The 237,231-nt window shown below is 35.5% G+C and overlaps 11 protein-coding genes and 1 long non-coding RNA gene across 55 annotated transcripts; 7 read left to right on the top strand and 5 right to left on the bottom strand.

Moving 5' to 3' along the window:
• Window positions 1-2,228: 2,228 nt before the first annotated feature.
• On the bottom strand, window positions 2,229-70,369 carry LOC126706111 (uncharacterized). 2 transcript variants are annotated; one of them, XM_050405385.1, is made up of 7 exons: window positions 68,671-70,369; window positions 7,496-7,614; window positions 4,677-5,978; window positions 3,663-4,131; window positions 3,439-3,577; window positions 2,812-2,905; window positions 2,229-2,699 (listed from the first exon to the last, which is right to left on the bottom strand). In XM_050405385.1, exons 1-7 carry the CDS (start codon window positions 69,136-69,138, stop codon window positions 2,582-2,584), a joined length of 2,709 nt encoding a protein of 902 aa, XP_050261342.1. In that variant the 5' UTR covers window positions 69,139-70,369; the 3' UTR covers window positions 2,229-2,581. The 2 variants fall into 2 exon arrangements, with proteins under 2 accessions (XP_050261342.1, XP_050261341.1); XM_050405384.1 differs by lacking the exon at window positions 68,671-70,369 and adding an exon at window positions 7,729-9,328.
• LOC126706112 (disease resistance protein RGA2-like) lies at window positions 40,697-106,883 on the top strand. Of its 24 annotated transcripts, none has more exons than XM_050405408.1 (11): window positions 40,697-41,719; window positions 53,330-53,873; window positions 91,364-91,978; window positions 99,018-100,163; window positions 100,412-100,462; window positions 101,430-101,513; window positions 102,400-102,592; window positions 103,501-103,677; window positions 103,905-104,835; window positions 104,980-105,092; window positions 106,341-106,883. In XM_050405408.1, exons 1-4 carry the CDS (start codon window positions 41,096-41,098, stop codon window positions 100,130-100,132), a joined length of 2,898 nt encoding a protein of 965 aa, XP_050261365.1. In that variant the 5' UTR covers window positions 40,697-41,095; the 3' UTR covers window positions 100,133-100,163; window positions 100,412-100,462; window positions 101,430-101,513; window positions 102,400-102,592; window positions 103,501-103,677; window positions 103,905-104,835; window positions 104,980-105,092; window positions 106,341-106,883. The 24 variants fall into 24 exon arrangements, with proteins under 24 accessions (XP_050261365.1, XP_050261367.1, XP_050261364.1 ...); XM_050405407.1 differs by lacking the exons at window positions 53,330-53,873; window positions 91,364-91,978 and adding exons at window positions 54,263-54,376; window positions 54,521-54,761 and having other exon boundaries at window positions 40,700-42,652; XM_050405406.1 differs by lacking the exons at window positions 53,330-53,873; window positions 91,364-91,978 and adding exons at window positions 54,173-54,376; window positions 54,521-54,761 and having other exon boundaries at window positions 40,700-42,562.
• Window positions 55,712-63,252, top strand: LOC126706115 (uncharacterized). Its single transcript, XR_007648515.1, has 7 exons — window positions 55,712-56,095; window positions 56,378-56,428; window positions 57,421-57,504; window positions 58,314-58,507; window positions 60,391-61,675; window positions 61,820-61,932; window positions 63,159-63,252. It is a non-coding gene; the product is annotated as an uncharacterized LOC126706115 (long non-coding RNA).
• Window positions 106,884-117,729: 10,846 nt separating the features above from the next.
• Window positions 117,730-129,640, top strand: LOC126705355 (uncharacterized). The gene is made up of 3 exons (XM_050404305.1): window positions 117,730-117,903; window positions 118,004-118,141; window positions 129,381-129,640. Exons 1-3 carry the CDS (start codon window positions 117,813-117,815, stop codon window positions 129,395-129,397), a joined length of 246 nt encoding a protein of 81 aa, XP_050260262.1. The 5' UTR covers window positions 117,730-117,812; the 3' UTR covers window positions 129,398-129,640.
• A 126-nt stretch (window positions 129,641-129,766) lies between these two features.
• On the bottom strand, window positions 129,767-134,626 carry LOC126705354 (LRR receptor-like serine/threonine-protein kinase GSO1). Its single transcript, XM_050404304.1, has 2 exons — window positions 130,583-134,626; window positions 129,767-130,496 (listed from the first exon to the last, which is right to left on the bottom strand). The coding sequence occupies exons 1-2, from the start codon at window positions 133,989-133,991 to the stop codon at window positions 130,126-130,128; spliced, it is 3,780 nt and encodes a 1,259-aa protein (XP_050260261.1). The 5' UTR covers window positions 133,992-134,626; the 3' UTR covers window positions 129,767-130,125.
• A 7,781-nt stretch (window positions 134,627-142,407) lies between these two features.
• On the top strand, window positions 142,408-145,018 carry LOC126706915 (peroxidase 7-like). The gene is made up of 3 exons (XM_050406497.1): window positions 142,408-142,772; window positions 143,188-143,530; window positions 144,274-145,018. Exons 1-3 carry the CDS (start codon window positions 142,503-142,505, stop codon window positions 144,678-144,680), a joined length of 1,020 nt encoding a protein of 339 aa, XP_050262454.1. The 5' UTR covers window positions 142,408-142,502; the 3' UTR covers window positions 144,681-145,018.
• Window positions 145,019-147,185: 2,167 nt separating this feature from the next.
• On the top strand, window positions 147,186-148,956 carry LOC126704707 (peroxidase 7-like). Its single transcript, XM_050403732.1, has 4 exons — window positions 147,186-147,201; window positions 147,406-147,724; window positions 148,247-148,251; window positions 148,335-148,956. The coding sequence occupies exons 1-4, from the start codon at window positions 147,186-147,188 to the stop codon at window positions 148,742-148,744; spliced, it is 750 nt and encodes a 249-aa protein (XP_050259689.1). The 3' UTR covers window positions 148,745-148,956.
• A 13,761-nt stretch (window positions 148,957-162,717) lies between these two features.
• LOC126705518 (uncharacterized) lies at window positions 162,718-181,552 on the bottom strand. The gene is made up of 13 exons (XM_050404568.1): window positions 181,319-181,552; window positions 181,013-181,137; window positions 178,038-178,178; window positions 175,245-175,375; window positions 173,599-173,826; window positions 173,035-173,213; window positions 169,236-169,336; window positions 167,182-167,337; window positions 166,283-166,338; window positions 166,132-166,189; window positions 163,919-164,039; window positions 163,728-163,838; window positions 162,718-163,581 (listed from the first exon to the last, which is right to left on the bottom strand). The coding sequence occupies exons 1-13, from the start codon at window positions 181,326-181,328 to the stop codon at window positions 163,463-163,465; spliced, it is 1,536 nt and encodes a 511-aa protein (XP_050260525.1). The 5' UTR covers window positions 181,329-181,552; the 3' UTR covers window positions 162,718-163,462.
• A 14,743-nt stretch (window positions 181,553-196,295) lies between these two features.
• On the top strand, window positions 196,296-196,985 carry LOC126704708 (uncharacterized mitochondrial protein AtMg00310-like). The gene has a single exon (XM_050403733.1). It carries the CDS (start codon window positions 196,296-196,298, stop codon window positions 196,983-196,985), a length of 690 nt encoding a protein of 229 aa, XP_050259690.1.
• A 2,531-nt stretch (window positions 196,986-199,516) lies between these two features.
• On the top strand, window positions 199,517-211,346 carry LOC126707611 (putative disease resistance protein RGA1). 20 transcript variants are annotated; one of them, XM_050407350.1, is made up of 9 exons: window positions 199,517-203,199; window positions 203,453-203,488; window positions 203,649-203,745; window positions 204,658-204,740; window positions 204,840-205,026; window positions 205,683-206,101; window positions 207,030-207,234; window positions 210,149-210,339; window positions 210,835-211,346. In XM_050407350.1, exon 1 carries the CDS (start codon window positions 199,745-199,747, stop codon window positions 203,168-203,170), a length of 3,426 nt encoding a protein of 1,141 aa, XP_050263307.1. In that variant the 5' UTR covers window positions 199,517-199,744; the 3' UTR covers window positions 203,171-203,199; window positions 203,453-203,488; window positions 203,649-203,745; window positions 204,658-204,740; window positions 204,840-205,026; window positions 205,683-206,101; window positions 207,030-207,234; window positions 210,149-210,339; window positions 210,835-211,346. The 20 variants fall into 20 exon arrangements, with proteins under 20 accessions (XP_050263307.1, XP_050263309.1, XP_050263305.1 ...); XM_050407352.1 differs by lacking the exon at window positions 204,840-205,026 and adding an exon at window positions 206,860-206,948; XM_050407348.1 differs by lacking the exon at window positions 204,840-205,026 and adding an exon at window positions 208,280-208,386 and having other exon boundaries at window positions 207,030-208,190.
• A 2,210-nt stretch (window positions 211,347-213,556) lies between these two features.
• On the bottom strand, window positions 213,557-223,581 carry LOC126705403 (proline--tRNA ligase, cytoplasmic-like). Its single transcript, XM_050404398.1, has 13 exons — window positions 223,438-223,581; window positions 222,654-222,708; window positions 222,441-222,526; window positions 221,778-221,870; window positions 220,943-221,059; window positions 220,284-220,471; window positions 219,589-219,655; window positions 218,050-218,172; window positions 217,807-217,959; window positions 217,343-217,627; window positions 216,977-217,195; window positions 216,095-216,188; window positions 213,557-213,976 (listed from the first exon to the last, which is right to left on the bottom strand). The coding sequence occupies exons 2-13, from the start codon at window positions 222,691-222,693 to the stop codon at window positions 213,912-213,914; spliced, it is 1,530 nt and encodes a 509-aa protein (XP_050260355.1). The 5' UTR covers window positions 222,694-222,708; window positions 223,438-223,581; the 3' UTR covers window positions 213,557-213,911.
• A 5,709-nt stretch (window positions 223,582-229,290) lies between these two features.
• LOC126706912 (transcription factor MYB86-like) lies at window positions 229,291-231,269 on the bottom strand. Its single transcript, XM_050406488.1, has 2 exons — window positions 230,568-231,269; window positions 229,291-230,321 (listed from the first exon to the last, which is right to left on the bottom strand). The coding sequence occupies exons 1-2, from the start codon at window positions 230,695-230,697 to the stop codon at window positions 229,480-229,482; spliced, it is 972 nt and encodes a 323-aa protein (XP_050262445.1). The 5' UTR covers window positions 230,698-231,269; the 3' UTR covers window positions 229,291-229,479.
• Window positions 231,270-237,231: the final 5,962 nt, after the last annotated feature.

Genomic DNA, 237,231 nt, shown 5'->3' on the forward strand with positions numbered 1-237,231 from the left:
AATAATTTCTAAAATACTCATTTGTATAGCTACCGTAATTGTGTAAATTTTCTCAATTAACCTCCAAATACACTCACATCAATCTACGTATCATTGTACAAAAATTCATTTGTGTTATAGGGCCCATTTGGTTATAGTGTTCAAAAATTGTTGTTTAAAAAGATGTGAAAATTGTAGTTTAAAAAGTGTTATTGAAATACATGTTTTTAGTGTTTATAAAACAAAAAAATGTGTTTGGTATCATTGTTTAAATTACATGTTTCAGTGTTCAAAAATATAAAATATGTGTTTGGTATGTGTGTGTTAGATGGTAAAAAAAAGCTGAACAAAGTACAAAATAAATATTTTTTAAATCAGCAAAGTACAAAATAAATATAAAATATTTTTTAAATGCTACTGGGTTGCTGTCCCGCCTGTCTGTGTGGGTGAGAGAGTAGTTTTTGTTGATCGGTGGACCCATTCTTTCAAAAAGCTGACCGGTGGACCCATTATACTGTTCAATCTAATTACGAAAGTGCCACTCAGCACTAGTTTTTGTTGTTTAAAATCAGCCTGAAGGTGATTTCAAAAACCATTGTTTTAAACATATGTTTTGAACAATATTTTTCAAACACTCCTGTTCTGGAATGGTCTACCAAACATATATATTTTTTTTTTTTGGAACAATAGTGTTCAGTGTTTAAACACTAAACAATATGTTTTGAAATCAATGACCAAACACCCTCATAATAATTGTATAAATTTGCAAAATACATTTGTGCTACAGTAATTGTGTAAATTTACACAATTACTGTAGTAAAAATGTATTTTTGCACAATGATACATAAACCAATGTGAGTGTATTTTGGGGTTGATTGGACAAATTTGGGATCTTATGTTATTTTATAATTGATGCAAATGCTATTACAATGAAATCAATGTAAAACTATTGGGGTGGGGGCTCAAAAGTTTTGAAAGAGGGGGGCTAAATATAAAATTTTAAAAATTATACCTATATATATAAATATATATTTTTTCTCTTAAGAATAGGGAGCCCAGGCCCCTTGGGCCCCACCTTGTTCCGCCGCCGCCTCAGAGTCTACAACACCAAAGTTACATCAAAATACAAAAGGCTTTTATACTTCTCTTTTGAACGTAATGCTCACAACTCAAAGGATGAAATATTTTTGAAAAAGTTGGGACTTTTTTTTTTTTTTTTTTTCTTTTTTTGGGAGAAAGTTGGGACTTGGGAGGCAAGGATGGAATCGAATTCTATAGAAAGTAGAGATTTTAAAAGAATTAAATTGTGCTTAGCGTTACTACAAAGAGAATTGTAGAAAAATGTAGTTTACTAGTTTTAAAGAAAAATATGAACAACACAGTTAACTTTAGCTTCAAATGGATATATCTCACTCATTGTAGATCTAAAGTATGGTGAAATTTGTATCCATTTTGAAGTTATAGATGTCTATTTTCCAATGAAGAAGTCTCACTCAAAAATTCATTTCGTATTAAAATATATCGGTAAATGATTGATCAAAGGTGATTTTCCAACAACACCTCTTTGAATAGTTTCAACTTTCAAGAGCCTGTCAGTGGTGATTACTTTCAGAGTATAAAGAATACCTTTAATTATACCTGGTAGACATTCGTTATGTGCCTCGTTGGGTCAAAGACCAAAGTCTTTGGTTGGTAGAAAATGAGGTGTCTACATCTTGCATGTCTTGGACAATTTATAGTGCAATGAGTGACCGAATGGTTTTATCTACTGGTACAAAGAATAAAAAAACACTTTCCATGTACATTTTACTCACTATGGGTACAAATTCTGTACATCTTTTCAATCTGTAGAACCTTTTTCTCTGTCTTGGCTATTGTTACCTTTCATTGTTAAGAAGTACAAACAATCATGCCTTTGGACTCCTTGCTTCTTGAAGTAGAGAAATCACAATGACTTCGTATGAAAGCCAAAAGAAAGTGGCTTTGGCAATGATTCATTAATCATTATTCTGCAGGAATATTCAACCATTTTGACTTTAGATATCCTGAATGGTTCTTGCTTCATTTTTACTACTTTTCTTATTTGAGTTGATTACTTATCACAGAAGCATAACTTGCTTGGAGAGAGAGAGAGAGCATGAATGGATATAGTGCTATTTCCTAAGAAAAAACATAGAAATAACTGCAACACTGTTGAGTGTTGGATGTGAAGTGTATTTGCAATATTCGATAAAAGAAGAAAACAGATATTTCTCCACTGCAGAACAAGCATTCATTTGTTAATCCAACCTTGTAGGGAGAACAATACAGAGGATATTTTGAAAAGAAACCCCAAAAAGAAAAAGGAAAAAGAAAAAAAAAAAACTAGAACTGTATATACAGAGATGGAATTTCAGAACATGTTAGTCGTCATTTCTCTTCAAAAAAAACACATATACAGAGTATATGTTGAAAAAGAGAAACTTTGTGTGATGTTGAATGAGTTTCTTGTACAATATTTACATGGCAAATAAATTAAATGCTTCAACTTCAACTCGCTTCTTCAAGTTAAGATCTATTAATAAAGGTGGTCCTGTGGAGCATGAATTCATTCACAAATAATCTATGAATCCACATAAGCTCGCACGACATCCACTATTGGAGCTCGACATATTGGACACTTTCCACTACCCCATTGCAATTCATGAGCACATTTGAGACAAGTGCACATGTGTCCACATCTGAAAGATATGAAAAATGACATATCAGAATATGAGTACTGAAAACATTGACAATATCAAAATGAAAAAATATGTATTCTTCAAAGGGAACCTTTGCTTCAAAAGGAAGTACCTGTATAAAAGTGAGTCGATTTGCTTTTCATAGCAAATACAACAATTGCCTTTCTTTGGTACCCCATCATAGGACTTCTTCCCCTCCCCCTGAGCTGTAAGAATGATTTCATATGCTATTGTTTATGAGGACCTTAATGAATTAGGGACAGAAAATACGAGAGAGAGGCAGAGAGAGATGCAAAAAATTTATGCAGTTAATCATTGTTTAGCTTCTGGTTGCATGCATTACAAAAGTAATTTCACTTTTTTTCAAAAAGAAAACAGAACAAAGATGATAAAGAAAGAGCAAAATAGTATAGTTGGGTCTGATTAGTGCTTTAAATAACACTCTCTTGGAATATAACATGACACTCATTTCCAAAGGCATGTGTTTAGCTTGAGATTAGTATGAGTTTAGAACATGTGATTGTTTTCCTAACCATGTGATTATGTCCAGCATATTTGGTAGTAGTTTAAAACCATGTCTTCATGCTTGTCTTTGGCATTGACATCCTTATTAGAGGTGTATCTCTTGTTATGACCCTGCTGTTACTAGGGTAACAAGGAAGGCACCAAAATCTCCTCCATGGTTGATTTAAACATGTGATATGGATTTCACTTTTACTTTAGAGGGAAGAACACAAACCTGAATGAGACTCCTGCTTAGAGGATTGTTGCAACATCATCTGCATGTCCATGCAGCTCTTGATTGATTTTCTTAGCTCAGACATCTCATGATAGAGTTGCTCCATTTGGCCTCTCATATCATATATGAGTTCCATTTCCTGCAAGACCAGCAGCATTATTTCATTGGCAGAAACGCAAGGAATTTATATTGAGATAACCAATAGGGTATAAAGTAAAACTCACAATTGAATTAGGATTTGTGGCGGAAGAGTTTTGCTGACTATCCTGATAGTAAGGTTGAGACGGTAAATGTTGGCGTGGAGATGTGGATGTAACTTGATCAGAATCATCACCAACTTGATTATCCTGATAACTCCATGACCCTAATGGATATGGTGAAGCTATTTGCGTTGATGATGAGGATTCATCAAAGTAATCGCCAGCTTCATGACACTGACCACTGATTAGGCTCTCCTCTCCTTCCTCTGCCACATCTCTGTCTTCCTCCTCCTCTTCTTCTACTACTTCTTCTTCTTGACTGCCTGATGGATCCGTAAAACTATGTAAGAAAGACATGAATTGGTCCATTCCCTCCTGGCTGCCATTCTCATCTTCTCTTTCTTCTAGATGCACCTGTCTATCTAAGTGAGATACCATCAATCTGTCTATTCTCTCTCTGAAATCACTAGTGAGAAAACTTGATACTGTTCTTCTGCATACATAAAATTGAAAAAATCAAATGATTGAAATGTGGAATTATTTTTGTAAAATTTAACATACACAGCATAGTTCATGCTTCACTAGTCGTTGTCAATAGTACCTAACCTCACATTTGCATTGGGGACAAGCTCACTCATCCCCCAACCACCCTAAAAAATATAGCATCCACTGATGGAATTTTGATGTTGTTTTTGTATCCACCCTTGGTGAATGATAGACTAAGTTTTTTAGATGCAGTACTAATTAAAATCCCTAATATAGCAAAACAAGCATTGAACAAATGTTCTTTTATTTATTTTTGTTATGTAATTGTTCAATAGATCCAATGAAGCAGGCCTTATATATTAAATACAAAAGGGCAGCATCATTCCATTTGGTCTCTTCAAATTTTATATTAAATGGTTTCCCATGATATCAGAAATTGATTGTATTTCAGTTATTCATGATTTTGTAGTTTGTTCAAGCTTAAATGCCAGGAGTAGGAAAGAAAAGAAGATAACGGGAGGAAATGGATTGTGGGAACAAAACCACATATACCTTTCAAGGAGTTGACATATCTCCCCATTGTCTGAGTTATTAAGCACCTCCTCATACCGTTCTTGTCTGCAATGTTCCCAATAACTCCGTGGGCGAGCAATGTCATTAATCCAGTCGTAACTGGTTTCTGCATAATCATGGTCAATGACCTCCACTTCTTCTGCTATCTCATTCTCAGCCCAAAACCTAAAGGATGCAGTTCTATCTGCAAATTCTTCTGAGTCAAGATTTCTAAACTCTGAGCTTGTTCCTTGCAATGTCACATCTGAACTTCTGGCTTCTTCATGAACATCTTCCTTTATGTGTGTCATTGAGTTCTCTAATTGGTGTGTACTATGCTGCTCAGTTATATTAACTTCCTGATTATGAAAGTGGTTACTTGGCTGATTGAAGGTGGAAGAACTGTTCAAACAAACTTCATTGTTTACTATCTTCTGACGAGGGCTTCTTGGATAAGCCGAATCATTCTGGGCAGTTGTGACCTGCTCAACACCTGTGCTAAGTCTCTCCCTACAAGAACTGTCCAAATGAACTTCATTGCGTACTGTCTCCCGAGGAGGACTTCTTGGCTGATTGAAGGCGGAAGAACTGTTCAAATAAACTTCATTGTTTACTATCTTCTGACGAGGGCTTCTTGGATAAGCCAAATCATTCTGGGCTGTTGTGACCTGCTCAACACCTGTGCTAAGTCTCTCCCTACAAGAACTGTCCAAATGAACTTCATTGCGTACTGTCTCCCGAGGAGGACTTCTTGGCTGATTGAAGGTGGAAGAACTGTTCAAATAAACTTCATTGTTTACTATCTTCTGACGAGGGCTTCTTGGATAAGCCAAATCATTCTGGGCTGTTGTGACCTGCTCAACACCTGTGCTAAGTCTCTCCCTACAAGAACTGTCCAAATGAACTTCATTGCGTACTGTCTCCCGAGGAGGACTTCTTGGCTGATTGAAGGTGGAAGAACTGTTCAAATAAACTTCATTGTTTACTATCTTCTGACGAGGGCTTCTTGGATAAGCCAAATCATTCTGGGCTGTTGTGACCTGCTCAACACCTGTGCTAAGTCTCTCCCTACAAGAACTGTCCAAATGAACTTCATTGCGTACTGTCTCCCGAGGAGGACTTCTTGGATAAGTTGAATCATTCTGGGCTGTTGTGACCTGCTCATCACTTGTGCTAGGTCTTTCCCTGCAAGAACTGTCCAAATGAGCTGCATTCTTTACCATCTCCAGACGTGGGCTTCTTGGATAAGTGGCATCATTCTGGGCTGTTGTGACCTGCTCTACACCTGTGCTAAATCTCTCTCTGCATTTAATTGAGATTCCATTTCCAAAACCAAACGAATTAAATGTTGTGGATTTAACATGGCAGAAAATTTCTGAGATTCAAATAACATACAAATTGCCAAATTATTTTCAGTATTTAAGGTTCAAGTTCACATTAAATGTTGCAGGGATAGCTTGGGACAAATAGAATGATAATGATGACAACTTATTCTTCAAATTCTTAAACAGAAAAATAGAAGTATTCCATTATCATAATTTGAAATCTAACCAATTTCATCAATTCTAGATTTCTTCTCCCTGATCATAAAAATATCAACTCTAAATTTACTACTATATTAAACAATTTCCATATCAAAATTATTTTTGTTTGAATTATATGCATAGGCACTATACATGGCCTAAACTGCAACATTTTAATTCCATTACTTCTATATTGTTTTGCCTTGCAAAGCTCACGGCATTACATGTGACATGAAGATATAAATATCATCATCAGCAGCCATTTACGCTTGTAAAATCTGACCTAGGGACTGGATAAAATCTACGACTCATTAACTAAAAATGCAGAATGTTTATACACAAATGTTTCAAAGTGGTGGTATGAGCACTAGTTGTTTGGCTAATATGAGCACCAAATGATGAGTGTTACTTTACAAATCAACTAGTTAAGTATTATGTAATTACAACTAATTGGGGTTAGAGAAGATGTAACTAAGCTTCATTCTGGTTGTTAACCTTGCCCAACCATCCTTTTATCGGTCTGCAAGAGGCTATTTTACAAAAAAAATTGGGTACTAAGTATGATGCAGGCAGAATTAATCTATAGCCAAACAAATTCTAAATGTGGCACATTTTTTGGTTTCCAAAATGTTAAATTCAGAAAAATTCTTGAAATTTTCCCCTTTCCTTCTTTGGGATTTTTTGGTTTGGAAATCCCCTGTACAGAACAACAAGATGAATGCCAAGTTGAAATATAATTAGCAACTTGAAGTTTTTGGGATATTGCTTGAGTCCAGATCACAACAGAAACCTAACAATCATATATGCTCTTTTAAAGTTCTTGTTCCCTTTCTACTCTTCTACTTTTTTTTTCTTTCTTAAAGTGAAAACTTCATTAAACTTGCCTATCATTGGTTTCACCCAACTGATTGCTTTTAATGAGCATTTTATCTTATGCATAGCTTTAAAACATTCAAACGGATTATACCAAACAAAATTAAAGAAGGGAGAAACAGAACAAATGCATGTGGAACTAGATTAACATGTTCCGACTAATTGATTTAAATGACCCTCCCCCATTTGTACAACATTGAAACCAAACAACATGACACATTCCTATTGTGTTCCACATACCAAAGAAAACCACGTTGTAAACCTTCCAACAAAACAAGTATTAGTGTATTATTATTCTTCTTTTAGAATTGGGACTAATGACTAAATCTATAATCATAAATGTTCTCAAAACAGTTCCATCACATGCACAGTTCTAAATTCTGAATGAATTTAATGCAACATGTCAATAAAAATATATTATACCTTAGATGCATGATGGTAGATCCTTGTGGTAATTTGTTCACTTCAGATACTGTTGGTTGCGGGTGTGGTTGATCTTGAATTGCAATGCCCCGTTGAAGTAATCTAAGTCGAATCAATGACTACAAACAAGCATAATACAAAGTAAATTTGTGTTTCCTAATGGTAAGAAATAAATTTATTACTATATTGTATAAACCAAAAAGGAGTTCCAGCAAATGAATTAAGTACTTAACCTGAATGCGGCCTCTTTGTGTGAATCTAGAAACTGCTCGTCGCTCAGCCAATGTGTCTATCTCCCTTTGCCTGTCACGTTCCAATTGCATAAGCAAATCCGTGAATGCTTGACGCCCTCTGATCCGGGGTGAAAAAACCTGAGGCAAAACTTTATAATCAAATGGATCCCAATAAGAACATTCCCGCTCTCTAAATGGCGATCCAAGCATGCTATACTGCTCGTGATCATTGTCATCGCCACAAGATGAGGACCTGGGGCTCTGCATTTGTGTTGCAGCTGTTAACCTCTTAATGATATCCACTATTCTAACCTTCTCACTCTCTCCTTCTGAACTACAGCCTTGTGACGAAGAAGGCGGATTATTTGGAGATGTTCTACCTGACTCCCAATCAGGAAAGGGGTCATCATTAGGCTGAGCATCATATTTTTCTTCAACAACAGATTCCCCTGCTTCAGCTGATGATTCTTGAACAGGGAAACCATTTTCAACACTGCTGTTTTCAGAATTAGACCTTGATTTCATACTGTTGGAATTGGTAAGCCTCTTCTCCCATATCTGGACAAGGGAAGAAGCCCCGAGGTTTGGAATTTCGACAGAACCAACCGGTGGATCCGGGGAGACTTCCTCCCTCCTAAAACTTGATTCCCCTGATGACATGATTGGAAAATTTGATAATTCCGAGAGCTCTGCCTCCTGCCTCTGTTTGTCAAATGTTGATACAATCTCTTGTTCTGTTCGGGCAGTCCATCTTTCAATACTTTGCATCAGCTTCGGGCTCATTATTGAGGACTTTTTCCCATCATTGGGACTATGATTACTGCTCCTCTCTCCATTGCCAATCCAAGATTCAACAATATTATCATTTTGAGCCCCCGGGTTCTCATCTGATACAGAGCCCGAAGATATTCCAATGCAAGAATGGAGGCGACCCGTCACCAAGTGCTTGAGGTTTTTCGGAAAGTTAGCTCGATTACCGTTTTCTCTGTACCGATCATGCCTGCCATTGTCCCTTAGAACGCAACCAAAAGGCGCAGAGGAAGCGTATTCAACTTCAGAGGATGCCATTTTTTTTCCTTCTGAAATTGAATTCAGAGTCTGGATTCTTAATCAATCATTTTCAATTGACATGAATCCAAAACTAGACGAACCCATTTCATGAAAAATGGTTGGAAAACGCAAAAACCAACCTCACAATCTTTGTCACCTCACAGAAGAGATGGAGGGACAGAGGGAGGGGCTCATCTTAGACGAAAACAGAGGAGCTGTTTAAAGCATATATATTGTTAACCACAAGCTTGATACTCGTTTACAATTTGGCTATATTTAGAAACGCGTTAAAAAAAATTAAAAAAAAAAAAAAAACCCACTAAGAGAAAGAGAAAGAGGTTGCAATTGGTTTGGTCCAAAAGAGGATTTTAGTCTTTTTTTGGTGAAAGAACAAGAGGGTTATAGCTAAAATTAGAGTATGGATAAGTGCTAGTTTCACAGGGAGAGAGAGAGAGAAGCCAAAAAAGTGGGAGACTGTGAGGAAGTTTCATACATATTATATGTATTGCAGAGGACGAAAACAGAGTTGAGTAGGTGTCTTTAATAAAACAGTGAAAGAGTTTGGTGAAAGAGAGAGACGTTGGTTTTGTGCCGTTGGGATTGTGGGGTCATTGATGCAATATCTCAAATATGGTTAGCGGAAAAGCAATATGCAATTCATTCTATCTAAAAGGTTAAAACAGAGCAACAAAAATAGAAAAAAAAAGAAAGAAAGAGAAACAGAGCTCTCTCTCTCTTTCTCTCTCTCTCTCTCTACGTGCTATATATGTTGTACTTGTACCCTTCTTTATTGTTTGACTTTATTAGGTTAAAGACTAGTGATTAATATGTTGCCATTTTTCACATATCTGGCCTTGATTCTAGTTCATATTCTAAAATAAATACCAATTTTTTACTATTAATATAATATTATCTGTTTAGCACAACTTGTATGCCTAAGATGGCTCATGATAGTATATTAATAGGTCTAGTAAAAATCTCATCTTTCATACTGAGTGTTTCATTTATGCTCTATCAATGGAGATTATCCTTCCTTTTATTATAAAGTGACCAAATTTTAAAATGAAAAAAAAAAAAAATTATAATGCATATTAGAGATAATTTACAAGTATAATAAAATCTAAAAGCATTTCCACAATAGTCAACACTCATATTTTGAGTTGTTCTTCTAGAACCATATCATTCGCTTTGCAACAACTTTTACCACAATTTGTTGAAGTCGTTAACTGTGAGTGCTCGACAATTATTTTCAAATGTTTTATCAATTGAGATTATCCTTCTTTTTCTTATAAAGTAACCAAATTTAAAGATGAAAAAAAATAAAATTAATTTTATGTCATATTAGAGATAATTTACAAGTATAACAAAATTTTACAGCATTTCCGCAATAGTCAACATCCATATTTTCAATTGCTCTTTTAGAACCATGTCATTTGCAACAACTTTTACCGCAATTTGCTGAAGTCGTCAACTGAAAGTACTGGAAAAATCATTTTCAAGTGCTCTATCAATTGAGATTATCTTTCTTTTTCCTGTAAAGTAACCAAAATTTAAAATGAAAAATAAAAACTAATCATATAGTGTATAAGAGATAATTTACGAGTATAATAAAATCTTACAGCATTTCCACAACAGTTAACCTTTTGAGCAATTCTTTTAGAGCCATATCATTCGCCACAACTTTTATCAAAATTTACTAAACTCATCAATTGTGAATGCTGGATAATCAATTTCTCTTGCTCTATCAATCGATAATATCCTTCATTTTCTAATAAAGTAACCAAAATTAAAAAATAAATAAATCATTGGCATATTAGAGAAAGTGTATGGGTTTTTTAGAATATTTTCACAACACCCATGTTTTGAGCCATTCTTCTATGACCACACAATTTGCCACAACTTTCTGAATGTTTCAATTGTGAGTAGTAAATAATTACTTTCAAATGAATCTATTGCTTTTTTCTCTCCAACTCAAAAGTTGATCACATTAGAGTTGCAACACAAAAGTTATACCCCTTAAACATTCTCTAGTTTGAGTTGTGGTGGGTCAAGGTATAATTTTATTTTATTTTATAATGGATTTATACCTCAACTTGCTATAAAAATATGTAAAATATTATGAGATTTTGTTATGGCTGTAATTATAATCTTTCTTTTTCTTTTCTTTTTAGATAAAATTCAACATATTACAATTTATGGAATATAAAATAAAATTTTGAAGAGTGGGATAGATGATTTTATTTGGTTTCAACTTTCTTTCATTCCTATCCATTGGTTTTAGTTTTTATTTTTGTTTGTTTCGATAGAAAAAACTTGTATAAAGATAATTTTTCGTATTTTCTAGTGTTTGGTAGCATTAAAAAAATGAGTTAAAGGAAAACTATATTTAGTTAACATAAAAAGTATTGCTGATTTTTAAAGATTGTTCTCCACTAAATTTTTTTGGAAAACAACTCTACTTCACTGTAAGCTAAATAAGGAAAGTTAGGAAATTGTTTTTCAACTCATTTAGGGTTATTACCAAACATAGGAAAATGAGATAGTTTTATAGAAAATACTTTCTGGAAAATGACTTATTTTTAGAAAACATTATTGTCAAAACAAACAGAGCGCAATTTTTTTTTTTTAACTCATTCTTTAGGTTAGGTTTATCATATGATGGTCTCAACTCAATTAGTACATAGAAGAGTCACTTCTGTTTGTTTTAGCGATAATGTTTTTTAGAAAAATGAGTCATTTTTCAAAAAGTATTTTCTATAAAAGTATCTAATTTTCCTATATTTGGTAGAAACCTTAAATGAGTTAAAAAATAACCTTCTAACTTTCCTTATTTAGCTTGCTATGAGATGGAGTTCTTTTCCAAAAAAGAAATTAGTGGAAAACAATCTCTAAAAATAAACCATAAAATAGTTTTCCTCTGACTCATCTTTTCTAAGGCTACCAAGCATTGGAAACCATGTAAAACTATCTTTACACATCGAAACAAACAGAGCATGGTCTATTTAGAAAGAAAAGGTTTAAAAAAATGCCATTTAGTTAAAACTATCGTTGTAAGCAAAAGAACCAATGTAATGAATACAAATTCTATTAAAGACATATTTTGTGTAACTGGCTAATCCTTTGACAAAACGCATTTTACTTGTATTTGGGTAGATCTAGGATGTGTTTAATACTTCAAGAAATATGTTGTTTAAATCTAGAATCAAAGTCATGAAGATTAGACCAAGAAACAAGTGAAGAAAAGTTGTTCACTAAAGCTGGACAGATAGCTCAACAGCTGCTCGACAGATAGCTATCTATCGAGGTTTAATGAGGCTCGACAGATACTATCTATCGAGGTATCTATCGAGGTTACGGGAATTCAAATTTTCAAATATGATTTTTGGCCCATGCTTATGTATTTGTGTAGGGTTTCTTTTCTCACAACCCTAGACATATATAAAGCTTATTTTAGAGGCTGTCACATAAGAGAATACAAGGAGAACATATGCAAAAGGTGACCAACGCCTTATTCTCTCTGAAAGAAGCTACTGTGTCTTTGCGTTTTAGGATTTTGTAACCAAGTGCTTCTTGATCTTCATTGTTGATGAAGTGAAGAACTTTGCAGCCAACAATCTTCTTTAAGTTGGTGTGTTAGTCACGTACTAGGAGCCATGCATCATTGGTTAGTCATGTACTGAGATCCGTGCAAAAAGTGTGGCGTTCATATATTGAAAAGTTCAGAGGTTCTGAAACGGTAGAAGGTTTCTACTGTAAGTTCATCTACAAGGATTGTAGAGTCTAGAGACAAAGGTTTTGTACTAGATCTGAAACTTCTCTTTATTATAGTGGATTGCTTTTCGGGAAGGTTTCCCCCCTAGGTTTTTTTACTGTGAAATTAGTTTGTTTCATTGGTTTTCCTAGGTCATCATATCTTGTCTTATGTATCTTTCCGCTGCATGATTTTGACATGATATTGATGTTTGTTTTAACAAATTTTATTCATAATAAATCTAAATAACAATTTGGGTTTAAAACTTGTTAATTCTATCAATCAGGGTCTAAATTTCCCAACAAGTGGTATCAGAGCAGGTACACTCTGATTGGATTAATTTCCTGAGTTTGATCCTTGACCTTTGTTATCATGGATCGTGGACAATCTCTTTTGATTCCTCCTTTATTTGATAGCACTAATTATACGTATTAGAAAGTTCGTATGAAAGTCTTTTTGTAGGCTCTAGGTGAACAAGTATGGCAAGCTGTTGAAGTTGGCTGGATTAAGCCAAAGGAAGCGTCGGTGGATTGGGATGAAGAAACAATCAAAGCGGCAAATTTCAACAATAGGGCCTTGAATGCTTTGTTTTATGGGGTGACCAATAAGGAATTCAAGAAAATATCATCCACAGAAGTTGCCAAGGAAGCATGGATCATTCTTGAGACCACCTATGAAGGTACCAAGGCAGTAAAGACTGTGAAACTTCAAAGACTCACTAGTAGTTTTGAAGAAATAAGGATAGAGGAGGATGAGACCTTTGATGAGTTCTATGCTAAACTCATGGATATTGTGAATTCTGCCTTCAACCTTGGAGAATCTATAGCAGAATCCAAAATTGTTAGGAAAATCCTTAGGTCCTTACCTGAAAGATTCCATGCCATGATCACTGCCATTGAAGAAGTAAAGGAGATTGATCAAATTCCTTTGACTGGGGTTGTAGAGAACCTTCAAACCTATGAGATGGGATTAAGTTTAATGGGAAAATGTGGAAAGAGTAGAAACTTGGCTCTTAAGGGTATAAAGGAAGAGATTAAGGACTCTGAAGATGATGATGAGGATGAGGATCTAACCTTCATAACTAATGAGATTATCAAGCTTCTTCAATTTAAGAAAAATGATAAGAGCAAACCTTATAGGAAATCTAAATCTTATAGGAAGGGCAAGAATGAGAAACCCCTTATCTAGTGCCATGAGTGCAAAGGTTTTGGTCATATGAGGATAGAGTGCCCAAACTATCTTATGAAGGAAAAGACCAAGAATTGAAAAGATAAAGGGTTGGTTGCTACTTAGAGTGATACCGAGAATGGCTCTTCCGATGAGTTTGTGGATGAATGAGGTCATTTTATGGCTTTTACTGCCACAACCGATAAGGTGATTATGGAGAGTACTAGTGACAGTGAGGATTCTTTTGATGATGAAGTACCCCAGAAGTTGACCCTTCAGGAAGTCTATGATAAGCTATGCACTGAATTTATAAAATCTAAAAAGACTTCTCATCTTTGTAGAAAAGAGCTTAATGAGGTAAAAACTGAAAAAGTTGATCTGTTAGTTAAACTAGATGAGACTATAAGGTTAGTTGAGACTCTTGTTGTGGAGAACACCTCATTAGAAGAGAAGGTCAAGAATCTTGATGTTGAGCTTAGTCAAGCTAAATCTCAAATAGAGAGGATGTCTAGTGCAAAACTTGATGAGGTATTGAGTGCTCAATAGTTTAGTTTTGATAAGACTGGCTTAGGATATGCTATTACCTCTAGCCCCTCCTCTTTCACTACTTCTGGATCAAAGACTGTCTTTGTGCCCCAATCTGAGAAAGGTGATAAAGGTATGAAATCTAAAACTGATTTGGCTAATTCTAAATCCTTCGTTAGACCTCATGTTTGTCACCATTGTGATGTTTCTGGACACATTCGTCCTAATTGTTTTAAGTTGTATCCTCAAAAACAAGTGTCCAAACGGTCAAAGGTTTCCTCTCAAGGACCAACACCTTCGTTTGGAGAGTTATTAAAAGCCTTGAGCTTTTTAACTCAATTTCAGGAGAATTTTAATTCTTCTATGTCCTTTAGTAGGCATACTAGGATACATGCCTTTTCATCTTCACGGCCAAAGACTCGTGTTGTGTGGGTGAGCAAGGAGCCTAAAACTTAATTGTCTTTTTATCTGTCCTATACTTTAATTCTTTCTATCTAAAGTAGGACTCTCTTTGCTTGATTTCTTATCTGCTTTTGGAATCATGCTTTCATGCATTTGCACCTTTTTATCATGCCTCCATGCATATGCATTTTTCTTTTATGCTTTCATGTTGTTTGTCTGTTTTTGTTTGATTGGTTAGTTTTTTTTTTTTTTTTTTTTTAAATAAAAAGGAAAAATTAGAAAAATAGATAAACAGTGTGTTTGTGTACATTGGTACTTGTGTACCTTGGATGGCCATTGAAACAAAATTTTCTAAATTTTGTATCTCTTATAACTTAGATGAGCATCTCTATGCACAACTAAGCAAGTGAGCTTTGTGGCTCGTGTTTGTGATGAGTAAGATTAAGTCATCTCTTGTACTTAACACTTGTATTACTCTTTTTGACAGAAAAGACTAGAAAATCCTAAGAGAAAGGCATAAATAACCATCTCACCACTGTTACTCGCCAATCATGAATGACATTTGTGTACTTCAGCATAGCAAAATTGGAATGTCAAATGCTTAACATAATTGGGTATTTCTTTTCTATCTCTTATATGCCTATGCATGATTTGGTTAAAAAGAAAAATATGCAAAGAAAATAAAAAGCAAAAAGATCAAAATGTTTTATATATGATTGCAAGCGTGTATACTAGGAGATGTGGAAGTTATAAGATGTACCTCGAAGGTGATAGTCTCCATCAAACAGTTATGATTGTGTTTGAGTTAAAGTGATTTTCTCATATCTCAAATCGTCATAACATGTATACACTTATGCAATCTTGCAATATTTTTCACACACAACATGCAATATTCTTTACTACTCTTGATACATGTGCAGGTACAATGTGATTTAGCCATCACAAGGTTTACATGTGTTAACGTATGCTCACTAAACTGTCTTGACTTATTTTTTAAATATAAAATTGGTTAGACTTGTTTATTGTGTGTGTGTTTTTGGGATCCATGTGCTTAAAATTGTTGTTGAGAGATGATTTTGAGAGTCTAAAATGATGTTTGGATCATTGGTTGTGTTGCAAGCTTGATTGCATTCATATCTGTGTTTTTTCCTTCTTGAAAAACTGTTTTTAAGCAATCTCGACATCTCCTTGACACCTCTCGAAACCTGGCTTATCTGTTGAGCTCTTCAGTTGCTTTTTATCGCAATTTCGACACTTCTCGATAGCTAGGTGGATCAATCGAGAAAGTTCCTGTCCCTTCGATAGCTTCTCGATAGCTGTTCGATCCATCGAAGTCTGCTCGATAGCTTCTCGACACCTCTAGATTGATCGAGATCCTCTTGCATGCATTTTTTTTCACATGTTTTGCATCTTTCTTTTATCTTGTCATCCATAGCATCTTTGTTCATTACATTCATGCTTTTATATGGATTCTTTGTACCCTTTGATCATCATTGATCATCTTTATGTTTCTCGGATGAAGCTTTCTAGCTTCTTGTACCCTTTGTCAATCATGACAAAAAAGGGGAGAAATTGTGGAGACTTTGTGGTTTCTTTTTTAAAGATTCTACATGTTAGGGGGAGAAATACATGCCTCTGTAAGAAGGAGATGTGTTTCATCTTGTTAGGGGGAGTGCTTACCTCCTTCTTCATGTACACCAGTTTTGTGACCATGTTTACATACATTGTGCTTATCTTTGATATATTTATGATGATGTATGTCTTCTTCACCTACCTTTATATGTGTTGTTTCTTTTCTATCTTTATACACATGGTTCTTATTACTTGTATGCAATCTTATATTTTTGTTTTACACAAAGATGTCTTGATAAATTTTGTTTAAAGTGTTTCAGAAATACAGGTTGTCAAAATCTACTTGCCATAAACTCTCTTCTTGCAAAAATTTTCAAGAATTTGTGTTAAGATAAATTTTATTGTATTCAACAAGTGATTTATGACTTCTTTCATATTTTATTTGTTTGTTGTGGTTTTGTCACAGATTGCCAAAGGAAGAGATTGTTAAGGACATATTTTGTGTAATTGGCTAATATTTTGACAAAACGTACTTTATTTGTATTTGGGTAGATTTAGGATGTGTTTAATACTTTAAGAAACATGTTGTTCAAGTCTAATATTAAAGCCATGAAGATTGGACCAAAAAACAAGTGAAGAAAAGTTGTTCACTAAAGCTAGACAGATAGCTCGACACCTGCAGACAGATAGCTTGACAGCTGCTCGACAGATAGCTATCTATTGAGGTTTAATGAGGCTCGACAGATACTATCTATTGAGGTATTTATCGAGGTTACAAGAATTCAGATTTTCAAATCTGATTTTCGACCCATACTTATGTATTTGTGTAGGGTTTCTTTTCTTACAATCCCAAACATATATAAGACTTATTTTAGAGGCCGTCATATAAGAGAATACAAGGAGAACATATGCAAAAGGTGACCGATGCCTTATTCTCTCTGAAAGAAGTTACTATGCCTTTGCGCCTTAGGGTTTTGTAACCAAGTGCTTCTTGATCTTCATTGTTGATGAAGTGAAGAACTTTGTAGTCAACAATCTTCTTCAAGTTGGTGTGTTAGTCATGTACTAGGAGCCATGCATCATTGATTAGTCACGTATTGGGATATGTGCAAAAAGGGTGGCGTTCATATATTAAAGAGTTTAGAGGTTCTAAAGTGGTAGAAGGTTTCTGCTATAAGTTCATTTACGGGGATTATAGAGTCTAAGGACAAAAGTTTTGTACTAGATCTGAAATTTCTCTTTATTATAGTGGATTGCTTTTTGGGAAGGTTTCCCCCTAGGTTTTTTTTACTGTAAAACTAGTTTGTTTCATTGGTTTTCCTAAGTCATTATATCTTGTCTTATTTATTTTTGCATGATTTTGACGTGATATTGATGTTTGTTTTATAAAGTTTTATTCATAATAAATCTAAATAACAACTTGGGTTTAAAACTTGTTAATTCTATCAACCGGCGAGGTCTAAATTTCCCAACAAATTCCATGTCCTACTTTTTGCATTCCACTTATATGTTTTACCAATTACAATTTATTATGTATTATTTATTGATTTTTTTTTTATAAAATAACAAAAATTTAAAATGAAAAAAAAATTAAGAACAAGACATATGATAATCAGTAGAACATAAAGTAGAATACAAAAAGTGAACAGATGATTTAAAAAAAAAAAAAAGTAGTTATAAAATCCTCAAGTGATTTTAGGTATTGCGATTCCTTGGTTCTAGAAGAATATTTAGGCTTTTAATTTTTTTTTTTTTTTAAATGTGGAGGAGGGAGAAATGATTTTTTTTTTTTTTTTAATGAAGTCAAGCTCAAAACTTTCCATTCATGACTTGTTCAAATCAAAATCCTAAATTTTCATTTTTGAGATAAATACGGCTTAACTGTCCATAAAATTAAAAATAAAAATAAAAGAAGAAGAAGAAGAAAAAATATTGCTAAAGACTCTAAACTATAATAAACCTCTTGACATATTTAAGCAAATTGGATTGGCTTAGCCAACTCTTGACTACCATCTTTCTCCAAAAAAAAAACTCTTGACTACCATTATTTATTCTCTTACCAAATTAGGACAGATAATTTTAGATTCAGCACATATAATGACTTTGTTGAATATAATAAATAACAATTCAGCCTAAAAAAAAAATAACAATACCAAGGCAGCGTTTGGAACAGAGGAAAGCCTGGGAAAAAGATTTTGAATTTTCTTTTATATATATATATATATATATATATATATATATATATATATATATACATACACATATTATGTAATAAAAATTTATTTATTTTAGTTAAAAGTCATTGTAAATTACCACTAGATCAAGAAATAATGTTATTCAAATTCTTTGATCAATTTTTTTTTTTTTTTTTTTTTTTGTTGAAACTAAATACTAAAATTCCCATTCAAATTCTTTGATCTTTTAGTTGTAGTTGTTTCAAAGTCATTTGCGGTCAATTTCTGAAGACAAAAGCCCCTTATACTGCAAATTCTTTCACTAGCCACATTATTTCATTTTGACCAACTTTTTCTTTGTGGCAAATCATCCCCTCTGCTAGGCTGATCGAGCAGTAGGGTTTCTTTGGTTCTATTTTACGGGTAGGGAATTTCCAAAAGACTTTCTCTGCTTCGTCCCAAATTCTTTTACCCCTTGGTCTCTCCCCATGGAGGAAATTCTCAACGATTGGAAGAAGCTTTCTCTGACAGATGTAGAAGGAAAGAAAATTAGTTTATCAAAGTCAAGAAATCGGAATCATAAGGAATATGTGCTTGCTGCCAGATTTTTCACAAGAAGAGCTCTCAATGTGGAAGCAGTGGGGTGGACTTTTAAACCCCTCTGGAGATCATGACAAGAGTTCACAATAAGGGAGGCTTCTGACCATGTACTTCTATTCGTCTTCGAACTCGAAACTGATGCTGAACGAGTCCTAGCGAATGAACCATGGTCTTTTGATAAGCACGTTGTCCTCTTCCAGTGATTCGATGCTTTAGTACCAGCAAGAAGTCTGCGGTTTACCAAGATGAAGTTCTGGGTACAAATCCACAGCCTGCCTATGCGAATGTTAGATCCCGAAACAGCCTATGAACTTGGCGAAACTATTGGACCAGTTGTACCATCTGAGAATGACAAGGAGTTGATAGGAGGGGATTTCCTTCGCATTAGAGTGGAAGTTGATGTTTCGCGACCTCTCTGTCGAGGACGTAAGGTTGTCCTAGAAGATGATAAGGAGGTTTGGGTTTATTTCAAGTATGAGAAGCTCCCTAATTTCTGTTATTGGTGCGGTATGGTGTCCCATGTCGACAAGGAGTGCGAGATTTGGTTGGCCAACAAAGGGAAGTCATTGGCAGCAAAACAAGAATATGGTGCTTGGCTACGCTCTGTGCCCTACAATCCGGGATGAACTCCTTACACAACGGTGCTAGGAATGGGTGATGGCTTTGGAGGAACATATAAGAATGCTCAGGAGTTTCATTCTACCCCTGAACCAGATAGGGCGGATATGTTGACCGGTGCTGGTGAAGTTCAGGTAGACCCGGAGGGCGGCAACGGTATGGACTTTCCTCAGGCATCACATATGGAAATGACAGAAATTAGGGAGGATACCCCACGGCCAAATGATATTTCCAATGCACCAAATCTGGAGGTAAATGTGTCCGTTCCAAATTTATTTTCTTCCCATACTAAACTTCCAGATTTCGAAACTCAAATCCAGGAAATAGATATGGAGCTTGGAAAATTTGACTACCAGAACTCTGAGCTGTCTCCTAAGACAGCCAACATCCCACATGTCTCGGCCTTTCCTGAGAAAGAGTTGGAAATCTCTTTGAATGTACGTGAAGCCACTTCTCAGGATCCCAACCCTCACGTGACTGAATCAAATGACCCTTCCTCTACAGAGTGCATGACTTTACGTAGGTGGAAAAAGTTGGCACGTGATGTTCCCATGCAGACTAATCCATTACCTCTCAATATAGGTGCTAAGCGTGATAGAGTCGAAGAGGAAGAAAACCAACCCGAGTTACCTACAAAAAAGCATCAGGTTTCAAGGGTGGATGTACTTAACTTATCATCAGTGGAGGCTATTCAGCAGCCCTGCCGTCCACAATGAGCCTACTAGTGTGGAACTGTTGCGGGCTTGGGAACCTGCGCACAGGAAAGGAGCTCGAGGTGTTGATTCGAGCCAAAGATCCCTCCATCGTGTTCCTAGCCGAAACATGGGTAGATGAAGCTAGGCTAAAAGAAATTCAGCGGAATATTAATTTTGAGAATCTATTTTTTGTGGAGAGAAATAACAGAGGTGGTGGTTTAGCCCTTTATTGGAAAAATTCTCTTGATCTACATGTAGAGTCTTCTTCAAAGAATCATATAGATTCCATCATCAATAAGGGAAGGGGCGAGGCTTGGAGGTTTACTAGTTTTTACGGTGAACCAGCCATGCATAGAAGGAGTGAAGCATGGAATCGTCTTCGGCTACTAAATAATAGTCTTCAGCTTCCTTGGCTTTGTGCTGGGGATTTCAATGAACTGACTCGCATGTCGGAAAAGATGGGAGGTAGCTATAGAAGTCAAGCTCAAATGCAACTCTTCCGAGATGTTATCGACAAGTGTGGGTTTATCGATCTTGGTTTTGTTGGCTCTCAATTTACTTGGAGGAAGCATTTTGTGGACGGACACTCCATATGGGAAAGATTGGATCGTGGGTTGGCCAACCATGAATGGTTCTTAAAGTTTTCGGGTACTAAGATCCATCATCTCCATTCAGATTCATCTGACCATAGCCCATTATGGATTACACCCGAAGGCTTAGAACTCCCTTACTCCCTTCATTTGCTAAGCCTTTTAGATTTGAAGAAATGTGGCTTTCAGATCGTGGTTGTTCTGATATTGTAGAGGCGGTTTGGTGCTCAAGGGATGGGATGGTTGATCCGGCAATGAAGGTTACTCACAAGATAAAAAAATGTGGAAAAGAGCTGACCCAATGGAACCGGACCCACTTTGGGAATGTGAGACAAGAGCTGATAAGGAAAAGGAAAGAACTTGCTGAAGCTGAAAAGGTGGCCATGCGGATTGGGTGTAATGAGAAAGTCCGTTGCATTAAACAGGAGATTGCTACGTTGGTTGACAAAGAAAATAGATTATGGTTTCAGCGATCCAAAGTTTTATGGGCAAAGTTTGGAGATAGAAATTCCAAATTTTACCATTGCCACGCCTCACAAAGAAAAAGGAAGAATCTGATCCACAAAATCCGGGACAACCATGGTGATTGGATATTAGATAAGGACAAAATAGCAGATGCTTTGGTGCACTACTACAAAGACTTGTACATGTCAGCCAACACATTACCTTGTGATTCAGCCACAAATACCATTCCGAAGGTTATTAATGCTGAGATGAATTCCAAACTTTCCACAGCTTTTTCAGAATGGGAAGTGCAGCAGGCAATTAAGCAGATGGCTCCCTTTAAGGCACCAGGTCCTGATGGTATGCCTCCTTTATTTTTTCAACATTATTGGAATTTAATTGGTGATGATGTCTCTCATTCTATTCTCCATTTTTTAAATACTGCATCTCTTCCTGAAAATATTAATCATACTTTCCTCACCCTCATCCCAAAAAAGAAGAATCTGGAATTTGCATCTGATTTCAGACCCATTAGTTTATGCAATGTATTCTACAAAATTTTCTCAAAAGTCCTAGCCAATAGACTTTAGAGAATTTTACCCAATATTATTTCTGAGCATCAGAGTGCTTTTACCAAAAGCCGTCTTATTTCTGATAACATTTTGGTAGCTTTTGAGTCTCTTCACAGCATGCAGAGACACAAGGGGAAAGAGGATTATATGGCCATAAAACTTGACATGAGCAAGGCTTATGATAGAGTGGAGTGGCACTATCTTGAATCAGTCATGGTGAAGATGGGGTTCTCAGATCATTGGGTCAAATTACTCATGCTATGTGTCAAATCTGTCTCTTACTCGATCCTTGTTAATGGCGAGCCAAAAGGCATGATCACTCCAACCAGAGGCATTCGTCAGGGAGACCCTCTATCTCCCTTTCTTTTTTTGCTTTGTACGGAAGTTCTTCATGGGCTTATCACTCAAGCCACGATACAGGGAGATATTAAGGGTTATTTACTTTGCCGAAATGGGCCGAGACTCACTCACCTTTTATTTGCAGATGATAGCCTTTTATTTTGCAGGGCCACTATCCCAGAATGTCAAAAAGTTCTGGATATCCTTGAGGTATATGGGAGATGTTCAGGCCAACAGATTAACCGAAACAAAACAACAATCTTTTTTAGTAAAGCTACCTGTGAGGATACTCGAAATCGTATAAAGTTGGCTTTGGGAGTTCCGGAAATCATTCAATATGAGAAATATTTGGGGCTGCCCTCTCTTGTGGGAAGAAACAAAAAGGCCAGTTTTAACTATATCAAGGAAAGGGTTTGGAAGAAAATTCAAGGGTGGAAGGAAAAGTTCTTGTCACAGGCAGGAAGAGAAATTTTAATCAAGGCGGTGGTTCAAGCAATCCCAACTTACACAATGAGTTGTTTCAAACTCCCATTGGGTCTGTGCTTAGAAATTGAAAGTCTTATCCGGAGATTTTGGTGGGGTCAGAATGGAGAGTGGAGGAAGGTTCATTGGGTCAAATGGGATACTCTCTGCCAACCCAAGAATGAAGGTGGTATGGGCTTCAAGGATCTAGCAAATTTTAATGATGCTTTATTGGCCAAACAAGCCTGGAGGCTGCTGCACAATAAAAATTCTTTGTTTTATAAAGTTTTCAAACAGAAGTTCTTTCCGGATTGCACTATAATGGAAGCCACAGATTCTATGTCCGGCTCGCATGCATGGAGGAGCATACTTCAAGGTAGGCATGTACTCTTGAGAGGGGCTAGATGGAGGGTTGGATGTGGAGAGTCAATTAGCGTCTGGAATGACGCCTGGCTGCCATCTCTAGACTGCCCCAGAATTAAATAACATGTTGTACCCGGTTTTGAAGAAGCCAAGGTTTCGGAGCTTATTAACCCGGTTACAAGAAGATGGGATACAAACCTCCTACGTGGCTTATTTCACCATACTGAGGTTGACCTTATACTTCGTATACCTTTAAGCCCGATTCCTGTAGAGGACAAGGTTATATGGCCTTTTAACTCCATAAGTGCTTACTCGGTGAAATCGGGCTCAAGGTTTCTCGCTATGGAAGCCATTCCCTCATCTTTGTAGGACAACCAGCATCAACATGAGGATATTTGGAAGAGAATTTGGAGTCTACCTGTCCCTAATAAAGTCCGAAACTTCCTTTGGCGTGCATGTCGCGATGCGATACCGGTCAAAAGGAACTTACGGAAGCGGAAAATTCTTACGGATGATGTTTGCGAGCACTGCCATTCAGCCCCTGAGACAACTTATCATGCTTTATGGGAGTGCCCAAAAATCTCTGAAGTTTGGGAAGCCATTCCGGGATGCGAGTATCGGCAAGTGCGTAGCTTCACTTCATTCCGGGAACTGATGGAGTTTAATTTTTCGGAGGATAAAAACATGGAGCTGATGGCCATGGTGATGTGGACACTGTGGTATCATCGAAATCAGATTAGAATAAGGCATCTGGACTTCCCCACTTCTCAGGTGGTCCCACAAGCTTCACAAGCCTTGTCGGACTTCAAACTGCACAATATCTCACTCCCATCGTTGCAAGGTGTCGTTGGACAAGTACGGGCTCAAGCTCAGTGGTCTCCACCTCCCATGGACTGTTTCAAAGTTAATTTTGATGGGGCAATATTTCCTGAGCTGGGCAAGGCAGGGCTGGGTGTAGTAATCCGAAACTGGCAAGGGAATGTCATGGCTTCCCTCTCAGAACAAGCCCCACTTCCTTTCTCTCCCGATATCGTCGAAGCGATGGCTGCTGCTAGGGCAATCTCATTTGCTCAGGAGCTTGGCGTCAGACCTTTCATCCTTGAAGGAGATTCGGATATGGTGATCAAAACCTTTATGGCTACAGAAGATTCTCTCTCCTCATTCGGTCACATTATCTCTTTGGCTAAATCCACCTTAACCACAAACGAGTGTATTTCTTTTTCTCATACTTTTAGGAGTGGTAATAAGGTTGCTCATAACCTAGCTAGACATGTTAGACATGTCAGAGGTTTGTCTGTATGGATGGAGGATGCCCCTCCACACCTTTATTCTGTTCTTTTCGCCGATTCTGGCTAATAATATTAGCTGTCTTCCTTCTCAAAAAAAAAAAAAATCTTTAGAGTTCATATATATATATATATATATATATATTGTGTGTGTATTTCCTGAAATATATTGATGACACACTATTTAATGAAACCCTCTAATATAAATGAAATTTAATAGTCACTTGTAATTATGAAAATGAATTTATTGGTCACGTGTTAAGTACTCTTCAATAAGTTTTTTTTTTTAATTAATAATTTCCACTCAAATTCATAAATCCAGTGGTGGCTCATAAATTTGTTTAGAAGATGCATTTTGTGATCTACGTGATTCTTTTGTCCATAATATGTGCTAACAAAAGAATAAAAGATGAGAAGTGTTATGTCTACAATATTTTCACAACACTTTTATAACAAATTTTAAGTGATAAGATTTTTTTTTTTTTTTTTTGAGGAAGAATTTTAAGTGATAAGTTAATATTGGTTTTAATTCAAATCCATTATTGAAATTATTTTTTTGTCTATTAGTAATAGCTAATAACAATCCACAACTTAAAATTTGTTATAAAAATGTTGTGGATATAGTATTTCTCATAAAAGATAAATTATAAATTCATTTGGCATATTGTGTTGTGCCTTAATACAATAAACATACTAATTATTGTTGCTAAGATTAAATCTTAGAAACCATATTTTGTTTCTAAATACAATAAACATATTAATTATTGTTGTTAAGTGAATAACAAGCAAAATCTAAATACAATAAAATTTTACCTATTGTTTATTTCAAATTTGTTAAGATCTAACTGAGCATTTTATGAGGATTAAGATGAACAAATTTCTATTTCTATTCATAGTTTTTATTTTTATTTTTTTAAAGACCAAGATATTGTTAAGAGATCATATTCAAATAAATTTTATTTGTATTTCAAAAAAATTAGGTCCAAGGTGTTCAAATTTTTATTTTAAGAAAAGATAAATAATTTTTTTTTAAATTATATATAGTTTTATTTTTTATTAGCTCAAGAGATTCGTTTGAATCCCTAGACTGTACCTAGAGATCCCCTGCATAAATCTCATATGTCTCAAATTGTTTTCCAAAATTCCATAGGGCGGTCGAGTAATATCTTTACTTATTATTATTATTATTTTTTTAAATTTCACCAGTCTTATAAAAGTTGGTGTCTTGATGATGTTGAAAAAAAAAAGGGGGCAATGTACGATCTACTCACCACTCACCAGTCAATATTATATATGTCGAAATATTTATATAAAAAAAAAAAAAAAACCAAACTAATTCTATTTCTACCAATAATTTACTAATTTATCCGCCTGATGAGCCTTTAATTGGTATTTTGATAAAAACTAAGCTGATATCATAGTTCAAGTTTTCTTCTCTCTCCCTCAGTAGGAGTTTTTGTTTTCTCTTGTTTTAGTACAAGCCCTCCCTCCCTCTTCCTATACGGGTTTCTCTAAGTTTAGTTGCCTACAAGGTTTGAGAAAACCCACTCAGCAACATGGATCTAATTATCACTGGGGGATTTCAGCATTTTCAACTCACTACAGAAGAGGAAAATGAAATCTCCATCTCAACCACGAGATCGGATCTCTTAAAGGTGTGTGCGCGAGCCTTCAAGTCCACTCAAAGAATTGCCTGGGAGGTGGGTTCAAATCTAAGGTTTGTAGATATGGAAATAAAGGTCTTCCAGTTAATGTTCAGTTCTTGGTTTCATATGGAGTGGCTTCCTCTCTTTTGCTTTATTTGTGGTGTTTTGGGTCTTGGTGAGGCTGAATGTCTCTGGCATTTTGGGGGCTAGACCAGAAAAAGCAATGGATTTAAGGGGGTCTTTGAGAATCATTGTGCTGCTAGCAAAGGAGGGTCGGAGGAGGAAAGAATGGTGGAGATCACAGGTGTTCAGCACACTCCGGTGGCTGCTGGTCAAGTGTGGCTGTGTATGGAGCAAGCAAGGCACTCTATGGCATTGTCAAATCACACTAGCTCCAACGTTATGCTGTCAGAGAGCCAAAGCAATGATGCTTTGGTATGCCCTTTGAGCTCAGCGCCCTCTTCTGTTGTGCTATCACGTGTTTCCCAATGGTCCTCACTGAAGGGTAAGGAAGTGGTTGACAAAGCCTCAGATTTGGACTTTCCAATGTCTTTCTTTGAGGCCCAAATATCACCCAGCCCGGAACCCACAAGTATTCCCTCTCCTTTTAATGAGCCCATCAATACCCCTTTATGCCCAAAGAGTGGGCATTTAAATGGGGTTGCTACAGCCCAAAAAAAGAAACCCCAAAATTTTAATATGCAAACACAGGTTAATTGCTGGGCTTTTGGGTTCATTGAGAAGACGGGTGTGTAGTTGTTTGTTGTTTTTCTCCCAGTTGTTGTCTACTTTCTCTGTTGTATCTCTTTTCCAGATGAATGAAATGTTTATGTATTTCTCAAAAAAAAAAAAAAAAAAAAAAAGATATCATAGTTCACATCATCAATGAAACTCCTAAGAATAGTTAAATATTCTAACTAATCTCTCTCCCTCTCTCTCCCCTCGTGTGATACGTGTATGCACGTTAGAGATAATAGGTTGGAACTTTGAACTTTAAAGTTTGCTTGTATGACTTTTATTTCATCATTTTTTTTTTTTTTTTGAGATAGTTTCAACTTATGGCGTCCGCTCATGATGATAGCTCTTTATCATTAGATCAAGACACCAATCAGTTTTTGGTGCAAGCGAGGATTGAACCTCAGATTTCGTATTCAACCATCAGAGACTTTACCAGTTGAGCTAACTGGAACCCATTTTATTTCATTATTTTTATTGCTTACCATCGTAAAGGAATTCGGCCAAAAAATATCATTATCAAGTAGTGTCAGCTCCGGTATTTCTTTTCAGGGGCTCTTTAAAAAATTTTAAATTTAAAAAAATTTAATAAAAAAACTTAAATATATTTGTGGGGCCCGGCCCAAAATAATGGGCTAAGTAAACTACGGGCCCGTCCGAGGAGAAGTCATAGCCCAAACATTATTTAAGCCCAAGTGCGGTAAAAGAAACCTGTCCGAGGAGTAACTCCTCCTTGGACATTACGAAGTTCGGATCAAGAGTTCGCCCCAGCCATTGCAGTTCATCCCCCAAGCATATAAAAAAGAATAAAACCCAAAATATCTCATGGAAAGTTGCCACCACCACATTAAATGTGTCACAACCACCTTCTTGGCCGCATTAATGAGGAAAAGACCCCTGAACAGTGCTACCTTGGCCATCGCAACTCACAAGGGAGTGATAAGGGTGTCTGATAGGACAGGTGCTCAAGTGGGGGCTTGGATGATTAACAAGTGTAAGGTTCAGATAAGACTGAGAGACCTATATAATGTAGTGGAGTCCCTTAAAGAGGGACGAAAAAATGTATGATCTGTGCCCAGGAAATAGAATCTTCTGTTAGACATCCATTCTTGTGTTTTTTGTTTCTGCAATAACATTGTCCATGCATCAGACCGACTAAGTTCACTGAGGTTAAGTTCTTTGACCCATCCTCTACAAAGATTTATTGTGTGTTGCGCCTTGGGCCAAGGCCTAATCGGTAGGATTTGGACCAGGAAAATCGTACAACTATAATTGGCGCCGTCTGTGGGAAGAACTAGGGTATCAGCTAGCACAGCGGTCGAGCATGGCAGAACTAGGTCCACACTAGGAGAATCCTCACCAGGCTAACTCCCAACAGACACAACCCGTTGAGTCCCAAAGGCAAAATAACCCCGCCAACCCAGGCGGCAGAGGGAATCGTGAGGGAAGTGTGCATACTATCCGAACGAGCCAGAGTCACACTCAGACGGGTAGTCACGTGTCCCAGAGGCGAAATAGTCATCAGGCCATGCAGCGAAAGATAGATGACCTGAAAAGGAAGTTACGACGTGTGCAGCGAAAGCGATCTCCCTCTGGCTCAGACGAGTCCTCTAATGCGGAGGATGCGAGTTACCGATGGAGGTCAAGGACCCCCCCAAGTGAAACCTTTTCTTACGAAAGGGAACCATGCCTTGTACGGAAGTATGAGAGCCCATCCAGCAAGGGTCCGGGAAACGATGCTATGAAAAGGGCGCTCGACCAGGTTTCAAGGTCACTCTTCACGTATAGAATCGAAGGGGCTAAGCTGCCTCGACGCTTCAACCAACCAGCGTTCGCCATCTATAATAGCCGAGCAGACCCGGTAGAGCATGTGAGTCAGTTTAACCAAAAAATGGCAATCTACTCGCAAAATGAAGCCCTAATGTGCAAAATCTTCCCATCCAGCTTGGGATCGATGGCGATGAGGTGGTTCAACAGCCTGAAGATAAATTCCATAGGCTCATACAAGCAGCTCACTCAGGCTTTCAGCTCCCGCTTTATCACAAACACCAGAGTCCCTCGACCCCTCAGTTCGCTATTGTCCTTATCCATGCACGAAGGAGAAACCCTGAAAGCATACTCGGATAGATATTGGGAGGTATATAACGACTTAGATGACAACCATGATGATGTTGCTATCAGCACGTTCAAAAGCGGTCTCCCCATCGAGCATGGCTTAAGGAAATCCCTCACTGGTAAACCAGTTGCCAACGTTCATCAGTTGATGGATAGGATCGACAAGTACAAAAGGGTGGAGGAAGATCAGCTGCAAGGAAGGGGAAGGTTATCCCCCCCAAAGCAAATGATTTTAGGTCGGAACGGTATAACCTTAGCCAGCCGAGGAGAGATTTTTCGCGACAGGCTGGACAGAGTAACACGCAAACGGTGAATGCTGTGTTCAGGGAACCAGTACAACAGGTGCTGGAGAAAGTAAAGAATGAGCCCTATTTCAGATGGCCGGGAAAGATGGCTGGAGACCCTTCCAAATGTAACCAGAACCTGTACTGCCACTATCATCAGGACCATGGGCATACCACTGAGGATTGCAGGAATCTATGGAATCACCTAGATCAGTTGGTTCGAGAAGGGAAGTTGCGTCACCTTCTGCACCCCTCGAGCGGCCATCCCGGTCAAGCAGTACAAGAATCTCGAAAGGATGTATCCTTAAGACCCCTCACCGGAACGATACATGTTATCCTCATCGCACCAGGAAGAACGGGACCACCCCTCCCCAGGGTACTGGCTATTGACCGGCTCCCCTCCGAGGACAAGCAAAGGGAACCCAAAAGGTCGAAAAAGTGAAGCTCTTTGATACTGGGATTTTTGGACGAGGATAAAAGAGGAACTATTGAACCTCACGACGATGCCTTAGTGGTCACGTTAAGAATTGGAGGCTTCGATGTGAAAAGGGTGTTAGTAGACTCAGGAAGTGCGGTGGAGATAATGTACCCTGATTTATACAAGGGGCTGAACTTGAAGCCGGAGGATTTGACAGCTTATGACTCCCCCCTGATCGGCTTCGAAGGGAGAATTATTACACCAAAGGGGCAGATCAGACTACCCATACAGACTGGGTTGGAGGTGGTGGAGGTAAATTTTATCGTGGTCGACGCTTACTCACCCTACACCGCAATAGTTGCCAGGCCATGGATCCACGCCCTAGAAGCCGTATCCTCCACACTTCACCAAAAAGTAAAATACCCATCCAGAGGACAAGTAGAAGAGATCTGAGGAGATCAGGCCGTGGCCAGGCAGTGTATGGTGGCCGCCATCTTACATCGGCCCCGTGCCGAGTCCTCGGCCCCAGAGAGCTTATAGCAACCAGCCGCCTCGGCAGGGCAAGGCAATAGGCTAGCCGAGGAGATAAGGTGTGAAAGTTTAGATAAATTCGCTGTCAACAATGACTCGGAGAAGTTTTTTCAGGTTGGCTCTGAGTTGCCTTCTCAAGAAAGAGAGGAACTGGTCAGATTTCTCAGAGGAAATGTCGATGTGTTTGCATGGGACGCCTACGACGCCCCGGGAGTTGATCCTAGCCTCATTTGTCACCACCTAAACGTTAACCCCTCTTCCACTCCGAAGAAGTAGCCACCCCGACGCCCTTCAAAGGAACATGCTAGTGCCGTAAGAGACGAAGTGACAAAACTGAAAAAAGCAGGAGCTATTAAAGAGGTCTTTTACCCCGAATGATTGGCAAACGTGGTGGTGGTAAGGAAGAAGACAGGGAAGTGGAAAGTCTGTGTGGACTTCACGGACCTGAACAAGGCGTGCCCGAAGGACCCATTCCCCTTACCCCGAATCGACCAATTGGTGGATGCAACCGTGGGTCACCCTCGAATGAGCTTCCTGGACGCCTTCCAAGGCTATCATCAGATATCCCTTGCATTAGAAGACCAAGAGAGGACGGCTTTCATAACGCCCATCGGAAATTATCACTATAAGGTGATGCCGTTTGGACTAAAGAACGCAGGGTCAACCTACCAAAGGATGATGACCCGGATGTTCGAGCCACAGCTAGGCAAGATCATTGAGGTTTACATAGACGATATGGTTGTGAAGAGTAAAAGGGTGTCCGAGCACGTGAAAGACCTTGAAATAATCTTCGCTATCTTAAGGGAGCACAGGTTGCGGCTGAATGCTTTCAAATGTTCATTCGGGGTCGGGTCTGGGAAATTCTTAGGGTATATGGTAACCCACAGGGGAATAGAAGTAAGTTCTGATTAAATCAAAGCAATTAACAGCCTACAGGCTCCTCGGAATCCGAAGGAAGTGCAGAAGCTCACTGGCATGATTGCAGCATTAAACCGGTTCATATCGCGATCAGCGGATCGATGTCGACCTTTTTACCTCCTGATAAACAAGTGGAAAGGGTTTGAATGGTCGGAGGATTGTGTTCGGGCCTTCCAGCAACTTAAGGAATACCTGTCGCGACCACCCATCATGTCCAGCCCTGAGGCAGACGAGGTGCTGTTTGCGTACGTCGCTGTAACTCCCTATGTCGTAAGCCTGGTACTGATACGGGATGATAATGGGGTGCAGCGACCGGTTTACTATGTGAGCAAATCATTACACGAGACCGAGGTGCGATACCTACCTTTAGAAAAGGCAATTCTGGCAATAGTACATGCCACCCGGAAGCTCCCTCATTACTTTCAGGCGCATACGGTCATCGTTCTAACTCAGCTTCCCATTCGAGCGGTGCTTCGAAACGCTGACTACACAGGAAGGATCGCCATGTGGAGTGCGCTTTTGGGGGCCTTTGATATTAAATATATGCCCAGATCCTCCATCAAAGGCCAGGTCATCGCAGACTTGGTAGCGGAGTTTGCTGAACCCTCTGTAGAAACAATAACCGAGCAAAAAGACGTGGATGGAAAATCGGTTGGCACAATTTCAGCAGGGGGAACCTTGCATTGGAAGGTCTATGTGGATGACGCAGCCAACCAGAGAGGATCCGGAGTTGGAATAGTTTTAGTATCGCCAGACGGTGCTGCCATTGAAAAATCACTGAGACTCGGGTTCTCGGCTACGAATAATGAAGCCGAATACGAAGCCTTACTTCAAGGGATGACGATGGTTCAAAGATTGGGCGGAAGGGTAATAGAAGCGTTCTCGGACTCCAGATTGGTCGTCGGCCAGGTGACGGGCGAGCTGGAAGCTAGAGATGCTAGGATGCAAGAGTATCTAGGACAAGTCAAACGCCTACAGACGAGTTTTGAGTCCTTCAATCTGACGCACATTTCCAGGAGTGTAAACACCCATGCAGACTCGCTGGCCACTCTCGCCACGTCCTCGGCGTATAATCTGCCGCGAATGATCCTTGTTGAAGATCTAGTCCAGGCAAGTCCCATTAGAAGAAACTCGGCCCAAGTCCATCAGATCAGAAAGAGTCCCAGCTGGATGGACCCTATAAAGAACTTCCTCCAAAACGACATCTTACCGGAGGAAAAATTAGAGGCCGAGAAGATACATAGGAATGCTCCTCGGTTCTGGCTATCAGAGGACCACAAGCTATATCGGCGCTCCTACTCTAGACCGTACCTACTCTGCGTACATCCAGAAGAATCCGAGTCTCTACTTAAAGAGTTACACGAGGGAATTTGTGGAAGTCACACCGGAGGAAGGTCGCTGGCACACAGGGCACTCACCCAAGGATACTGGTGGTCGAACATGCAAAGAGAGGCCCAAGAATACGCTAAGAAGTGTGATCAGTGCCAGAGATTCGCCCCAAATATCCACCAACCCAGAGGGGTTCTCAACCCCCTCTCTAGCCCATGGCCGTTCGCACAATGGGGTCTTGATATTGTCGGACCTTTCCCCAAAGCTGCGGGGAACAAGCGATACATAATAGTCGGAACCGATTACTTCACTAAATGGGTGGAGGCTGAACCTTTGGCCAACATTAGGGACGTGGATGCCCAGAAATTCATCTGGAAGAACATTATCACCCACTTCGGAACTCCACGTACACTCATTTCAGACAATGGTCTTCAATTCGACAGTAAGAGCTTTAGGGAGTATTGCCGCGAGTTTGGGATCATTAACCGATATTCCACCCCAGCCTACCCCCAAGGAAATGGGCAAGTCGAGGCCGTGAACAAGGTCATAGTGAACGGACTGAAGAAAAGACTGGATGAGGCAATGGGGAGATGGGTAGAAGAGCTCCCACACGTCTTATGGACCTATCGGACAATGCCGCGACGGTCAACCGGTGAGACCCCCTTTTCGATGACTTATGGGGCTGAGGCCGTGCTCCCAATCGAGAACAACTTTCCCACACTGAGGTCTAACTCGTTTACCCCAAACAGTAACGACGAGTTATTGGGAAGAAGTCTAGACCTAGCCGAGGAAAGAAGGGAAAAAGCAACGATCCATATGGCCTATTATCACCAGAAGCTGAGACAAGGGTATGATGCCAATGTTAAACTGCGACCTTTAGGTCCGGGTGATCTCATAATGAGAAAGATTCTTAGCAGCGCAAAAAACCCCTCTTGGGGCAAGTTGGGGCCCAATTGGGAAGGACCATACCGCGTCACATCCGTGGCCAGGATAGGCGCCTACTATCTAGAAGATTTGGATGAAAAAACTGTACCTCGACCATGGAATGTAAATAACCTCAGAAGATATTATTATTAATGAAAATGGCTTAGCCCATGTTTTGTTTCGTGATTATCCTGTGTCTACTGGTCTATTTACAACTATTCATAGTTTTAAACAGAATTTAAGTCCTGCATGGCTCCTCGGACCACAGACTTAGGAGAAATTATTACTTATGACAATTTATCCAAGTTTTAAACAGAACCTAAGTCCTGCATGGCTCCTCGGACCACATACTTAGGGGAAATTATTACTTATGGCAACTATTCATAGTTTTAAACAGAACCTAAATCCTGCATGGCTCCTCGGACCACAGACTTAGGGGAAATTATTACTTATGACAATTTATACAAGTTTTAAACAGAATCTAAGTCTTGCATAGCTCCTCGGACCACAGACTTAGGGGAAATTATTACTTATGACAATTTATCCAAGTTTTAAACAGAACCTAAGTCCTACATGACTCCTCGGACCACAGACTTAGGGGAAATTATTACTTATGGCAACTATTCATAGTTTTAAACAGAACCTAAGTCCTGCATGGCTCCTCGGACCACAGACTTAGGGGAAATTATTACTTATGACAATTTATACAAGTTTTAAACAGAACCTAAGTCCTGCATGGCTCCTCGGACCACAGACTTAGGGGAAATTATTACTTATGACAATTTATACAAGTTTTAAACAGAACCTAAGTCCTGCATGGCTCTTCAGACCATAGACTTAAGGGAAATTATTACTTATGACAACTATTCATAGTTTTAAACAGAACCTAAGTCCTGCATGGCTCCTCGGACCACAGACTTAGGGGAAATTATTACTTATGACAATTTATACAAGTTTTAAACAGAACCTAAGTCCTGCATGGCTCCTCGGACCACAGACTTAGGGGAAATTATTACTTATGACAATCTATCCAAGTTTTAAACAGATCTTAAGTCCTGCATGGCTCCTCGGACCACAGACTTAGGAGAAATTATTACTTATGACAGTTTGGAAAATTATTACTTAAGGGAAATCATTTTAAGGCGTGCGCGCAGTCTAGCATCATTGCAACCCTCATTCAAAGTCGCTGCACAACATCCTTTTTATCTCGACCGTTTATATTTATTTATGTCGTTGCAAACGTTAAAAAAAAAAAGAAAAGAGTGGTACTAGCATACATCCATAGAAAGTAAAGCAAACATTCTATATTAATACTCCGAGGTCAATACAAAGAGAGGTCCTTACAAAAGAACGCAAAAACAAGACGACTCTCATTCAAAAAAAAAAGGGGGAATACAAAAATTAAAAGCCTAAAAGCTAAGCCTTAGCAGGAGGATCTTTTTTCTGCTCTGGATGAGGAGGAAGAGCCTCAATGGTAGAGTCCGTGGCAGGATCCTTCGCTTTATCAGGCACAGGGACGGCATCAGGCACCGCCAGATCCTGCTCCGAAGCCGTTTGGGCGCCATCAGGATTCTCTCGGATCTCCTGAGAATAGAAGATGTTCTCGGGCAGTCTCAACGCCGAATCCGCAGGAATTCCTGCAGCATCAAGGGCATGAGCCCATGAGATGCTGCAGTAGTCCCTGCACACCTCGAGGATCTCCTCGGATAGCCTGGCCTCTGTTTCTTGGACCCCGAGCTGGTGAGAAGCATTCTTTTCAGCCTCGCAACCTCTCGGATCAGCTGAGCCTCCTCTTTGACCCGCCGCAACTCATCCTCGACTTTCTGCAGGGCAATCTTGAGATCCAGCACTGCTTGCTTCTCGGTGGCAAGGTTGATCTGGGTCGCGTACAGCTCTTTGCGCTGATCCTCTGCCTGGGTCTCAGCACTTTTTAAACTGGCCTCTGCACTCTTGTGTCGTTTCTCCGACTCCTTGAACTTCTCCGTGAGTTCAAGGTGATCGTGCTTGAGGGACCCCAAGGCTTTCTCCATCTCCATCCGAGACTGGGTCTCAGCCTCAGCCCGACTGTGATTATCACGACAAAACTCCTCAGCCACAAATACCTGCTGAGTAATCTGCGAACAAAACAAGATTGGTTTAGAATTTAACAGGGTTAAATAAATTAATTTAATAAAATAGTAAAAGGGTCACTTACCATGGCGAGATCCCTTTTGAGGGATAGGAAAATCTCAGGCTGAGAGAACCGCCTGTAGGCCTCCATATCCCGAGGAAGGAGTAGGGGTTGCTCCAAGGCATCAGCTACGTACCCTGTTCGGCCCCGGTTATATTCTCGGATCGACTCATTGTAGGGGATAGCAACCCCATCTAGCTCCAGCTTGGGGCTCCATGTACGCGGGGTAGCGCGCACCTCAGCACGGTTCTCCTCATCCCGGCTTTCCACGGAGTCACCCCTTCTGCTCCTCGGCGCCCAGGTGGTTTTCTGTTGCTTAGTCGACTGGGCAACCACCTCACCTTCCTCAGGAGCGTCAACCGGCCTTTTCTTCTTCAGGTCTGGATTAACCTTGAGGCCTAGGTCCGAGGGAACTTGAGAGACCACAGGGGGAAGGGTCTGGGCCTGTGACTGAGTTGGTCCTTGTGATGATTGACCTTTCCCTCGGGAGGCCATCAACTCCCGTAAAGTTTTTCCCTTACCAGTAGGGATGGCAACGAGTCGGGTTCGGGCCGGGTTTTTTTATATCCGGACCCGACCCGCAGGTCAAGACTAGTTGCCCAGACCCGGCCCGTTTACTAAACGGATTTTTTTCCGGAGCCCAGACCCGCCCCCGCCGGGCCCCGCGGGCTCCACGGGCCCCGTTTGGCCGTGGTACTTCAGGGCCCATTCTATGGCCCAATCAAAAAATAAATAAATAAATCGTTTGCCTAACATTGATTTTCTCAGCAACCAAACAGGAGGGGAAAAAGAACACTCAACAAAACTCATTATTTTCTCAGCAACCAATAGATCTGAACAATTGGAAACCAACAAAACCCATTATTTTCTCAACAACCAACAGATCAGAAACCCTTTTTTTTTTTTCATTACAATATTTTCCCACATCAAAAGCAAAAAGAAGAATTAACATACAAACCCTAGGTCTGAACAATAAGACCCTACAAAATCAATTCACACAAGCCGATCTATTCAACCAAAATAGCACTAAAACTAGAAATTACAAATTTGAATCTTTGAACAAAAAGAACGATTTTCATTGCAAAAGCTTGAGTTCCTAACGAGGTGAGGGAGATGAGAGAGTCGCGGCCTTGTGAGGTGGAGGAGGGCCTGGCGAGGTGAGGGAGGAGCAGTGGTGTCTGCAGGTTGCGTCAAGGTGAAGGAGGTAGGGAGCAGCGGTGTCGGCGAGGTGAGGTATGCAAGGAGCAGCGGCGCCGGCCAAGTAAGCATGGGAGGCGAAGCAGCGGCACCGGCGAAGTAAGCTTGGGAGGCGAAGCAGCGGCGCCGGCGGTCTTGCTTAAGGGAGAGTGAGGGTGAGGAAGAGAATGAGAGGCAGCTTGGGAGAGAATGGGTCTGAGGGATTTTGGGGGAAAAATGAGTATTTATAGTTAGGGTTTTTTTTTTTTTTTTTTTTTTTTTTTTTAAATATTATATATACGAGTCGGGTTCGGGCCGGGTATGCCTAATACCCGGACCCGACCCGAACCCGCTTCGGGTTTTTTAATGAAAACGCAGACCCGACCCTAATGTTAAACGGATCGGGTAAAACCCGACCCATTAGGGTCGGGTCGGACCGGGTACCCGCGGGTCGGGTTCATTTTGCCATCCCTACTTACCAGCCATGGGTTCTATCTCTTCGTCCTAGGGGTCGTCCGAGCAGGCTATGATTAAGGGAGCACCAACTGTGGAGTGTTGATCTTGCTCTCCTTCGGGATCAGAAAGCTCAATCAAGGGGGCTTGCTGAACCTCCTCCTCAAAATAAAACTCGTCTATCTCTTCCTCAAGGGAAAGACAAGATGATTCGGTTTCCCCTTCAACCGGAACAACAACGCCATGGTCGTCTGGCGGAGGTAGTTGCTCTGCTAGCAAGGGATCTCTAACGCCAAGTAGCACGGCTGGTGGAAGATCACGTCGAGCTAGGAACCCGGTCTTAGACACGTCAATCCTAGCCAACCTCGGACTGCCAGCCCTTATGGCGTGACTGATAGCTTGGAAAGAGCGGCTTAGAGGTTGATAGCCCAGAACCAGATGAGCTGCACGTAACTGTCCGTCCTCAGTAACGTAAATTTCCGACCTTAGAAGGTAGTTCAACGCCGGCACGTTCACGAGGCTTAGCAGAGGAGCGACATGAACTTTATCTGCAAACGTCCAAGAGGAGTAGGATTAGTTCACAAAATTTTCCAATTGTAAAGAAAGCGAGAAAAATAACCCCCCAATACTAAACCCTTTCCCGAAAAGGATTGGCCCTAAAGACGCCGCACCTGGGGCTCTTGCCCGAGTTGGACAATGAATACCATCGCTCCACTCCCCTGAAGCAATAAGGAAATCCTTCTTCACGGTCTTATTGGATACTGGGAGACAAGAGATCAACCTAACGACCTCGGATCGGGATTTAAGATAATACCCTCCGTTCTCGATGTGGTGACACTCGTACAGATAAACCACATCGTGTCAGGTAAGGCCTAGATTCATCCGCTCGTCTAGGACGTCTACACAGCCTAGTATCTTGAACATGTTTGGGGCACACTGATGCGGCGTCAACCTATAGTTGAACAGGTATTCCCTTGTAATCCTACGCATGGGAAGTGTCATCCCTCCCTCTATGAAAGCAATCATGGGGATAACAACTTCTCCCTCGCCTCTATCTGTCAATACTCCTTCAAGAGGACAGTACTGCAGCCCCACCCCCTGGGGAATGTGGTATACTGCCCTAAAGGCCTCCATAGCGGCCGGAGTATTTACTAGTTTTTCGAATCTACCCATCTGAGCTGAACTGGAAGAACGAAAATAAAGATCGAGGAGAAAAGTAAAGTCCGAGGAGGGAATCGAAACAACGAAATGAACGAAATTTACCGATACCTTCACAAAAAGCTCAATGGGATGCCTGGAAATCTCTCTTGGAGGAGACGCTTCACGAAAAACGACTATGGAAGCTTAGCGGACGCAAGTATTCGTAGATCTCTAGAGTTCGATGGAGTTCTCTGGAATCCTCTGGAGTTTATGAGATGCCGATAAAAAGAAAACTGAACCTCTCTGACGTCTTATATAGCCGGGAGGAGAGAGAAAACATCGCTCCTGCCTAAAAATTCGAGAAAAAATGCTGGCCGTCCGATCCACGCCTCACCGTTGGATGAAGGGGATAGAAAGCCTCCGGGAGTAAATGGCCGCGCCTCGTAAATTGTAGCGCGTCCAAAGTAACTGCCCGCACGCGCGCTCCAAGCCCTCCTTACTTCCATCCTCTCACTAACATCAAAACCCCGTTTTTCTCCTCGGAAGGAGATAAAAATCGGAGTTTTGAGGGGCTATTGTGGGGCCCGGCCCAAAATAATGGGCTAAGTAAACTACATGCCTGTCCGAGAAGAATCCTGTCCGAGGAGAAGTCATAGCTCAAACATTATTTAAGCCCAATTGCGGTAAAAGAAACCTGTCCGAGGAGTAACTCCTCCTCGGACATTACGAAGTCCGGATCAAGAGTTCGTCCCAGCCATTGCAGTTCATCCCCCAAGCATATAAAAAAGAATAAAACCCAAAATATCTCATGGAAAGCTGCCACCACCACATTAAATGTGTCACAACCACCCTCTTGGCCGCATTAATGAGGAAAAGACCCCTGAATAGTGCTACCTTGGCCATCGCAACTCACAAGGGAGTGATAAGGGTGTCTGATAGGATAGGTGCTCAAGTGGGGGCTTGGATGATTAACAAGTGTAAGGTTCAGATAAGACTGAGAGACCTATATAATGTAGTGGAGTCCCTCAAAGAGAGGGACGAAAAAATGTATGATCTGTGCCCAGGAAATAGAATCTTCTGTTAGACATCCATTCTTGTGTTTTTTGTTTCTGCAATAACATTGTCCATGCATCAGACCGACTAAGTTCACTGAGGCTAAGTTCACTGAGGCTAAGTTCTTTGACCCATCCTCTACAAAGATTTATTGTGTGTTGCGCCTTAGGCCAAGGCCTGATCGGTAAGATTTGGATCAGGAAAATCGTGCAACTACAATATTTAATAAAAAAAGAACTTAAATATATCGAGTTATTGACAAAAAAAAAAAATACACAAATACATGATATTTTACGATTTCCGTTTACAAGTTTTCATATTTTAACATCATTATGTGTTTTCATTCTCTATTGTCAAAAACAAAAGCAACTAGACGAAGAAAACACCAGGAAATCATAACATCATTATGAGTTTTCATATTTGTTTTTTTCTCTTCTTTGTCTAGTTTTCATTATCTATTGTCAAAAACAAAAACAAAAAATCACACAAAAAAAAAAAAAGAAAGAAAGAAAGAAGAAGAGCAACTGGACGAAGCTGCCCAGGAAATCAAAAGAAGAAAATAATAATAATAATAATAATAATAATAATAATAATAATAATAATAATAGGCAACGTCCAAACCAGAAGAAAAAAAGAAAAGAAAAAATAAATAAAGAAGAAGGAATAGGCATAGTACAGTGTCTACAGACCAAACCAAAAAAAAAAAAAAAAAGCAACGGATTGGACAAGCCCATGTGCAAGTGCACATGAATATTTTTGTCATTTATCTATCAAATTCACCACACTCAGTTTTCTCACCATTTTGTAGAGAAAATATTTTGGTCGGTCCAAGAAGAAAACATCTGGACCCTAAATTCAAACACATGATTGCATTAACCAATAAAACACAAATAATATTATCATTTCTAAGAATAATTAAATTAAATCCAGTTATATATTTAAATTTAATTGAGAAATCTAATGTACTCACCTAAAGTTGTATTATACCTAAGTTTTACCTAATATAAAAATTAAAATCTACAGCAGTAACCAATAAGGCCTGCATATATTTACTCTGAAAAGTAAAATATACAACTAGTTCTTTGTCTACCCGTGGAACCATTATCGAGCAGTGGGGCATCTTTTGAGTTTTTTCAAGCGAAACCGCATTGAAATCGTTATTATATTGGCAATTTGTCACTAAAATCTCACTAACAGTCATATGTTCACATGCATATAGTCATTTGTAAAACTCGATTATGGTTTTTTAATCTTCACGCGGAACCAATATCGATTATCGAGCTGGGGACTGTTTATTAAATTTGTAAAATTTAACCAAATCTCTCACAAACAGCCATTCAACTCAATACACCTTTGATTGTGGAACTAACACTCATGTGTTGCGTGGATTCGTGAGCATTGCACGTGCATATATTCATTTGTGAAACTCAAATATAGTTGTCTATTCTTCACGTGAAACCATTATCGAGAGGTGAAGCCTTTACAAAACTCTTTCATAGCGACTTTGATCTTCTTTCTACCACATTTCATCCTTCCTTTCAGCTTTATTGTCTATCTTCTGAGTTTCTTTCTTTCATCCAACAAGAACAAATGGCCGATGCAATCCTCTATGGCGTTGTGCAGACGATCATTGAAAGCTTGGGCTCTTCCACTCTCAATCAGATCGGATCGATCTGGGGTGTCAACGATGAGCTTGAAAAAATGAAAAACACTATTTCCACCATTCAAGCTGTACTTGAGGATGCAGAGGAGCAGCAGGTCAAGAACCACCAAGTCAAGGACTGGCTCATGAAGCTCAGAGATGCAGCTTTTGATGCGGATGACTTGTTGAGCGAGTTCTCCACTTATGTGTTGCGCAAGAGGTGATGGATGGTCATGAAATTGTAAAGAAGGTACGCACTTTCTTTTCTAGTTCAAACCAACTTGTTTTTGGTAATGAGATGGCTGGCAAACTAAGTGCTATGAGGGAGAGGTTTAATGATATAGCGAGTGATAGGAACAATTTCCAATTGATAGAGCGTCCTTTAGAGACACGGGCTGTGAGTAGGGAGAGGGAAACTCACTCGTTTGTTCGTGACAAAGAAGTTATCGGGAGAGAGGAGGATAAGAAGGCCATCATAGGTCTATTGCAAGACTCTGATGTGAAAGAAAATGTTTCGTTCATATCCATAGTAGGAATTGGTGGGCTAGGGAAGACCACACTTGCTCAATATGTATACAATGATAGGATAGTCAAGGCTCATTTTGAATTGAAAATCTGGGTGTGTGTTTCTGATGTATTTGACGTGAAAACAATTGTTGAAAATATAATTATATCCGCAACTAGGAAAAAACCTGAAAGCCTTATAATGGAACATTTGCAAACTGAACTTCGCGAAATTCTTAATCAAAAGATGTATTTACTTGTGTTGGATGATGTGTGGAATGAGAATGAAGAAACATGGGGTAAATTGAGAACTCTTTTGTTGGATGGTAAAAGGGGAAGTAAGGTGGTGATAACTACACGGACTAAATTGGTTGCACATATTACCAGCCCAATGTCACAATATTCTCTAAAGGGCCTGTCAGAGGATCAGTCTTGGTCATTATTGAAGCAAATGGCATTTGAAGAAGGGCAAGAGACCATCAATACTAACTTTAAAGCAATTGGTATGGATATAGTAAAAAAATGTAAGGGAGTGCCTCTTGCTATAAAGATAATAGGACGGGTCTTAAATCACAAAAAAACAGTAGCTGAATGGTCATACATCAAGAATATTGAACTCACTAAGGTACCTAAGTTGAAAGATGGTATTATGCCAGTTTTAAAATTGAGTTACAATCATCTCCCACCACACTTGAAATGTTGTTTCGCATATTGTTCATTGTTTCCCAAAGATTATTTGATTGATAAGTTGAAATTGATACAACTATGGATAGCACAAGGATTTATCCAATCACCAGATGAGGACTTACTACTAGTGGATGTTGCTGATGATTACTTCAAGGAGCTACTTTGGAGATCCTTCTTCCAAGAAGCAGAAGAAGATGGAGGCAAGAATAGAAGGTTTAAAATGCATGATTTAATCCATGATCTTGCAGAATATGTATCAGAGACTGATTGTACACTAGTTGATTCCAATGCAAAAAATGTGAAAGAAAAAGGACACCATCTATCGTTTCCATTTTACAATGTTTCATTTTTTGAGGAGAATTTAAGCAAGTTGGTTAAAGCAAACAAGATACGAACATTTATATTGGTGTACAATAATTGGGCCTATAATCAGGGAAGAATTGAAGAATCAACTCTCGAAAAACTTATTTCTAGTTTTAGATTCTTGCGTGCATTAGACCTACATGATTTAAATATGAAGATGTTGCCAGATACCATAGGTACTTTGATGCATCTAAAGTACCTTGACCTTTCCTCTAATCATATTGAGGTTCTCCCTAGTTCAATTACAAAATTGGTGAATTTGGAAACATTAAAGCTCTGTCAGTGTACAAAGCTTGGGGAGTTGCCGGTAAGGATTCAAAAAATGGTCAGCCTCAAGCACCTTGACCTACAAGGTTGTGAGAATTTGACTCATATGCCATGTGGATTAGGGCAATTGACTTCTCTTCAAACATTAAACTTATTTGTTGTGAGTAAGGGTTCTTCTAGTGGACTAGTAGAATTAAACAAGCTAAACGACCTGAGAGGAAATATAAAGATTAAAAATTTGGCATGGGTGAAAGATGCCACCTCAGAATTCAAGGTTGCAAATTTGAAGGAGAAGGAACATCTCAGTGATTTGGGATTATACTGGAATCCGGAGGGTTATGATGGCGTACATGCAAGTGATGGTGAAAATTCCATGGATGGCCTCCAACCACATCAAAGTTTAAAATCTTTGAAAGTGAACGGGTACATGGGTGTGAGAGTTTCAAATTGGCTTTCATTCTTAACAAATATCGTTGAATTAAGTATAGGCAGTTGTAAGAAGTGCCAATATTTGCCACCATTGTATCAACTCCCATCTCTCCGAGAACTACGTATTTGGAGAATGGATGGTCTGGAGTACATGATAGACGGGGATATGAATGATGAGATATCTGCTTCACTGGCATCACCATCAACATTTTTCCCATCCCTCGAAGAACTCTGCCTTGAGAATTGCCAAAATCTAAAGGGATGGTGGAGGAGTGTGGATAAGGGGAATGAGGCAACAGCGACATCAACAATATCATCAACTAATCACTATCACCAACACATGCCGTACTTTCCGCGTCTTTCTTCTTTTTATTTCCTTAATTGCCCTAAGATGACTTGCATGCCGCTATTTCCAAATCTTGAAGAAGGGCTTAATTGGGGGAATAGCAGTTTGAAGGCATTGGAAGAGACAATAGAGATGAATAATACGGGAGGAAGGGCTTCTTCATTTCCGTCCTCTTCCTCTTCCTCGTCCAAAGATAAACAAAATCCAAACAACCTTCATAACTTGTTTCCATCATGGATCCCACCATTTTTGAGTCATGAGTTATGAAAACAGAGTTATGAGTTATGGAAATCAAAAATCCAAACACCCCCTAAAACACTGAGACTTTGTTATTTCTGAACAATGTGGTTTGGTAAAGTTTTTAATGGCTCCTACTTCCAAGATGTAATTGTCGTTTAGTGAATTTGAAAATTATTATTTTATTTTATTTTTGAATGGTGTGATGGACTGATGGGTCATTACTTATTAGTATCTACTTGCCTATTAAAGTACATTGGATATAGAATGTAGGTGTGGAGTTTTCTTTACCACACAATGTGAGGGAATTAATTTATTATAATAATATGAAAAAAAAAAATTTATATTGTACATATATTTTTAATTTTTTTTAAAAATCCGAAACACTTTGAATTGCTGGAATTCGCCGGTACCGAAATATTCCGTTCCACTAGACAAACCAAAACGAGGTCCGAAACGGAATTAATAACAATGCTCTAAACCACTCTCCCATATGTTTATGTTTAATTTGATACTTGCACTATCACATGACATAAATTTATGATTCAAAATCCTCAATTTATTATTTTATCTATTAATAACTATTAAAAGTTCTTAAATTAATCCTAAATTAAATTTAGCTAACATAATTGAACATATAGGTGTTCATTTCTCAAGCTTATAGAGTTTCAACCTATAGAGAAATCAAGCTTAGATATACAAAAACCTCAACTTAAGAGTAGATACACTTTTATTAAAAATATATAAATTTAATTAATCATATTCCTTTAATCAGCCCACCAAGTTAAACATTCAAATCCACAATTGGGTTGGGTACCTCAATTTCGTATATGAACATTCAATTTGCCATCAAAATGCTCTGATCATCAAAATCCCCGAATTTGGTCAAACCTTCAAAGTCCTGCCGTTAATGATTTCAATTTTTTATTACTCTCAAAACTATGAATCTATGATACGTTTACTAAATTAAAGTTATAAAACCGTAATTAGATGTCCCAATTACATATTTTCTCGCTAATCTGGTTAAAACATTATTGGATTGAAAATTCCTAATTTAACTTAATAAATATAATACCTAAATACCCACTTTTGTTAGATCACTTTAACTTACCTGGCCATAATTTGACCTAATTAGACGTTCTAAACTTTAGTTAGGATTCCTTAAAAATTCAATTTCTTGGGTTAATGTCCATACAAATATCTCCAAATTGGGCATTAGTCCTAACTCTATTTTTTTTTTTTTTTTAATAATAAATCCTTCAAAGATAATACTCTCATCAGTTTCTTATCCTTCTTCCTACATGATAATAGTGTGGTCAATTAGGGTTTGTTGGATTAAGTTTAGTTAAATAATCATATGCCATGCACATGCCGTTTTTTACACATATCAGTTTATTAGAGTAGTTTGTAGCCTTAGGCTACAAGGATATAACTAAACTTTGTCATTTCTTCATTTAAACAACTCCTCATAGTAGTAGTAGTAGTAGTAGTTTTTTTTTTTTTTTTTTTTTTTTTTTTTTTTTTTTTTTTTTTTTTTTTAATTTACAAAAACTCATTTTAAACTTAAAACATCATTTTGCAACAACTTATACAAATTCTCCCCTAGTGTGTCATAGAACTTATCCTTAGGGCAGTCCAAATTGCGTATGTGTGCTTCTTTTTTTTTTTAAGTTTCCTTTTCCGGTTCTTGGAAACAAACATTAAAAATCATAAAATCCAAAAAATAAAAAATAAAATGAAATAAAACCAAATATATAATTTTCTGTAAGGTTACCCCCAAGACAATTTTCTAGCTCCGGTATTGAGACTATTAAACATAGTGCGTGACCTTTTTTTGAGAAGAACTTAGTGCATGACTTCTTTCTAGGAAAAAAAAAAAGAAAAAATTTCTCGTGTATGGTTCCCTTTGTAATTTAACATGTACAATAAATCATGATGTCTTCCTTTAGAATATTATCTTCTTCTTCTTTTATTATTTATATTTTTTGAATGAAAAAATGGGGTTTTTTTTTTTTGAGGGTGTGGACTCACTGACCCCATACCACATGACATTAGCGAATAATATTACATATACCATACAGTTTATACGAGCTTTATTGAGAATATCGCTCGAATGGCTCATTTCTATATACTAGGATAATGACTCTACAGCGAATATTATCTTCTCGTAGTCTTTAACGGGGATATTCTTTAAGGGATATTCCTATTCATCATACTTGCAAAAGCTTTTAAACAAAACACGTGCAACGGCCTACCAACTAATTGCTAGTATTAAATTTGCGACCAATTATTATCGTACACGTATTTTCGCAAGACCAACAATCATAAGGTCAATTCGATTCCACTTAATTTAATTGTCAAAGTTTTTGTCCTTAAGATCCATTGTCGTCTATATTATTAAAAAAACAATTATTAATGTCTTTATCTAATCGATATAATAATAATTATCTTTTTTTTTTTCGGTAAAAGATATAATAATAATTATCGCCACCGTACCGTATACACTAAAAATAAAAATAAATAAAATAAAATGTACAGCTGGAACAATTGTGGCCTGCATTGCATATATTTATTTAATCTGAAAACTAAAATATCCTCATATAACAATTATTATTAATGTCTTTGTCTATACTTTTTTTTTGTTTTTGAGAATCATCTTTGTCTATACTTGGAAGCATTATTGAGCAGTTGAGTTTTATTAAATTTATTATTTCTCAACAATCATTTAAAATTTCATGAAATAAAAAGTCATATGTTCACATGCAATTAGTCATTTGTAAAACTCAATTATAATTCTTTAATTCTTCACGCGGAGCCGCTATTAAACGACTCTCTCACAAACAGCCATTTGTAAAACTCAATTATAATTCTTTAATTTTTTTTTTTAATGAATGTTTTGATAGCTTTTTTCATTTCCCATAAAAGTGATGTCAAAATTTTCCTAAAATTGATTGTTAACGAGTGCCCTTAGGACACTCGTTAGCATGACCCTTTTAATTATAATTGAAAAAGAATCTCTTTCCCTGTCCTCATCAGAGGCTGAGAATGAAGTTGACTGCGAGTGCCCTAAGGGCACTCGTTAACATGACCCTTTTAATTATAATTGAAAAAGAATCACTTTCCCTGTCCTCATCGGAGGCTGAGAATGAAGTTGGCTGCCCACAATAACCGTGACCAACAAGGGAGGTCATACTCTGATTAGTTTAATAATTGTTGGATTGATAAAAGAACACATGAAATCTTATCTATAACACTGTAACATGGTTTTTTTTTTTTTTTTTTTTTTTTTGGAAATTGTATCGTGGTTGTTATGAGCATATTTTTTGAATTTGAACATTGTAGCCTCTAATATAAAAACAAGTAGTGTTACTCTCTAATAATTAGTTTTTTTTTTTTTGAGTAGTTGGGAGGTCAGAATTTCCTCAAATTAATTAATCTTATCTTATTTTGATCTTTTTAATCTATCCAAAAAGATAGCCACCACAAGTAAGGACACCAATTTTATGATTACTTGGTGGAGGAGTTCCAAGTTCCAACCAAGGTTTAAGAATCTCTTGGCTAAGGTTAGGGACCTCCTGTCCAAACGCCAATGTGACGGTTGATCAGCCTTCTGATTTAACAACAATTGTGTTAGCTCACTTGTTCAAATCCAGTAACCTCCCTAAGGACACTCTCCAGTATCACCTCCAACCATTGCAAAAGCCAATTCTCCTGCAAACAAGAAGGAAGGTGGTTCTGGATGTCCCAGTTGAAAATTATCGATAACCTTAAGAATTCTATTTCATGTGTTAATGTCCATAATACTAATATCCCCAAATTGGGCATAAACCCTAACTCGATTTTAAAAAAATAATAAATCCTTCAAAGATAAAACTCTCATCAAATTGGGCATTTAATTCCTTAAGAATTCAATTTTCTTGAGGAAACACAAATACAATGCTTTAACAAATATGAACTGAAATTTACTTATTTATCTATTTTTATAAAATCTATTTGTATGAACCTGTTAGGGTTTAATTGCTTTGTTATTAATACTATAATATTAGAGTTTGCAAATTTGGCGTGTTGGGTGTTTTGTTGGAATTACAGTCAGGGAATAGGCAAACAGATTTAAGGAAGTGGTTTATGAAATCTCATGACAAGGGCAATGGCAAGGAATCCAAGCTTGCAAATCCTACCCCAACCAATAAATCATAGCTCGAAGAACCAGTGGGTCTCCTAACATTTTTATCTTGCATCCTTACATTAGTATTAGTAGAACTAGTAAAAAAACGGAATGTGTCAATTAATGAAGTAACAAAAAAAAAAATATGAGTTAAGCTTTGGAACTTATTTGTGTATTTACAATTTTTTAAAGTCTTAATTTTTCTAGGGTACAACCATCATTTAACCAACTTAGCAAATGAGTGATAAAAAAAAACAGCATCCAAATGCACACTAATTTTTGTATAAAACTTAGTTTTACTTTTAGCTTTGGTTCTAGCTAGTTCAAAATGGATTCCTGTATTTTGTTATGTGTGTATGTTAAACCTGAGTTTAAGTTTATGAGTTTCCCTGAAAAATTGGGAAGATAGAATAGAATCCAGCTTTTGATATGTGTTAGGTCAAAAATGAAAAATATATTTTTGTGGGTTATTGTTTTCTATTAAGTAGATATAAACTGAAGGTACTGATCATCACCTAGTGCACACGTTTGGTTTGCCATATATCTTAACTTACTAACAGATGAATGCACCAATGAGTTTTGGGTCAAATGGCACTTCCTCCTCTCATAAGAATATGGAAAGGGTGAGATCATGGTTCAAACCCCATTGGGTGCGTCCATAACTTACCAATAAAAATAAAAAATAAAAAGCTTACCAACACGTGAATGCTATTGACAAAACTGGAAAACATGAAATATGCATGACTATATGTTTTTTATCCTCTTGCAAGCCAAGAAAGTTCAGGCAAAAGGAAATGGGTATTTTGTTACGGACAAACAAAAGCTAAAAAGGCCTTTGGTATAATTGTAGTGAAAAGGTTGCACCTCCACATTGGTGTGAAGGGTTATTTGTGATTGTGCCATTAGCAATGACCATGCACCCGAGACAAAGAAGGTATCGGGTTAAATTAATTCCACACTGGCTACAATCCTTTTTGACTTGGGTAGCTCACATAACAACTGACTAAAAAGCAGAGGAACTGAGGCGGTGGAACCAGAAACTAATCTAACAATTTGGCGGGGATTTTTTTGATCAATAGTAGGGACTTTCACTCCCAACCCTTTTTCGGAACAACTTGATTTGTATACATTTAGTATTGACTTATTTAATTTCACTCTAAAATGGTGGTAGAAAGTGTGGTTTTAAAACACTTTACATAAAAGCTAAAAACTAAAATTTGTCAAATAAGCTGGAGGCAAACAGTGAAAGCCCTTTATTTTTGTGAGGATTTTTTGTTTTCTTTTTATTTTACCAATTACACGGTTTCAAATTAACTCACTTTTTTCCCTGAAAAAAAAATTAATAATAATAACTCACATTTTAAAAGGAGTGATGTGTTTTATTGATTCATTGAAAATTTTATTTTATTAATTAGGATTAATTATTAATTTGGTCCTTTAACTATTGGGTAAAATTCAATTTTGTTTAGCTACTATTAATTGTGTCATATAAAATGAGCTACACCATCTAATAAGTTGAAATTCATACAGCATTGAGCAAGACAAGAAACAGGATTCAATAAGATGCCACAAAAGAATCAAATTGCGGGAGAAAATGGGCAAATGCCCCTTTCAAAAAAAAAATCCAGCATTTTGTCCCCTTTTCCAAACTAATTGAGAAAATGCCCCTCTTTTGAAACTCGATTTTCTCAAAATCGAATTATAAAAAAAAAAATTATAAAGCCTTATAGTGGCGTTTTAAGGAACCTATAGTGATGTTTTAAGGACCTATAATGGCATTTTGTAACTCGATCTCCATGAAGTCGAGTTACATGCAATTTTTTTTCTTTTTTTACCTATAACTCGATTTCAAGGAGATCGAGTTAGAAAACGCCATTATAGGTCCTTAAAACGTCACTATAAGTTCCTTACAAACGCCACTATAGGGCTTAACTCGATTTTGAAAAAATCGAGTTTCAAAAGAGAGGCATTTCCTTAATTAGTTTTGGAAAGAGGGCAAAATGCTGGATTGTTTTTTTTAAAAAGGCCAAGGCCAATTTTTTCCTCAAATTGCAAGATGGAATTATCAAAATAATCACATTGCAACAATTTTGTTGTAGCTGTTTTTGTCGCATTTCCACGCAGCATGTTAGGATGGACTTAACTCTTGGACTTGGATTCAATATGGCAGGTTGAGCCCACTACTCATGTCAATCACTCGTTGGTGGTGATAGATAGTGGCATGTCTTGGAAACTCACATGAAGACAATAAACCCACAAATGAGTAAGTAATCCAAATTCTACAAATAGTCGCAACTTGGTTTGGAAAACTGCTACGTTTACAACATTTTTATAACAAATCTTAGATGATAGGTTGTTGTTAGTTCTAATTTGAATCCACAATTAAAATTATTTTTTTACCCATCAATAATAATCTACCACATAGTATTTGTTGTGAAAGTGTTGTGAGCATAGTATTTCTCCTTACTTTAACCCTCATAAAAGTGGATAATTGAGAGAGAGAGAGAGAGAGAGAGAGAGAGAGAGAGAGAGAGAGCTCATGCTATCAAACAAAAGGAAAGTATGTGGTTCAATCCTATTGTATATAAGACCATGAATTGACTTAAGTGAGGAAGTAAATATGAGTTGTTAAGGGTAAGTATAATTTGAGTTAATACTTTTATCTAGTCATGCCCCCTTGTAAATAATTTAGTATTAGTGACAGCTTTTTTTTACCATCACAAATAATACATTTTTTGCGAGAGATTTTTAGTAAGTGGGGGATTGTCTTTAGTTGTTGGTTTTCGAGTATATGGCAACCTTCAATGGAGATTGAAATAATCCGGTTTGATGCTAATTTGGATAAAATAATAATCCAAATCCCTCTTAGCTCACATTCATGGGAGGAATGACCCATCCTAAAGCTTCTAGATTTGAGGGATTATGTCAATTAGAATTAAATGGTGGAAGCAATGTAGTCAAGATTTATTGTAATATAGCATGTGAATCAGGCTCTGCAAAATGTGTTTAGCTTACAAGTGTGTCTCTCATGAGTTCATGGGTGTTGTAACTTTTATGTGATCAAGCCCACTTTGCAATCCTTCTCTTGGACCCATGGGTGATCTAAGAAAACATTTTTCTGCTCTCTAAACCACACTTTCCCTTATGTTTAACCACACTATCACATGGCATGAATTTATGATCCAAAATCCTCAATTTATTATTTTATCTATTAATAACTACTATTAAAAATTCTTAAATTAAACCTAAAATAAATTTAGCTAACCTAATTGAACATATATATAGGTGCTGTTCATCAAAACGCTCTGATCATCAAAAGCCCCAAAATTTGGATAAAAGTCTTAATGTTAATGATTTCCATTTTTTTATTACTCTGAAAACTATGATAAATTTATTAAATTAAAGTTATAAATATTTTCTTGCTAATCTGGTTAAAACATTACTGGATTGAAATTTTCTAATTTAACGTAATGAATATAAAACCTAAATACCTACTATTCATTAGATAACCTTAACCTACCTGGCCATAGTTTGACCTAATTAGAAGTTCTAAACTTTAATTAGAATTCCTTAAGAATTCAATTTCATGGGTATATTTCCATAATACAAATATCCCCAAATTGGGCATAAACACTAACTCAATTTTTTTTAAATAAATCCTTCAAAGATAACCCTCTTAACAAATTGGGCATTTAAATCATCAATTAGGGCTCTTAATTACATGTTTGCACAATCAATTCAAAAAATTTATAACCAAAATAAATATTAATTTAAACACTTGATTGTATTAACCAATAAAACACAAATAGTTTTATCATTTCTATGAACAATTAATTTCAATTCAGTTATGTAAACCTAATGTACTTATCTAATGTTATACTCTATCTAAGTTCTACCCTAATATATATATATATATATATATATATATATATATATATAAACTAAAATATGCAACTAGTTCTTTGTCTACCCTTTGGAACCATTATCGAGTAGTGGGGTTATCTTTTGAGTTTTTCAAGCGAAACCACATTGGAATCGTTATTATATTTGCAAGTTGTCACTAAAATCTCTCACTAACAGTCATATGTTCACATGCATAAAGTCATTTGTAAAACTCGATTACGGTTCTTTAATCTTCACGCGGAACCAATATCGATTATCGAGAAGGAAACTATTTATTAAATTTGCAAAATTTTGACCAAATCTCTCACAAACAGCCATTCAACTCTATGCAGCTTTGATTGTGGAACTAGGCTCACAAGGGTTGCGTGGATTCGTGAGCATTGCACATGTATGTTTAATTCATGTGAAGAATAAACAACTATATTTGAGGAGTGGGGCTGTTGTTAAAGTAGTAATTATTGAGCAGTGGAGCCGTTGTTCACATTTATCTGTTTATTTCTAAGTGGACTCTTGACTTTACAAAACTAGCCAAGTCTTCCTTCACGGCCACTTTAATCTTCCTCCTCTCATATATCAAACTACTCTCTATCAGCTAAGCTTGCTACGTTTTCTTTCATCCAACAAGAACAAATGGCCGATGCAATCCTCTATGGCGTTGTGCAGACGATCATTGAAAGCTTGGGCTCTTCCACTCTCAATGAGATTGGATCGATCTGGGGTGTCAACGATGAGCTCGAAAAAATGAAAAACACTATTTCCACCATTCAAGCTGTACTTGAGGATGCAGAGGAGCAGCAGGTCAATAACCGCCAAGTCAAGAACTGGCTCATGAAGCTCAGAGATGCAGCTTTTGATGCGGATGACTTGTTGAGCGAGTTCTCCACTTATGTGTTGCAGCAAGAGGTGATGGATGGTCATAAAATTGTAAAGAAGGTACGCACTTTCTTTTCTAGTTCAAACCAACTTGTTTTTGGTAATGAGATGGCTCGCAAACTAAGGGCTATGAGGGAGAGGTTTAATGATATAGCGAGTGATAGGAACAATTTCCAATTGATAGAGCGTCCTTTAGAGACATGGGCTGTGACAAGGGAGAGGGAAACGCGGGTTGTGAAGGGAGAGAGGGAAACTCACTCGTTTGTACGTGACAAAGAAGTTATCGGGAGAGAGGAGGATAAGAAGGCCATCATAGGTCTATTGCAAGACTCTGATGTGAAAGAAAATGTTTCGTTCATATCCATAGTAGGAATTGGTGGGCTAGGGAAGACCACGCTTGCTCAATATGTATACAATGATGAGATAGTCAAGGCACATTTTGAATTGAAAATCTGGGTGTGTGTTTCTGAGGTCTTTGATGTGAAAACCATTGTTGAAAATATAATTATATCTGCAACTGATAAAAAACCTAAAAGCCCTACAATGGAACATTTGCAAAATAAACTTCGCGAAATTCTCAATCAAAAGATGTATTTACTTGTGTTGGATGATGGTGGAATGAGAATGAAGAAACATGGGGTAAATTGAGAACTCTTTTGTTGGATGGTAAAAGGGGAAGTAAGGTGGTGATAACTACACGGACCAAATTGGTTGCAGATATTACCAGCCCAATGTCACAATATCCTCTAAAGGGCCTGTCACAGGATCAGTCTTGGTCATTATTGAAGCAATTGGCATTTGAAGAAGGGCAAGAGACAATCAATACTAACTTTAAAGCAATTGGTATGGATATAGTAAAAAAATGTAAGGGAATGCCTCTTGCTATAAAGATAATTGGACGGATCTTGAATCACAAAAAAACAGAAGCTGAATGGTCATACATCAAGAATATTGAACTCACAAAGGTACCTAAGTTGAAAGATGGTATTATGCCAGTTTTAAAATTAAGTTATGATCATCTCCCACCACATTTGAGATGTTGTTTTGCATATTGTTCATTGTTTCCCAAAGATTATTTGATTGATAAGTTGAAATTGATACAACTATGGATAGCACAAGGATTTATCCAATCACCAGATGAGAACTTACTACTAGTGGATGTTGCCGATGATTACTTCAAGGAGCTACTTTGGAGATCCTTCTTCCAAGAAGTAGAAGAAGATGAAGGTAGGACTAGGGGGTTTAAAATGCATGATTTAATCCATGATCTTGCACAATATGTATCAGAGACTGATTGTACACTGGTTGATTCCAGTGCAAAAAATGTGAAAGAAAAAAAACATCATCTATCGTTTCCATTTTACAATGTTTCATTCTTTGAGGAGAATTTAAGCAAGTTGGTCAAAGCAAACAAGATACGAACATTTATTTTGGCGTACAATGATTGGGCCTATGATCAGGGAAGAATTGAAGAATCAACTCTCGAAAAACTTATTTTTAGTTTTAGATACTTGCGTGCATTAGACCTACATGGTTTAAATATGAAGATGTTGCCAGATACCATAGGTACTTTGATGTGTCTAAAGTATCTTGACCTTTCCTTTAACAATATTAAGGATCTCCCTAGTTCAATTACAAAATTGGTGACTTTGCAAACATTAAAGCTCTGTAAGTGTAAAATGCTTAGGGAGTTACCGGTAGGTATTCAAAAATTGGTCAGCCTCATGCACCTTGACCTAAAAGGTTGTAAGAGTATGACTCGTATGCCATGTGATTTAGGGCAATTGACTTCTCTTCAAACATTAGATCTCTCTTATTGTACAATACTTCAGGAATTACCAACAGATATTCAAAAATTGGTCAGCCTCATGTACCTTGACCTAAAAGGTTGTAAGAGTTTGACTCGTATGCCATTGGGATTTGGGCAATTGACTTCTCTTCAGGTATTAAAGCTCTCTTACTGTAAAAAGCTCAGTGAGTTACCATCTGACATTCAAAAATTGGTCAGCCTCAAGCACCTTTACATAAATGGTTGTGAGAATTTGACTCATATGCCATGTGGATTAGGGCAATTGACTTCTCTTCAAGCATTAAACTTATTTGTTGTGAGTAAGGGTTCTTCTAGTGGACTAGTAGAATTAAACAAGCTAAACGACCTGAGAGGAAATATGGTGATTACAAATTTGGCATGGGTGAAAGATGCCACCTCAGAATTCAAGGTTGCAAATTTGAAGGAGAAGGAACATCTCAGTGAATTGGTATTCTTATGGAAGCCGGAGGGTTATGGTGGCGTATATACCAGTGATGATGAAAATTCCGTGGAGGGTGATGATGGTGTAGATGCCAGTGATGATGAAAATTCCGTGGAGGGTGATGATGGGGTAGATGCCAGCGATGATGAATTTCATTCCGTGGAGGGTGATGATGGTGTAGATGCCAGCGATGACGAACATTCCGTGGAAGGTGATGATGGTGTAGATGCCAGCGATGATGAAAATTCCGTGGAGGGTGATGATGGTGTAGATGCTAGTGATGATGAAAATTCCATAGATGGCCTCCAACCACATCGAAGTTTAAAATCTTTGATAGTGGACGGGTACATGGGTTTGAGGTTTTCTAGTTGGCTTTCATTCTTAACAAATCTCGTTGAATTAAGAATAGGCCATTGTAAGAAGTTTCAATATTTGCCACCATTGTATCAGCTCTCATCTCTACGAGAACTAAAGATTTGGGATATGGATGGTCTGGAGTACATGACAGACGAGGATATGAATGATGAGATATCTGCTTCACTGGCATCACCATCAACATTTTTCCCATCCCTTCAGACACTCTGGCTTGGTCCCTGCCTCAATCTAAAGGGATGGTGGAGGAGTGTGGATAAGGGGAATGAGGCAACAACGACATCAACAATATCATCAACTAATCACTATCACCAACACATGCCGTACTTTCCGCATCTTTCTTCTTTATGGTTGGCCAATTGCCCTAAAATGACTTGCATGCCGCTATTTCCAAATCTTGAAAGAGGGCTTGAATTGTGGAATAGCAGTTTGAAGGTATTGGAAGAGACAATAGAGATGAATAATACGGGAGGAAGGGCTTCTTCATTTCCGTCCTCTTCCTCTTCCTCTTCCTCCTCCTTCTCCTTCTCCCCTCCTCTCTCCAAATTAAAGAGATTGTTTCTGAATAACATTCAGGAGTTGGAGTCTCTGCCAGAGGAGTGGTTTAAAAACCTAACTTCTCTTGAGACATTACACATTTGGAACTGTCCCAATCTGACGTCACTTCCTGAAGGGATGAGTCACCTCATCTCTTTACAGACCCTGGATATCAGAGGCTGTCCCCAATTAAAGCAAAGATGCGAGAAGGAAAATGGAGAGGATTGGGATAAGATTTCTCACATCCCAAATCTTTACATACCTTGAACTACTGCATACGCTTCCCTGGTATGTTCTTCACTCTTCTCTGATTTTAGTTTATTTATTTATTTTTTTAATTTTAAAAACTTCTTTTATAATTTCTGTAATTCCAGACGCAACATTTTAAAACCAAAATTAAAAAACTCTATAATTTCTTTTTATACACACAAAATGAAAAAAAAAAAAAAAAAAAAAAAAAAAAACAGAACTTTACGTTTTCTTTTTCCCCAGTTTCTTTTTCTTTGCCTAGATATAGCTTGGGCCTCATTATCTGGGTTTCTGAATGTGTGATTGATACTAAAATTGCAGAAAGAACATGACATGGATTTCAAAGAGACAGAAAGGAGGAAAGAAGAAAGCGTAAGTGTTATATACGCGACTCTAAATTCTGTTTATTTTCTTTTAAATTGGGATTTGATTAATTTGTTTTGGTTTTAGTTGTCTTCATGTAAAAATTTGAAATTTTATATAAAAATTTTCTGGGTTTCTTTTAAAATATACATTTTTTATACTTGTTGGGTTCCATTTTAAGTGTCTATTAAAACAAGTATGGCTTTTTGACTCTTCCATTTTGCTAGAACCACTGTTGATTCAACCTTCTCTTCGTAAACAAGAGTTGGCATGTGAAGAAAAATATTGAGCTATTGTGTCTATCAGCAATACTAAAATTTTATAGTTTACAATATTAGCTTGGTTCATACAGGTATAAGAAAATATTTTGAGTTATTGAACTAATGAATTAAGGAGGGGGGCATACTATCTAAGGCAAGATTATTGTTACGGTGTCTTTTAGGTAGCATCCAAAGGTATTTCCTTTTCTAATGTCCCTGTTGTTCTAAACTTGCTTATTTCTCTTGCTTATGTGTTGCACTATAAATCCACAGACCATTTCCAATGATTTTGGGGTGTCATGAACATGATTGTACTGTTTGAAGAAGAGATTGCGAATTGGTCATTACTGATATACTGCACTAATAATTATGTTTAAGGATTTCTAGGTTGAGATTAGGCTTAAAGAATAGCTGGATATGGTTATAAACTCTGGAGAACAAATGCACAAAGGATAGTAAGGAAGAAAAGGCAGAAGAAAAAAACAGAGAGGGTGAGAGAGAGATGAGACAATATTGCCTCAAAATCAGAAGGAGGCCTTTTCTGGAGTTTCAGCTAGAAAATAATTGCTAGAATCTTCATTCTCAGTTGGGTGCAACCACTTAAAATTCTAATTATCGATGTTTTTAGTTGTTTGCCCATAACTAGCTTAAATGGAGATGACATCTGCATAACGTTTTATTTTATTATTATTTTTTTGCTACTGATCTTTTGGAAAATTTATTTACTCTTTCTTTATGCAGAGATATTTTGAAGTGCAAAGCAAATTTTTGAAAGGGTGCCAGCAGGAAACAAGGGACTATTGGTAAAAACATCTCACATCTTAGGTATGTGCTTAACTGTTTATTCTTTGCTTTTTCTAATGATGAGAAACATCTCAGTTGATCTCATATGTAGAACCAATTGAGGGCTCTGTAATTTTGCAACAAGTCAGCTAATGAAGCATAGGGAAATCAAGGTTTTATAGTGTCTTTTAGGCTCCATCTAAAGGTAGACCTTTTCTGTCATCCTTAGAGTTCTAAACTTTGGGGATTTTTTCTTGGTCTAGTGTCGCGTTATAGATCCATAAGTGGCCTTTTCTTATGAATTTGGGTCTCATAATAGTGATTATACTTTCAGAAGAAAGGTATGTCAGTTGGTCTAGAATGGCAGCAGGCATTGTACTGCAGTAATAATCAGAAGAGTTAGGAATTTTAAAATTGAAATTAGACTTAAGGAATAGCTGGTTGTGGTTAAAATTCTGCAGAGTGAAGCAAAATATATATGTATGTGTGTGGGAGAGAGAGAGAGAGAGAGAGCACTGCATATATGGGGAAAGAGATTGCATGTATGGAACTTATGACTTAGGTTTGTGGTCCTTCACTTTTGTCTCGGTTTGTTCCAACATGTTCCTATGCTTTGGCCTGTTTTGTCTATTTAGACATTATGTTGGAAAGATTTGTTCCATATGTTCTGATGCTATCGGCTGTCACGTATCTTTCGACTTGTGTCTCAGTATTTGTTCATTATCATATGTTTTTATTTTGTGGCCAGTTTTCCTCCTTATGCTCTAAAGTCCTCCAGTTTGAGATCATCTTGAGCATTAGTCTACGGTTAGTAATCTTAACTCTGATACAGGTATCTCCAAATATTGTAGGTAAATTTAGCTTTACAGAAGAGATTACAGTGAAATCTGCTGGAGTTGCTGCCATGAATATTGTGTCCAAGAAATTGAAGAAGAAACATAACATCACTAGCGTGAAGCTGCATAAACATGGGCGATGCTATAAATGGCTGGGAGTTCCTTGCCATGCATTTGAGCGCTAGATATGCACATTATGTTACAAACATGTAAGCACGAATTACAATTTATTACTCAATTTATGATCAAGCAATGCTTTCATTTATTTCTTCATGGTTGGCTTTATAATTAACAAAAATGAATGGTGTGTATAAGAGATCTCTTTATCCTGTTCTTCAGTGAGGAGAAGGTACTACTTCAATTGAGCTACAAAATTGACTTGCATTGTATAGATACAGATACATGCATAAGTGGAAAATTTTTATTTTTCCATTTGAATTCGTAGTGAGGTAGTGACTTTGTCTCAATTAATAAGTAGGACCTATTCCCGTAAATCTCTTATTTTTTCTTAAGATTCAAAAAATGATCTGATCTCACCTAAGGAAATTAAATTAAGAAAAAAATCATGGTAAGATGTACAAACTAAACCAATGCACAAAATAATGTCTAAGGGGTTAAGTGTTCAAATTGAAATTACAGGGACTAATTTGAATCACATCATAATCTCCAAGGAGTCAATTATTCAAATTGAAAATACATGGACTAAATTGTGCTTATATATGAATCAAGAATGTGAGATAAAAAAATCCCTTTATTCTTCCAAGTTACAAGCACTGCAACCAGGGCTGAGGAGGGGGTCTTTTTGCCAATATATATTTTTAAAATAAAAATAAAAATTCCTAAAATTGTCATCCTCTCCTAACAATGTGGCATTCTTTGGTAGTTTTGAAATCATAAGTTCAATTCTTGATTTCTAAACTTAAAACTGGGCTTGATCTCATGATTTTTTAATTAACTTTTTTACTCGTCATAAAAGAAATATATATATATATATATATATATATATATTTTCTTTTTTTACATCTAAAGCAGGGAGTTTGGATCCTTTATCTATCAAAAATAAAGAGTCATTCATTAGAATGACTTCTCAATTTGCCCAAAAAAAGGTTGAAAAGGAGAATTAAAAAAATCCTTTAACAAGTTATTTCTACTGTAATGGTAATGATCATACTTTTTTCTTTCTTTCTCACTTTTCCACTCTGTCTCCCACAACCTAGTAAACCTGACAACCCATTTTCAAACATCACAACGTTGATTTGACTTAAAGGCCATGGCTTAACGTGGTTTATCAATTTATTTTCATGGGGTTTTTTGAAAGAAAATTGCATTGTTGTGTTGTGTAGCAAGTGAAAATGATCTTGCTTCCAGCATTTGATTTTGTGTTGGGTGTAGGTCTGCTCGAGGTTAATGGGGGTGACAATCACATGCATTACATTATTTGGCTTGATTCATTCTACTCTAATATTGTCAAATATGTTTAACTTGTTTGCTTTCTAGTTTAAAATTGTCAGGCTTGGTTAGATTATTGGTTGTGCTTTTCGTTATGTGGGTTATGAACATCTTACTGCCATGTCATTTACATTACATGAATTGTGCTTTCTTGTGTTTTCTTTAAGTAAATGTATAAATGCATTGTTGGTTTCCTATTGTTTCTAATGGTGTGGGAGTTTGATTTTGTTTTCTAGTTTTTAGTTTTTTTTTTCTCTTTCTGAATCTCTCTACTGCATTTGGGGCCATTTGATTGAATTTTTTTTAATGGTATGATTCTTTTTTTAAATATCATTTTTTGTCTGTTAAAACATATAAGAAACAAAAAAAGAGAATGAATGAATTAATGAATGGGAAAAGAGCAATTAGATATGGGGCTTTCCATTTTAATTTATGAATGGTAAAAGCATCTTGGTTGGTTGCTATGAAAATGTATAAGAAGGATGTAATTTTAGTTTGAATCTCATGGTTTTGTTGATATGCTTAGTGTATCTTTGGTTCCTATGAGAAACTATTTGGTTGTGTTTCTTGTTATTGTGACAAAGTTCTGTTTCACATTTTTTGGAATTTTCAGCAATCACCCTAACGATTCATTGTCATGTAGCCGTATGGGAGATCCCGTGGCAACAGTGCTTTATAGCCTAGTTACTAGATGCAAGTCTACCAATGCACTACGAAGACCCTCATGCCCACCTGCAACATGTATAGATGTGGGGCTTTGCTCTGCTGCCATTGGATAAAGACTTTGATGCGCCTCTTCGTAACACCTTGAGGTTGTGGGAGCACTAGTTAGCATTCAAGGTCCTAACCATATTGGCTTGAATTTGGGTGATAGTTTTATGAATATATTAATGAATAAACTATTGAATATTTATTTGTCTATCAGTATATCTTATATATGTTTATCAGAGTGGAGCTCTTTTGGCGTGTGCGCGTGTGTTTCTTTGTAATTTTCTATGAGTAAATTTTTTCTTTCTAATTTGCTCTTTGCTCTTTGCTCTTTGCTCTTTTTTGTAAATTTAGGAATAGCATTTGTGAATATTCTACTTGTTACAAATTATTAGAGAGATATTAAGTGAAGGTTTGAGAAGAGTGTGATTTCCATGTGCAGTGGTTCCGAGCAGAAATCTTCTGAAATAGGTTTCATCATGGGCGTTGAATTTGAGAAACAAGACAGTAACATCATTTCAATTTTTCTTGAATTATCGGGCTTTGATGATTTAATTGGATTCAAAAGTTCTGTGGAAGAAGAATGTCATGATATTGATGAGGCAAGCTTGTGGTATGGGAGGAGAATTGGGTCAAAGATGATGGATTTGAAGAGAAGACAGCCCTCATGACTGCTACCATGTTTGGAAGCAAGGGTGTGTTGAATTATATACTGGAAACCAGCTGTGTTGATGTTAACCAGGCTTGTGGTTTGGATGGGCTTTTGCACCTCATTTTGTTTCTGCTGCAGACTTTGCAATTTCCACTGAGGTTATTAAGATCTTGCTTGATACTTCTGCACTTCATTTTGTCTTGTTGCATACTGCTAACTATGTACAGTAAAGCTTGTTCATTTTATTCTTTCTTTCAGTAAAACTTGTTCATTTTATACTTGCTGTTTCTTTGCTATATAATAGTAATTGTATTTAAGTAATATTGTTTAATAGAACATGTATTTGGGGTGGATGTTGATTTCTATAATCATGCATTTTGGATATGTATTTGGGGTGGATGTTAATGAATTCCTTCTTGTGTTTTATTAAAAAAGAATCTCTTTTCGTCTTCCTCGTAAGATAAGAGAAGCTGTAGCAAAAATAGGTGGTGGAAGAGGAGAATGAAGTTTGCTACTACAACAATTGTGGCCAACATGGGAGGTCATACATTAGTTCCACCATGTGATGGTAACTTGGGGTTAGAGAGAGATTTATTTTTGACATTCATTAGTTTAATAACTGTTGTATTGATAACAGAACACATGACATCTTATGTATCATGTACTCATCTATAGTATTTCTTTTTTTCAATTTTTTGCTGCTGATATACAGAAACAATTTGAAGCACAAAGCAAAAATTTGAAAGGGTGCCAGTAGGATGTAGGGGACGATTGCCAAAAATTGCTCACATCCTGGAGTTTGAAGGGGATGAAACTGCCCACTAGGTGTGTACTTATTTATTTATCTTATTCTTATTTGAAGCTCCTATGATTTTTTATTCTGATGAGTAACATTTCATTTGATCTCGTATGCAAAACCAATTGAGGCATTGGAAAAGTCTAGTGTTCTATTTGTTTGACGTCTCATTTTCAGTAGTTGTAGTGCATCTTCTATCTGTTATCACTTATCACATTCAAAAATAAATTGTAGAGTAATGTTATTGAAAGATAGGTTGTGTGTGATATGGAAGAGGAGTGCAACAGAGAAAATGACAAATGAAAAGGAAAAAAAAAAAAGAAGAAAAAGAAGAAAACACTAAAAGAAAAGTCAATACCTTACTATAAATTCAAATGAAAACATGAAAACTTTTTATACATGTGTTTGTATCTATATCACACAATGAATGCATTCTATAGCTAAATTGATGTGGTACTTTTTCAAGATGGAGAGATCTCTAATACACATCACTCGTGTCTTACTTATCAAGCCAACTAAGAGAAAAAGAAATGAATGCTATGCATAAGAATCAATTGATTAAAAATATGTAATTCATGCTTACATGTTTGCAACATAACGTGTATATCTTGCACTTGAATGCATTGCAAAGAACTCCCAACCATTTATAGCACCCACCCATGTTTATGCAGCTTCATAAAGAACAAAATGTTTGTTATAAAAAAAAATAAATAAAGAACAAAATGTTGACCAGTCATGTTATATTTCTTGGGATATATTTTGGAACTCAAAATCCATAGCAGAAGCTTCAGCATATTTCAGTGTAATATTTTCTGTAAAGCTAAAATTACCTACAATAATAGGAGATATGAGAGTTAAGATTATTAGCCAAACACTAAATCTCAAGTTGATCACAAACTGGAGGGCATAAGTGTAGGATAAGATAAATCGATCTTAAAATTACGAACAAACGATATTGTCACTTGATAAAATATATTTGATGGTCTCCTCCATGCAGAGAGAGAGATCAAAGGTTGTGAATTAACCTAAAAGAGTACAAATTAGATGAACCAAATATACTGCACATTACACACCATCAGAGAGGAGTCTAAAGAGCCATAACAGGCCAACGCATAGGTACATGTTTGAACAAATGTGAAGGACCATATGTTAGGTTGTAAATTCTTGAATAGTATTTATAAATATTATATTTTTTGCAAATTTTGTTGAGAGAGATTGTGTGGAAGTCTGAGATGAGAATGATTTCCATGTGCAGTGGTACCAAAAGCCTCCTTATATAGGTTTCATCATGGGTGGTGAATTTGAGAAACAAGAGGGTTTGTAGCATCATATCAGTTTTGCTTGAAGACCTTTGATGATGTAATCAGTTTAAAAAATGTTGTTGATGATGCAAGTTGCATGGGAGAATTGGGTCAAAGATGGGATTTGAAGAGAGGACAGCCCTCATGACTAGAACCATGTTTGGAAGAAAGGCTTGAAGTTGAAACCAGTCTTGTCCATGTTATCAAGGCTTGCAGTTTGAATGGGCCATGACTCTTAGTTGTCTTTACTGCTTGGGGATTTGCTATTTCTGCTGAGATTATTAAAGTCTTTACTTATGCTTCTGCACATAATTTTGTCATGTTGCAAAAGGTTGACTATGTACACTCTTTTCATTTTATTCTGGCTGTTTATTTGCTTTATGGTAATTGTATTTAAGTAATATTGTGTAATAGAACATGTATATAGTTGGAGTGGATGTTGTATTTTATAGTCATGCATTTTGGGTATAAATCGTAACAAGAGTGTGAAAAATGGGAATCTCTATTTTATTTCCTTCTCTATTTCATTTCAATTACAAGTTAATATTGAAACCACCGCACACCCTTGGTGCGATGGTCACTCTACAAGTATAAGTGCTTGTGGAGTGTGGGGGGCAAGGGCCGGGGTTCAAGTTTTTAGGAGGGTGTTTCACACACATATACACTTAGATTAGATTAGAGTAGAATTTTATCTTTATAAAAAAAAAAAAATTGAAAACAGGGTAAATTATTATTTTGGTCCTTAAACTTTAAAAAATTCGTTTTAAAGAAAAAATTTTAAACTATTAAAGTTTGTTTTCCACCCCTAAACTATCGAAAATATTTTACTTTATGTCCAACTTAATCAAAAAGTTCGTTTTTATCCCTAAACTATTGAAAGAAGTGTTTTTTCAGTTCTATTTTTGTCTCTAAACTTTTACAAAAACTTTTTACAAAGTTTAAGGGTGAATAAATAGCTTTTTAAAGTTTAGGAAAAAAAACAAATTTTTGGTAAAAGTTGAGACTAAAATATTCTTTTACCCTTGAAAATAAATAAATAAAATGTTTACTCTTTCAATATTATGCAATGAAAGGAGAATAAGTTTTTAGCTTGAGAGAATTTTTCTAAACATCCTAGCATGTGGTACCCTCTCCCAATATTTACCTAATGCAACTTCATTCAGAGAATTTTTCAAAACTAATTTTTATGTAGAAGTTAAACAAAACGAACAGACAATCCAAATTTTAGAGCTAAAGGGGTTAGGAACTTGGGACCCACTCCCAATCCCTATCTGTTATCTTCCCGAATGTGGTGTACATAAAATGCTATTTTATTCTATTCTCAATACAATAGCAGTAGAGATAGCAGCTAGCATGTCATTTTCTTTTTGTATAATGAAATCCTTTTGTTCTATTAAAAAAGTACCCTCTTGTAGCAGCAAAAAAAGATGGGGTAGGAGAATAAGGTGGATTCTAGACTTTGCTAGCATTCTTGTGTATAATTTTGCAGCTGTGGACGTGACAAATGATGATGAGAGCCTCCTTTTAGTGACATAAGCAGGATTTCATCTTCGAGGGCCAAAGGATAAAGGCCTTTTTTTTTTTTTTTTCATTCAAGAGTATAAAAAATATAGTAAATTTAAAACAAAATCAACACTTGAAAATTCATATTAGGATACATTTAATATTAAGTACAACATTTTTTATTATTATTTATTTGCACGTACTTGCAGTTCGAAATCAAAATAAAGGTAGCTTCATAATTTGTAATTAGTGAGACTCAAAATCAACCAAGAAGCTACTCATACAATGATCAATAATTAATGTGAACAGAAATGAAGCCAAGACTTGTAGATAATGCGTGAAAGTATGTGAGAGTGCCTTTTTTTGTGACACTCAGGCCCAAGGATCCCGGGCCTAAATAAGAGGTTTGGTGAATCGAGCCTTAACTCACCGCAGCTAACAAATTGTTTAAGAATTAAGTGATGCACAGGGGATGCTTCCTACAATACAAATAAAATGACAAGCAAGGATATTCGTATGGAGAGGTATGCCAAAACAACAAGATAAATTCAACAGGATCAATAAAGAGGTACAAAATAATGTTAAGGGGATCCTGGGATTAAGGAGACATATTTCATTAATATGTTCTTTGTTAAGTTACAGAAAGCTCACTAGGACGTGATACAAGGTTCAATCAAGCTCAAAAATCACAGTCTTGAATGGCCATTTCAGCCTTCAAAACTTGCAAAGTTTGATTCTCTTCGAATCCGAGTATGTGCAATAGTGGCTTTTACAGGATACCGGGAAGCAATATTCATTTTTCCTTTAGTGTTTTCTTTCTCTTCACCACAACTTTACTGATAGTTCTTTTCTCTAGAAAATCTCTTCTTTTTCTCTCTTTTTCATTGCTCTTTTCTTCGCAACCTACCCCTCCCTTTTATAGTGAAGTTGTGGTCTTCCGGGGAACCATTGGTTCCCCTGTTTTGCCTTCTTGTGAACAGAGCCTGTTCCGTGTCTATCACTCGGTAAGCCCCATTTCCCGTTTTTCTCATTCTTTTCCTTCTTTCAGCTTTGATTCTTTTGAAAGTCCCTGGTTGGCCACCTTCTTTGGGATGTGCTGAGGTATGCCCTTCTCGGCATCACCGTTTTGCAATTCCACTTTTCTCCTTTTTTTCCCATCTGAGCGGAATCCTATTCTGCCAACTTGAAAGCCGCCTGTTACCATTCTCTTTTTTGTGTTTCTCTGTTCTAGTTCCCCAAGACTCTGTCTGCTTGTGCCATGAGAGGTCGCTGGTTTTTTTTGGCGCTTGAGTTCTTTTACTTTGTTTCTTGTTTTCTTTTTTTCTGTCCTTTTCTTTCAAGTTGTCCTAGTCTTTCTTTTGATTGTGTGCCTAGAAGGATCCACGCCTCTTGATGGTTGCTGAGGATCCTGACTACTTATCCTCTTGCCGTGGGTTTCTTTTTCTTCTTGACGTTTCTTCGTCTGAGCTTCAAGCCTCCTGGGCTTCTTTATTCCTTCGTGGTCCGCTTGCACCTGCTTCCTTGGACTTAGCTTGTTCTTTTCCTTTTGGGCCTGGCTCACTCTTTTTGGTCCTCCCTTACTATGATCCTTTTTAGACCTCAACAAAGTATAAATAATAATAATATGAAATTTAAATAAGCATCTATTTAGTATTAACAATCCATCAACAAACACACACAAAATTATTGTCTCTTAATACATTACAATGCAATATATTATTTATGAAAAGAGAACTTGGCGTTTGTCTACTGTTGGGTAAGGACAAAATTACTTTGTTAAAATTTTTTTAAGGGGCTGGTTGTTTGTTTTGCTTTAGATTGCTTGACTAGACTTAATTTTTTTAGCTTTACTATTGGTAATTTTTGTAGTTGTGTTAACTTTTTTGGATTAGTTAATTTTGTTTTAGATTTTAGATCTATAGTTTTTATTATGGCCTTTAAAAGAATGAATGATATTGTTAAAATGGGGCAAATGTAATTTTATTGAACTAAATTGCTAAAGTTAATAAATGTATATAAATATATATATATATATTAGTATTTTTTAAATAAAAAAAATTGGGGACATTGGCCATAAAAGTCAAACAATAGCTTCGTCCCTGAATGTGAATCAATATGTGATAAATTTACTATATTCACATAGGATCGATAGCCATAATTGAGCCAATACAAATGACGGGTGAAGGTTCTAAAAATGAGGTTTGGCTTACCTCCGGCATGAGTAGTTGTAACCATTTTATTTTTAAAATTTTGTATACCATTTTGTATTTTTATGCAATTGTTATTATTTATATAAAAATATTTTAAACTAAATGACAAAACTCAACGCACATGCATTATATTAATTATTAACTCAAAGAACCACACCCATCCATACATATATAAATAATACATATGTGTCTACCTTTTTTTTTTTTTTTTGTTTTTTTTTTTTTTTTTGAGAGAGAACTATGTGCCTACTTAATTAATCAAATGTTTGAAGAATCACTAACTTTCATGTTTTTTTAATCACTAACTTCATAACAAAATGTTATTATAATATGATAATAATACACACACATGTAACAAACCCTCTATATTTCCTAATTATTAAATTATATAAAGTTATATTATATTTATACTATACACACACATATTCACACAAATAATATTATAACAAAAATAAATAAATGAATAACGCACACAATCAGCATCAGACATACACTCACACAAATAATATATAAATTTATAATAAAAAGAGATACATTTGCAACTCACAAACACTAACTATTTACACTTAAAGTATAAATAGTCGGATAGAAAAAAGAGATTCATGAGAGAGAGAGAGAGATCTGTGATTTATGTTATTAGTTGGTTTTGGGATGTACTGATTTGTGTTGTTTAGTTTTGGATTGAACTAATTTATTTCAGAGTGTGCAAAAAATTGTTTACTAATAAAATAGTATTTTATACATTTAAAAAAAAAAAAAAAATCAAGTTAGGGGGTTCATTTGAACCCCCTGAAGCATTAGTAACGCCTCCCCTGTTATCAAGGTACATAATTGAGCTTATTCTTTTTTTATATATATATATAATATTTTATTTTATTTTATTTTGTATTTACATTAATGTAATGCTGCATGAACTGTTGAACTCCTCCCCTAAACCTCTAAGCATTTTGTGTATGGAGAGGTACCATCCTGCATACAAGGGCAGGTCGTGGGTTTTTTTTTTTTTTTTTTTTTTTTAATTTGAGTATGTGTGTATTGGGTCTCAATCTCGTCTTATGTGAATTAAGAAAATTAGTTAAAAAATTTAATTAATCACCAAAAAATATTATCACAAAATCACACACAAAAACACACACAAAAACACAAAGATTTATATGGAAAACAATTTCTCCTTAAAATGGACAAAGCATGGGACAGACTCCAAATTAAAGAAGGGAGAGACAGAACAAATGCATGTGGAACTAGATTAACATGTTCCAACTAATTGATTTAAATGACCCTCCCCCCTTTGTACAACATTGAAACCAAACAACATGACACATTCCTATTGTGTTCCACATACCAAAGAAAACCATGTTGTAAACCTTCCAACAAAACAAGTATTACGATTCTTCTTTTTGAATTGGGACTAATGACTAAATCTATAATCATAAATGTTCTCAAAACAGTTCCATCACATGCACAGTTCTAAATTCTGAATGAATTTAAAGCAACATGTCAATAAAAATATATTATAACTTAGATGCATGATGGTAGTAGATCCTTGTGGTAATTTGTTCACTTCAGATACTGTTGGTTGCGGGCGTGGTTGATCTTGAATTGCAATGCCCCGTTGTAGTAATCTAAGTCGAATCAATGACTACAAACAAGCATAATACAAAGTAAATTTGTGTTTCCTAATGGTAAGAAATAAATTTATTACTATATTGTATAAACCAAAAAGGAGTTCCAGCAAATGAATTAAGTACTTAACCTGAATGCGGCCTCTTTGTGTGAATCTAGAAACTGCTCGTCGCTCAGCCAATGTGTCTATCTCCCTTTGCCTGTCGCGTTCCAATTGCATAAGCAAATCCGTGAATGCTTGACGCCCTCTGATCCGGGGTGAAATAACCTTTGGCAAAACTTTATAATCAAATGGATCCCAATAAGAACATTCCCGCTCTCTAAATGGCGATCCAAGCATGCTATACTGCTCGTGATCATTGTCATCGCCACAAGATGAGGACCTGGGGCTCTGCATTTGTGTTGCAGCTGTTAACCTCTTAATGATATCCACTCTCTCCTTCTGAACTACAGCCTTGTGACGAAGAAGGCGGATTGTTTGGAGATGTTCTACCTGACTCCCAATCAGGAAAGGGGTCATCATTAGGCTGAGCATCATATTTTTCTTCAACAACAGATTCCCCTGCTTCAGCTGATGATTCTTGAACAGGGAAACCATTTTCAACACTGCTGTTTTCAGAATTAGACCTTGATTTCATACTGTTGGAATTGGTAAGCCTCTTCTCCCATATCTGGACAAGGGAAGAAGCCCCGAGGTTTGGAATTTCGACAGAACCAACCGGTGGATCCGGGGAGACTTCCTCCCTCCTAAAACTTGATTCCCCTGATGACATGATTGGAAAATTTGATAATTCCGAGAGCTCTGCCTCCTGCCTCTGTTTGTCAAATGTTGATACAATCTCTTGTTCTGTTCGAGCAGTCCATCTTTCAAGACTTTGCATCAGCTTTGGGCTCATTATTGAGGACTTTTTCCCATCATTGGGACTATGATTGCTGCTCCTCTCTCCATTGCCAATCCAAGATTCAACAATATTATCATTTTGAGCCCCCGGGTTCTCATCTGATACAGAGCCCGAAGATATTTCAATGCACGAATGGAGGCGACCCGTCACCAAGTGCTTGAGGTTTTTCGGAAAGTTAGCTCGATTACCGTTTTCTCTGTACCGATCATGCCTACCATTGTCCCTTAGAACGCAACCAAAAGGCGCAGAGGAAGCGTATTCAACTTCAGAGGATGCCATTTTTTTTCCTTCTGAAATTGAATTCAGAGTCTGGATTCTTAATCAATCATTTTCAATTGACATGAATCCAAAACTAGACGAACCCATTTCATGAAAAATGGTTGGAAAACGCAAAAACCAACCTCACAATCTTTGTCACCTCACAGAAGAGATGGAGGGACAGAGGGAGGGGCTCATCTTAGACGAAAACAGAGGAGCTGTTTAAAGCATATATATTGTTAACCACAAGCTTGATACTCGTTTACAATTTGGCTATATTTAGAAACGCGTTAAAAAAATTAAAAAAAAAAAAAAAAAAAAAAAAAAAAAAACCCACTAAGAGAAAGAGAAAGAGGTTGCAATTGGTTTGGTCCAAAAGAGGATTTTAGTCTTTTTTTGGTGAAAGAACAAGAGGGTTATAGCTAAAATTAGAGTATGGATAAGTGCTAGTTTCACAGGGAGAGAGAGAGAGAAGCCAAAAAGGTGGGAGACTGTGAGGAAGTTTCATACATATTATATGTATTGCAGAGGACGAAAACAGAGTTGAGTAGGTGTCTTTAATAAAACAGTGAAAGAGTTTGGTGAAAGAGAGAGACGTTGGTTTTGAGCCGTTGGGATTGTGGGGTCATTGATGCAATATCTCAAATATGGTTAGCGGAAAAGCAATATGCAATTCATTCTATCTAAAAGGTTAAAACAGAGCAACAAAAATAGAAAAAAAAAAAAGAAAGAAAGAGAAACAGAGCTCTCTCTCTCTCTCTCTCTCTCTCTCTCTACATGCTATATATGTTGTACTTGTACCCTTCTTTATTGTTTGACTTTATTAGGTTAAAGACTAGTGATTAATATATTGCCATTTTTCACATATCTGGCCTTGATTCTAGTTCATATTCTAAAATAAATACCAATTTTTTACTATTAATATAATATTATCTGTTTAGCACAACTTGTATGCCTAAGATGGCTCATGATAGTATATTAATAGGTCTAGTAAAAATCTCATCTTTCATACTGAGTGTTTCATTTATGCTCTATCAATGGAGATTATCCTTCCTTTTATTATAAAGTGACCAAATTTTAAAATGAAAAAAAAAATTTATAATGCATATTAGAGATAATTTACAAGTATAATAAAATCTAAAAGCATTTCCACAATAGTCAACACTCATATTTTGAGTTGTTCTTCTAGAACCATATCATTCGCTTTGCAACAACTTTTACCACAATTTACTGAAGTCGTTAACTGTGAGTGCTCGACAATTATTTTCAAATGTTTTATCAATTGAGATTATCATTCCTTTTCTTATAAAGTAACCAAATTTAAAGATGAAAAAAAAATAAAATTAATCTTATGTCATATTAGAGATAATTTACAAGTATAACAAAATTTTACAGCATTTCCGCAATAGTCAACATCCATATTTTCAATTGTTCTTTTAGAACCATGTCATTTGCAACAACTTTTACCGCAATTTGCTGAAGTCGTCAACTGAAAGTACTGGAAAATCATTTTCAAGTGCTCTATCAATTGAGATTATCTTTCTTTTTCTTGTAAAGTAACCAAAATTTAAAATGAAAAATAAAAATTAATCATATAGTGTATAAGAGATAATTTACGAGTATAATAAAATCTTACAGCATTTCCACAACAGTTAACCTTTTGAGCAATTCTTTTAGAGCCATATCATTCGCCACAACTTTTATCAAAATTTACTAAACTCATCAATTGTGAATGCTGGATAATCAATTTCTCATGCTCTATCAATCGATAATATCCTTCATTTTCTAATAAAGTAACAAAAATTAAAAAAATAAATAAATCATTGGCATATTAGAGAAAGTGTATGGGTTTTTTAGAATATTTTCACAACACCCATGTTTTGAGCCATTCTTCTATGACCACACAATTTGCCATAACTTTCTGAATGTTTCAATTGTGAGTAGTAAATAATTACTTTCAAATGAATCTATTGCTTTTTTCTCTCCAACTCAAAAGTTGATCACATTAGAGTTGCAACACAAAAGTTATACCCCTAAACATTCTCTAGTTTGAGTTGTGGTGGGTCAAGGTATAATTCTATTTTATTTTATAATGGATTTATACCTCAACTTGCTATAAAAATATGTAAAATATTATGAGATTTTGTTATGGCTGTAATTATAATCTTTCTTTTTCTTTTCTTTTTAGATAAAATTCAACATATTACAATTTATGGAATATAAAATAAAATTTTGAAGAGTGGGATAGATGATTTTATTTGGTTTCAACTTTCTTTCATTCCTATCCATTGGTTTTAGTTTTTATTTTTGTTTGTTTCAATAGAAAAAAAAAAAACTTAACTTCCTTTTTTCACCAAAAAAATAAAAATAACTTTAGGGTTTTCTCTACCACGCCGCTCTCTCTAGAGACCGTGGTACGTAGAACTTAGGTTATCTTCCTCGGAATGATATCTTCCTCCCTCTGTTAACACTGTTAACAGTAGGGCTTGCTGGTTTTTCTTTTCCTGGGATTTGGGAAACACTCTCTTCTCTCTCTGTTCTCTTCAAAACACTCAAAACACGTCCGATATGGAAGATATTATTAATGAATGGGAAAAACTATCCCTAACCGCTGAGGAAGGGACCAAACTCAGTCTAACAAAATCAAAGAATCTGAAGCGTAAGGAGTATGTTCTAGCCGCAAAGTTCCTGACCAGACGCGCCATCAACGTGGACGTCATTGGACGAACCTTTAAACCACTGTGGAGAGCCCGAAACGAGTTCAAGATCAGGGAAGTGGACGACCATGTTCTGTTCTTTATATTTGAGTTGGAATCCGATGCTGAAAGAGTTCTAGCGCAGCAGCCTTGGTCCTTTGACAAGCACTTAGTGCTATTTCAGCGCTACGATTATAAGACTCCAGCGAAAAACCTACGTTTCACAAAGGTTAATTTTTGGGTACAAATACATGGATTACCGATGAGATTACTGGATCCAGAGACAGCAATAGAACTGGGTGAATCCATTGGAGCAGTGTCAGAGACGGAAAACACAAAAGAGCTGGTGGGAAAGGATTTTGTCCGTGTTAAGGTGGAAGTCGATATCTCAAAACCGCTTTGTCGAGGTCGTAAGATAGATATAGGAGAAGACAATGATCGGTGGGTGTTCTTCAAATATGAAAAACTCCCTAATTTTTGTTACTGGTGTGGCCTTGTGTCCCATGATGAGAAGGATTCTGAAAAATGGTTAACGGGCAGAGGTTCCGATTCAATGGGAGTGCAGGGGTATGGTGCATGGCTCAGGGCGGCTCCTCACAACCCAGGAAAGTCAGCTTTTACAACGATTCCAGGTATGGGTGATGGGCTTGGGGGTTCAAAGGCCAACAATCCCATGGAGAAAACAGAGAAGTCAGGGAAGCAGTCACCGGCGGAGGCTCATAACACCGATCGGACTCAGGTCTTCACAGAGCCACAAATGAACGTTGACCCCCAACATGTTTCAAATATGGAAATGGCGGAAAAAAGGGATGTCTCTCAGCAGATTCTACGCAAGAATTCCTCTCAGAATATTCAGGTAATCAATGACATTCCTATTATATTTCCGTCTCCCCATTCAAAAGATTTTGAGGGCCAACTTGAAGAGATTGATACGGCTCTAAATAAGTTTGAATCCCATGATTTTAGAACACCAAATATGACAACTGGCTGCTCCAGAGTTACAGCCTCTAGTGGAGAAAATTTAGGAGGTACGGTGAGTAGGGAGGTCAGTGGGGAATTTCAGAATGTGGTACACGTGGAAAATCAACCCTTGACTAACATATCTGATACAGTTGAACTCAGAAAATGGAAGAAGTTGGCACGTAATAATCATAAGACAGAAGCAGACACACAACTCCCAGTTGCAGTAAAACGGGGAAGGGAAGAAGATGAGGAAATCCAACTCGAGTTACCTTACAAAAAACATCAAGTTTCAAGAGTGGATGGGCAGGACATTTCAATGGCGGAGGCTGTTCAACAGCCCCGCCAAGCACCATGAGTATTATTGTTTGGAACTGCCGTGGGCTTGGGAACCTGCGGACAGTGAAGGAGCTTGAAGTGATGATTCGGGCTAAAGATCCCTCCGTCGTGTTTTTAGCCGAAACATGGGCGGATGAAGCTAGGCTAAAAGAGATTAAACGTAAGATAGAATTTGACAATTTATTTTTTGTAGACAGAAATAATAGAGGGGGTGGCCTTGCTCTATATTGGAGGAATTCTGTTGATGTACATGTAGACACATTTTCCAGGAACCATATTGATTCTATCATTAATAAAGGAAAGGAGGATGTATGGCGTTTCACAGGGTTCTATGGAGAACCAGTTACCCATAAACGAGTTGAGTCATGGAATAAGCTCCGGCAACTTCAGAAAAAATTTAATCTCCCCTGGTTGTGTGCCGAGGATTTTAACGAGATCTTAGGGAGCTCCGAGAAGATTGGAGGAAGTAATAGAAACCAAGCACAGATGCAGCTTTTTCGAGATGTGGTGGATGAGTGTGGTTTCATTGACCTTGGATTCTCAGGTCATCGGTTTACATGGCAGAAGCACTTCAACACAGGTCAATCTATATGGGAGCGACTTGATCGGGCTTTTGCTACTAACGATTGGTTGTTAAGATTTGCAGGTACAAAGGTTCAGCACTTAACCGCAGATTCATCGGACCACAGTCCACTCTGGATTAATACCATGGGACTTGATCTTCACACAGCACCAAAACTCTTCAGATTTGAAGAAATGTGGCTGTCCGACCGGGGGTGCTCTGAAATAGTTGAGGCAATTTGGGATGGTAGAGGCATGGAGGATCCAACACTTAGAACGGTGCACAAGATAGAGAAATGCGGAAAGGAGCTGCTGCAATGGAACAAGGACCACTTCGGCAATGTCCAAACTTTGCTGAAACAGAGAAGAAATGAATTGATCCATGCAGAGAAGGAGGCCATGCAGACTGGTCAGAATTTTCGGCTGCTTGAGTTGAAAAAGGAGATAGATAGTTTGGTGGACAAAGAACAAAGAATGTGGCTTCAAAGGTCCAAAGTGTTATGGGCCTCCCAAGGTGATCGAAATTCCAAATTCTTTCACTGTAGGGCCACCCAACGAAGAAGGAAAAATGCAATCCTAAAGCTACGGGCTTCAACAGGGCAATGGAGTACTTGTAATGAGGAAATAGCCGAGATATTGGTGTCCTATTTCCAAGGACTTTTCACTTCAGCCGAAGGCCCATTGAGTGAGGAAGCTACCAATTCTATCCAACAGGTGATTAGTGCTGACATGAACCATGAATTATCTTCAGACTTCACAGTATGGGAGGTACAGAAGGCTATCAATGAAATGGCTCCACTAAAAGCCCCTGGACCTGATGGCATGCCACCATTATTCTACCAGCACTTTTGGAGTACTCTTGGTAATGATGTATCACAATCTATTTTGCATTTTCTTAATTCCGCTACTTTACCTGAACAAGTTAACCACACTTTTATTTCCCTCATTCCAAAAAATAAATCCCCTGAGTATGCTTCAGATTTTAGACCCATTAGCCTTTGCAATGTGCTCTACAAGATTTTCTCAAAAGTCTTGGCGAATAGACTCAAAACAATTTTACCAAATATTATTACTGAAAATCAGAGTGCTTTCACTAAAAGTAGACTTATTTCTGATAATATTTTGGTTGCTTTTGAGTCTCTACATAGCATGCAAAAACATTGTGGTAAGGAGAATTACATGGCTATTAAATTAGACATGAGTAAAGCCTATGACAGGGTGGAGTGGCCCTACCTGGAATCTGTGATGAGAAGGCTGGGTTTCACTGAAAAATGGATCAACCTGATGATGTTATGTGTAAAGACAGTGTCCTATTCTATTCTTGTGAACGGGGAACCTAAAGGGTGGATTAAACCTTCCAGGGGGATAAGACAAGGAGACCCACTTTCACCTTTCCTTTTCCTGTTATGTACGGAGGGTTTACATGGCCTCATTACCAAGGCTGCTGCACAGGGTGACATTAAGGGTTATTCTCTTTGTAGAAATAGCCCTAGACTAACCCATCTCCTTTTTGCAGATGATAGTCTATTGTTTTGCAGGGCCACAATTCAGGAATGCCAGCAGATCATGAATATCCTTGAAGTATATGGCAAATGTTCGGGTCAACAAATCAACAAAAATAAAACCACCATCTTCTTCAGCAAGTCCACCTCTGAAGAAACTAAAGAGCAAATCAAAACTTCACTGGATGTACCTGAGATAGTGCAATATGAGAAGTATTTGGGGTTGCCATCACTAATAGGGAGACATAAGAAAGCTAGCTTTAACTTCATAAAAGAAAGGGTGTGGAGAAAACTTCAGGGGTGGAAGGAGAAGCTATTGTCTCAGGCAGGAAAGGAGATCCTTATCAAGGCAGTGGTTCAGGCGATACCGACCTATACAATGAGTTGTTTCAAACTCCCTTTGGAACTTTGTGCAGATATCGAGAGCCTCACTAGAAAGTTTTGGTGGGGGCAAAAAGGAGACAGAAGGAAAGTTCATTGGGTGAAGTGGGACACTCTCTGTAAATCAAAGATAGAGGGGGGCATGGGCTTCAAAGACCTAGCTAATTTCAATGATGCACTCTTGGCAAAGCAAGCATGGAGATTATTACACCAAAAAGATTCTTTATTCTATAGAATCTTCAAAGCGAGGTTCTTTCCCCATTGTTCCATCCTAGAAGCTCCTAACTCAAACAGTGGTTCTTATGCATGGAGGAGTATTCTAAAAGGAAGAGACTTGTTGCTCAAGGGGGTCAGATGGAGGGTGGGATGTGGAGAAGACATAGGTGTGTGGAATGATGCATGGCTGCCATCACCAACACAGACTCGGGTCACCTCTCAAGTTGTACAAGGCTTTGAAGACATGAGAGTTTCAGAACTTATTGACCCGGTCACTCACAAATGGGACCAGAACCTATTGCATGGACTCTTTACCCCTCATGAGGCAGAGCTCATTGCAAGCATCCCTCTGTGTCTGACTAAGGTGAAAGATGTAGTGGTTTGGCCCTTTACCCCTTCAGGTTGCTACACTGTGAAGTCTGGTTCAAAGTTCCTAGCTGCGGAGCAAACTAGAAACCAACAGCAAAGTCCTAATCCTAATGATAACGGATTGTGGAAGATGATCTGGGGTCTTTCGGTGCCACCCAAGGTTCGTAATTTCTTGTGGAGGGTTTGCCAAAACGCTCTTCCGACCAAGTGCAACCTCAAACGGCGGCATATACTGGCTGAGGACACATGTGAGCTATGCAAGGGGGAAGTGGAAGACATATACCATGCACTGTGGGGTTGTAATCAGCTATCACAGGTGTGGGACTCAATCCCTTCTTTTGTTTTTAGAAACTCAAAATCCTTCCCCTCTATCCGAGAAGTGTTGAAGTTCACGCATGAAGAACAGAAAAATGTTGAGTTAATGGCTTCGATTATGTGGACCATTTGGCACCGCAGAAACCAAATTCGAACATCAACAAAGGATTACCCATTGACACAAGTGATCCATGCAGCTACACAGGCTCTCGCCACATTCCAAGACTCTGTCTCTGGCGCCCCAAAACAGAGTCGAAACAGCACACAAATGCAGAACAGGTGGTCACCTCCTCCGATGGGAATGATCAAGGTTAATTTCGACGGGGCCTTTTTCAGGGATATAAGGAAAGCTGGTATCGGAGTGGTAGTTCGGGACAGTAACAGGAAAGCCATAGCCACTCTGTCCGAACAAGCTAGTCTCCCCTTTTCCCCGGAGATAGCAGAAGCAATGGCAGCAGCCAGAGCAGTTTCTTTCGTTCAAGGGCTTGGCTTTACTTCATTCATTTTGGAAGGAGATTCAGATAACGTAATTAATACCCTGAAGTCGGAAGAGATTTCCTTGTCAACCTATGGTCACATACTTAGCTCTGCAAAATCACTGTTGGTAGACAGAAGTTGTGTATCTTTTTCCCATGTTCGCCGTTCTGGAAACACGGTAGCGCATAACCTAGCTAAACATGCTAGACATGTTAGAGGTTTTTCGGTGTGGACTGAGAATGCTCCTCCACATCCGGATTATGTATTCCTTACCGATCACGGTTAATTCTTCTCAATAAAGTTGATGTCTTTTTTCTCAAAAAAAAAAAAAATAGAAAAAACTTGAATAAAGATAATTTTTCGTATTTTCTAGTGTTTGGTAGCATTAAAAAAATAAGTTAAAGGAAAACTATATTTAGTTAACATAAAAAGTATTGCTGATTTTTAAAGATTGTTCTCCACTAAATTTTTTTGGAAAACGCTACTTCACTGTAAGCTAAATAAGGAAAGTTAGGAAATTGTTTTTCAACTCATTTAGGGTTATTACCAAACATAGGAAAATGAGATAGTTTTATAGAAAATACTTTCTGGAAAATGACTTATTTTTAGAAAACATTATTGTCAAAACAAACAGAGCGCAATTTTTTTTTTTTTTAACTCATTCTTTAGGTTAGGTTTATCATATGATGGTCTCAACTCAATTAGTACATAGAAGAGTCACTTCTGTTTGTTTTAGCGATAATGTTTTTTAGAAAAATGAGTCATTTTTCAAAAAGTATTTTCTATAAAAGTATCTAATTTTCCTATATTTGGTAGAAACCTTAAATGAGTTAAAAAATAACCTTCTAACTTTCCTTATTTAGCTTGCTATGAGATGGAGTTCTTTTCCAAAAAAGAAATTAGTGAAAAACAATCTCTAAAAATACACCATAAAATAGTTTTCCTCTAACTCATCTTTTCTAAGGCTACCAAGCATTGGAAACCATGTAAAACTATCTTTACACATCGAAACAAACAGAGCATGGTCTATTTAGAAAGAAAAGGTTTTAAAAAATGCCATTTACTTAAAACTATCGTTGTAAGCAAAAGAACCAATGTAATGAATACAAATTCTGTTAAGGACATATTTTGTGTAATTGGCTAATCCTTTGACAAAACGCATTTTACTTGTATTTGGGTAGATCTAGGATGTGTTTAATACTTCAAGAAATATGTTGTTTAAATCTAGAATCAAAGCCATGAAGATTAGACCAAGAAACAAGTGAAGAAAAGTTGTTCACTAAAGCTGGACAGATAGCTCCACAGCTGCTCGACAGATAGCTATCTATCGAGGTTTAATAAGGCTCGACAGATACTATCTATCGAGGTATCTATCGAGGTTACGGGAATTCAAATTTTCAAATATGATTTTCGGCCCATGCTTATGTATTTGTGTAGGGTTTCTTTTCTCACAACCCTAGACATATATAAAGCTTATTTTAGAGGCCGTCACATAAGAGAATACAAGGAGAACATATGCAAAAGGTGACCAACGCCTTATTCTCTCTGAAATTTCTTTTTATTATAGTGGATTGCTTTTTGGGAAGATTTCCCCCTAGGTTTTTTTTACTGTAAAACTAGTTTGTTTCATTGGTTTTTCTGAGTCATCATATCTTGTCTTATTTATTTTTCTGCTGCATGATTTTGACGTGATATTGATGTTTGTTTTATAAAGTTTTATTCATAATTGTAGGGACACGATTCGCGTTGGACCACAGTAGGGTTGGGTTCGCACGTAAATGGACCCGTACAATATCATTTGTAGAGAGTGGGGTCGAAAGGCTAAGTCATGTTTACTCAGCCGTGATTTTGTTAAGTTGTTCATGCATGATCTAGAGGTGTTCACCCCTTTAGGTCCTTTTCTTTCCGGAAGAAACCCCCCCCTCCCCCCCCCCCATCTCCTTTAGGTTGCAAATTTTCCTTTTATATTAGCATGCATTCAATTTCCTTCGTCCACGTGTAGGGTCGAACTTTCCTAGCCTGACACTTGTCCCATCAGTTTAAGACCTGAGCTGTTGGGAGTGGTTGAGTAGGCTAAAGAGACACGACTCTGTGAGAGGCAAAGCTCCGTCTAGGGCAGGTAGTTTGGGCAGCCTGTCCTAGATATTTTATATTTCTTACAAGATTATCCCTTTGCCGCTTTTACCCCTTTCCTTAGTGTAGCTCTGGGCTAACCGAGGGCTGTACCTTCCTCGGCGGCTTCTATGGCCCATTAGTGCTTTGTGTTTATTGGGCTGGGACTACTATCCTCCTCGGCCTGGGCCTTAAGTATCCCTGTGAATAGGTGGATCAGGCCCATCTGTTGTCGGGCCCCACAATAGCCCCTCAAAACCCTGCTATCCAACTCCTCGGTTGGAAAGGTGGGTTTTGATAATACCGAGACTTTATTGCGGCTCATTAAGTTCGGCCCTTGATCAACGTCAGCGACTTTTCACCTCCCCAAGTAATGCGCCGGTCTACGTGATATTTCCCTTGACTTACGCGTGAGGCGTTTATTCCGTTTGGTTAGCCGTAGTGCGCTTTTAATGTCTTCTTTTTACGAGGCCTCTTAACTCTATCGGTTAAGGATAGTTTGGAGAAACGAAACGGTTTTGCATTTACTAGCAGATTTCTTAGAGGATCGGAACGTGTCACGTACCCTCGTCTTTTTCCCCTATATAAAGAGAGAAGATAAGAAGGTGATTCTCTCATATGCGAATCCCTTAGACTTTTCTCAGAATCCGCCTCTTCCCTCTGGTTATTCCTCATTTGATAACACGTCCCCCATAGTGATCAACCATGAATGAATCTTTCCTTTCCCAGAAATACCCTACCTTAATGAAACTTGAGATGGCTCGGTCGGGGCAAGGGTGGTGGAGACTCAAGGTTTGTCTCCCCATTCTTTTAGCCAAAATCCGAAGCAGGGGCTCGTCACATCCTATTTCCGGTGTGACTGAGTCAAAAACCTCCCTTGTCATCTCCATCTGCTCTCTCATGAGCATACCTAGTAAGACTCCCCTTCTCCCTCTTTTGCTCCTTTTATTTTCTTTTCATTGCTTCTCTCTTCTTCTCCTCCTTCCCGCTCATGTCCTCCATCTTCTTTTTCCCTTGCTTTCTTCAGCAACAAGAGCTTGTTGAAGTGCTTCCATGTCTTCTAATTCTTCTTCCTTCTCTTTCATTATTTTTGTATAAGGATCTTCTCCTGACATGAACAGCACTGAGGCATAGATTTCAGAGAGACTTTGAAGGCGAGTTCAGAAGACACCTAATGGTTTATCTATTTGTATTACGAATGTTGTTACTGTTTTAGCAGTTCATTTTTTGTATAGGCTTGTGTAAGCCCTTCCTTGTACGTTGTAATAATAATTTTTCATATCAATAAAAGTTACTGTTACTCTATTTCGTATGTCTTATTTATATATTCTAGCAAATGCGAAAGCGCTGCTCGGCATAATAGTATAGCATTTGAATCAATAATAACTAAGGACGAAGTAATCGTTGATAAAAAGATGCCACGATAATTTTAACAAAATTATTATTCAATATAACAGTCCGACCAGTAAGGAATGAGACTTATCTTAAAATTAGCAGTGATGGGTGTCAAATGTCCGATTAGGTGTGAGAAGTATTTATCCGAGGACATGTTACCCCTCGGATGAATGGCCTCCTTAGGTTGACGATCATTAGGTTGCTCTGCCATCTCCACGAGGCGTGAGCATTAACCTTTTCCATTATTTAAGCCGAAAAAAATCCCTTCATTAGGGCAGCTGACTTCCAAAGAAGCTTGAGTCCGAGGACTTTGCAAAACCTGGACTTTGTTCAGGACTTATACGTTTTATCTTATGCACTTGATTTTTCCCCGGAGGCTTGAGTCCGAGACTTGGGTTTTGTCGGTATTGGGTTTTACCTTTTAGCATGGGTCCGAGGACCATGCGAGCCTTAGGTTCTGTCCGAGACCAATGTCTGCACTAGTACTTGGTTTCCCTTTTAGCCTGAGTCCGAGGACCATGCAAGCCTTAGGTTCTGTCCAAGACCAATGTCTGCATCAGTACTTGGTTTCCCCTATCTTTGAGCATTTCCCGAGGTGCCCAAAAGTGACTGTCCTCGGCCATGGCCGCTGCTCAGCGTCGGCCAAGGTACCTGGGCCCTTACACCAAGCGGCCCTGGGTCCACGAATCCACCTAGCCTATGAATTAAGAGATATTTCTGCAACTTCTGGCCACGTGGTACTCTCTGATGTCACGATGACCGAAGTGCGCCTTTACGAGGCTCTTTAATCTTGTGGTTGCAGTTGATGTTGGAAGTTGAGCCAAGACCACTTTGTCTGTAGTGCTCCTTGGGACGCTGCATGAGTTGACTACCATCATCTTGTCTTTTCAAATAAATAGGAGGGAGAGATGGTTGCTTTATATATAACACCCCTTCTTTCAGTTTTCTCTCACATCACGCCTCCCACATCCGGAGCTCTCCTTTCTTGGCATAACATGTTGAAAACGAGGGTTGGGAATAAAGAACTTCCTCCGCCGCAGAAGCGTCGTGTCTTCATGAGGCTTACAACCATAAGGCATGGGCACAGGAAGCACAAATTCAGGAGAGTACTCCCTCTCCGCCGAGAGGGAAAGGAATCTTCCCCTCTTTTAGTCAAAATCCGAAGCAGGTTCTGTTCATGCCAGAGTTTTGGTACGGCAGAAGAAGGGTTTTCCTCCATCAGCGCCTCCGCTTTGCGGTAGGCGTATATTTAGAGAAAGCCCCATCACCTTCAACTCCCTACACCTTTTCTTCAATGGTGTCAGGTTCAAGTTGGATCTCTTTCGCTGTTTGAGTTGTGGGCAAGTGAGAGCTTTGAAGAAGAGCAAGGTCTTGGAGCTGTAGCCAACTTCTCCTCTGACCTACTTCCTCGGCTTTTACTTATTCTCTTGTATCTTCCTTTCTTTTGGTCATGTAGTGAGCTTTGACACAGACCGGTTCTAGCTTTTCATTGTACATTATATTGTCTTTTTGCTTTAGTAAGAAATGACGATTTCTTTATTTATTCTGAATGTTGTTCCTTTGATAAAACTACTTTGTGAGTTGGTGTACTCCATGTGTGTGTTTCTCCTTGGCAGTATTCAGAGCAAGGACTCTTGAAACCCGATTCAACTAATTCTAATCTATGGACACTAACAGACATGATAATAACTCGTAGTAAGTTAAACTTAGGAAACTAACCGAGATGTCGATTGAACGCTCTGTAATAAGCGTGGGAATATCGTCTGAGGGTGACGAACTTTGAATAATTCATCCGAGGGCACGACCAAGCGTTGCGTGACTTTGGTGGTGCTTTTGGAAACTCGTTAATCCATTCCATACTGGTCCCTTTAGTGTTAAGGGTTCAAAAGCAGACTAGAGAGTCCATGTAACACAGCTTTTCCATTTAAGTAGTTGGTTTCCCCAGAGGCTTGGGTCCGAAAACCATGCAAGGCCTTGGTTCTGTCCAAAACTTGTCTTTGGTTTCCCCAGAGGCTTGGGTCCGAGGACCATGCAAGGCCTTGGTTCTGTCCAAAACTTGTGTGATGCTTTTTAAGTAGTTGGTTTCCCCAGAGGCTTGGGTCCGAGGACCATGCAAGGCCTTGGTTCTGTCCAAAACTTGTCTTTGGTTTCCCCAGAGGCTTGGGTCCGAGGACCATGCAAGGCCTTGGTTCTGTCCAAAACTTGTCTTTGGTTTCCCCAGAGGCTTGGGTCCGAGGACCATGCAAGGCCTTGGTTCTGTCCAAAACTTGTGTGATGCTTTTTAAGTAGTTGGTTTCCCCAGAGGCTTGGGTCCGAGGACCATGCAAGGCCTTGGTTCTGTCCAAAACTTGTCTTTGGTTTCCCCAGAGGCTTGGGTCCGAGGACCATGCAAGGCCTTGGTTCTGTCCAAAACTTGTCTTTGGTTTCCCCAGAGGCTTGGGTCCGAGGACCATGCAAGGCCTTGGTTCTGTCCAAAACTTGTGTGATGCTTTTTAAGTAGTTGGTTTCCCCAGAGGCTTGGGTCCGAGGACCATGCAAGGCCTTGGTTCTGTCCAAAACTTGTGTGATGCTTTTTAAGTAGTTGGTTTCCCCAGAGGCTTGGGTCCGAGGACCATGCAAGGCCTTGGTTCTGTCCAAAACTTGTGTGATGCTTTTTAAGTAGTTGGTTTCCCCAGAGGCTTGGGTCCGAGGACCATGCAAGGCCTTGGTTCTGTCCAAAACTTGTGTGATTTCTTTTATTTGCTTGTTTTCTGAAGGCTTGGCTCCTCGAACAAGGTGGGGGGAGCTGGCCTGGTGTTTGAAGCCCCTAGGCTTGCCTATGTCGTCAACAACATGGAACGTAGCCCCTAGTAAGAGCTTATGTTGGAACATCAGCAATATGTCGCCGGTAATATAGGCACCTTCATAGCCCCTTGTTCGACAGAAGCTCAACTTCACCATCGCTCGAGCTAACATGCAAGCCTCCCCACAGACGGCGCCAATTGTAGGGACACGATTCGCGTTGGACCACAGTAGGGTTGGGTTCGCACGTAAATGGACCCGTACAATATCATTTGTAGAGAGTGGGGTCGAAAGGCTAAGTCATGTTTACTCAGCCGTGGTTTTGTTAAGTTGTTCATGCATGATCTAGAGGTGTTCACCCCTTTAGGTCCTTTTCTTTCCGGAAGAAACCCCCTCCCTCCCCCCCCCCCCCATCTCCTTTAGGTTGCAAATTTTCCTTTTATATTAGCATGCATTCAATTTCCTTCGTCCACGTGTAGGGTCGAACTTTCCTAGCCTGACACTTGTCCCATCAGTTTAAGACCTGAGCTGTTGGGAGTGGTTGAGTAGGCTAAAGAGACACGACTCTGTGAGAGGCAAAGCTCCGTCTAGGGCAGGTAGTTTGGGCAGCCTGTCCTAGATATTTTATATTTCTTACAAGATTATCCCTTTGCCGCTTTTACCCCTTTCCTTAGTGTAGCTCTGGGCTAACCGAGGGCTGTACCTTCCTCGGCGGCTTCTATGGCCCATTAGTGCTTTGTGTTTATTGGGCTGGGACTACTATCCTCCTCGGCCTGGGCCTTAAGTATCCCTGTGAATAGGTGGATCAGGCCCATCTGTTGTCGGGCCCCACAATAATAAATCTAAATAACAACTTGGGTTTAAAACTTGTTAATTCTATCAATTGGGGTCTAAATTTCCCAACAAATTCCATGTCCTACTTTTTGCATTCCACTTATATGTTTTACCAATTACAATTTATTATGTATTATTTATTGATTTTTTTTTATAAAATAACAAAAATTTAAAATGAAAAAAAAATTAAGAACAAGACATATGATAATCAGTGGAGCATAAAGTAGAATACAAAACGTGAACAGATGATTAAAAAAAAAAAAAAGTAGTTATAAAATCCTCAAGTGATTTTAGGTATTGCGATTCCCTGGTTCTAGAAGAATATTTAGGCTTTTAAATTTTTTTTTTTTTAAAAAAAATGTAGAGGGAGAAATGAATTTTTTTTTTTTTTAATGAAGTCAAGCTCAAAACTTTCCATTCATGACTTGTTCAAATCAAAATCCTAAATTTTCATTTTTGAGATAAATACGGCTTAACTGTCCATAAAATTAAAAATAAAAATAAAAAAAGAAGAAGAAGAAAAAATATTGCTAAAGACTCTAAACTATAACAAACCTCTTGACATATTTAAGCAAATTGGATTGGCTTAGCCAACTCTTGACTACCATTATTTATTCTCTTACCAAATTAGGACAGATAATTTTAGATTCAGCACATATAATGACTTTGTTGAATATAATAAATAACAATTCAGCCTAAAAAAAAAATAACAATACCAAGGCTGCGTTTGGAACAGAGGAAAGCCTGGGAAAAATGTTTTGAATTTTCTTTTATATATATATATACATACACATATTATGTAATAAAAATTTATTTATTTTAGTTAAAAGTCATTGTAAATTACGTCTTTGATCTTTTTTTTTTTTTTTGTTGAAACTAAATACTAAAATTCCCATTCAAATTCTTTGATCTTTTAGTTGTAGTTGTTTCAAAGTCATTTGCGGTCAATTTCTGAAGACAAAAGCCCCTTATACTGCAAATTCTTTCACTAGCCACATTATTTCATTTTGACCAACTTTTTCTTTGTGGCAAGTCATCTTTAGAGTTCATATATATATATATATATATATATATATATATATATATATTGTGTGTGTATTTCTTGAAATATATTGATGACACACTATTTAATGAAACCCTCTAATATAAATGAAATTTAATAGTCACTTGTAATTATGAAAATGAATTTATTGGTCACGTGTTAAGTACTCTTCAATAAGTTTTTTTTTTTTGAATTAATAATTTCCACTCAAATTCATAAATCCAGTGGTGGCTCATAAATTTGTTTAGAAGATGCATTTTGTGATCTACGTGATTCTTTTGTCCATAACATGTGCTAACAAAAGAATAAAAGATGAGAAGTGTTATGTCTATAATATTTTCACAACACTTTTAGAACAAATTTTAAGTGATAAGTTAATATTGGTTTTAATTCAAATCCATTATTGAAATTATTTTTTTGTCCATTAGTAATAGCTAATAACAATCCACAACTTAGAATTTGTTATAAAAATGTTATGGATATAGTATTTCTCATAAAAGATAAATTATAAATTCATTTGGCATATTGTGTTGTGCCTTAATACAATAAACATACTAATTATTGTTTTTAAGATTAAATCGTAGAAACCATCTTTTGTTTCTAAATACAATAAACATATTAATTATTGTTGTTAAGTGAATAACAAGCAAAATCTAAATACAATAAATTTTACCTATTGTTTATTTTAAATTTGTTAAGATCTAACTGAGCATTTTATGAGGATTAAGATGAACAAATTTCTGTTTCTATTCATAGTTTTTATTTTTATTTTTTTAAAGACCAAGATATTGTTAAGAGATCATATTCAAATTTATTTTAGCTGTATTTCAAAAAAAAATTAGGTCCAAGGTGTTCAAATTTTTATTTTAAGAAAAGATAAATAATTTTTTTAAAAATTATATATAATTTTATTTTTGATTAGCTCAAGAGATTCGTTTGAATCCCTAGACTGTACCTAGAGATCCCCTGCATAAATCTCATATGTCTCAAATTGTTTTCCAAAATTCCATAGGGCGGTCGAGCAATATCTTTACTTATTATTATTACTAGTCGCTAACCCGTGCAATGCATGGGAAAACTATTAGAAAATAATAAAGCATGCATATATTAAAAGACAATTTAAGTTCATGTGTGCTTGCAAGGCATACATACCTAAATAGTTCTTGCGGTAGAAATAAAAGTCTTATCTTTGAGATAAAGAACTAATGTAAACAAACTAACTTTACATAAAAAATAAAAAACATAAAACTGATGTCACGGGAAATTCAGCCACATAGTAGTAATATATAAATCTCTTAAAACCTAAACCTAAACGTAAGGACTAAATATTTATGCGCCTTCTCTTGCTTTCCTGATGTATTTGGTTAAAAACATAAAACTGATGTAACGGAAAATTTAGCCACATAGTAGTAATATATAAATTTCTTAAAACCTAAACCTAAACCTAAACCTAAACCTAAACGTAAGGACTAAATATATAAACAAACTAACCTTACAAAAGCTGAACTTTATAAGCTAAAATCTATACCGTGAGTTGTAGATCTTGAATGCTATACCGTGCGTTTAGGACTTCCTACATCTGGAGAGAGAGAGAGTTTGCAGAAACCAAAGAAAATCTCTCTATAACTTAAGAAACACAATATAATAAAATCAAAAAGATAAAATTTTCAGATGACAAAATATTATAGATAATTTAAAAGAATTTTGGTTTAATTCTTGAACACCGCAACTCCATAAAATTCATACTAATAATAATATTTTATGATAGCGCAGTTAGAATTTTGGTTTAATTCTTGAACACTGAATTGGAAATTGATTATATGAGTATTCAATGGTGAACAAAGTACTATGTATTAATTAATATATAAACAAAACTAACCTTACAAAAGCTGAACTTTATAAGCTAAAATCTATACTGTGCATTGTAGATCTTGAATGCTTTAGGGCTTCCTACGTCTGGAGAGAGAGAGAGTTTGTAGAAACCGTGGCTTTATATTTCTTAACTTGAGAGAGGGGTAAGGTTGCTAGGGTTTTGAGGAGTTATAATTTTTATTTATTTTTTATTTTTTAAATATTGTGCTGACGTGGAAAATTGTGGTGCCAACAAAGGATTCGGTTTTATATATATATATAGATTATTATTTTAAATTTCACCAGTCTTATAAAGGTTGATGTCTTGATGATGTTGAAAAAAGAAGGGGCAATGTACGATGTACTCACCAGTCAATATTATAAACGTCGAAATATAAATATATATATATATATATATATATATATATATATATATATAAACCAAACTAATTCTATTTCTACCAATAATTTACTAATTTATCCGCCTGATGAGCCTTTAATTGGTACTTTGATAAAAACTAAGCTGATATCATAGTTCACATCATCAATGAAACTCCTAAGAATAGTTAAATATTCTAACTAATCTCTCTCCCTCTCTCTCCCCTCGTGTGATACGTGTATGCACGTTAGAGATAATAGGTTGGAAAAACAAAAGAGATAATAGGTTGGAGCTTTGAACTTTAAAGTTTGCTTGTATGACTTTTATTTCATCATTTTTATTGCTTACCATCGTAAAGGAATTCGGCCAAAAAATATCATTATCAACTAGTGTCAGCCCCAGTATTTCTTTTCAGGGGCTCTTTAAAAAATTTTAAATTTAATAAAATTTAATAAAAAAAAACTTAAATATATTTAATAAAAAAAGAACTTAAATATATCGAATTATTGACAAAAAAAAAAAATCACACAAATACATAACATTTTACGATTTCCGTTTACAAGTTTTCATATTTTAGCATCATTATGCGTTTTCATTCTCTATCGTTAAAAACAAAAACAACTGGACGAAAGAAAACACCAGGAAATCATAACATCATTATGAGTTTTCATATTTGTTTTTTTCTCTTCTTCGTTTAGTTTTCATTATCTCTGGTCAAAAACAAAAACAAAAAATCACCAAAAAAAAAAAAAAAAGAATGAAAGAAGAAGAGCAACTGGACGAAGCTGCCCATGAAATCAAAAGAAGAAAATAATAACAATAATAGGCAACGTCCAAACCAGAAGAAAAAAAAAACAAAAGAAGAAGAAGGAATAGGCATAGTACAATGTCTACAGACCAAAAAAAAATAAGGCAACGGATTGGTGCACATGGGTATTTTTGTCATTTACCTATCAAATTCATCTTACTCAGTTTTCTCTCCATTTTGCAAAGAAAATATTTTGGTGGGTTCAAGGAGAAAACACCTGGACCCTACCAATTTTTTTCCCTCCCCTCCCCCCAACCGAACACCTACCAAAAAAGTTTTTATTCCCATTTTCTTTCCAAAGTTTTCCTTCCTATTTTTTTTCCAAAGTTTTTAATTGGTAAAATTTTTAATAGTTGAATAAAAGATTTGAGATTCAATTCCCGCCTACACCATAAACTGATTGATGTTGTCATTTAATTTCTAACAATAAAAGAGCACAATTTTAAAAAACGAACGTTATAGGTTGAAACTCTATTAAAAAAATAATTACTTAGGGGTCTTAATTACATGTTTGCATGACCAATTTAAAAAATTTATAACCAAAATAAATATAAATTCTAACACATGATTGCATTAACCAATAAAACACAAATAATATTATCATTTCTAAGAATAATTAAATTAAATTCAGTTATATGTTTAAATTTGATTGAGAAATCTAATGTACTCACCTAATGTTGTATTCTACCTAAGTTTTACCCTAATATAAAAATTAAAATCTACAGAAGTAACCAATAAGGCCTGCATATATTTACTCTGAAAAGTAAAATATACAACTAGTTCTTTGTCTACCCGTGGAAACATTATCGAGCAGTGGGGCATCTTTTGAGTTATTTCAAGCGAAACCACATTGAAATCGTAATTATATTTGCAATTTGTCACTAAAATCTCTCACTAACAGTCATATGTTCACATGCATATAGTCATTTGTAAAACTCGATTATGGTTTTTTAATCTTCACGCGGAACCAATATCGATTATCGAGCTGGGGACTGTTTATTAAATTTGTAAAATTTAACCAAATCTCAAATACAGTAGTTTATTCTTCACGTGAAACCATTATCGAGAAGTGAAGCCTTTACAAAACTCTTTCATGGCGACTTTTATCTTCTTTCTACCATATTTCATCCTTCCTTTCAGCTTTATTGTCTATCTTCTGAGTTTTCTTTCTTTCATCCAACAAGAACAAATGGCCGATGCAATCCTGTAGGCGTTGTACAAAAGATCATTGAAAGCTTGGGTTCCTCTACTCTCAAACAGATTGGATCGATCTGGGGTGTCAAAGATGATCTCGAAAAAATGAACAACACTGTTCTCGCTATTCAAGCTGTACTTGAAGATGCAGAGGAGCAGCAGGTCCAGAACCACCAAGACAAGCAGTGGCTCATGAAGCTCAGAGAAGTAGTTTTTGATGCTGATGACTTGTTGAGCAACTTCTCCACTCAGGTGTTTCGGCGTAAGGTGATGGGTGGTGATAAAATGGCAAAGAAGGTACGCATTTTCTTTTCAAGTTCAAACCAAATAGTTTTTAGTCTTAAGATGGCTTGCAATATAAAAGCCATGAGGGAGAGGCTTAATGATATAGCAGATAATAGGAACAAATTCCAGTTGATACAGCGTCCTTTAGAGACACGGGCTGTGACTAGGGAGAGGGAAACAAAGGTTGTGATGGGGGAGAGGGAAACTCACTCATTTGTATGTAAAGAAGAAGTTATTGGGAGAGAGCAGGATAAGAAGAAAATCATAGGTCTATTGCAAAACTTTGATGTGAAAAAGAATGTTTCCTTTATATCCATAGTGGGAATTGGAGGGCAAGGGAAGTCCACACTTGCTCAATATATATACAATGATGAGATGGTCAATGCTCATTTTGAATTGAAAATGTGGGTGTGTCTGTGATGTCTTTTATGTGAAAACCATTGTTGAAAATATGATTACATCTGCAACTAAAAAAAAAACCCAAAAGCCTGCTAATGGAACAATTGAAAGATGAACTTCTCAAAATTCTCAATCAAAAGATATGTTTACTTGTGTTGGATGATGTGTGGATTGATAACAAAGCATTATGGGATAAATTGAAGACACTTTCGTTGGATGGAAAAAGGGGAAGTAAGGTGATGATTACTACACGAACCAAATTGGTTGCATATATTACTAGCCCAATATCACAATATTTTTTAAGAGGCCTCTCAGATGATCAATCTTGGGCTTTGTTGAAGCAAATGGCATTTGAAGAAGGAAAAGAGACCATCAATAGCGACTTTGAAGTAATTGGTATGGACATAGTAAAAAAAAAAGTCAAGGAGTGCCTCTTGCCATAAAGATAATAGGAAGTGTCTTATACTTCAAAAAATCAGTAGATGATTGGTTAAATATAAAGAATAATGAACTCACAAATGTAATTGAGCTAAAGATTTGTATTTTGCCAGTTCTAAAATTGAGTTACAATCATCTCTCATCACATCTAAAGTGTTGTTTTGCATACTATTCATTATTTCACAAAGATTATTTGATTGATAAGTTGACATTATTACAATTATGGATAGCACAAGAGTTTATTCAATCACCAAATGAGAACCTACTACTAGTGGATGTTGCCAATGATTACTTCAAAGAGCTACTTTGGAAATTCTTTTTCCAAGAAGTAGAAGAAGATGAAGGCACAACTAGGAGGTTTAAGATGCATGATTTAATCCATGATCTTGCACAATTAGTCTCAAAGAGTGAGTGTACCTTGGTTGATTCTAATGCAAACAATGTCAATGAAAAAGTTCGTCATCTCTCATTTCCATTTCACAATGTTTCATTCTTTAAGGAGAATTTAAGCAAGTTGGTTATAGCAAACAATATACGAACATTTATATTGGCATATAATAATAGGAACTATGATCAAAGAACAATTGAAGAATCAACTCTCAAAAAACTTATTTCTAGTTTTAGATACTTGTGTGCATTAGACCTACATGGTTTAAATATAAAGATGTTGCCAAATACCATAGGTACTTTGAAGCATCTAAAGTACCTTGACATTTCCTTCAATGATTTTGAGGTTCTCCCTAGTTGTATTACTAAATTGCTGAATTTGCAAACATTAAAGCTCTCTCAGTGTGAAAAGCTTAGGGAGTTACCGGTAGATATTCAAAAATTGGTTGGCCTCAAGCACCTTGACATAGATGGTTGTGAGAATTTGACTCATATGCCATGTGAATTAGGGCAATTGACTTCTCTTCAAACATTAACCTTATTTGTTGTAAGTAAGGGTCCTGTAGGTACTTCCAAGCATTGCGGTGGGCTAGCGGAATTAAACAAGCTAAATGACTTGAGAGGAAAATTAGAGATTAAAAATTTGCCACAATTGAAAGATGCCACCCCAGAATACAAGGTTGCAAATTTGAAGGAGAAGCAACGTCTCAGTGAGTTGATATTAAAGTGGAATCTAGAGGGTGATGATGGTGTAGATGCCAGTGATGATGAAAATTCCATGAATAGCCTCCAACCACACGAAAGTTTAAAATCTTTGGAAGTGGACGGGTACATGGGTGTGAGAGTTTCAAATTGGCTTTCATTCTTAACAAATATCGTTGAATTAAGTATAGGCAGTTGTAAGAAGTGCCAATATTTGCCACCATTATATCGACTCCCAACTCTCCGAAACCTAGGTATTAGGCATATGGATGGTCTGGAGTACATGACAAACGGGGATATGAATGATGAGATATCTGCTTCACTGGCATCACCATCAACATTTTTCCCATCCCTTGAGACACTCTGGCTCTTTGGTTACCGAAATCTAAAGGGACGATGGAGGAGGGATAAGGGGAATGAGGCAACAACGACATCAACAATATCATCATCATCATCATCAACTAATCACTATCACACATGCCTTACTATCCGTGTCTTTCTTATTTTTATTTCTCGTATTGCCCTAAGATGACTTGGATGCCACTATTTCCAAATCTTGAAGAAGGGCTTGATTTGAGAAATAGCAGTTTGAAGGCACTGGAAGAGACAATAGAGATGAATAATACGGGAGGAAGGGCTTCTTCATTTCCGTCCTCTTCCTCTTCCTCTCCCTCCTCCTTCTCCCCTCCTCTCTCCAAATTAAAGGAATTGCGTTTGAGGTGGATTCAAGAGTTGGAGTCTCTGCCAGGGGAGTGGTTTAAAAACCTAATTTCTCTTGAGACATTAGAGATTTATTTGTGTCTCAATCTGACATCACTTCCCGAAGGGATGAATCACCTCACCTCTTTACAAGGGGGAAAAAGTTTGAAATAACAAAGCTTCAGTCGCTCAACACTATTTTACATATCATGTATAATATTCTGTTAAGTTCTAACGTGTTTCCAAGGTTTTTTTTTTTTTTTTTAATTTTTTTTCTTAATAAAGGAAAATGGATTTGTTTAGGTAGCATGGCAGCACGCATATCTCAAACCCTCAAACCTTCAAGGCTTCAACTTTGAGTCCAAAACAGCAATTAACCAACATGTCATACACATAATAATCATTTCATTTTTTTTTTTTCTTCTTAAAGCCAAACAAATTAGTATAGCTCAATCTCAATGGCAACCAACAAATTTTGATCATTTATTGGCATGTAATGTGCTTGTAGTAGCATATATTACTACCCAAAAAAAAAAAAAAAAAACTCTCTCCAAAGCATATATTTTTTAAAATTTTAATTTACTGGGTCTTAATTCAAGATTAATCCTCCTTTAATTTAATTTAACTTTGCTTACTATAAATTATTATTATTATTATTATTATTATTTTTTGTTTTTGTCTTTCTCAAAAAAAAAAAATTTTTGGGGGCAAATCTCACTTGCTCTCCTACTACGTTGCTCTCCTACTACGTGGTGCGGGGCTAAAATCTTGCCCCGTCTCGCTTAACCTGCCCTGCAAAGGTGATGGGGCGGGGATGGGGCAAGATTTTAGCCCCGCACCACGGGGCGGGGCGGGGATGGGTTCAGACTTTTTAGACCCACCCCGCCCCTCCTCGTCCCCTCCCGCCCGCATTGTTAAGGGTTATTGTGGGGACCGGCCCAGAATAACAAGTTGGCTGGGCCTTGGGCCCGTCCGAGGACCATTCTGTCCGAGGAGACGTCGCGGCACATAGTCCCTGCCCAAGCCAACTGGGGCGAAGAAAACACGTCCAAGGAGTAATTCCTCCTCGGACATTCCAAAGTCCAGGTCAATGATGCATCCCAATTACTGTAGCCCTCACTCCAAACACGTAAAAAGAATGGAGGCTCAAAATATCCCAACAAAGGCTGTCACCACCACATTAAATGTACCCCAACTACTCTCCTAGCCGCATTAATGAAGAGAAGACCCCTGAACAGTGTTACCTTGGTCACTGCAACTCACAAAGAACTGGTAAGGGCGTCTGATGGGACAGGTACTCAAGTAGGAGTTTGGATGATCAACAAGTGTAGGGCCCAGATGATAAAAAAAAGCCTATATAATATGTAAGAGTCCCTCAGAAGAGGGGGATGAAAGGAGAGGGGGGAGAAGAGAGAAAAAGCAAGGATTCATTGTATGAATGCATAGCCATGAATAAAACTTCCACTTTCGCATCCATTTTCTTGATTCACGTTTCTACATCTACTAAGGACATGCAACGAACCATCTGAACCAACTGGAACCGAGTTCTTCAGCCCATACTCTACAAAATTCATTGTGTGGGACTTCTTGGGCCAGGGCCTAACCGTCCAGGACTGGGTTAACTAAAATCGTGTCCCTACAGTTATAATTGTAAATTTTTCATACCCTAAAACCCTACTATTTAAATAGCATATCAATATTAGCTTATTTTATTCTACCCAATATGGTTCTCTGCTTTTATTTTGTTATGTGTTATACTATGAGTTTTTTTTTTTTTTTTTTTTTTTTTTTTTTTTTTTTTTTTTTTTGTGATTGTCTTGTTAAACGCTTGGATATATTATTCAATTTTTTCTAAAAAATTATTTGATTTGATGGGATAAATTTAGTTGTAATTTCAAGTATATTTTTATTAAAAAAATAGGTTTCATTAAAAAAATTGTCCTAATTGTAGGGCAAATTAACAAAAAGTAGAGTTTTACAGGATGGGGCTGGGCGGTGAGAAAGTTTTCTCCATCATGCGGGGCAGGACGAGGATGAAACAAGACAAAATCATTCGGGGCGGGGACGAAGATCCCATCCTTCGGCCTTGCCCTGCCCCATTGTCATCCCTAAGAGGGTCGGTGTGAAATGAAGAGAGAAATAAAAATGAAAGGTACATGCCAATGGGAAAGATAGATGTTGGGCGTAAGGCATGTCAGTCTTTCTTCTGTATTTACTCAAGACTAGTTCAACCCAACCTAAGTCTTCCTTCATAGCCACTTCGATCAATTTTTTCTTGTTGCATACTATTGACTATGTACAATACTCATGAGTTGATTAGGTCTAATTGGTTGTGTTTGAGTAAAATTGGTTGATTAGGCTTAATTTTTTTTTTACTATTGATAATTTTGGTTGTTGGAATTTTTTTTTTAGGCTTGTATATTTTGTTTTAGATTTTGAATCTATAACTTTTTTTAATGGTCTTTAAAATGAGGAAAATGCTAGAGTTATAATTTTTTTTACAAATTGCTGATGTGATGAGTGGTTATTAGTAAGTAAAAAAATAATGTAAGTGGTGGGCTTGAATGTGAACCAATAAGAATTTGTTACTTTAACAGTTTGTAAAATTGTTGTAGAAAAATTTGTTACTATAACAATACTCTTAAAAGAATCAATAATATTGTTAAGGAGACAAAAATATAATTTTATAAAACAAAATTGCTAAAATTAGTACACATATATATAAATAACATTAAAAAAAAAAAAAATGGGACAAGACAACCATTGATAATATTATCGCAATTTGATTTCACTTACATCTCCTTGATTTTGTCAAGACATTATTAGAATTTAAAATGGTAGAAGGTGAGGATTATGAAATGACATTGAAAAGTTCAGATTAATTTAAATTGTCTCTCAAACACATCAAAGGCATGACAAGGATGCCTGTCAAATAAAAGAGAGAGAAAGAATACCATCAAATTCCAATTACATACTAACAAAAATAAACTGAATGTTAGTGGCAAAACAAATATCAATTCCAAGAAAAATGAGATATGTCATGTCTGTGTGTGACTGCATATGCAAGTGAGAAAAGAGAAAATTATCTCATCAATACCAGAATAGCCTAATCATCATGGAACACATAAGTTCTACCATGCTTATGCTTTAGTTATCAACCAGATAATAGGTTGGTTTATGATTCATGGCTAAGATTATGCAAAAATGTGAAATTTTTATTTCTAGTATTACCAGTAAAGCTAAGAGAGATATATGAAGATAGAATTTATAGGACTTAATAGAGAAAATAGCAATAGGTTGAAAATAATTTATCTGACACCATAAACTTCGATTTTGGATTTCAACTTCAACATTTACTCATATACACTATTTTAATTTCCAAAAACAGTTCCAAGATATTCCTACAATAAGTAAATCATTTTTTTTTTTTTGAGAAGCATAAGTAAATTTAGCACAACATTCCATTCAATACAAAATTTTGAGGCATTTTATCAAACATTGTTGTTGCAACCACTCCCTGCATATATGTGATCAAAGAGCAACCCAGAAATAAATTCAACTTCAACGTTGAAATCTCTCAAATTCCTACCAAAATACTTAGAATCAAGTCAAATTGGCATCATGTCTTGAGATAATGGGCTATGTTACATTTAAATAACAAAAAGGGGTTCAAGCCAATAAAAAATCGGAACACAAATAAGTAGAAGCTTGGATATTTGTATATCTGTACAATCTATTAGTATATTTTATAAATGTTCATAGCAGGTCACTTTTTTGTGTCTCCTTTCAGTTTTCACTATGTCCACACACCGTTTTCATTTTATTCTTACTTTTTTTTTTTTTTTGTGGGTAATACATGTCATTTTACTTTCCAGTCAATTATTGAGCAGCACTGGGGCCTTCCTGACCTTTTCTTTTGTCTTCACACGAAACCATTATTGAGGAGTGGGGCTGTTGTTGAAGTAGTAATTATTGGGCAGTAGAGCTGTTGTTCACATTTATCTGTTAAATTTCTAAGTTGACTCTTGCCTTTACATAACTAGCCAAGTCTTCCTTCTTCACAGCCACTCTAATCTTCCTTCTCCAATATTTCAAACTACTCTCTATCAGCTAAGCTTGCTACGTTTTCTTTCTTCCAACAAGAAGAGATGGCCGATGCAATCCTGTATGGCGTTGTGCAGACGATCATTGAAAGCTTGGGCTCCTCCTTTCTCCAACCGATCCGATCGATTTCGGGTGTCAAAGATGATCTCGAAAAAATGAATCACACTGTTCTCGCTATTCAAGCTGTACTTCAGGATGCGGAGGAGCAACAGGTCGAGAATCACCATGTCAAGCACTGGCTCATGAATCTCAGAGATGCAGTTTATGATGCGGATGACTTGTTGAGCGAGTTCACCACTCGTGTGTTGCAGCAAAAGGTGATGGGTGGCAATAAAATTGTAAAGAAGGTACGCATTTTCTTTTCTAGTTCAAACCCAGTTGTTTTTGGTCTTGAGATGGCTCGCAAACTAAAGGCTATGAGGGAGAGGTTTGATGAAATATCAAATAATAGGGTCCGATATCAGTTGAGGTTAGAGACACGTGTTGTGACTAGGGGGAGGGATCAAACTCACTCTTTTGTACCTGATGAAGAAGTTATCGGGAGAGAAAAGGATAAGCTAGCCATCATAGATCTGTTGTTGGACTTTGATGTGGAAGATAATGTTTCATTCATATCAATAGTGGGAATTGGTGGGCTAGGGAAAACCACACTGGCCCAATATGTATTTAATGATGAGAAGGTCCAAACTAAGTTTGAGTTGAAGATGTGGGTGTGTGTATCTGATGACTTTGATGTTAAAAAAATTGTTGAAAAGATAATTGAATCTGCAACTAAAAGAAAACCTGAGAATCTTGAGATGGATCTATTGCAAAATAAACTTCGGGAACAACTCTACCAAAAGAAGTACTTACTTGTATTGGATGATATCTGGAATGAGGATTGTGAAATTTGGTGTAATTTGAAAAGATTTTTGATGGGTGGTGCAAAGGGAAGTAAGGTGGTGATTACTACACGAACCAACATGGTTGCAGAGATTACTAGTACTATCTCATCGTATTCTCTAAAAGGCTTGTCAAGGGATCAATCCTGGTCATTATTGAAGAAAATGGCATTTAAAAAGGGCCAGGAGACCATCAATTCTAAGCTCGAAGCAATAGGGATGGATATAATAGAAAAATGTCAAGGAGTACCTCTTGCTATAAGGACGATAGGGAAAGTCTTATTATTCAAAAAAACTGAAGAAGAGTGGTTACACATCAAGAATGCTAAACTCACAGATGTAACTCAATTAAAAGATGGTATTATGCCTGTTTTAAAATTGAGTTATGATTATCTTCCATCACATTTAAAATGTTGTTTTGCATATTGTTCATTATTTCCCAAAGATTATTTGATCGATAAGTTGACATTGATACAATTATGGATATCACAAGGTTTTATCCAATCATCAGAGGAGAGCCATGAACTAGAGCATGTTGCCAATGAGTACTTCATGGAGCTACTTTGGAGATCCTTCTTCCAAGAAGCAGAAGAAGATGGAGGCGAGAATAGAAGGTTTAAAATGCATGATTTAATCCATGATCTTGCACAATATGTATCAGAGACTGATTGTACACTGGTTGATTCCAATGCAAAAAATGTGAAAGAAAAAGGACACCATCTATCGTTTCCATTTTACAATGTTTCATTCTTTGAGGAGAATTTAAGCAAGTTGGTTAAAGCAAACAAGATACGAACATTTATGTTGGCGTACAAAAATGAGGACGATGGTCCGAGAAGAATTGAAGAATCAACTCTCGAAAAACTTATTTCTAGTTTTAGATTCTTGCGTGCATTAGACCTACATGGTTTAAATATGAAGATGTTGCCAGATACCATAGGTACTTTGATGCATCTAAAGTACCTTGACCTTTCCTCTAATCATATTGAGGTTCTCCCTAGTTCAATTACAAAATTGGTGAATTTGGAAACATTAAAGCTCTGTCAGTGTACAAAGCTTAGGGAGTTGCCGGTAAGGATTCAAAAAATGGTTAGCCTCAAGCACCTTCACACAGATGGTTGTGAGAATTTGACTCATATGCCATGTGAATTAGGGCAATTGACTTCTCTTCAAACATTAACCTTATTTGTTGTAAGTAAGGGTCCTGTAGGTTCTTCCAAGCATTGCGGTGGGCTAGCGGAATTAAACAAGCTAAATGACTTGAGAGGAAAATTAGAGATTAAAAATTTGGCATGGGTGAAAGATGCTTCCTCAGAATTCAAAGCAGCAAATTTGAAGGAGAAGCAGCATCTCAGTGAGTTGGAATTAATCTGGAATTTGGAGGGTGATTACGCCGTAGATACCTGTGATGATGAAAATTCCATGGATGGCCTCCAACCACATCAAAGTTTAAAATCTTTGATAATGTACGGGTACATGGGTGTGAGAGTTTCAAGTTGGCTTTCATTCTTAACAAATCTCGTTGATTTATATATATCCGATTGTAAGAAGTGCCAATATCTGCCACCGTTGTATCAACTCCCAACTCTCCGAGTATTACAAATTCTGGATATGGATGGTCTGGAGTACATGACAGAGGGGGATATGAATGATGAGATATCTGCTTCACTGGCATCACCATCAACATTTTTCCCATCCCTTGAGTATCTCCGTATCAGTGCTTGCCTCAATCTAAAGGGATGGTGGAGGAGTGTGGATAAGGGGAATGAGGCAACAACGACATCAACAATATCATCATCATCATCATCATCATCAACTAATCACATACCCCTGCCGTACTTTCCGCGTCTTTCTTCTTTATGGTTGGAGAATTGCCCTAAGATGACTTGCATGCCGCTATTTCCAAATCTTGAAAGAACGCTTCATTTGTGGGATGGCAGTTGGAAGGCATTGGAAGAGACAATAGAGATGAATAATAGGGGAGGAAGGGCTTCTTCATTTCCGTCCTCTTCCTCTTCCTCTTCCTCCTCCTTCTCCCCTCCTCTCTCCAAATTAAAGACATTGCATTTGACTCTGAAGTTGGAGTCTCTGCCTGAGGAGTGGTTTAAAAACCTAACTTCTCTTGAGACATTACGGATTTGGGAGTGTCCCAATCTGACGTCACTTCCCGAAGGGATGAGTCACCTCACCTCTTTACAGAGACTGAGTATTCAGGGCTGTCCCAAATTAAAGCAAAGATGCGAGAAGGAAAATGGAGAGGATTGGGATAAGATTTCTCACATCCCAAATCTTACAATCTCAGATGGAATGTTTGGAATGTTTTGAGAAAAGTTGAACTACTGCATACGCTTCTCTGGTATGTTCTTCACTCCTCTGATTTTTTTTTTTTAAATTTTAAAAACTTATTTTATAATTTCTGTAATTCCAGACGCAACATTTTCAAAGCACAAGCAAAACCAAAATTAAAAAACTTATAATTTCATTTTATACACACAAAATTAAAAAAACAGAACTTTATGTTTTCTTTTTCTTTTTCTTCGCCTAGATATAGCCTGGGCCTCATTATCTGGGTTTCTGAATGTGTGATTGATACTGAAATTGCAGAAAGAACATGACATGGATTTCAAACAGACAGAAAGGAGGGAAGAAGAAAGCGTAAGTGTTATATAAGCGACTCTAAATTTTGTTTATTTTCTTTTAAATTTGGATTTGATTAATTTGTTTTGATTTTAGTTGTCTTTATGTAAAAATTTGAAATTTTTTATAAATTTTTTTCTGGGTTTCTTTTAAAATATACATTTTTTATACTTGTTGGGTTCCATTTTAAGTATACTCCTCCATTGTGCTAGAACCACTGTTGATTCAACCTTCTCTTCGTAAACAAGAGTTGGCATGTGAAGAAAAATATTGAGCTATTGTGTCTATCGGCAGTACTAAAATTTTATAGTTTAAAATATTAGCTTGGTTCATACAGGTATAAGAAAATATTTTGAGTTATTGAACTAATGAATTAAGGAGGGGCAGTCTATCTAAGGCAAGATTAATGTTACAGTGTCCTTTAGATAGCATCCAAAGGTATTTCCTTTTCTAATGTCCCTATTGTTCTAAACTTGCTTATTTCTTCTTGCTTATGTGTTGCACTATAAATCCACAGACCATTTCCAATGATTTTGGGGTGTCATCAACTTGATTGTACTGTTTGAAGAAGAGATTGCGAATTGGTCATTATTGATATACTGCACTAATAATTTTTTTTAAGGATTTCTAGGTTGAGATTAGGCTTAAAGAATAGCTGGATATGGTTATAAACTCTGGAGAACAAATGCACAAAGGATAGTAAGGAAGAAAAGGTAGAAGAAAAAAGCAGAGAGGGTGAGAGAGAGACGAGACAATATTGCCTCAGAATCAGAAGGAGGCCTTTTCTGGAGTTTCAGCTAGAAAATAATTGCTAGAATCTTCATTCTCAGTTGGGTGCAACCACTTAAAATTCTAATTATCGATGTTTTTAGTTGTTTGCCCATAACTAGCTTAAATGGAGATGACATCTGCATAACGTTTTATTTTATTTTATTTTTTTTGCTACTGATCTTTTGGAAAATTTATTTACTCTTTCTTTATGCAGAGATATTTTGAAGTGCAAAGCAAATTTTTGAAAGGGTGCCAGCAGGAAACAAGTGACTATTGGTAAAAACATCTCACATCCTAGGTATGTGCTTAACTGTTTATTCTTTGCTTTTTCTAATGATGAGAAACATCTCAGTTGATCTCATATGCAGAACCAATTGAGGGCTCTGTAATTTTGCAACAAGTTAGCTGATGAAGCATAGGGAAATCAAGGTTTTATAGCTTACATAATTGTAGCTTGGTTCATAAGGTGTATAAGAAAAGGAGTTGAAATTATAGAAGTAATGAACAATGAAGTTTATACAGGATAAAATCAGGGTTATAGTGTCTTTTAGGCTCCATCTAAAGGTAGACCTTTTCTGTCATCCTTAGAGTTCTAAACTTTGGGGATTTTTTCTTGGTCTGGTGTTGCGTTAAAGATCCATAAGTGGCCTTTTCTTATGAATTTGGGTCTCATAATAGTGATTATACTTTCAGAAGAAAGGTATGTTAGAATGGCAGCAGGCATTGTGCTGCAGTAATAATCACAAGAGTTAGGAATTTTAAAATTGAAATTAGACTTAAGGAATAGCTGGTTGTGGTTAAAATTTTGCAGAGTGAAGCAAAATATATATGTATGTGTGTGGCAGAGAGAGAGAGAGAGAGAGAGAGCATTGCATCTATGGAACTTATGACTTAGGTTTGTGGTCCTTCACTTTTGTCTCTGTTTGTTCCAACATGTTCCTATGCTTTGGCCTGTTATGTCTATTTAGACATTATGTTAGAAAGATTTGTTCCATATGTTCTGATGCTATCGGCTGTCACGTATCTTTCTACTTGTGTCTCAGTATTTGTTCATTATCATATGTTTTTATTTAGTGGCCAGTTTTCCTCCTTATGCTCTAAAGTCCTTTAGTTTGAGATCATCTTGAGCATTAGTCTACGGTTAGTAATCTTAACTCTGATACAGGTTTCTCCAAATATTGTAGGTAAATTTAGCTTTACAGAAGAGATTACAGTGAAATCTGCTGGAGTTGCTGCCATGAATATTGTGTCCAAGAAATTGAAGAAGAAACATAACATCACTACGTGAAGCTGCATAAACATGGGCGATGCTATAAATGGCTGGGAGTTCCTTGCCATGCATTTGAGTGCTAGATATGCACATTATGTTACAAACATGTAAGCATGAATTGCAATTTATTACTCAATTTATGATCAAGCAATGCATTCATTTATTTCTTCTTGGTTGGCTTTATAATTAACAAAAATGAATGGTGTGTATAAGAGATCTCTCCATCCTGTTCTTCAGTGAGGAGAAGGTACTACTTCAATTGAGCTACAAAATCGACTTGCGTTGTATAGATACAGATACATGCATAAGTGGAAAAATTTTATTTTTCCATTTGAATTTGTAGTGATGTAGTGACTTTGTCTCAATTAATAAGTAGGACCTATTCCCATAAATCTCTTATTTTTTCTTAAGATTCAAAAAATGATTTGATCTCACCTAAGGAAATTAAATTAAGAAAAAAATCATGGTAAGATGTACAAACTAAACCAATGCACAAAATAATGTCTAAGGGGTTAAGTGTTCAAATTGAAATTACAGGGACTAATTTGAATCACATCATAATCTCCAAGGAGTCAATTATTCAAATTGAAAATACATGGACTAAATTGTGCTTATATATGAATCAAGAATGTGAGATAAAAAATCCATTTATTCTTCCAAGTTACAAGCACTGCAACCAGGGCTGAGGAGGGGGTCTTTTTGCCAATATATTTTTTTTAAATAAAAATAAAAATTCCTAAAATCACTATTGCATTAATGAATGGGGCAAAAGCAATTGGATATGGGGCTTTCCATTATAATTTATGAATGGTTAAAGCATCTTGGTTGGTTGCTACGAAAATGTATGAGAAGGATGTAATTTTAGTTTTGAATCTCATGGTTTTGTTGATATGCTTAGTGTATCTTTGGTACCTGTGAGAAAATGTTTGGTTGTGTTTCTTGTTATTGTGAGAAAGTTCTGTTTCACATTTGTTGGAATTTTCAGCAATCACCCTAACGATTCATTGTCATGTAGCCATATGGGAGATCCTGTGGCATCAGTGCTTTACAGCCCAGTTAATTGATGCAAGTCTACCAATGCATTGCAAAGAGCCCACCTGCAACATGTATAGACGTGGGGCTTTGCTCTGCTGCCATTGGATAAAGACTTTGATGCGCCTCTTCGTAACACCGTAAGGTTTTGGGAGCACTGGTTAGTATTCACGGTCCTAACCATATTGGCTTGAATTTGGGTGATAGTTTTATGAATATATTAATGAATAAACTATTGAATATTTATTTGCCTATTAGTATATCTTATATATGTTTATCAGAGTGGATCTCTTTTGGCGTGTGTGTGTGTGCGTGTGTTTCTTTGTAATTTTCTATGAGTAAATTTTTTCTTTCTAATTTGCTCTTTGCTCTTTTTTGTAAATTCAGGAATAGCATTTGTGAATATTCTACTTGTTACAAATTATTAGAGAGATACTATGTGAAGGTTTGAGAAGAATGTGATTTCCATGTGCAGTGATTCCAAGCAGAAACCTTCTGAAATAGGTTTCATCATGGGCGTTGAATCTAAGAAACAAGACAATAACATCATTTCAATTTTTCTTGAATTATCGGGCTTTGATGATTTAATTGGATTCAAAAGTTCTGTGGAAGAAGAATGTCATGATATTGTGAGGCAAGCTTGTGGTATGGGAGGAGAATTGGGTCAAAGATGATGGATTTGAAGAGAAGGCAGCCCTCATGACTGCTACCATGTTTGGAAGCAAGGGTGTGTTGAATTATATACTGGAAACCAGCTGTGTTGATGTTAACCAAGCTTGTGGTTTGGATGGGCTTCTGCACCTCATTTTGTTTCTGCTGCGGACTTTGCTATTTCAACTGAGGTTATTAAGCTCCTGCTTGATGCTTCTGCACTTCATTTTGTCTTGTTACATACTGTTGTCTATGTACAGTAAAGCTTGTTCATTTTATTCTTTCTTTTAGTAAAACTTGTTCATTTTATGCTTGCTGTTTCTTTGCTATATAATAGTAATTGTATTTAAGTAATATTGTTTAATAGAACATGTATTTGGGGTGGATGTTGATTTCTATAATCATGCATTTTGGATAGGCATAATTCAAGTGTTATAAGAGAAGCTGGTGTGGATGCATTTCTATAATCATGAATTTTGGATATGTATTTGTGGTGAATGTTAATGAATTCCTTCTTGTGTTTTATTAAAAAAGAATCTCTTTTCGTCTTCCTCGTAAGATAAGAGAAGCTGCAGCAAAAATAGGTGGTGGAAGAGGAGAATGAAGTTTGCTACTACAACAATTGTGGCCAACAAGGGAGGTCATACATTAGTTCCACCATGTGATGGTAACTTGGGGTTAGAGAGAGATTTATTTTTGACATTCATTAGTTTAATAACTATTGTATTGATAAAAGAACACATGACATCTTATGTATCATGTACTCATCTATAGTATTTCTTTTTTACAATTTTTTGCTGCTGGTATACAGAAACAGTTTGAAGCACAAAGCAAAAATTTGAAAGGGTGCCAGTAGGAAGCAGGGGACGATTGCCAAAAATTGCTCACATCTTGGAGTTTGAAGGGGATGAAACTACCCACTAGGTGTGTGCTTATTTATTTATCTTATTCTTCTTAGAAGCTCCTATGATTTTTTATTCTAATGAGTAACATTTCATTTGATCTCTTATGCAAAACCAATTGAGGCATTGGAAAAGTCTAGTGTTCTATTTGTTTGACGTCTCATTTGCAGTAGTTGTAGTGCATCTTCTATCTGTTATCACTTATCACATTCAAAAATAAATTGTAGAGTAATGTTATTGAAAGATAGGTTGTGCGTGATATGGAAGAGGAGTGCTCATTTGGAACCTAACATATGGTCCTTCACATTTGTTCAAACATGTTCCTATGCATTGGCCTGTTATGGCTCTCTAGACTCCTCTCTGATGGTGTGTAATGTGTGGTATGTTTGGTTCATCTAATTTGTATTCTTTTAGGTTAATTCACAACCTTTGGTCTCTCTCTCTGCATGGAGGAGACCATCAAATATATTTTATCAAGTGACAATATCGTTTGTTCGTAATTTTAAGATCGATTTTTCTTATCCTGCACTTATGCCCTCCATTTTGTGATCAACTTGAGATTAAGTGTTTGGCTAATAATCTTAACTCTCATATCTCCTATTATTGTAGGTAATTTTAGCTTTACAGAAAATCTTACACTGAAATATGCTGAAGTTTCTGCTATGGATTTTGAGTTCCAAAATATATCCAAAGAAATATAACATGATTGATCAATATTTTGTTCTTTATTTTATTTTATTTTTATTTTTTATAACAAACATTTTGTTCTTTATGAAGCTGCATAAACATGGGTGGGTGCTATAAATGGTTGGGAGTTCTTTGCAATGCATTCAAGTGCAAGATATACACGTTATGTTGCAAACATGTAAGCATGAATTACATATTTTAATCAATTGATTCTTATGCATAGCATTCATTTCTTTTTCTCTTAGTTGGCTTGGTAAGTAAGACACGAGTGATGTGTATTAGAGATCTCTCCATCTTGTTCCCTAGTGGAGAATAAGTACCACTTCAATCTAGCTATAGAATGCATTCATTGCCTGATATAGATACAAACACATGTATAAAAAGTTTTCATGTTTTCATTTGAATTCATAGTAAGGTATTGACTTTTCTTTTAGTGTCTTCTTCTTTTTCTTTTTTCTTTTTTCCTTCTCATTTTTCTCTGTTTGTAAATTCTTGAATAGTATTTATAAATATTATATTTGTTGCAAATTTTGTTGAGAGAGATTGTGTGGAAGTCTGAGATGAGAGTGATTTCCATGTGCAGTGGTACCAAAAGCCTCCTTATATAGGTTTCATCATGGGTGGTGAATTTGAGAAACAAGAGGGTTTGTAGCGTCATATCAGTTTTGCTTGAAGACCTTTGATGATGTAATCAGTTTAGAAAATGTTGTTGATGATGCAAGCTTGTGGCATAGGAGAATTGGGTCAAAGATGGGATTTGAAGAGAGGACAGCCCTCATGATTGGAACCATGTTTGGAAGAAAGGCTTGAAGTTGAAACCAGTCATGTCCATGTTAACAAGGCTTGCAGTTTGAATGGGCCATGACTCTTAGTTGTCTTTACTGCTTGGGGATTTGCTATTTCTGCTAAGATTATTAAAGTCTTTACTTATGCTTCTGCACATAATTCTGTCATGTTGCAAAAGGTTGACTTTGTATACTATTTTCATTTTATTGTGGCTGTTTGTTTGCTTTATAGTAATTGTATTTAAGTAATATTGTGTAATAGAACATGTATATAGTTGGAATGGATGTTGTATTTTATAGTCATGCATTTTGGGTATAAACCGTAACATGAGTGTGAAAAATGGGAATCTCTATTTCATTTCAATTACAAGTTAATATTGAAAACAGGGTAAATTATTATTTTGGTCCTTAAGCTTTAAAAAGTTCGTTTTAAAGAAAAAATTTTAAACTATTGAAGTTTGTTTTTCATCTCTAAACTATTGAAAATATTTTACTTTATGTCCAACTTAATCAAAAAGTTCGTTTTTATTCCTAAACTATTGAAAGAAGTGTTTTTTCAGCTCTATTTTTGTCTCTAAACTTTTACAAAAACTCTTTACAAAGTTTAAGGGTGATGAAATAACTTTTTAAAGTTTAGGAACAAAAACCAAATTTTTGGTAAAATTTTATCCTTGAAAATAAATAAATAAAATGTTTACTCTTTCAATATTATGCAATGAAAAGAGAATAAGTTTTTAGCTTGAGAGAATTTTTCTAAACATCCTAGCATGTGGTACCCTCTCCTAATATTTACCTAAGCAACTTCATTCAGAGAATTTTTCAAAACTAATTTTTATGTAGAAGTTAAACAAAACGAATAGACAATCCAAATTTTAGAGCTAAAGGGGTTAGGAACTTGCGACCCACTCCCAATCCCTATCTGTTATCTTCCCGAATGTGGTGTACATAAAATGCTATTTTATTCTCTGTCAATACAATAGCAGTAGAGCTAGCAGCTAGCATGTCATTTTTTTTTGTAAAAATGAAATCCTTTTGTTCTATTAAAAAAGTACCCTAATGTAGCAGCAAAAAAAGATAGGGTAGGAGTAGAAGAATAAAGTGGATTCTAGACTTTGCTTGCATTCTTGTCATCTTGTGTATAATTTTGCAGCTGTGGACGTGACAAATGATGATGAGAGCCTCCTTTTAGTGACATAAGCAGGATTATATCTTCAAGGGCCAAAGGATAAATCCTTTTTTTTTTTTCATTCAAGAATATAAAAAATATAGTAAATTTAAAACAAAATCAATACTTGAAAATTCATATTAGGATACATTTAATATTAAGGACAACATTTTTATTATTATTTATTTGCATGTACTTTCAGTTCGAAATCAAAATAAAGATAGCTTCATAATTTGTAATTAGACTCAAAATCAACCAAGAAGCTACTCATACAATGATCAATAGTTAATGTGAACAAAAATGGAGTCAAGACTTGTAGTTAAGGCGTGAAAGTATAAATAATAATAATAATATTATTATGAAATTTAAATAAGCATTTATCTAGTATTAACAATCCATCAACAAACACAAACACAAAATTATTGCCTCTTAATACATTACAATGCAATATATTATTTATGAAAAGAGAACTTGGCGTTTGTCTACTATTGGGTAAGGACAAAATTACTTAGTTAAATTTTTTTTTAAGGGGCTGGTTGTTTGTTTTGCTTTATATTGGTTGACTAGACTTAATTTTTTTAGCTTTACTATTGGTAATTTTTATAGTTGGGTTAACTTTTTGGGAATTTTGTTTTATATTTTAGATCTATAGTTTTTCTTGTGGCCTTTAAAAGAATGAATGATATTGTTAAAATGGGGCAAACGTAATTTTATTGAACTAAATTGCTAAAATTAATAAATATATATATATATTAGTATTTTTTTAAATAAAAAAAAAAATTTTGAGGACATTGGCCCGAAAAGTCAAACAATAGCTTCGTCCCTAAATGTGAATCAATATGTGATAAATTTACTATATTCACAGAGGATCAATAGCCATAATTGAGCCAATACATATTGTTTACCCATGAAAAAATTTGATGGGTGAAGGTTCTAAAAATGGGGTTTGGCTTACCTCTATCACGAGTGGTTGTAACCATTTTATTTTTTAAATTTTGTATACCATTTTGTATTTTTATGCAATTGTCATTATTTATATAAAAATATTTTAAATTGAATGACAAAACTCAACCCACGTGCATTATATTAATTATTAACTCAAAGAACCACACCCATCCATACATATATAAATAATACATGTGTCTACTTTTTTTATTTTTTTGAGAGAACTATGTGTCTACTTAATTAATCAAATGCTTGAAGAATCACTAACTAAAATCGCGAAAAGCACATTTTGGTCCCTACATTTTCGCACGATTCCTATTTGGTCCCTAAATTTTATTTTTACCGTTTTTAATCCCTGTTTAGAAAAACGCCTTCAGTTTTAGTCCTTTCCGTCAGTGCTGTTAGGGCACTGACCTACGTGGCAAACGAAATTATTAAAATAATAATAATAAATTTTATTTTGTCATTAAAAAATGCCAAGCCAGCATTTAAATTTAAAAAAATAATTTATTAAATTTAACTAAATAAAAAAATAAAAAACAGAAATAAAAATAAAAAATCACATTAATTAAGATTGAAGTGTGTCTTGGGCAAGAACACAAACTCAGATCTAAGAACACAAAATTAAAATCCAAAAATCACAAACCCAAAAAATAAGAACATCAAATTAAACTTGAACAAGGAATTAAACATGAAAACAAACACAAAACACAAAACCAAAAAATTAAAATAAAACAACACAACACTCCCACTCTCATTTTATACTTCTTTTTCTTCGTTCTTTCCAGATCCATTACTTGTCTTTGTTTTTCTTCTTTCTTTTCAGATCCATGACTCTCTCTTTCTCTCTAAAATACCAACACCTTAGTGTTCAGCATATGGCCGCTGACGCAGCGCACGCGCGATGCCATGATGGCGCGCCTCGTCGAGACGCTCTCCAAGTGCTACGGCACCTTGCCGAGCGATCAATTTCTCACTCTAAATCTCACACTCTTGGAACCAGTGCCTGATCGGACCTCAATGGTCCCCATCCACTTGAAAACCATCGGCCCATCATGAACCCATCAGTCCGACCAGATCAAGTTCAAGGTGGTGGCATGACGGCGGAAGTTCTCTTTCTCTCCCTCTTTCGCATTTGGCTTTTGTCACTGGTCTTGGATTTTTTTAGGGGGGGGGGGGGGGAGGGGGGGGGTTTGTTGATTGTGTTTGTTGGGAGTGGGCCACGGTGTATGTTCTAAATTCTGGGGTTTCATGGGTTAATTTTTGTTGGGTTGTGGTTCCAATTTGGGTCGGGGTGGTGGTGGTTGGTGGTTCCGATTTGGGTTTGGTTTGTGGCTTGCTTCGTGGTTTGGTTCTTCATTTGTGGTTTGGTTTGTGATTTATTGGTGGGTTTGGTCACTGTGATTGTCCCTGAGTTCGTGGCTTGCTTCAGACGTGGTGGTTGACGGGTTTTTCTGAGTTTGAGATTTTTTTGTTTGGATTGGTTGTGAGGTATTTTTGGATTGATTTGGTAGTTTGGAGTTTTAGGATTTGATGATTTTGCTAGGTTGAGAAAATGGTGATTTTGAAAATTTCAATTTTTGAATTTTAATTTCTGGATTTGTGTACTTAAATTTGGGTTTGTGTTTTTGTTCAAGACATACTTAGATCTCAATTCATATGATTTTTTATTTTTATTTTTGTTTTTTATTTAGTTAAATTTAATAAATTATTTTTTAAAATTTAAATGCTGACTTGGCATTTTTTTTATGACAAAATAAAATTTTTTATTATTATTTTAATAATTCCGTTTGCCACGTAGGTCAGTGCCCTAACGACATTGACGGAAAGAACTAAAACAGAAGGCGTTTTTCTAAACAGGAAATAAAAGCGGTAAAAATAAAATTTAGGGACCAAAGTAGGAATCGTGTGAAAATGTAGGGACCAAAATGTGCTTTTAGCCTAAAATCACTAACTTCATAACAAAATGTTATTATAATATGATAATAATACACACACATGTAATAAACCCTCTATATTTCCTAATTATTAAATTATATAAAGTTATATTATATTTATACTATACACGCACATATTCACACAGATAATATTATAACAAAAATAAATAAATGAATAATGCACATAATCAGTATCAGACATACACTCACACAAATAATATATAAATTTATAATAAAAAGAGAGACATTTACAACTCACAAACACTAACTATTTACTCTTAAAGTATCAATAGTCAGATAAAGAAAAGAAATTCATGAGAGAGAGAGAGAGAGATCTGTGATTTATGTTATTAGTTGGTTTTGGGATAACTGATTTGTGTTGTTTAGTTTTGGATTGAACTAATTTATTTCAAAGTGTGCAAAAAATTGTTTACTAATAAAATAGTATTTTATACATTTTTTTTTAAAATCAAGTTAGGGGGTTCATTTGAACCCCCTGAAGCATAAGTAACGCCTCCCCTGTTATCAAGGTACATCATAGAGCTTATTCTTCTTTTTCTAATATTATATTATATTTTATTTTGTATTTACATTAATGTAATGCTGCATGAACGGTTGAACTTCTCCCCTAAACCTCTAAGCATTTTGTGTCTGGAGAGGTATCATCCTGCATACAAGGGTTGGTGGTGGGTTTTTATTTTTATTTTTAATTGAGTGTGTGTGTATTGGGTCTCAATCTCGTCTTATGTGAATTAAGAAAATTAGTTAAAATTTTTAATTAATCACCAAAATATATTATCACAAAATCACACAAAAAAAAAAACCCAAAGATTTATATGGAAAACAATTTCTCCTTAAAATGGACAAAGCAATATGGGACAGGCTCCAAATTAACATTCATACTATTGTAAAATCAATTACAATATCTTCTAGAGTTTATACCAAATATGATATCCACACCAAATACAATAATATATTCTTCATAATTATTAAAACAAACTCACCTGAGAATGAGATCTTCACTCATTCGGGATACAAATACAATAACTTGTCCCAAGAGAAAACCCCAAATTTTCTCCCCTTGTGCACATCTCAGAAAAAGACGTCCTTATTGGTTTCAAACTTTCAAATCGTGATTAATATATCTTATGGGTGTAATTTGAAAGAAAAAAAAAAAAAGTAAATTCCAGTAAATTATTGTTTTAAAAGTAAATCATAACATTGAAAGAAACGATATGCCTTCTTTCATTCGTTCAAAGTTCAGACCAGTCACCGCCCTTTTTTTCTAGCTACAAAGGTTTTTTTTTACTGGCCTTCTTCATGTTTTAAACTTCGTCACAGTTAAATTATTGCATGAAAAAAGAACGATTGATTTCTAAGGAGGCCACATATTAGGATTTGCAAAGATTTGTGAATTGAAAGTAAGATTAATTAAGATGACTTTTATTTTATAGAGGATACATGTATTATTACATCATTCATCTAGAGAATCCCACGTGAGATTTGGTTGAATCTGTATAGTTGAAGGCTAATTATGTTCGATACAGAATACGATTCTTTTATTTAAAAAAATAAATAAACTTTTGATGTATACACACAAAATAAGGGTATAAAGATGTTATAGAATGATTCTCAAAAAAAAAAAAAAAAAAAAAGATGTTATAGAATGTATGGCTTGAAGAACCCCCACTAAGGCTCAACCAACGAAATTTGTTCGCGTTTTTAAAAATAAGATAATGAATCCTCAACATAATAATAATAATAATAATAATACTTACTCTAGTTGCAAAATTTCTCTAATAAAATCCATTAATTAGCTATTGTAAGGATTCAATTTGTATCAACCTCAAACTCGTATTGGGTTCGAACACTAAAGGCCCAAATGATAAATTTGTAGAGCGTGGATATAAAAGAACTAGATTAACTTCAGAAGAAAAACGATTCAACTTAACGTTTTTAGATGGATTAATACAAATGTTACTCCCAACTTATCCTTGAAACAAGCTAAGTTCTTTACTTCGTAAGATTTTCTTCTAAGCATCCATTGTTTTTTTAGTTCCGATCACTTTTCTCAATGCATTCTTCCACGTTATATACTGCCCTTTTGGTGTCATCTTCACCACACACGTGTAGGTTGAATTCGGGGGATCCCTTCCTGTCTCATCCAACACTTCCTGGAACCTTCAACTAGCAGTTGTAAGGCTGCTTCATCACTGTTCAGGCATCACCTCCACATTAATGTGGCCAGAGAGTTGGTTGAGAGGCAATTAATACGGAGGTAGCAGTTGTTAAAGATATTTGTTTATCTCTTCTTTGTTACCCTTGGCCCCATGTCCCACCTTTAGTGGTAATGCAGCTTCAAATTATGTTTGTGATAATACGACGTTCAGTTCGTCTTCGGACACATGTTACCGAGAAGGATTTTGTTCTCGGACGAATACCAGGCCTATCTCATGTGATATCTATTCCTCTTTTCATTTGGTTCCCCTTATAACCTTATGTAGGCCTCCTCGGATGGTTTATCGTCCTCGAATGGGCCACAGGCCCAGTTAACACGGTTTTAATAATTATTGATTAACTGGCCCCCACAGCTATCAAATCAAATTTTGCTTCTACATAAATATTTGGAATATGTAATATTTCCATAGACTCTTTTCTTTCATGTTCTGTTATTTTTTTTTTTTATAAAGAAAATGATGTTAATACTCAAAGGGTTACTCTCTCTCTCTCTCTCTCTCTCATTTTAAAGAAAAACTGCGAGGTTTCTATTTAAAGTCAAATATTTTGCGAGTAAAGTGAGGTAGTACTCTCTCCTCTCACATGACATACAATTTAACTAATTAAATTTAGAGCTAATTATACTCTCCTTTCTTAAGGTTTGAGGGAATAACATTCCACTACAAACCCGAAGGGTAAAAACATTTTTCTCTCTTCACATCCATTTCACCAAACTCTATTAATTTGATATTAAAATTGTTCCCTTTCAAAGGTAAAATGGCTAAATAACCTACCCATTGATGAGGTGCTACTAAAAAATCAAGACTTATCACTTGTTGATTTTATTTTAATTGTAATTCGTGTATGTTTCGGTGGAGGGGGTTGTTAAGATATATGTGTGTGAGGATTTTTTTTTTTTTTTTTTTTTTTTTTTTTGAGGAAAGTGTGTGAAAAGAACAACGTTTTACTAATTAAGGTTAATAATTAATCAAACCTTAGCATAATGAGATAATAAGCACCTATGTTTGACATTCAAACATGAATAATATCTGTTAGAATATACACGTATGTAGCTTAGTTTTCGATTTAAGTTGACTTGTTGTTTTTCCACCAAAAAAAAAAAAAAAAGGGTCAACTTGTTTACATACCAAATACAATTGAGTTTATAAATAAGCTATTTTTACCAACCATGCTTAAACTTCGAAAAAAAGATTTTTTAAAAAAATTTAGAATATTCTGTTACTAATATTAATGGAAGGGGAAAATATTATTTTCTTTTAAATCTCAAGGGAAGGGAGTGTAATTACCTTTTAATTTAGTATGAAATTTACTATTCATATGAGATAATAAAATATCAGTTGTTTTATTGTTGGAAGTACCTAATAATTTTTGAATCTAAGAGGAAGTCATTAAAATTTTTTTATAACAAAAAAAAAAAAAATTTCAAGGGAAAATTTTTTAAAAATAAAATATTAATTATTTAAATTGATACTGTATTGTAGTTATGTGGGATCTAGTTTTTTTTTTTTTTTTTCTTTTCTTTTTTAAATAATGTTTTCATGACATAATTTTAATTGATTTGGATAAATTTTGAGTGGAAATACGATTTCAACAAGAAAAAAAAAAGTTAGATTAGTAAAAACAATTCCGATTTAAGTAATGAGCAAAATTTAGGTATAATACCTTAGGTGTTGTTCTTTAGGTTTCTCAAATAAATTATTTCATGTCAATTTATTCACATCAACACAAGCAATGTCATACTCTACTTTAACCCTATCAATTTTTTGGTTTGATTTTTTTTTAAAAAAAAAACCATTGTAGTAAGAAACACCTCAACATCCTTTGCTCCTTTGCTCATGACCTCTCCAAGCTCTGCCACATTGTTGTTGACATCCTCTCCCTCGCCTTAAACATCTCCAGCATCCCTTTAAAGAACAATATACCAAAATTTTGGTCTTAAATTGTAACAATACCCAAAATTTCCAATATCACCAAAATCCAATAAATAAATAAAGGGACAAAACCCAATAAATAAAGAAAGGGGCAAAACCCAAAAACATATCAACCAAAAAATTACTAAAGCTCTGTTTGGGTAGCGGTTGCGGCTGTGTTTTCCTTGATTGCCTTTTTTTTTTTTTGGGGCTGGTCCAGGGCACTATTCATGAACCTGCTAAGTAATTAAAATGCATGAACAATCATTTAAAAAATATTTTGTTATACTATATTCAGTAATAAGTTTTCAGTTTTCAGCAAAATAAACGGTATCCAAATGCACACTAAAAGTAAAACATTTGTTCTTAGATTGGAGCAGCACTCACAATTTCCTATCACAATACTAAAAAATCACTAAAAATATAATAAAAAAAAGGGTAAATTGCAAATTACACCCCTGAAGTTTGGAATTGCTTGGATTTTACATCTAAAAATTTCAAAACTTGGATTTTACACCCTAAAATTTGCTTCTATTAGCAATTTACCCCCCACAGTTAGTTTCTATTATTAACTAACACATCACCATGCTGTCATGTTTTATTTTTACCAAATCAGCCTTAAAACTACGTAGTTTCAATGAAAAATTAAAACTGACCTGGCATACACAAAACTAAAAGCCTAAAACCACACGTTTAAGCCTAACTTCTAAAATCCCAAACCAAAACTCTGCAGCTCCCTCCCACCTCGCACGGCAGAGACCCATCGTAAATAGCTCCATAGCGGCGGCCACAGTGAGAACTCTTTCTCTTCTCTCCAGCTCTATTTCTTTCTCTTTTTGATTTCACTTTTTCTTGTCATTGTTGGATTTGGATTTGTTGGGGGATTCATAGCTGTGATTACTAGGAAGGCATATTTGCAAGGCTCGGTTGCTCCATAATCTTTTGATTCATTTATACTTCTGAAATCTACAGCAAATACTTGATGATTTGAAGGGACATTCGCGGACTCACAACAGTTAAAACATGAGCATGGAAGTCCACGACTCTCTACCTTCATGTTTGGAGTGCAATCATATGTGCACCAAAATACTGTAGGAGCAATATCGGCCATTGTTGCAAAGTTGTTGCAACCAACAACAAAAAAAAAAAAATTTATTAAGCCTAGAGAAGGAAAAAGGAATTCCTGTAAAGTTCATACGTCTTTCACCTCTGGTGCTCCTATTTGTAGACGGACATGTCTTCGAATAGATGATTGGTATTTGGACTTGAACCTTAGGCCTGCAGTAGTAAGAGTATGAGTCAGAATCAGAAAAGATAGTTACGAATATTGATTTAGCAAACCCAATCACAGCTATGAATCCCCCAACAACTCCAAATCCAACAATGACAAGAAAAAGTGAAATTCAAAAAGAGAGAAATAGAGTTGGAGAGAAGAGAAAGAGTTCTCAGTGTGGCTGCGCTGTGGCTGCTGCTGTGGCCACCGCTGTGGCTGCCGCTTTGGAGCTGTTCACGATGGGTCTCTGCAGCGCGAGGTGGGAGGGAGTTGCCTTTGTGAGTTTTGGTTTGAGATTTTAGAAGTTAGGCTTAAACGGTGTAGTTTTAGGCCTTTAGTTTTATGTATGCTAGGTCAGCTTTTATTTTTCATTAAAATTGCATAGTTTTGAGGCTAATTTGGCTAAAATAAAATATGTCAGCACAGTGATGTGTCGGTTAATAGCAGAAATTAATCGTAAGGGGTGAATTGCTAACGGAACCAAACTTCAAGGTGTAAAATCCAAGTTCTAAAACTTTTAGGTATAAAATCCAAGTAACTACAAATTTCATGGTGTAATTTACAATTAAAAAAAAAAAAAAAAACTCAAAAACACATCAATCTCAAAACTCAAAAGCCAAGAATTTCACATAGTGAAAGGAGGAGTGGTGAACGTTGTGGGAGGGAGGAGAGGGGTCCATGCCATGGAACTAGTGTTAGGACCCAAATGGGACCTAAGGGGTGATGGGGTCGATGATGCATCCACACTATTGGAGAATGAAAACTAAGGTTGCGAGAGTGAGAGGGAGGAGACCTGTTGGAAACCTCCTTTCCAACTCTAGCGCCAACAATGTAAAAAAACTTTTGGGGAAGGTATAATAGGAAAAAAAAATATATATATCTATAGTATTATCGTTAGGAGTTAGGACACATTAAATCGTATACTTTTTAAGTGGGACACTCTAAACCCCAAGTTTTCATAAATATACCCAAAAAAACCTCAAACAAATCCCACACTCAGATATGAAATGTACATATATAAAAGTAAGATCTCTCATTTAAAAGATTGGGTTTAATGTATTCCAATGATAAAACTATAGGGTTTTTTGTTGCTGTTGATGTACTTTTGCCAAAAAAATTTCCTTGATTAAGATTTGTACTCCTTGGAATTCTCCGATTGTAATGTCTCGCTTTACTCACCTGCTCCAAGACCTTGCTTCTCAGCCTCATCTGCTACAAATTGCTTGATTGAGGTAGTTGGATTTTTTATATTTTATTTTTTCTATAATGACCACCATCATCCTTAAAGAAGAGTTTGAAATCATTTATGTCGACACCGATAAATTGACGTAGAAGGATTTTAATCGGAAAATTTAGCGAATAACACTTATCATACTAAGTGTTTAAGGTATACTTTCACTCGACTTAGTTATATATGATTTAAACGTTTAAAATTGTGTTTTAAAAACATAATTTCAAAACAAAAACAAAAAATGTCAGATTTTCAAATAATTTCGAAGCAATACTGAATTAAATAATAATTATTAAAATAAAATTAATTCATAAAGAAAAAGTCTAAAAAAAAAATTTGGCAAAATTTTTTATAATGGCTGATGTGGCAGATTGTAGTGATAGGTAAAAAAAAAAAAAAAAAATGTAGTGAAATTTTTGTGTACGCTTTAGCATTGCTCGTACTCAAGTGGTGTGTGAGTGGTGAACAGTGAACTCATCGGTCCTCACTAATTGTAAAACCCAAACACAAAGAGCACCTGAAGAAGAAAGAACAAAAAACAGTAAAATCGAAGAGAGAGAGAGAGAGAGAAATGGCTTGGAGCGCAACAATGATCGGAGCTCTATTGGGGCTGGGGACCCAGATGTACTCCAACGCTCTCCGAAAACTCCCTTACATGCGCCGTAAGTCTCTCCATTCCTCTTCCTTTTCATTTCCAATACACAAAAAAAAAAACACAAACCCACAAAAACCAATTTTGATGGAAATGGTTTTTACTTGTAGATCCATGGGAGCACGTGGTTGGCATGGGTCTCGGAGTTGTGTTCGTGAATCAGCTCGTGAAATGGGACGCTCAGCTCGCAGAAGACCTCGATAAGATGCTTGAAAAGGCCAAAGCCGCCAACGAGCGCCGTTACTTCGGTATTACTATGTTTTCCTTTTGGCAAATCTGAATTCACTTTCATGTTTGTGCTTAGCTCTTTGCAAATGGGTATATTGGTTTTCATAGAATTTATGTCCCTTTTGGTTTTTATGTTTTTTCTCAGCTATTTCCAAATGGGTATTTTCTTATATCTCACAATTCAATTCCCTTTTTGTTGAGCAGCATCAATTAGAGGTGTACCCTTGTTTTTCTTTTTGCAAATATTTCACTTTTATGATTTTGCTTTGCTCTTTGCAAATGGGTACTTTTTTATTTCCTAGAATTCTATTCCCTTTTGGTTTTTACCTTCAATTATAGGTGTATCCATGTGGTCCTAGGAGGGACTAGCCTTAATCTAATTAGACTTGATAGAAATTTAATGTTGAAGAGCTGCATTAGTCCCCAATAAGGCTTGATAGAAATGAATAGACTCATGTATGGTTGAATTAAAATCCTCAATCTTTTTACCAGACTTAGAATAAGGGCATTTGATTGTAGCTTTGTTTTTGTTTTTTCATTCTTATTATGAAAATAAGTTTCCCACACAGGGTAGCTTGGTTGGAACTTGGTTAGCCTCATGGGTTGAGGACTCCAGTACTGGGATTACCCAGTACACCGTTGTTTGGGATGGGGTCGTGTATCCAGGGTTTACTCGACAAGGGTGGGTACATGAAGCGGCCCTGTCTTGAAGAGGTTGATCATCATAAAAAAAAAGTTGAATTCATGTGTGTTCCAGTTATAGCTTAATTGGTAGAGTCTCTTGTTATCAAATAAGGGACTGGTACCATGTAAAGAAACAGAGAAACTAAATAGAATAGAGAGAATTTCATTGATTGAAGAATGAATTACAATGAAATGAATTGAATGAATAAACATCTACACATTACTCTGTTTATATACACAGAGAAATAACTAACTCAACTATTGGCGCCAAAATCAGTTATTTGAATTTTCTGGTGGCTGTACACGTGGCAAGCCTAAGTAACTAACTCCTAGATTTGTGGAACTAACTTCTTCAATGATCCTGGATGAAGAACTCATGATGTGGCATGGACTCAATCATTTCCAAGATTGCTGAGTTGATCTTGTCCTTTGATGCTAGCTTGGTAGTCTGATCAGTGCGTACCTCATCAGCAAATGCTGCACTGACTGCTGGTCTTGTGGCTGAGCTAGTGCTTCCTTCATCAGTCCCAGCTACACTACTAGCTAGCTGTGTGGCTTGAGATATGCAACACTTCTTTGCATTCTTAATACTCCCCCTCAAGAGTACAGCTCTTGCCTGTTGATCTTCCATACCAGTATGAGGATATTCCACATGAGAAGCAAAAATATTTATGACACTTAGTCTTCTAATTAGCCTTAAAAAACTCTCCACTCCCAAGGCCTTGGTAAACACATCTGCCAACTGATTCTTAGTCGAAACATGGAAGGTTTTGAGTGCACCCTCAAGGATCTTATTCCTTACAATATGGCAGTCAGCTTCTATGTGTTTTGACCTCTCATGGAACACTGGATTAGCTGCTATATGGATTGCTGCCTGGTTGTCACAGTACATCAACACAGGCTGATCATGTTTGACATGTAAATCTTGTAGCAGATGCAAAATCCAAGTCAATTCACATGTGGTGTTAGCCATAGCTCTATATTCAGCTTCTGCACTAGACCTAGAGACTATGCTTTGCTTCTTAGACCTCCAAGACACTAAGGCATCACCAAGGAACACACAATAGCCTGTTAGAGACTTTCTTGTGTCAGGACACCCTGCCCAATCAGCATCACAGTATGCTTTTAGGTGTAGATCAGATTTAGTGGGAAAGAAAACACCTTGACCAGGTGTTCCTTTTATGTATTGAAGTATTCTAGAGGCTGCTTTCATGTGTGGTGCTCTAGGCTGTGCTAAGAACTGGCTGAGTCTATGAACTGCATATGTGATATCCGGTCTGCTCAAGGTCAAGTACATAAGCTTCCCAATGAGCCTTCTATACTGTCCTGGATTGGTAAGTAAGTCTCCACTGCCTTTAGACAACTTCAGTTGCTGTTCCATTGGGGTTTGGACTGGTTTACACCCTGTCATACCAGTTTCTTCAAGCACTTCCAAGGCATACTTCCTCTGTGTTAAGCTGATCCCACTCTTGTTCCTTGCAATCTCTAAACCCAAGAAATACTTGAGTGATCCCAAGTCTTTAATACCAAACTTTTGATCAAGAATGGACTTGAGAGAGACAACACAGGCATGATCATTGCCAGTGATCACCATATCATCAACATAGACCAACAGAGCAGTGAACAAGGACCCTTTGCTGTGCACAAATAAGGAATGATCAGCCTGAGATTGAACAAAACCAAGCTCCTTTATTGTTGTTGATAGCTTAGTGTACCATTGCCTTGAAGCTTGTCTCAACCCATAAAGAGATTTAACCAATTTGCACACCTTAGGAGCAGTGGAAGAATCTGAAACACACTCCCCCTTACTGAGAAAACCAGGTGGCAATGACATATAAACCTCTTCATCCAAATCACCATGCAAAAAGGCATTGTTGATGTCCAATTGGTGCAAAGGCCATTGCTTGGCAGCAGCAAGAGCAATCAAGACCCTCACTGAAACTGTTTTAGCAACAGGAGAGAAGGTTTCAAGAAAATCAAGACCTTCCCTTTGAGTATACCCCTTTGCAACCAGCCTAGCTTTGAACCTTTCAACACTTCCATCAGGGTTAAGCTTGACTTTATAAACCCATTTGCAGCCAATGGGAAGCTTACCAGGAGGCAAGGTAGTCACAGTCCAAGTATGATTCTGTTCAAGGGCCTGGATTTCTTTGTCCATGGCAGCCCTCCAAAGTGGATCTTGAACAGCTTGGGAGAAATTTGAAGGCTCTTTAGGACTAGAAGTAACTGCCAGCAAATAAGAATGGTAGCATGGCTCCAAGTGAGAATATGTAAGACATTGATCAAGAGCATAAGGAGCACCAGGTGCAATGGCAGTACAAGCATAGTCCTGCAAATAAGCAGGAGGTCTGATATCCCTAGTGGACTTCCTTAGAGGCACTGGAGGCACTGAAGCAACTGGTGGTGATGAAGAAGGTACTGCATCAGAATGACACATCTGTATAGGACTAGAAGAAGAAATAGGATTAGAAGACAAGACAAGTGGAACATGCTGATGAGAAGAAGAAGGTGGATCAGTAAAATCCATGGAAGAGGGTTCAGAAATGCTGACAGGAGTAACAAAATCAGCAACACCAGCAGAACAAGAAGCTTCCACAGCAGATGATAGGAAAGGATCTGCATTATGAGGTGAAATAGAAGCAAAAGGGAAAGAATTTTCATGGAAAACCACATCTCTAGAAAGGAACACCTTGTTAGTAGACAAATCAAGAACCTTATATCCTTTAACCCCAAAAGGATATCCCAAGAAGACACACCTAACAGCTCTAGGGGCAAATTTAGACCTATGATTTGAAAGAGTGGAAGCAAAGCATAAGCAACCAAACACTTTAAGATGTGCATAGCTAGGTGGATGACCAAATAAAACTTCATAAGGAATCTGATTTGACAAAACAGATGAAGGGGTTCTGTTGATTAAGTACACAGCAGCTAGTATAGCATGACCCCACAAATGCAAAGGTAAATGGGATTGAAACATGAGAGCTCTTGCCACATTTAAGATGTGTTGGTGCTTCCTCTCAACAATAGCATTTTGTTGAGGGGTTTCAACACAACTCAAATGATGTAAGATGCCCCTTTTTGCAAAAAAATCTTTCATGATGAATTCAGTCCCATTGTCAGACCTTAGAGTTTTAATTTTCTTACAAAATTGAGTCTCCACCATAGTGCAAAATTGTTCTAAAACAGATTGTGTTTGAGACTTATGCTTTAACAGATAAACCCAAGTGGTTCTAGAATAGTCATCAACAATGGTTAAAAAATACTTGCAATGATCAATGGTAGAAACCGAGAAGGGTCCCCACAAATCACAATGAATCAACTCAAAGCAAGATTTAGACAAATGAGAGCTTTTATTAAAGGGTAAACGTTTTTGTTTTGCAAGGGGACAAATGTTACAATCAAGGGTCTCAATAGAAATGAAACTAGGTACATCACTAGATTTTATTGAAGCCAATTTGGCATTTGACAGGTGGCCCAATCTGGAGTGCCAGATGTGAACTTGAGGACTATGTACAGAAGCAGCAACAGATGGTGAAGAAATGTAGCTCTTGTCCAGCAAGTAAAGTCCATTGCTTTCTCTACCCAGACCAAGTGTGCTCCAATGAGCAAGGTCCTGGATAAAGCAACAATGTCCAAGGAAAATAAGGCAACAAGCAGTGGACTTAACTAACTGACTGACAGAGATGAGATTGAAACTAAAAGATGGGACACAAAGAACATTGTGAAGTATAAGGTGTTCTGATATCTTCACAATGCCAACATGAGTAACAGAAGCAACGTCACCATTAGGTAAATTGACAAAGGTGTTTAGGGTAGCAGTGATAGTGGTGAAACATGCAATAGAATGGACCATATGATCTGTAGCCCCTGTGTCTATGACCCAATCAGTGGCACAAAAGACATCCCTATCAGCTACTTTAGCAGAAAAGATTGAATGCTTCAAGGAAGGGGAAAAATGAAGCAAAGGATTGATACCTGACATGGTGTCAACAAAGGTAGATTGAGTATAGTCTGAAGATGTCATAGATGTGGAAGGCACACCAGTTGCAGCATGCGAACCAGTAGCTCCAGAAGGCATGCTAGAGACAGCAGCACTTGTACTAACACTTGCAACATGGTGATTAGCACCTTGACCAGTCCCAGAATTGAATAGAGCAAGTAATTGTTCACACTGTGCCTTAGAAATAGGACACTGAACAGATGCATTAGAAGGAACCTCAACAGCTTGACCTTGAGGATATGAAACTTGGTTAGCATTGGAATTAGGCTTCCCTTTGTGCTTGTAACCTGGTGGATACCCGTGGAGCTTGTAACACTTGTCCATAGTATGTCCAAGCATGTTACAATGGGTACACAAAGGTCTTTCCTTCTTGAAACCACCTTTATTGCCTGAATATCCCCTGGTATTGGCATACATTGCCACTGAATCAGGCTTAGGTGTGAAGGTAGAGCCATGGCCAATGCCTTTGTGAGATTCTTCTTGGAGAACCAGAGCATATACCTTGCTCATTGAAGGAAATGGTTCAAGCATGAGAATGTGACTCCTCACTGTCTCGAAATTCTCACTGAGTCCCATCAAGAACCTCATCACATAGGATTTCTCATGTGCAATGCTCAGAGTTTTCATTGCTCCACAAGAGCAGGCTGGTAAAGGTTCATAATGAATCAATTGATCCCAAAGCTTCTTGAATTTAGAATAGTACTCAGTCACTGATAATTGCCCCTGAGTTATCTGTGAAATCTCTTGCTGAAGATTATAAACCTTTGGTCCATTTTCTTGTGAAAACACACGCTGTAACTCCAGCCACATCTCCCTTGCAGTCTCACAGTACATGATGCCACTTGAAACATCATCATGCATAGAGTTGATCAACCAAGAAAGCACCATTGTGTTACAACTTTCCCAATCTTCATACAGAGGAGAATCATCTTCAGGCTTTACAATCTTGCCATTCACGAATCCTATCTTTTTCTTGGCAGTCAATGCTAGAACCATAGCCCTAGACCAAGATTGATAGTTCCTCATCCCCAAGAGTGGTTGAGTGACTAAGATATTTCCAGGATTCTCACTTGCACTAAGGAAAAACCGATTGGGAGAATTGATTTCTGTGTTAGACTGAGGAGCTTGGTGTGTGGATTGATTGTGCGTAGGATCAGAGTCACTTCCTTCAACAGAGGCCATTGATGATTTTCACGAAGCTTGAATGAAACTTCTAATGAAATTGGAAATGGAATCGAAAGACAAGATTCAATATCAACAGAGATGAATTAAGATCTTGCAAAATCAGAATTCAAGGAAAACTCTTGAAGTATTCTCTGTTTGGCAAACAAGAAAAGTTTGTAACAAGAAGCGAAGCTAGCACATGCTAGGGCTCTGATACCATGTAAAGAAACAGAGAAACTAAATAGAATAGAGAGAATTTCATTGATTGAAGAATGAATTACAATGAAATGAATTGAATGAATAAACATCTACACATTACTCTGTTTATATACACAGAGAAATAACTAACTCAACTATTGGCGCCAAAATCAGTTATTTGAATTTTCTGGTGGCTGTACACGTGGCAAGCCTAAGTAACTAACTCCTAGATTTGTGGAACTAACTTCTTCAATGATCCTGGATGAAGAACTCATGATGTGGCATGGACTCAATCATTTCCAAGATTGCTGAGTTGATCTTGTCCTTTGATGCTAGCTTGGTAGTCTGATCAGTGCGTACCTCATCAGCAAATGCTGCACTGACTGCTGGTCTTGTGGCTGAGCTAGTGCTTCCTTCATCAGTCCCAGCTACACTACTAGCTAGCTGTGTGGCTTGAGATATGCAACACTTCTTTGCATTCTTAATAGGTTTGAATCCTGTTAACAACTTGACACCAAAAAACCAATTGGTGTCTTGGCCTGATGATAAAGAATAATCATCATGGAGTAGACGCCATGGGTTCAGATGCCATCATATCTATTAAAATAATTTGAATTCATACACCTTTCCTAGGCCTTTGAATTATTGATTTTTGCTAAATGAAAGCTCCATCTAAATTTCTAATGGTTGTATACTCAGCAGTAAGGCACTGCCTTTTTAGTTTGAACACATCCTGAAACACTTGGGTTCCTCAAAATAATCTTTAAGCTTGATACAGATTATTCTTTGCTACTTGAACTTTGTTAAAAATATTTTTATAACGATTCTTATTAAACTTCCGAAGCTCAAGTGTCAAAAGTATAAGCTATTTATAAATAATGTACATAGTGATGTCCTTAATATGCTGCTGGAATACACTGAACCAGAGGGTGAAAAGCATCTTTATCTCCCTAATGGTTAAAGAACTTGAATGGCTTAGGTCATGAAAGAGATTTAGGCATAAGAGAAATAATACTAGGACAATGGTCTTTGGTCCAAGATTCAAGAATTCTATAGAGCTATGAAGAAAAGAAGAAAACTGTTGATAATTATTTGGGACTCTGTTTAAATTTTTGGCAATAGACCCTGCTTAATCCCTGTTATCAATTCTTCTGTCATCGGATATTCCCTGAACTTTTTGTCGAAACTTGTTAAGCCGTAACCTCCATACTCTTCACTGGCATCTTTAATCCCCAGCTAGAATCCAAGGCTTATTGCCTTATCCCTGACCTGAGTAATATACCATCTTATCCTATTTAAGAGGGTCCTTCTATCATTACTGCTGTTAGATCCATTTAGAAATGTAGAGAAAAAAAAACACAAGAGTGTAATTGTGAATGATGCTCCAACTGGGCATAATGGCAGAAGAAACTTTCATAGTGTTACAGTGTTCAATCTAGTGCTTTTTTTTTTTTGATAAGATGTTCAATCTAGTTTTAACACCACACCACACCAAGCGCAAACTTTATTTTCATAAACAAGGCTCTAGCTTCCTTCTGTTTTTATTTAGCTACCTTATGTTGCATTTTAAATATATCATAGATGAATAAAGATTGGGGTAGTTCCGTTCTTTGTATGAGCCAAAAAAACGTCAATGTTAGAAATCTAGAATGCTTTACCTTTACCATCTTGTTCGTCCTTTTAAAGTTTTGAGCAAATTTCTAAGTGCCCTTCATCACCTCACCACAAACTCCTATTGCTTTAATTGTATTAGAGAGTGGTTAAGAATCTCTCTCCAGATTCATATCTTATCATCCTCAAAATCACTCTTTCCACATTCAGCAGTATCATCATGGTGAATTTCACCTTCTCTTTCTGTCATATCAGCCAGAGTATTGAATTTTTCAGTGCTTGAAGTTTTCTGTTGGTTTTTTTCCCTTCATGATCAGCTGGCAAAGCAAAATGACTGCTGTTCCCACTGGGAAAATAGAAGCATGCTTATATTCATTCCCTTTTTCTTGCTAATAGACACAACTTTCCAGTCATTACTGTTCTCTGCTTTTTCCTTGCCCTCCATTACTTTTAGAACTCTGTTTTGGGTATCAACTTACATAGGTGACATCATTGTGGTTTCCAATTATATTCAACAATAACTTCTGCTTAATTCCCATCAGCACTCATCATTTATATCTACCTCCACACAACTTTGAGCAAAATTCATTCTAGTTACCTGTTGAGCTATAGTGTATAAATAAAGGGAAATCCCTGCACCACTAGCTATTTAACTAAGTCTACTAGGTGTCAAATATGTATTAAAATAGGTGAAATGCTTAATCCAAATAGAAATTTTTGTTAATTGGAACTTTAAGAGCTGCATGCTAGGGTTCCACTTCCTTGATATTAGAGGTCTGTTAGCAGTGTGCCACATTCTGGACTTCAGTACATCATGAGACTCTATTGTACAAACACTCCACATTTTCCCCTAATCTTCTTTACTGTATTCTAAACCAAGATAAAAAGGAGGGGTTTAAGGATTTCACCAAACAAACCTTTATTCCATGATTTGACACTCATCTCTAGCCTCTTTTGATGGCTTTATAATAATCTCACCATACAATGTCAACTAAGAATTAGTCCCAAATTTTTGGGGTCGGCTAATAATCTCACCATCATGATTAACCATACCATGAGCCACCTCAACATGCTCTCTAGGAGTACACTTGTCCACCTCACTAATTGTCGCAGGGCATATTTTCACCCCAAATTTTCTGTCTTGTGATGATGACACTAAGCATGCCTTGCTTAGTCTTTGCCAACAAACCAATTCTCACATAAGGAAACTTAGAATCAGTTTGTGTGATTCACAGCATTCACAAAACGCACAGAATTTATAGGGGAACACTTTACCACAAAAGTACAAAGGACACTAAGGCTCCCTACTTGGATATGCCTTAGTCAAATTCTGCCATCTAGGCTTACAAAGCACACAAAAATACACTAAATACACAGTTTTCTCACAGTACACCATGGTTTCTCTCACACATGCACATGCTCTTGAAACCTCTCACAAAGTACAAAGGATACTAAGGTTTCCTTACACAAAAACACCCATCAAGTCTTACAAAGCATGCACAACTTTAAGGATCAAGTAGGAAATAATTATCAATAGCAGTTACCAAGTAATTACCCCTGGACTTGCTACACAAATCTGGGAATTGCCTTTAGGACACAGCTACTGGCTGTCCTAGAGCATGGTTGCACTGCCAGCACCTTTACTTGGTAACTGCTTGGTAACTACTATATCATGTTGCTGCCACCTGTTCAACACGTGCACTGCCTATGCACATGTTACAACCCATCATAGGCCATGCATACCAACCTGTTAGCCCAAGTAAATTGCCCAACACTCAGCCTTGGTTTGTGCATACCACAGCTGAGCCATGTTTTTCCCACATAAACCTTGCATGACACACATTTAAACAGTCCAGCCCTACCTTGTACATAAGTAACCCACCCATTGCTCATCAACTTGCCCATGACCAAGACCATGCAAGGCTGCCACAGCACACCACTACACGTGCAGGCCACAACAAACAATGGCCTACAACTTGCCAGGCCATGACCACATTTCCAACACTATCACAAGGCCATCATCATACTGTCAACTTAGCCAAATTGTGCGGACTTTCCCTACAAAGAGGGGCAGCACAACCTATTGCTACTCAAAAACACCTTTTCAGCCCATGGCATGCCTCCCTCATGTCCATGGGTTTGTGTGCCTGGCATGGGTGCAATTTGCCACCATATGCAGCCACCTATCTCGAGGATTAAGGGCCTAACACTAGCGGAGTTTGTCACCTCATGCATAAATAATCTAGTAGAAGATTCCCCAATCTCAAAATTCACACACCCCTTTGAGTTTTGAATCTCATTGGCTCACATCCCTGCAAAGCAATTCTGAAACTTCCAGGAATTCTGTTGTGTCTAAGAATTTGGAAACTTTGGGAATAATGCACTTTTTGAGAATTCTGAGAATCCTACACCTTCTAAGAAATGCTGTGTGTGATTTGGAGTTATCTGTATCAGTGAATGATCTTGATCTAGATCTGCAATACTATCATTAGGTTTTCCATGTCCACACTCAAAAGCATCCACTTCCTCAGCCTAATTCAAACGCATGGTGTGAGAACCTTGATCAGGACTCTTAATAGTTAATTCCTTTATTAGATTGAGTCCCCTAACCCCTACCACCACCTCTTGACAATGAATGAAGTAAAAACTTTGCCATGATTACCATGAAAATGCAAGAGTGATGGTGCATGTTAGCATGACTAATCTGTATCGAGAGCATTTTTGTAAACTAACTGTCAAGCATACCATGAGGAATATCGGAATGTTGATTTAGTGTATTTCTGGTTGCAAATAGATGGTTTTGTTTCAGCAATTATAAATGCTGTTTGCTTCACAACTGCTATTAGATAATGATTTTTATTTATGAAGGTTCCTCTTTTCAGTTAATGTTTTTTGTCATATCAGAATTTTTATTTTTATTTTGATAAGTAATGAAAAATTTTATTAGAAATTAGAAAAATTTTGTTTATATTTTTTGGCTGCTACAGTTTTTGCTAAATGATAATGTGGTTATGTTTCAAATTTATGCCTTCTAGACTAGCGTCAGCTGGTGTTTGATCTACAGTCTAATAAGGTTACTGCAGACCTGTGTTTGCAAGTTATAATTCACTTTTGTTCTTAGTGTTTTAAAGTTATCTTGAAAGCCATCTCCTTTAGGTACAACTTGAAAATCTCTTATTTGGTGTTAATTTTGGTGGTACTCTTCTGGAGTCTGGCATTTCTTGAAAACTCTACTTATATTGCTGGTGATCGCTATAAAGTATGTGCTGCGAATTATTTTGGGAATGAGAGATTACTGTTTATTCCTTGTTTTAGTTCTGTGCAACAAATGGCTTTGGCTGCCCCTGTAATGGATGGAAGTGAGATGATACCATCCTTGGGAGCACCATTATAAATGCTATACCCTTAAAATGCTATTGATTTTACCTCTGCACTCTTCCTTTACCATAAAATATTTTTATTTATTTGTTTGTATTTTGTAACAGTGTCTGTAGTACCCCACCCCCCCCCCCCCCCCCCACCCCCCCTTTCCCCTTTTTCCTATTCCCTTTAAACTCCTACATTTATTTATCCTGTACTTTTTTTTTTTACATTAATTGCAGATGAAGATGATGAGTAGCTTTCCACTCCATGTTTTGTGACATCTTCAGACAATACTTTCATGTTCTCAGAAAATTTGGTCTTCGAGTTGTAGATGAATGTTTGATTTTCAGTTACGTTTCAATGTTTGTAAGGCTGTTGGGTGTTTTCCAACTCAATTTAATTGTTGCTACACAAAATATTTGGGCTGCTTTTATAATGCAAACAGGCTAATGCAATGTCTCCATCAATAAATGGCATTAATTGAGCTGTGCTCTTTCAAGCGTGACTATTTTGAAAATCAAGTCTTATGACTTGAGGGAGGTCATGCTTTTGATAATTCTTGAATTTTAGTTTAGAACTAATCAGCAAATTTTGATTTTAAGGCACAGCAGGCATAGGACAAAGATGGGCCAAGGTGAGAGTAAATTACGTTTTATGGAATTACAAAATTATGTTCAAATAAAACATGAATTCGTGCAATGTACTTCTGAAAGAGATAACTCGATGCATTTATGTTTGGACTTTGGAGTGATATATTGATACTTCACGGAAGAAATGTACTTGTAAAAACTAAAAACTGCTCACAAGGAAAGGACTTACATTTCTCTGCATGTTCAACTAATGCTAGTGCCTAGTAGTCAATTTTGTTCATAAAAGACTGCACTGGGACAAAGTAGTTGCCTCAAAATCTACATAATGAAAAGTTGTTCCAATAGGCTGCGATTTTATACTGTCGCTGGATTTCAATCTCTTAAACAAGATTACTTATGTATATGGATCTATATTCGTCTTCCCAAAGTCCACCATCCTATTGTTAAATACATGTATAAGTTGATCGCATGCTTGCCGGGAAGATGGCCTTTCTTGTGGGGTGGTTTTTGTGCACTGAAGTGCTATTTCCAGCACTTGGAAGGCTGCACATTCTTCACCTGGTAAGATTGGTTGCAATGCCGAGTCAATCAACTCCTCCCGGGCAGAATCTTGCATCTCAATGTGTGTCTCAACCCATCTCACCATGTCCAAATCCACACCAAAAGGCGCATCAGTTGGCATTTTTCCAGTAACAAGCTCCATTAGCACAATGCCCATGCTGTATACATCACTCTTTTCTGTTGCCTTCAATGTATATGCATACTCTGAAATCAAAGGCAAATGTTTGTTAGGATCATTACAAGTAATGTTAAAATAGAAAATTTTATAGCATGAGCGTTCTTATATATACCTGGTGCTATGTAACCATAAGACCCTGCAAACCATGTATTCGATTCTGTGTTGGAATCATAATCCTCGACGAGTGCTTTGGCTAGGCCAAAATCTCCCAAATGAGCTTCCATATTGGAATCTAGCAACAGATTGCTCGACTTAATGTCCCTGTGGACAATTGTCGGTACACAGTCATGGTGGAGGTACTCCACTCCTTGGGCTAATCCCACTGCAATCCTTAATCTTGCCTCCCAATCAAGGCTCTTTTTCTTCTTGCTACTAACAGGTTGTCCATGCAGCCAATCCCATACACTTCCATTTTCCATGTAGTCATATATCAACAGATTCAAACCTGCTCCTTTGTTGCTACAATAACCCATCAACTTCACTAGATGCCTGTGCCTTATCCTCCCAAGCGTTTTAACCTCTCTTGTGAAGCTCTTATTTAGTAGAAGATCATCTTTCCACAAGATCTTCTTGACTGCCACTATTTCTCCTGAGGGAAATTCAGCTTTGTAAATCTTTCCAGAACCTCCTGAGCCAATCATGAACTCTTCACTGAGATGGTTTGTGGCTTCCATAATGTCTTCCCATTTAAAATCTCTCTTTATAGCACCATTTTGGAAGATAAGTCTTCTCTGTGCTTGGGAAGAGCTGGATGAGTATGCACAGTTCACCTCACTGGCTTTTTTGAATTCTCTTCTGTGTTTCAAAAAGAGTTTTACCCCAAGTAGCAGTAAACCAATTGCTATTAGAGTAGATATTCCAGAAATGAGCACCACTGCTACTTCACTCAAGCCTGTCTGGTGTTTGTTGGATAGAGCATTGCAGTGACCAAGAGGGCTGCCACAAAGACGTAGATTTCCTTCAAATACCTCGGCTGGCCAGTGTGAGAATTGCTTGTCCAATTTGCCTTGAAGATTGTTATAAGAGAGATTGAGCTTTCCCAAGCTGATCATCTCCCCAACTCTGGGAGGGACTTCTCCAACAAGTTGATTGTGAGAAAGATCAAGTGCTTCGAGTTTGGTCAGTGTTGCAATTGAAGGTGGGATTTCACCAGTGAGATTGTTGTAACTGAGGTCAAGAATGATTTGAAGATTTTGGAGCTGAGCAAGCTCAATAGGAATTTCACCATCAAAGCTGTTCTGTGAGAGCCGAAGCTCATACAGGTTGCCTAGCTCACCAATTGTGGAAGGGATTGGACCAGAAAACTGGTTTTTGTTGAGGTTGAGGACATTAAGAGATGACAAGTTACCAATTTCAGAAGGGAGAGTTCCATTGAGTAAATTGTCATTCAGAGAAAGCACTAGAAGTTTGGAACAATTGAATAGTTCAGGTGGAAGAGGCCCACCAAATGAATTGGAATAAAGCTTAAGCTCTCCCAACTGTGGCAAACTTCCAAGCCATGAAGGTATTGGTCCAGAAAGAAGGTTATTGTTCAGATCAATATGGGCCAATTTTTTACACAATGAAAGCTCAGCTGGCATTGTTCCAGTGAGTGAATTGCCAGAAAGGTCTAATAATGATAATTCATGGATTCTACCCAAAGTCCAAGGGATTTTCCCAGTAAATTGGTTGCTCCCTAATCTTAGCCTCTCAAGAAAAGCTGAATTCCCTAGCTGGGGAGGAATCTCATGGTCAAATGAATTATTTGTTACATCAAAAGAAAGAAAAGAACTCGAGCTACACAATGCTGCAATGCTACCATTCAATCTGTTTTTGGACAGATTTATTCTGGTCAGGTTTGCTACATGAATCAATGTATCAGGAAGATTACCTTCAAGAGAATTGTTGTAAAGCATGAGCTGCTCCAGAGCTTGCAAGAATCCGAAAGTGACAGGAATGACACCAGAGAGATTGTTGTCTGCCAAGTCCAAAATAGTTAGTTGGTGACAGTTGCCCAATGTGGCGGGAATTTCACCCACAAGTTCATTCTGCCTTATATGAAGAAAATTCAGCTGCTTTAGCCTTCCAATAGTGATTGGAATTTCCCCACTGAAATGGTTTCCAAAAAAATCAATCATCTGCAAGCTTGAACAATTGCCAATCTCCCAAGGTATCTCCCCAGATAACTGATTATCATAAAGGTACAGAATTTCAAGCTGCCCAAGCATACCAATCTCCTTAGGAAGACTTCCCTGCAAGTTGTTATGATAAAGTGCAAGTGTCTGCAAATTACTGAGGTTTCCAATGAATGGAGAAATTGAACCCACCAAGCTATTGTTGTTGAGCAAGAGATCTGTCAGCTCAAGAAGCCCATATAGTTCAATAGGTATTGACCCATTGAGAGAATTGTTGGACAAGTCAAGCTGTTTTAGTGAATGACACTGGCTCAGCTCTACAGGGATTTCACCAAAAATTTGAGTCTCAGATAACATTAAAAGCTCCAAACTTGTTGTGTTGGAACATATGTTACTTGGTATGACACTAGAAAGGTTGTTATTTGACAAAACCAAGTACGCAAGCTGACCCATGTTGCCCAGTTCTTCTGGAATGCCTCCACTGAGTTTGTTCAGTGATAAATCAAGAGTTTGAAGATTACCCAGTTGAGATATTGACTTTGGGATTGGACCCTCAAGTTGGTTCCCCATGAAATTGAGGTAAGTGAGTTGACTCAGTTCACCGAGTTCACTCGGTATCTCACCCGAGAGAGAATTGTTGGCCAAGTTAAGAGTTTGGAGATTCTGGAGGCGACCCAATTCCTTTGGGATTGATCCATTGAGAGTGTTGAGAGCAATGGTGAATATTGTGAGGCTGGAACAGTTTCCCAACTCGGATGGAATCGGACCAACGAGTTGGTTTTGTTGGAGTACCAAATTCTCAACTCGGCCGAGTTGACCGAGTTCCCGAGGTATTGGACCGCTGAGACTGCATGAGGCCAAGCCAAGAGTGACTAAATTGACAAGATTGCCAAATGAGGAGGGGATTGGGCCAGTGAGTCCATTGTCACCGATTCGAATGACTTGGAGACTCGTGAGTGAGCCGAGCTGAGTTGGGATTGAACCAGTGAGTTGGTTGGAATAAAGAAACAAAGATTCCAAGTACGAAAGGTTAGAGAGGTTAGGTGGAATGGGACCCGTGAGGCTGTTGGAAGAGAGATCAAGGTGGAGCAGGTTTTGCAAACGACCAAGTGAAGGTGATATAGACCCAGTGAGTGACGAGTCAGATAGGTTTAGACTCACCACTTGTACCGAGCCATCCACCGAGTCCAACCCACAAGTAATACCTCTCCACGTACAGAAATTTGGGTTGCTTTCAGACCAATCTTGCAAAACACTTTCTGGGTCTTCCACAAATGATGTCTTTACCTCCAAAAGTACTGCTAAAGTTGAGTTACTATCAAGGTTGCCCTTGCACAAGACAAACCCAGTTGAAAAACACATGCAAAGAACAAATAGAACTGACAAATATTCCACTAACTTTGCCATTTCTTTGTAAAGCTCAAATCTTTAACCTTCTATACATGCAAAAAAGTTCAGAAGAGAGAAGAGAGCTTTGTATGTATGTGTAAGAGGGAAACAATCAAATAGTAGTATGGTTTGGGCTATAATATGCAATAAATGGGAGAGTTTTAGTTTGGTGTTTGAGGCATTAAAGACAAGTCAATGTTTGTGGTAAGTGTAAATGGTGAAGGTGGCGGTGGTGACAGGATTGGCTTGAGCGAAGAAGAGCAAGGGCATGTGAAGGAGTGCATGGCTGTTTAATGTCAAAGTTTCTTGAACTGTGTACGAAAATTGATGGTTGCATGCGTTGGAAAGATGGTATTTGCAGAATTGCAGAGTGGCCTTAATATGGGTGACAAATTAAGAGATAAGAGAGACTAGCTGTAAATGAGAACACAAGGGCTGTCTCAGTCAAGTCCAGGCAGCAATTGACATTAATGAGCGCCCAACTTCAACCGTGTGCTATTTAGAGAGAGAGAATTAAAGATTGTGAAGGTCAAAATGGGTCAGAGAAAATCATGATAATATATGAAGAAGAATACTCAACAAACGAGATAAGAATAGATACAACAGAGCTCAGAGTGCATAAGAAATATTGAGAAAGGTATAGAAAACATTAAATTTAAAGAGACTAGAGAGGACTAAGAGAGAGACTTAGATAAATTACAATGTTATACACAATATTATTTCATAATATTTAAGACTATATATTATTATTAGTGTAGCATTATTTTTACATGAAATTATTATAGATGTTTATTTTACACTAATTAAAACCAGTAATTATGAAAAAAATTGTGAATTTTTTGTATATATAATTTTAATTTTTTGCTCATTAAATATGAAGTAATGCAGATATGGGCTTACAGGGTGGGAGATACAGTGGTTGGGTGACCGACAAGGGTATAACACTCGTGGGTTGCTTGTTTTAGTGTGTTAGCTAAAAATGACTGACCCTCATAGGAAAGTGAGCAGTTGAATTTCCATCTGATCCTTGAACTTTTTGTTCAGAAATATTGTACTTTGAAGCTTTACAAAGTCAATGCAGTCCCCCACAAACCCTTGTCATTTCCCACGTATACATAATAACTTCCCAAACTCCAACTTACTCTTTTAAATAATCTCTGTTGAAGTCTAATTAATACTATATACATATATACCATCTTTGTAAAGAAAAGAATTCGAACATTATTGTAGTTTTTGGGAGTAGTATTGGGTTAAGCTACCAAACATTAGTGTCCCTATGTGCCCTTTGCATTGTTTGATTGGTTGCATGTAACCCTATTGCCTACTCCAAATACTATTTTTTGCTTTCTGCTTTGCCCACTCAATTGTGAATTTTGTGCTATTAATCAACTTATAATGTTTCTTATGCTCTTTGTTTGTCAAGTGCAAACAAATCCAACCTACTTCAACAGATTATGTGGAAAAGTCATCGAGCATTTCTTATATTGTTTGTGTAATCTCAATCCATAAGTGTCCTTAATTATGTGGCCTTTTATTGGGCAGGCTTTATGCGTGTAACATCAATCCATTTCTTTGTATTTGCCATGAAATAGATCGTACCTGATGGATCTGCTATGTTGAATATTTCATATTTGAGTAGTGTTAGTAAAAAAGAGAGATTAGCACAAAGATTTATGTTATTTGTCAATATGGTTACATCCATAGAAGTAAGAAAAATGAGGGTTTACACCGAATTTATAATATTGCCCCCAAGAAACCCTAATATGGTACATTGAATTTCCCAATATAATCTTACTATATATAACAAACTTAAATAAAGGTACATTGGCCTCATGTATGTACTTAATTTGTTCTGTCCATGAAGCCTCTACTTCATTATACATTTTTTTTTTTAATGAAAATCTAATTCATTCTAATTATTATTTTTTGACTTGATTGTTAGAAATATGAATAATTATTTCTAACACTCAATCATGAAAAATCTTTGGAAGTTTGGAAATTGGGAAAGTCTTTTGACATTATACCCGAAATTTGTGATCACATGCCCTATAATTTCACAAGGATAATAATGATAAAGTACTTTCTCCAGAAACTTGTGAAATTAGCATGGTTGTGTTGTAAAGTGAAATAGGTTGGTGTCATCTATATTCTTCTCTGCTAGTTGGCCCTCTCTATTCTCTACTGTCATATTTTGACTTTTTCTACCTTGTTGAAAATGAAAAAATAAAAATTGCAAAATGTTAAAGAGTGTCCTAAAAGTATTGGTTAAGTTTAGGAATTATTTTTAGAAATATTTTATGAGAAAATGATAAAACAAATAATTTTATTGATAGCTTTTTATATTTTCCATAAAAATAATATTAAAACTCTCGAAATATAATAGTTTATTAACAACCTGTTAACATGACTCTTTTATATATATATATATATATATATATATATAAAAACCGTTGACATCATTTCCCTGGAAATTAAGACATTCTTGTAAAAATGGAGGGGACACGAATTGATTTTGCGAAACAAACAAGATCCCACCCAGGGATAAATGTTGAATCATTGATGAAACATTTCATAATTGACTTCCAGCAATAATTTCTGAAGGTGGAAAACAACCATAGTTTGGAAAATTCCTAGTGCTAATGTAATTGATTACAACTTGTGAGGACTGAGGACAACAACATTAATTCTTAATGTATATAGAGACTATAGAGGGAATTTGTCATTTTTTTAGATTTAATAATTTGACATTCTACTTTGGCATCAACATTCTCATTGATATTTGAAGGTGACTTTATACCAATTTGTCTATATTTGCTGTTCTTGATCTGGATAGGTTTACAATTTAGAAATTGAGGATGTTGGGTCATAAACTTAATTATCACTATTATTATTTTTGGATTTACTTGTTAAACAACTCTTTGCTCTTTTTCCAACGCTAAAAAGGTCCTCAAATCCGTTTTACATTATGCTTTCTCCTGAACATGACTTAATTTAAAGTAAATGAATTTAGTTTATTAGATGCCAAGCGACAGATTTGCCAACCATGATTTGTCTCACTCATAGTATGTTTCTCTATTCTTCTTCTTCTTTTTCTTCTTTTTATTATTTATTATTTTATTAATTAATTAATTATTATGGGAGTATGTTTCTCTTTTCTATATCATTTGTTTCCACACCAAAAATACTCCCAACCATAATTGATCTGACGACTAAGCCTCATTTATAGCTATGGACAGGTATTGATGCCTTTTATTTGATATTACTATATCACACATATCAGTTTCCAATATTACCTATCGTGCATGTGAAACCAAGCCTCCATTCGTAGTTTATCTATTTATTTTTTTGATCTCTTAAAAATCAACATTGTTTTAGGTTTTAGTTAACTTAATTGATATCAAATAAGAAATTTAGAATTTTAACTCCTCCTACGTCAAAAGTGTAAATGTTATTGTCATTGGCCATATTGTTTCCATTTGTATGGCTTGAATAGGGGATCAAATTCTCACACCACCATTGAATAGAAGAGGGAAAAAAGTAAAGCTTATTTTTCACTGCCCAATCATTTGATTTTGATATGTAATTAACAAAATTTTCTTTTGAAATCATATAATACCTTTTAAAATAATCAATAAATTTCCATTATAATACTTTTTTTTCCCCTGATTATGGTCCCCTTGAAGATGGGTCTAGATTCCATAGTCGAAGTCTATGATTATAGTTTCACATTGTGCTTGGTTTCAGTGTACCAGGAAAATGACAAGCATGTTACATGTACATAGCAAAGCTATTTACAAGCCTGTCAATTATAGGTTAAAGGTTTTGCCCGTGACACCATATGATAATATCACAACAAAATTCTTGCATGAAATCATAGATTTCTCATATGATTATCCAGAGAATATTATCTGTTCAATAAATTATTAGTGATCAATAATACCAACCTAACAACCAATATTCATATGAAGAATTACTTTAACATAATATGAATATGCATGTAATAATCATACGAGACGTGGCAAAAGAAGGAATTATTGGTTAGACTTTTATAATATGGTGAACTAAAACTGTGGATGCTTTGTCCAAGAGAATGTGACAAAGATGATGATACTAAAAGACTTGGACCAGCACCCAATTCAAAAATTCCTTCTCAATTACACCAAATTTATATAAAACTGATTGATTACAGAGAGGGAAAGTAATAAAATAAAAGAGTTCAAGCAAAAGGAATCAAGGAAGTCTTAATTCATTACTTGTGACAGAATGCTAGGCTCTTGAAAGCTTGTGGTAAAAGAAGTTAATCTAATAGCTTACTGTAAAGTCTTATTAGGTAGAGAAGCTTTGTATCCTAATGAAGAAATTAAGAGTAAGAACATATCTAGATCAACAATATTTTTAAGCAATCCCTTGCAATTGGTGTATTTATTTATTTTATTTTATTTTATTTTTATAGCAAATACACGTATAGGTGTTTAAATTCAATCACAAATTGACATTTAATAATGTTGTAAAATTAGAAATAAGTTTGGGTGTGTATGAAATAAAGCTCGCTTGTAAAGACATTATTATATAGGAGGTTTACTATTTTCAACTTATGTACGGTCTCCATCAGCTGATCTGGTCTTGTCATGGTCCAGAAACCTAAGGTTGCTAGTTGACAAATTTTCAGGACATTAGTCAAACCAAATTGTCGAATAATGTATATATTTTTATAGTAGAAGGAAATTTAACTAAGGTACACCACATTTCAACTTCAATAGGATATGATTGCATGCAAACAAAACTTTTAAAGTATAAAAAAATTCTGTAGGCGTTAGGGACAAGAAATTGTCAGAGTTATCATTTCTATCTAATATTAAGATACTTCGATATACAATGATCTTTTACAACAAGCCTTGTGACCAATTAGAGGTTTCATGTAAAACAACTAGCTCATTGGGTTCATAATGAAATTATTTCAATCAGATTTGATTCCAAGTATTAATGTCTATGCACATAAAAAAGAGAGGCCCAGTTAAGATAATAAGAAAGTATTATATTCAATGTTAGACGACTAAAAGAATAGCCAGATGTTCAAAACGTTCAGAGCACCCACTTTAGCAACAACCACCGGAAAAAAAAAAGCATCATATTCTTGTATTAACCATCGAGCTTATCTTAGAAAACTCTGCTATAGCTAGTACAATTTGTTCTTTTCCTCTTTCGTTAGGGTGAGTACTATAGCCATATAGTTTGTTCCTATGATACAATCATACAACATAAATCCCAACACTATAATAAGGACACGATTATTTTTATCACTTGTTTCAAAACATGTTAAAGTTGTGTTAAAGCGATAGATTGATTAGAGCACCGTTACTTTTAAATGGATCACTATTACTAGTTCTTTTACTTTTACCGATCGTGATAGGTCACATCAATAATTGTAAACAAATTTGTGTCCATATTCATAGCTGTAGCCTTCTGGATGATAGTATGGGTTATTGTCAACTTTGTTTGAAAGCAGGGGTAGAACATATCAAAATGTCAATAGTTGGGAGCATTGCAATATCAAACTTTTAGAATGGTTTTTGTGATGCCCCAATTTGATTAATTGTATGATGTGTGGGGGTGTGTGATGAGTCCTACATCGGATATTTACTGGGTTGAACTGGATTTTATTAATAACTACAAAGAGCCTCAATTGTGACTAATCCTTTTGAGATATAGCACAGATGTGGCTAGTACTTTTTCTTGGATCGTTACATATAGTATCAGAGCCGACTCGGTAATCCTATGTGGATTCGGAGACATTACCCCACAAAGTGGGCCCCGTTAGGGATTTAAGTGAGGGAGATTGTGATGCCCCAATTTAATTGATTGTGTGATGTGTGTGGGTGTATGATGAGTCCCACATCAGGTATTTACTGAGTTGAACTGGGCTTTATTAACAACTACAAAAAACCTCAATTGTGACTAGTCCTTTTGAAGTATAGCACAGATGTGGTTAGTGTTTTTCCTTAGATCGTTACAGTTTTATTTTAGGCTAGTAGTTTATTTCGTGTGATTGCACAACCAAAACAATATCTAATGTTGATGTACATCTCACGTGTACTTTGCTCATTGCCTTATAAAATTTAAAACCGTGTTCTCAAGTCTGATCAACTAGTTAGAAACAACTAGTACCAGATTTATATAATGGGCATATATAGAAAGTTGTTTACCTCATCAGTTGTTTACAAGGTCCAAGCAGAAGCAATATGTGGCTAGCAGCCTCGAGTCCAGTTTCTGTTATTCACACATATGACTTGAGAGGGTTCAGATATTGGACTAGTTCAAATTACACTTTTGTTCTTGTAGAAAATTAAACACAAATTTTTTTTCCAAGATCAGTAATGGGGGCCAGAGTTGGTAGATGTATACGTATTTGTGCAAATTAGTTCAAGGCTAGATGATGAATAGCCACACCAACCACTGTTTTTGTTTGCAAATGTTGCATCCTGACTGGTTTGACAATTCAGTAGGGTTGTTGTAACTTGAACAGGTTACTTAAGGTCGATTGATAAATTAAACCTAAGAACACGTTTGGAATAGCTATTCCTAATCAAACTTTTATATATATATATATATATATATCATATTTTTTTCAAGAAAGTAAATGTATCATATATTACAGAGGATCTAGTCAGGTTTGTTTGTTTGTTTTAAACAATTATGAAATAGTAATTTTAAACAAAGGACAATGATACATATTAATTGTAAATTATTTAATTTATAGATAATAAGTGAAAACTACAATGAGTATAATTATAATTATTTAAGGGTATTCTAGAAAATTTGATTGGAATATAACTCAGTTGTATGAATCATGCTAAACCAAATTGTGAATTACAAATTAATAGTTATATTCACATGTTATCACTGAATAGATGCATAAGGAATGCTTCTATTCATGTGTCAGTGGAAGTTTTGACAATATCTTGTTGAGTTAAAATACTGTCTATGTGTAACTAAATTAAATAAATAAAAAATCATCCAAGTACACAAAAAATAACTATGCAAAATTTTATAAAATATTTAAAAAAAAAATCATAAGCATGTGAGAGAAACAGGGATTATCCCAAAATTGCAATGGTAACAAAATATCAAAGACTTTTTGGGCCCTTGGAAAGGTTCAATATGAGAGGACCGGTTGTGTTACCCTACTGGCTTTTCTTATAAGGAAAGTAATGGGATGGCCCATTTATTAGCAATTCCGACTCAGAGGTTGGATCACTTCAAATTAGGCTGGCCCAGCTTATAAACATGAAGGATTACATTGGGCTTAATTCATGTTTAAAGGCCTACCTAAATTTCAACCAATGATGGACATTAACAGGCCCATCTTGAATCTTTTGGGACAATTTCACTGTGCTTACATAACCATAAATCTGATCAATGTTTATATCTGATCTGATATATTAAGGAAAAGAAAATTGGACACATGTTTGCAGATGCAAAAACACATTATCATTTTTATTTTAATAGTAGTCATTTTTACTGTCAATTCGCCATGATATGTTCAGATTTTACTTATTTTGTTTATGTGCATTTTTTTATTATTTAAAATCTTTTTTTTTTCAAATATAAGTGCACTTTAATATACTTTAAAACAAAAAAAACTAAATAAACTGATGCCAAATAACCCCAATTTTTTCAAGTACAAGTATATCATAACAAAGAAATTGATTTATTGTCTATCTTGCTCAATCCGCTGTCTTTTACGATTAATTTCCCAATTAATCATAAAAATCCCCCCCCCCCCCCCAAAAAAAATGTTTTTTCTCCACATTCCTCTCTTCTTCAATGACATTTATTTAAGTGAAGGAGAAGTTTCTTGTCCACATATTAAAAAAAGGGCTCTTCTTGCAAACTAAGGTGCAGCTAACATTTCATCTGTTAAAGCAAATTCCATCAATGTCTGTTGTTAACTTGGCACCATGTCATATTTTATTTGTTCAATCTTTTTTTTTAATTACTTTCTTTTCTCAAAGAATACGAAGAGCCTTAGATTCTCTGATTTTGTAAGCATTAAAAGATATTTATTAGCAATCGATATCCATTAAGTTATATTGAACTTAATAATAGTTATAAATAGTATGCAATTTGACCAAAATTATTATTAGCATCATCATTAAACAATGTTGGTGCACAAGATACATTAGACGTGTTTTCATTATACCATATTCATTGTATGATGTACGTTGCTCCCTTGTTTGGTATTATGAAAGACAATAAAATATAATGAAAGTCAATTTCATAACAATGAATTCATACATTCACAAACAATGACTGAAATTATTGTCAACACAACATGCTGGCATGTCATCTTTGTTTGAGAGGGGTGCTTCTCACGTAGTTGTACAAAATGATCAATATATATTCCCAAAATCTTTGCATTACATATTAGTATTACTATAAGCCCATCATTGTAAACAAAGGGTTAGCCTAGTCTTCTTCTTCTTCTTCTTCTTCCTTGGAGCCTTAATTAGTGAATTGAACAAAATCATCATGCAGTCCTCAACTTCATTTCTGTTTGTCTTCCTTGTTCTTTACCTGTTATCGGCATTTGCCCACCCTGGAGAAGGTGAAGATTACTTGAAGGTTCACAAGTTGCCGGCAACCTTGCCTTATGAAGATGTCCTTTCCTTTGCTTATTATTATCAGAAATGTCCAGAAGCTGAAGCCATTATTAACCAGAAAGTAAAAGAATGGATTAACAAAGATTACACCCTTGCTGCCAGTCTTATTAGGTTGCACTTTCATGACTGCTCTGTTAGGGTGAGAATACTACACAATTGCGCACTTTTATTTCATTTACACGTTATTTTTAAGAACAAGATCATCTCAATTTCACTTGGGTCAAAAATCACGATTGCAATTTCAAAACAAAATTTTTTTGTGTTTAATAAAATTTTCAAATAGTAACTTTTGGCTCAATAAAAGTTAATTTTTTGGATTTGCATAATGAATCCTTTGGGCAGCAATTCCAAATCACGCTTTTGGCCTATTTCTTTTCTAAAAAAGCATAGTTTTCAAAAACTGAACTAAATTCACTGTAATCAAATCATATACAAAGTGTTACGTCATTTAAAATTTTAGTCTATTTGTCTACCTTAATAAGTAAGTTCATGTTGAATTATAATTAAGATGTCATTTATATTTGTGACTTATTTTCTTGTTATGTAACATATAGGGATGTGATGGTTCCATTCTTTTGAACCATGAGGGGAGTGAAAGGAAGGCTGGTGTCAGCAAGACATTGAGAGGGTTCGAAGTGATTGATGATATCAAAGCAGAGATTGAGAAGAAGTGCCCTAAAACAGTCTCTTGTGCAGATATTCTAGCAGCAGCTGCTAGGGATGCCACTGTTTCGGCTGGAGGTCCCTATTGGATGGTCCCATATGGAAGGAAAGATGGGCTAGTTTCTCTTGCCAAAGAAGCCCAATTGGTGCCAATGGGTCACGAAGACATTACTTCTCTGGTTGAGTTTTACCAATCCAAGGGTTTGAGTGTGCTGGATTTGGCCATTCTTTCAGGTGAACCAACTAGCACATGGAATCATTCTAGAGAAGACACAACCAATCACATATCCAATTTTATAATTTGTTAACTTGTGTTGAGTGGTAGACATTTTCTGCTTAGTTTGACCTACCACTTTATGTTGATCACTCGCAACCACACAAGTCAACAAATTGTGAAATTGAGATTACATATAGCAGGAATACATTAGATTTGGTCCAACTAAGCCCTCTAAGAGTTAATTTTATTGCATATGTCAAGCTATCTTCCCAACACCCCCACATCTCTTTTATTTTGTTTTATTATTTTTATTTAAAGAAAAATCACTTTTTTATACAAAAATTATCAATTCTATAAATATTATATCTTAGATTTTCCAATTAAATTTAACAACATGGTGGCATCAACAAATGAACCACACAGTTGAATTTAATTATCTTTAGGAAAAATAACACAATTTATTCTTTATTGATCAATGCAACCACATGATTGAATTTAATCAAAGAACGTACACCTTAAACAACTATATCAAGTTAATCCTTCAATCATCCACTCCCATCAAATTTACTGTGGTTCTATATCCCTTTACTGTTATACTCACTAATTTATTAGTAAAGTAATATTCTTTAAAACTTTTTCATTTGCAATACCAAAAAAAAAAAAAAAAAAAACAGTTAAGTGTTCTCTTTGGCCAATTGTAAATACTTAAAATATCACTGTGATGGCCTTTAATTTTTAACACTTATGCAATGTTCTTCAGGGGCACACACCATTGGAAGGGCCACATGTGGTTCCATACAAGACAGGCTCTTTAACTACAGTGGCACTGGCAAACCAGATCCATCCCTCGATGCACAATATTTGAACTACTTGAAGAGAAAATGCAGATGGTCCTCGGACTATGTTGACCTTGATGCTACAACCCCAAAGACTTTTGATTCTGAATATTATTCTAATCTTCCAAAGAAGATGGGACTCTTATCCACAGATGAAAAGTTGTACACTGATCCAAGGACTGCACCTCTTGTTAATGCATTGGCTTACCAACCATCTCTCTTTTTCTACCAGTTTGGGGTGTCCATGGCAAAGCTTGGGAATGTGCAATGCCTCCTTGGGAATGAAGGCGAAATCCGAACCAATTGCAATTTTGTCAACTCCAAATACTAATGTGTTTCTACTATATATGATGATTTTCTTGTGTTTCATGACTTAATCCTTTTACATTGTATTGCTGCTGATGCTATATGAGATATTGTCATTTAAAGATATATATATAACTTCAAAGTTCTCATTTACAATTAGTAGAATAAGTATACGCTTGTCTGTGTTCTAAATACCATCCTTTTTGTTGTAATCTAAAAGTTGACAAATGTGATTATTTGTTTTTGCTATCTAAAGCTTGAGTAACAAGCTATTCATGAGGAATAATTATTCATTGTAATAGAAACACACCCAAACAATTGAATAGTTATTCCTATGTAATAGTTATTACATTCTTGGGCCTATTATAGTGTACTAAATGTGCTTTAAGTATCTAAAACTTGAGTAACAAGCTTTCAATTTTAATTTAAAAGTTGAGAAATGTTATTATTTCTTGGTCACTCTGTTTTTGCTGCAAATCGTAATTATATATAGTCCATCATACAAGTAGCTTAGCTTGAGACAAGTAGAACTGATAATTGAAAATTGTCTTAGATACTAATCCCTTGCGGGTTTAAAGTTCATCACTATGTATTTGAGAGTTTATAAATTGAATGGAATGAAATAAATTATTAAAGAAAAAAAAATGAAAGGTAATATGATAATTTTTTTTTAATTATTTTTTTATATCATGTTGGGAAGTCTATGAAATAATGAATGAAAAATAAAAGAAATATATAAATATACCATTGTAGGTGGTAGGATTCAGGTTCATTTGACTCTTCTACAACGATTTTATTGATGAAGAAAAGCTGCGCATTCTGAGTTTCGGCCACTTGAAGGGACATTCCATGCTAGACACTATTGAGCTCCTCGTTTGGATGAGATAGGTTCGAAGACAGGCTTGAGAAAAAAATAAAGATCGGCATCCACGACCAATTAAGCTGGTCCTAGACATTTTGGGGCTTTAGGCGAGAATTAAAATGGGAACTTCTTCAACTCTACTTAAAATATCTACAAAATAAGATATTCTCCTACTAATCCATGTCTTCAAAACAAACTTATTCAATTTTTTTTTTAAAAAAGGAAAATTATGACACTACACTAAAATAAAATAATAATAAAAAGTCTCATCGCACGTGCAAAGTGCGTGTGAAAATGCTAGTTTATATATATTAGAGTAATTAATATTGCTTTTTAATATAATACATAAATTATATAGATTAATGAATATAATGTTTTAATTATATATAAAAAAATAGCATTTTAAAATATTCAAAATAAGTGGTAAGATTTTTTCTTTTTTAAAAAAAGAACAAATTTGGTAAATAAAACTACCTTCCTAAAGCGTTCGATTCAAATCATTTTTCCCATTCCCAAGTTCCCACCCACGTGGCCACCTACTCCTCAACTTTCCCATTGCATTTATTCTCTCATATATTTATTTATTACTTCTTTACAGTTTAGTAACTTTACAATGCTTATTTCTTCTTAGTTCTTCATACTTTCAACTTTGTCTTTGTCTTCTTCTCAATTCTTCTTTCTTTAGAGGTTAAGGATGATATTTTTAGGATAATAGATTTTGTTTAGATCAAAGAATTTTATGGGGTACCAATATTTACAAGGATGTTCCAGATTTTCTACTCTTTGGTCACAAATGTATTCGATTTTTTGGAATTTCATCTCAAACTAATTTTATTTTTCTACTACCCTTTCTTTTTCAAATTTTGAGGCCTCCTTCCACATGGGGGTCTTAGGCAATGGCCTAGTGGAAGGGCTGGCCCTGCTACTAGCCTTGGGGTTGGTTGTGAAGGCTTCGATGATGCACATAGATAAGCTTATAGGGTGAGGGTTAGACAAGCAAAAAGAAAGAGAGTCACCGGGAGAGTCAGAGAGAGTGAAATGAGAGAGAGCTGGCTGTGAAGGCTTCAATGATGCACATAGATAAGCTTAGAGGGTGAGGGTTAGGCGAGGAAAAAGAAAGGGAGTTATTGGGAGAGTCAAAGAGAGTGAAATGAGAGAGAGCGAGAGAACCAACTCATTTACCAAATGGTCTTTCTCCCTTTTATAGAGCAATGTGTGGTTGTAAGTGCTCAAGAGAATAATATGTGTTTATAGGTGTTTTTTTAGTGAAACCCCCACAATTATTAATACCTTTAACCTCATATTTGTCATTTATAATATGGATAAGATCAATATTTCACTTCTATTTATATAATGATTGATTGTTCCTCCAAATTTTGGGAGGAATGATTGTTGGGAAAACCTACCAACTTCTTGTGAGAGCTTAGTCTCAATCAATATTGTCAACCAAGTGTGGATTTACTAACATCAAAATAGGGTGAGTATACAACTATACATACAATTGTGCACTTTTATTTCATTTACACGTTATTTTTTAGAACAAGATCATCTCAATTTCACTTGGGTCAAAAATCACAATTGCAATTTCAAAACATAATTTTTTGTGTTAGTAAAATTTTCAAATTGTGACTTTTGGTTCAATAAAAGTGATTTTTTTGCATTTGTGCAATGGATCCTCTGAGCAGCAATTCCAAATCATGCTTTTGGCCTATTAAAAAACATATTTTTCAAAACTAAAATAAATTCACTCGAATCAGATCATAAACAAAGTGTTACGTCATTTAAAATTTTAATCCATTTTTCTACCTTAATAAGTAAGGTCATGTTGAAATATGATTAGGATAGTCTTTTATATTTGTGACTTATTTTCTTATTATGTAACATATAGGATGTGATGGTTCCATTCTTTTGAACCATGAGGGAAGTGAAAGGAAGTTTGATGTCAGCAAGACATTGAGAGGGTTCAAAGTGATTGATGATATCAAAGCAGAGATTGAGAAGAAGTGCCCTAAAACAGTCTCTTGTGCAGATATTCTAACAGCAGCTGCTAGAGATGCCACTGTTTTGGCTGGAGGTCCCTATTGGATGGTCCCATATGGAAGGAAAGATGGGCTAGTTTCTCTTGCCAAAGAAGCCCAATTGGTGCCAATGGGTCATGAAGACATTACTTCTCTAGTTGAGTTTGCTGGATTAGGCCATTCTTTCAGGTGAACCAACTTGCCCAAAGAATTATTCTATAGACACAACCAATCATACACACAATTTTATAATTTGTTGATCCGTGCAGTTTTGAGTGGTAGACATTTTTTGTATTGTGTAACCTATCACTTTGCGTTGACCACTCACAATCACACAAGTCAACAAGTTGTGAAATTGAGTGTGAGAATGATTGTATGCATAAGTAGATTGGACTCATATCTATCATTTCTTGTTAGATTTGGTCTAACTAAGCCCTTTAGGAGTTGATTTTATTGCATATGTCAAGTTATCTTCCCAACACCCCCACATCTCTTTTATTTATTTTTTTATTTTTTATTCAAAGAAAAATCGCATTTTATTTTATACACAAATTTTCAATTTTTTAAATATTATATCTTAAATTTCTCAATTAAATTTTGTCCATAGTGGCATCAATAAATGAACCACATAGTTGAATTTAATTATCTTTAAGAAAATAACACAATTTATTCTCTATTGATCAATGCAACCACATGATTGAATTTAATTAGGGAACGTACTACACCTTAAAATACTTAAAATATCATTGTGAAGTCTGTGATGGCCTTTAATTTGTAACACTTATGCAATGTTCTTCAGGGGCACACACCATTGGAAGGGCTTCATGTGGTTCCATACAAGACAGGCTCTTTAACTACGGTGGCACTCATGGCAAACCTGATCCATCCCTAAATGCACAATATTTGAACTACTTGAAGAGAAAATGCAGATGGTCCTCGGACTATGTTGACCTTGACGCTACAACCCCAAGGACTTTTGATGTTGAATATTATTCTAATCTTCCAAAGAAGATGGGACTCTTATCCACAGATGAAAAGTTGTACACTGATCCAAGGACTGCACCTCTTGTTAATGCATTGGCTAACCAACCATCTCTCTTTTTCTACCAGTTTGGGGTGTCCATGGCAAAGCTTGGGAATGTGCAATGCCTCCTTGGTCATGAAGGTGAAATCCGAACCAATTGCAATTTTGTCAACTCCAAATACTAATGTGTTTCTACTATATATGATGATTTTCTTGTGTTTAATGACTTAAATCCTTTTACATTGTATTGCTGCTGATGCTATATGAGATATTGTCATTTAAAGATATATAACTTCAAAGTTATCATTTACAATTAGTAGAATAAGTATACGCTTGTCTGTGTTCTAAATACCATCCTTTTTGTTGTAATCTAAATTTGAGAAATGTGATTATTTGTTTCTTCTAAGTATCTAAAGCTTGAGCAACAAGCTTTCAATTCTAATTTAAAAGTTGAGAAATGTTATTATTTCTTGATCACTTTGTTTTTGCTGCTAATCGTAATTATATATAGTCCGTGATACATGTAGCTTAGCTTGAGACTGGTAGAACTGATAATTGAAAATTGTCTCATATACTAAAACCCCTTGCGGGTTTAAAGTTCATCACTATGTATTTAAGATTTTATAAATTGAATGGAATGAAATAAATTATTAAAGAAAAAAAAATGAAAGGTAATATGATAATTTTTTTTTAATTATTTTTTTATATCATGTTGGGAAGCCTATGAAATAATGAATGAAAAATAAAAGAAATATATAAATTTACCATTGTAGGTGGTAGGATTCTGGTTCATTTGACTCTTTCTACAATGAATTTATTGATGAAGAAAAGCTCGGCTAGTGCTTGGTGCATTCCGAGTTTCAGCCCACTTGAAGAGACATTCCATGCTTGACAGTGTTGAGCTCCTAGTTCGGTTGAGACAAGTCCAAAGACAGACTTGAGAAAATTAAAGATTAGCACCCACGACCAACCTTGGGGTTGGCCACTTGGCCATGAAGGCTTCAATGAAGAACAAAGATAGGCTCAGAGAGTGAGGGTTAGACGAGCACAAAGAAAGAGAGTCATTGGGAGAGTCAAAGAGTGGGAAATGGGAGAGCGCGAAAGAGCCAACCCATTTACCAAATGGTTTTTCTCCCTTTTATATAGCGGTATGTGGTGGTAAGTGCTCAAGAGAATATGTGGTTGAATATGTTTTTGAGTGGACCTCTACAATTATTAATACCTTTAAGCTCATATTTGTATATGAATAACATCAATATTTCACCTCTGTTTATAAAATGATTGATTGTTCCTCCAATTTTTGGGAGGAATGCTTGTTGGGAAAAACTACCAACTTCTTGTAAGTGCATAGTCTTAATCAATATTGTCAACAAGTGTGGATTTACAAACATCAAAGTAATGGAAGTTAGCCATAACAAATAACGATGCTTTTTTTTTTTTTTTGGGTGTGTGTAGAGAGAATAAATAATGATGCTAAACTAACAAGATATGTAATATATTAGCCAAAAAAATAAAAATAATAACAAGGTATGTAATATGGAATCTAAGAAAAAAATTGTCAATTATCAAATTCAGCAAAAAAGAAAAAAAAAACATGCATGATGCACACAATTTATATGGTTTAAAGCTTATCCATGTCAAGATCTGACACTCCATTATAAACAACAAGTTACAACGATTTTCTACTTAAGTTTTATCACACAATTTGAAGTTACACATCAAACTTGGAGAAATACAAGTTACCTTAGGGAGCTTTACAAAACTCAAACTCACCATAATGAATTCTTCCAAACACTTTTGAACAAAAGAGTTAATACCGTACTAAAAGCTGTTTCGGTTTGTTTAAAAGAATGAAATATTTCGATATCAGTTAATACCGGTGTACCGTTTCAAAATTATCGCAATTTCACAATTATATATATATTCTTTTTTTTTACTCAAAAAAACTTATATTGTATAAATTAATATATTTAATTATACTTAAAATTTTTACTCTTTTTTATGCATGTTCAAATTATTTTAAGCTAACGTCTAGCCCATTTTACTATCCAATAAAAAATTAAAACTAAATAGGAGTGGTAAAAAAAATTAAAAATCTAAATGAAAATTACTCTAGACAGTTTTCTATGAAATTAAAAAATAAAAAGTAAAGAAGTGGCAGACAAACAACTTCGGTGTCTCCACCCATTACTAACTTTGGTTAAATCAAAAGTAGGTAGGAGTGGAATAGTGAAGAAGTCATTTTGAGTTTCTATGTTAACATTCTCTTTTAGAAACCCAGACTAGAAGAAATGCTGAAAGAAAAAGAGAGACAGTGAGGGGGTGAGAAGAAAAATGAAGAAGCTACGACGCAATGACGACGAGCTCAAGCCTCAATATCTCACCGGTGAATGAAGGTTTAACAGTGGCGAAGAGGTGCTGTAAGTAGCAAAAAATTTCTAGAAACCCATTTCAATTTGTGCCGGCTGGTACGGTCTCCCTTGCTTTTGAGACACTTCCTTGAAGGAGTTTTAATGGGTATTGTAGGAGGACGAAAACTCACGGTCAAACTCTTATCTCTCAGTCCCTTGTGTTGTGTGTTTTTTTTAGTTACTTTAGAAAAAATCCAACAAATTTTGGTCTTGTGTAACGGTCCATAAATTTCAACTAGTTTTAGATTATTGGGCCTAAACCAAATAAGGCTCTCTGATTCTTAGAAAAGGAATGAAATAAAATGAAGATCTTCTCTCGTTATTACTTTAGAAGTAATACTCATTAAATTCTCAATTACAAAGAGAATATCTCCTAAAAATCCATTCTTTTCCCAACTCCAAACAAAAAAAAAAAAAAAAAAAAAAAAAAGGAAAAATTTTTCCCGTTTTTATTTTGGACTCAGAAGAGCAATTAGTAGCTGCATTTGTGAACCTTTATATGCATTTTGGAAGCACGATTAATTTCACAATACATTGAAGAATATAATCCCCATTGGGCCTTTTCATTTTGGGCTTGAAGAAGTCAGTATTCTCCTTTGGGCTTTAAAAGAAAGAAATTAAGCTAAGGCCCTTGACCATTGATTCTTTTTCTTCTTTACTTTTTTTTCATTTCAGCCTGACTTTACAGCTTGATTGCTTTAAAAACAAAATGTTACAGAGGAGCTCAATATTGGGCCTAAGAGTGAGTCAGCTTTTGATGATGATGATATGTCCCATAATTATTATTCTAACAACAATCCTAGAGATAACGTTTATATAATACCGTCCAATCTACAAATCAGCAATGAGTGGAACAGATTTTTTATTTAATGTATTAATGTTTACCATGTAAACCTTGTTATTGAAAAGATTATGAATAAAAGTGATTCATATACCATGTAAACCTTGAGCAAGAAGCTTGCACTAGTTTCTTTCTTTTGATATTCTTTTTTTTAAATGCATGATACATGGTGTTCACATCTTCAAGATTGACCTACAATATTGGTTAATGTATTGGATTGTTGTTCTTTTTTGATTGGGGTCCAAGATTTTATTTTGACTCCTTATATTTGTCTGTTGCATTCACCCATTTTGTATTGTGGGCTCTACTTGGTCCTCCTCTTAGGGGACTACAGGCTACTTCCAAGGGCGCTCTCACTGTCATAAAGGCCGAATAAGACCAACCAAAGCCCTCTCTCTCTTTCTTTCTCTCACACAAACACAAACACAAACACATTCACTCTCATTTATTTCTCACTTTCACCACCACAGGACATTGATAAAGCAATCCAATTTGTTAAAGCACTTCACCACCCCCCCTTGCTTTCCTCTTTTTATTTTTTGAAGACTCTCTCTCTCTCTCTCTCTCTCTCTCTCTCATTTGAATTCTTATAATAAAACCTACAAGGTATCACTCCCAAGATAATATCATCTCTCTTTACCATCTTGAGCTCTAAGCTTTCACATAGGCCAACCCTTGACAAAGTACCAAGTGATTCCCATCTAGATGCTTATCCCTTAAGACCCAGACTTGAATGATTTTATATATTTCTTTCATTTTGCATGGCTAGTGATGCAGTCTCTCCCTATCTTACTTCTATGACCCTCTTCTTCTTTCTACTGTTACTTGTCTCTAATACCACCATGGCGGACAAAAACCTTAGGTTTTCACCACTTGTTGCCTCTAGAGATGGATCCATGAAGAGAAGCAACATGGAGTTCACTTCAAGAAAACTTGGGGTTGGCAAGTCCAAGACCAATTCAACATGCAAAAGTGAATCAACTACAGCCAATGCTATCCATGTTCCTTCACCAGAGAGAAGGAAAGGAAGGTACCAAGCTAGTAAATCACCATTGCCATGGCAAGACAAGATCTTCAATGCAAGTGAACATGAAGTTCCAAGTGGTCCAAATCCCATTTCCAATAGGTAAGTAATTAAGCAAAACAAAGAAAAAGAAGAAGAGGTAAAAAAAAAAAGAAGTTTCATCCATCTTTGTGGTTTGTAATTTTTCCTTTTTCATTTTATATACAATTAATTAGGGCTACTACAATAGTGAGATATCTCTACAGTTTATTCTTATTATTGTTTTCCAAATAGAACCTACCAACCAATCATTTAACTATGAGGATATGTATATGAGATTCTAGTATTGATCTTTGGTTTCTTTTTTTTGTGGAGTGTCATCATTATGCTTCCCTTCTCTTCTAGTTACTACTGTGTTTCCTTTCACTTTTCTTTGCGGATGAAGCTGAACTCACTGTTTAATTTCTATTTTATATGCAATTATTTGTAAACGATGTTGTTGCTTTTTGCTACTGTTTAATTATATATTCATCTATGATTAGGAGAAGCACTTGTATCAATTACTAGACAAGAGTCTATTCTCATAGCTATTCCTCATTAATTTTTGTTACAACACCGAAAGAAGAAAAGACAAATATCTTTTATTATATGTATAATGGGAAAAGACAAGAAGAAATAAATAAATAAATAAATGGATGTTGTTTTCAAGCAAAAGCCCAAACAAAACGTCAAAAATAAAAAAGTCAGGAACATAGCTTGAATTATTTATGTTGTTTTGATACCCAATTTTCCTGAGTGTCCCTTTAGTTTGACTCAAGGTTCTTGAAAATATTGGCCCATGATGCGCCAATTATGTTAATAGGCTACAAGCTAGGACTCTACTCAGCGTGATATCTTGACAAAATGAGCGAAAATAAAAGATTTACTAATGTAAGCAGTATTTTTTTCAGAATACCTTTTGCACTTCCAAATTCCAATGTAAAATATGCATAGTCAAACAACTCAAGGTTACATATATTTATTCAGAAAAAAAATACATATATTATAATTAAATTGTTATAACAGGTGGGAGAGATGATTTGAACAATAATTCTCCATATAAAGAAAACCAGATAATATCACTAAACTGTAAGTCTTTTAGCAGATTGTCCATATTTAATCTTATGGTTTAAATTTTGAGGTTTATTTGACTTATTTTTTAAAAGTGCAATTCATTAATTTTAATAAGTGAGTTTTGAATAAACTATATCGAGGGGGAAAAAAAAGGTCTACTCTAGAAGTGATATAAGTCAATTAACCATAAAAGCTAGCTTTAAATTGAAACAAAAGACATTTTCTTTTATCTAATTCTCCATTAGTAAATCTGATTTGATTTTGTTCTTTGGTCTTATATTTAACTCTACATTTTAGTGTATATTTATTTAGTTTGGTACTTTGGTTTTATACTCAATAGCCAATGACTTTATAGTTATATATGGGCTCTTTTATAAAGAAAATCGGGGCTTAAATCTCTCTTTCTCACATGTTGTAAGAATTATACATAAAAAGTAAAGAATAATAATCTTCAGGGGGCCATTGATAGGGAAATTAGTTTATTTTTTGTGTTTATTTTTTTCCCTTGAATTAATAAAAGTGTACGCAATTCTTGGGCGACCTCTTATATATAGAAAGTAAAATCTTAGATAAAGTAGGATACCAAAAATGTGTTGGTGAAACAGTATATAATGTAGTACTCTTGTCTAAAGGGACTTGATGCTCAAAAAACCTTACTGTGTCTATGGGTTTTCGGACTTTTTTATTTTCTACGTAAAAAGAAAAAGAGAAAAGAGAAGGAAGGAAGCTTTTGTGGATTCCAAATTGAAAACCAATGGGGTCCGAAGAAGTGTATTTTGAGAGCCCTTGTGTATAATTGTTACTTAGAGTTGCTGAACTTTCACGTGCCATTAAAACGGCAACAACAATGTTAGGAATAATAATTTTCACAATGTTTTTCATAATTGTTGACATCTTAATTATGATTAGAGTATTATCATTTTCATATTATATCATTTTAATAATTGTTAATAAAAAATGGATAAATTTTTGTCCAATATTTGAGTTTACAGAATGGGATATAAGTACAAGATGTAAAATTTTTAGGACTTGCGTTTCGCACTCCGCATTTGTATTGCATTCAATGAACCCAAAACGATCCAAACTCGTCAAAATACATTATAGAAAGAAAACTTAAGTTTTGAGTAATTTGGAGAAGAAAAAAAAAGGTTGAGCCTTAAGGAATGGGAGTGTTGTCATTTTATTAAGATAGGAATCCATTTTTAATCCTACTGGTGAATAGTGAAATAGTATGGATAAACAAAGGAAGGGACATAATGATTCCAAAATATGTGTGTGGGTTTGAACTTTGAAGCTTTTGTTTAGGACGAGACTGCAGTGCATACCAATTATGAAAGTGAAAATCACAAAAAAGAAAGAGTTAGATAGATAGGTGCAAAACCTCCATAGTTTTGCGTGTAAAGTCATACGGACCTGGCATCCAAAGCAATGGTGAAGGGTCTCTTTCCTCTCAATTTCCCACAATAACCTTCGTTCTCTTATGAGAACCTCATCCATGCCATTCTATGTCTTTTTCTTTTAAAAGCTGAACCAAAACCATACATAAAAGGGTGCTCTATGTCTTCATCTACCTTCTCCAGTGTTTTTATCCTCTTGTCCCAAACTGCTTGGCACTTTAGCAAACTTGTTTTTGGGGTACCCTTTTAAGCATGAATAATAATGAACTTCAATTTCTTGGAAAAGCTAGAGCTTCACCTAATTTTCAAATGATGATATGGGATTCTTTTTTTTTTTCTTTTTTTCTCTTTCTTTCTTTTTCTGCATGATTTATTTATAATGGGGGCTGAATCTTGAATCTTTATCTATGATGAATAAAGCTGCCACCAAAATTATAAGGGTCTGGAATTAATAATGAGAAGACCATGATCACACACTTCAACTTATAGTATATGTATACTTTTGGGCTTTTGGCAGTTAACATTTGGATTCTGTGTTATGATTAAGTCAAGACAGCTATGATAATTTTAAAAGTCATATTTGGAGTTTTGGACCAATGTATTTGGTGTGGCAGACTCAGGATTTTTTTTTATCTGGGGCATGATTTATCTGAATAGGATAGATATATTTGTATTATGAAGAATTTCATTCTTCTATTTAAAGAAAGAAAAAAAAAGTCACAAGGACACAAGATAATTGATGACTTTTACTCCAAAAAGATAAATGGACTAATGGCATAGTAAAGTTTAATTTAGAATATTCAACCTAAAATTTTTAAGCTATTAGGTAAAGAGTCTCAATTAGTAATAGTATACATAAATCATAACAAGTTTTTTCTTTTCCAACAAAAAAAAAAAAAAAAGTATACATAAATCATACCAAAGTTTCCACACTGCCAATGTGAGACTTTGATATCATGTTAGAATTTACACTATTAGAGGAAGAAGTTCAACAAAACCTAATCCCAAAAAAATCATGTGTTTGTTGACAATCCGCTCTTACATTTGACAAGTCTATTTATCCCAAACTCGTAAATAGAGAGAAAGAGTGTATTATTTAATCACCTAATACTTCTTAAAGAGTGGAACTCATCACATGGATCATTTGACTAAAATGGAAGACAAAGTATGGCTCTCAATAAGTGAGATTGACATATGAATTATTTAACTTACTCGGGAGGTGTAATTGTCAAAACATAGTTTGATTTGAACTTAAGATGACGTTCTCATGACAAAAATATTACTTACTACCACTAATATTATTATTTTTTAGAATCTATTTAAAAGTTAGATTGATAATAAAGTATAATTATTTAATTATGTAATAAATATTCTAACATAGTTTGTTCGATTCTCTTGACAAAATATATTTATGTAGGTTCTTATTCATTGTGCAGAAAAGTATTTCTTATAATATTATAATTACAACAATCAAAAAAAAAAAAAAAAGATAGCTTTACCTATTATATAATTTATGAATTTTTTTACCTTCTTTATATATATCATCACTTGTCATACATTTTGAGGATTATGACTTAATATGTTTTAATATTTTCATTAAATATCCTTATACTAATAAGGATACAATATAAATTTACTTATATTTTTTTAGGATATCCAAGTATTAGTTCTCTTGTAGTGACTTGTGAATATCGATAATTTATAACCTATATAAAATTAAAATTTTTTGACTTCTGGTTGATCTCATGGTATGGTATTATATTACATAAACTTTTGAGATCTCAAAATTTTATAAATCATTATTCAGACATATATATTTTAATTGAATTTAAATTATGATGATGCACGAAAATCGTCAGTGAGTTGTTGGCTCCAAATCACGCTAATGGACACTTGTGGAACAAGAACACAAGGACCAAACTGAAGACACCGGTGTGGTACCAGCCAAAAACCCTCCAAATGTCAAGTTAGTGAATGAGAAATCTCTAAAAATTCTATAGTGAGAGAACTAGGGATTTTTTTTGCGCACCTGAGAAAAGAGGAGATCTGGTGCTTATATAGTGGCGAGTAGTGAACCAAGATCCCTTGAAAGTAGGGATTTTTCCATGTAGGGAAGATCTGGTATTAGGGTTTCTGAGATTTTAGGGTGTCTTTCCATACGAGGAAAATATGGGCGCCTAGTAGGGTTTTTGTGCATGATACGCAAGATGTTTCCATATATGAGTATGCGTGAGGATCAAGTAAGGCCACATAGGGTCTGTCGGTGTGCTTTCCGCCAATTAATGGTTTTCCGTCGGTTTGTGAGGGTGACGTGCCCATCAGCTTCATCGTTAGTTCGTCTTCAAGGTCATTGGTTTCCTAGGGAAACCGTCGGTTCTTGTGAGGCTGACGGTTCCATGGGACCCGTCAGCTTTTCCTGTCAGGTCTCGTCCGTTTTATGAGCTTTGATGTTTGTGCCAAAAACACCCCCCATCAAATTATATTCTACATTTAAGCTCTTCAACAGAATTTTGTTATGTCCTTAAATAGTAGAATGTATAATTCAATAGATAGATACAATCACAATAAAAGCCTAATAGTAGAATATATAGATTTCATGTACAACTTAGTTAGACATAAATAACAACCACAATAATCAAATTTCATATCTTTTTTTAAAAAAAGGATAAATCAAATTTTGCCAAACATCCCATCTTCTTTCTTTTCTTCTTCTTCACTCTCTTTTTTCTTTTTTCTTTTTTCGTTTTTTTCTTTTTTTTTTTCTTTTTTTTTTGAGGAGAATCAAACTTTCCCAACTAAAGTTTGGATAAGTAGGTGAGTATAAAAAAGTTTCAAAATGTTTTGGGGGTCATGGCCCCTTTCGTCTACACGTCATGCGCATGCCACTAGTCATTTCATTTGCAACAATGTTTTGACATTCACCCCTTTTTGGTTTGATGCGATTTTCCAAATTCATTGAATAACTGCACAAAATTCTTCATGTTTGGATTTACATTATGAGAGGAAAATAAAAACTTGAAATTAAGGCCATGAATTTGGGATGTTCAAAAAAATTAAATACTTAACTAAAGAATGACGCTATTCATCCAAGAAAAAGAAAAGAAAAGAAAAAGAGTTGGTGGATTAATCCAATATTGAAGAATGAAAGTTATTCAATTAATATGAAATTTAATATGTGTGTTAATTTGTAACAATCCAATGAGAGGATTGTCAATTAATTATACCAATGGATATCCCATGCGATATGTACGTTTATGCTATTAGTTTGTTCCAATAATTTTAATATGATGATAATAAATTAATAATTATTTTATTTATAATATATTTGATCAAGTTGTAATAGTATTTAATAAACATAAAATTCAACATATATGTGTGTTAAGGACAATGAAAATGAGTAATCCATTAATGTGATTTTGAATATATTAAACCAATAAAAAAATATTGAGTAAGGTAACAATATCCCAAAAAACAATTCACTTGTACTTGAACATGTTTATAGAGGATTAAACATTCCTTTGACGTAGGACTAATTTGAAATAAATGCATTTATCGATTAACACACAATAATGAATTAATAATTTGACATAAAATGCAATGATTGGATGATGTGGAAGGTTAAATGAAAAAAATATTTAAGAATTAATAAATGAACATAAAATGCAATGATTAGATGACGTGGAAGGCTAAATAAAGAAAATATTTAAGAAATGCACTATTTGGTAGAATGTTAGTTTTTACTTTAGAGCACTATAGCTAAGTTTCTTGCTCTTTTTTATATATAAAAATGAAATTCCAAATTGATCATAGCTACAAAGATTTATAAATCTAAATCATAGATACATATGGCATGATCATTGATCAAATGAAGCCCTACCTTTAAGAGAACAGAGGGACATGCACAGTACGTAAGACATTGGCATCTCTCTCTCTCTCTCTCTCTCTCTCTCTCTCTCAGGCTGCAGAATAACAAGATTGCCAATGAAACGAAGCCAAATTCAATGAGAAAACAATGATGTAGATAGTTACTTTCTGACATATATTATACAGCGCATGCATGCACACAGCGACTTCAAGAAGCTAAGACACATGACAATGCCATATGATGAGACAAAGTACAAGACTAATCATCTTTTTCTAATGTCATTTGGTAGTGTTTTCAAACAGTAATGTCTGTTTGAAGGCACACTTCAACATCTTGCAGGACATTAGTGACTAGACTGTGGTTAATTATGATTTTATTTTATGAATCCAACAATACTTACATTGTCACGGACATCAAATTTCAAATGACATAACAATTTGTATTTTTTTAAATCTACAGTATTGTGGGTTCCTATGAGCTCAAATGTTAAAATTTTATATCATCGAATAAAAGATTTGAAATTCAAATTCCATCATACTTAAAATCAATCGGTGTCTTAATATGATAAAAAATAATTATCATGGAGTGAACGTTATAGGCTAAAATTATATCATATCAAAAAAAAAAAATCTATAATTTTTAATCTGAATTATGAAATTAGTTTTCAAACAGAGAGGATCATTCATATCTTTCATGGTTGAAGTTTGTAGGGTATGAAGGATGAACCATTGAGATGGTCAGTTGATTATTGACATGCCATGCAACTTCATGCTCAAATATCAAGCTCCCCTGTGCCTAAAAGGAAGGAAATATTTTAGCAAAGATTATATTCCATCCACCAACTTCCCATCATACTAAAAAAGTTTCTGAAAGCATGATTAAGTCAAGATAGAGACACCTAAATTTTGATAATATTCTTTGCCTTTTCATCCCTCTATCTCAGAGGTCTTCATGTCTAGAAGAGGAGGTATGGTGGTTTGCTTTTGGCAATCAAAGCATCATTCTGTCTTTCACTTTATATTTTGAGTGAGTTTAACACTTTAAGAAACTTTTGTAACAAATACTCAACCGAACCAACCCCACAGCATGACACCAATATGACCTGACCTGACCTGACCCTCCCATTAAATACTGTAGCTTACAATTTACAAAACTCAAAGATTTAAATAAAAAAATGTCTAAATTAACAGAATTTTTACAATAAATTTCAATGCTATCTGACACATACTTGTTAATGATAGAGAATAAAATAGTATTAATAGTGAATTTATATTAGAACTAATAATATTTTGTCAGCTTGATAATTATGAAAAATGTTGTCGACCTAATTATGTTTATGTATCTTATTATTACTATTATTATTATTATTATTATTAAAAAAAAAAAAACCATTCTTGGAAAACATCAGCAGTCTAGTCATCAAGAAAAGAGATCAAAAGAACTGGTTGTCTCCCTTGATAAAAGTAATTAAAGTGTTTTTTATGGCTTTGCTTTACCAAAAGTGAACTTGTGACTTGTGATTACCATCAATCATATTCTGCAAGGAACGAGGATAACAGTGAATTTAGACTGCAAGTTTGGGCAAAATTAGATGGTATTCAAGACACATGGCTTGCATGCTGAGTATCAGAAATCACCAAACTTATTTTGATTGGGACTCCATACCATAATGGGATATACTGTGTGAAAAAGCAAGGCAAGTGAACATCACGATCATATCGAGCTGTTCACTAAAACCAACTTGGCCCTTTCTTGCTTTTAGTGATGAATCTTGGTATTTTTATTTTTATTTTTTCCGTTTTATTTTAACTTAATGCTGTGATTGGGGGAAGAATTTTGAAAATTTTGAGAATTTTCATGATGAAGGATTAAATTTACGGAGATTTCAATTTAATCAGTTTAGAATTTCATTATTTTTAAGGTAAATTACGCTACACCTTGAGATATGGCAAAATTCAATTCGTTACACTTAATTTTCAATAAATGACATCATTATTTTAAGTCTCAAAATAATTGACACTCGGCCTCCCTTAAACGTCCTCTTTAAAAAAAAAAAAAAAAAAAAAAAAAAAAAAAAAAACAAAATATTCTCAACAAAACAATTTCTTTACTTATTTCTTATTTAAACATTTTAAAAATAAATAGAAAGAACATTCATGTTTCTCATAAAACAGATCTATGTTATTGGTGGTAACGGGACCCATTCTTGTTGGCGGTATGGTGGGGATTAGGAGGGTGGAGGAGGATGGGTGAAGATATTTAGGGTTGTTTGAATACATGAACTTGTTTGTGACTATTTGGCGCATTGGTTTTTTTTTTTTTTTTTTTTTGAGGTTAAAAATCATCATCAACGGAAATTAGTTATTTATTTAACATAATTAATAAGGTTGTTAAGAAATCAACATCAAATTTGTATGAGTACATCTTAAAATTAAGAAATTAAAATATTATAATAAGTAAAATTTTTACGGTAATGAAGGTAACAATAACTCGGTGATAGTATCAGTATAGCATCATTATATTAGTTGTGGCAAAAGTAACGGCATGAAGGTGATGCTTGTAGCAACAATTTAGTAGATGATGGCGGTTGTAAAAATGGTGACAGTGTTAGTAAAGTGGTGCTAGCAGAGACAATCTAGTAGATGGTAGTGGTTGTAAAAGTGGTGACAATGGCAGTGATGGGGACCACGACAACTACAATTGTAGTGGTGGCAACATTGACAATAACAAAAATGGCAATGGTAAAGATAACAGTCATAGTGGAGAGGATAATAGTGACAACGATGGTGATGACGGTAATAATGTAGATTGTATGTGTTGGCAACTGCATTGACAATGAAGGTGACAATGGTGATGCCGTAGACGATCACTATTGATAAACTTGGTAAATTACACTTTACCTCATGGAATTTGAATTTAAGATTTGAATGCTTGAAAATCCTAAGTTCAGAATTCCACCTCCAAATTCTGATCTAAACACAACATTATTGTTAACCAAAAGAAAAAATAAAAAAATCAATTTTGAAAATTTCCAAATTACAACTTTGAATTAAATCCCATCTCGGAATTCCTCATGCAAACTTTCAGCCCTTTTTTCTTACTTTATTTTTTATTTTTTAGTGCTCACTGTTTTCTACTTCAGAATCAGGTTTAATTCAAAATAACATATATATATATATATATATATATAAGTTGCAAAGTCCAATATTTTTGGAAATCACAGTATTCATCCTTCCCTGTCACCACTAGGATTAACTTAACTCGGCTTTATCATCATGATATTTTTCACAGCCTTAACAGATATACTATCAACCTTTAAATCATACTCCGTCAGCTTAAAATCTAGCTTCATTCCACTCATTACTCATACAGTAATAAGTCTTCATCACATGCAATTAAGCAAATCAGATTACTCATCATGTTTTCACTTGCTAGGTGCCAAAGTCTAATAAAGGGCATTTACATATAGACAAGCAATGTAACACAAACAATCACCTTTTTCTTTTTGGCTGAATAGACAATTACCAATGTCACCCATACAAAATGGATTGTATTCAAACTCATATTCAGCAGGGGAAAAGGTGTCACATTTTGTTCACCAAGCAGTATCAAGATGTCTTAACCAAAAAGAACAGTATCAAGGTGCAAATCATATGATAGAACTATTCACATATCATGCTAGAGCCCAATCAGACTGCTTTCAGACAACTAGGCTTGCTAACCGCCCTGAATTTGGTCAAGAAACTTTGAGATAATACACTGGAAGCAACACAGTCCCCCTTTCCACTATAGATAACAGAAATACCCATCCATCTTTCTTAAGGATGAAATGAAAGGATTTGCCATATTGCTTAGAGTTTAGAATTAGAAGTTTTGAACACTAATAACAATAGTTTCCGGGCTCACTAGCAAAGAACTACCTTATACTGAATGTGGAAGTCGAAGAGCATGACAGAGGATATTGGAAAGATATTTCAGCCATTTACAACCATTTCAATTTGACAACATCATGCGGCCCTTGCAAGAATAACTCAGTTGACAAGGGCAAGATCATTACTCTTTTGCTGCTGGTTACCTTCACAGCTGTCTCTTAGCACCAGTATATGGCATTGGCTTGTGACTTAGAACAGAAAGGCCCTATGTTGGCATTGTCATCGCTGTGTCATCCATATCAAAGGCAATATAGTGCTTTGCATGTTTGAGGGGAAGCAGTTTTCAGAAACATAGTTTCACCACCAGCACTTAATACTGATATTATCGTTTCACAATAAGTTCAAGGCCAGTGCATGTAAAACAGTCCTTCATGAGATCCAAGCCATGTCCCTAAACCATAACTCTGCTGATATAAATACTCTTTATAGCTTTTCCTTTCATCCCCCACTCTCATTGGTCCTACACAGGAGTTGAATACAGTTAGTCTATAAATTGGATATATATAAAATATATATCAAGCATTATTACCTATATAACATATCCATATAAACTGTAAAAAAATATATATATAAATAATAGAACGAGAGATGGAAGAATCCTGATACTTTCAGCTCTATGCCAGCACACAGTTGAGAGGACTGAATCAGAGAATTTATCCTCGAAAAGCAATTCACCAGACTTGATACTCCAGAGCCGCAAGTTGCAGTCCTCTCCACCTAATAGAAAAACAATGTCAGAAAAGCTTGAATTTTCTGAGACTCACAAAACTAAATGCAAGCACTCAAAATATATTTACCTGACATAACAAATTTCTCAGATGGATCAACTCCAAGCTGTATACGTGTATGGGAATTAACATGCCCTTCATAAGATTGTACAGCGCCTCTCTGTATTAGCCGATGATCATATAGTTTTACCTGGAAAAGAATAAAAGAACAGGCATGAAAATCTCTCTCTGATGCAAGAAAATCAGAGAAATGCGAAGTGTTTGGGCTGTTTGAAGTTGATTAGAGAACTATGAAAGGCTTTCAACTCTGCAAGAGACTTACTTTTGTCGTCAGCCCTAACAGATTCTGTTACAGCAAAGTTAATACTAACACCTATACTAACTGCCTGATCAGTAGCTGCAGCTATCCTAACTACTAATCAGCTACAATATTAACTAAGATGTAGTATTCTTCTTGTCACATATTAGGATTACAATCTCAAGTAATATAATCATACAAGTACCGGACAAGCTGCATTGCTGCTGCTGCACCTTGACTTAAATGACGTTGCTGACTTAGCTAAAGTAGTTAGCTAAGTAATAAACTGCTCTCTCTCTCTCTCTCTCTCTATTTTTGGTTGGGCCAACCATAACACAAGGTTTAAACTGAGTGTAAAAATCATTTCAAGGACTAGAAGATCAACATTATTTTAAGCTGGCAGCTGGAACAACAATGTGTGTTAGAAAGTAAGATTTACTTACCGCACCATGAAGACAAAATCAAGGGGTTGTTTGGGATTGACCTATTTTCCAATTTTGTAAATGCCATTATTTATATGAGGTCCACTGTGCTAGTTATTGATCCAAGTGAATGAGAAAGAAGAGACTTTTTGGGATTTTGTGTTGTGGATGTTGATGCTTGGAGTCGAACCACGTTAATAACTTAATATATTCCATCATTTCTTTTTAATCTTCTATTTATTTTCCATAATACTTTTGCAGTTTAACAATGTGCTTCATCAAAAGACATGAGACTAATAGAGATAATCCAACTTACTTCAGAAAGGAGGGTTGCAATAGGTTGACAGCCAACATAAAATTTAGTTACTCTATAATGAATAGATCCACTTCAAAAAGGGTTTAAAAAATGATGCAATTTCTATGCTCATTATATATTTTATGAGGAGAAGGAAAAGGCAATAGGCAAATGGATTAGTTTAGAAAACAGCAATGGCATCTAGCAGTGTATAATCATTTCACAGAATAACCAATGTCACTTGTAATTACTGAAAAAAGGGTATAGTGTGAAAATGGCACAGGAACCAGAACAGAGATCTGGAGAACATATTCATCCTTCCATTACTGAAAACGAATCCCTCTGTCCATTACAGCATTTGAATAAGTCCTCCCAAGGGGAGGGAGGAGGGCATGGGGGCAGAGGGAGGGAATGGTTGTCTCTAGAATTTTGGAAAAAAAGAACAGCTCTCTGTTTAATACCAACCTTCAATACACCCCCCCCCCCCCCCGGCGGCCCCTTTCCCCCGGTTTCTTTAAGTTCTTTCTCAAATCTATTGCGGGTATTCTTTTAAAACGGGGGAAATTAGTAGTTTTGGCCATACATAACACAGAATAGCAAAAAGATACATGTGGCCAAACCAATGAATTGAAAAAGGATTTATGGTGATGATCACAATGAGCTGGGATCAAAGCTTAGTTGAGTTGAGTTACACTCGGAGATTAGTAGTATCCATTTCATATATCCGCACTTTAATTGACATCATGATGTACATGCATCACGCGCTTGAATACTGGTACTCTAATAAGATAAGACCAATTCAAAATTTATTTTTACATTCCATGCAGGAAAATGTTAAGTAAATAAGGGCTTGTTTGGATCACCATGATTTTGAGTGATATCACTCAGTTTTCATCACTGAGTTTCCAAAACGCATGGGTCCCACCGAAAAAATCTTGTTTGGCTGGGTTTTTGGGTGATGTTTCCATCACTCAAAACTCAAAAATTTGAGTGATGGATGATGGAAACTGAAAACAGAATTTTGGTGTTTTCAGTTTCTAAAATATGAGTTATGATGGCAAAAGGTGAGTTATGTGATTGAGTTATGTGACCAAACAAGAATTTTGGAGTTTTTGAGGTAGAGTGAGGTTTGGGTTATGACTTATGAGTTATAGGTTTTGAGTTTGAGTTCTTAGTTATGAGTATTGAGTTATGAAAACTGAGTCATGGCCAAACCAAACAAGCCCTAAGTATCCCAAAAAGAGTTAACATGGAAGTGAACACTAACCGATCCATCCATGGAGCTTGCCAAGAAATAGTTGTCATCGAATTGAAGTGATACCAAACTAGAGTTCCAAAAACAGAGAGAGAATCATAAACACAGTAAAAAATGTTAAAACTGAAGAAACAAAATTCGATTAGAGCTGTAGCACACTAACCAAGAAATAGATGAAGGCATTTTAACAGTACATGACAGATATATGTTTCCAGAAAGCTGCACAACAAGAGATCGAAATATATTATCCAACTTTTTATGTAAAAAGGAGCTTCAAACAAGGCACTCTGGGTAACAGTTCATATGAGTATAGAATTTTCAGGAAAAAAAAATTTCAGAACAGATGAAAAATAAAGAATGAAAAAGTATGCATAAACCTAACAATCACATAATACAAAATCAATGCATTTCCCAAAGTTTTTTCCAGTTAGCTCCTCATCAATCTGAATGACAAAAATTAAACTACAAATATAGAGAAGAAGAACTTGTTGTCTCAAGTCAGAGTATGAAAAGTTGTGATAACATCACATATTTCAGTGTGCTTTAAGACTGAAAAAATGGTCTAGTTACAGAGTAGAGGTCTTAGTAAAATCAATAACATTTCACCATAATAAATACACACACCAAAATAGCAATTTGCCATCTTAAACTATGATATCAGTTGCAATGGCCCGCCTAAACTTCAAATTTATGCAATCAACTCCTAAACTATAGAGTTAATTGTAATGTCCCCCTACCATTAAAATTTCTTCAATTTCCATTATAATTAACTTTAAAATTCATGTATTTATAACATTACCACAAGACATGTGCTTATCAAATTATCACTAGGCACAAGCCATGTGCTCACTTTTCTTTTACTTTTCTGTGATAACGTAATAAACATGTAAAACTTAAGGTTATATGTGACAGAAACAAAAATTTAAAAGTGGAGACATGAACTAATCACATAGTTTAGGGTGAAAAAGAGTAAATCACTGGTGATAGAGTTTCCAGCTCTCAAAATGCTAACATAAAAGTACACACGTAAAAATGAAATTAGTTCCTAGAAGAAACTCATACTTTAAACCATTGTCTACTAGAGTCTCCAACAGTTTTATCCAAGGGTGAGCAAGGTATTCTATGTCTAATAAATCTAGCAGAACTGCTTTCCCGTTTGTCACGAACATCCACTGTCACAATTGCCCCATTCCTTAGTCCGCATAAAATAGAATTTCCCTACAACAAACAAACAAAATAGATCAAATTAAAGAATATCCCCATAAAAAGAAAATTAATTTTTTCAAAAAAATGAAAAGAAAATTTCTACCTCATTGTCACTCACTATATTTTATTTTATCATAAAATCTAATATCTATAACCAAAAGGAAATATTAATATTCACTTATATATGTCATAAAATATAATATTTATAACCAAAAGGAAATATTAATATTCACTTATATATATTACACCATATTAATGTCACAGTTGAATTCTGTTGAACCTTTTATGTGATATCCAAGATTCTGTGGATTATATAGATTGCATTATGAGTGTCGTGTAGGCATGTGTTGAGTCCCATATCGGGTGCTTACTAGGATGAGATCAATTTGGATCATACAAGTGATTCAGGTTATATATAAGCAATTATGGGGAGCCCCAAATGTGTATAGTTCTTAAGAGGTATGACACAAATGCGACTAGCACTTGTATTATAACAAATGGTATCAAAGTCAATCAGATATTGCCATATGACTTTTGAATTGGAGCACTATATGGGCCCTTAAAAGAAAGTCAAGGCTTTGAATAGGGAAGATTATGATATCCTGAATGCGAGTGTGTGTTGTGCAGATGTGTACTGAGTCCTACATCATGAGTATACTAAGTCGATCTAGGCTATATAACCAATTAAGAGTTCTAGTTATGGCTGATGTTTTGAACTATAGAGTAAATAAGATTAACACTTACCAAGTTATCACAATTGAACCTTGATCTCCTACCCCCCCCCCCCCCCCAAATGGCAGTCCCTTTCGTTTTAAAATCAAGTTGGTTTTTGAAACATTACTTCTAGGTTACATTGTCTAAGAACCTAGAACTTACTCCTTAGACATTTAATTTTCCACTAAGCAAACACGAGAACTCACTCTCACACAAACATAAATACTTACACACATATCTAGGCTATATAAGAGATTACGATGAGCTCCAGTTGTGACTAGTCTTTTGGGGTATAGCACAAATGTGATTAGCACTTATATGACATTTGAACCTTGACCTCTCTTCTCTGGTTTAACAATCGGGTCAGTTTTTAAAACGTTACTTCTAGGTTATATTATCTAAGAACCCAGAATTTGTTCCTTTAACATATATCTCGCCACTAAGCAAATATGTCAACTCACTCACTCATAAATAGATACATACATTAATATTTGTTAAATTGTAGGAGAGCATTTCTTTGGCTAGAATGTTGCACTATTAAAAAATTAAAAATTAAAAATAAATGTGAAGTCAGTTGTGATGCAACATATGATTGTAAAAGTAAGGAAAATGAAAGGAGAAACAGAAAAACCCTAGGCTTCACCACATGGAGCTGTTTGAAAGCCCAGGCTTCGCCACCAAAGGCTACTTGGAATCACCACTAAGTTAGAGAGAAAAATCTCAATTTTAGATTATTGAACATATGGTGCAGACACCAAGATGCAACAAGATTAGCACTAATTTAAATTTCAAATTTTGATATTTCATTGATAAATTTTATTTTAATTGAAGATTTTGCAGGATTATGTTTTTTTTTTTTTTGAACTATTTTCCTTATTGATGTGCTCATTGAAGGCTTATTTAAAAAGGCTTTAATAAACATGCAAGGCGGACCTTGATGAATGAAGTTTTGTATTGAAAATTTTCCAATTGCTGGATGATGAATCCTAGCCACTTGGGTGCTGATTCCTAAGTTTTTCTGCTTGAAACTGATTATAAGCAAACCTAAGTGTTGATTCTTAGGTCTATCCTTTATATTTCATTCAATTTCCATTTTTATCTTCATTTTCGATACTGTCTGGCATCAACATATGTGTATGATGTACTCAAAGAAATCAAACGCCTATCCAATGAACCTCAAATGATTCATACATTACCGAATGAACAATTTGTTGTGCGAAAACATCACTTTTACTACGACACACCCATGATGCCATTCCGGTTTCCAAATCCACTAGAGCAGCTCCCAAATTAGTACCTGTAACAACCAACCCCTATTAGTTCCTGTAACAACACCCGCCTCCCCAAAAATAAAAAGATACCAATTTGTATTACATGACATGAAAATGAATTATTACATAACAAGTTGAATCAATTGCTACTGCATAGAAGGAAATAAAACAAAATATTTATAATTAGATGTCAAGAGTTTGACCTAATAATATAATCTAATATATAAAATCAGAAGCTGAAAAAATGTTCAATTTTGAAAAGCCCTAGAGAGTCTAACATTACACCAAGTGGCATATCTAACTTTTCACAAATTTGTAGTTCTATGACTACAAGATTTTATTCCTCCACAGTCCTACAACTAAAGAATTTTATTTTGTTCCATTAAATTTGCACAATTCTAGAGTCCTACAATTAAAAGACTTCTATTCTTACGTATTTTTTTCTTGCTGTTATATTCCCTAAATTTCATGTTTAAGCATTCCAAGATGCCGAGATTTATAACCCTGATCTCAAAATCCCCTTCTTCATAACAAATCTACAAATTAGCAGAGAAAGTCTTTGCAAGTACCATTGAACTAAAATTTCAACATAAGGTAACGAAAAACAGGTATATTTCTTTCTAATATAAGGGTACTATGTGAAATGAAATTCAATATCTTAGCCTTGCGTTGATGATAAATCAAAGTTATCTTACATTCTCATATCTAGGATTGCATATTTAGTGTGCTCTCAAGAAATTACATTCTTTCAACATGCTTTTCCATAACCATCTGTTTGTATAATTCTTAAAACTTTAGAACATGGTTGCTAATTCCCAGCTGGTCATTGCTGGAAATAAAACACTGATTAGAAGAAGCTAAAATTCAGGATGTGTAAATTTGGCATTGGCAGATCCTTGACTCTGAAATATTCAGAGATATAAAAAATGGATGTAGTTGGATACAATATGAAATACAGCAGTAAAAAATTTCAACACTGTAGGTCTTGCAGATCTTCATTTTCTTAAAAATGAGGGGGTGATATGATGATGATTAATGGTTATTATTTAAAGAGTTGTTTTGATGGTTGTAACCTTGATTTAATAAAGTTCCAAAAAAAAAAAAAATCTAATTTTCTTCATTCATTTAATCTTCATTTTCTTATTTAAAGATTCATGTTATACCTAGAGAATAATAATTTAGAAAATAAATTATAATTGGATAGGATATTATCTCAAATTTAGCATTTGGTTTCATGAACGATGTCTTTGGAGTAAAAATTCATATTATTGTTATACCATTGCATTTTTCTTTCCACTATGATTTTTCTCTCTTTTTAATATTTTCTATCTTTGACTCATTTTATGGTTTGAGTAGGTTTTTTTTTTTGATAAGAAAGATATATATTAAAAGCTACCTCATGAAAACACAAGGCAGAACAGAGAATACAGATAAGGAAACAAACAAAAAGAGAGAAGAAAAAGAAAAAAAAGAAGAAAACAAACGGAGACAACAAAGAGCAAATTAATTACAGAGAAGAGAACAAAGGAACATAGGGATAGAATCACTAGAGGTGAGTCCCCAAGCCCTAGACCAATCAAAAAGAGAGCCACTAAAGTAAGCGAGCAACTGGTCATCAGACTTGTCCCTATCCTCAAAAGTACGCCAATTACGCTCCCTCCAAATACACCACATTAGGCACAACGGAGCTAGATTCCAAACGCCAGAAGAGTGCTTTCCAAACCAATTCCACCAACTGAAAAGCATATCTACAACCGATCTTGGTAAGACCCAAGAAATCCCAAAGGATCTAAAAACCAAGCTCCACAACAGATAAGCTTTGTCACAATGGAGAAGCAAATGATTCGCCGACTCCCCATTACAACGGCACAAAATGCACCAATCAACAAAATCGAATCCTCTACACCGCAAAATATCCCCTGTAAGAATCTTCTCCCAAGCCGCAGTCCAAACAAAGAAGGAGGCATGAGTAGGAGCCTTAGCCTTCCAAATACCTTTCCAAGGAAAGGTAATAGGCAGGGAGCTTCGGAGCTTATTGTAGAAAGAGCGGATGTCAAAAACCCCTTTCTTCGACAATTTCCAAATCATGTGGTCTCCTTGCTCAGATTGAGGTAAGTTAGAACCCAAGGTTTGAAGGAAATCATCCACCACACCCGTCTCCCAATCATTTGGATTTCTAAGTAAAAGAACCTTCCAACTTCTCCGAGCCTCGGTCCCCAAACGTTCAAGAGATGAGGCCATCGAAGCCTCTCTATTAGAAGCAATCCCGTACACTACCAGGAAAGATAGATGGAGTGGTGAGTCCCCACACCACTGGTCCGTCCAAAGCTTCACTCTATCCCCCACCCCTACCTTAAACCGGATGTGTTTGCTAAACACCTCCCAACCTTTTTGGATACTTCTCCATAAACCACACCCATGAACACCCCTACCCAATTTGGAAGACCAACCCCCCCACTCTTCCCCAAACTTCAGAGCCACCACCCTCCTCCAAAGACGAGTCTCCTCAACCCCAAACCGCCATAGCCATTTTCCTAGTAAAGCTTTGTTAAACGTAGTTAACTTCCTTATTCCCAAACCACCATTAGCCTTAGGAGCACACACCTTATCCCACCCCACCAAATGAAGCTTGGAATCACCCCACAAGAAGTCCCTCTGAATCTTCTCAATCTTATTAGCCACATGCGAAGGGATGGTAAAAAGGGATAAATAGTAAGTAGGAAGGTTGGAAAGCATACTCTTAATCAGTGTCAGTCTACCACCTTTTGACAAATACAACTTCTTCCACCCGGCCAACTTCTGACTAATTTTTTCCAATATAGGATTCCAAATATTAGGTTAATCTTTGTGATTCCTTTTTTTAAAATTATAAATTGGTGATTTTCATGATTCGTTGCTAATGAACTAATTTTTAATATCTAAAAATGTGTTTGTTGCTTTACTCTAACAATCAAATTGGTTTACTTATCCTTAACATTATTGGTTTTTTAAAAATATATATATTGATCATGCTCTCCAAGAAATTTGAGATGTATTTACAAATTAAACATTTTGAATAAATGACTCAATCATAATGACAGTATTGATACCCAACTTTTTATTTTCAGATTTTCTCTTATTTTACTCCATATACCTAGATTTGAATGGTTACAAAATATTAGGGGAATAGAACTCAAGATATAAAAAAGTAAGTTGATTCTTATACCTATATTATTTAAACTTTTTATGTTCATATTGAATATTTTCATGTTTTTCTAATTAGTTATAGAATCTATTGAGAGCATCATATAAATTGAGAATATTATATAAATGAGGAGTCTTTGTTTCAAGCTATATGTGCTGATGTGAGAGGATAAGATCTATGATTCTAAGTCCATGAAATATTACCTAATGAGCTGGCATGCAAGAAAATTTCAATAATAATATTGTTATGTTGTGTCTTTAATTTATAGCAAATAAAAAGAATTAATTTATACAACCTATTTTTTATTTTTATTCTTTTACTATACCAAAAATGTTTAATGAAATGGACACTACAGTTCTTTTGCACTATTTGGGTACAAGGCTAGTATATTTATGCACAAGAAAAACACAAGAATCTGAAAAACCACTATAGCTTGAAGTATATGAACTTAGGTCCAAGAAGAAGAGAATGCGAAGCTAAATTTAGAATTAATCTCTCATTGAGAGAGAGAGAGAGAGAGAGAGAGAGAGAGAGACTTGCCAATCACTGCTCGACTCCTATTAAAATTGTAATCAGCAGTCCAGATGGTGCAATTGAAAGTAGCGACCTCATGTATTCTTTGACTTATGCTTGAAATACTTGAATTGAGATCTAACGGTTCAATGAGCTTAACAATATAGAGAGATCCACCAGATGTCTCTGATCCCAAAGTACTTGTACTGTTTTCCAATGTCAAGGCATTGCAAATGCAAAAACTGATTTCCCATTTCAGAAATATAATGAAGATTGTTTCACCAAGAATATAATAGGGATCATGAGCATGGAAGGTATGCCAAAAGTGAACTTCACCACATAAACTATACAAGCTGTGAATCAAGAACATACATAGTTGAAAATCCAATAGCAGGCTCCACAAAAGATCTGGTTGCATGAATTCCATATGGACTACATAACTGTCCATTGCTCCAAAAGATGCCTTTAAACCATTTCATAAAGGATTATAAAAAGAGAACCACTTATTTCTTCCTACAAGCTCAACTAAGATAGCAATATAAGAAGCAACATGAAAAAAGAGTATCAAAATTTGAGATTATGAAAGGATACATTGCATCCTGGACATTTGAACCATCATCCATTGAGGGAGAGTGCTTTTCAAAAATTTTTATACAAGATATGTTTGATGGCATTTGTAATAAAGATCCTGCAGGTCTCCAGATATGCCCAGGAGTTCTACCACACTCTGCTTGGTCTTCTTTAACTTTCGGCCACACTTGATCTGGCATGCATTTTACCCCGTAATCAAATTGTTGTACTTTTCCAACTTCAACAAAACTGCGAGAGGACCAAACTTCATATGCAATAACTTGTAATAGACCCATTTTGTATAAACATTATATAAAGGTTTATAATTAAAAAATGCCAAAACAAGTTTGCAGCGCTATACAGAAAAGTGGTAATTATATCATTGTAACACTCGAGAATTAATATGTTTCCTTTTCTAAAAGTGAGCTATACTTAAATCAAAACTGGAATGCTTGTTTTGCAGAAGCACAAACTGTAACTTAGAACGCAGGAAAATACAAATTTCCAGTGTAAAAGGGAAAGGGCAGATGACAAACATAAAAACAGAGACACGTCAGAAGCCTGGAGTACCACAGTCAAGGTATCAGAAATATGGTGGGGTAAAAATGCCAAGCACACAATCCCACAATGAAGCATAACAAAGAAACTACTGGATATCAAGGCCATTGGTGGAAAATGTCACGTAGAACCATAAAAAGGCAGAGAAGTACAAAAGATATGTCAAGGCTCCATTCCCTCTACAGACAGAGAACCTTGAAAAAGAGACATTAGGATGTTTGGAGAGCATGTCAATGGTAATATCAGCACCATGAAAATATCATTCTGTGTATTATGACTTCTTTTGTTTTTTGCAATGTTTTATCATGGTTCTACAAACATCAATGAAATAAGGAAAACTTTCCTATCAATGAAATAAGGAAAACTTTCCTTAGTGTAAGTCAACATAAAAGAAACACTTGATAATACAATAAAACCTTCCATAAAAACTATCTAATAGTATAGATATCATTTTTGAACCTAACCTTGGATGAGGGAAGGGGCAAGAAAAACAAAGTCCCTTCAACTCCTTACCGTATATTATTTAAACACCACATCACAGACCCATCTAAAATGAACTAGCTGTGTCTGCTTTAGGTCCCAAATCAGAACTCAGTATCTATCACATGATAACACTAAACAAAATGCTTACATAGCTAATAGCTAGGACATTACAAGATATAAAATATTATAAGCTGCATTTAGCATATAAAATTTCTTAAAATTGGAAACAACATTTCCCTCCACTTTTTTCAGGGCAATTAAAAATCACTGTTCATATGCTATTCACAAATCTACTAAAATCCCCCAAACTAAAATCACTTCAATTTTTTCCTTCCTCATGGTACAAGTAGTTACCTGAAAAACAGTTTATATGCCCTACTCAAGTCATTACATTCAGTTATTTTAAAAAGAATGTTTCATTTTCTAATGCTGCCAACATAAAATAGTGCATGATTTTTTCAAATAAATATTCCATTTCTAGAATCTTAGAACCCAGAGGCCAGAAATTATTATTATATTGACCATAGCTTACTGCAAAACCTTGACTCTTAAGGAATGTTCCAAAGATCTTGCATTATAGAATGAGCACACAGGCACAAGTGCACCACACTACAATTCCATTATACCTCAAGGAGCCATGTACACCGCCTGCTAATAAAACATCCATTTCAGTTTGACCCTCGAGTGTCTGTACATCAATGCGTATCTGTTCCAAAGCACCATTCACAATCTTATCTGTTCCACCATACTTCCAAACCTGTAAAGTAAAAAAAAAAAAAAAAATAAATTAAAAAAATAAATAAAAGTTTGAAACGATTTACTGAAACACGCTGCTGCAACCTTAGAACAATGATAATACTATGAGTCATGACTCATGAAGACATCATTAATACATCGCCTAAAAATAGTGATGTGCAATGAAACCTGGCATTCCGTCACCTCTGGCATTATCCATTGTTGGCAATCACACCAACCAAGCTACTTTACTCCAGTAACCACAAACATACTTTGAAACCTGAAACTTAGCCCTTGATATGACAGCAACGACGAATCCAGTCGCCATTGCCACCACCAATTGTGTCACAGCAGTCAAGCCTCTACTGTGACTGCTACTGCACCAGGAAACACCTCTGAGACCATCAGAACACCACAAACTGATTGGATTCCACCTAAAACTGCCAGAATGTCACTCTAGGGTAATGATTTGACCTACTATGGCTTAATCAGTTCATATGTTGCATGGACACAGTTAAAATGGCCAAGTACCTGTACCCGTACCTGTACCTGTGCAACTTAGGTGTTTATTAGTTTATTTGAACTCTTGGTTTGGACTTTACACAACATTTTATAGGTGTCATTGCACTTCTTTGCTATTTATTACTGCCTTTAAATTAATTTTAGATATGTTTTCAAGAAATTTATTGTTGTTACTTAATTTTAAAACTAAATTAAACGTATTATGTCCAAAAATATTTAAAATATGCCTAAAAAACATATTAATTAATTCATTAATTGTTGTACCCCAGACATGTCATACCCCTATTTTGTCAAGAAATGTCATACCCCCGTACCTATACCTATAATCATGCAACTTAAATCAGTCGCTAGAGCCATTTCTTCAGTCAATATCTATCAGTGCCACTGCCAATTCCCCATTCACATCATTTTTGTATGTGGTATGTATTGCTACTTTGAGTGTGCGATTGGGTATTCTGTGATATGTTTGTTGTTTTGCTATATAATAGATTGACTCCCTGCAACCCAATCGAAGTGAATTGGTTGTTAAATGGTTTGGGATAATGTATGTTTGTTTTTCTTTTAAAAAAAAAACTTGGTGAATTTGTGGTAAATTAGTAATGTGAGTAGTCATTGGTTGGCTGGGTTGAATTTAATGGTGTTCAATTTGCCCATTGGTGTCAGTTTGTTCAATTTCTAATATTTCTCATTGGCTCATACATTATCTGTTTGGTTTATTTTGTTTGTTTTTGGTTGTGTTGCTACATAATCAAAGGACAATATACAAATTGTCTTCTCATATGCTCTCAATTACCTCAATTTGTCTCAAAGGAAGTAATTTTGTGCAGTGGGCTCTATTGGATTATCATACAAATAATATGTGTGTGTGCTAGGATATATTAATTAACCATAAAATACAGTTCCCAATCCCATTGCTTAACAACAAAATGAAATCTTATGGGTAATTTTCAGAGCCAACAACAGTAAAACACATTCAGAGATCCAAATTCTTCATGTGTAATCTCAGAGGATGCAAAGGAAAAAGAAAAAATGGAAGTGATGTTTGTTTTTTGTCAGCTAAACTCTCCCAACTCTTTATGGTTTGTGATGCCACACATTCCTGTTTGGTTAACTTGCAACTTCTAACACAATTTGTTATGTATTAGTTGGTGATAATGTGAAGATTTTAACTTCACTGAACCAATGGAAGAGTTTAATCACCACAACATACATCACTTGTAACTCAAATATGGGCCCAAAAGGGCAAAGTCAAATTCAGTTCATGAGACATCATATCTAATCTGTTTTGACAAGACAAAAATAACACTCTTGCTATCTAGTACAAAGATGATTCCACAGAAGCTGTAAACTTAAGCCCAGGCCCAGCAAGCACAATATTAAATAAAGCAGAACTTCTTTTACTCAAAACTAGAGTTCAAAACCAGGGCCAAAGCAAATACACTGCATAGTTTACATATGCTACAAATCCACAAAAGTAACTTTACAAATCTTCACAAAAGCCTAATATGCTTTGTGCTTCAATAGTTTCCTATAGTGAAATAAAAATAAAAAAAGAATGTGACAGCAGGCTACACAATGAGGTAGCCTTCCCTTTGCAAATCCCTCACTTCCCAAGGGTTGAGCCTAAGAACCCCCCTGTTCCCCCAGGGCCATGGGAAGAGATACCACCTCCCTACTAGGGTAAGTGGTGATTAAGCCTGTTCCAAAATACATATTTCTAATGTAAAATCTTTAAGAGCTTAAAGAAAACATACTTATAAATAAATAAATAAATAAAAATAAAAATAAAAGCTTAAAGAAAATAGGAAAGAAGGAAAAAAATCACTGATCTAAATGTCAGTAAAGTAAACTCATTAATCTTTATCAAGTGATACAATCATATTGGATTATCAAATCAATTTATATAAATGTGCATGTAATTGGCATTTGGCAATGGCCTATACTTAGATGTGCATATGTTACTCAAGATTCCAACAACTTTCACATTTAACTATTAACATGCAGTTGGTACATTGCCAATGGTGAAAAAAGTACCACTTATTACCCAAAGAAAAAAAATTCAGAAAAGGATTTTAACTTGAACATCCTGAGTTGATAGATGAGAATTAAAGCTGGAAAAGCAATAACTTCACAAATTAAAAGCCTATCTTCAATCAACATACCACAGGTTGTGATACTTGTATCCTTTGGATTTCCTCCTTGAAGTTACACTTTCCTTTACTGAACGGAATAACGTTACCATATAACTCCCTAACCTGAAGCAGCTTAGAAGCTCTTAATCCAGTTCTACATAAATTCAATGCCTGAGATAAAATGAGTCAGAGCAAGTCAAGAATTTTTTTTCCAAAATTCAAGAAAGAACTACAATCAAGAGCAAAAGAGAGAGAAAAAACAATGGCAACCAGTGGCTGCTGCAAATTTGGACAGCTTCAGATGCAAATTTCATTTCTTGTGTATAAATATAAAACATTTTTCATGAATAAACGTTTTTAAAGCAAGCAGTACTATTTATAAACAGAAAATACTATATAAAAATATAATCTTCTCAATAAAACTGACCTACAATAAAGAAGAACATACTCTATTTGATTTTTTGTGATGATGTGGAACCTCACCAAGGCAGGGCCCTTTGGACCCACCCCTGGGAAGTAAACCATAGATACACAATCCCACCCACTAGAACCGTATATTAGGTAATCCAAGGAAACAACTAGTCCGGATTGAACCCAAGACGTTTGGATCTATAGCTCATCCCAAGCCTCCAAGCACTAGGCTGCACCTTGACAGGTACAAGAAAAACATACTCTGTAACAAAGATGAGCAACTTGAATACTTATCATGAAAAAGTACAATCTCTTTTTCAATTCTTTTTTTTGTGGGGGTGGGGGGTTGTGGGGGGTGCTATGGTTCAAAGGCCCATACATGTGCATGCTATAAAACTGGATTAAGCTGCATTTCTCCAAACAAATTGATTCCCAAGAACAAAAATGTCAAGTGTTTTTGTTTTCAAGTTATAATCTAACCCTCAACTTGACAGCAAACACATCCAACATAACATGACAAGGGAGATGGCGAAAATTCATAATCGAGTTAGATTTTTTAATATGAATTTCTGTCATATACGCACCTAGATCTCCAGGTATATCTGAATTTAAGGTTTTAACTGAACTAGTTTGGATTAAATGTCTTTCAGAAAAAATTATGATGTAACTACACGTGTAGTTTGATTATCTCATGTTTTAATAGTACTGCTACTGGCTTTATGATTTTTTGATTCTCTTCCTCTGTTTACGCCTATTAGGCTATGTAGAACTTGGTTTTTGTGTTCGATCTGGTTTATGAGCCGACCTGAGCCGACTTGGAAGCATTACAATTTTAAATGAAAAATTTTCTGAGGCTTAGTCCATAGAGCAATCAATTTTGGCCCTTTTTTTAAATCCGCTTTTTGGGATATATATATATATATATATATAATGTTGCTTCAAATAAGGTTAGATGTATTGAGAAACTAAATTGCCACCTCTATATTTTTCTACTTGATATAGTGAAATCACTGCAACTCTATGGATGTCGGCACATTGCCGCACCACGTATATCTTTTTCCTTTGCACATTTTTCACTCTATTTTCTTTCTCTCACAGATCTAGGAATAGTTTAAATTCCTAACAACGTCGAGCCAGCACTTGCTTATCCATATCTGAGTCCCATCAGCCTATGGTGATCAATCAGAAACAAAGGGAGGGAAGAATAATCCAAAATTTGAGGACTTATATAAGGCAGATGATATTCCTGATCTGCTCTGTTGTGGCATACCCAGCATTCTGTGCCATAATTATTTCCTTTGATCTATTTAATATATTGCAATGACAAGAATAACATGCTACAGAACTACCTGGGCAGTGGCCATCCTCATAAGTGTAGCAAATCCTAGATAAATGGGAGAGGATTGACAACATAAATCAAGGCAGTAATCACTTGTTTTAGACTTTCTCGTTCCTCCTCCAAAACTCCTCACAATCATTACAGTCAGTAACAAAGTTTTTTTCCTTAAATTTATAGGTGCACACATAATACAGCATTCCTTCTTTTATGCATCGTATCTTGTCAGTTTTGATCATCTGCAATCTCTCCTCAGATACCATCCACGTCCAACTAGATGCTTTCAGTTATTTAATAAAGTTGTCCTCCTACTTCTGAACTTGTCACACAAGACCAGTAGGAACCTCTCCTCACCATACACTCTCAGTTCAAAATCAGTATCATCGAACTATAAAGTTTTTATGCAGTTTATATTTCTGGAAACTTCAATAAGTTTGCAACTTATTCCAGTAAAAATATTTTATGTCAATATCATACGTAAGCAATCAATTCAACCTCACACTAAGTCGCCCCCAGTAAGTCAAAGTTTCTTCAGCCTTGAATTATGAGGTTACTCCCTTAGATTCCAAAAACTCAGCCTTAACTATTTCCATAAATCATTAGTATTATTCCAGATGGAATCACTATGTTCATCCAAGTTTAAATTTCCATTGATAAAAAAAAATTAGATATGCCCTAATTTTATACTGAACAATTTAATAAGTCTCATTGTTTGTAAGGGACTAAACTACTCTACTTTAATGTGTCTATACGTCACATATTTACCTCCCAAATAAAGAACATGCCTCAAAGTATGCCATCCATTCCCACTAATCAGATTGTTTCTAAACCACCAAAATTAAAACTTGCACCATCAATGTGATGACACCACAAGCATCAAACCAATCAAACAAGTGCAAGATTTTAGCTAAAGAACACTGAAAAACTTGGGAAATCAAACACATCATTTGAGATACAAGACATTCTTAGCATAACCCATCAAACATAAGCGCACATAGAACTTTTCTAAGACAAAGACCCTATACACCATCACCGAAAATTATTCAATACACCACGAGCAATGCTCCCTCGTCTCACATGAATGGTGGGTCTCACAATGAATTTAACATACATGTAAAAAAAAAATCAATTTTTTAGTATATAAATGTAACAAATCAAATGTTTAGACATGCCATCTTTACAAAGTCAAATTTTTAGACACACCACCCTCACAAAATTAAAATTTTAGTTTGTTCATGTAAAAAAATAGAATACATACCCTTGTGGACTTTGGAGTTGGTTCTTGTGCAGTAGCTACAGAAGAAGAACGAGAAGAGCCGGGTATTGGACCTTTAATAGGGAAGTAACGGTTCTTCTCCTTATCATAATAAAACCCAGGAAGATCTGCCATATTTGTATTACAATCATCATCATTAACTAAAATCAAAAACAAAAACGAAAAAAAAAAAAAAAACGAAACCCAGAATCTAAAACAACCCAGAAAATAAAAAAGGAAGCAGAATAATTGAAATTATAAATGTAAGCCCAACAAAGTAAAAGGAAATTGAAGAAGAAGGAAGAGTACCTTGTGGCATGGCTTCAGAGAAACTGGGTGTCTGTACTGTATTGTGTTGTTGTTTTAGGGTAAGAATGGTAAAGAGCGGTGGAGGTGTGTGAAGAGAAAAACGGTCAAAACCTGCGGGTGCTGCTGAGGCGGTGGAACCAAAACTAAACAAATGGATTAATTGAAGGGACTCTCGTTCTCAACTCTTCTTATTAGGGGTATCATCAAATTAACCCCTTCGATTGGGTTAGGCTTGGGTTGATAAATTTTTTTAACTTATTTGACTTAAACCAACCTAGCATGTATGTATTCATCAAAAAACCTAGCATGTATGTAACTTCTTTTTTTGTTTTGGTATTTTGAGTTTTTTTTTTTTTTTTTATAACTGAATTGGTTTTGATGAATTTGAAAATTTAGAATATAATTTAAGAATGTAATAGGAAATGTAATATATTATTGAAAAAAAATATTTGAATAATTGATAAAAACCTAATTTTTACATTACATAAAATATGTATTTATAATCCACCGATCTATGTGAGCTGGATTAGGTTGTTTCTACAGAAGTGATGGACTGGATTGGGATTTCTCAAGCCAATATTGTCAAGTGGAGTTGAAAAAAATTTCCAACTCTACTCATGTATACATGTACTTCATATTAGCAGCTTGAAGTTAGCTCTATTTGGGTTGGGGTTTTTTGTTTTTTATTTTACCAATTGTACGTTTTCAATTTTATCAAAAATAATTAAATAAATAAAAATACACGGTTTCAAATTAACTCACTTTTAAATGAGTTATTTTTTATATTTGCAATTTCTTTTTTCTTTTCTTTTTCTTTGGTTAGAAGGCAGATATATTAACAACAAAGAAACTTACAAACTTGCCACAAAGGCCAAAGTAGTGGCTATCCACCTATAAGAGTATAGCCCATTCACATCAGATATAAGAAGCCTATCTAAATCAATAGAGGGGGAAAATTCAAAAATAACAAAATCCTCCCTCATACAGCAGCCTTGCTTGGCCAAAAGATTAGCACACCTATTTACTTCCCTATACACATGAGCTACCCGAACCTGTGTGAATCTTGCTAAGAGGGATCTACAATCAAAAAACAATGGAGAAACTTTAATATTAGTGCCGTTAGTATTTTTTAACATCTCCACAATCACTTTAGCATCAAGCTCCACTTCTAAACATCCAATTCCCAACTGAATAGCAAGATTTAAACCATCTCTCAGTACCCATAATTCAGCCATCACACTTGTTGTATGCCCAATAGACCTCGAATACCCCCCTAATCCATTTCCCTTCACTGTCTCGGATCAACCCTCCCCCACCTGCCGTACTTGGGTTCCCCAATGAAGCTCCATCAATGTTGAGCTTGTACCAACCCGGAAGAGGTTTAGACCATTTAATAGGAATAGCAATCCTTGGAGTTGCTTGCTTAACCTTACTGACACAAAAATGAAACTCCTTAGCTTGACTTAAACACATCTTGTCAAGTGCTGGATTTGGAACAAAATTTTCAAACACAACAAAGTTTCTATTTTTCCACAAGGACCAAACAATATAAAGGAATATCGTGCACCAAGGAATACAACCTTTATGTAGCACCACACTCAAACAGTTGGCTTTTAATCAAGCCTCAAGACCATTATCAAAGGAAGTGACGTGAGTTGGAGGAACCTCCAATTTTCGCCACAGATCACAAGCATAAACACAATCACGAACCATATGAATAATAGACTCATTTTGTTCTCTACATATCGGGCACAACTTATCACAATTGATACCTTTTCCCGCTAACACTTCCTTAACTGGGACACTACCATGCAAACACAACCAAAATAAATTTATAATTTTTGGTAAAATGTCCAATTTCCAAATCCACTGCCCACTAAATTGTAAGGCAATTTCTCCACCTTGGTTTGCAAGTCGGTAAGCTGAATTTGTAGTGAATTCTCCATTCTTGGAGAACTTCCACATCACTGTGTCTCTCCCACTCCCATACGTTTGGATTGGAATTGACTTAATTTTGTCTTTGATGGACTGTGGCAAATCAAAGGAAATAAGATCCCACTTCCATTCTTGACAACAAAGTAGGTCTGAGACCCTCAAGTTTAGATCTTCCTGTCCAAGAAGACCCTCAATCATACCCCATAATATTTGCAATTTCCATATAGTAAGTAAATATAAAAACTATTTCAATTTTTTTTTTCAAAGTAATTAATATAAACAAGCTTAAAATGCAAAACCCACCCTCTATATTTACTAAAATTCATTCCAACCCTTTAACTTTACTTTCATTCATTTCAATCCTCTAACTTTCAGGTTTATTCAATTAAAGTTTCTCCATCAACTTTTGTTATATGTTGTGGTTAATTTTTCTTCAAATTTTTTAAATTAAAAAAATTCAATCAATGATTGAAAAGTATTTTCCATATTTTTTTTTTCAAAAAATGTTAACAAAAGTTCATAGAAATGCCTTAATTGAATAAATCTAAAACTTAGAGAATTGAAATAAACGAAAACAAAGTTAAAGAATTAGAATGAATTATGAAAAAACTTAAAGGGTGTGTTTTGCATTTTAGCCTATATAAAAGGCTAAAACAAGTTCTAATAGGAAATCATAAACAATAATAATTATCCTAAACGAAAAAAGAAATCATATGATTAACCTTAAAAAAAAGGGTAATTATACTCCCCCCCCCCTGGAGATTTGAGGGAATGATACCTGTGGGGCCCGGCCCAAAAATAATGGGCTATTCCAAATTCAGGCCCGTCCGAGGAGCGTCCTGTCCAAAGAAAAACCACATATGAAGCATTACTCGATCCCACTAGCGCCAAGGAAACCTGTCCGAGGAGTAACTCCTCCTCGGACATCACGAAGCTCAGACGAGGAACTCTCCTCAGCCATTTCAGTTCATCCTCCCAACATATAAAATGAATAAAATCCAAAATATCTCATGGAAAGCTACCACCACATTAATTGCGTCACAACCACCCTCTTGGCCGCATTAATGAGGAAAAGACCCCTGAACAGTACCACCTTGGCCTCTGCAACTCACAAAGGGACTGATGAGGGCGTCTGATGGGACAGGTGCTCAAGTAGATGCTTAGATGATCAACAGGTGTAAGGTTGAGATGAGAGGAGGAGAACTATATAATGTAGTGGAGTCCCTCAAAGAAGGGGACGGAAAAACTGTATTGGAAACTGAAGAAATAGAATCATACAGGAGAGATCCATTCTGGTGTCTTTATTTTTTCTGCAAACAATACTATCCATGTATCAAACCGAATAGGTTCACTGAGGCTAAGTTCTTTGACCCATCCTCTACAAATATTTATTGTGGGTTGCACTTTGGGCCAAGGCCTGATCAATAGAAGTTGGGCTAGGAAAATCGTGCAACTACAATTGGCGCCGTCTGTGGGAAGAACTAAGGCATCAGCTAGTACAACGGTTGAGCATGGCAGAACTAGGACCGCACCAGGAGGGATCCCCATCTCACTTCCGGAGAAAAACTCCAGGGATGAGAATGCCCAGACAATATATGTACACCACCACGGAAAACCCACTGCCGGGTAACCGGAGAAAGGCATTAGTGCTCCTCGGACATAATCCGAGGAGTCCAATCCCTCAAGTTACAAAGCTGTAGGGCTTGGATATCCAGGCTAAGGCCTTTTCTTATCTGAGTTTCCCTGAAGTCCGGTTTGGACCAATGCCTTGTGACCAAACGCTAGCCTTTTAAGCCCACTCTCTACAAATTTTATTGTGAGGGATCCTTCATGTGCGAGCCCAACGTCATCGTTGGGCCGTTGGAGAATCGTGTCCCTACAATACCCAACCCCAAACCTAAATGGAAAAAACACTCCCCTCCCTTGAGATTTGAAAAAATTAACACCCCCCCTTTATGTTTATATTAGTAACAAAATATTCTAAATTTTTATAAGAATCTCTTTACAAAAATTTAACCATGGTTAATAAAAAAATAACCAATAAATTTAGAATAAAAATGCAAAATTTATCTAGCACCAAAACACTTGTAATGGCAAATCTCTCCATGACCCGTTGAAAAAAGAAAAAAAAAATCATACTTAATATTTTAAAATACACTTCAATTAAAAATTTAATAAAATGAATTTTAATTTTGAAATGGAGGATAATTCTTGAAACTTGTACTTAAACAAAGGACAGGTTAATACATAACATTTTTAATATTAATTTAACAAAGTTTAGAATGTCCAAGGGGGAAAATGTTTTTTTCCCTTAAATTTAGGGTGAAGTGTAATTTTTTTAAACTTCAAGAAAGAGGAATGTTATTATCCCAATAAAATATATAGGAGCAACAACTTATCCATCTACTATTTATAAAATTATAAACAAATAGGAGAAAAAAAAAGTGGGCAGAGCATTCTTATCAGGTATGTCAAATGCCAAATATTTGTCATTTGACACACCAAACACCAAAATATGAGCCTCATGAGGTGTTGCAAATGCCAAAAATTTTGGCACACTGCTATAGTACCATCTCAAATATGAGACGGTACGGTCAACAATTGCAAAAATTTATATTATTATTTTATTTACTTTTTCTCTCTCTCCTCATCACAGATATCTGTCTGTCTTCGTCTACTCATCTATGTCTTCTCTCTCATCTCTGTCTTCTCTATTCCTCTTCCACAGCACGCCGATCACCAAAAGCCACCACTCGACGCTGCCAATCATCTGTCTTCTCTATTCCGCTTCGGGTTCTTTTTTTTTTTTTTTTCCATTCACTTTTTTTGGCTGTAGTTTGATGGGTGGGTTCGAATGGGCAGTTCGGTGGTGGGTGGGTTCAGATGGGCAGATTGCCGTCCACCACGCAACATCGTCCACCTCACACTCTCAGATCGCCGATCTCTGATGCTGATCTTTGTGTTTTTTGTTGTTTTTGTTTTTCTGTGGCGGTGGTTTTGGTGTTCTGCTGTGGGGGTTCTGGTGTGAGATGGTGGTGGGTGGGGCGTTGATGGTTATTGGCAGCGAGGGTGGGCTGTGGGTTGTGGTGGGGGTGGTTGGTTTTTTTATTTTGTATTTTTATATATGGTTGGTTTTTTTAATGTTATTTTAATATTGGAATATATTATTTTAATGTATAGAATTAAAGAATAGAAGATGTGATAAATAGAGAATTGTAAAATAATGTGATAAAATAATAAAGTAGGCTTTTGGTGTGTCACAATGACATTTTTTATAAGAAAGCTAATAAAAATGCTCAAAGTAGGCAATAGTATAACCCTGCCCCCTTCCTCCCCCTACCCCAATATTCTAGTGATGAAAAGTTTGGTCTAAGCATTTCTTTGAATAGCGTTTCAAGAAGCATAAAACATAGGCTTGTACTGATGTATAATGAATTGAGAGGGTTGAACTAATGGCCAGAAGATGTAACCATATTGTTTAAATCTTAAAGCCACCTTAAGCTACATTAAATTTGGTAGAAATGTTAGAAGGTCCTTTAAAATAATGCATTCTAAAACTATGAGATTAGTCGAGCACAAAACAAATAAAATAAGAGTAGTACTGATGTGGCATAATATTTTCATAACAAAATTTAAGTACTAAGTTATTACTAGTTCACATCTACGCTAAGTGTCAACCACAAACGCCACTTTTTTTTCTTCTTTTTTTTTTTTCTTTTTTTTTTTTTTTTTTTTTATCTACAATTAAGAAACTGTTGCCTAATTTTTGTTCATAAAATAATGTCCTATTCTAGATTAAGTATGGTTGTTTCCTAAAATTCTAGTAAGATTATTTATTTTCTGAAAACCATCATGCATGTAACCAATATCACCCTAAAAATAAAACCAACCACACATCGAATCACTACAATTTAAGAAAGGAAATTGTTAGAACATATATGAATCATGTTAGGAACATGTATCATTTAAAATTGGCTAATCATTTAACAACACACACTTTACTCATAATTTGGTAAATCTAAGATGTGTTTCAGGGCTGGCTTAACAATCTTGGAGGCCTTAGGCGAAAATTTTAAGTGAAATATTTTTTATATTTAAATAGTAATTAAATAATATAAATTAATTTTTTATTTAAAATCTATTTTATTTATTTATTACATGATTTAATAAATTAATATTACCAAAAAATAAATAAGTTAATATAACATACATCAAATTATTAATTGATATAATAACTGATAATAATTTTTTTTTGGTAAACATAACTGATAATAATTTTATTTTATTTTTTTTGTTAAAGGGAAATGTGGGGACACGATTCTCAAACGGCTCAGCAATGACGTTGGGCTCACGCGTGATGGATCCCTCACAATAAAATTTGTAGAGAGTGGGCTTGAAAGGCTAGCGTTGAGTCACGGGGCGTTGGTTCCGGCCGGACGTAAGGTAAGCCAAGACAAGAAAAGGTTTTGGTCTGGATACTCAGGCCTTACATCCGTGTAACTTTGAGGGATTTGGTTCCTCGGATCATGTCCGAGGAGCACTAGTGTTTTTCTCCGGTTACCCGACGGTGGGTTTTTCGGGGTGATGCGCATATATTCTCCGGGCATTTTTCCTCCTGAAGTTTCTTTTCAGGAAGTCAGATGGGATCCCTTCACTTTGTCACCTTACGTTTTCTTTTATACTAGCCTACGTTCATTATCCCCCGTCCACGTGTAGGGTCGACTTTTCCAGGACAGAGATTTGTCCCATCACTCTAATCCCGAAATTGTGGGAGATGGTCAATAAAGCCTGGGAATCCGGTTCTGTTAGGTGCAATGTCATGTCAATGAAGGGTATTAAGGATTATTTCCCCGAGATATTTTCTGATCCTTTAAGTTTGCTTGTATTCCACTTTCGTCAATGAAATTTTGGGTCTTCCGAGGACTGAGCGGTCCTCGGACGTATCTTTGGACCACTTCGGGCTCACTATTTTTGGATTTGGACCCTGACCTCCTTTAGTTTGGGGCCTGTGGACTCCCCATAAACGAGCGAGCCGGGCCCATAAACTATTGGGCCCCACAGGAAATATATTAAAACACCAGCTAGCCAAAAAGGGTGAAGTACTGACTGAAAGTCTTAGAGAATACAAACCAAAAGCATCCAAATTAAGCATTACATAAAAACTATCATTAGGGGAAGCTCTAAAACAACAAAATTGATAAAGTAAAAACTTGCATAAAAATGTTTATATATATTAATTCAAGTGGGTATATATTGGGTGTGGGCCGTGTGGGTGGATTAGGGAGTTTGTAGCTGTGTTGGTGGGGGCCTAAAATTGTTTTCCACTTTTTTAGATTATAAAGTATTATATACTCAACAACTGCACTGTGCTTGTGAAGTAGTAAGTCCGGTCATTTTATCAAGTATCAAGCTTTGAGCAGTGTGTATTGTCACTGTGCAGTGGCATCAGTGCTGTTGAGTGTGAGCAGATTGTGCAAGTGTAAGAGTAAACTCAGCGTGTTGTCCTTGTCCTCTGTATCAAGTAGATTAAAAAATAGGAGTTACTAACGTGTGGGTACAGTTAAAAAGGAAAGAGGAATTTATTATTTTGACGGTTTTTTTAATTTTTTATAATTTTTTTTTTAAAATAAATAATTAAAAACACATATAATCAAACCCTTAAAAAATATAACTTAAAATAAATGTCTGCGCTTATAGAAAAATATTAAGAATCAAGACTCAACGCGTTGTCCTTGTTCCATCAATTATGTAGATTGAAAAATATAACTTAAAATGAAAGACTGAGCTTATAGAAAAAGATCGAGAATCAAGACTAAGTGTGTTGTCCTTGTCCTAATCAAGTAGATTGAAAAAAAAAAATTTTTGATTAAAAAATATAACTTAAAATGAATGACTGAACTTATATAAAAAGATGAAGAGTGAAGACAAAGAATAGAAAGGAAAGGATATAGATGGAGAGGCAGAGAGATAGAAAGATGAGAGATTTTTTCTTTTGATTTATAAATTTATAATCACTATTTTAGTATATTTCAAGATAATTATGTTGTATTATTAACAAATTTGTCTAGTATTAATTTTGATTTTAACATATTTTAAGAATGAGTAATGAATTTGTTTCTTAAAATTTAATCTTGTTAGCTAAAGTTTGGCTATTTTTTTTTTCCTATTTAATCTTTTGCATTTTATGATACAATTGAGTTTTTTTAATGCATTTTATTGACCAATAAAATGACAATTTTTTTAAAATTAAATATATAGCTAAATATCACACACACACACACACACACACACACACACACACACACACACACATATATATGTATATATATATTTTCAAGTGGGGGCCTTTTTTTTTTTTTTTTTGGAGGCCTTAAGCAATTGCATCAATTGCATCTATTGTTTAGTCAGTCCTAATGTGTTTAATACTTCAAGGAATAAGTTCAAGTCCAAGTGTTAAAGCTATGTAAATCTGTCAAAAAAACACGTGAAGAAGTGCTGGATTTTAAAAGTCGATAACTAGCTCGACAGATAGCATCTATCTAGGTTTAAAAGAGATCTTCACCCCGATACTCAATAGCTGCTCGATAGATAACCTATCTATCGAGATTTACGAAAATCAGTTTTCCATATCTAATTTCACTCTATCGAGATTTACGAAAATCAGTTTTCCATATCTAATTTCACACATATTCATGTATACTTGTTTAGGCTTTCTTTTTTCACAACCCTAAACATATATAAAAACTATTTTAAGAGCCGTCACAGTGAATGAAACTTGATGCAAAGGTTTTGTTCAAGCACATTATGACCGGAGACAATTTGCCCTAATTCATATTTCTCTTGAAGAAACTGCTGCATTTGTACGTCGTAAGGTTTTGTAACCAAGGAACTTCGTGATATTCATCGTGTTGATGAACTGAAGAATTTTGCAGCTAACATACTTCTCAAGTTGGTGGTTAGTCACATACTTGAATTCGTGCATCAATTGGTTAGTCACGTATTGAGAGCCGTGCATTGAAATGAGAGATTATCACTACAAAACAAGTCCAATTGTGTATTGTGATAATGGTTCAACTGTAAGTTGGTATAAGGTATTGGGATTCCTTTACATGTAACCGTTTATTGTGATAATAGTGGATTCTCGGGAGTGGTGTTCTTAAAATCACTTGGTGGGGTTTTTGCCTTGGAGGTTTTTCCCATTCATAGACAAATCACCGTGACAACTTTATTTTCCGCTACATATTAACTTAGTTGGTAATTTGTTTGTGCTATCACGCGTATTGCATGTTAATTAAATTAATTAATTAACTTGGCTAATTAATTGGATAATTTATCACAAGGGGTCAATACATTCTCGGCCTATCAGAAATAAAAATAGCAAAATACACAAAAGAACAATATAATAAAAGAGAACTCTTGCATATATATATATATATATATATATTTTTTTTTTTAGTAAAAAGATTTTACGTATTTCTAATAGGACAATATTTAGCTACAAAATTGGTTGTAGCCTTAAACTACAACTTTACTAAATAAAATAAACATTATTACATATTTTGAAAGTCTAAACGTTAAATTGCATGTTCTTTTCGCTCTTAATACATATGTCAAATTTGTGTCAATCAGATATTATTTACTATATAATCTATAAACTTATATTTTATGCATAATTTTAAACTACAAAAATTAGCAATTTAAACAATTTATTGATGACATAACTATTAATCTTTAATTTTTTTAGAAATTTTACAAGTATAGATGATATAAGAAGAAAATGTAATCAAATGGTAAATTTGTCAAAATTTACCTTTAATAAAAATATATTAAGTAAAGTTATAATCTTACGCTTACAACTAATTTTGTATCTAAATTTTGTCCTTTCTAATATTCTAAACGTTAAAATCAGTTCGTAGCACACTGCCACTACTCTTGGAAATCTTACATGATTTTTAGTCTCATGCCAAAAACGTGAGACAGAGAATGAAGGTTGAAGACCAAAAAAAAAACACACACATTTATCATTGATGCATTAATCAATGAGAACTAGCAAAAGAGAAAAGAAGAAATACACTATAAGCAGGCCAGCTCAACAACCTTAGAAGTTTTAGGTGGAAATTTTAAGTGAAATCTTTTTTATATTTAAAAAGTAATTAAATAATATTAATTAAATTTTATATATTTAAAATCTATTTTTTATTTTTATTTATTTCGTGATTTAATAAAATAGTATTACTGAAATATAAATGAGTTGATATAATATACATTAAATTATTAATTGATATATTCTTTAAATAAATTATTAATTGATATAATAACTAATAATAATTATAAAGTAAAAACTTGCATAAAATATATATATATATATTAATTTGAGTGGGTGTGCATTGGATGTGGCCCGTGTGGGTGGATTGAGTTTGTGGCTGTGTTGGTGGGGCCTAAAATTGTTTTCCACTTTTTTAGATTGTAAAATATTATATACTCAACAATTGTACTGTGCTTGTACAGTGGTAAGTCCTGTCATTTTATCAAGTATCAAGCTTTGTGCAGAGTGTATTGTCACTGTGCAGTGGCATCAGTGCTGTGGAGTGTAAGAGCATCAGCAGTGGGGCTTCTAAATGCCAAATGTTAGGAACATTTGGCATTTAAGCCCCAAAACTACTCACCAATGGGAAGGCTATATGCCATATCCCAATTCCAAATTTGGGATTCAGCTACAGTACCATCTCAAATGTAAGATGGTACTGTAGCTGAATGTTATAAAAAAAAAACATTTTTTAATACTTTCATTTCTCTCTCCTCTCTCATTTAACCCGGGAATTTCTCTCTCCTCTTTCGTTATTTCTCTTTCTTTTCTCTCTCTTCCTCCTCTCGTTCTGCTCTCTACTCTATCTCAGATCAGTTTGTTTCCATATAAAAAAAAAAAAAAAAATCTCAGATCAGTCTTCCTTCCTCACTCTTTCTCTCATCTCACATCTCTCTTTCTCGTTCAAGGCTTGCACTATAGCTGGGTTTGGTTCGTGGTCACGGCATGGAGATCGGTGGATCGGTGTATCGGTGAATCATGGGTCAGGTGGTGGCGTGGGTTTGGATCGGTGGAGATTGGTGGGTTGCATGTCGCCGATGATGGATCGCTCAAGATATGGGCTGGATGTCGTGTGATGTTGGCGGCGTTGGTGGCGGCGTTGATCTGGTGGCGCCGTGGGTTTTGTGCTTTCGCCGATCTGGGTTTTGTGTGGGTTTTGTGTGGGTTTTGCAGGCATGGATTGATTTTTATCTTTTGGGTTCAGATGGGTTGGATGTGGCAGTGATCTGGTGGTTTTTTTTTTTTTTTTTTTTCCTTAGTTTGGGTTTTTGGTTCCGGTGGGATTTGGTGGGCAGTGGGCATGGTGGCGTGGTAGGCATGGTGGTGGTGGTGCGGTGGAAATGGAGTTTGCTGGGTTTGTGTGTGTTGGCGGTGTTTGTGAATCGTTTGTGAATCGTTTGTGTGTGTGTGGAAATGGAGTCCGATTTTTTTGAATCGGTGTGGATCGTGGCGGGTCGTGGTGGGTTGTGGTGGCTCTGGGGCTGAGGATCGGCGGGTTTGGAGTTTTGGGTTAATCTATGGGTTTGATTTTGATTTTAATTTTGTTAATCTATGGGTTTCTGGGTTTGGATGGCCATGAGTTTCTGGCTGGTGTTTCTGGGGTTTGAAGAAAATGAATAGTTTGGGTATGTTCTTCGTGGTAGTGGTGGCAGCAGTTGGTTGGGTTTTTGTTTTTATTTGGGTTTAAGGATATATTATTTTATTGTGTAAAAATATTATTTTAATGAGTAGGATAGGAAAATAAAAGTTGGGATGTTGGGTATATTGAAAAATGGTATGGTATAAGTAATAAAGTAGTTTTTTGGGATGGTAAAATAAGATAGGATTTGAGATCCGGATGTGGATGCTCTAAGCAGATTGTGCAAGTGTAAGAGCAAACTCAGCGTGTTGTCCTTATTCTTTCAATCAAGCAGATTAAAAAATATAACTTAAAAGGAATGACTGAGCTTATAGAAAAAAATCAAAAATCAAGACTCAGCCTGTTGTCCTTGTCCTGTCAATTAAGTAGATTAAAAAATATAACTTAGAATGAAAAATAGAAAAAGATCAAAAATCAAGACACAGGGTGTTGTCCTTGTCCTATCAATCAAGTAAATTAAAAAATATAACTTAAAATGAATGACTAAACTTAGATAAAAATAAAATGAATGACTGAACTTATATAAGAGCATCCACAGCAGTGGAGCTAAAAATTTAGCTTTTTAGCTCCACCAAAAGTTACTTTATATATTTTACCTACATACATGCTGCAGCAGTGGATCTATTTTAGCTTTTAACACAATAAAATAATATAAATATCATAATAAAATAATATATCCATTACAATAAAATAATATATCCACTACAATAAAATAATATATCTTATACAATAAACAACAACCACAACCACCTTCAACCGCCACCGCCACCGCCGCCACCACCATCGCCGCCGTCGCCGCCGCCGCCGCCACCGCCACTGCCACCGCTGCCATCGCCGACGACTTTTTTTCCGCCGCCGCCACCGCCACCGACGACTCTTTTTCCGCCGCCGCCGCTGCGTGATAGCAAATAATCGTCTAGTGTTATATTTTTTTTTAACCCCAAATTATACTCATACATTTTTTTTTTAGTAAAACAATTTTTCAATTATCATGATAACGTATTATCGTCTCAATTATCCGGAAGCAACCTTGAAATAATATGAACTATGAAATGAAGGAACTTTATAATGTAGTCCATAGATTTATAAGAAAACATAGAAAATAAAATACATATTATAGCAAGAACAATGTAGTCCATAGATTTGCTCACATACATAATTCAAACCAAATTACAATAAAACTCACACACTCGCACAAGTTCTTATGACTCATACTAAACCCACATAGATAAATTACACAATAAACTTAAATTTATATTACAGAGACATTTTTTTTTTTTTGATAGGTTATATTACAGAGACATTTATATGAGCCATGAGTCAATTTTGGTTTTATGCAACACAGGAAAGTGGTTTTGTGCACACAATTTACACTAACAACAAAACATAGCTTTCCCGCACAAATTCACACAACCAATTCCAAGGGCACAGAGACCACAAATTCACACTAAGAGACCACATAATCCACACAACTAATTCCTGCAAACAGAAAATTCCCAATACAGAGTGCACAGAATCCACTCAACAAAATAACACAAAATTTCCAAACACAAAATTTCCAAGACAGAGACACATAATCCACACAACCAATTCCTGCATAATCCACACATAATCCACACGGTATTTCCAACCACAAAATCACACTAAACCCAGAACAGAAAAAACAGAAAAAATTCAATCGCATAGAGACCAAATAACATAAAAAATTAACTACAAAAGAAAAGAGAGAGCACTGACCTGAAGTGGATCGGCTGGGACGGCGACGGCGACGGCGACGGCGTGGGCTGGGCTGGGACGGCGACGGCGTGGAGAGCTTGATGAGTGAGATGAGAGCTTGCGACGGCGACGGTGATGAGTGAGGGAGATGAGCTGGAGTGCGACGAGCGAGGGAGATGAGTGAGGGAGATGCGGCGACGGCGTGGCTGGGCTGGGCTGGGACGGCGAGGGACGGCGTGGGCTGGGTGGTCTGTGGCGGCGACGGTGATGAGTGATCTGGGAGTTGAGAGTGAGGGAGAAGGAGTTGAGAGTGAGAAGGAGTTGAGAGTGAGGGAGATGAGTGAGGGAGATGCGGCTGGGACGGCGTGGCTGGGCTGGGCTGGGCTGGGACGGCGTGGCTGGGCTGGGCTGGGACGGCGAGGGACGGCGTGGGCTGGGTGGTCTGTGGCGGCGACGGGATGAGCGATCTGGGAGTTGAGAGTGAGGGAGAAGGAGTTGTTGAGTGAGAAGGAGTTGAGAGTGAGGGAGAAGGAGACGGTGAGATATAAAAATAAAAGAATGAAAAAAAAGTGAGTGGAGTGATTATTTTAATCCGCTGATTGATTAAAAAATTATTTTTTTTTTTTAGATGAGTGCTACAGTGCACATCTATCTTTAGATGTGCACTGTAGCAAATCAGCTAAAAATTATTGCTTTAGCTCCACTGCTGTGGGCTTATTTTGCTATATTGGTGGAGCTAAAATAGCATTATAGCTTTTTAGCTCCACTGCTGCAAATGCTCTAAAAAGATGAAGAATCAAGATGAAGAAAAGAGAGGAAAGCGTAAAGATAGAGAGACAGAGATATAAAAAGGTGGGAGATTTTTTCTTTTGATTTAGAAATTTATAATCTCTATTTTAGTATATTCTAAGATAATTATGTTGTATTATTAATAAATTTGTCTAGTATTAATTTTAATTTTATCATATTTTAAGAATGAGGTAATGGATTTGTCTTTTAAAATTTAATTTTATTAGCTAAAGTATAGCTATTTTTGTTTTTTTCCTATTTAATTTTCTGCATTTTAGGATACAGTGAGACTTTTTTAATGCATTTTACTGACCAATAAAATGACTAAAATATTTTTATTTGTAATTAAAATATATAACTAAATATTACCCCCCCCCCCCACACACATATATATATATATATTTTTTTTTTTCAAGTAGGGCCTTCTTTTATTTGGAGTTTTAAATAATTACATCAATTACATCTATTCTTCAGCCGGCCTAGTCCAGTCAAGCCCTATCTCAAATGCTTAGGGGGTGTTTAGTAGAGTAATTTGAGAAAATGTTCTTTTTTATTTTTTTGATAGAGAGAAAGGTTCTCAGTGAGACCAAAAAATTTCAATGCATTTGTAAAGCCAAATACTTTTGGACCCCATTTATCTTTCCAAAATTCTATGTGGTGCAGAATAATAGCACTGAGTTGCACTAGTCAGTATCCTCAACAGATATGAAGAGGCTTCAAGGTAGAAAATTAACACTAGCAAATCTTCAGTATTCTTTAGCCCGAACACTTCTCAAGAATTAAGGGAAAGCATCTTAAACATTCTCGGTCCAATGCAAGATTCCAGGTATAACAAATATTTGGGGCTACCTTCCATCATTGGGAAATCAAAAGCACAAGTGTTTGCTGAAGTTAAGGACAGAGTGGCAAAAAAGCTTGCCGGCTGGAAGGGTAAACTCCTTTCAATTGGTGGAAAAGAGATCCTTATCAAAGCGGTGGCTCAAGCAGTGCCTACATACACTATGAGTTGCAACCAACTCCCTAAGACTCTTTGCCAAGACTTAGAAAGTATGATGAGGAGCTTTTGGTGGGGGCAAAAGGACAAAGAGAACAAGATTGCATGGGTTAGTTGGAGGAAGATGTGTCGATCTAAACTCCATGGAGGTATGGGCTTCAAAAACATACAAGCCTTCAACCTTGCCATGCTAGCTAAGCAAGGTTGGAGAATTCTCACAAATCCTGACTCCTTAGTGGCTCGAGTTTTCAAAGCAAAATACTTTCCTTTTGATGATGTCCTCAATTCCAAAAAAGGGAGTAACCCCTCATATGCTTGGCGAAACATCCACAATAGTCTCGAGGTTATTAGAAGGGGCACAAGGTGGAGGGTTGGCAATGGTCGGCGAATCCATATTTGGGATGATAGATGGTTGCCAACACCATCAACCCGCAAGGTGATATCCCCCCAAGCTGACTATGGACACTTTCCCATGGTGTCTTCCCTCATAGACAATGACACTAGATGATGGAAAATTGATGTAATTAATGCCACTTTTCTGCCTCATGAAGCCAACACCATCCTTAAAATCCCCCTAAATTATAATCTGCCTGAGGATTGTCTTATCTGGATAGGCAACAAGAGGGGTGAGTTTACAGTTAAAAGTGCATATCATATAGCTTCAGGTATTGTGGATTCAGTTAAGGAAGGTTAAAGCACCTCAAGCAGCTTAAGGACTCTATTGTGGAAGCAGATATGGCAGCAGAAAGTCCCTCCGAAGATAAAAATTTTTGCTTGGAGGACTTGTGTCAACGGTCTTCCAATTATGCAAAATCTAAACCACAGAGGAGTTCATTGCTCTAACTTTTGCCCATTATGCGACCAAGCCATTGAGACCACAACCCATGCACTTCTTCATTGTGATCATGCAAAAATGACTTGGGCATTTTGGTACAATTGTCCTGTGGACCTCTCTACTTCCTCTTGTGACTTGGTGGATATTGTCTTAGATTTTATTGCAAAAGGCTCCCCAAATGATCTAGAGCTCTTCTTTGCTGTAGCTTGGTTTATTTGGTGGAATCGCAATCAAGCAATTCATGAGGACTCGGGTTCCCCTCCAATTCATGCTTGGGAAATGGCAGGTGGGGTCTTGGCCGAGTTCAAGGCAGCTTGCTCCTGTTCGATGTTATCTCAGTCCATTCCTCAGCCCAAGTGGAAAGCTCCACCTACGAGCTTCTTCAAAATTGATACTGATGTAGCAGCTTTTGAAGATGGGAGGAACTCATGCATCGAAGTAGTCATTTGAGATAACATGGGTGAAGTACTAGCAGCTTCAAGCAAGGTTCTGCCTGCGTCATACTCGGCTGGGATTTCAGAAGCTTTAGCCATGCAAGATGGCGTGCTTCTCGCAGTGGAAATGGAAGTCTCCCACGCTATTTTTGAGTCTGATGCCTTATCCATTATTCAAGCAATTAACAATGGGATCCATGGTGGTGAGCTCGGGCACATAATCAGGAACATTAGAAAAGTGGCTGCTTTGCTTTGTTTACTTGGTGCTCTTTTAATCATCTGAAAAGGGAAGGCAACAGAGTTGCCCATGAGTTTGCAAGGGTAGTTAGGAATTCTGGTGTTTCACAGGTTTGGAAAATGTCTTTCCTAAGTCTTGTTGAGCATCTTCTTATTGAGGATTTCTGTTTGTAATGCTCATGCTTTGTCTCTCTGTTGTAATTCAATTTAAGTTGAATGAAATTCACATATTTCCCATAAAAAAAAAAAAAGAAAAGAAAAAAACAGCATAATAGCACTGAGTTATGGGCCTATAACCTGGTCGTTCTTACATGAATAGAGGTGCTTGGCACTTCAAAATGTTCCTTTTTCTCGTACCATTCTTATTCAACTTTATCTTCTTTTCACAAAGACCCATTCACACTCTCGACCACCTATACAACAAGTAAAAGGAAAATAAGAAACTATTGTGGAATCATTCATAATGGTCACAGTAGGTCGCTCTATCTAAAAAAAACCTGGAATGCAACAACTGTATAAATAAGCTTCTTTGAGCTTAGAACCATATAGCAGTACCATACCACCTTGAAGAACATATAAACATTTCTGTAAGATTGAACATATGGCCTGTTGGCTTCCCAGTAAATTAATCCAACAGTAATTAAGCTAAATTAAAATGAACGTCACAAATACCATCACAAGGTGGAATTAATGTTATGGCCTCTTCTTTTTGCTGTGGCTTCTCTCATGAGGAAGAGAAAAAGAGATTTTTTAATTTTATTTTAAATAAAACGAAGTACTGAAAAATCTCATGTTACCATCATACACATGTTAGCATTCATATCCAAAATGTATGATTATATAAAACAACGTATCCACTCCAAATTATACATGTTTTATTACAAAATATTACTGTAATACAACTTCTATATAAGCACTGCAAATGGCAATCACTCTCATCTCAGATCTCCACATATAGTCTCCCTACAAAACCTGTAACAAGTATAAAGTATAAATGCTAAAAAGGAATTTACAAACAGTTGAAAGGGCAAATAAAAGGCACTCATAGAAAAATACATAGAAGCAAACAGAGACATAAAGCTCCACTCTACTATGAACATTTATAAAATATACTTATAGATTGTACGTATATAACAGACGGTCACAGATATACAAATATCCAAGCTTCTACTCATTTGTGATCCGATTTTTATTGGCTAGCTTGAACCACTTTTTTTAAATTTATGTGCATATTTGACTTATAGTCACTGGACCCATCATAACCCAAAAGTACAGAGGGTGGTGTCAAAATTTATGAAACTCGGAGATGTTTGGTACGTATATTTGAAAATATATATTTTATTATTTAAAAATTTATATTTTATTATTTAAAAAATATGTAAAAATATATGTAAGTAAAAAAAAATATAAAAAAAATGTGTAATATTATTTAAAAATTAAAAATTTATGTTTGAGTGGTTTACTAAACAACCCCATACTTTTCACTCAATTATTGAGCCATACTGGGGCCTTCTTGCCTTCTTCTTCTTGTCTTCACAGAAACCATTATTGAGGAGCACATGGGGCTGTTGTTAAAGTAGTAATTATTGAGCAGTGGAGCCGTTGTTCACATTTATCTGTTTATTTCTAAGTGGACTCTTGACTTTACATAACTAGCCAAGTCTTCCTTCTTCACAGCCACTTTAATCTTCCTCCTCTCATATCTCAAACTACTCTCTATCAGCTAAGCTTGCTACGTTTTCTTTCATCCAACAAGAACAAATGGCCGATGCAATCCTGTATGGCGTTGTTCAGAAGATTATTGAAAGCTCGGGCTCCTCCACTCTCAAACAGATTGGATCGATCTGGGGTGTCAAAGATGATCTCGAAAAAATGAACAACACTGTTCTCGCTATTCAAGCTGTACTTCAGGATGCAGAGGAGCAGCAGGTCCAGAACAAACAAGTCGAGCACTGGCTCAACAGGCTCAGAGATGTAGTTTTTGATGCAGATGACTTGCTGAGCGAGTTCTCCACTCATGTGCTTCAGCGTAAGGTGATGGGTGGTGATAAAATGGCAAAGAAGGTACGTATTTTCTTTTCAAGATCAAACCAACTTGTTTTTAGTTTTAAGATGGCTTGCAAAATAAAGGCTACGAGGGAGAAGCTTAATGATATAGCAACTGATTGGAAAAATTTTCACTTGGAGTTGGTAGAGCGTCCTTTAAAGACACAGGATGTGACTAGGGACAGGGACCAAACTCACTCATATATAGGTGAAGAAGAAGTTATTGGGAGAGAAAAGGAAAGGAAGGACATCGTAGATCTATTGTTGGACTTTGATGTGAAAGACAATGTCTCATTCGTATGCATAGTGGGGATTGGAGGGTTGGGGAAAACCACACTGGCTCAATATGTATACAATGATAAAAGTGTCAAGGATTATTTTGATTTGAAGATGTGGGTGTGTGTATCTGATGACTTTGATGTTAAAAAAATTACTGAAAAGATAATTGAATCTGCAACTAAAACAAAACCTGAAAATCTTGGGATGGATCCATTGCAAAATAAACTCCGGGATCAACTCAACCAAAAGAAGTACTTGCTTGTATTGGATGATGTTTGGAATGAGAATAAAGATCGCTGGTGTAATTTGAAAAGACTTTTGATGGGTGGTGCAAAGGGAAGTAAGGTGTTGATAACTACAAGGACTAAACTGGTTGCAGAGATTACCAGCACAATCAAGCCGTATGTTCTAAGTGGCCTGCCAAAGGATAAATCTTGGAGTTTATTGAAACGAATGGCATTCGGAGAAGGACAAGATACCACTGATCCTGGTCTTGAAACAATTGGAATGGACATTGTAGAAAAATGTCAAGGAGTGCCTCTTGCTGTAAAGACAATAGGGAGAGTTTTATATTTTAAAACAACAGAAACTGAATGGTTAGATATCGAGAATAATGAACTTACAAATGTAAACAATGGTATTTTACCAGTTCTAAAATTGAGTTACGATCATCTTCCATCATATTTGAAGTGTTGTTTTGCATATTGTTCATTGTTTCCTAAAGATTACTTAATTGATAAGTTGACATTGATACAATTATGGATAGCACAAGGATTTATTCAATCACAAGAAAAGAACAAACAATTAGAGGATATTGCCAATCAGTACTTCATGGATTTGCATTGGAGGTCCTTCTTTCAAGAAGCAGAAGAAGATGAAGGCATGAATATGAAGTTTAAGATGCATGATTTAATCCATGATCTTGCACAATCAGTCTCAAAGAGTGAGTTTACTCTGGTTGATTCTAATGTAAACAATGTCAATGAAAAAGTTCGTCATCTCTCATTTTCAATTGACAATGTTTCGTTTATTAGGCAGAATTTAAGCACATTGGTTAAAGCAAATAAGATGCGAGCATTTATTTTGGCATGCGATCCTCGGGTTGATGAAGGGGAAATAGTGGAAGATTCAATTCTCAAACCACTTATTTCTAGTTTTAAATACTTGCGTGTGTTAGACCTACATGGGTTAGAAATGAAGACATTGCCAAATACCATTGGTAAGTTGATGCATTTGAAGTACCTTGATCTCTCCTATAATGAAATTGAAGTTCTCCCTAGTTCTATAACTAGATTAGTGAATTTGCAAACATTAAAGCTCTCTTGCTGTACTAATCTTAAGGAGTTACCGGCTGACATTCAAAAATTGGTCAGCCTCAAGCACCTTGACCTAGAAGATTGTGAGAATTCGACTCATATGCCACGTGGATTTGGTCAATTGACTTCTCTTCAAACATTAAATCTCTCTGGGGGTGAAAAGCTAAGTGAGTTACCCGCTGACATTCAAAAATTGGTCAGCCTCAAGCACCTTAACCTAAAAGGTTGCAAGAATTTGACTCATATGCCACGTGAATTAGGGCAATTGACTTGTCTTCAAGCATTAAATCTCTCTGGGTGTGTGATGCTAAGAGAGTTACCAGCTGACATTCAAAAATTGGTCAGCCTCAAGCACCTTCACATAGATGGTTGTAAGAATTTGACTCATATGCCATGTGGATTAGGGCAAATGACTTCTCTTCAGACATTAACCTTATTTGTTGTGAGTAAGGGTTCTGTAGGTTCTTTCAAGCATTGCGGTGGGCTAGCGGGATTAAAGAAGCTAAATGACTTGAGAGGAAAATTAGAGATTAAAAATTTGGGATGGGTGAAAGATGCTTCCTCAGAATTCAAAGCAGCAAATTTGAAGGAGAAGCAGCATCTGAGTGAGTTGGAATTAAGCTGGAATTTGGAGAGTGATGATGCCGTAGATACCTGTGATGATGAAAATTCCATGGATGGCCTCCAACCACATCAAAGTTTAAAATCTTTGCAAATGGACGGGTACATGGGTGTGAGGTTTTCTAGTTGGCTTTCATTCTTAACAAATCTCGTTGAATTAAGAATATACAATTGTAAGAAGTGCCAATATTTGCCAACGTTGTATCAACTCTCAAACCTTCGATTACTATCTATTCAAGATATGGATGGTCTGGAGTACATGACAGACGGGGATATGAATGATGAGATATCTGCTTCACTGGCATCACCATCAACATTTTTCCCATCCCTTCAGACACTCGGGCTCAGTGTATGCTTCGATCTAAAGGGATGGTGGAGGAGTGTGGATAAGGGGAATGAGGCAACAACGACATCAACAATATCATCAACTAATCACTATCACCAACACATGCCGTACTTTCCGCGTCTTTCTTCTTTATGGTTGGATAATTGCCCTAAGATGACTTGCATGCCGCTGTTTCCAAATCTTGAAATAGATCTTTGGTTGCGTAATAGCAGTTTGAAGGCATTGGAAGAGACAATAGAGATGAATAATAGGGGAGGAAGGGCTTCTTCATTTCCGTCCTCTTCCTCTTCCTCTTCCTCCTCCTTCTCCCCTCCTCTCTCCAAATTAAAGCAATTGACTCTGACTCTGGAGTTGGAGTCTCTGCCAGAGGAGTGGTTTAAAAACCTAACTTCTCTTGAGAGATTAAACATTTGGTGGTGTCCCAATCTGACGTCACTCCCCGAAGGGATGAGTCACCTCACCTCTTTACAGAGCCTGCATATCCGTTGCTGTCCCCAATTAAAGCAAAGATGCGAGAAGGAAAATGGAGAGGATTGGGATAAGATTTCTCACATCCCAAATCTTAGAATCGTAGATTGAAAAGTTGAACTACTGCATACGCTTCCCTGGTATGTTCTTCACTCTTCTCTGATTTTTTTTTTAACTTCTTTAATAATTTCTGTAATTCTAGACGCAATATTTTTAAAGCTCAAACAAAACCAAAATTAAAAAACTCTATAATTTCTCGCATGAACTTTTCCACACAAATTAAAAAACAGAACTTTTCATTTTCTTTTTCCCCAGTTTCTTTTTCTTCTCCTAGATATAGCCTGGGCCTCATTATATGGGTTTCTGAATGTGTGATTGATGCTGAAATTGCAGAAAGAACAAGAGGATTTCAAATGGGAAGAAGAAAGCGTAAGTATTATATAAGCAAAACTCTACATTTTTTTAATTTGTTTTGATTTTAGTTGTTTTTATGTAAAAATATGAAATTTATATAAATCTTTTCTGGGTTTCATTTAAAATATACATTTTTTTTTTCTTGCTGGGTTCCATTTTATGGACATGTTTGCAGTTATTCTTGACGTTTCAGAAGTTGGTACACAAGATTCTTCTACACAAAAATGGCTGATTCAGACATGGATGATGATAATGACAAAAAAGTAGCACCGGTGCGTTTTTTTTTTTTTTTTTTTTTGCTAAGAATATGTTTTTGATCCATGTACTTCTATTAATAACCTCCTCCTGCCCTGTGTGATCAGCTGTAGCATTATTAGGATTACAACTGTGGCTTTCACTTCTTCAGAGTGCTAGAACCCCTGTTTCAACCTTCTCTTGGTAAACAAGAGTTGCCATGTGAAGAAAAATATTGACCTATTGTGTCTATTGGCAAAACTAAAATTTTATAGTTTACAATAATAGCTTGGTTCACATGGGTATAAGAAAATATTTTGAATTATTGAACTAATGAATTAAGGAGGGGCATACTATCTATGGCAAGATTAATGTTATTGTGTGTTTTAGGTAGTATTTCCTTTTTTAATGTCCCTGTAGTTCTAAACTTGCTTGTACCTTCTTGCTTTTGTGTTGCAATATAAATCCATAGACCATTTCCAATGATTTCAGTGTATCATAAACTTGATTGTACCATTTGAAGAAGAGATTGCGAGTTGGTTACTACTGACATCAGGCATCTTACTGCACTAATAATTAGGTTTAAGGATTTCTAGGTTGAGATTGGGCTTAAATAATCACTGGATATGGTTATAAACTCTGGAGAACAAATGCAAAAAGGATAGTTTAAAAGAAGAGGAAGAAAAAAAAGATAAAACAGAAAGAGAGAGAGAGAGAGAGAGAGATGGAGATAAGATTGCCTCAGAATCAAAAGAAGGCCTTTTTAGAGTTTCAGCTAGAAAATAATTACTAGAATCCCTATTGTCAGTAGGGTGCAACCACTTCAAATTCTGTAGTATCGATGTTTTTAGTTATTTATCCATAACTTGCTTAAAACATCTGCATAGTTTTTTATTTTTATTTTTTTCTTCTGATGTTTTGAAAAATTTAATTACTATTTCTATATGCAGAGATATTTTGAAGCGCAAAGCAAACTTCTGAAAGGGTGTCAGCAAGAACAGGGGACGGTTGGTAAAAACTTCTCACATCCTAGGTATGCGATTAATTGTTTATTCTATACTGTTTTCTTATGATGAGGAACATCTCAGTTGATCTCATATGCAGAACCAATTGATCCTTATTCAAACTGTAGGGCTCTATAATTGTGCAACAAGTCACCTAATGAAGCATAGGGAAATCATGGTTTTATAGCCAAAAAAAAAAACCTTTTTTTTGGTTGCATCTAAGGAAGGGAATTTGGATCCTCTATGAATCAAAAAATAAAAAGTCATTTACCAGAATGACCTCTCAATTTGCCCAAAAAAGGTTGAAAAGGAAAGGTAAAAAATTGTTACTTCTCCTTCAACAAGTCATTTCTTCTTTAATGGTAATGTTCATACTTTATTGGTTCTCTCTCACTTTTCCACTCTGTCTCCCGTAACCTTGAAAACCTGACCACTCAATGGCAATGGCTTCATGTAGCTTATCAATTTATTTCATGTGGGATTTTTGAAAGAAAGTTGCATTGTTGTGTTTGGTTGTGTTTGTTGTAATGTGGCCTTATGGGGGATCCTGTGGCACTGGTGCTTTGCAGCCCAGCCAACTGATGCAAGTCTACCAATGCATTGTAAAGCCCCTTATACCCGCCTGCAACACATATAGACGTGGGGCTTTGCTCTGCTGCCATTGGATAAAGACTTTGATGTGCCTCTTCCCAACACCTTAAGGTTTTCAGAGCACTAGTTAGCATTTATGATCCTAGTAATATTGGTTTGAATTTGGATGATAGTTTTATGAATATATAGCTAACACTTGAATATTTGTTTATCTATCAATATATTTTATTGATGTTTATCAGAGTGGAGCTCTTTCTTTGTCTGTGTGTTTCTGTGTAATTTTCTATGAGTGCATTTTTTTCATTCTAATATGCTCTTTGCTCTTTTTCTAAATTCAAGAGCAGCATTTGTGAATCTTATATTTGTTACAAATTTTGTAGAGAGAGGCCTGTGAACGGTGAAGGTCTGAGAAGAGTGTGATTTCCAAGTGCAGTGGTTCCAAGCGGAAACCTTCTAAAACAGGTTTCATCATGGGCATTGAATTTGAGAAACAAGACAGCGACATCATTTCAAATTTTCTTGAATTATTGGGCTTTGATGATTTAATTGGTTTCAAAAGTTCTATGGAAGAAGAATGTCATGATATAGATGAGGCAAGCTTGTGGTATAGGAGGAGAATTGGGTCAAAGATGATGGGATTTAAAGAGAAGACAGCCCCCTCATGACTGCTACCATGTTTGAAAGCAAGGGTGTGTTGAATTATATTCTGGAAACCAGTTTTATTGATGTTAACCAGGCTTCTGGTTTGGACGGGTTTCTGCACTTCATTTTGTTGCTGCTGTGGACTTTGCTATTTAAGGTGAGGTTATTAAACTCTTGCTTGAAGCTTTCTGCACTTCATTTTGTCTTGTTGCATACTGTTGATTATGTACACACCTTGTTCATTTTAATCTTGCTATTTCTTTTCTCTATGGTAAATGTATTTAAATAATATTGTGTAATAGAACATGTATTGGTGTGGATTTGATTTCTATAGTCATGCATTTTGGATATGCATGACAGGAGTGCAATTGTTGGTAGCATAAAATTATTTTTTTAATAAATTCCTTCTTTTGTTTTTATAAAAAATAATCTTTCCCTCTTCCTCATAAGATAAGTGAAACTGCAGCAAAAAGAGGTGGGGAAAGAGGGGGGGGGGGGGGGGGGGGGTTGGGTAGAGGTCATACATTAGGTCCACCATGTGATGGTAACTTGGAGTTAGAGATAGATTTATTTTTTACATTCATTAGTTTAATAACTGATGGATTCATAGAAGAACATGTGGCATCTTATGCATCATGGACAATAAGAATTGGTGATATGAACCCATGGCTGCCAAAATAGCAAAGTTTAAGGAATTAAAATAGCAACCTCATTTCAGTTCGGCTAAAAATTTACCAGGCAAAAACTTTAATTTCTTTCAAACAGTTCTAACGTTTTTCTAATATAAAAACCAGTTGTGTAACTCTTTAATAATTGTCAGATAGATAAATAATTAGTTTTTGAGTAGTTGGAGGTCAGGATTTTCTCAAATTAACCTTATCTTATCTTATTTTAATCTTTGTAATCTATCCAAAGCCAGCCAACACTGGCAAGGACGCAGTCCTATATGTACCAAAGTGGTATTAGAGCGTGAGGATGGACAAAAGAGTGTAGTTTAACAAAATGTCAGTTCTCTCATGACTAAGTCAGCAACAAATGCTTGAGAGAATCACAGAGATTTAAGCTTGAGGCACTCTCTTCCACAGGAAAGGATGGAGAAGCACACTATGCTGCTTCTAGGAAGCACTTAGAGGGAAGAGGACAGCGAGAGGGAAATCACTGTGATCATGGCATGTATTGTAGAAGAAGATGGGGAAGTCATTATGGATTTAGAGCAAACAGATGAACAAGAAACACCAGGTATCTCACTACATGCCATTAGTGGTGACCAATGCACCCAAGGCGATGAAGGTATTTGGTTGAATTAATTAATAAGTCTTGTTTGGAATGTGGCACTTACATAACATGGATTTTTTTTTTTTGTCTTTGTTGTAGTCTTGACCTCTTAAGGATAGTTAGCATATCATTAAATCATAATGCCTCCTTGGACAATTAGATGTTTTATATTTGTTGAAAAAATAATATAATTTTGGAGCTTTTTATTCACCAGTATAGGAATTCATTTTTCTGATTAAAAAATTTTATAATTGAATGCCTTGTAAAAGCAATGAAGATAACAATAGCTTGCAGTTGGGGAAAAACAAATGGTACTAAAGAAATGTGTTACCTGCTTTAATTAGATCATAAACAAGTCCCTTGTTTTCTATGAACTTCTTGTTTTTATGTCCATCAGTGTCATGAAATCTGGAGTGCCCCTTGTGGAAAAAATTATTGCCTTGAGAAAAAAAATTTGCAAGTTAAAAATGAACACCAAAACTTTCTTTCTCCAACGTTCTCTAGAAGAAGTTATTTGGAACCCAGGAAAAAAAAAAAATCCAACTTTGGTTCAAATTGAAGGTGGTGATATTTCCCTTTTCCTCTAGAATTTTGAAATTGGTTTCTGTTGATTAACTAGAGCATTGGAGAAAAAGCTTCAGCTTTTTCCTCCTCACAGGGGAATGTGCCATTGATCAGACTACTTACATTACTGAGTTTGTGAGTTTTATATTAAAGGAGTGGAAGGATACAATCAATCCATTGGGAAGGAAAAGAAAGGAAAGAATTTGTAGTGTCCATTTTATTGTGTTGTTCTGTCCTCGGTTTTTTTTTTTTTTACAAGTTGGTAATATTTTCCTGTCTATCAATCTTTTTCAACAACTATGAATACCACAAAAAGTTAAGGAGGTCAACCCAATTAGTGAGAGAAATCATGTGTTCTGAATATAAGATGAGGTAAATTGATGGTCAATGAGGAACAACCAATCAAGGTGTTTGTCATTGAGTGATCTTGGAATTTTTTTTACTTCTTGTGTTCCATTTTAAGTTAATATTTGATTTGTATGTGGTATGTTTGCAGCTATTTTTGACATCTGACAAGTTGGTACGTAAGATTCTTCCAGACAACGGATCCATTTCATACATGGATGACGATGAAGAGAAAAAAAAAAAAAAAAAATAGCACTGGTGTGGTTTTTCTTCTCCAAGTTGGGTTTTTTTTTCGTCCTCTCTTTGGCTAAGCATATGTTCATAATTCGAGTACTTCTGTGTTTGCTAAAATTATTATGGTTTACAGTATATTTGATGAAGACATGAAGTTTTTTATTATTGTAATAAAGCATTACTTATTAATTTATAGAAGTGGGGAGAATTAGCTCACATACAAACCTGCTTCTTTCCTGTGTTATTCTTTCTTATTTTCCACTTGAGTTCAATGGCATATTTTGCACCAGTTGGCATGGTACTATCTTGATAAGCTTTAGCATCATTAGGATTACACTATAGCATTTGACACCTTCAGTGTGCTAGAACCACTGTTTAGTGTTCTAAACTTGCTTATTTCTTCTTGCTTAGGTGTTGCACTACGAATCCACAGACCTTTTCCTATGATTTTGGGGTATCATTAACTTGATTGTACTGTTTGAAGAAGAGATTGTGAGTTGGTCATTATTGACATCAGGAATCTTACTGCAATAATGATTAGGTTTAAGCATTTAAAGGTTAAGATTAGGCTTAAGGAATAGCTAAATGTGCTTAGAAACATTGTAGAACAATTTCCAAAGGATAACACAGAAGAAGAGGAAGAGAGAGAGAGAATATTGCCTTGGAATTACAAGAAGGCCTTTTTGGAGTTCTGACTACAAAATAATTGCAAGAATCTTATTGTCAGTTGGGTGCAACCACTAAAAACTCATAATTATCCATATCTTGCTTACATAAATGGCGATAACATCTGCATAGTGTTTATTTTTCTGCTGATGTTTTGGACGATTTATTTACAATTTCATATTTGATATGGTAAATATTTTGAAACACTCAAAAAAAAAAAAAAAAAAAATTGAAAGGGTGCCAGCAGGAAACAGAGGACAATTAGTAAAAATTGCTCACCTAGAGTTTGGAGGGAATAAACCTGTCCATCAGAGTTGGTGCTTTTTCAAAACTTTAGGGCTCTGTGATTGTGCAACAAGCCAGCTATTGAAGCATGGGGAAATCAAGGTTTTATAGCTTACAATCGTAGCTTGGTTCAAAGAGTTGAAATTATAAAAGTATTGAACAAAGGAGTATATATATGACAAAATCAAGGTTATATTGTCTTCTAGGTTCCATCCAAAGGTGACTCCTTTCCTGTCATCCTTAGAGTTCTAAAATTTAAGATTTCTTCTTGATTTTGTGTTGCGTTAAAGATTTATAGGCCTTTCCCAGTGAATTTGGATCTCATAACAGTGATTATAGTTTTAGAAGAAAAGAATGTGAGTTGGTATTAAACGGCATCTGGCTTTGTTCTACCATAATAATCAGAAGTGTTAAGGATTTTAAATTTGAGATTGGGCTTGAGGAGTAGCTGGTTATGGCTAAAGTTCTGTTGAGCAAAGACATATATATGTGTGTGCGTGTGTGCGCATGTGTGTGGGGTAGTTGTAGTGCATCTAGATTCCTGAATAATGGTCCTTCACTTTAGTCTCTGCATTTGTTCAAATATGTTCTTATGCTGTGGCCTGTTATATCACTCTAGACATTATGTTGTAAGGATTTGGTAATTATGTTCCGATGCTTTGGGCTGTTATGTCTATTTAGACTCATGTCCCTAGATTTGTTCATTCTCATATGTTCTTATTTCGTCACCAGTATTTATTCTCATGCTCTAATGTTCTCCATTTTGAGATCAACTTGAGCTTTGGTCTTCAGTTAAAAATCTTAACTCTAATACAGGTATCTCTTATTATTGTAGGTAATTTTAGCTTTACATAAGAAATTACAGTGAAATCAGCTGGAGCTACCAGCATGGATTTTGTGTCCAAGAAATTGAAGAAGAAATATAACATCACCAGCATGAAGCTGCTTATACATGGGTAGATTCTATAAATGGATGGGAGTTCCTATGCATTCAAGTGCAAGATATGCACATTATGTTACAAACATGTAAGCATGAATTACAATTTTCCCTACTCAATTGATGATCTTGCAATGCATTCAATTCTTTCTTCTTGGTTGGCTTTATAATTAACACAAATGAGTGGTGTGTATTAGAGATCTTTCCATCTTGTTCTCCAGTGGGGAGAAAGTACTTCAATTTAGCTACAGAATGCACTTGCATGATATAGATACAAATACATGTAAAAGAGTAAATTTTTTATGTTTCCATTTGAGTTCGTAGTTAGGTATTGCCTTTGTCTCAATTAATAAGTAGGACTTATTTCCATAAATCATTTAACAAAAATTAAAAAAAAAAATCATCTGTTCTCACCTAAGGAAATTAATCTAAAAATAACATGAGTGCATTTTTTGTTTCTAATTTGCACTTGCTCTTTTTTTTTTTAGTAGACAGTAATAGCATTTGTGAATATTATACTTGGTTCAATCTTTGTAGAGAGAGACTGTGTGAATGTCTGAGAAGAGTGTGATTTCTATGTGCAGTGATTACGTGCAGAAACCTTTTGAAACAAGGTTTCATCATGGGCAGTGAATTTGACAAACAAGCAGTTTGAAAAATCTTTTCAATTTTTCTTGAATTATCAGACTTCGATGATTTAATTGGTTTCAAAAGTGATGTGGAGAAAAGAATGTTGGTGAGGCAAGCTTGTGGTATGGGAGGAGAATTGGGTTCAAAGATGATGGGGTTTGAAGAGAAGACAGCCCTCATGACTGCTAACATGTTTGGAAGCGAGGTTGTGTTAAATTATATACTGGAAACCAGTTGTTGCTGTTGTGGACTTTGCTATTTCAACTGAGGTTGTTAAGCTCTTGCTTGATGCTTCTGCACTTCATTTTGTATATTGTTGCATACTGTTGACTATGTACAGTACACCTTGTTCATTTTATTCCTGTTGTTTCTTCGCTTTATAATAGTAATTATCTTTACATAATATTGTGTAATAGAACATGTATTCGGGGTGGATGTTTATTTCTATAATCATTCATTTTGGACATGCATGGTTAACAGAAGTGCGATGGTTGGCTACATATAAATTATTATTTTAACAAATTCATTTTCATTTTTTTTTTAATTTTTTTAAAAAAAATCTCTTTCCCTCTTCCGCATAAGATAAGAGAATGGTTGCACCATGTGTTGGTAACTTGGGTTTGGAGAGGTTTATTTTTGACATTCATTAGTTTAATAACTGTTGGATTGTTAAAAGAATGGATGACATTTTATGTATCATGCACTAAAAATTGGTGATAAGAACCCACGCCAGCAAAATAGCGAAATTTTAAGGTCTCAAAATAGCAACTCCATTTCGGTTCGGCCATAAATTTACCAGTAAAAACTGAATTCTTCTTTCAAAGTCCTAAATTGTTTCCAAACAATTTCTGATCCTTCTTACTCTATGCATCCATCGCCAATTTTATCTTAAATTGTAATGGGCTTGTTCTCCAAAAAAAAAAAAAAAAAAAAAAAAAAAAAAAAAAAAAAAAACTGTAATGTGCTTGTTATGAGCATAATTTTTCAAATTTGAACATTGTAGCCTCTAATATAAAAACCAGTAGTGCAACACTTTAAAATTTATCAGATAAATAATTAATTTCTGTGTAGCTGGAGGTCATGATTTCCTATATATATATATATATATATATATTTTTTGCTGACTCATGATTTCCTATATTAATCTTATCTTATTTTAGTCTTTGTAATTTATCCAAAGCCAGCGATCATTGATAATAAGGACACGGTCCCATATGTACCAAAGTGGCATCAGAGGTATGAACTTTCCCAATTCAAGCAAAACCAAAATTTCCACCAATTCCCAACTTTAAAACTTGTAATTTCTCAAAGGTATGAATTTTCCAAGCAAAATAATAATAATAATAATAATAAACTGAACCTTACGGTTTTTTTTTTTGGTGATTCCCTTCTTTTTCTTTTATTTTCTTCTTTTAAAAAAATAAATTATTCTATATATGATTTCTTTTCTTCACTTTTTAATTATTGATAAGATGATTTACTTGGTTTATTAATTTAGAAGGGTTTGCTAGAATCAATAAGAGTTGCCATTGATGATAAAGTGAGAGTTTAGACTTGGCAAACGAGCTCTTGCTGTTGGACTTGCTAATATTGATGTAACATTGTGTTGGAAAATCATTTCAAATAACTAAATTGGCTTAGATTAACCACTACACGAGGAATTAAATTATTGACCGAGTTTTTCATCTATAAATTCTACCATATGCTAAAATAGCTTGAGCAAAATTCTTCAAATTGGAATTACAGAGAATAATCAAAATTTTTTTTTTAAAATTGTCATTTATTAAAAAAAAAAAAAAAAACCGATGCCATAGGGCTGACAAGGGAGTTAAGGGTAGTCGGATTTGAAACTTCTTGAATATTTCCCAAACACGCAAGAACTATGATTCATATGGATCCATATTAATTGTGTATTAAGTAGGTATATGATCATTTGGATCAATATTCATTGTGCATTATGTACATGTAACCACTCACTCACATAGGGGTGAACCACTTAAGAGGAAGACCCACCCCTACTTCCTCACCCCTATGTGAGAGAGTAGGTACTTATCTAATACACCATATACCTCATTGTGTTGTAAGCTATCTTGTGTCGAAGGCTTGAAGTTATGTAGTCTATGATTTTATTTGTTTTTATCTTGTGTTGAAGGCTTGAAGTTATGTAGTTTATGATTTTATTTGTTTTTAGAGTACTAGTTCCAAAGGGACTTTAATGTTTAAACTTTAAATAACTAGGAGTCAAAAATTTCTACAAAATATTTTACAACAGTCAGAGTGATAATTTGTAAGTGATAGACAATGAAATGATATTAATGGCGAATGTAGATAAAAACAAATAAAAAAACTGCAAACTCAACTATTATAAAAATTGTTACATCAATAGCATTTTTCTAAACTGTATTACCTTGAACTTATTAATGGAAAGTGCAACACGCACCAGCTATAGGATTTCTTTAATCGATACATATATATAACATAAAGGAAAATAGGTGATGAAAATATTTTTGAAGTTCACGATGAGCATTCACAATCACCAGCTATCAAAACATCACACCTTCACTTAAGGGCTATTTCATTTGCCAATGCCTGTATGCAAATTAGAATAAGAAGAGTGACATTCATGCATTGCACCGGCATTAGCATTCCAGTTTTCTTTTTTACCCATGACTACCATTCAGAAAAGGGGTTACTGATTCATATCACTAACCAACTTGAAACTCAAAACAGAGAATTCAATCTAAAGCAACGAGTCACATATCTAAGACATTAAAAAATCAACAATATAAAAACATTGTAGCCTTTTGCTTGTAGCAAAGCAAATGATTTCACTTTTTCATGTAAGATCCACAAATATGGACTGTTAATTTTTTTTTTTTTTTTTTTTTTTTTTTTTTTTTTTTAAATGGTGTCCTTGTATTTGTTTTGTAGAAAATACTATTGCTTGCTAATTCTTGAGAATCGCAGATTCCATAACATCTCAAACGGATTGAGGAACACAGGAGAAGAAATCATGTCAAAAATCAATAATCTAGTAACTCCTTCCCCAGTATGTCCATTTTTTTGCAGGCTTTCCAGACGCAAAGCATTTAGTACCTATGAGGAATTGAACATTAAGTTACGGAACAGAATATAAAAGAACTTCATACAGCAATATTGAATGAAATATACAATCAAATTGCAGTTTATCATAACTCTAATAAATCATTCAAGATAAATTGATGTCCCAGGGAAGCCTATTCATTCAACTGCACAATGAGAATCATTCTGCAGCCAGCGACATAAATGGTACCATGTGTTGGGAAATGCCACCATCATAAATGCAACCAAAATTACACTTAATTATGGTGTTGGCTTCAGCCTTTTTAGCCACCATTTTATTGGTACATTCAAACATCATACGGCATGATAAAGCCACTGAATTAACATGCAATTTCTAGAAAATAAAATACAAGAACTATTAGATTACACTATATCGATCTTTGATGATGCAATGATTTTTTTCCCTACTATGAAAATCTTAAACACACATATTGCATGAGTCTTAGATCCCCTTCAAAAATGGGAACCCAAATTTACAATATTGCAATTGTTAGAAAGATATTACACTAGGAATTGTACTTTTTGAGACATGAAAGTCAAAATCAACATATTCTTCCATCATTTTCAGAGGCAAAAACAGGTATGCTTGTAGCAAAATTAAAATTGAGTAACCACCCACCCCAGGCCGCAGGGAGAAGGTGGGGGGGGGGGGGGGGGGGGGGGGGATCCGGATCCTCTCCATTTCCCTTTGAAATGGAGAGGCTCCAGTTTACGGTGGGGATTTTTTTTAAAATGATCAACGCTCAAAATTGAGCCACGTCATTTAAATGTTAACACCACACTTAAAACTAAAGGATTTGTTTAACTCAACCGGACAAAAAAAACCTTGTTGGAGGGAAATGGAGAAACAGAGGTAGAGATATATCAGTGCACTGGAAAACAAAAAAAACCTTTTAGAGGGAAAAGTGAAACAGAGTAGCCAACGTTCAAAGCTTCAAAGATTTTAACCCAAAAAAAAAAAAAGCTTCACAGAAGTATATCCGTGCACTGGAAAACAAAAAAAAAGAAAACCTTTTACAGGTAAAAGTGAAACAGAGGTAACCCACATTCAAAGCTTCACAGATTTTAACCAAAAAAAAAAAAAAGCTTTATAGAAGGTTCAGAGAAGAAATCTCTGTTTCTATCTTGCTAAACAGAGGTATATCCATAAAGAACATGTTTACTACTGTTTTTTTTTTTTTATCTTGCCAAATGGAAGGTTCACAGAGGAGATAGTAGAGAAGACAAAGGGTTTCGAGATTTCTTCAATCCAGATTCAGATAGTCCATTGAAGGACCATAGCCTAGTCCATTCCATCGACAACGTTACAATAGAAGGCAATCAAGGCTATGGTTGTGGCGAGACGAGTGAAGGAGTGAGGAATTGGAGATGCGAGACGAGTAAGGGAGTGAGGGATCGGATTCTGGGTTGTGCAGTGGTTGGTGGTTGCGGATGTGCAATGGCTGGAGGCTGTGGTTGATTTTGGGTCACAATGGTAATGGTGGTGTCTGAAGTTTTATGGGTTTTTTTTTTCCCCAATGGTGGTGGTTTTGGTGGATGTTTGTGGTGGTTGTTTGGGATTTATGTAGGCTTGTGGTGGTTGGTTGTGGGTTTGTGGAGGTGGCCAGATGGGTCTGTGGGTTTGAACCTCATGCCTCTCTTTCCCACTCTGGTCCAAAAGCTTCAGCTCAAAAAGCACTCTCACATCAGTGCCTTCGCTCGCCATTCTCGCCATCCGGGTAAAAATAGATTGCCCAAGAGTATCTGCCGGCAGTGAAAGTATCGGCTGGGGAGAGAAATTTCAGATGGGCTGGTGAGAGAGCGTGTTTGAACTTTGAAATTTGAGAGAGAGAGAGAGAGAGAGAGTTTGAACTGCTGGTGAGAGAAAAGGGGTCTGGTTAGTTTAACCAGAGTTGAATTTGTTGAGTTAAGTATGTGTTAACATTTAAATGACGTGGCTCAATTTTGAGCGTTGATCATTTTAAAAAAAATCCCCGCCGTAAACTGGAGCCGCTCCATTTCAAAAGGAAATGGAGAGGATCCGGATCCCGGGGGGGGGGGGGGGGGGGGGTTTGAAAGTAGTAATAGAAAAACAAAAAAAGAAATAACCCTGACATGAAACGCAAAGACTACCTTCTAAGAGCTCTGGCTGGTCAAATGGGGAACAAAGGCTCTTACATGCTCCCATCTCACCCTTTGTCCTTGCTTTTACTTCTATCTCCACCTCCTAAAAGGGTTGCACAATAGATTTAAGAAATATATAAAAAGCACCAAAAACCAAAGAGGGGGAAGGCTAAAGTAACGTTCTCCTGCCTCATGGGAGGGAACATTTGCTCTAGTTGCATGACAAAACATAACTTACAATCCAAATTTGCATAAGGTTGGCATAGAGCAAAATGAACAGAAAATAAAAACAAAATACATTTAAAGTCTTATGGAAATGCAAATCTCCATTGAACAAGTTATCTTTTTCAGTTAAGTAATATAGTGCTCATTTGATACAGCTTATTTTTTAGCATTTTGAAAATGGGATTTATTGAAGACGCTGTACGTAGAAAAGGTAAAGTTTAAAAGAACTTTACTTGAAAAAGAGCAGTTTGGAAACAAGTTATCATACAAGCACATAATCTTACTAAAAAGAGATGGGTCAAATACACAATATGTGCATTGGCCAACTCCTAAGGACCCATAGAACATATTAAACTTATACATACTTGTCCAAAACACAACAATAATGGAGCATTTATGAGACAAAAAAAAGTATAGGGGGAAAGCCCAATACAATAAAGTAGAAAAAGATTTCGCTCAATCAACCCAAAAACAATATGCTAACTCATAATATCAATATTTTAGTAAATGAAACAATGATGAACTTGAACACAAAAACAAACTTAAAACACCTTAGTAAAATGATCAAATTCAAATCAACAACAAACCTTGTGATACTGCACAGCAAATAAAACTATTTAGGCAAATGCATAAACTTAAAAAAAAAAAAAAAAATTGATATCAGACCTCCTCATCACACCAAGGTGCTAAGATCATTTTCCTTTGGCTGAGTGCTTCCACAAATTCATCCCAAGTTTTTACAGTCTGAATGCAAGCATCTCGTTTTTGTTTGGCAGCATCAAACAGGCTTTGTTGGATATTGTCCAGCATTTCTTTTACTTGTTGAACCAGCTTGTCCCTAGGGATGTCTGTTTTTGCTGAATTATCACGGCGAACAGCACGTACCTGTGAATAAAACCAACATGTAACGATCCTTACAGTTGGTAAACTATAGGAACCAACAACAGCTGACAGTAATGCAGGAAAAATAGATACATACTAAAGCAATGGAAGTAAAAAATAACAGCAGAAAATCAAGAAAGACTAGCTGACCTGACTATTTGCCAAGTCTTTTGGACCAATTTCAATTCTTAGAGGAACGCCTTTCATTTCCCAATGTGAGTACTTCCAACCAGGAGAGTAATTATCTCTAGAGTCTGCCTTAGCACGAATACCTGCCTCAGACAAGGAGGCCACAGTGGCAGAACAGGCATCAAAGATTGCCTGAGTATCAGCATCTTTATAAGGCACAGGAATTACAATAACCTGGACAGATGCTACTTTTGGTGGCAGCACTAAGCCTCTGTCGTCCCCATGAACCATCACCATAACACCAATCTGAGTACAAAAAATAAACATTACAAAAGTGACAAATCTGTAGCTGCACACATTTATCAATAAATATTTTCTAATTCGCAAATACAACACACCAACCCACCCACCCCTGAGTGCTATATGTACCAGCAGATTAATTATAACTTTCCAAGTCAAACAGATAATAAATGCCATAAGATTACCGTCCGAGTGCTATAGGCCCATGAGTTCTGCCAGACCATACCCTTCTCTCCCTTCTCATTTTCAAAGTTTATCTCAAACATTTTAGCAAAATTTTGACCCAGACAATGCGAAGTTGCACCTTGTATGCCACGACCAGTATTTGGAACAAATGCCTGACATGAGATATAACACAGAAAAGTTGTTTGAACTGCCAAATATTACAGAAAATGCATTATATATGTGCACAATTAATTCTCATGTACCTCAACACTAGTTGTGTAAAGTCCACCAGCAAACTTCTCCATCTCACTCTTCTTTCCCTTTACGACAGGAATAGCCAAGTACTCTTCATATATGCGTCCATACAGTTCCAAAATATCTAGCACCTGAAATAGAACAAAAATTAAACAGAGCACATTTGTAAACGAAGCCCGATGAGCTTTAGCTCCAATGGCATCTCCCTTTGCAAGAGCAAGGCAGATGGAGGGTGAGATTGTAGGTTTAGGACCCACTGGGCACATGTGTAATTACCAATCAAAAAGAGGGGAAAAAACGAAGGTTCCCATGTTCCAATGTAGAAATGAAAGATCAGAATCATTGTTCTATTGGGAAAAAAAAAAAAAAAGGTGAAACTGACACTGGAGGGTGGAAACATATAATACAGCGAAAACTAAGCACTTATCTGGTCATAATATAAATAAGTTAGTAGTATGTTAATTAGGCACATCTGCACTTACAAAAGAAACCATACGTCTGCATTCTAACATCTGATGCTTATATGAGAACTCACAGATGAGTCCATCTTTTTCTTTAGGTGTTATCACAAAACTTTGTTAACGGCAATTCATTTGCTAGATACACCAAATTATAAGACCATAGAATGCAACAAAAAACAAGAATACTCCCCCAAAAAAATATGCATATCTAGAGGCAATTCTTATTTCAATTTAGGAAATTCTAGAACCATTTGCTTTTTTTTTTTAACGGTTCGTCATTAATTTTCAATATGCAGGATTTAAGTAAAATTTTCATATCCTAAATAATTCTAGTTTCTTGATCTTGATTGGAGCTTCTTAACTATATAATTTATGATAGATAGAATTTTGATCTTAGAAGATAAATTGACAACTTGACAGAGACAGCCTCAACAAATATTGAGGTTTATTGATTGGAGCTTCTTAACTATTTAATTTCTGATAGATAAAATTTTGGTCTCAGAACATAATTGACAACTTGACAGCAACAATCTCAACAAATGGTTCATGATGTAGGAAGTTTTAAAACTCAATACCAACTAGAAAATAGCATAATAGTTAACAGAAAAGGATCATGTAATATAATTCTGAATAATGGTATTAACCTCATGCACCATTCTATTACTCTAGCAAAGGAAGGACACAGCCTCTAGGCAGCTAAAAAGGAACAAATCTAGGCTACGTGCATTCAGGAACAAGATGCAGACCATAATGCAAATAATGCAACGAGATTTGAGGATATTAGACAAAGAAAACCATATTCTCCAAGAATTTCCTACATAAAACGGGTAATGACACTTTTGATATTAATCCAATGACCATGGGCTTTGATTTTTAAAATGAGTATGGAGGTTAGGAACGGAGCAATATACCTTGGGATGAAAAAACGTACCAAGTTTCTAAAATGCTTAGTTCAATACTCAATTCAAGAAAAAAGAAAGAGATACCAACAAATCTCTTGCTTGTCCACCTCCATTAATTTCTACGTATAGACCTCCAGGATTCAAAAGTGGACAGATCAAAATTTAAGTGCTGAGTTTCATATACCTCTGCATCTGCCTCTGCTTTTGTTGCAAAAGCAGTGTGCCCTTCCTGCCAAAGAAACTCACGACTCCTACAATCAGAAATCATGTCCAACATATTAACAAACTGTCATCAAACTTGAAAGACAGTTATTATACATGTTAGCAAACACATTGAGCAAAAAAGAGTAAATGGTTTTTTACACTAATTTGTAAACTGACTCTTACAAATTTTTTGATAATTTGATAGTTGGGGGAAGGGGAGTTTTGAACCCTGAATGTCTCCTTTGGAAATACCAAAAGGTGTCAGTTGATCTAAAAGACTCTTGGCAAATTGACTCTTAACAACTTGGGGGGTGCAACACAAGAAAATCATACAAAACCTATCACAACTGATATGAAATGCTTTGCCAAGAAGCCAAGTGACAGATCAAAGAATAGAATGGCTTCAATAGAAACAAGTCTCTGCATATGAAAATTTCCATGCTAAGAAATAAAATGTAAATCATTTCCACAAAAGATGAACAGTAAAAAATATGCCAGCATGAAGACAAGGGTTCATATTACCAAAAAAAAACTCAGATTGGCTAGTGCATTACACTCAAAAAATTCAATCAGCTGACTAAAATTTCAGTGTCTCATCAGCAGCCAATGGACACCATCAACAAGGTCAAAATAATTCCAAGACATATGAAACTGAACAAATTAGATAGACATTACCTGATAAATGGCGTAGGATGGCTGAATTCCCATCGAACAACATTGCACCATTGATTAAGTTTCAAAGGCAAGTCACGGTGTCCCCTAATCCATTTAGAATAGTAAGGATACATGACAGTTTCACTTGTTGGGCGAATTGCTATGGGCACTTCCAACTCAGATTCCCCAGATTTTGTTACCCATGCGACCTATAGAATCCCAAAATACAATTTGATTAGCACCCTCTCTCGTCTGATAGAATGAAATCTCTCTCATGAATAGATAAGCACTTCCAAAAATAAGAGAATAAAAGATTAGCATCAATCAAGAGCCATCCTATTTTAAGATATCACCCTAGTTAAAATCAAAGTATAACTAGATAAACTTTTGTACCAAGGACAAACCCCAGAATAAGACCCAGTTCCACCAAAAAGAATCAAGGTAACGGGTTGTGTTGTACCCTAAAATAATGTCTCCACTAGCAGGAAAAGAACACAGGAAACTTTTACCAGAGCAAATTTCAGTTTCCAATTTACTCTAGCGTCAATACAACAATTCTAGCCCAAAGTATGGAATGATTTTTCTGGAATAACTGAACATTTCATAAAATAAAAAATGAGTCTATCCTATACCAAGGTTGTAAAAATGTATGCTTGACAAAGATTTCTAATTTAACTCACCTCAGGAGCAAAACCCTCAACATGATCCTTCTCCTTCTGTAATACGCCAGGAGAAACAAAAAGTGGGAAGTAGCAGTTCTGGATGTCCATTTTCTTTATTTCAGCATCAAAAAATTTCTGCATAGTGACATTGATGTAAAAGTGTACACATCAAACTGGAAAATCAGTCTAAAACTTTCATTATAGGGGGAAAGAAGTCCATTGCTTCACAAACCTATAGGAATAACCAGGATGGCTTCAAATTAACATCATTGAAAGTACCACATACAAGAAAGTTTCAATAGAGAACAGCACAAATAAAAAATACATGTTCAACTTAAGGAACAACCAAAATTTTAAAAAAGGAAAGGGTAAAATCATTGTGGATAGATGTTGTATGTGTAAGAATTGTGGTGACACCATGGACAATCTCATTTTACATTCGCAAGAAGATTGTTGTCTTTATCATTATCTGTTGTGCATTGTTGATGTCTCAGAATATATTAGAAATGTCTGAAAAAAAAAAAAGAAGGTGAGGAGAACTTGTCCATCTTTGTATTATGTAGCCAATATGATGGTAAAGAAATAATATCACATTCAACACTCAAAAAGCTAAATGTGACTCTTAAAACCATTTTCTTATGTTCATTGCGGGACTAGTTGTGTGCTTCAACTTTAGGCAGTGTACATTGTGATTCTTTCTTGTATTTCTTATTCTAAAATTTTCCTAGAAGTCATTTTATAATCATCTGTTGAATTAATTCTTTTATCCTTCAATAATGTTCTTATTAGTAATTACTTATGACAAGAAACTTAAGAACAACAACCAAGGATTCAAGAAGGGATTCAAACTCACTTGCATTATCTCCCAGATAGCCATTGCCCATGGCCTCAGAATATAACAGCCAGAGATATCATAATACTCAATCATTTCTCCATTCACAACTACCTACACAAGCCAAAAACAAAGATTAATTAATAACAAAGGGGTGAGGCTTTTCAAATCAACAAACATCAGACATTATACTGATGTCAATTGGAACTATATGATTCCCTAAGATTTTACAGGTCATGAACTACAAAGTAGGAAGAAAATGCAAAACACAGATAAGTATCTTTGCACAAGAAAAGGCTAAAAGAGACTCATGCTAATCTAATTGATCTCCTGTGAAAAGCCACTAAATAATTGCAAAATATCTTGTGCAAAGAAGCTAGCTAAATCGTGATGAGAACTTTCCACACTAAATTCGAGAAATCTGAAGTGTTTGACTACAAAAATCTAGCCCTTGAAGCAAGACCTCTCTTGACACCCCCTAGATAATGGGGTGGAAATTCAGGTTGACCCAAAGGCCATTGGCATCAGACACACACGCACACGCACGCAAAACAGGATAAAAGCTTATAATTACAGTAGTCTGAGAGAAACTGTAGAGAGATGATGAAATGGTACACAATCAAACATGTAAAGAACGCTTAATAGAATCCATACTGCACCATTGAAAAAACAAGCAAAACAAACCTCAGAATACCACTCCCCAAAATTCTCATCCTTGCGATTCGCTAGTCCCAAACCAGTCTCCTTCTTCACCTCCTTCTTTTTCCCCCCTATAATCAATCACACAGCATAAGAAGCAAACACAATAACATAGAAACCAATACATTCAGAAACAAACACACATAGCATTAGCAAAACTAGCACACCACAATGGGGAATAAAGTCACAAACACTCACCACCACTTGCATTAGACTTTTTTGCATCACCACCAGCCATTTCCTCAGCTTACTCCTGCAGACGATACCCATTAAAACAATTAAACTAAAACATCCAATATAAAAAGTCTCTGAAACCAAATCCGAACAAGGTGCACATACTAATTAAGAACTAAAAGTAGCATAATCAGTCAAATGAGACAGACTTGTAAAAAAGACACGGACACATATCCAAAACTCTCAATTCAAACAATACCCAGTAAACAAATCTGACCAACACACTTCCAGACTCATAAAAGACATTGTTTTGGTCCCACAAAAACAGATTTCTCAAAATCCTTAACTAAAGACTAGAAATAGAATGCAGTAATCTCAAATCTCACATATAGTTCCAACAACAAAAAAGTAACAACTTTGTCTTTGACTTTTGTTTTTAGTGGCCTTGTTACTTAACAAAAAAAGAATTACAGACCAGATCTAGAAACAAAATAAAAAACCCAGAACCAGACATGAACAAGAATCAAAACAAATTATAAATGCCCAGTAAAAATTTCAATGATTTAAAGAAGAAAAAAAAAAACCCAGATTAAGTATTCTTTCAAGGAAAATCAAGGATAGCTAAAAATCCAAACTTGGCTATGCCTCAAAAATTCATGTAAGGTGTAAAGAAAGTAGAGAATATAAAAGATTCAATTCGGTAATTAAGCTAAGCAAAGCAAAGCTAAGCTAAGCCAAATAGTTGGTAACTGAACAAACAGGAAGAGGGAGATCCAAAATCCAATATGCAAATAGAGAGAAGTCATACCCGCTGTCGGAGAGAGAGAGAGAGAGAGAGTGAGCAGTGTGAATTTTTGGGTTGGGGGCGGGAGAAAGAAAACTTTACTATAGGTCTGCGAACGAAAGAAACGGAGGGCTGTGATTTTTTTTTTTTTTTTTTTTTTTTTTTTTTTTTTTTTTTTTTAAGACGAGAACGTGTGACATATGTGTGACAAAACTTTCTGTAACTTATGTTCCCTTCTTAATTGAAAAATATATTTATATCCCATGAGAACAAAAGTTATATGAAAGAATCTTAAATGATGAAAATAAAAAATACTGTAGCACTTAAAGAGTTAAATTACTGTATTTAATTTTTACTCTTTTAAAATAGTAGTCATTCACTATTCCTAAATAGTTTAAATAGTAGACCAAGTCACCAAACAAATAGCTCACTTTTAAAAAAAATCTTTAATAATTGAATAGAAGCTCACTCAAAAGTACAATAATCAAAATAAGACTTTATAAATTGGAACTCTATAAAAATAAAAAATAAAAACAAACAAGTATAACATTATACATATTTGCATACATTTATATAAAATGTATATTGTGTAAGCTTTACTTTACAAGATTAATGAAAGATAAATATATCATTGTCTTTTTTTGTTTTTGGATTTCAATGTGTGCTATACAACTAATATAAGGATAATAATGCAGTACAACTTAGAACAATTAGGGTTTGGTAAAGCCTGTTTGGGCTTTACTAACATATACTATAAAAATATCCACGATTTATAGCATATTTGAAATTAAGTATTAGTTTTTAATTTTATCAATTAAAGTCTTCAATTTAAGGAATTCTATTAATTTTAGGCTTAGATGCAAGAATGCCCCCTAGGGTTTGGGCTAGTTGCCAAAATACTACATGAGATTTCAATTCTTCCTTATAACTCCTTAAGGGTTCGTTTGGTTGAGGAGATGGAAAAATGAGAGAATGAAAAAAATTTAGTTTTCTCTCATGTGTATTTGGTTGAGGGATGAAAAAATAGATGGATGAAAAACTATTTTGTTTGGTTGAAGAGAAAATAATGAGGGTAGAAAATAGTATTTGTATAAATTTATTCTCATGCCCTATTAGATAAAAAATATTACACATTATATTTTTATTAAAAAAATTGTACATAGATGGACACTTCATTAAAAAAAAAAAAAAAAAAAACACACACACACACACACAAAATACAAGCATTTACACCCAAGTAGCTAAAAAAGAAAAGAGAAACAACCAACCAACCAACCAAAACAACAAAAACAAAGGCAAGCAACACGTACAGTGTTTTGGTGGGCTTAGAGAGAACTTCTAAGCCCCACCAAAATCTCTCCACTTTTCCACCCTTAACCAAACAACCACAAACATAATTTTCTTCCCACTTTTCTCTTTAGTATTTTCTATCCTCATTATAATCACTCCAACCAAACAAGGCCCAAGGTTTCTATATTTGTCATATTTACCACTAGGACTAACTTTTCTTAGCTTTTATAAACAAGAAAATCACATGACCATCACGTGATGAATAACGTGAATCAATTGGTAAGTCTTTTTAACAAAAGTTAGTCCCAATGGTCAATTTCTAGAATATAAAAAATTCAGGGAATTATAAGGAAAAATTGAAACCCCAAGAAATGTTTTTACATTGTGGCCTTAATTTAAGCATTTGTTCATCTCCAGTATACATTTTCATTGGTAACTCATAGAATGCACGAGAATGTTTAACATAATATACTTTTTTTCTCAAATTTTTTTTCCTAAATATGAAATCCAATAATTATGATAGTTATTAATAAACATTTAATATGATTGTGTTTTATATGGAATTATATATTTTACCATATAAAACAAAAACAAAAACAAAAACTAATTTGATTCTAATGGGGGATTCAATAATAGAATGAAATTTAATTATAATTAAAATATAGGGCTAAATTCAGGTTACACATAGTGTACAATACACCAACCAAGGCATAGGAGAGTGCTGACATGGCTGGATCTGGGCTTTACACGTGAAACGGTTGTGAGCAAAGGAGAGGAAACATTGGTTAAGGTAAAGTATCATTGCTCCGTGTGAACGACATGATCATCTTGGAGAAGAGTGAGATCTGCAACTGACATGGACACCCAACACTTACAAAAGGGAGATAGTGACTCCTTGTGGTCAGAGGTTATAAAATCCCCCTTTTTATTGGCTGTACTTGTGCTGGACCACTGTTAAGGACACGTGCATCACTCTTAATGCCCCTGATGTCCCTTTCCTTGTCCAAGAATTGCTCCCCACGTGGTGGTAGGGTCGCCCTCCAAGTTGCTATTCTGTGCTCATTCTCTCTCCTCTAGCCACTACATAGTACATTAGCTATATTATGAGTTAAATGGAGGAATCATAATTTGACACTTGTCTTTTGTACTTGGCAACATTTCTCGGACTATAAAAGGAACATGTTGCTAGACCATTAAAAAAAAAAAAAAAAAGGGCAAGGAGAACAACAACAAGAACCAGGAGAGAACATTAGAGAAAAAAGTAGAAAATTTGTAGGGAAGTGAGGTAGAGAAAAAGGCCTCTCTTCTAGGAAGAAAACCATCATTGTACGAGGAAAACTTCCAATTTTTTTACATAATAGAGAGCTGAAAAGAATAAGGGACATTCCCCCCTTACTCACCCGTGGTTTTTTATCCCTTCTCAAGGGTTTTCCACATACATCCTTTGCTTTCTTTACTTTTCTTGCAATGCTTTCTTTTTCTCTTGACATTATAATGTTAAAGCTTTCATTTTTAATCACGTACCTTTGAGCTTTTTCACTAAAATGTACTGTTAGATAGCTTATCCACTTTTCACACAAGTTCACAAATCTAACTTGCATGTAAACATAGTGTAACCATAATTTAACTTGTGTGTTTCTATTTAAAAATAATCAAATACAATTTACAAGACATGCATAACAATTATTGATGGGTATTACCTTTAAGCTTACTTCCCAGACAAAGCCGACAAACTGAGTAAGACTAACTTTTTTTTTTTTGGGATCGTTGGGGGAGTGGGAATTCAACCCTATAATATGTCTTCGATTAAGACACCAGGAGTAAGACTTACTTTTCAAATGATTTTTAAAGCTTTACTTCTAATAGCTACATTTGACTATTTGAGTTCTTAGTTGAAAATTACTAATAGTCGACCTTGCCAAGCCCATGGTCAAGCATCGCTTTGAAAATGGTATGATATAGAGTCAGTGTAATTTTTAACTAAAAAAGGTCGAGTCTCATATGATATTTCCTTCCAATGTTTTCTTATTATAGGATTAGGCACAACCCATAAATTATAGTTTGCTACATTAATAGCTTTTACAAATGTATACAAAAACGTGTCTATATCTCAGAAAATGTAGAATTCTATGAAACCAACACTACATTTTAGTCACATAAAAAAAAGTACATTTTAGAGCACGATACATACGTTTAACATTCCTTACGAAATTATATTGATCTTCCTAACTTTCAACTGACATTCATTCAAGTTGAATAAACACATTTAATTAGTTTACTTTAAATATTATAATTATGTAGGAGAGAGTCAGAGAGAATTACTGTGGACATGCAACTGATGATTATAGTAAATTTCTAGTATGCTACTAAATGTCCGTTTTGATTTTGATTATAAGTCAATTTATTATTTATTATTTTTTCTTACTATTTGTGGGTCTCATTTGAGCCCCATACTTATTCTACTTAGAGCACTAGCATCGGGGGATGAAATTTTTTTTTTTTTTTGTATTCTCAAATACTACTTTATCTATTTTACCAACTCATTTTACAACTTATCTTACATCCTAGATTTTATTTTTACATACAACCCAGTAAAATAATATAAACTATCTAATAAAATAATAAAAATTATTCTTATCTCTCTCTTTCCTCCCACTATCTTTTTCTCTTTACACACAACCACAAAATTAAATATTAGTATTTTTTTTCTTTACAACCTATGAATAGTAAGGTTGCATATATGCAACCTTACTATTCATAGGTTGCAAATTTTTTTAGATATACAAACCCAGATGAAGTGGATATTTGCTGTTTTAGGTTTGAAAAATTGCAACTGGGGGGTGTTTACACTGTCCAATACTAGTGCTCTTAGGTTTTAGTTTTACTTTTAATGTATGGAACTTTTAGTAAAAAATTAGATAAGTTGTTTCCAAACAAATACTAAGACACTCGTATAAATGATGAATAAACAATGAGTTTCCGGTTTCCCTTTGGATGGGATAACTATATATCTTTTTTTTTTTTTTTTTTTATATACAAAATAAAAATTTTACTCTAATCTAATCTAAGTGTATATGTGTGTGAAACTCTTTCCTAGAGACTTGAATCCTGATCCTTACCCCCTACACCCTACAAACACTTATACTTGTGAAGTGACCATCGCATTAAGAGTATGTGGTGGTGAGATACCCGTTTGGTAACCCTATTCAACACACATTTTTCACATTTTAAACACACTTACACACATTTTAATACATTTTTTCACCCACATGTACGTATATCAAAAACACCCAAAATACCTTACTCAAACTTAGTTACCAAATGGGCCCTTATGGAAACATCCAAGTTCAAATCTCCTAATTGTAACTATTAATTAAAAAAAAAATCTATTATAATCTAACTCAGACGAAATTAATGAAGCTGTGCTAGTTCAACGGTGTCATTAATTATTTATATCTTTCTATAAGAAACAATATAAGTTAAGTACTATTGGATCATACTTGAATAGGTTTGACACTTGATGTAAAGGGCTACTCTCCCCTGGCGCAAAAGAAAGAAATAAGAAAGAACAAAGAAGGTTAAAGGTGAGTCTAGAATCTAGAATCGTGAATCCTGATAGTGTTTATCGATTACACATCACACATGGATCTATTAAATAATACACAAATAGTCCCTGCAGGAGTAACTTGGATTTTATATTAAGGCAGTTTGCTTATTGGCTTAATCCTTGACAAAGTAACAGAGCTGTTGGCGCATTAGCAAGAAATATTGGTCATTCCTGTCAAATATATGGTTTTGAGTTCTTAATTCCTTACATAGGAGAGCATAATACACTATATAAATAGTGCAGTTGCGGTTGAGTGATCTGTTGATTCTGTTTAATGATAAACTCTTTTTTACTTATTTTTAAATAATTTGATAATTACTTCTAATAAAAAAAAAACAAGCTATATATGGCACTAATTAAACTACAAGGCTAGCTCTTGATAAATGTTCAACTCTAAATGAGATAATAGTAGTGAAAATGAATAATTGTTAACTTTGAAAAGTCTAATATTCATGCATGTGAGCTTTACTCTTAAGTCTTATGTCCTAACCGTAATAAAGATAAATAAATAAATAAGAGATATTGACATCTTGATATATTGATCTTCATTTGAAGGCTGCATATCTAGATTTTTTTTTTATTGTTATATATAAAAAAATGTTGTAATTCAAAGGTATTACATGCTAGCTGTTATTTATGAGAAGAATTAGGCTTCCAATTCTTTTTTTTTTTTTTTTGTAACTAAAAAGAAAACAAAAAAATTAAAGGAGAAAATAGAAATGATAGTGTATATCAACTGTTTTCCTTTTTGTTTTATAATGTTTTATTCTATTTAAAATTTCTAGCTATAATGTCCCGGCCGGGGAGTAGGGAGCAAATTAACCTTCAATAAGTGTAATCTTTTGAAAGTTGAAAATTCTTGTGCGGCTCTCTGACTGGGAAAAAATATATAAATAATAATAATAAACAAAAAAAAAAAAAAACAAAAACAAAACAAAACAAAAAAAACAAACAAAAATGACCTAATAATAAGATACATATTAGAAAAGGAGGAGAGGGAAAGAAAGCTTACAATCCCATGCAAATTAATTGATCCACGGGGGTCACATTATAATACATACCATACTCACAAGAAATTAATTAGTACTGTAGAGTCTAGAGTCTAGACACAACAAAATCAAAATCAAAGTTAGATGAGCTCCATATATAGTGATGAAGAGGGAGCTAAGCTAACAATCCCATGCAAATTGATCCATTGGACTAGCATTGTAAAACATACCGCATGGCATTAGTGTGGACTCCATAAAATCAAAATCAAAGTTTGAGTTCACAAATGAAGCATCCATATTGTTCTGCTCATCACTCAATTTATCAGCCTTCTTAATTTCCACTTCACTGTCCTTCATCTCTAGCTGTGGCTTCAGTAGTTGTTGCTCTGGCTGCAACATTTCATCTTGTTTTGTGATCTCCATTGGTTGAAAGCTACCACTCCACATGCAGTTCTCTTGTACACTATCAAAACCAGATGGGTTTAAGAGAGAAGAAGATGCTGATGAAGCACTTCCCATTAAAGAACTTGGATTTTGCTCTTGGTTTGTCCATACAGCATTAGGGTTTAGGAGTTCATAGATTGGTATGGTTGGGCTGGAAAAGTTATTATCGGTAGGAGGAAAAGAAAGTAATGTGGAAAATGGTGTGTTCATGTCCACAGAAGCATCTGTCATTAGTGAATTTACAGAGAAAAGTGAAGTGGGTTTGGGATTAGTATGAGAGAAATTGCAGCCATTGTTGTGAATATCATTAGTTTTGTGAGAAGGAAGGAGATTGTGAGTGTTGGGATCTAAACCTTGTGCAAGGAGCTTCTTCTTAATGCAAGAATTCCAAAAGTTCTTGACCTCATTGTCTGTTCTGCCAGGCAAATGCTTGGCTATCTGAGCCCATCTGTTGCCAAGAATCCTATGAACATCAATGATGATTCTCTCTTCTTGTGAGGAAAACGAACCCCTTTTGAGATCTGGTCTCAAATAGTTTATCCATCTTAATCTGCAACTCTTTCCACACCTCTGCAAGCCTACATAGACCATAGTTCAAGATTGAGAAGTTAAACCCATTTGAAAAATATTGAGAAGAACAAGAATCATGAGTTTGATAAACTAGAAAGAACATTTGTACCACCAAGAGTTTTGTAACTCAAGTGGCATTATCTTCTCTCCTTCCTAAGGAAAACCAAGATTTAAATCTCCTCTCCCCTTTTTCGTTGTAATTACTAAGTAAAAAAGAAAAGAAAAGAAAAGAAAGATGGAAAGAACATTGGTACCTGCAAGTTTTGGAACAGAACTCCATGAACCATGGCCATGGGTGGTTATGTAATTGACGAGCTTTTCATCTTCTTCAGGAGACCATAACCCTCTCTTGACTTTCTGTTTGCTGCAGCAGTGATGGCCCATCCTACCGTTCCTTGACCTTCTCAATAGCAGACCTCACCATTGAATTTGTGTGCTATAGCTTCCTTATATTTGCTTCTCCATTTTCATAATTAAAAGTAGAACTATTTCTCTTAATTGACTATATCATACGTGTATGATGCAGGTTTTAGAGAGAATGAGTGAACTAAGAGAGAGAAAAATGTGCCGGAAATTTAACGTGGGGTTTACTCATAAGAGGACCACTGATCTCAAGTGCTTTGGTAGCTTCCAAGCCTTGTCTTCAACCATTTCTCTCAACTCGATTATTACTTTTCTTTAAACAATAAGAAAATCTTACTAAAGTTGATTAATATACAGAAAAATAGTGACCCTGGAAGAAAGCAACATCCTTAACCATTTGATGGGTGAAAGCATAATCATTCCTCTAAAATTTACATCTTTCCCTATTTACAAAGGGTTTGTCTTTACGTAGTTAAGCATTGCAAATAAATAATAGCTAGGTTTGTATGAGTGATTAATTAAGACATTAATCCTTTGTATGAGTATACGTGAGTACCAGCTGGGTTCTTAATTTGGACTGCCATGCTTACCAAATATCAAGCTAATAATAAAGAACCACTATTGTCCCATGCATTTGTACATATTGCACTCCATGTTAGATGATTTTATGGTAAATGTGAAATCAAGTACTATAAATTGCATGCTTTTTATTCCCAATCAACTTCATATGAGCAGCATGTTAATTACACATGAAAGGATAATAATTATTAGTCTAGCATAAATGAACATATAGTGAAATTAATGCATGTTAAAAAAATCAAAAGTTTTTTTTTTTTTTTTTATATATATATTTACTATAGCTAGGTATATATATAACTTGATTTTGATGGCTTGAGCTTGTGTGTATCATAATAGGTGTACAAATTTGGTAAAGATTTATATATAAAATCTAACCAAAGAGAGAAAAAAAAAAAGAGACATGATTAAGGATAGATGCTTAATGATAATATGGCCAATTTCGGGAAGACCTAATGATGTAAAGAGAAAACACATCATTTCATCTCTCCAAAATTTAATATAAACACCCTCCACCCATATAGCCTCTTTCATTTAAAAAACATGTATGAAAAATTAAAGTATGTACCCTATGGGATATGTCTAAATATAGGCGGCATTTCCTTTCTTCACTCAACCGTTGCTTGAAGTTGTCAATTTCTTGGTGTCAACGAAGATGATGATGATGATTGGATGTATCTGCTTTCATGATTTTTTTTTTTCACCCTTTCAAAATTTCTGTTGCGATACTTTTCATAGATCCTTCTTTTTTTAATTTTTGTTTTAGGAGAAAATCACGTGGAAAAGCTAGCAAAGGTAGAAAGTGATGAAAAAGCACACAGACTTGAATAAACCTGTCCTTCATAAACCTTCATGCTAATGTCAAAAATGTCTTCGATTCCCTCTCTCAAATCATGAATTACCCAAACAGGTGAAAAAAAATTCTATGTTGTCCTAAGATCGATATTCCTTTTCCCCCTTGTTGGACATCATTGCTATGTGCCCTGTCTAGTAGAGTTAATTATGTATTCTCGTGATATTGAAAACCATTTCTCTATTTCTTTTTTTATTTTATTATAATTTTGCTAATCAAATACTATCTGCTTTCTTGATTTTATTAATTTTCTTTTGGTTTCTTCTGTTTCTAGATTTGTACTTTTATTCTTTCACCATAAAAAAACTTGTAAGCAAGCTTTGCTTAGCTTGCTAAAGATCATAAACCATATAAAATTAATAAATTAATTTTCATGTAAAATTACTAAATAAATCAATGGTCTTTGTCACACGTCAAATTTCAATAGGTTAATAAAGTTTTGGTTTGTATCCCAAAGAAAATAAAGTGGAGTAACAATAATAACAATTATTAATATACTATATATAAAAAAAGTGATGATAAAGAATGCTTTAATAAAGGAGTTGACAAATAACATGTTGCACGGAATAATTAAGTAGTAAACTGAAAAACTATTAATACAATCTATGTTATGTCCCATAATTGAATTTGATCAAACGTGGATCCTTAGAGAACCAGGGCTAATCAACTATCTTAGATGAAGCTACTAATTAATCAGACGGTGATAATCAATGTATTATATGAATGCAACAATAATTTTTGATGTGAGCAATTGATACACTGCGACAATCCTAGTCTTCTATTCTGTCTGACTTTTGGGGCTTCATGATGTCCAAGAATTTGCAAGTCAATTAGGCTTTTTCCCAATGTTTTAGCAGGGGTGGGCCTAGTGATCAGTGTTTTTCTTTGGTAAGTGTGTGTGAATGTTAGACTGCTTAACGTTAAATGTTATATATGGACCACACAATTCCGTTATAATATAATTTTTTTTTTACTATATAATAATCGTACCGACAATTCCATGATAATCTCTTTTAAGTTTTTCAATGTGGAAAAGCTAAACAAGCTTGATTATCCCCACTTGTCAAGTTATCAATGTGTCAATGACTCGTTTTTTTAAAAATTGACTATCCCCCACATACTGATTATCTTCTCATAGGGTTTCTTTTTGTCTATATAACATTTTTTGCTTTCTTTGTAACATGCTTATTGTCTATTTATGCATCACTATTGAACTCACTGTATTCTACTCAACTATTTCCATAAGAAAATTTACATTCATATACGAGAGCTTGTTGTGGTTCATATAGTGTATATGTATTCATGGAATTCAGGCTTGTAATTGTAAGTTCTACATGGTCCTTTTTTATTTTGTTGACCTTTCTTAGTCTTTTGGCTAAGATCTAGCCAGTTAATATGTTCTACATGGTTTTTGATCACATCTAATTACGTCTCCACATGTTAACTAAAAAAAAAGTTTCCATGTGAAGAGTAGGTCAAAACCCCATGACCTCACATAATTAACCAGTGAGTATTAATGTATTATTCTATAAGTTTTGACATGTTATTAGGTTTGAAATTTTAAACACATTTTTGGCCAGCTGGGTTTGGATATACATTGTGCAATTTGTATATATTTTAACTTATCCTTTTCTAAAAACACCTGGATTTCTTAAGCTTGCCAATTTCTTGCTAACATGATCATTAAGAACTTCAAGGGAAAAAAATGCTTATGCAAGATTAAACAATACATGTAACAGAACAGAACTTCCAAACTAAATGTATAGTACTCTCATAATTTATCATTTAATTACATATAGATGAAAAAATGGACCAATTTTCTGTTGGCTTGAAGTGTAAGAATAGTAAATATAAGAAGTTAAAGAAAGAAAAAAAAAATAAAATAATAAGATGCTGATTTTCCAGTACTGAAGCTATTGGAAATAATAGGGACATGAAGTGTTCAAGTTAATAATCAAAGCTTACACTTCAAACTTTTTTGAAAAATCAGATTAATTAATGTATATGAAATTGCACCTTAAAAATATATCAATATATAATGATAAAGGAATGACCGGTATCTAGTTTGAATAAGTCCCATTACTTTACTTATATTGCTTTATTTTATCAATTAATTTTGTATTACTTTTGATATGCTAATGTCTTTATCGACGAAAAGTTGTTCCTACAACTACAAGCCTTCCTGGTAACTAAAATGAAAGGTGAATACGTACGTAATTATCAAAGTATTATCAAGGTGAATACATACGTACTGCATGAAGGAACTATATCCATTTTTGAGTGTAAATATGCAAGAGAGTTAAGTATTCAATTAAACTTTATGGCTAGCATCTTAAAGGTGACAGGCCATAGCACATAGAAAAGAAAATATAATAACAACAATAAGGAACGAAAGTCAAAATCAAAAGAAAGAGGGCTAGAAAAGTTGAATAAAGTGTTGATTAAAGTGGGAATGTTTAGTGGGACAATGCACGGAAATGAATAGGTCCGATTCTTACTTATCCATAATTGCCTTAAATGTGTTCATCAAAAAAATAATTGCCTTATTTGTGACTATTGCTCATCTATGACCATTTATAGAGTAATGGTACCTTTCTCAAAAAAAAAAAAAAAAAAAAAAAAAGTAATGGTACAACTACAACATTTTCATAACAATCTTACAATGAATTTTAAGTAACAAATTGTTATTGGTTTTAACCTGAGCTCATCACTAAAATTATTTTTTTTACCCACCAATCATAGCCTGTAACAATTTGCCACTTATAATTGGTTGTGAAATTACTGTGAAAATGTTGTGGACATTAGCAGAAGGGGTCTCCCATGGGTTTTATAAAAAAACACCTATTCTCCCTCTTTTATTTTATTTTTTATGAACAACCCCTATTCCCCCTTGCAGTTTTTATTAAAAATGAAAAAACATATTTTAAGTTTTTCACTCATTAGCCTCTCTTAAGAAAAAGTTCTAACTTTGCCACTAGTTGTGGTCGTAGCATTACTACTTATATAAGGGTTTTTTTTTTTTTTTTTTTTTTTTTTTTTTTTTTTTTTTTCTAATTTCTAATGTAGATATTGAATTCATGAAGCAAAATTAAACAAACCGGATTTTTTTAAATTAAAATTGTTATGAAAATGTTTTGGATATAACATTATTCTTTAACTTGAGTGTTGATTTAAAGTTTTTAAGCAAAAATGCTGAACATGCAGTTGATGTGGCAAACATTAATTGATTAATATAAATTACTTATAAAGGGAAATTTAATTGTCATAGAAATCATAATGTATTTTCCAATTTGATACCAATTAATTCATTAAGGTTCCAATTAGACTTCATTATTCTTTAATCTTACTCTGATAGGATTTCCCGTGATCTCAATAATCCTTTAAATTACAATTTCACTAACCTTGGGCTCAAAACAAATTAATATCTATATTTAAAGTAGGTATAGGAATTTTAGACAAGTAATTTGATTATATTAACTTAATAGTTTTTTAAAAACGGAATAATAATAAGCTATTATGTGCATAGGAAAATTACTCATTAAGTATATAAAATTTAATTTGAAAATCATGAAACATGGCAATATATCTTAAAAGTTTACTAAACTAAAGACATATTCAAATTCACTATCTTTTAACTTTAATTGACCCTTTTTAAAATTGAAGGGCATGGCAAAATGACACTTTTGAATTGATTCAGACAAGATCTCTTTTGGGAGAGGGGGCGATTATATTCTTGTAGCCTTTATTTATAGTAAAAGGCTAGAGTATTTTTTGTAGCCCAGGGGACAAGGGATGCAATTTCACCCCCTTTGCACCTTCCCTCCCTATTGCTATAACTATAAGCTAGAAGAATCTTGATAGTTTAGTTTGACTTCAACAACAATCGTATCTAATAAACTCCCCCTATTGATTTGATAGTAGTGCGTGTTGATTTTTGCACCTAAAGTGTCTATTTTTTTTTTAAATATATATAATTACAACAATGAAAGTAGGGATAAGTGTATTTGTTTTACTTAACTACTTTTATATGTGAGTTTATGTGCAAAATTTTAAACAATTTTAATCTTAAATTTTTTTAAATAAAATAAAATAAACTTATTATCGAGTTAGAATTTTGTAGTTCAACAAATGTTTTTTAGTGTTTCCAACGAAAATATCGATGGTTCAAATCTTCCAATCTCCAACAATAATTATCAAAACTAGAAAATAAAAATATTTTCAGGGATTGAATTGAGGTAAGAACTATATTGAGGTCAGGGATTCTACTCCTAAGTTGGTGTGAAGAACTATATTGAGGTAAGAATCCTTGGAAATGAGGGATTGGATTTCAGGGATTCAACTCCAAGAATTTATCATCAATTTGAATTTTTTTTAATCACCTCCGAATGCTATGAAATTTGATTAATCCCAAGACTATTTACTACCCACTCTTTGGAAGGATTACATTGACGTCAAAGGCATGCACAATCTGAAAACCCTAGGCTTAGTTTCATAGCTTACAGTGTATGAATAGAATACTCTTTGCTAATTTAAGAATCCGAGAGTCCGTTGTTACCAACCCACTAGCAGCTCACTCCTCAATTGCATCAACAGTTGGCGATATTTGTGGAAAACTTATATTCCCCCTTTGACAAAAATTGCATTATGTTGACCATATCCATGATGCATAGTGACAGCAAGTGTAATAGTCCACTAAGGTGAACAAAACCCAAGGGAAAGCGCTACAAACATTTGCGCTATATCCTAAAAAGGATTAATCTAGTCATAATTGAGATTTTTTATAATTATTTGTAAAGCCTAGATTGACCTATTATATGGTTTATGTGGGATTTAGTACATACCCATACAACATACGCTTAACTAATTTGACTCAACATCCAATTATTTTAGGTGAATAACTATCTACTCGAGTTTAATTTTTGACGTCCTTATTAGAGCCCGTTTTGTTTTGATCATGATTTGAAGTCTCTGGTCCTAACGAGGAAGAACTACTATTATGACTGATAATGAACAACTCGATTCTAGACTGAGAAACCCCTAAAAAATTCTAAGAATTTTGCTTAAGTAGCAATTGGTGGGAGGCAACGACACAAGTGGCTTTTCAATAATGGGTGGATTTGGTCATG

This window comes from Quercus robur, chromosome 11 (genome assembly GCF_932294415.1).
Source record: "Quercus robur chromosome 11, dhQueRobu3.1, whole genome shotgun sequence".
Taxonomy (NCBI): Eukaryota; Viridiplantae; Streptophyta; class Magnoliopsida; order Fagales; family Fagaceae; genus Quercus; species Quercus robur.

What these genes read in the sequence shown, in the direction of transcription:
- LOC126705403 (XM_050404398.1), bottom strand. Translation starts at nt 222,693, where the DNA reads ATGGCTGGTGGTGATGCAAAAAAGTCTAATGCAAGTGGTG. An exon ending in TTGGGGAGTGGTATTCTGAG is followed by an intron (nt 221,871 to 222,440) that starts GTTTGTTTTGCT and finishes TGGCTTGTGTAG; the next exon opens with GTAGTTGTGAATGGAGAAAT. An exon ending in TTTACACAACTAGTGTTGAG is followed by an intron (nt 217,960 to 218,049) that starts GTACATGAGAAT and finishes ATCTCATGTCAG; the next exon opens with GCATTTGTTCCAAATACTGG.
- LOC126707611 (XM_050407351.1), top strand. Translation starts at nt 199,745, where the DNA reads ATGGCCGATGCAATCCTGTATGGCGTTGTTCAGAAGATTATTGAAAGC.
- LOC126706112 (XM_050405393.1), top strand. Translation starts at nt 52,404, where the DNA reads ATGGCCGATGCAATCCTCTATGGCGTTGTGCAGACGATCATTGAAAGC. An exon ending in GTCATAAAATTGTAAAGAAG is followed by an intron (nt 52,707 to 97,273) that starts GTACGCACTTTC and finishes ATTGTAAAGAAG; the next exon opens with GTACGCATTTTCTTTTCTAG.
- LOC126705355 (XM_050404305.1), top strand. Translation starts at nt 117,813, where the DNA reads ATGGCTTGGAGCGCAACAATGATCGGAGCTCTATTGGGGCTGGGGACC. An exon ending in AAAACTCCCTTACATGCGCC is followed by an intron (nt 117,904 to 118,003) that starts GTAAGTCTCTCC and finishes TTTTACTTGTAG; the next exon opens with ATCCATGGGAGCACGTGGTT.
- LOC126706915 (XM_050406497.1), top strand. Translation starts at nt 142,503, where the DNA reads ATGCAGTCCTCAACTTCATTTCTGTTTGTCTTCCTTGTTCTTTACCTG. An exon ending in TTCATGACTGCTCTGTTAGG is followed by an intron (nt 142,773 to 143,187) that starts GTGAGAATACTA and finishes TGTAACATATAG; the next exon opens with GGATGTGATGGTTCCATTCT. An exon ending in GGATTTGGCCATTCTTTCAG is followed by an intron (nt 143,531 to 144,273) that starts GTGAACCAACTA and finishes AATGTTCTTCAG; the next exon opens with GGGCACACACCATTGGAAGG.
- LOC126705354 (XM_050404304.1), bottom strand. Translation starts at nt 133,991, where the DNA reads ATGGCAAAGTTAGTGGAATATTTGTCAGTTCTATTTGTTCTTTGCATG. An exon ending in TTATGGTTACATAGCACCAG is followed by an intron (nt 130,497 to 130,582) that starts GTATATATAAGA and finishes CTTTGATTTCAG; the next exon opens with AGTATGCATATACATTGAAG.
- LOC126706111 (XM_050405384.1), bottom strand. Translation starts at nt 8,796, where the DNA reads ATGGCATCCTCTGAAGTTGAATACGCTTCCTCTGCGCCTTTTGGTTGC. An exon ending in CACAAAGAGGCCGCATTCAG is followed by an intron (nt 7,615 to 7,728) that starts GTTAAGTACTTA and finishes GCTTGTTTGTAG; the next exon opens with TCATTGATTCGACTTAGATT. An exon ending in TCTACCATCATGCATCTAAG is followed by an intron (nt 5,979 to 7,495) that starts GTATAATATATT and finishes AATTAAATGCAG; the next exon opens with AGAGAGATTTAGCACAGGTG.
- LOC126706912 (XM_050406488.1), bottom strand. Translation starts at nt 230,697, where the DNA reads ATGGGCCATCACTGCTGCAGCAAACAGAAAGTCAAGAGAGGGTTATGG. An exon ending in TTCTGTTCCAAAACTTGCAG is followed by an intron (nt 230,322 to 230,567) that starts GTACCAATGTTC and finishes TGGTCTATGTAG; the next exon opens with GCTTGCAGAGGTGTGGAAAG.
- LOC126704708 (XM_050403733.1), top strand. Translation starts at nt 196,296, where the DNA reads ATGCAAGATTCCAGGTATAACAAATATTTGGGGCTACCTTCCATCATT.
- LOC126705518 (XM_050404568.1), bottom strand. An exon ending in GGTGTACATGGCTCCTTGAG is followed by an intron (nt 173,827 to 175,244) that starts GTATAATGGAAT and finishes GTCCTCTCGCAG; the next exon opens with TTTTGTTGAAGTTGGAAAAG. An exon ending in CAAGCTCCATGGATGGATCG is followed by an intron (nt 164,040 to 166,131) that starts GTTAGTGTTCAC and finishes ATTCTTTTCCAG; the next exon opens with GTAAAACTATATGATCATCG.